General features: G+C 38.2%; 2 protein-coding genes across 3 annotated transcripts; one reads left to right on the plus strand and one right to left on the minus strand.

Annotated features, from left to right (window-relative positions):
• Positions 1-45,312: 45,312 nt before the first annotated feature.
• Positions 45,313-188,501, plus strand: Slc9a7 (solute carrier family 9 member A7). Its single transcript, XM_046420183.2, has 17 exons — positions 45,313-45,783; positions 112,127-112,326; positions 114,717-114,794; positions 121,155-121,231; positions 124,537-124,649; positions 135,326-135,431; positions 136,409-136,550; positions 138,419-138,524; positions 140,369-140,457; positions 140,549-140,662; positions 142,887-142,998; positions 146,447-146,600; positions 156,168-156,227; positions 163,537-163,600; positions 171,746-171,828; positions 176,925-177,030; positions 181,852-188,501. Exons 1-17 carry the CDS (start codon positions 45,456-45,458, stop codon positions 182,101-182,103), a joined length of 2,184 nt encoding a protein of 727 aa, XP_046276139.1. The 5' UTR covers positions 45,313-45,455; the 3' UTR covers positions 182,104-188,501.
• A 737-nt stretch (positions 188,502-189,238) lies between these two features.
• Positions 189,239-208,186, minus strand: Chst7 (carbohydrate sulfotransferase 7). Of its 2 annotated transcripts, none has more exons than XM_046420186.2 (2): positions 206,473-208,182; positions 189,239-189,861 (listed from the first exon to the last, which is right to left on the minus strand). In XM_046420186.2, the coding sequence occupies exon 1, from the start codon at positions 207,958-207,960 to the stop codon at positions 206,503-206,505; it is 1,458 nt and encodes a 485-aa protein (XP_046276142.1). In that variant the 5' UTR covers positions 207,961-208,182; the 3' UTR covers positions 189,239-189,861; positions 206,473-206,502. The 2 variants fall into 2 exon arrangements, with proteins under 2 accessions (XP_046276142.1, XP_058427444.1); XM_058571461.1 differs by lacking the exon at positions 189,239-189,861 and adding an exon at positions 205,748-205,887 and having other exon boundaries at positions 206,473-208,186.
• Positions 208,187-249,352: the final 41,166 nt, after the last annotated feature.

The raw sequence follows: 249,352 nt of genomic DNA on the forward strand, positions 1-249,352 counted from the left end.
AAAAGCTGAATGTCTTTTAATGGGCAAGTAGACAAACTGGTATATTCACACAATGGAATGCTGCCCAGGTCAAACAAAGAATGTACTATTGGCACATGTAATAAGTTTAATTGATTTTTTCCTTATAAAATAGAAAAGACAATCTAAAAACAATTCAATGTATATTACACATTTGAAATGACAAAATTTTAGTGATGAGAACAGATTAGTTGTTGCCAGGGCTTAGGGGTAGATTATGATCATAAAGGGGTGGCAACAAAGCAGTTCTGTATCTTGATTGTGATGGTGGTTACATGAATCTATACTGTATAATTGCCAAATAAACACATGTAAAAACTGGTGAAATCTGTAGTTCCATTGGGAGTATTGTACCAATGTCAATTTCCTGGTTTTGATTTGGTTACATCAGAAGTTGTCTTTTAGGGGAAAGCTGGTTGAAGGGTACACAGAACCTCTCTGTAGTGTTTTTGTGACTTCTTATGAGCCTTAAATTATTTCAAAATAAGATTTTTAAAAACTAATAAGGAATAACCAGTGAGATAAAACAATCCAGAGACAAAAGGAAGAGAGTCTTTCATGTAGACTGAAGTGATCAAAGGATTTAGTTACATTGGAGGTTGGTAGGGATTTGGAAAAGCACAATTCTGGTACAGAGGTAGGGACTAGCTTGATTGAAGTGTGTTAGAGAGAGATTAGAAGGAGAAGAAGTATTAATAATGAACATAGAGTGGAATAGTTAAGGTTATTTTTTTAAAACAAAACAAAAACAAAAAACACTCAATTTCCATCTAGGTAATTTGTAAATTACCATTAAATTATCATAAAACACCTGATGAACTTTAGAAGTTACTTCTGGTGTTATAAAATATATGATACTTCCTGGCCTTGTTTTGTAGTTCTGAATTATGTCACTCTGAGGACCTCCAGGGGATAAATTATACTACTTGTTAATAACCAGGGTATCAAGGGACTATGTTTGAAGATCAGATGGAAAAATAATGTGTCAGATTAATTAATAATGTGACACATCTGGATGTTTTCAGCTCTCAGACTGCAGTAATGATCCTATCTCCCTGACAACCAGCAATTGTTCATGCTTGTCGTCAAAAACAAAAACAATCTTGCAGAAACTTAAAGTGAAAACAGTACATAGAAAATTGCCTTTTCTCTGCAAAAACCAAAGAATAAAAATTCCATTCACAACAATATTATTTGTCATAAACAGACAAATGAAATAAGTTTAAAATGAAGCCCTTACAAAGGACAGGAGAGTTACATACCACCTTCAAAGAAGAAATTAACTGAGATCCCAAGAAAAAGTCATACCAAAAAAAAAAGGAAAAAAAAAATAGGCTCAATACTCTCTATGATCCTATCTAATCAGGACCCTGAGACTACTTAACCACATTATAATAAGTTGAGCTGGCAAATACCTAATGTTCTTAAGGAATAGGAGGTCAATACCAATCCACATATATTTTAGCAGTTTTGTTCATTTATATCACATCACTAATAAGTTTGTTTATTTACTCTCTTGCTGATTGATTGATTCATATATTCAACAATTACTTATTGAGTACACATACTATGCTAGACCCTGAGGATTCAGGAATGGGGAATGTGTGGTCTCTGCTGTCCTTGCAGAGTTTTCAGTCTACAGGGGAAAACAAATAAGCAGACAGTTGTAACACAATGCAGTACTTATTCTGTGTGTGTGTGTGTGTGTGTGTGTGTGTGTGTGTGGCTGTGGATTGAGCCCAGAAACTCGTGCATGTGCTTTTTCACTAAGCTAACCCTAGCCCTCCTATTTTTTGTGCATGTGCTAGCAATGGAACCCAGGGATGCTTTATTACTAAGCTACATCTCCAGCTTTAAAAAAGTTTTCTTTTTTCTTTTTCTTTTTTTTTTTTGAGAAAGGGTCTCACTAAATTGGTGAAGATCTTGCTAAATTGCTGAGGCTGGCCTGGAACTCACAATCCTCCTGCCTCAGCCTCCTGAGTTGCTGGAATTATAGGTGAGCACCACCATGCCAGCCTCCTTATTACTAACATTTGTTGTGTGGTGCCTATGTGCCAGGTGCTATCCTAAATATTTGTCATGCATTATCTTAGTGAATTCATACCATAGTCTTGTGAGATAAGTGCTATGATTATTCCTGTTTCAAATATGAGAAAAATAACAAGAGTTTTTTTGGTAACTTAACCCTGGACAACTCCAGGGCTGATTAACTCCGAAGACAGGAGCACATGGCAATAGCATCTGAAGCCTAGGTAAGGTAAGGTCTGCTAGACTGGGACGTTTAACAGGAGGTGAGGTTGGAGAGGTGACCAGGGGTCACATCATCAAAGGCCTTTCAAGCCCTTTGAGGATTTAGGACTGAAAGCAATGCTATAACACATATTTTAGTTATCTGTGACCTTTAACACTCCACTAAAAAATGTAGGGGCTTAAAAGAAGTATCAGTTAATTGCTCATAGTTAGGAATTTGGGGAAGGCTTAGAAGGGCCAGTTTAACTACTCTCTGAGTAGCATCAGATGGGGTGATTCCCCAAGGGTGAAGGCTCCTAGATGACCTTACACATACATCGAGGATCTTGGTGGAGGTTTTTGGCTTGGTGCCTCAGTTCTCTTCAGCCTAACTTCCAAAACAGATGCTGCCAGGCATTGAACTGGCACAGCACCATTTCCACTATATTCTATTGGTCAAAGCAAGTTACAAGACTAGACAAAATTAAAGAGGCTGCATATCTTGATTGGAGGAGCAGAAAAGTCATATTGAGAAAGGCATTCAGGATAGACAGGAGTGTTATGGCAATCTTTGGAAGCAATTTACATTGTAATGTTTTAAGAAGGGATGCAGGGACTGGGAGTGTGGCTCAGTGGTAGAGCATTTTCCTAGTATGTATGAGGCCCTGGGTTCCATCCTCAGCACTGGAAAAATGTGGGGGCATGCAAGGAGGAAGAGGGCTGCCACAGTTACCTGGGCGAGAAGTTGGATGACCTGACATAGAAAGAGCATTGTTTCAAAGCTGGCTAGTGACCAGAAATACCTATGCAGCTTATTAAAAATACAGATTCCCCAAACCTATCAGACCTGTTGAATTTGGATCCCTAGAAATGAAGCCTGAAAATATATATTTTGAATGGCCTTTCAACAGCTATTTTGTTGAATGCCTACTCTGTGCTTAGCACCATTCTATGCTCTGGAGATAAAGTGATGAATGAGACAGACAAGGTTCCTGTTCTCTCCTGGGGGCAGGGGTGAGGTGGGTAAGACAGACAATAAACAAGTGGACATCAAAATATGTGAATGAATATATTTTTGGATTTTGTATCAAAATTGTCCTTTTCACTCCAGGCGTGGTGGCACATGCCTGTAATCCCAGCCGCTTTGGGAGGCTAAGGCAGGAGGATTGTAAGTTCAAAGCCAGCCTCAACAAAAGTGTGGCAGTTAGCAACTCAGTGAGACTCTGTCTCTAAATAAAATACAAAATAGGACTGGGGATGTGGCTCAGTAGCTGAGTGCCCCTGAGTTCAATACCCAGCACCTCCTCCCCCCAAAAAAATTGTCCTTTTCAAAAAGAAACAAAATGAAATACCATGAATCATAATAAATACTTGAGAAAACAAGTGGAGATAGAATAGATACATATGTAAAGGTTATTTATTATAGCACTACTTGAAAGGCGAGTGACTCACCCCAGACCGAGATTCAGCCAAGAGATTTATTGGGGTGCTGCCCTAAGGGGAAGAAAAGAACAGGCAGAGAGCAGAGAGGAGAGGAGGAGGAGGAGGAGGAGGAGGAGGAGGGGAGAGAGAGAGAGAGAGAGAGAGAGAGAGAGAGAGAGAGAGAGAAGGAGAAAGAAGGCAAAGAGAGAGTGTGAGCTTGCAAGCTTCTGCTTAAGAAGGGTTGCCTAGGCCACGTGGCGGGTGCTGATTGGCAGGGTGACTCAGGAATGGCGAGCTGACACTGTGTTCCGCCAGGATTGGTTGAGAAAACTTTTGAATTTGGCGTCCTTCGGCTTGGCATCCTGCGGAGAGGAGGGGGAGGGGTAAAGGATTCCGTGATGTTCTTGCAAGACGGATACTTTAACTTCAACGGGGAGTCTCCCACACACCCAACACTACTTGTAATAATACTAGATTTGTTAAAAGCAACTTTATTGGGGGTGTAACATAGGCATAACAAACTGCACCCATCTCAAGTGCACAATTTAATGACTTTTTTTGTGTTGGTACTGGGGCTTGAACCCAGGAGTGTTTAAGCACTGAGCCACATCCTCAGCCCTTTTTTGTTTTGAGACAGGACCATGCTATGTTGCTTAGGGTCTCCCTAAATTACTGAGGTTCTTTTGTACCTGTGATCCTCCTGCCCCAGCCTTCTGAATTACTGGGATTATATGCTTGTGCCTCTGAGCCCGGCCATTTCAATGACTTTGGCAGGTGTCATATTCCCTTATTTCCATCTCCAATCCCCAAGAAACCACTGATCTGTTTTCTGTCATTGTAGATCAGCTTGCAAATTGAGTCATACAGTATGTACAAGCAATATATCTTTAAACAATCTAAAATGAACCCAATAATGGTACTGGGTGGGACATTTATTCAATTAAATATGCAGCTCATGCAGTAATCTGGAATGATTTCCTAAAAATATTCTTCTATGAAATAGGCATGATGCAGAACACTTTATAAAGTGTGCTTCTATTTATATAAGAAGGTAAAATAAGAAAAGATATCCCATATATTTGCCTATATATGCATAGCCTACCTCTGAAAAATGCTGTCAATTAGGATGCCTAATGGGAGGAGAAATGGGTACCAAGAGAGATGGGCAGGAAAGAGACTTCACTACAAATCTTTTTGTTTCTTTTGAATTTTGTACCATTTGAGTTTATCACTGACTTACTCCATTTGTGGTACTATAAAAATACCTGAGACTAGGTAATTTATAAAACAGATATTTATTTATTAACAGTTCTAGTGCCTGGGAAGTCCAAGATCAAGGAGCTGGCATTGGTGTCCAATGAGACTGCTTCTTGTTTCTAGATGGTGCCTTATGGCTATGTCCTCACTGGCAGAAGGTGGAGGCACAGGGCTAGAGCTCCCATTAACCTCTAGCCCTTTTATTATAGTGCTAATTTCATTCATGAGGGCAGGGTCCTCTTGACTTAATCACTTCCTAAAGGTCATGTCTCAATACTGGGGATTAAGTTTCAAAATGAATTTTGGAAGGGACTCCATCACTTAAATCATAGCGATCACCAATTCAAGGAAAAACAAAAACTTAAAATATTAAAAATCATAATACATAGAACAAGAGTTTTCCCCTAACCTTGGTAGATGAAAAATTTTATAATAACAAAGGATGACAAGCCTCAAATATATGAATTAAAACTTCATTAAAATTATAGTTGAAGCCAGAAGCCATGATTAAACAAACTGATTTCAAAATTCATATGGAAAAAAGGTAGCCAGAAAAATCTGAAAAACAGAAAAATGATGATAGGGAACCAGAACAATAAGATATTAAAATATATTATAGGACAGGTGCAGTGGCTCAGTCCTATAGTTCTAGAGACTCTGGAGGCTGAGGCAGGAGGATCACAACTTTGAGGCCAGCCTAAGCTATTTAGTGAGACCCTGTTCCAAGATAAAACATATAAAAGGATGAGGATATGGCTTGGCTCAGAGGTACAGCACTCCTGAGTTAAATCTCCAGTACCACAAAAAATATTATAAAGCCTGGAGAGTGGAACTAGCATATGAATAGAAAGATCAATGTACTTAGAAGAGAAAGTCCAGAAATGAAAATGGATACATAATAAATAAACCAATAGAAAAAAGATGGACTCAGTGGGTGCCAAGCAGAAAGGAGAGAAAATGAGAATAGAATGGCTCATCTTAAATATAGGCAATGAGGGGATTCATTGTTATAGAGAATTTAACAATAACAACAACAATAATAAAACTGACTAAGCCAGTTTGCTTTTCATCATCATCAGGCACTGCTGATACGAGCTTCTCAGTGGATTGTTCCACTTTTTTTTTTTTTTTTTTGGTTTTGGGCTGCAGGCATTGAACCCAAGGGTGCTTAAACACTGAGCCATATCCCAGCCTCCACTTTAAAAATTTTTTTTGTAGTTGTAGATGGACAGAATGCCTTTATTTTATTTGTTTATTTCTATGTGGTGCTGAGAATAGAACCCAGTGCCTCACACGTGCTAAGCAAGTGCTCTGCCACTGAGCAGCACTCCCAGCCCTCTTTGAAAACTTTTTTATAGTTGCAGATGGACAGCATGCCTTTATTTTATTTACTTATTATTTATTTATTTATTTTTGTATGTGGTGCTGAGGATCGAACCAGTGCCTCACATTGCTAGGAAAGTGTTCTGTTACTGAGCCATAGTTGCAGCCCCATCCCAACCTTTTTTATTTTTAATTTTGAGACAGAGTCTCACTAAGTTGCTTCAGGCCTCACTAAGTTGCTGAGGCTGGCCTCAAATTTGTGATCCTCCTGCCCCAGTCTCCTGAACTACTGGGATTAAAGGAGAGTTTCTTTATCTATAATTGCTGCAAAACTTGCATGGGTGGAATAGGTTTGGTCTTTCAGCTCTTTCTTTCGATAGTTTTGGGATAGTTTGTGCAGGGAGCTGCGTTTACCTGTGTGTGTGTGTGTGTGTGTGTGAGAGAGAGAGAGAGAGAGAGAGAGAGAGAGAGAGAGAGAGAGAGAGAGAGAGAGAGAGAGAGAGAAACAGAGATAGAAAGGCAAGAACTTTTGTTTTTGTTTATTCTGTTTTTATACCAGGGACTGAATCTAGGGGCACTTGACCACTGAGCCATATTCTCAGTACTTTTTTATGTTTATTTTTATTTTGAGACAAGGTCTCACTAAGTTGCTTAGGGCCTCACTAAGTTGCTGGAATTACAGATGTCTGCCATTGTGCCTGGCAGGTGAGAATTTTTAATTAAACCAAGAAATGCATGTTCTCTATTTGTCGTCGTCTTTTTGGAGAACTTGGGTAATGATCTCACCTCTGGAACAATAATAGTTTCCAGGGGAAATGCTGGATTCCTTGGCTTTTTTGGGGGGGAATTTTGAAACCTCAGTAAGTACAATAGGATTACTAAAACTGGCCTTGACTTCTCGGGACCCATTCCTCAAGCTTCCATCACTTTGATCCAAATTATAAAGGCTGAACAGAGATGCAGATGCTTAAATAAAATTGGAGAGTTCCTTGCACAAGCAAGATAAGGGATGGATGCTGGGCAGGTAACCCAGTCTCTCTCTCTCTCTCTCTCTCTCTCTCTCTCTCTCTCTCTCTCATTACAGGTGAGCGGCACCTGAAGGAGGGGGGGAGGACTTATTCCAAAGTGAGTTGTACATGTAGAAATTTCATTGTAATGAGCAGGCACAGTGGCACATGCCTGTAATCCCAGGAGCTCAGGAGGCTGAGGCAGGTGGATCACAAGTTCAAAGCCAGCCCCCGCAAAAAGGCAGGTGCTAAGCAACTTAGCAAGTCCCTCTCTCAAAATAAAAATAAAAATTAAAAAAAAAGGACTGAGGATGTGGCTCAGTAGTTAAGCACCCCTGGGTTCCATACCTGGTACCAAAAGAAAAGAAACTTCATTTTAATGAACTTTTTTTAGAGTAACTTTACAGTTTTAAATGTAAATATAGGGGGCAAAGAAGACAAAAAATAGCAGTGTTTAAGAGAATGAGCGCTAAAGTCAGACTGCTGGGGTATGAATCCCAGGAACCTTGTGGCAACAGGCAAGTTCATGTTCCTGAGCTTCACTTCCCTCCTATATAAAAAGAGGCTGCTGCTATCTGCTGAGAGTTTGGTGTGCTACCAATTTCATGGGATTGCTGTGAAAATTAAATTAAACAATGTATGCTACAGCAGAGTCCCTGCTAAGCACTCAAAATCACTACTAAGTAAATGACAGAAATTAAAATGTATTGTGATTTGGAATTTAATTAATTATTGTTAGTAACAATTATCAATGTTTTACATTGTTTCAGCCTACTGGCATCTGTTTTCTCCTAGTGGCATTGACATGTGTCAATGCAATTTAACCTTCACTAGATTCCTATGATAAGAACAACAAAGATATTTGCCTGACAGCGCAAGGATGGATCTGCCTGGACCCTGCGCCTAAAATAACCAAATCTATGTTGGCATTTTTGGGATAACATTTACTAAAGACCACCTCCTTTCCCCACCTTTCAGGGAAATATCTGTAGGTTGACTCTCCACTCACAATCTTCATGTGGTTCCAGAGTCCCAACTGAGCTCTATAGTTTCAGGCAAGAGGAGTTTATGTAATTTTCATTTATTTCTTTCATTCAAAGAGGTCTCCAGCCTTATGGATATTTCACTGACCCCTTGCCTAGAACTGAGTTTGATTTCTCATCTCTACCTTTGACCAGAACACAATGCAGCAGAATGCTGTAATCAATGGAGAAATTGAAGCTTATTTTAAAAAATTGTTTAGTTGTCAGTAGACCTTTATTTTATTTATTTACATGTGGTGCTGAGAATCGAACCCAGGGCCTCACACGTAGTAGGCAAGCGCTCTACCACTGATTCACAACTCCAGCCCATTGAAGCCTCCTTTTTAAAAAAAATTGTTCTTTTTAGTTATACACAATAGTAGAATGTATTTTGACATATCATACATACATGGAGTATAACTTCCCATTTTTGTGGTTGTACATGATATGGAATTACACAGGTTGTATTCATGTAAGAACATAGAAGAGTTATGTCTGATTAATTCTACTGTCTTTCCCATTCCTGTTCCCCCTCCCTTCCCTCCATTCTACCCTGTCCAATTGAGGACACCCCCCAAACCCTCCCCACCTATTGTGAATCATCATCTGCCAATCAGAGAGAACATTCAGCCTTTGGTTTTTGGGGATTAGCTTATTTCACTTGGCATGGTAGTCTCCAGCTCCATCCATTTACCAGCAAATGCCATAATTTCATTCTCCTTTAAAGCTGAGTGATATTCCAGTGTGTATATATACCCCGTTTTCTTTATCCATTCATATGTTTAAGGGAATCTAGGTTGATTCCATAGCTTAGCTACTGTGAATTGAGCTGCTATAAATATTGATGTGGTTGTGTCACTGGAGATGTTGATTTCAAGTCCTTTGGGTATAAACCAAGGAGTGGGATAACTGGGTCAAATGGTGGTTCCATTCCATGTTTTCTGAGGAATCTCCATAGTGCTTTTGATAGTGGTTGCACCAATTTGCAGTCCCACCAGCAATGGATGAGTGAACATTTTCCCCTTCATCCTTGCCAACATTTATAGTTGCTTGTATTCTTGGTAATTGCCATTCTGTCTGGAGTGAAATGGAATCTCAGTGTGGTTTTAATTTGCATTTATCTAATTGCTAGAGATGTTGAACATTTTTTCATGTACTTGTTGATCAATCATATTTCTTCTTCTGTGAAGTCTCTGGTTAGTTCTTTTGCCCATTTATTGATTGGGTTATTCTTTTTGTGTTAAGTTTTTTGAGTTCTTTATATATCCTGGAGATTAATGCTCTATCTGAGGTGCAGGTGGGAAAGATTTTCTTTGAATCTGTAGGTTCTCTAGTCAAGTTCTTGATGGTTTCCTTTGCTGTGAAGAAGCTTTTTAGTTTGATTGAATCCCATTTATTGGTTCTTGATTTTACTTCTTTTGCTTTAGGTATCTTGTTGAGGAACTTTGTTCCTAAGCCAACATGATGGAGATGGTCCTACCTTTTCTTCTAGTAGTTGCAGGATTTCTGGTCTAATGACTAGGTCCTTGGTCCACTTTGAGTTTTGTGCAGGGTGAGAGATTGGTGTTTAATTTCATTCTACTCCATATGGATTTCCAGTTTTCCCAGCACCATTTGTTGAAGAGGCTATTTTTTTCTCCAATGCATGTTTTTGGTGCCTTTGTCTAGTATAAGATAACTGTATTCATGTGAGTTTGTCCCTGTATCTTGTATTTTGTTCCATTCATCTTCATGTTTGTATTGGTGCAAATACCATGCCTTTTTTGTTACTACAGTTTTTGTAGTATATTTAAAATCTGGTATTGTGATGCCTCCTATTGAAGCCTCTTTGTAATCTTCATCAGCGCTTTCCTTATTTTTTAAATGGTGATCAATATTTTCTCAATTTTATATAAATTATTAGACACATGCTTCTCTAAGAAAGATCCCTAGAAGTCCTTCCTTCACCATAGATTGCTACTATAGATAAACCCTTCCTATCAAAACAAATTGTGAAGCTATCTCTTACTATAACATGGTTCCTTCCAGATTTCTTGCATCCCTTTCCCTAACCACAAGAAAGGCACTATATTCCACAGGCTGAATCCCTAGCCCATTATTTGGACTCTACTATCTACTCTATAGTCATCTCCCTTCCCAACATTTATACTACTCTTTAAAAATATTATTTCTTGTGCCACTGACCTCACCTGTCATGACAAGATACTATGATGGAGTGGATACCCATTAGGGACAGACACATGGTGGAGAAAACAGATGTAATGTTCAGTGTGAAAGCAAAGCATGAACTCAAGGGTGGGGAGTGAAAGAAATATATAATACTATATAAAGATGTAGTTGTCAATATGTGATTTTAATCCTTTACCTTCAAATGCCCAGGCTTAGGCCTTTATATATTTTCAGTTTTGACCATTCACAAAATAGTGTCACTCATTGTGTTAATCAACTTTTCATCACTGTGGCAAATACCTGAGATAAACCAACTTAAAGGGAAAAAAGATTAATATTGTCTTACAGTTTCAGAAATTTTAATTCTTGGTCATTTGGTCCTGTTGCTGTCTGGTGGCACAGTACATCATGGAAGGAGTACATGGTGGAAAAGGGTACTCACCTCATGGTGACTGGGAAGAGAAAGATAGAAAGAGGCAGGAGTCCCCATATCCTCTTCAAGGGCATACCCACATGACCTAACTTCCTCCAGCTAGTCTCCCCCTCTTGAAGGTCCCAACACTTCCCTTCAGTACCATAGGCTGGGCTCCAAGTCTTTAACACATGGGCCTTTGGGGGATATTTCAGATCCAAACCATAACAAGCATAACCTTAAATATGTTATCTACTCTTGGCTCTTCTTGTTTCAAAAGGGCCCAAGAGTTAAGGCTGAGGCAGGGGAATTGGAACTTCAAAGCATATTGGGCAACTTAGCAAGACTTTATCCCAAAAATAAATAAGTAAGGACTGGGGATATAGTGTGATGGCCAAGCACTTGCCTAGCATGTGTGAGGCTCTTGGTTTGATTCCCACACTATAAATAAATAAATGAAGAAAGGAAGGAAGGAAGGAAGGAAGGAAGAAAGAAAGAGATCAAGCTGGGAATGTAGCTCAGTGGTAGTTGCACCTGTGTTCAATCCCCAGACAAAAGGGCCTAGGATTCTTTAGAGTAATTCTTATTGTATTTCTACAACAAGTTTGTTTTGATGTCTGTGTTAAAATTAAAGTAACAACAATAAACCACCTTATTTATTGTTTTAAAAGATTTTTTAAAAAACATTTTATGAATTTCAAAAAATCTGATTATTTTATATTTTGATATCCATAATATACTTATTTTGAAAATAACATAACTGCTGTCATGGAGCTAATGAGAACCATTATACATTTAGGAATTCCATTGTTCTTTTTCAGATTACATTGCCCAAATACAGAAAGACTTTCCTCTATATTTTTGCAAGTCTGACAAGACTATCTGTGACTTGAACATAGACTTGTTAAAAGGTCTTTCTTTTAAAAACAGAACAGGGATTCCATGCAGGATATATGGGAGGGAATAAAACTGGGACAGGGCGAAAATACTGAAAGGAAAACATTTATGTACATTGTTGAAAGACGTATTCCAGGATGGATGATAGGATGCAGAGGGCTAACTCCTTTGTTCAGGTCCCTGGAATAGGAAACAAGCCCATAGAAGCATTGATGTGTACAGCCAGCAGGTGGCAGCAGGGGGCCATGCCAGGGGAATTCACTGACTTGGAAAGGTCCCAGCTAGACCACAACCTGGGTCTGTGGGCCTAGGAGCCATCATCTACAGGGAATTGGTAGAGAGTATGATATGTTCCCAACAGAAAAAGAAATGGTTACAAGGTCTTCCAGAAACCCAGTATTAGAGCCTCATGTCTCAAATGAAGGGCCCAGAGTCAGGGTTGGATGACAGAAGCAGGGATATATGGAAGACTAAGGGGAAGGGTGGCATAAGAGTGAAACCTTCCCCAAGGCAAGGAGAAAGGCATAGGTGAAAGAGTGGAGAAGAGAGTTAGCCTGTGACACATGGAGGATAGTGTTGAGTAGGAAGCAGGTCAGAAAGGGTGGGGGTGATTCTTGGTGTGTGAGCTGGTAGCAGCACTGATTTTTAAAAGCTCTGGAGATAAGTAGAAATAAGCCAAATGTCTATGAATGGATGAATGGATAAACAAAATGTGGTCTATCCATGCAGTGGAATGTTATTCAGCCTTAAAAAGGAAGGAAATTATGGCACATGCTACTACATGGATAAATCTTGAGAACATGCTAAGGGCAATAAACCAGGGACAAAAAAGACAAATAATGTATGATTCCACTTATATGAGATAACTTCGTGAAGACAGTAGAGTGGTGGTTATTGGGGACTACAAGAAGATGGGAATGAAGAATTAGTGTTTAATGATGCAGAGTTTCAGTTTTGCAAGATGAAAAAGTTCTGGAGTTCTCAAGATGGATGGCTGTGACAGTTATACAGCAATGTGAATATATGTAACATATCTGAACTGCATACTTAAAAACAGTTAGTTAACATGGTTAATTTTGTGTGAGGGGTACTTTGCTATAATTTTATGTATTTATTTATTTATTGGTACTAGGGATTGAGCCCAGGGATGCATAACCACTGAACCACATCCTCAGACCTTTTTATTTTTTATTTTGAGATAGGGTCTCACTAAGTTTCTTAGGTCTCACTAAGTTTCTGAGATTGGCCTTGGATTTGTAACCTTCCTGTCTTAGAATCCTGAGTTAGTAGGATTACAGGTATATGCCACCATGTCTGGCTTTATTATAATTTTAAAAACTCTAAGATAAAGTTCTATCTCTTCTGTTCCTTAAGGAGTTGTAGACCGTTTCAGGCAGGGTAATGGGACAGGGTATGACATCAAGTTAATACAAAAATAATATTTCCTCACATTTTAGCAATTTACACAATTCTATTTTGGAAATACTTTATCTTGCTAAGTTCTCCTAATAACTAGTCTGGAGTAGAGTCCATATCTGTGTTAAGGGGCAGGTAAGGGAAGGAAATGGGGGTGGGGGTATGATCAATGTTGTTATTTTCATGTGCAAATATGCCACAATGAAACCCCTTGTTCTGTATAATTAAAATGTACTAATAAAAAATGTAAGTGGGTGGGCTACATGAAGGCTGAGTAGAAAAGTGGGGGATGAGTGGGATAAGGAATAGAGAAACAAATGCTAGAATTGAGGGATGGATACAGAAGAAATGGAAGAGAAAGAGGCAAAGCAATCAGTTGATGATCTCCTTGATCCCTGTTTTTCTTTGGAAGTGATAGGTGGTAACCATAGTCTTGTGTATTTAAATATTTTCTACTATTTGGGGGCTCCATTTTTCACAAGCTCTGTTTTATGAAGCATTAAAGAAATAATTCTACAACAATAGAAAATTATAGTGAAGTACACTCTACATAAAATTTGCCATATATATATATATATATATATATATATATATATATATATATATTTAGTTGTGTATGGACTCAGTACCTTTATTTGTTTTTATGTCGTGCTAGGATCAAATCCAGTGCCTCACACTTGCGAGGCAAATGCTCTACCACTGAGCTACAACTCCAGCCCCAAATTTATCATCTTAACTGTTTTTTTAAAATATGTTTTTAGAAATTGATGGACCTTTATTTTATTCATTTATTTATATGCGGTGCTGAGGATCAAACCCAGTGCCTGGAACGCGCTAGGCAAGCGCTCTACCACTGTGCCACAACCCCAGCCCTGATCTTAACTATTTTTAAAAAATATTTTTAGTAAGGCTGGGGTTGAGGCTCAGTGGTAGAGCACTTGCCTAGCATGTGCACAATCTGGGTTCGATCCTCAGCACCACATAAAAATAAATAAAGGTATTGTGTCCAACTACAACTAAAAAATAAATAAATAAATATTTTTAGTTGTAGATGGACACAATACCTTTATTTTGTTTATTTTTTTTTAAATGTGGTGCTGGGGCTCAAATCCAGTGCCTCATGCATGCTAGGCAACTGCTCTCCCACTGAGCCACAACCCCAGCCCTCATCTTAACTGTTTTATGTATACAGTTCTGTTGTGTTGCATATGTTCACATTGTTGTGCAACCATCTCAACAATACATCTTCAGAACATTTTCATCTTCACAACTGAAACTCTATACTCTAATTTTAAACACATTCCCACCTCCCTGTAGCCTCTGGAAAGCACTATTCTATCTTCTGTCTTTATGAACTTGACTGCTATGCCTGTGTTCAAAATTTGGTCCTACCCCTTCCTAATTACATGATCCTGGGAAGGTTACTTATCTCTCTTGGCTTTAGTTTTCAATCTGATAATAATAGTACCTGCCACCTCTGAGCCTTCAGTTTATCTTTTCTCTTTTCATTTTCTGACCTCTATGACCTCGGCAGCATATGCTGTTAATTGACTTCAGTCAGTGGAATTCTTTCAATGTGTCTTGCCACAGCATTTCTGAGAAGACCCCCAATATCATTAACTAGGAAGATAAATTATTTGCAATATATATGCTTCATGTTTAGTAAACCTTGATGACTTCAATAGTTGTGTTAGTCAGCTTATCATCATTGTGACCAAAATGCTCCACAAGAACAACTTAGAGAAGGAAAAGTTTATTTTGGCTCATGGTTTCAGAGGTTAATCTATAGTTGGCTGAATACATTGCTCTGGGTCCAATGTGAGGCAGAACATCATGGTGGAAGGGCATGGTTGAGGGGTGCTACTGCATTCATGATAGTCAGGAAGCAGAGGTGGGAAAGAGGCCCAAAGGGGAAATGAACCCTTCCAGGGCATATCCTCTGGGACCCACCTCCTCCAGTCAGACCACACCTCCCTACAGTTACCACCCAGCCAGCCCATTCAAACTAGGATGGACTGATGAGGTTATAACTCTCAAGTCCAATCATTTTACCTCTAAATATTCCTGCATTAACAGGAGCTTTGGGGGGACACCTCATATCCAAACAAGGGTTTAGGAGAAAATACTTAAATGGGATGTGGAGTTGGCTGTTCCACAAAGCTTTTAAGAGGTTAAGTGGAAACCTAAGGGATGTTTCTGGCAAGTGATCTCCAACTATATTCCTAAAGTATCTGGTTACAAAAACTAGGGTGACATTACGGGTAATAAGATACATTTAAAAAATTCCAGTCCTCAGAATTTTAGCTATATTGAGCACTAGAAAAATTTGGCTTTGAAATTTCCAGAGGCATTGCTTGCCATAAAGGGCACATTCTGATCTGTAGAGATATTGGTTTTCCATTCCTTCTATTTGGTGATTCCTTTTAATTGAAACCTAGAATGGAATTTCTCACCACTTCTGTTTGCTAACAGTATAAAATATCTTAGCCACTAAGAAAATAAAAGGACTTCCTTCATTTTGATTTCTCAAATGCTGATATGTGCTGCTTATTTGAGGGTATGTGGAAACATTATCTAAAGAAGATTATCTTAAACACAGAGAAAATTCTTAGCTTTAAAAGCTATTTGACTAAGATGACTTGATATATTTTATGACTAACATAACTGGGTCTACTTGTATATTGTATTTGGTCAATGCAAAATAAACAAAAACCTAGTGCCAATCAGATTAAATTGTAAAACATTCACACAGCGTTTAGGATCAGAAACTAACCCCGTGTGGTTAATGACTGACTTTTCACCTTCTCTAATGTACCTTTACTCTTGGACTTCATGTGTCACATACTTGCCTCTGGAAACAAACAGACTCATTAAAATGATACTTTAAATCTGGAAATTCTTCTTTTTAAATTCTTCATAAGATAGAATTTTTGGAGTCATTTCGAGGTTCCTGCAGAGTCAAAAGATGCATAAGAGCATATTATATAAGTGTGCACAGGCGATCTTAGCATTTATCATAGTCAGCTTTGTATCATAGGCAACTAGCTGTGTGTTCTGGTTATGACTGCTCAGTAACAAATTACCCCCAAACTTAGTGGTTTACAATAACCATTTCATTGTGTCCACTAATTTTGTGGGTCAGTAATTCAGACAGGGCACAGTGGGAGTTGTCTCTGTTCCACAATGTCTGCAGCCCTGAGCTGGGAAGACTTAATGGCTGGGGTGATTCAATGGCTAGGAGCTGAAATTATGTGAAGGGGTCACCATTCACATGTCTGGTTGTTGACTGGGGTCTTAGCTGGATGTTAATCAGAACTCTTCTATGTGACCTTCTGATGCGGCCTGGACTGCCTCATAGCATGGTGGCCTCAGAACATTCAGACTTTTTACATCATAAGTCAACATTTCAAAAGTTAAAAAATCTTCTCTACTAGCTATCTTGAAATGTATGAATGTTTGAAATAACAGACATGTCAATTATCCTACGATCATTACACATTATATACATGTATTGAAATATTACACTGTACTCATAGATATGTACAATTATTGTGTGTCAATCAAAAATTTTAAGAATCTAATATCCCAGGGAACAAAGCAGAGGCTGCATCACCTTTTCTGACCGAGCTTTGGAACTCACCCAACAAAACTTCTGCCTTTTATTATTGGTTATAAGCCAATCACAATCTTGTCCCAGTCCAAAGAAAGGGCATTCTCCTCCTCCTCCTTCTCCTCCTCCTCCTCCTCCTCCTCTTCCTCCTCCTCTCCCTCCTTCTCCTCCTCCTCCTCCTCCTTCTTCTTCTTCGCTGGGGATTGACCCCAGGGCCTTATGCATGTGAAGCAAGCACTTTACCAATGAACGGAGCTTTATCCCCAGCTCATGCTATACTTCTTGATGGAAGGAGAATCAAAGAATTTGTAGATATGTTCTAAAATTGCTGCAATGTGTTAAGCTCTGTGTGTTTATCTCTGCAGGATTATGTCATGATTCTCAAGCAGTATATCAAACTGGACAAAAATGATGGGGGAAAAAAGATCCCCAATTTCAGAGATCAATGAAAGGAGCACAGTAGAATCATTGTCATAGACTGGGTTTTGGGCTTGTGTTTAAGAATGGCTTAGGTAGTTAGGCATAGTGGTAAACTGCAATTCCAGCAATTTAGGAGGCTGAGGCAGGAAGGTTGTAAGTTCAAAGCCAGCCTCAACAATTTAGCAAGGCCCTGAGTAAATTAGTGAGACCCCATTCAAAATAAAAATAAAAGGGCTAGGGATGTAGCTAAGTGGAAAAGTGCCCTGGGTTTGATACCCAGTGTCCACACACACCCCTCCAAAAACAAACAAACAAACAAACAAACAAAAAAACCAGTGAGACTCAGTTAAACCTACAGGAATAGGAACTTTAGCCACTTAAAGAAACATAGGGTATCTAAATTGCTCTCTGTGGTGGACATTTTCATGTACTTCTCAAATCTCCCACTAAAGAAGAACTTGTCCCAGTTGCTAGAAGAACTGTGGGTAGGCAGCCTTCAGCTCTGAGTCCTTTTAGAGATCGCCTCAGTTGCAGAGCTTCCTTGCCCAAGATCATACTCCTCTTGGTACCTCAAAACCAATGAATGGTGGACGCAAGGGTGTGAGGCCTGGCCATTCTGGTCCATTTCAAGACAACTCTGAGGCATCATTTTATCTTCATTATTTCCTCCCTGGACCAAGGTGAGGCTGTGGGGCTTATTTTGCAGCTTGGCTTCTTTCTCTGCCCCATTCTTCCTTCCCTTCCTATCCGAAAGATACTCTTTAATAAGCATCCTGCATGATAAACTCAGTTTCAGAGTCTACTTCTTAGGGAACTCAACATGTGACATTATCTAGACTCTTGAGTTTTACCTCCATGTTATCTCCTATCAACTTTGTCCTGACTGGGCCCAAAGTCTTAGACTCTCATACATTCCCTGCTTAATCATAGTATCTCTCTGTGTTAGACTAGGGCTTGACCAGATTTAATCTTCACTCAACTTTTATTTCATAGATTAATCATGGAATTTTATTCCACTATCTAACCCATAACTTAACTTTGGTATGTACTTTGGGTATTCAGCTTGGAACACAGTCTTTATCAACATCAATTATTTACTGAATATGGGGACAACAGTTTAGGATAAGTTGGCATGGGAGGAAAACAGTTCTAATGTTTTAGGCCACTTTAGAATAACATAGCTATATGATTGTGGAAAGTCTATAATTTGGTTAAAATGGCAAGAGAGAGCACACAGACAGTGACTGATCTAAAGAACAAAAGAAGTTAGCATACTCAGATACACAACTTGAAATCAGTAGTATTTTCTAATGACAGGGGAAGGTGTTTGATTCCATATCCCCAAAAGGACTATACCAGTGTAAAGATAGCTGGAAATGATGTCTGAGTGAAGTGAGGTCATATTCAAACTTCTGGAAGCTCAGCAATATGGAGACAGTATGATTCAGATCAGAATACTCAGGCATGAACACAGACCTTATTTCTTACCCTCATTCAATAGACTAACCTAGTATAGACCAATAGCTTGAAAATGTGAGATTGGAGTAAAAATCAGTGGGCCAGACATCTCTAGGTGGGTCTTAGACCAATTTTAGCTAATCTTGGGAGAGCAATGACAACATCAAGGTAATGTGCAATAAAAATAGGTCCCAAATGGATTGGGGGCAAAGGTGCTAAACAAATTCTCAATAAAATTCTGGCAAATTGAATATAAAAACATATCAAAAAGATAGTGCACCACAATCAAGTGGGGTTCATCCCAGGGATGCAAGGTTGCTTCAACATATGGAAATCAATAAATGTAACTCATCACATCAGTAGACTTAAAGATAAAAATCATATGATCATCTCAATAGATGCAGAAAAAGCATTCAACAAAATACAGCATCCCTTCATGTTCAAAACACTAGAAAAACTAGGGATAACAGGAATACATCTCAACATTGTAAAAGCTATCTATGCCAAGCCCCAGGCTAACATCATTCTAAATAGAGAAAAAATGAAAGCATTCCCTCTAAAAACTGGAACAAGACAGGGATGACCTCTTTTACCATTTCTATTTAACATAGTTCTTGAAACTCTACCCAGAGCAATTAGACATATTAAAGAAATTAAAGGGAGATGGATAGGAAAAGAAGAACTCAAATTAGCACTATTTGCCAATAATATGATTCTATACCTAGAAAACCCAAAAAATTCCACCAGAAAACTTCTAGAACTAATAAATGTATTCAGCAAAGTAGCAGGATATAAAATCAACTCTCATAAATCAAAGGCATTTCTGTACATCAGTGACAAATTCTCTGAAAGAGAAACTAGGGAAACTACCCCATTTACAATAGCCTAAAAATACTTGGGAATCAACTTAACAAAAGAGGTGAAAGACCTCTAGAATGAAAACTACAGAACACTAAAGAAAAAAAATTAAAGAAGACCTTAGAAAATGGAAAGATCTACCTTGTTCTTGGATAGGCAGAATTAATATTGTCAAAATGACCATACTACCAAAAACACCATACATATTTAATGCAATTCCAGTCAAAATCCCAATGACATTCCTCATGGAAATAGAAAAAGCAGTCATGGAATTCATTTGGAAAAATAAGAGACCCAGAAAGCTAAAGCAATCCTTAGCAAGAAGAGTGAAGCAGGTGGTATCATTATACCAGACCTTAAACTATACTACAGAGCAATAGTAACAAAACAGCATGATACTGGCACCAAAATAGACTTGTAGACCAATGGTACAGCATAGAAGACATAGAGACAAACCCACATAATTACAGTCATCTTATATTAGACAAAGGCACCAAAACATATATTGGAGAAAAGATAGCCTCTTCAACAAATGGTGCTGGTAAGACTGGAAATCCATATGCAACAAAGTGAAATTAAGCCTCTATCTCTCACCATGCACAAAAGTCAACTCAAAGTAGATCGAGGACCTAGGAATTAAACCAGAGATCCCATGCCTAATAGAAGAAAAATTAGGCCCAAATCTCCATGTCGGATTAGGCCTTGAATTCATTAATAAGACTTCTATAGTGCAAGAATTAAGATCAAGAATCAATAAATGAGATGGATTCAACTAAAAAGCTTCTTCTCAGCAAAAGAAACAATCAGTGAGGTGAAGAGAGCCTACAGAATGGGAGCAAATTTTTACCACACACACATCAGTTAGAGCACTAATCTCTAGGATATATAAAGCACTCAAAAATCTTAACACCAAAAAAACAAATAACCCAAACAATAAATGGGCCAAGGAATAGACACTTCTCAGAAGATGATACACAATCAATCAATGAATATATGAAAAAAATGTTCAACATCTCTAGCAATTAGAGAAATGCAAATCAAAACCACTCTAAGATTTCATCTCACTCCAGTCAGAATGGCAGCTATTAAGAATACAAACAACAATAAGTGTTGGTAAGGATGTGGAGGAAAAGGCACACTCATACATTGCTGGTGGGACTGCAAAATTGGTGCAGCCATTATGGAAAGGCAATATGGAGATTTCTTGGAAAATTTGGAATGGAACCTCCATTTTACCCAGCTATCTCATTCCTCAGTTTATATTCAAAGAACTTAAAAACAGCATACTACAGAGACACAGCCACATCAATGTTTATAGCAGCAAAATTCACAATAGCTGAATTGTGGAACCAATATAGATGCCCTTCAGTAGATGAATGGATAAAGAAAATGTGGTATACATATACAATGGAATGTTACTCAGCAATAAAAGAGAATAAAATCATGGTATTTGCAGGTAAATGGATGGAGTTGGAGAATATTATGCTAAGTAAGCCAATCCCAAAAAACCAAATGCTGAATGTTTTTTCTGATATGGGGATGCTGATCCATAATGGGGATGGTGGGACATGGGAGGAATGGACGAACTTTAGATAGGGCAAAGGGGAGGATGGGAAGAGGAGGGGGCATGGGGGTAGGAAAGATGGTGGAATGAGATGGACATCTTACCTTAAGTATATGTATGAAGACACGAATGGTGTGACTCTACTTTGTGTACAAACAGACATGAAAAATTGTGCTCTATATGTGTAATATGAATTGAAAGGCATTCTGCTATCATATATAACAAATTAGAATAAATAAATTTTCAAAATAATGCTAAAGAGTTTGACACCATGGTTCTAGTAGACTGAGTGCACTGATATTCCCAATTATTCACTTCCCCCTGTATCTGCACCCTTTGACATATAACTTTGAGGCTTCTTTCAGTAAAGAGACAGTGCACTTTGATTCAGATTTAAGTCATGTTACTTTAGATTTTAGTCATTGTTACTTTCTTTGGCCAAAAGGATGTTAACAGATGCAATCCAGGCAGAAACTTTAGAAGCATATGCAGTATCCATTTCTGCTGTTCCTCCTCTGCCATAAGAACATGCCTAGCTAGCCTGCTGAAGGATGAGATACATGTGCACAGAGTCAAGTCACCCCAGTTGTAGCTAAGGCTATTTGTGATAAGTTGAAAACTAGCCAACCCCCAGAAGGTAGAAGACCAGAAGAATCCCGCATCTGAGCTCAGTCTGATTTGTTGAGCCACACATCTGTGAGCTAAATGGATGCTTATTGCTTTAAGCCATACTGAGTTTTGGGGTAATTTGTTATGCCACAATATTGTGAAAATAGATAATTTATTAGTCAAGACTGAACACATACTGAGGATATGCATAAAAAGGAAGAATAAGTAAGTAAAAGCTGAGATAATTGTCGGAGTAATATCCATGGGGTGTGTGAGGTGGAGGGTGCTTCCTTAAAGTGGAGCAGATGGTTTGGCAGAGGCTGCCCTCTACCCACACTCCATCTCCATTGCTATTCTCTCCACTTTTGCTTTCCAATAGAGTTGTCCAGTATATACATTCTGTGTATGTTTTGTTAGATTTATATCTAAGTATTTCATTTTTGGAGCTTTTGTAAATGGTATTGTTTTTAACTTCTATTTGCAATTGTTTATTACTAGTATATTAAAAAGTAGAAATGATCTCTGTATGTTGGCCTTCAGTGACCTTGCCAAACTCACTAGTTTCAAGTTATTTTATGGATTCTTTAGGAATTTCTATGTAGATTATCATTATATTGTGTCCAAATAGGGAGAATTTTATTTCTCTCTTTCCAATCTGTTTCCTTTTTTGGTGCCTTTGTATTGGCTAAGACTTCTAATGCTGTCCCTATTTGTAGGGACATGATGAATAATGTAGATATGTAGATAACTATGATCACATGGACTCATCCTGGGAATGAAAGTTGAGTTCAATATTCAAAATCAATCAATGAATTCCACCATATTAAAAGAAGCAAAACCTCATGGTCTTATTAATTGATGCAGAAGAATCATTTAGAAAAAATTAGCATCCATCCATGAAAAACAAAACTCTCAGAAAACAAGTAATTCAAAGGAACTTCTATGATATGACAAAGGGCATGCACAAATAAAGAAACAAAATCCTATAGCTAACATAACACTTAATGGTGAATGTCTGAAGGCTTTTCCCTAAAACATGGAATAGGCAAGAATGTCCACTCTCCCTAGTCTATGTAGAATCAATTGTTTTAAAACTTCAAGTGAAATGAAAAAAAAAAAAAAAAAAACCTTACCATTGCCACCATAGGGTTGCTTGAGGACTAGAGTATATATAAGAAAACCTAGAACACAAAAGAAAAATACAACCAAGGATTTTCATTCTTTCTCTGAGTTAGAATATTCTTTGAGAATTCTCTTGGTCAGCACTAATGCCTACTTATGGATTTTGGGCTGCATTGATAATTCAGCCTACAGGATGCCAGAACTGGGAGGGGGGCAAACACAACTGCATAAGAGACCCCAAGTAAGGCCAGCAGAAGCACTGCCCATCTGAGTTCCAGATGTTTCATAGAATTGTGAGAAACAATAAGTAATAATTATTATTAAATATTTTTGACTGTAGTAAAAAGCCCACAAACATGTAATTTAACATCTTAACCATTTTTAAATGTACAGTTCAGTAGTTTTAAATGTATTCACATTGGTGTACGGAAGATCTCCAGAATTTTTTTCATGTTGCAAAAATAAAACTCTGAGGCTAGGGGTATGGCTCAGTGGTAGAGCACCTTGCTTGCCATATGTGAGGCCCAAGGTTTAATCACCAGTACTGCAAAAAAATTTAAAAATAAATAAATAATAAATAAAAACAAAGAAACTCTATATTCATTAAACAAAAACTCCCATTTCCCTTCTTTCCAGCTCTGGCAACTACTCTTCTACTTTATGTGTTTATGACTTTGACTACTTTAAATACCTCATATAAATGGAATCATAGTGTAGTTGGCTTTATTGTGACTGGCTTAGTTCACTTAGTATAATCTACTCAAGTTTTATCTATGTTGAATAAATAATTACTTTAAGCTACTAAGTTTAGGGACGGCTCATTACACAGCAACTGATAACTGATATGTGCCCTTCGGGCAAGAAGGTTTGTTCCTCAGAAGGAATTAATGTTTTCATTTATCCATCAGTGGGGTTAGACTTAGAGGAGAATTAAGAAAATCAGCTTATTTTGCTGAGTTTGGAGTATAGTTTAAGAACACTGTTTTAACTAGTTCAAAAATTTGGTTTGACAGTATAGTCAAACTCTTGCAGCTTTGGCTCCCATTACTTGGTTCAAGTAAGCTGTCCATATAAAATATAGAAATTAATATGAATATTTATTTTAGGCTTATAAAACTTTTCAGATGATCATATACTTACTAATTCATAGGGCTAAGAGGAAACTTGATAGACTATTTATTTAGATGCAGTCTCTGAGCAGAGTTACACTAGACAAATAGATAGCAGACCTTTTAAAGAAGCTAGTAAAATTGTTTTAAAGTAGCTGTGACATAATGGTTAGGAGCATATATTTTGAAGCTAGACTATTTGGGTTTATGTCTCAGTTCTATGATGAACTATCTGTATAACCCTAGACAAGTCATTTACTTTCTTTGTGACTTGCTGTTTTCATCTGCCAAATGGGGATAATAATAGCACCTTTATCAACATCTCATAAACTTGTAATGAAGACTTAAAAAGTTAATACATACAAAGGACAGAGTAAATGCTCAGTACATATTTATTATGCTAGTAAATCATTACAGCATTTAATCACACCTTGAAGATCACAATCTACCCTATATTTTTCAATATCTAGTTCTAAACTCATAGTAAACCAGATTACAATAGTGCCCAAGAAAGAGCAACATTTGTATTTTATCTCCAGGCATCTAATAGTCTAATTTCATTCAACAAAGATATATTAAGCAATTAGAATCTTCCAGACTCTGTGTGGAGTGAACAAAAGAGAGATTATTTCTGATCTCAAGGCTCAATTTTAATGTAATTGGATAAACACAAACCCACAAATAAGACAAACCAAATTTGCTGAGAAAGAATTAAAACAACTGGGACATCAGGGTGGGTGGGGTTGTGGCTCAGTGGCAGAGCGCTTGTCTAGCACATGCGAGGCCCTGGGTTTGATCCTCAGCACCACATAAAAATAAATAAATAAAATAAAGATATTATATCCAACTACAACTAAAAAATAAATATTAAAAAAGATCAGGTAATCAGAAAAGATCTCCTTGTGAAAAATCACATGTAAACTGTAACTTGGAAGATGATAAGGAGCCAGATGAGGGATGGGCAAAGAGACAGGATGGGAAGGCATTCAAGGAAAGGCAACTGCAAGTTCAAAGTCCCAGATGCAAGCCTCAAACAGGAAAAACATTGCCTGTGCTTTATTTCTTTGCTACTTAAAAACAGTGAATTTTTTTAAATTGCTAGAGCAACAAAAAACTGCTACCCAGAGGTAACCCTTCTACTTCTTATGTTATTTCATTTCATGCATGAGCAGATAACAATGTTTCATAATTATAGCATGCTATAAAGGCTTGCATGAAAGAATAAGAGCTTAGAACTGCAATAGGTTAATCTAAACCCTCTTAATGACATGACCTGGTCAGATTGACCATCAGCACTGCTTCTTTTCCTGGGTATTCTCATGACACCCAATACTCATCTTCTCTAAGTGATGCCACCAACCTCTTAATTCCCCAAATTAGAGCCAGAAGACCCAATCTAACCTAAAGTGACCACTGACTTCTCCCAAGTAAATCTCTCATCCATTCCCATTGTCATTAATTTGGTTTCATTGTTTTTTATTGATTTATTATTTCTTTTAAATACACAACTACAGTGGAATGCATTACAATCCTTATTACACATATAGAGCACAATTTTTCATATCTCTGTATAAAAAGTATGTTCACATCAATTTATGCCATTATACATGTACTTTTTTGCATTATAATTCTTAATACACATATATACCACAAATTTTCATATCTCTGTTTGTATATAAGGTATGTTGACACCCAATTCAAGTCTTCATATGGTTTCATTCTTATTACTTGTTTCCTTCTGAATTATAAAACTTTACCTACTAACATTGGATTGCAGAGATGGCCACAAGTAATTGCAACTCCTTCCATTGAAAGGTAGAAGTCCTTGAATCCAGGCTGGCTTAGAGGCTTGCTTTGCAGTGGAAGCAATACTTTTGTGAATCATAAGTTCAAGAGGACTTGCATTCTTACAGCCTTGGTCTGGGAACCTCTACCAGCACTGTCATGTGGGCAAACTTGGAGAATGAGACCATGTGGAACAGAGATGAATCATTCCATCTAGGAGCCATCCTAGACCAGCCTACTGCCAGGTGACTCAGCCACTGATAGCAAATGCATGCGCAAACCTAGCCAAGCTTGGCCCAGATCAGCAGAATTGTCCAGCTAACCAACCCAAACAGCCAAACCATACAGCTATGAGATAAATAAATGCATGTGTGTTTTGTAATCCACCAAGGTGGGTGGAGAGTAGTTCCTTCTACAGCAAAGGCTAACTGATACAACTGGTTTCCTGGCTTCTGGTTTTGGCTCTACCATAATTCATCATTTTCACCACCATAATCCATCATCCTCACAATGAACTTTCTGGAACAAGACCTAATCACAATACCCAAGGCAGCCTCACCCTTATGGATGTGCTGGTTGCAGCTCACCTGACCACTCTCTACTCTGTAGTTTGGATCCTAAATGTCCCCAAAGGTCTATGTGTTAAAAAGACTTGATCCCCAGTCCATAGTGCTGTTGGAAATTGGTGAAACCTTTAAAACGTTGGGCCTAATGGGAGAAAGTTAGTTCATTGGAAATGTGCCCTCAAAGGGGATTGTGGTACTCTGGTCTCTTCTTCTTCCTCTCATTGGCACCTCAGCCATGAGGTGAACAGCTTTGCTTTACCATGCATAACCTGTTATGGTATACTACCTTGTCACAGGCCCAAAGGCAATAGGGCCAACCAACCATGAACTGAAACCTCCAAGACTGTGACCCAAAATACATCTTTTCTATTTATAAGTTGATTATCTCAGACATTTGTTACAGTAATAGTCCAGATGCAAGAACATACCAACTCTGACACTGTTGTTGCTAAAGTTTCAACAGGACTAAGAAACACTTCCCTAATCATATCCTTAGAGTTTCTCTTAATGGAGAGAAATTAGAAATTAACATCTGAACCTCAAGGTATATTATTGTTGTTATGTTATTGACACATTTATACTTAGGTTCATTACTTGTGAATAATTTCATAGTGGAGGCTCAGACATTCTTGACTAAGTCTACTTTAATTATAAAGTCCCAAGTTGAAAGAGTCATTTCAAGGGGTTGTTCTCACGAATGCCTTCATGAGACCAGTGGGGTCTGTATACCTGTAAAATAGTATGAGAAAATAGAGTGGGAGGATCATGGGAAACTAGAGAATGCATGCTTCTAACCATATTCAAGCACCAATAATACAAAATAATGAGAATACTCTTAGTAGTAAACAAGTATGCTGGTCAAATAAAACATGCTTATGAAATGAGTTTGGCCAACCCATGACCCATGAGATATGTTGATAAAAATTTGTACTTGATACATCCATCAGACAAATCAGATAAGTAGTAGCACCTATTTTGGAATAAATGATAGCCCTGTAGATAGGCCCATTTTTACCTTGAGGTAGAATATGTTACTCATGTTTTGGGCTGCACTATTTCCAATAATTAAAAGAATAAAGAATCATCTAAGAAAGTTATGTGACTGTATTTGTTATGTAAGTTTGGCTGCAAATAATAATACCCTTCCTCCAACAAATAATGAGATAGCAATTTTCTCTCATATATCTCAAGGAAATCTGGAAGGACACACTCCATGAATGGGGTGGTATCTTCTAGTTGTCATTGTGGACCAAATCTCTTGTCTTTTTACTTTACCATCCTTAGTGCATGGCTTCCATCTTTAAGGTTTCCTCATGGTCCAAGTTGGTTGGTGGTGCTATAGTCATCAAGTTTGTACTGCAAGCTGAAAGAAAGAAAAAGGGAAGGACAAAATGTCTTGAATTGTTAAGGATCCTACCTGGAAAATCTACTCAATGCTTCCACTTGCATTTCACTTAACAGAATTTTGTGACATGGTCATACTTTGCTGAAAAGGAAGCTGGGAAATGTAATGGGTTTTTTGTTTTGTTTTGTTTTTGTTTGGTTGTTTTGCTGAGCACATGACTAGGTTTCAGATACTAAGGAAGAAAGGATAAAAGAATGGGATATTGGAGCATGACTAGTTGTCTCTGCTCCAGTTGCAGATAAGTTGGCTCTTATGGAAACTACTACTACCAAGGTGGGTTTGTAGAAGTTGAAGGATAAATGCTGTACAAAGATGATTTGCATAAAGATGTTCTTTAATTTTTTTTCATTAGAAGAGAATATTCTTATTGAGATGAAATTCACATAACATGAAATTAACCATTTTAAAGTGTACAATTTATTGACACTTAGTGCATTTACAATTTTATACAATGATCACCCTTCATGATCCCAAAAGGAAATCCCAAGCCTATTAAGCAGTCACTCTCCCTTCTCTCTTGCCCTGATAACCACCAATCTGTGTTCTGACTCTATGGATTTACTTAGTCTAGATATTTCATGTAAATACGATCATATAATATATGGCCTTTGTGTCTGGTTTCACTTAGCATAATGTTTTTGAGGTTCATCCATGTTGTAGCTTTCTTTTTTATGGATGAATATGGGAGGAGAATCCTCTCACTAACCACGTACAATTCATCCCACCCTGACCCATTCTAAACAAAGGCTTTGGCACAAATTGGATGCCTTATAATTGAGTATAATGCTCCTGAGGCAGACCACATCACTTGCCTTCTTCATAGCTAAACAGGCCCTTGATTTTTCTTTGAAACAGTAATGTTCTCTGCCTAAGCAATAGTTTCCAACTATACTGTCATTGTGACAAACCTGTTCCTTGTTTTCCTAGGTTCTATTACAACGAGAGTGGTGGCCACCAAATCACACTCTGTCAATGACACACAAGGAGAAGTCATCCTGGCTCCAGAGAAATAAGCTGGCAAATATTTTAATATTTTTAATTTTTTTTGTACCAGGAATTGAACCCAGGGGTGCTTAACCATTGAACCTCATCCCTAGCCCCCCTTTTTTGAGACAGGGTCTCCCTAAGTTGTTTAAGGTCCTCTAAATTGCTGAGGCTGGCTTTGGACTTGAGATCCTCCTACCTCAGTCTCTTGGACTGCTGAAATTACAGGCATCTGCCACTGTGCCTGGCTTATTTTCTTCTTCTTGATAAAAGGAAAGAGGCTGCAGTGGCCCTTCATGCTTCCTCCTGCTCTGAAACCTGATTGTTGGAGCTGCAGTACTTGCTTCTCAACCATAACAGCTTAGCTATGGGGAGATGTGGTTCTTAACATCCTTGAGACACTGAGCCTACACTAGTGGCTTCCTACAGACAGAATGCCTTTTAAATGAGCAAGATAAACTATTTGCTGCAGCCATGGGGAGCAGGATTCTGATACTTAGAGCTAAAGTACTTCTAGTAAACTTGCCTTTAAGTGATCAGTTTTCCCATACATGTCAGTCAGAATTTTTCAGTCACCATGGAAAAAAGGATGATGTCTGCAGAAGGAACTCTTAAGGTATATTGTAGTTTACCCCTAAATAAGGTCTGAGATAGCACCTTTCTAACATGGCTACTGAATCATAAACATACAGTCTGTATGCATTTGTACAGGCATGAAGGTAATGGTGCTTGGGTATTCCCTGTGTCTTTCTGCCCATCTTACTTTCAGAAAAGGATCATCTATTTATACCTATGGTAGTCAACACATTCAAGAAGGTTCCCCAGGGGCTGTTTGACCTTGCCTATCATCAACTCACAGAGTGGTGCACTGCAGTGGGAGCTCTGGATGGAAGCCCAAATCTGGAGGATGCTAAAAGGAGCTGAAAATGCAATACCTACATTGTACTTAATGTAGTGAGACAGAAGCAGGAAGATAGAAGAAACAAACTTGAACTGTTTGTTAAATCTTTAAGGAGTATCTTGAACTCTCAATAGGCACTTTTTGATTTTAAAACATCATGATAATAAGGACATTCTCACAAGCATTTGCTTAAATATTTTCCAATGACTTTAAGATAATTAAAAAAGAATCTGGAAGTTTCCCAAGGCTTTGCTTAAATGACTCACATTTAGAAGAATCTTGATGTGTATAATGAGAAACATAAAACAAAACTACAAGTGTCTAGAAATGACTTTGCTTTTGTTCTAGAGAATCTGAATTGAGACTGTTTTGCAGTTTAGTCAGGAAGTAGAATTTAAAATGAACAGCTCTGATTTGGGCGTGATAAGCAGCTGAAAAAAATCAAATCTTTTCTTTTGTATTTAAAAGTAGCTTTAGTTTAACTTGGAACATGTTATGTGGTATATTATAGCACTAAATATACAAAAGATATTTAAACTCTTCAAGTTTCCCAGGACTACACTGAATTTTAACAATCTGTATTTACCAACACAGATCAACTAAGCGAATGTTGACAGCTGATATTCCATAGAGACACAGCAACAAATGTAAGGAAGGAGCAGAAAAGATATTAGACAAAAGGGAATGATAACTAAGATATGAATTGTAAGTAAAGTAGATGATCAAGAATCTACAAAAATGATTCCCAATTAAATTGCATTTTATATATACATATGAATATTTTTAGATCCTGCTTTATATATTTGATATAAAATCAACATTTCTTTTTTATGTTATTTCAAAAAAAATTTTAGTTGTCAATGGACACAATACCTTCATTTTACTTATTTTATGTGGTGCTGAGGATCAAATCCAGTGCCTCACATGTGCTAGGCAAGCACTCTACTACTGAGCTACACCACCAGCCCCAAAATCTACATTTCAATAAATATCTCTTGAACATCTACTATGTACCTGGCATTGTGCTGAATGTGTTAATTTGCTAGAGCTATATAAATGAACAAAACAACAAAATACAACAACAACAACAACAAAAAACCCACAATTACTGCCTCCAAAGAGCATACTGTAAAGTGAGGATATTAACAAATAATCAGATAATATGATACAACATGGGAAGTGTCTATTAGAAGTAAACATGGGCTATTAGGGGAAAATACAGGAAGTACCCCAAACCCAGATTCAGAGGCTTCCTGGAGTAAGTAGCATCTGTACTTGACTTTGAACAACTAGCAGCAAGAGTCAGGTCAAAATGATTGATAAGGCAAAAGGGGGAGCATATGTTGTTGCTCAAAGATGTAATATATCTTGATGTACTTAGGGAACAGTGAGAGAGGAAGAACAGTGGCTTGAAATTAATCAAGAGAGGTAGGCAAGGGAGAATGACAAATATATTCATCAAGATAGCCGAGATTATGTAGTCAAGCCTCTGTATCTGTGAATTTTGCTTCCATAGCTTCAACCAACACTGGATTGAAAATATTCTGATAAAGAAATAAAATGTTACTTTGTTGATGACATGTATTTAGGCCTAAGATTGTTGGATCTGTCCTGAACATGCACAGACATTTTTCTCGTCATTATTCCCTAAACAATACAGTATAACAACTTTTTCCATAGCATTTACATTGCATCAGGAATTGAGTCATCTTGTGTCAGCTTTCTATCCCTGTGACAAAGTACTTGAGATAAAAAAAAAATCTTAAAGGAGGAAAGGTTTGTTTTGGCTCATGGTTTCAGTGGTTTCTATGCATGGTTGCTTGGCCTTGTTGTTTTGGGCTGATGGTGGCATAGTACATCATGGCAGGAGAGCATGGTTATGGAGGCTGCTTACCTCATGGTGACTGGGAAGAGAAAGAGAGATATAAACAGGAAGAGGCAAGAGTTCCAATAGTCCCTTCAATGGTATGCCCCCAATGATCTAACTTCCTCCAACCCTGGCCCTACTTCTTTTTTCTTTTTCCTTTTTTTGTGTCAGGGTTTGAACCCAGGGGCATTTTACCACTGAGCTACTTTCCCAGCCATCTTTTATATTTTATTTACATACAGGGTCTCACTGAGTTGCTAAGTGCCCCACTAAATTGCTGAGGCTGGCTTTGAACTCATGATCCTCCTGCCTCAGCCTGCTGAGTTGCTGGGATTACAGGTATGTGCCACCAGGCCTGGCCTGGCCCTACTTCTTAATTTAAAGGTTCTATCACTTCCCCACAGTGCCATGGTCTGGGGAGCAAGCTTTGAGTACTTGAATCTTTGGGGGGCATTTCAGATCCAAACCATTTTTACGTATCTAGAGATGAGTTAAAGTATACAGGTAGATGTGCATGGGTTATTAGAAAATACTCATCATTTTCTATAAGGGACTTGGGTATCTATAAATTTTGAATCCTGGGACCAGTATCCTGTAGATACTGAGGATGGCTGTATTGTAGTAACAGTTCAAAGAAGCCCTAAAATAAAATAATTGTAATAATCTCCCAGACCGCATGTTGTACACAGGTTGTCTGCCTTAGAATGATGCCACCTCAACCTGAGGCTTCAGTACTCAACACTGAAAGTAGAGAGAGCACAGAGAATCATGCATTTGCCCTTAAATACATGCACCTAAAAATGAGATTCACCACTTCTGCTCTTCCTTCATCAGCCACAGCAAGTCATAAAGTCACCAAAAACTTCAAAGAGGTGAAAATGTAATCCTCCCTGTGTTTACAAGAAGAAAATAGGAAATATTAGTAACTGCCAGCAAAATCCTCCATAAGCCTCATGTATCTTGCTTAGGAATTGTGATTCTTATACTCAAACACAGGAACAAATGCAAGTCAGAGGCAAAAGAAACATGAGGAACTCATGGTCAGTCTTACCTTTGCTTGCCTTCTTACTTTATGCTTTAAGTTTCCAGAGACTGGACTATCAGTCAGGGAACCAAAATCACTAGAGGTTTTCACAGAGGAGGGTTAATGTAGGAAATTGGTTACATAGGTATTGGAAAACTGAGAGAGTAAAAAGGCTACTCTGAGAGAACTCAGAGATAATAATTAAATGGGGCAACTACTACCTTTAAGGTTGGGAGAACAACAGGGAAGATATGGGATTACCAGAACCTGGGGATTCAGAGTAAAGTGAGGCCCTGGGGAATTAATATTAAGGCTCGTTAGGAGGTCTGGTTGCTCGGCTGAGGCTGGCTCTGAAAGTGCTGAAAGAAGCTGCAAACTAGTGCTTGTGGAGCAAGGCAGACAAGAACAGCAAGAACCAGGAAGGAAGCCCTTTCCCTGTCTGGCTGCCTGCCATCTCCCCCATGAATCCCTTCCATGGATAGCATCTACCATGACAGCCTGCTATGGTGCTAGCTTCTCTCATGTGACCTGATCCCAAGTTTGGAAGGAGAAGGGAATAAGAACTATCAAACTCCCTCCTCTTCGTCTTTCCAGCCAAGGGCCTTCTTTGTGCTAATCCCTAGTAGTATATCTTGTCCCCTAGTTGGTGTCTCAGCTCTTCTATCAACTGTAGAACCGATTACTTGCATTAAATTTTCTCCGTTGCAAATACTAAAAGTGTTCTTTTCATAATAAACCCTGAATAAATTATTAACTCTCCAACTTATTTATAAAAATCTACCACAGAGCTCTTTTTGGACACTTCTAATTCTACAAAAGTGGTCCCTAACCATGCAGCTAATGTTTATGCCTATAGAATTTATAGTATCCTGTGGGTGTGACTGACTTTAAGATTTTAGTTCTCCTGGGCTGGGGATGTGGCTCAAGTGGTAGCGTGCTCACTGGCATGCGTGCGGCCCGGGTTCGATCCTCAGCACCACATACAAAGATGTTGTTGTGTCCGCCGAAAACTAAAAATAAATATTAAAAACCTTTCTCTTTAAAAAAAAGATTTTAGTTCTCCTCACCTGCTACATCCTAAAACATCTCAGGCTAACTGAACTCAAGGCATAGCTCTTGGGATTTCTTGAGGCCTTCATTCCCTCCTTGAGCTAATATAAAATTGGAGAATGCCCTACATCCTTGCCAACATTTATTGTTGCCTGTATTCTTGGTAATTGCCATTCTGACTGGAGTGAGATAGACTCTCAGTGTGGTTTTAATTTGCATTTATCTAATTGCTAGAGATGTTGAACATTTTTTTCATGTATCTGTTGACCATTTGTATTTCTTTTTCTGTGAAGTCGTTCAGTTCCTTTGCCCATTTATTGATATTTGGCTTTTTGGTGTTAAGTTTTTGAGTTCTTTATATATCCTGGAGATTAATGCTCCATCTGAGGTGCAGGTGGCAAAGATTTTCTCTGATTCTGTAGGTTCACTATTCAAGTTCTTTTTAAATATAACTTTATTTTATTTTTATGTGGTGCTGAGGTTTGAACCCATGGCCTTGCACATGCTAGGCAAGCGCTCTACCACTGAGCCACAACCCCAGCCCTCAAGTTCTTGATGGTTTCTTTTGCTGTGAAGAAGCTTTTTAGTTTGATTCCATCCTATTTATTGATTCTTGATTTTACTTCTTGTGCTTTAGGTGTCTTGTTGAGAACTCGGTTCCTAAGCCAATATAATGAAGAGATGGGCCTATGTTTTTTTCTAATAGGCACAGGGTCTCTGGTTTAATTCCTAAGTCCTTGATCCACTTTGAGTTTTGTGCACGGTGAGAGACAAGGGTTTAATTTCATTTTGCTACATATGGATTTCCAGTTTTCCCAGGCCATTTGTTGAAGAGGCTATCTTTTCTTCAATGTATGCTTATAGCGCCTTTGTCTAGCATGAGATAACTGTATACCTGTGGGTTTGTCCCTGTATCTTGTATTCTGTTCCGTTGGTTTTCATGTCTGTTTTGGTGCTAGTACCATACCATTTTTTTTGTTACTATAGCTCTGTAGTGTAATTTAAGGTCTGGTAGTGTGATGTGTCCTGCTTCACTCTTCTCACTAAGGATTGCTTTGGCTATTCTGGCCTATTATTTTTCCAAATGATCTTTGTGACTGCTGTTTCTATTTCTATGAAGAACATCATTGGAATTTTAATAGAAGTGGCATTAAATCTGTATAGCACTTTTGGTAGGTTGGCCATTTTGACAATGTTAGTTCTTTTTTGTTTGTTTTCATAAGTTTTTTTTATTAGTTGTTCAAAACCTTACAAAGCTCTTGACATATCATATTTCAAAGATTTGATTCAAGTGGGTTATGAACTCCCATTTTTACCCGGTATACAATGTTAATTCTACCTGTCCAAGAAATATATCTTTTTATTCCCTTAAAAGTGTATTTTGTAGTGTAAAAGCTTTTATTTATTTATTTATTTATTTAGGTACCACAGATTGAACCCAGGTGCACTAAACCACTGAACTATATCCCCAGCCTTTTTTTTTTTTTTTTTTTTTTTTTTTTGGGACAGGGTCTCGCTAATTTGCTTAGGGTTTTGCTAAGTTGCTGAGGCTGGCTATGAATTTGCAATCCTCCTGCCTCAGCCTCCTGAGCCACTGGGATTACAGTCATGTGCTACTATGCCCAGCCCAAAACTTTTATCAGTCTATTGGCATTTTTTTTTTACAGAAGAGTTGTACATTTGGTGTTATGTCTAAGTACTCTTTGCTTAGCTCAGATCACAAAGATTTTCTCTGTGTTCTAAAAGTTTTACATGTTAGATTTATATCTATAATTTACTTAAACTAATTTTTGTAGAAGGCATAAAGTTCAGTTCAAGGTAGATTCTTTTTGCATATGGATGTCCATTAATTTCAATCCATTTTTTGAAAAGAATGTATTTTTTCTATTAAATTATATTTCCAATTTTGTCAAAAATAAATTTTGTTTGTAAATTTATTTCTGGATTCAATTCTGTTTCATCAATAAATCTATAATAGTCCTTACTCATATCACCCTCCTTTGATATCTTTGCTACTTTATTTATTAGCTTTATACTGAATATTAAATTAAGTATTGTGAGGCCTCCAATTTTGTTCTTTTTCAAAATTGTTTTGGCTATTGTACTTTGATTACTTTGATTTTCCTATTCATTTTAGATTTGCCTTGTCTATATTTACTAAAACTTCTGCTGGGATTTTTTTAATTGAATTGCATTAAATATAAAACATCAATTTGGAGAGAATTGATATCTTTGCTAAGTTTAGTCTTCCAATCCACGAACATGGATGTGTCTGTATTCATTTTAGGTCTTCTTTGATTTCTGTCATTAATATTTTGTAGTTTTCAGCATATATATCCTAAACATGTTTTGTTATCAACGTATTTTTTAATAAATATTTTATTTTTAGTTGTAGTTGTACACAACAGCTTTTATTTTATTTTTTTATGTGGTGCTGAGGATCAAACCCAGGGCCTCACATGTGCCAGGCAAGCGCTCTACCGCTGAGTCACAACCCCAGCCCATATATCGAAGTATTTCCCTTTCTTTTGTGTGCTATTGTGAATGATATATTTTTAAAATTTTCATCTCCGCAACAAAGAACAGAGCAGGGAGGAAGAGCAGGAGGAAAAGATTAACATTAAACAGAGACACGAGGTGGGAGGGAAAGGGAGAGAAAAGGGAAATTGCATGGAAATGGAAGGAGACCCTCATTGTTATACAAAATTACATATAAGAGGTTGTGAGGGGAATGGGAAAAAAACAAGGAGAGAAATGAATTACAGTAGATGGGGTAGAGAGAGAAGATGGGAGGGGAGGGGAGGGGGGATAGTAGAGGATAGGAAAGGTAGCAGAATACAACAGTTACTAATATGGCATTATGTAAAAATGTGGATGTGTAACTGATGTGATTCTGCAATCTGTATTTGGGGTAAAAATGGGAGTTCATAACCCACTTGAATCTAATGTATGAAATATGATATGTCAAGAGCTTTGTAATGTTTTGAACAACCAATAAAAAAAAGGAAAAAAAAAAGAAACACTAGAAAAGCAAATTAAGTGAATAGACTATTAATCCCACAGTTCATAAGAAAACTGGCACATCAGGTTAAACTGTGCAACTGTATCCCCACATGGCTCATTTCAAAGGAATGAGTGAAAAAATACTAATAAAATGAGGAAAATATTCAGAAAAAAAGAAAAAAAATAAATCACTTGAGCTCTATCAATTTCCACCACTTAGTGAATGCAAGCATTGTTGTGTTAAGTTTACATGATCTTCACAACTACTTTATGAAATAAGCAATGCTGTGCCCAGGTTATAAATAAAATACCTAAGGCTCACTGAAGTTAAATAGCAGAGACAAGATATAAACCCAGGTCTGTCTTTTCAGCTCCACAGTCTATCTGCTAGAACTTCTAAAAATCTTTAAGCAATATTTGAATGCCTTGAGATTTTTAACTAAGAATGTAATTGCATATTCTTGTAATAAATGGTTGCTTGCTATGAATAATTTTCTGTCATGAACATTTAAAAAAAGGTGAGGAGAAATAAACTGGAAATGTTGATGAAAGACAAAAATGAAGCTAATGCTACTAAAGTATGTCTCCCAATATTCCAATAATTTCAACATTGAGGAAGCATAGACATTATCAAAAATTTCTAGGTCACACAAAAAGATCTCCTATATACTAAATACTTTCAGGGGAAAAAAGCCTCTACCCTTGCATGCATAGTCAGCAACCTCTAATAATATTCTTGAAGAATATCATCTCATCTATAATAATATCAGATAAACACTTCCTTCAACATTTAAGAATTGAAATGAACCCTATTGAACTCCACTATAAAGGCCTGAAGATATGCTAAATGATTCTAAAAACATTTCCTGGAAAATGTGACATAAATATAGTCTTTTGTTCCCCTAAAAGAAGCTGACTTTTAATAAAGAAATTCTGTTTTATAAAAAATAAATAAATAAATAAAAACTAAAAAAATAAAAAAAATAAAATTTTCATCTCCAACTGCACATTGCTTGTATATAGAAATATATTTGCCCTTCGTGTGCCAACCTTGTATCCTGAGATCTTCCTAAACTTGCTTATTTGGTTCTAAGATTTTATAGTTTCCTAGGAATCTCCTCATTCTCCTTCTTTTAACAGCATAATTCTCCTAGAGATGAAGTTTTAATAATCCATATGAATTTATTATTCACAATTTTTTGAAGACTGACAGGCAAAATGGTCTTCTCTGTTGTTAAGAGTGTCAACAGAGCCCAATTATGCAGACTTTCTTATAATAATGGAGCAAAATGTGCATACTTTACAGAGGCAGGGTCAGCAGCCACTGTCACTCTTTCTAGGTAAAAGAAGAGGAAATTCACACATTCCTCCATCTGTCCATACAGTCATTCAGGGTTTACTGGACTCTTATTATATACTAGGATGGTAAAGTGCAGGATAAAAATGCTAAGATACAGAACTTTAGTCTCCCAAAGCTTACAGTTAGTTGAAATGTCAGCAGGGGATTTCCTCAGAGTGTGAGAAATTCACCTCCTGCCCATCAGGCAGAAAATTGTCTTGGTCCCCTTCTTAAGGGTTGTTCACTTCATTACTGGAACTGAGATATTATGGGATCAAGAGCCTTGTCCCTAGTGGGTGAGTGTCCCATTCCTTCTCTTTGGGGCCTGCGGAAATAATGAGAGGGGAGGGGACTCTCACTCCTTGGAATCTTCTAAGTAGACAATAACGTTATTTGAGGATAGGAGAAATATTAAAATATCCCTTGAGACCACTTCTTTTTTTTCCTTTCCTGTCTTTTTAAGAAATATATTTTAGACATTGATGGACCTTTTTTTTTTTCATTTATTTATATGCAGTGCCGAGAATCAAACCCAGTGCTTCACATATGCTAGGCAAGTGCTCTACCACTGAGCCACAACCCCAGCCCCTCCTGACTTTTGTTCTCTGTTTTTTGTTCTGTTTTGTCAGTATTACATTGAAATTTATATATCGTGATTTTTGCTCTATGTTTATACCTCGTATTTTCCTTTTTATGCCTCATACACTGATTAAAAATTCCAGTACAATTTTGAATCTGAGTGGTGATAGTGGATTTTCTTGCCTTTTTCCTGATCTTAGGGAAAGAGAAGTCAATCTTCTACCTTAAGAATAATGCTAACTTATTTTTTTGTACATGCACTTTATCTGTCCTGTTTTGCTGAAAGTTATCATGTATGGATGTTGCATTTTGTCAAATGCTTTTCTGAATCAATAAATATATTATCATGTGATGTTTCTTCTTTAGATAGTTAATATGGTGGATTGCATTGATTGGCTGATGTTGAATCACCCTTGCCATCTCAGCATAAACACCACCTGGTTAGTGGGTATATTTCTTTTTATACATTGTTTGATTTAATTTGTAAATATTTTATTGTGGACCTTTATGTCTGAGTTCATGAGAGAGAGGACTGTAACTTTCTTTTCTTCAACTGTCAATATGATTTTGGTATCAGCATAATATTTATGTCAAAAAATGGGAAGTATTTTCTTCTCTTATACTGTATAGAAGTGATTGTGTCATAATGATTAATTTCTTCACCCTTAAAGCTATTTTTACTGTATATATTATTTGGGGTTGGTAGTTCTCTGATCATGTCAAAAATGCTTTGTCTTTTTTTATGATCCACTTGGTTCCTGATGAGAAATTCATATTATTCATATTCATTCAAATAGTTACTACCCTACATATGATGTGTCATTTTTATCTTTCTGCTTTAAGGATAATTTGTTAGTTTTTCTTTTCAGCAGTTTGAATACACTATATCTGGGCATTGATTCTTTTGGACTTAACCAGTTTGTGGTTTGCCAACATTCTTGTTTCTGCAGCTTCATGTCTCTTGCTAAATTTGGAATGTTTTCAGTTATTATACATTTCAGATGTTTGTTATTATCCTACAGGTTCTTGAGGCTCTGTTGATTTATTTCTCATTTTTTCTTTCCTATTTCTCGGATTGGATAATTTCTATTGATCCATCTTCAAATTTAATGACTCATTCACTCCATTCTTCTTTTATTCCCACATTTTTTATTGGTACATTAGAGTTGTACATAATGGTGGGATTTGTTGTTACATATTCATGCATGTATACAATATAACAATATAATTTGGCTTCCCAGCACTTTCCTGTTCCCTGCCCTCCTCTCACTCCCTGGTCCCCTTTTTCTATTCTACTGATCTCCCTTTGATTTCCATGAGATCTCTCACCAGACCTTTCTTTTTCTTTTTCTCTATAGCTTTCTTTTATGTAACAGAAGGACCTATGGCCTTCTGAGTTTGGCTTATTCCACTTAACATAATGGTCTCTAGTTTCATGCATTTTCCTGCAAACAGCACAATCTCATTCTTCTTTATAGCTGAATAAGACTCTATTTTGTATATACACCACATTTTCTGTTTCCATTCATCCATTTATGGACACCTAGGCTGGTCCCATAGTTTGGCTATTGTGCTGCTATAAACGTTGAGTATGAATATATCGTTATAGTATGATGATTAATAATATAATAGTATAGTATGATTAATTCTTTAGGATAAATACCAAGGAGTGGTTCATTTCCATTCTTATATTGCAATCATGTAAAAATTTTAGTTTGAATTGAATTTCAGTTTGAATTTTGTTGAAAATCTAAAAATTCAGTTATAATAGTTTTCTGTTTTTAAAATTTAAATTTGTTCCTTCTTTATTCTTTTCTTCTTTGCTGAGACTTTTAATCTTCACATTCATTTGAAGATTCTTTGTATTTACTTGTTGAGGAATTTTGTTTTGTTTTGTTTTTTGGTACTGGGGATTTAACTCAGGGGTGCTTAACCACTGAGCCATGTCCCCAGCCCATTTCTAATCTGTTTATTTTGAGACAGGGTCTTGCTAAGCTGCTTAAGGCCTTACTAAATTGTTGGGGGCTGGCTCTAAACTTGTGATTCTTCTGCCTCAGCCTCCCAAGCCACGGGGATTACAGGTTGTTGGACCATTTTTATAATAGTAGCTTCAATATTTTTTTCAGGTAATTCCAATATCCAGGTTGTCTCAGCATCAGTGTCCATGAATTGCCTTTTTCCACTCAAGTTTGGATTTTTGAGTTCTTCAGGTGCTGAATAATTTGGAGTTTTATCCTGGATATTTCGAATATTACTTCATGAGAACTTGTAGCCAATAGAGGAATGTTTGTATTTTTGTTATAGTTTATCAACATGATTGGGTTTAGATCACAAGTTCTGATCACCCTTTTGTGGATCATTGCTTCAAAGTCAAATCAGTTTTCAAAACTTTTGCAGTGCTCTTCAGATCTATTCTACCTGTGTTTTATCTAGTACCTAGCCTAGGACTTGGGTGGAGATATGTTTCTTAGTTATCACAATCTTTGGCATGATTTTTAGTATCAGATCCATGGAGAAGGTCAAGTGAACCTAGAAATTTGTAAACACCTTTATGGAATTTTTTAAAAATTTTCTAATTTTATTTGGACACAATACCTTTATTTTATTTATTTATTTATACATGGTGTTGAGGATCAAACCCAGGGCCTCTCACATGCTAGGCGAGTGCTCTACCGTTGAGCCCCAGCCCCAGCCCTGGGCTTGTTTTTTAATATAAACTAAATTGTTCTTTTTATAGCTTTATTTTATTCATTTATTTTTATGTGGTGCTAAGGATTGAACCCAGAGCCTCACAAATGCTAGGCAAGTGCTCTGCCACTGAGCCACAAACCCAGCCCAATGGGCTTGTTTTTTTGACCTTCTCCCTCTCCACAATTTCTCTGGTACTTTTTGATTTCTTGTAGTTCTCCTCTTGATCTACTAGCAAGAATCCTGGGTCTTTATTTACTCTTCTTTGTCATGTACATAATGCAACTTTGCCCATATTTTCTGCCAGGTAACAGTAGAGAGAGAGAAAAAATATATCATTGAGGGTTTGCCCCCAATGTCTTGATGATATGGGATCCTGGGATCTTTTGACTTGATGATGATGAAAATGACTTCAAGTCAGGTGAGTGAGTAGGCAGGCAAGGCTTTTTAATTGGCTTCCATTTAGGAAGGGAGACACAGTTCTGACAAGATGTCTAGCTGGCTCTGAACAAAAGAAGGCAGCTTGTTTTATTGATTATTTGCAGGTGTGCAAATGCTAATTGTCTTTAGGTGTACTCAACTCAATCATTTTACCCTGGGCTAGGGATAAGTTCCTGCAGCTGTTCAAGAGAACACATACAGGGCACCCTGATCTCATGAATGCACAGTTGACAGTGGTTGAGGGTAGTGAACACCAAGCCTTCTGGGGTCTGCTGTCAGGCCATGAAGCAAGGCCAAGAAGTGCATCTGCCCTTGGTCCCTATGGCAGTCCCTGTTGTTAGGACCACAACCACTCCAACCAGGGGGAAGAATTTTCCCTCTCTTGGCATTTTGAATGCTTGTGGGTTCTGCGTCCTCCATTATCACTGACTCAGCTGCCACAGTAGCATTGTTTATTGGTTAAGGCTTAAGAGAATTAATAGTAAAAAAGGGAAAATGGTATTTATCAGAGTTTTCCTGAACATTAGGTGACTTATTTTCTGCTCTTCCTGAAGCTCTCTGTCCATGTCAATCCCCCTTCTGGGATTTTGGATTGCCTTGGGTCCAGTCCAGTGTAGACTGGAAGAAAAAATGGTAAACTCAACACCAGTTTTTACTTCAAATTCTGGTTTTCTTCATAAACTTACCTAACAAAAATACTTTTCAGAACCTGTAAAGAGCTCCTCTGTGCATTCTGTTAAGGATTTTCTCTCTCTTTTTGAGATGGGGGTCTCACTCTGTTGCCCAGGCTGGTCTTGAACACCTGGGCTCAAGCAACCCTCTTGCCTCAGCCTCCCAAGTAGCTGGGACTACTGGCACATGTCCAGATCTGTTTAGGTTTTATAGCTGCATTCATTGGGAGAGAATGGGTTGATTAAGATTATTCTGTGTTAACTGGAATCAGAAACCTCTGTATTACATAAGTTAGTTTGCATATATATATATAGATAGATAGATAGATAGATAGATAGATAGATAGATAGATAATGGAGTGTTTGGCATATATTTATGAAAAGTCAGGTGGAGATTTTCATGTTTTAATTGACTTGACTACTTTATACAATAATTACTCTTCTGATTATCTATTACTGTGGAAGAAGTCACCTTCAAACTCAGTACCCTAACTTAAACCAACATCAATCATTTTTATTATCTCACAGGTTCAGTTGTTTAGGCTCAGCTAGATGATTCTTTGGTTCATCCTTTTTTTTTTGGTCCAGGGGATTGAACCAGAGGCTCTTTACCAATTTATACCTGAAGCCCCCCCTTTAAAATTTTTTTTGTAGTTGTATATGGACAGGATGCCTTTATTTTGTTTATTTTAATGTGGTGTTGAGGATTGAACCCAGTGCCTCACGCATGCTAGGCAAGCGCTCTGCTGCTGAGCTACAGCCCCAGCCCACCCTGCAGCCCTTTTTTAAAATTTTTTATTTTGAGACAGGGCCTCACTAAGTTGCTAAGGCTGGCCTCAAACTTGTAATCCTCCTGTCTCAGTCTCCTGAGTCACTGGGATTATAGGTGTGTACCACCATGCCCAGCAGCTAGATTGTTCTTGCTTGTGGCCTCTCATAGATTTATAGTAAGATTGTGACCAGAAACAAAATAATTTGAATGCTCAGTAATTCACATATATGACATTTGGGCTAGGAATACTAAAAAAGTTGGGGCTCCTGTGACATCTGCTTCTATTGATGGATGGGCTTTCTATATGGTTTCTCTTGCATGGCAGCTTCAAGGTAGGTAGATTTCTTACTTAGAAGCCCAAAGTTTCAGAGTGAGTGGAGAGTGTATGAGAAGGAAATCGAGACTGAGAGCAACACACAAATAGGAGCTAGACCACCTTTTCTGACCTAGCCTCACAAATCACATCAATTGCTACTTTCTGTTCTTTGAGATAGTACCAAAGGTTCATGTAAGTTCAAGGGGAGGGAACATAGATGTCATCTCTTGATGAAGTGTGCTAAGGTTCTAGGATTGAAAATACAGTTGGAGTCCATTTTTGGAAAATACAATCTGTTTCAAATACTAAGAAATCTGTACTATTTTTGTACCAGGGATTGAAGCCAGGGGTGATTAACCAGTGAGCCACATCCCCAGCCTTTTTTGTATTTTAGTTAGAAACAAGGTCTCACTGAGTTTTTTAGGGCATCACTAGGTTGCTGAGGCTGGCTTTGAACTCAGGATCCTCCTGCCTCAGCCTCCTGAGCTGCTGGGATTACAGGCATGTGCCACCATGCCTGGCTCAAAATCTGTACTTTTAAGGTAACTTCAGCTACAGGGAAAAATCCTGTCCTGGATTTCTGGGAGTTCAAGAGGGCATAAGATTATGATTGATTTGACCAGTTTTTAGTAAAGACAGCCTTTCCGTAAGTTTCCTGAAATTAGATCAAAATTCCCCATTGTTGTCTAACCATCTGGGTTTTTAGTATTGGCAGTTTCACTGGAACCTGCATAGGACTTCTAATTGCATATGGATTTTTTTTTTTTTGGCAGGGGCTGGGTGACAGTTTGGAGGAGTAGGGAAAGGCACTGACCAAAATATAGATGAAGATATTTCCCTGTCATAAAGAGGGCACTCACTGGACACTCTTGGCACAATGTTCACCTAGAAGGGAACAGGGAAGGCAGCAGTGATCTGAATAGCTTTCCTAACTTCTTCAATGGATTTTCTTAAAAATGCAAAATCCTCTGGGAGAGAAAACAAGGAGTGTTGATGGGAATTATTTCATAATGATTCAATAAACATTTTTGAGCATAGTACTAAGCATCAGGACTTCAATAATTAAGTTGACTTCTCTTTTTTTTCTTTGACCAGAGGGACAAGATGGATTGGAAAATTCTAGTTTCTAAGGATTTGTTTCAAGAGGCTTGTTGTGAGGCCAATTCATAAATCTTTTCAGAGTTGAGCTTTGTTCTAAGATTCAAAGACTCCCTGAGATACCAGGAAGTCAAAATAAAAGGGTCATCAGTGTAAACCCCTTCCCATTGGTCCACCGATCCTGCCTTAGGGCCACCTGCTACTCATCTATCCGGTGTGGTGTGTTCACTTCTTTCTGGTTCAAACTTCTTCCCCAAGGGACTTAGCTGCAGTCTTTTTCCAATAATGTCAGTCTATTTTTTTTTTCCAAATAATGAAGGAGGTATTTCAACGCCCTCTCCCGATTCTGACCTTTATCAATCCTCACATTGAGCCAGACTGGAGCAGAGGTTTGAATGAAGCCTAGCAGATTTTGGGGAGTCCTAAGAGATGGAAAGCGATATGAAAGGAGAGAAAAGAGGTGTAGGGGGTTATGTGGCTTCGTGGGTCCTCAGTTCCTACAGGGTTCCCACTTTACTGGGCCCAAAGCGACTACATACTGGCGTGAGATCAAACTCTTTGCAGTGGCACCAAAGACAGGACTAGAGACCGCACCGCGAGGGAATCCAAGCTGACGCTCCTGGCTCGTGCCAGGAGCAGGCGACCTCTGTCGTCCCGTTTAGGCAGCGCGGTGGAGACCCCAGAAGGTCTGGCCAGGTACGCCAAGAACTGGTCAAGAGCAAAGACAGGCAAAGGGCCAGCGACCCGCCGGTGGATAGGAAGGCGACAGCTGGCCACGCCTCGGCTGCCGGGTCGGCGCGGGGCGCGGCTCCGCTCAGCAGGGGGATGAACAGGTGCGCGGGCGGGGGGCGGTGCTTGGGGATCCTGCGCACTGTGCGCGCCCCTCCCCCGCGCAGCTCCAGGCGCAGTCCCAGCCCCGGCGCGAGCAGGAGGAGGAGCTGTGGCGGCCACGGCTACTCCAGCAAGTCCGCGGCGCCACGGTAACCCGCCGACGGCGCGGGCTGCTGGTACCCGCGTGGAGGAGGCGCAGGCGGCCCTGGGGCAATGGAGCCTGGTGACACGGCGCGCCCGGGCCCTGGGCGGGCTGTCCGTGCGCTGCGGCCACGGCTACTGCTGCTACCACTGTTGCCGCTGCTACTGGGTCGGGGGCTGCGTGCTGGGGCCGCGGCCTCCTCTTCTGGGGCGGCGGCTGAGGACAGCAGCGCCATGGAGGAGCTAGCCACTGAGAAGGAGGCAGAGGAGAGCCACCGGCAAGACAGCGTGAGCCTGCTCACCTTCATCCTGCTGCTCACCCTCACCATCCTCACCATCTGGCTGTTCAAGCACCGCCGGGTGCGCTTCCTGCACGAGACCGGACTGGCCATGATTTATGGTGAGCACCCCTGTCGCACCCCCCACCCCCACATCCCTCCAGCAGCGGGGCCGCTGCGCTCCTCCCAGCGCTGCGCGGTGCTCCCCCTTCACTTGCCAACGTGTTTGGTTTCTTTTGCGTTTCCCGCTGCCCCAAGGTCAACTGTCTGCCTTTTCTGGCTTTCTACTACCGTTAAAAAGAATTCCACCCCGTTTCGACGTTTCTTCACCAGGGACCAAGGAAAATGAAAGGCATAGAGATGGCCCAGTTCCTTCCGCTCGGTTCTGTCTCTGTTGCGCCCCTCTCCATCACCCACCTCCCCACCCCAGTTCAGATCTACATAGTGTGTGTGTTTGGGCCAAAGGTGGTTGACTTTCTGGGAGGCCACACCACGTAGGGGTGGGGATGAGGGCTGAAGGTGTCTCTGCTTGGATATGGGCTGGCCCGGCCTCTTATTTGCCACATCCGCAGTCAACCTAGGTAGGCGCCCACTTATGAGGTCCGTGTTCCCAGGTCTCTTGTTAATAATAAAGCCAGAACATTAAGTTCTGTGAAAGATGAGTTTGGTCCATAACCCAGAGTGGTGGCACCACCGTGTCAAGCTTCTAGACTGGAGACAAGTTCACGTCCTTCTCTTAGATCCCAGTGGGAAGTTATACCTAGTTACTTGCTTTTACTTAAGCAGAGAGGAGCTTTTGTATTCCTAAAATGGTAACATGGAGCAACTTTGAATATACATTTCTGAGTCTGTGAAGAGGAAAAGTAGTGGTTTTAATTTGGGAGTCAACCTTATTTTGTCGTTAAGGATGGGCTGCTGCCACCATCCTTTTCTGGATTTAACAGGACACTGTGTTATATGTGTGGTGGTCAGTATAAATCTCCTGTTATTATGTGGATAACAACACAGCAATAATCTGAGTCATCCCTCTCCTCTATACCCCCTCTTATTCCCCCATGATTCCAAACTAGAGCCACATACATGTTCTTTTGAATTTAATTCAGTGACATTAAAGCCCATGTTGGCATCCTCCAGTGAAATAGATGAACCACTTCATGACTGTTCCCAAGTAGGAACGTTTGTTTTACTTCATCACTTATACTGAAAGGATTTCTTCACTCAGTTTCTATCCAGGGTTTCCTGATAGAGTGGAAAGCAGACACCTTAATATATATATATATATATATATATATATATATATATATATATATATATATTTATATATATATATATATATATATATATTTAAATTTGTAGTTGTAGATGGACAGAATGTCTTTATTTTATTTGTTTATTTTTATGTGGTGCTGAGGATTGAACCAAGTGCCTCTTGCAAGCTAGGCAAGCACTCTACCACTGAGCTAAAGCCCCATCCCTGACACCTTAATCTTTAATGTGCAAATTACCCTTAGCCCTGGGCATTGCTTCTCCTGGTTCTTGGTTAGTTGCTGACAGCCAGGGCTCATGACCTTTTCAGACAAATTTTGTTAAGAGGCAAATGCTTTCAGGAGCCCTCCAGCCTTGAAGAAGTAATGGCTTAAGCGGTCTTGAATCAAAACAACCACATCTAAAATGAAGTTAGTTATTGTACATCATAGGTTTCAGGAGAGACTTTGGCCTCCATACCTGGCTGTTCTTGAGCCCTGTGCTTTGGGACACAAATGACTGATGTGAGGGTGGTGGGTAAGTCCAAAGAATTCCTGAGTAGGGAATTAAAGCATGTTGTCATTTCAGGTGATTGACTGAGAGCCATGTTGCAAAGGAAGACTACCTTTATATGTATGTAGATAGCCATGAAAATATTTTTTTTTATAGGTCCCAGATCCATCTCCTTAAAGGACAATGTGCAATAGAAGTAGATTTGACAGGCTCATAAATGCATGTGCTCAAGTGAGGATTTAAAAATATATTTTCTGAGGAGTACTCCATGTTTTTAGGGATTCAGTCACTTATGTTAAGGCTTAAAAACAACAGTGGAATTTTCCTTTGCTGATATATACTGGTTTGTGGTGTGGAGACTGAGCCCAGGGCCTCATGTATGCAAGGCAAGAGATCTACCATTGAGCTATACCCCCAGCCCTGCTCATACGTACTTTAAAAACTCACCCTAACCTTTTAGTCATTGGGGATGTGCGCCTGTGTGTGTGTGTGTGTGTGTGTATGTATACATGTTATGGACAAACATGTTACTAACCTGGCTTAATTGATGATTATTCAGAAAAGGCAGCATCATCTTATAGCATTCCTATGTAATTTTGTTCTATATCTTCAGTTCTTGGTGTTACTTTTAAATGTATCAAGAAATTTATTTTGTCAATGTGTAACATCTGCGAATATCCCAAATATTGATATTTTGATTTGCATCACTTGTAATCATGAGAAAACATTTTTCTTTTTCTCTCAGGGATATTTGGTCTTCTGTTTCAGTCGCCCCCATCTGAATTCTAATGTCATCTGATTAGCTAATTATTCATTATATACTGCAGATTATTGGCATGGGGATTCTGTTAAAATTCATTTTGATGATCTTTTAAAAATTGTTTGTTTAAAAAGGTGTGCAACATGATGTTTTGATATACAGAGTGAAATGATTACTACAGTTAAGCCAGTCTTTGAACGTTTAAGTGAATGCAATACAGATTTTTCAGGACTTCCCTTTTTAAATAGTAAGAAATCAGATTTTCATTTCTTGATATCAGTAGAGGAAGTGAGTAATTTTTCTCTCAGCTCTGAGTAATAAAGGACAGAAAGACCTAAGTAAACATTTGTTAAGTATCAACTGTACGCTTGGTACTTGTTTTAATTTCTGGAGGCAAACAATTAGACTTTTAAATGTTGGTAAATTGTTTTAAGTCAAAGAGTTCAACTGTGAATTTTAAAACGCTTTATGTTGAAAAAAATTTAAAGTCTAATTTCTATTTATATTGAAGTGATGCTTCAATTTGAGAGGTGTTGTTAAATATTTTAAAAAAATTCATAAGCTGGTATAATCATAAACTATTTCTGGAAGAGCATGCAATAGACTAGTAATATTAGTTTCCTTGGTAGGGAGGAACTAGCTGGACATGAGATAGGAGTGGGAGGGTGATGTCACTGTATACCCTTTTATGCTTTTTGATTTTTGAACGATGGAAGTGGAATCACCTGATAGTGTGTCCATGTCTCCATTCTGTGTCACTTGTGATGGTATTTTAAGGTGTTCCTCAAATCACTCAATTTCACACCCACTTCCCCCTGTTTAAATCACATGTTATCATTTTTCTGTGCCCTTTAGGTTCCTGAGATGGAGACAAAATGGGGCAAGAGTTTCCTTCCTCTCCTCTTTATTATTCCCATTGTCCCCAGGGAAGAGCTGATGTTTACATCAGGAGAAGTGTGCCCAAATAGACCCTGTTGTAAATGCTTGCTGGGATGCAAAGGAGGTGAGAACAATAGGAGACATGTTGTGCAAGCTTAGCATTTAAACAGAAAGGAACTCCCCTAATCAGCAAGGTACTGTTCTAAGCTCTTCTGCCTGACCATAGGTGGAGGCAGCTATAAGAAAAGAGTCCCTCCAGTGAGGTTGAAAGCAGCCCCCAGACCCTACCATGCCAACTGCAGGCATGGGGCAAGGCACCAGTCTGGCACCAGTCTAACCTGTTTTGTCAGGCCAGGGAGCTCTGAGCTGGCCTTGTATGTGATTGAAGTGGCATCCTATAGTTACTGGGCCCCGCATATCTGCACAGCAGAAACAGTAAGCGGTTGAGGTGTGGAAGGGTGGCATAAACAGGCTTTGTCAGTCAACTGTGATTCTCTCTTAAGTGTATGATAGTTCTACTTCCCCCACGATATATATTTTTTTTTTTGGTGACAACTGATATGGGTTCAAAATATCCACAAGAGCCCACCACCTGCTTCTCACTTCCCCTTCCTCCACTCCTATCAGTTTTCTGAGGACTTGTTGATTTGCCTCTCTGGGTTCTGTGGATCCTGGGCTCATTGCTGCTCTGTTGCTGGGTTGGAGCTGGATTGCTAAGCACAGCCTGAGAGTGGGCTCCTAGGGTAAGTCTCAGAGGGGAAAATATGATTCTTTGAAATAACAAGAAATTAACATTTGAGCCTGTGAATAAACATTTTGGAACCACCGTCTTCCTGGTTAATCAGAATTCCTCCCCGTCCTTTTTAAGGAGCCCCTCACTTTGGCCCCCATTTGGGGCAGCTATGTATGGTCTTGCTTTGGTATCTTTTACCTCTGAATTCAAATGGTAGTCTTATTCCTTATAAAGCTTGAGCCTTAGTTTCCTCTTTGGGAAAATGGAGGTAATGTTACTCAACTCAAAGGATTGCTAAAGTATTGTTGAGATATTTTAAAGGGTCAAGGGTAGTGTCTGGTACTTAAGCACTTGGTAAATATTAGTTCCCATTCTCACTTTTGACTTTGTTCTTTTTTTTCTGGTGTGGGGATTGAACCCAGGGCCCTGTGCATGCAAGGCAAGCACTCTACCAACTGAGCTATGTCCCCAGCCCTCACTTTTGACTTTGTGATTCTTTGGCAAGCTATGCTACTTGAGGTTTGTTCAGCAGAGGCCAACTGTGATTTTAAAATGCATTAGGACACAGTGGGAGTGAGAATTGTGTGTTTTTTTGTGGCCTATTTATTAATACCTAGAAAAAGATCTACAATGCACCTACCCCCCCCCCATCCAACAGTTTCAAGACTTGCACTTTATCCTTCAGAAATACTTGCATTAGTATATTGTATTATATAGACAGCTGTTTTAGTCAGCTTTTTCACTGGTGTGACCGAAAGAGCTGACAAGAACAATTTTAATGGAGAAAAGTTTATCTATTGCTCAGGGGTTCAGAGATCTCAGTTCATAGATGGCCGGCTCCATTGCTCTGTGCCTAAGGTGAGTCAGAATGTTAGGGCAGAAGGTCATGATGGAAGAAATTATCTCAGGACATGACAGTCAGGAAGCAGAGAGTGAGTTTTCCCTCACCATGGACAAATATCCCAAAGGCATAGCCCCCAGTCCTCCAGCCACACACTGCCTGCCTATAGGTACCACCCAGTTAATCCATACAAGTGAATTATTGTGTTAATCAGTTTAGGCTCTCATAACCCAATCATTTCACCTGTAAACTTTCTGACATTGTCTCACACATGAGCTTTTGAGGGATACCTCATACCCAAACCATGATAACAGCAATATTAGTTTTAGCAGTAAAAATTTGGACTACTTGTCAGGAAAGGACTGGTTAAATTGCAGCACATTCACATTAAGGAATACTATGCAACTGATAAAAAGAAGTGTTTTGAGATGTTCTTTTAAGGCAGCTGTTCATATAATAGTGGTATGGGGAAAATAAGGGATAGAACATTATATATAATATCATCTTCTTTGTTTTTCCAATAATTATATGCTATATGAACATAAACAAGGATGGTTATCCTTTGGGAGTAGGGCCAAATGTTGGGAGAGAGAGTGGGAAGATGTTACTTTTTCTTTTACATTCTTCTGAATGATCTGAAATTTAACATTGACACATTACTTTTGCAATTTTTATTAAAAAACTGTGGTGCTGGGGATTGAACACAGGGTTTGCAAATGCTAAACAAGGATTTACCATTGAGCTACATCCTCAACCCATTAATTTTGCAATTATAGGTTGTTTTAAAATAAATAACATGCAGCAAAAATGCATTAGAACTATGAGTTATATGTTTGGGCAGCATCCTCTTGAATAGTATAATGTTCTTTCTAAAAAGTCTCTGGGCATAAAGAATATTTTTACTTATTTAAAAGTTATAAATGGAAGTGAGATGTTTCTGTCTTAAAATTAGAAAAATGGTATTTCCTGAAAGCATTTGTTAGAACTTCTAATCAATGGGGGGTTTGGTATTGGGGATTGAACTCAGGGGCACTTTACAAATGTGCTACATCTCTGGTCATTTTTATTTTTATTTTTTTAAATTTTGAGACAAGTTCTTGCCAAGTTGCTTAGGGCTTTGCTAAATTGCTGAGGCTGGCCTTGAACTTGGGATGCTCCTGTATCAGCCTCCTGAGTCACTGGGATTAGAGGCATGTGCTACCATGCCTAGCTAGAACTTGTAAAAGTTAACCTTTTTGGAATTTTTTAATTAGAAAATCACCATTTGTACCCCCCACCCCCGTGATAACTGATTTAGGCAGGGGTTTTCAATGAATTCTAGAGTTAGAGGTGAAAGTTTGTTAGGGAACAAAGTACTTGTATGGAGTTGAGTATTACCCCACAGATCACTTGTCTATTGCAAAGGAAAGAAGGTATCTTTACAACGGAGAGGTTTGGTATTACCATCTTATAACCAAGTTTTCAAATTTATCCTGACTCATTATGGGACTATCTGGTATTATGTGCCCCATGATGCGATGTAATAGGAAGCATACAACTTCACCTGTGTAGTGTTATTTCTCTGAATGTTTACTCTGAATCTCATCAAGGATTTAGACACATTTTTCAGTTTACAGGAAATACAGGGGATAAACAAGTTATAGAACAATGAGAAAACAAGCATACAAATCCAGAATATGGGACAAATTTTCGAATCCTGCTCTTTTAAAAAAGTCAGTGTCAAGGGAAATAGAGTGCGTGTTCTAGATAAAAGAGACTAAAGAGACATAACTAAATGTAGCACAGGAACCCTGATTGGCTCCTGGTCCATGAAAATGAACTATAAAAGATGTTTTGGGGACAGGGCTATTTGAATGTGGACTGGGTATTAGATGATACGATATTAGGGAATTATTATTATTTTTCTAAGGATAATTCAGGTAATGGAGGAGAATGTACTCTCTCTTTGGAGATGTAGGTTAAACTATTTAGTGGTAAACTATATGAGTCCTTATGCATGCAATTTTCAGAAAATTTAGTCAGAAAATATACCACATTTATGAGGAAAACAAATATGACCACATACTAGGAATTATTAAATCTATGTGGTGGGTGAAAGGGTATGCATTACCTTCTTGTTTCAACTATCCTGCACGTTTTGAACTTTCTTAGTAAAATAGGTTGGGAAAGAAGTTAGCCCCCCCTCCCCCCGTTAGCCTTCAGGTGAGGCTGTATACTTCCTGTTACTTTCCTTATCTTTTTGACACTTATTAACACTGTTTGACTAGATGGGCACTCTGGCGCACACCTGTATTCCCAGCAACACAGGAGGCTGAGGCAGGAGGATATCAAGTTCAAAGCCAGCCTCAGTAACTTAGTGAAGTCCTAACCAATTTAGTGAGACTCTGTCTCAAAATAAAAATAGAAAGGATTGGGGATGTGGCTCAGTGGTAAAGCACCCCTGGGTTAAATCTTTAGTACCAAACTAACATTGTTTGACATTAGTTTACATGAGATAATACTATTATTAACCGACCTGATAATAAGTGACTTCTTTTTAATTTCATTTTTTGTATTGTTTTCAAGTCCATTTGCTTTACTGACAAGAGAATATATGTTTGGAGACTTCTGGATTTTAGTTAAAGCATTATACTTGGCTTTTAATCAATGCAGATGGTTATATTCGGGTAATGCTAGTTGTTAAAACAAACTAACCCCATTTCAGTGACCTAACGTAATAGAAATTCATTTTTTACTCATATCATGGGCCATTGCAAGGGACTGGTAAGTGGTTCTTCCTATTGTGGTTCAGAGACCTGGTACCTTCTATCTTGTGGTTTCCTCAGCCCTCAGGGCATTGGAATCCTCCCCTTCCAGATGATGAATGAGGAAAGGAAAAGAGGACCAAGTGGGAAAGACATATGTGCTAAGCGTGGAAATGTTGCATGTTACTTTGTCCACTTGGACAGAATTTAGCACAAGGCCACATCTAACTGGAAGGGAGCCAGGGAAATGTAGTCTACTTGGAGGAAAAGGAACAGGTTTGGAAAGCAGCCAGCCACTCTCTTGCAGTATTTGATGAGTACTTTGTCATACCTAATCCAGAAAAGAGAAATAGGTAGCAGCATTTGTATGTAGTTTCTTTTTTTTTTTAATGTGTTGGTTGCTGATAAACTAAATTCTGTATTTTAAATAATCCAGTTGGAAGAGAGTATTGTCTTTGAGTTTATGAAATTGTTTTCATGGTTCCACTTAGTGATGCTCTTCGAAGTGATCCCCAAACCAGCAGCATCAATGTCATTTGGGAGATTGTTGATAGTGACAAATCTTGCCTCCAACTTACCCAGACATTTTGGGTAGGGCCCAGAAATTTGTGTGTTAGCACATTGCCAGGGCTTTTGCTTGTTTTCATTCTGAAGTCACAGACTTACTGGTATAGAATAATTTAAAAAAAGACTTTAGTTTCTAGGGCAGTTATTAAGTGCACAATAAAATTGAGCAGACAGTACAGAGATTACCCTTATATTCCTTGCTGCCAAATGTGCATGACCTCCCCCATCATTGGTATCCCCACCATTCTGGTGGGGATAGATGAACATATATCAACATTATTACCCAAACCTGTAGTTTACATAAGGGTTCATTCTTAGTGTTATACATTCTATAAGTTTGGATAAAAATATTATAACATATCCACAATTAATACATCATATAGAGTAGTTTTACTGCCTATAAATCCTCTGTGCTCTGCCTGTAAATTTATATTTCCCTCCCTCATCCCTCTACCTCCTGGCCACCACTGATCTTTTTTGACTGTCTTCATAGTTTTGCCTTTTCCAGAATGTTATATACTGAGAATCATACAAAATGTAGCTTTTCTATATTGGATTCTTTTATTCAGCAATGTGAATTTAAGCTTCCTCCATGTCTTCTCATGGCTTGATTCAGAGCTCATTTCTTTTTTAGCACTGAATAATATTCCATTATCTGGATGTACCAGTTTATATTCACCTACTTCCTGAAGGACATCTTGGTTGCTTCCAACTTTTGGCAAATCTGAATAAGAATATGTAAACTTTTACTGTTCAAATACATTCACTATGTTTTTCTTTTGTAATAAAATGATAGTAGAAAATAGCAGCTGTTTATTGAGCACCTGCTATTATATCCAGTCACTCTTTTAAGTATTTTGCCTACATAGAGTTACTAAATCTTCACATCAAATGTGTTGAGATTGTATTATTGGTCGCATTTTGACAGAAGAAGAAATTGAAACTTAGGTCAAGTATCTCCTGTGGTCACTGTCACAAGCTTGAAACTTGGAAGTGGGGGTTTATTAAGGCATGGGATCAATATGGCTTAAGAGGCATTTGACCAGGATAGTTAGTGTAGAGCCTGAATCCTGCTCCATTACCTGTTTCTACGAGGTCTCAGGGAAATCTATGCCCAGAGTATAAAACAAAGCAAGGTGACTTTTATGGTAGCTGAGGCTTTAGCCCCAAACTCCAGTGCAGAACTGCACAGTGAGGTTGACTGATGTTGAAGACTCAGTTTTCCTATGCTAGATCGGCCTGAGGGCTCTAAATCCACGTGGGAGCACAAAGCCTGCTCCTTTTCAGCCCAAAGATCATTACTCCAGGTGTTACTCCATTGATGACAGAAGGCTACTAGTATTTTATGGGAATAGAACAGATGTTAAGAGAAGTGTTCAGAGTGGCTGCCCCAGGCCTTCTCAGGTAGAAGGAGTTGCTTAAAAGCTTTCTCATTTCAACCACAAAAATGGGATCCTAATTAGAATAAATTATACTCCATGGATATACAATATGTCAAAATACACTCTACTTTCAAGTATATTAAAAAGAACAAATAAAAAAAATTTTGGTACTGGGGGTTGAACCCAGAGGCACTCAACTACTGAGCAACACCCCTAGCCCTTTTTATATTTTATTTTGAGACAGAGTCTCACTGAGTTGCTTAGGGCCTCACTAAGTTGCTGAGGCTGGCTTTGAACTCATGATCCTCCTGCCTCCGCCTCCCAAGCTGCTGGGATTACAGGTGTGTGTCACTGTGCCTGGCTAAAAAAATTTTAAAAAGCTTTCTGAGCTCTATAACTTGCTTTTATGGAGGTGGATAGAGTGGGGCCTGTGGCGTTCTCTTGGCTCTCTTCTCTGGCTGTGATATTTGTGACTAGTGTATGAGAATCTCCTCATGAGCTTTACAGAATACATTAAAATGTAAGCCCTGGGCAGACATGGCATATCTTTTTTGTTTGTTACTGTCTCTCCAGCCTCTAGAACTCTGCTTGTCTTATTATGCATGCTCTGGAAATATTGTTCAATGCATTATTTTCTACAAAAAAAAATAAGGTGCTCTAATGCCATTTAGCATTCCTTCAGGTTCTTGTGCCTTAGATTCACAGTGATGGTGAAGCTTCTGAAAAGGAAACCTTTGTGTATGAAAACATCTCCCTGAATTGAAGTGGACTGTTTAAGGAAGGAAAATGAAAGGATATGTAAGTATATGAATATCCATGTTTGCAGAAAACTGTGTATTTGGCTGATGAACCACATGGCGTTTTCTTGTCTTTTTTTTTTTCCTTTTGGTAATGCATAAAACTTCAACTTAACCTTAACCATTTTAACAACAATTTAGTAGGGCTTGTAACAATTTAGTAGGGTTTCTAACATTCATACAGTTGACCCTCACCACTATTTCCAAAATTGTTTCATCTTCCCAAATAGAAACTCTGTATCCTTTAAGCAACAACTCTCCATTCCTCTCTCCTAGTCACTAATAGCCTGTAATCTACTTTTTGCCTCAAGGAATTTGCCTGTTTTGGATATTTATGTAAGTGGATTCCTCTAATATTTGTCCTTTTTTATCTGGCCTATTTCACTTAGCATAATATTCTCAGAGGCCATCTCTGTTATATAGCATATGTATTTACTTCACTCTTTTCTATGGCTGAATAATATTCCATTGCTTATATACATACCACATTCTGTTTATTCGTCAGTTGATGTATGTACACTTGGGATATTATAAATTATGCAGCTATGGGCATTTACACACAAGTATCTGTTCTCCCTGTTTTTCAGTCCTTCTGAGTATCTACTTAGGAGTGGAGTTGCTATGTTATATGGTAGTTCTGTTTGAATTTTTTTGCAGTACTGAAGATTGAACCCAGTATCACTCTCCCACTGAACTACATCCCCAGCCCTTTTTACTTTTTGTTTTGAGACATGGTCTCCAGAAATTTCTGAGGGTCTTGTTAAGTTGCTGAGACTGGCCTAGAACTTGCGATCCTCTTGCTTCAGCCTCCTGAGTCATTAGGATTACAGGTGTGCTCCACCATACCTGGCTGTGTTTGATTTTCTGAGGAACTGACAAACTGTTTTTCATAGCAGCTGCATAATTTTGTATTCCCACTGCAATGTACAAGGATTCCAGTTTTTCTCCATTCTGTCTAAAACTTGTTATTTTCCATTTTTAAAAAACAGTTATAGCTGGACACAGTGGCACATTCCTGTAATCCCAGTGGGTTGGCAGGCTGAGGCAAGAGGATCACAAGTTCAAAGCCAGCCTCATCAGCTCAGCAAGGCCCTCAGCAATTTAGCAATAAAATATTTTGTTTCCAAAATAAAAAAAGCAAAAAGAGGCCTGGGGTTGTGGCTCAGTGGTAGAGCTCTTGCCAAGCATGTGTGAGGCACTGGGTTTGATCATCAGCACCACATAAAAATAAATAAATAAATAAATAAAGTAAAGGTATTGTGTCCATCTACAACTAAAAAATCCCCCCAAACTAAAAAGGGCAGAGGATGTGGCTCAGTGGTTAAGTAACCCTGGGTCAATTCCCAGTACCAAAGTGAACAAACAAAAACCAATTATAGCTACCCTAGTAGATGTAAAGTAGTATCTCATTGGCTGATGATGTTGAGTATCCTTTCATATGCATATCTTATTTGGAGAGATTTCTATTAAAGTTCTTTGTTCATTTTTAAATTGGTTTAGTTTCTTTGCTGTTGTCCTTTTTATTGAGCTGTAGGAGTTCTAGACATTAATCCCTCAACAAATATGCAATTTTCAAGTATTTCCTCCCATTCTGTGTATTGCCTTTTCATTCTGTCCTTTAATGCATAATCTTATCTGCAGGGAAAAGCCTATCCTAAAACTCAATAGTATACTAACATTCTGCTCTTACAGTTTGCCCCTGTCCCTTTATATTATTATTGTTAAATTTTATATCTTTATACGGCATGTGCCCAGTAACATAGATTTACAATTATTGTTTTGCATTGGCTTTTTTAATCATATAAGAAAAAAACTTACAAACCAAAAGTGTAAAATTTACCTGTTTTTTAATGTGGTACATATATACACAATGGAATATTACTCAGACATAAAAAAGAGTGAAATTATGGCAGTTGCCAGTAAATGGTTGGGACTGGAGACTTATCATGCCAAGTGAAATAAGCCAGTCCCAAAAAACCAAAGGCCAAATGTTTTCTCTGATATGTGGATGCTAACTCACAATAAGGGTTGGGGGGAATAGAAGTTCATTGGATTAGACAAAGGGTAATGAAGGGAAGGGAGGGGGATGGAAACAGGAAAGACAGTAGAATAAAATGGACATAAATCATCTCTGTTCATATATGAATACATGACTGGTGGAAATCCACATCATGTACAACCACAAGAATGGGAAGTGATACTCCATGTATGTTTGTTATATCAAAGTACATGACATTCTACTGTCATGAATAACTAAAAAGAACAAATAAAAAAAGGTGGATTGAAAAAATTACCTGTTTTTGGAAAACCAGTGTTTTTTTTTTCTTCATATGACTTTGAGTTACTTTCTAGAGTTCTTTCATTTATTCCGTTGAGAAATCCTTCAATATATCTTATAGGGCAGGTCTAATAATAATTGACTCCCTTACCTTTTGTTTATATGGGAATTTCTTCTTTATTTTTAAAAATTTTTGTAGTTATACATTGACACAATGCCTTTATTTTATTAATTTATATGTGCTGCCAGTGCCTCACATGTACTAGGCAAGTGCTCTACCACTGAGCTACATCCCCAATCCCTCTTCTTTATTCTTGAGGGATAGTTTTGCCAGATACAGAATTCCTGGTTGACAGAGGGTTTTCTCTATTTGATTTTTTTTTAACTTTTGGCATATTAAATATTTAGTCATCCCACTTTTCTTCTTTCTTCCAAGGCTTCTACTGAGAAATCAATTTTATCATATTGAGGATCCTTTGAATGTAGCAAGTCACTTCTCATTGCTCCTTTTTATTTTTAAAGTATTTCATGGACTTTTATGTATTTATTTATATGCAGTGCTGAGAATTGAACCCAGGGTCTTACACATGCTAAGCAAGTGCTCTACCACTGAGCCACAACCCCAGCCCCTCATTGCTACTTTTAACATTCTTTCTTTGTTTTCCATCAGTTTGATTATAGTGTTTTCCAGTGTGTATCCCTTTGAGTTAACCCTGCTTGGAGATATTTTTGAGTTTCTTGTATGTATAGATTCATGTATTTCATTAAATTTGGCAACTTTTCCAGCCAGTAGGTCTTTACATATCCTTTGTAACCCTTTTTCTTTCTGTTCTGGAATTTTCATGATGTGGATGTTGGTTTGCTTGATGTTGTCCCACAGGTCCCTTAGGCTCTTTCATTTTTCTACATTCTTTTTTCTTTCTGCTTCTTAGACTTGATAATTTCAATTGTCCTATCTTCTAGTTTGCTAGTTCTTTCTGCTGCCTGCTCACATATGCTGGTGAGCCACTCTAGTCAATTTTTCATTTAAGTTACTTTACTTTTCAATTCCAGAATTCTAATACTTGGTTTTTATAATTTCTATCTCTATCATTATTTCCATTTTGTTCAGACATTGTTTTCCTGGTTTCCTTTATGTCTTTGTTCATGATTTTCTTTAGTCCTATAAGCAAATCTATCTATCTATCTATCTATCTTATAGTCATATATATTAGTGGGGCTCATTTTGACATTCATAAGTGTATTTAACATAATTTGCTCCCATTTGAATCCCCAATCCCCACTACTTCCTCTTTCTCTTCTCTCCTCCCTCTCCCTAGACCCCTTCTCTACTCTACTGGTTTCTAATAGTTTTCCTTCTATTTTATTTTACTTTATTTTCTTAATTAACTAATTTATTTTATTTATTTTGGTACTGGGAATTGAACCCAGGGGCACTTAAACACTGAGCCATATACCCAGCCATTTTTAAAATGTTTTATTTGAAGACAGAGTCTTGCTAAGTTGCTGAGGGCCTCATTGAGTTACTGAGGCTAGCTTTGAACTTGTAATTTTTTTGCCTCAGCCTCCCAAACCACAGGGAATACAGGTGTATGCCACCATGCCTGGAATGTATTGTTTTTAAATTTGTACATTATAGTTATCTTTAATCATATTTAGATTTAAGGTTTTGCCTAATAAGTCCAGTGTCTTAACCTCCTCAGAGATGCCTCCTGTTATTTTTTTTTCTCTGAGTGAGCCATACTTTCCAGTTAGCTGCCGGTTTTTCATCTTCCTTATAATGATTTAGAACAAAGCCTACTGCTTCTCTGCCATGAGTGACAGAGTTGGGCACCTTGAGTCATTTGTTTGTGTAATTCCCAAATAGGTTAGAAAAAACAAATGCAAAAAAATTTCAAATAAGTCTACTTTGCTCTCTCTGGAACCAGACACCAGGGCCCTACACAGGGAATGTGGGCTGCTGTCTTTTGGTTCTGCTACTGAGCTAGGGACAGGGTGAAGAAAGGAGCAAGTAAAATGACACAAAGCTTTTCTACCATTTTAGAATTGGCTTGTTCTTGAGTCAGCTGTAAACTTTTTACCGTTTCCCAGGATCCTGGCAAAATTAGTTCTGACAGTTTCTGCTTGTTTTTTAATGCTTCTGTGAAAGGATGGGAGTTTGGAGCTGACTATTCTGCCATTTTGCTGTCACTCCTTACCACATGGTATTTTTAAAAATTAAGATTCTGTATATTTTCAGAAGCGCTACCATCTCTGGGGAAGAATAGTGTTTAGCCTGGTGTTTTGTTAAACTTGTTTAACATGTTACTAAGATAGTAAGTGTCATGGGGTATTCTATTGAATTTTGCTGTAGTCTCCTATCACATTTTTGCTAAGAAGCTGCAAAGTGAGAAACTTCTAATTAGGGTGTCAGTTTAGATTTATACCCAACAAATTTTCACTTCTTATCCCCTTAATACTTGCTTTACATAAAGATACATACTGAGTTATTAATGAATTGTTTCTCAGATTACTTTGTGTTAAGAGAACTAACTGGGTATAGCAGAGCCTGCAGTTAGTTCGTAGTATACATTCTCCCTTTCCTTGTTCTATCAGAATCCTGAGTTTTGCTCAACATATTGCTGTGCAATGAAAGCACAATATTTCCTGGATTCTCTTCCAACTAGGTGTAGTCATATAACTAAGTTCTAGGCAGGCATAGAAGGAGAAGTGTTGAGTGAGGTTTGTATAGAATATCCTTAAAGGGAGGAGCATGCTCTTCTTCAGTGTCTTCTGTCTTCTTGGAGTATGGGTATAATGGCTAAAGCCCAGCAGCAGTATTGGATCAAGAGATAGCCTTGGGAATGGAAAACACTTCTGGCAATGCAATAAAATAGCACTAGAGCCTCCGGCAGCATAGAGCTGCCATGCCGGGCTTGGATTGCATACTTATGTACTTCTTGAAAGTGAGAGAGAAATGAGTCTGTTATTTTCTTCTGAACTTAATTGTAACTTGGACACCAGGCCCTGAGTTCCACTTGGAACTTAAATGTGACACACAGGGATGTTTGTTTTTCCCCATAGTTTTTATTGTTGCTTTATAGTTGTACATAATGATGTGATTTGTTGTTATATATTCATACATGTATAATTTGGCTGACATCATTTCCCCTTTCCCCATTCCCCCTGGTCTTTTTCTTCTACTGGTCTCACACAGGGCTGTTTTGAGGACCCAATATAGATGTTCATACATACTATGGATATGACACTACTTGGGATTCTCTGGAATGCCAAAAAGTAGGCAGTATAGGTTCAGAGAAAGGCTTTAAGGGAAGGGTTCAGATTTAAAATGCTACTTTAAATTTATTTGTTGACAGTTTTGGGCACCTGACAACCACCTACACATTAAGTGAAAAGAATCACAGAATGCAGAGGCATTTGTACTCATGGCTATGACTTATTACAGTGAAAGGAGACACAGCAGAATCAGCAGGGGGAAAAGACATAATGAGTGGAATCTGGAAGAATCTAGGAGTGGGCTTCCAAAGTTCTTTCTTAGGGGATTGAGAGTGAGATTGAACAGAGCAAACTTCTTCCAGCAATTAATTACAACAACATCCCCAGTGTTTCTCCTTAGGGAAGCTTGCTTAGGACTCAGGCTTTCTTATTGGGAGCTTCACAAGCACTCTTACTGAAATTTCTGATATCTAGAAAGAAAGCAGATGTTCATGCTGGTGCAGTGTGATACATACTTGTAATCCCAGCAAATTGGGAAGCTGAGGCAGGAGGATTCAAGGTTCAAGGCCAGCCTCAACAACTTAGTGAGACCCTGCCTCAGAAAAGGGCTGTGGTATAGTTTGTGGCAAAGCCCTGGATTCAATCCCCACTGTCCTCCCCTAAAAGAGAAAGCAGGTGTTCACTATAAGTCAAATGTATATGAACAGTCTAGTCAGGCCATTATAGCAAAATTAACAGTGTTCTAGGTACACAAACCAACCTTATCAACTGTGAGCATAGGATATATCTCACAGGCCAGGTATCCAGGAGCTGTTGCAAGGATCAGTCATATAAGCAGGCCTCCCTAGAGTTAGTAACACATGGCCTGTTATACTAACTTTTTCCTTTAGAGTAACATGTGCTATCAACTGCTTATTAGCTTTTTGTGTTCTTGAGGCTTCCTTAGGTTTATATCCACACCTAATTTATTGTATTTATTTTATTTATTGTTTTGGTATTGGGGATTGAACCCAGGGTCTCTAAATTGCTGAGGCTGACATTGAATTTGTGATCTTCCTGCCTCGGCCTCCCAAGTTGCTGAATTAATTACAGGCATTTGCCACCGTGCCCAGCACACTCCTATATTTTTTTAATCATTACCTTCTTAGATTTATTAATTTTAGTTTTGCAGTAATCACAATTAAAATGGACTTTCTACTTATGACATACAGTTTTATGAATTTTAACATATGTTTAGATAGGTAACTACTACCGCATCCAAGATGAAGGCTACTTTCATGCTATCAATTCACTCAAGCAATTGCTGTAGTTTTTTTTCTTTTCAAGTATGTTATATAAATGGAATCATACGGTATAGCATAAGGCTTTTGAGACTCACCTTGTTACATCCATCTATCAATAGGTCATTTTTATTGTAGTGTGAGATTGCACCTTATGGATATAGCATTGTTTATTTATCCATTTGCCAGTTGAAAAATATTAGAGTTGTTTACGGTTTTTGGTGATCATGAATTGGGCTGCTATAAACACTATTGTATAAGTTTTTTTGTGTGAATGTAAGTTTTAATTTTTCTGTGGTGAATTATGAGGAATTGGGTTGCTGGATTATAGAGTAAATGTGCTTAATTTTATAAGAAAACAGTCGAACTTTTCTAGAACAGTTGTACATTTCATCAAGCACATGTGAGAGTTCCTGTTGCTCCACATTTTTTTCCCAGCACATGGTATTGTCAAGGTTTTTCATTCATTCATTATTCCTGTATTGGATCTTCTGACTCATGAATCTATCTTTTCATTTACTTAGGACTTCTTTAATTCATTTCAGCAGTGTTTTCTAGTTTTAAACACACAGGTCTTGCACACATTTGATGGTATGTGTTTAACATTTGTGATGGTGGTGTTATAATTGGTATTATTTTTATAATTTCAATTTGCAGTGGTTCATTGCTATTATATAGAAATACAATCAATATTTTTTTTTTTTGCATAAGGATCTTGTATCCTGTAACTTGGCAAAGTCAGTTTTTAGTTTTAGTAGGTTTTGCTTATTCTATCAGATTTATACATAGTTACATCATCTGTGAATAAAGACAGTTTTACTTTTTTCTTTCTAATCTGAATGTCTTTTTTTTTCCTTGCCTAATTGCACTGGCTGCAACCTTAGTACAGTGTTGTCTTAGAACTGGTTTGGGAAGTCTGTCTTGTTTCTGATTTTAGAGGAAAGCCCTCAGTGTGTGTTTCACCATTAATGTTATACATGCCCATCATCAAGTTGAGGAAGTCCCCTTCTCCTTCTATTCTGCTGAGTGTCTTTCAGGAATGGATATTGCAATTTCTCAAGCATATCTCCTTCTATTGTTTTTGTTTCGCAGGGTAGAGATTAACCGTGTTATGCAGGTGCTCTACCACTGAGTTACGCCTCCATATCCTTCTGCTTCTGTTGAGATAATTATGCAATTTTTCTTTTTTAGTTTGTTAACATAGTATATTATACTAATTTTTGGAATAACACACCAACCCTGGATTCCTGGGATTAAATCCCACTTGATTTTAATATATTGTTAGAATGATTTGCTCAAGTTTTATTTGGATTTTTGCATTTATGTTTATGCATGACATTGGTCTGTAGTTTTCCTGTCATGTCTTTGTCTGCTTTAGTGTCAGGGTAACACTAGCTTTTTTTTGGATCAGTTTCATTTGATTGATTATTCTCCTTACTATAGGTTATAGTTCCTTTTTGCATACCTTCTAATCTTTAATTGGATTCCAGATGCTCCAAGTTTTACTTTGTTAGGTACTAGACATTTTTGTATACCATAAATTGTCTTGAATTTTGTTCCTAGCTGTAGTTAATTTCCTTTGAAATAGTTTGATCCTTTGGGGTCTTGCTTTTATGTTGGGTTAAGCAGGTCTAGAACAGTCCTCAGTCTAGGGTCAATTATTCCCACTGCTGAGGCAAGACCATCTTGACTATTCTACCCAATATCCTATGTGTTGTGAGTTTTTCCATTTTGATTGGTAAGCACAGGCAGTCTTCTGAGACCTTCGTGATTGTCATGAAGTATTCTCTCCAATCCTTTCAGTTAGAATGTTTTTTCCCCTTATCTGCATATGATAATCTCTCCTGAATACCTGAGGGAGAGATTCTCTATGTATCTCCAGGATATTCTCTCTGTGCAGGTCTATTTTCTGGTACTCTCACCTTTGAATTTTAACTGCCTTTGTATCTAGAGTCTCAACTTTCTCAATTAGAGAGGTCTGCCAGAATTTGCCTCTGTCCCCCCTCTTTGTTCTTTGGACTGAAAAGTCTCTCAAGGCAGTAAGATGGGCAACCAGGGCTCAACTCATATTTTCCCATCCCTCAGGGACCACTGTCCTTTATTTCCTAATTACCACAATCTTGCAAACCATTATTTATGTATTTTTTGTTGTTGCTGCTTATTTTTATTTATCCTAGGCATGAGGATAAATCCAGTCCCTATTTCTGTCTTGTCTGAAAATAGAAACTTTAATTCTATAAAAGAGTTTTGATCTCTCTTCTTTTTCATACACATACACATTGTCCTTTGATATTTATCTTTTTTGTGCTGTGGCCCTGTGTGTGTATATATGTGTCTTTATGTAGAATGTGTATTTAAGCATGTTTCTGTACACACTGCCACATGCCTAAAACATGCCTGCCATGGATTTTCTTTTTCTAGTCTAGGACTCTGTTGGCTGCTGTACATTTTTGCTGCTGAGAGAGCTGGGAAAAGAAAAGATTGCATTGATTCATTAATAGAGTAGGCTATGAATGTGCCAGAGTGATTCTCAGTAGTGTGAATAAGAGAATTGTCTATTTTCAGTGACATGTTGTGCAGATTCTTTATGATAGCACTGAAGAGAGACACAGACAAGATGGTAAAACTGCAGTGATTTTTATCCATTGCAGGGAAATCTGGTAAAGAATAGAGTTCTGATGTGGCAGATGAAGTCCTCCTAGTCCAGTCAGGAAAAAAGAAGTAGGCAATTCAGTGGGAGGCAACTGTTAACTAAGGCGTCAGAAGAGCTGAGAAGTCACATAGAGTGTTGAAGCAACCTAGAGAGGAACAACAACAGAAAGCCACTTTCACCCTCCCAGCTAACACAAGGAGAAGGTAGTAGTATTTATTATCAGAGCCCAGGAATGAGGTCACCTGGCAGGGACTGGAACCATGATGAAGGTTGTATGGTGAGATATGGGATTTACAGAAAGGGCTCTGTGGTGGGAGCTTCAGCCATGGAGAATGAGAGAGAGGGAAAGAGAAGAGGAAGAAGGAGGAGAGGGAAAGGGAAAGATCTAACAGCCTTGGTTTCTTCCTTCCTCCCACTCTCTAGTCTCTCACCTGTGCCTCTCATGGGATGAATCTAATCTGAAGCTACTTGGAAGGGCATGTGGAAATGTAGTTTGCAGGAATTTCCCTATCCCTTCATCCCTTCTCCTCTGCAACATGTAGCAGAGCAAGACAGGGCACAAAGTACATCTGAGTGCACTTAGGCCCAAGACTGGCATGAAGGTCTGTCCTCAAATTGAGTGCCTATTATAGGGTGCAGTATATCCAATATTGGGGCACAGCCCAGAATGGAGGGGAAATGTTGTATGATCAGGGTCAAGAATAATCCATATCCCTATCAGCAAATTCTTCTAGAAAGGAAATCAGGTACTGAGGCACAAGCTGAAGATGCTATGGGAATATATGCTAAAGGGTAAGATGAGGTAATTATAATATATATTCGTCCATGTTTAAAAGATTTAGCATATGCTTTCGAAACTTCACATAGACTATTTTGTAAGCTTACCCATCAATGCTATTTTATTGAGTTCATATGTATTTGGGGAGAGGGGAGTGGTTGTATATAGGAGGACAGAAGGAAGGACCCTTTTTATAGTATAGCAAACATTTTAATTTAATGCTTACCATTAATCTTTGTAAGTAAATTGGTATTTCTGTAACAATGTCTTTTTTCACAGTGATCTCACCAGTGATACCCTGGCAGTCTCAGGCCCCTTATGGATGAGTTCAGCCAGGGAAACTATGCCTGGGGAAGGTACTAATCTCTTTGAATCAGTGTTGTTTGTCTTTATAGTGATGTTTCTTCAATTCCTTACAATCTAAGCAGTGCTTGAAAAATTCCTTATTAGAGTTGGGTTTCTGTAAGAGACATTTCCGTGGGAGTAGGGCAACCAAACTGCTGCTGGGTTCTCATTCCCTCCTATTGGTATGAAAGGCCTGGCTGAGCCAGAGATGCAAGGTCAAGGTGGGGTTGGAGCATTTTTTTCCACCTCAAAAGGGCAAATGGATAGCAAGTATTGATGTATTACAAGACCATACAAGTTAGTGAGAACAAGTGCTGTCTTTAATGGGAATTACGACTCTAGTGAGAATTACGTGTTTCAAACTGATCAGAATCCTGAACTGGCTATTAATACTATAGGAATTTCTAAACTTTCTATGTATGTCTGATAAACAAAGTGTTTAGTGAATTACTACTTACTATATTATAATTTGCTTGTTATAGTTTTTCAGTATTTCAAATATCCAGTCCTTGTGGGAAAAGATTATATATGATATATAAGTACACTTGAAAAACTAGTAAATAGACATCTGGTTTTAGCTCTGAGATGTCATGCATACAGCTTTCATTCTTCAAACAAGAAAAGGCTGGACAAATGGCAAATTAATGACTTTTCTTGAACCCAAAAGAAAACGAGTTTTCAGGCAAACAACTGACCCCAAATCATAGGAGAGATAGGGGAAATCTTAAGGAGAATCAAGACCTGAGCATTTGCTTACCTGGGACAAACACTGCTGAATGGCACATACTCCAGTAAGAAGATTAAGCTAGAAAATTTTAACAACTTGTCAAAAATTGGGCAGTCATAGGTATAAGGGGTTCTCACCCTGTTGCAGTCTTTTCTTCTAGGATTTCTACCACGAAGAATCCTGACAAAGTTTACTCCATGTGGTGACTGGGATAGGAGAAAAATAGCCACTGCTAAATCTGCCCAGAAATCACTCCCAGTCCCCCTAAGGAACAAAAGTTTTAATCTGTAGGAAGAAGGATAACCAAAACCAAGGGCGCTGGGGGACATTGTATGTGGGATGGGACAATAGGAAAAACAAAGAAGCTCTACTCTTACAGAGGAAAAGGAATTACCTGCTGGGCCTAGGATTGCTCATGCAGGAGGAACAAGACCCAGGTTCACAGTGTTTGCCTGATATTGAGGATCAATTGGAACATCAGGGAATGTGCCTACCTTCTACTTCTCCACTGCTGAGCTAATAGGCATCAAGCAAAAACAATAATGGAATATAGCTTGGAGAGCTACAGGAGAGAGATGGGCAACAGTGAAAAAATTCAGAGCCATTGGAGAGACCCAGAGCCAAGTGAGGAGAAAACATTGAGAAAAACCTTGCAGCAAATTACTGTACTTCATAACAAGAAGGTACCACTAGAGGAATTTGAAGGCTTTTGTGACCTGAATGTAACCATAGAAACAAAAACCTTCAAACCCAGCCTACCTCCTAATTATATTGTCACAAACTTCAACAACAAAAAAGAAATTTTGAACAAAAAAAGAAATGTTGAAATAGTCTTTAAGGGTTTATGACGTGTGTGTAGAACTTAATAATGTATTGTTTAGTCTTGCCTATTTTTGCCCTTCCTGAAGTCTTTTTTGCAATATTTTGAGCCAGGCTCTTGCTATGTTGCCCAGGCTGTCCCTGAACTCCTGGGCCCAGAACATCTTCCTGCCTCAGCCTCCTCTGTAGCTGGGAATACAGGCATATACTACCATGCCTGTCTTTTTATATGTATTTATAATTTTTTTTAATAGGTAATACATTTACATTGTCCACATATAAAAGGAAATTTAAAAGGAATGTAGTGAAAATGGATACTCCTTTCCATTTCTCCTTGACATTATATTTAATGTTTGTTGTTCTGTTGTTTGTTTATATAAATATAAGCAAATATAAATACATGTGCTAATGCCCATCTTTTCTCTCACAAAAGATAGTATGCCATGGGTTCTGTACTGTACCGTGTGTGTGTGTGATTTAAGTTGTCCAGTTAGTGCAAGTAGTTGTTTCTCATTCTTTTCTTTTATAGCTGCACAATGTTCTGTTGTGTGGACATGCCATACTTTTAGTCCGTTGTTGCTAGGTGGAAGGGTTTCCAGTCTTATGGTAATCAAATAGTTCTGCAGCAGATAACCTTGAACATCTACATATACTATTGTATCTGTGGGATAGATTCTTAGACGTGGGATTGCTGGATTAAACGGCAAATACATTTGTAATTTTGGATGGTATGGCTTGATTCTTCTCACTAGAGATTATATAATTTTTCACTTTCACCTGCAGTGAATAAAGGTGCCTGTTTTCCCATGGTCTTGCCAGTGGGTATGTTGACAAACTTGGATTTTTGTCAGTGTGAGAGAATGGTATTTCAGAGTTGTTTGAATTTGCTTCTCTTACCAATAATGAGTATCTTTTAAAAAGTTTAAGTCTCCTTCACATTTTTCAGTGAATTGCCTACTTAGTTTCTTTGTTTATTTTTTCCTATGATCTTGACTCTTTCTTGAATCTAAAACTTTTTGTACATTAGGGAGGTTAGCCTTTTATCTATGATAAGTTGCAAATTTTTTTTTTAGTTTGTCATTTGTTTTTGCTTTGTTTATATATTTTCCCTCTTTGTTGCTATCCAGTAGTTGAAATGTTCCATTTTTTTAAAAGAGATGTTTGGACTTCATGACTAGAAAGGTGTTCCCCAAATGACTACGACATGCCCCAACACCATATAGATCCCACTGATTTGGTATAATTTCTCTTTCATATAAGAAATACTTGCATGTATCTATAGACTTTCCATTCTGCTCCTTGTTATGTCTCTGTGAATTAATACCACAATACCAATCACTGAGGCTCTTAGAATATATTTTCAAATCTGGTAGGGTAGTGTCCCCTCATTACTCTTTTGTTCTTGATTTTCCTGGTGGTCTTGTTGGTTTGAATTGGCATGTGACTCTAAAATCTCCTTGTCTAGTTGCTGCCAAATGTGTAGTGGTGCTTTTATTAGGATAGTATATAATTTATGGGTGAACATGGAAAAAATCATTTTTATGGTCTTGATTTTTCCTGATTCAAGGACCTCCTATGCTACCTTTCCATTGGTTCAAACCTTTTGTGTTCTTCTGGAGGGTTCTTGAGTTTTCCTCAAGTTTGGCACATTCTTTAATTTTATCCTTACATATTTTGTATTTTTGTTACATATACATAAATATTTTCTTTACTTTGGTTTATTTAAATTTTATTAGTATTATAAATGAGATCTTTGCATCCATGATCTTTCTTTTTTTTTTCAGTTGTAGGTGGACACAATGCCTTAGTTTATTTGTTTGTTTGCTTGCTTATTTATTTATTTATTTTTATGTGGTGCTGAGGATCAAACCCAGTGCCTCACATGTGCTAGGCAAATGCTTCACCACTAAGCCAAAACCCCAGCCTCATTATATATTTTTTTAAAGTTTAATTTTTTTTAGTTGTCGATGAACCTTTATTTTATTCATTTATATGTGGTGCTGAGAATCAAACCAAGTGCTTCACACATGTTAGGCAACTGCTCTACCACTGAGCCACAACCCAAGCCCGCCCCCCATTCTATCTTTAAACTATAGTTGTTCTGGATTTTTTTTCTTTTAAAAAAATTTGGGCTGGGCATGTAGCTCATGGGTAAAATGCTTGCCTAGCATGTACGAGGTCCATCCTGGGTTCTAATCCCCAGCACTGCAGTCAATCAATTACTAAACAAGCAAGCAAGAAATCAAAGTACTTCAAGTGAATTTGGATTTCTAGCATAAATGTTGGTAATGCTGTGTTGATCGTAAGTCCTTGAAAGGAGGGAAGTGTTTTTTGACATTGGTTCTGTGGAGGCTGGACCAAAACTTAAAACCTAAGAGTTAGCAGCTTGGTCACTGAATAACTATGTTGGTTAAATATTGAATGGCAAATGTTAGTATTTGGGTAAGGCCAAACCAAAATATTACCAACTTTGAATGAAACTCTGAATTAAATAAATCTGAAATTTTATTCAGCGATATATGATTATTAATAATACTATAATTTTCATTAAAAGTGTCAATAGTCATTTTAAAAGTTTCATGTTTACAGAGCAAGACAATTTCTCAGTACCTTCAGCCACTAGAGATTGCATGTGAATTTGTTAGATTGCCTGCATTTAAGAAATCAGATGCAATTCTAAAAGTTGATTTTGTAATAAATGCTAATGCACCAAACAATTCTACAAAGATTAGAATTTTGGTATAATATGATATGCATTATTTTATCTTATAGTTACTTAAATTTTTAGGTATTTGTTGTCCTAACTGGATATATTATTTCTCTTTATATTCTTTAACTATTAACTTATTTTTTATATTGTTGTAAGAAGCCATATTTATTGAGGCATAATTTACATATAATAAAATTTAATCCTTTAAAATATATAGTTCAGTAAGTTTTCACACCGTGTACACTTATCTAACTACCACCACGATGTGAAGATACAGAATATTTCTATCCCTTCCCATGAAAAATCCTCATGCACTTTTGCAGAAGATGCCTCTGCTACTCATAAGCTCGTGGCAGTTCAAGTACTGATCTATTTAACATTTTTATAGTTTTGTCTTTTTTTTAGAAATTCAAGTAAACTAGGTAGGTATCCTTGTGTTTCTGACTTCTTTTCACTTTGCATAATGCTTTTGAGATTCATTCATCCATGTTGTCTATACAAGTAGTGTGTTCCTTTTTTGTTGCTGAGTCGTATTCCACTACATGAATGTTTCACAGTTTACGTACACATTCACCATTTGTTGAACATTTTGGTTGTTTTTACATTTGTGGTATTATAAATAAAGCTGCGATGAACATTTGCCTACGCATCTTTGTGTGGGCATGTGTTTTCATTTCTGTTGGATAAATATCCAAGAGTGAGATTTCTGGGTTGCATGGTAAATGTATGTTTAACTTTATAAAAACCTGGCAACCTTTTTCAAAGGGTCTAAACACTTTTTTTAAATTCCCAGTAACAGTGTATAAGATTTTCAATTGCTCCACATCCTTAACCAATGTTCATTACTTTCAGCCATTCTAGTGTGAAGTAATATCTTATTGTTTTAATTTTGTATTTCCTTTTTAGCTATTTTTATTGGACCTTTTCATGCTTATTTGTCATTGGATATATTCTTTGATGAGGTCTGTTTATATTTTTGCACATTTTTATTCTTTTGTCTTCTTTTCTGTGTGTGCTTGGGGATTTGAACCCAGGCCCTCATGTGTGCCAGGCAAGCACCTTTCCACCGAGCCGCATACCCAACCCTTGTTTTGTCTTTTTTTTAATATTTAATTTTTAGTTGTAGTTTGACACAATATTTTATTTATTTATTTTTATGTGGGGCTGAGGATCGAACTCAGCGCCTTGCACATGCTAGACAAGTGCTCTTCCGCTGAACCCTAACTGCAGCTTCCCTTGTTTTGTCTTATTGTGTCTTTTATATTTTCTGGGTTCTTATCCTTTATCAGATAAGTGGTTTGTAATATTCTCTCCCTCTCTGTGGCTTGTCTTTTCATTTCCTTAGCAGTTTCTTTTGAAAAGTAGAAGTTTTAAGTTTTGATAAAATCTGTTTTTTTCCTATATGGTTCATGCTCTTTGTGTCCACATTAATGCATTCTTAATGAGTTACTATTTTGTATGTAAACTGAACAGCTCTCATTCATTAATCATCATTCTATTCTTACAATAATAAAAATGAATATATCCCTCAAGAGATGGATATAATTTATGCATGAAAATCACAAGGCAATTTTCACTTCAAATTGGAAATAGACTTAATAAATACAAATGACACATCTAATTTATATTACTTAGGTTGCTATGCTGTTCACATGTGATGATAACCTTTGCTTATCACATGGTCATTTGTCACTAATGGATTAATGGATACCAAAAATGATATTCTGGGAGACATTCAGTTACTTTTGAATCCTGGAAATGATTTTTGCCTAAGTCAAACTTTGAGACGTTCCTATTTCATATTGTTCAGTTTCTTGTGTGTTTATGTTGGTACTGTCTATTAAGTACAGATTTCAATCTGTGAAGAGACTTTGCTAAGCTCAATCATGATTTTCACAAGATTAAGTCATAGGTGGAATATCTGAATGTTTATTGACTATTTTTTTGTACAGGGGTATAGACCACAATCACAAGGATTGGTATGGGAGTGCTGTATACAAGGGGTTATTAAGAAATTAGGTTTATGAGGCCAGGAATCTAGCTTAGTGGTAGAGCATGTGCCTAGCATGTGCCAGGTCCTGGGTTTAATCCCCATCACTGCACAACCAAACAAAAGACTACAAAACCAAAACAACAACAGTAAGAGAAAGAAATATAAATTAGTTTTATGATCCCTTTGGGGCTACTTCTTCCTCCTAGGAATTTGAGAATGGTTTGGATGAGACTTGTAGCCTTTAACATACCTGTGTCTAAGGATCACTATCATCCAGACATTGGGACTTAAAACAATTCTGTAACTTTCCTTCATTCTAGCAGAATATTTGTGACACAGCTTTGTTGGTTGTTTAAATACAATTTCTGTTTTTCTCAGTTTTAATATTTGAGAGATTGTACTATAGTGCTTGGTGCTAGGAATAGGAAATAAAGAAAAGGTTTCTGGGGCCCTGGGTTCGATCCTCAGTACCACATAAAAATAGGTGAATGAAATGAAGGTATTGTGTCCAACTACAACTAAAAGATAAATATGAAAAAAAAGAAATGGTTTCTTCCCCCAACAAGTGACAATCTGAGTAGGGCACAGCTGAGTGTGGCTGAGTTAAGAATCAATCATGGAGATGAAATAGGAAACATTCAGTGAACAGACTGTGAGTGGGGCCCTCAATTGCCCTTTTAGGGCCTGATCCTCCTCCATTAATTAAAAAAACAAATAAGTGTTGGCATTCATGATGAGCAAAGGCTTGGGGTGATTTAGGCTTGCCTGCAAATGACCTTGGTCTCCCATATTTTGTGTCTTTGAAAACAATAAAGATAATTGGGGGATGTTATAATCTGCTATGGTGGTTGTATGGAGTTGCCCCTGGATATGCCTAAGGTATCAAAGATTGGCAAAAAAGGGGTCTGTGGTTTCTTTTCATCAAGAAGTCCCCCAAATACATTGCTTGTCATCTGTGCCAGCATAGGTGACCCTTGTGGGTGAGGAGGTGGAAGAAGCTGTGTATCTGAGCCTCCCAATGAGATGCAGCTGGTTTTCCTGAATCCTTTCAGAAAGCTAAGTAAATGTTGTCTTAAATGGAAACCTGTTTGTGTCTTCAGGAGTCTGGTTGCCAGCTTGACCCCATCACCATATCTGTTCTGCTGCCCTGATGCCTTGAACTGAAAGGTTAGCTTAACAAACTAGGATTCTGTCAGGGATGAATGGGGGTCTGATCCAGGGTCAGGGCAACAATAAAGTGAGAAGAGTGAGGAATATCTGCCCTTGTGACAGTTGCCAAGAGTCCTGTCAGCAATTCTGGAGGTGATTTGGAGCAGAAGGGAGAACAGAAACATCTAAACCTTGGCAAGAGGTCTGAATGGAGCCAGAGGTTCTTTCTACTTGTATCAATATTTTTAAAGTTTTATTTTGATTAAAAAGTTTAACAGTACTTAATGTAGATATTTCTCAACTTGTAATAGGGTTACAACCTGATAAACCCATAAAGTTGAAAATATCTTAAGTGGAAAATATGTTGAATTCACCTAACTTACTGCACCAGCTTAGCTACACAGCTAAGCTGTTTCCCCTTGTGATGTGAGGGCTGATTGGGAGCTGGGGCCCACTGCTCCTGCCCAGCATGGGAGACACAATTGTATTGCTAGCCTGGAAAAAGATCAAAATAGAAAATTCAAAGTACAGTTTCTATTGTATGTGTGTCACTTTCACACCACTATAAAGTCAAAAAAACTTAAGTCAAACCATAGTTTATTTGTTTGTGCCAAACAGTATTCCAAGCATTTTATAAATATCAACTCATTAATTCCTTATAACAACTCAATACCATTTTCACTTTTTGATGAGAAAATTGAGGTACAGAGAAATCAAATGACTTTCCATTTGATTTTTTTTTTCATCTGACTTACTAAATGGTGAAGCTTAGCAATGCGGCAATGCGGCTTCAGATTCCCTGCTAGGAACCCTTTCAATTCTAGTAGTTTCTTTTCCCCATTCTTCCTCATAGGAAATGAGTGGAATTAAGAGTTTTTAAAGTCATTATTGATGACTAAGTCAGAACACTCACGCAGGTTACAGCTGCACAGGGTTACATTATTGTGCAGTTCTACAGGGAGCGTGAATCCCTTCTGCCTTGCTTAGGTGAGGGTAGTATCTACCATTTGGCTTGTTTCTCCATCCTACTGCCAGATAAGGCTGGTGTTATGGTTGTAGGACCTTTAATCATTTCTGTTTACTCTCTTGCCTACTGAAACAGCCCCCCTCCCAAATTATTGGGCACAAAAGGTGTATTTTCCCTTCCTCTTGACATCCTTTGCAGAAGTCTCTTTTGCCTCTTCCTAGGGATGTGAGTCTGCTTTAGGATGAAACCATACAAGGTTTGCACTTGTGGCTTTCTCATGGGTTCAGAAATTGCCTTATGACAGTGTTTCTGGAAGAAATCTCATTGTTAGTACATAGGCTGCCCCACCCAGTCATTTTAGTACATAGCAAAGGAGGCAGATTGTTTTCTAAAAGAAAGCTCTTAATGCATTATTACTCCTTATATAAAGTCCTCCCCTTTTGTGTGGTGCTGATGGTATTTTATCCATCTTTCCTTTGTTAGGTGAGTAGATTAACTGTAGCTTTTTCATCATGATTTTCATTCCTTGCTATGAAGCAGTGATTGGTTTCTGGGTCGGCATGGCAAAGCAGCCTAATGTTTTATCACAGCTGTCCAGCTCCTCATACTGCTAGCTGAGCAGAGGCTGCGGAAATTGATTGAACAAGTTTTTTTTTTTTTACTCATATTTTGCACCGAATGAAGCATGACATATCCCACTCTGTGACAGAAGCTGTGAGTGACAATTGGTTTCATGTGGTGGCCTAAGATGACAGAATGTTACCTGCTGACTAAGAATGTTTTGGAGGTTGTTCCTGTGCCTCTGCTTTCAGCCCACCACGGAACTTGCATAAGGCCTATAGTAAATTTCAGATCTAGTGTTACAATGACTTGCAAGCACAGAGGAGGAGTCATTTTGTCATATAAAGCTTTGCAGTTCTCAGATCACTTACTTAATGTTATTTTAAAGCACCCATCTCTCCTTTGATGACTTTCTTTATTATTCCAGTTCCTTATGTGTAACACTCAAGTGAGACATCATAAACAGGGTTGATGAAAGTCTTTCTTTGCTTCATGGAATAACCTTAGAATGATTAGGGTAACTGAGGTTTCAGAGGGAAACAGTACTTATTACTCTCTACTTTCTATTTTTCTGCAAATAACTTTATTAGCTAGATTAATAAGTATTGTCATAGAAACAGTGCTTTTAAAAAAAACTGATTACTACACTTACATTTATCAAAAATCCATAAACAGACAGGCATTCTTCCTTATCAGGCAAGGAAGATAAATAACCTTAGTGGTTATTTAAATATTAAGCTAGTGACTATTCTAAAACATAATGAAACTCTAAGGCTTTGTGTTTGTTTTGAAATCCATATTCATAGGCTACTTTTATGTAAAACATCTTTGCATTTTGGAGCAAAGTGCTAGTAAGGCTATTGTTGACCCTACTACCCAGTACCCCCCCTACCCTTCCACAAAAAAGCAGAGGCAGATTTTTCTTAGAGCCCAAGATCATCAAAATAGTCTTTAAATTTATCAATCCTTGGACTACAATAGGAAACCCATCTTCCTTCTGGTCTCTGTACATTTAACAGTTCAAACCATGAAGTTTTATGTTGATTGAGGATGTGGGAAGCAAAATGAAAAAAGTTGCATCTTGCCAACAATGCCAACTGCCTTCACTAACTGCATTTACCACAATGCATCATCATGTTTTTTTTTTTTTTCTGTTTACTTATTTATTGGCTGCTCCTCCCTTCACACACTAGACTGTAAGGTTGCTAAAGGCAAGGCCCTTGATTGACTAGTTCATGATTGCGCAAATGTTGGATACACGAGTCTTCATAGTCTTTGGTGGATTGGTGGTAAAGCATGGCAGGGAGTGTCTTTTCTTAACTCTGGGGCTTCACTTTATTTTTTTTTAATTTTAAAAAATATTTATTCTTAAGTTATAGGTGAACACAATATCTTCATTTTACATTTATGTGGTGCTGAGGATCGAACCTGGGTCTTGCCCATGCTAGGCGAGCGCTCTACTGCTAAGCCACAATCCCAACCCCTGTTTTTTTTTTTTTTTTTTTAGTGTTGTGGATGGAACCCAGGGCCTCCCATACTCTAGGCAGATGGTTTATCACTGAGCTATACCCCATCTTTGGGCCTTCACTTTGGAAGCTGTGCTATGTTTTGATAATTATAACTTAAAACCCACAGCATCTGAAGATGACTCCACAGGAAATCAAATTTTCAGGCAAACTTACTTATTTCTTGGAAGCTTAATGGATAGTTGTTTTTTTAAAGACTCATTTACTTCTAGCTTTGGAAACCAGAGAAACCAGAGTCTGAGGGGTGTGCCAGGTGTTTTTTCCCCTCACTCTCCTATTCTCTTGAAGCTCTAATTTCTATCCAGGGTAATATGACCAAGGGGAACTGTTTGCATCTTTGAAAATTCCACTCTTCTGCTTGGTGATTGGAGTAGAACAGTGGACATTACCAAAGTCTCTTTCTCTCAATTTTCATTAATTGATTTAATTCTAGAAGTAGAAAGAACTTTATGTATTGGAGCATATAAATCTAAACAGAGTATTCTCTTGAATTCTTTTAAGAATTATTTCTTGGGGCTGGGGTTGTGGCTCAGTGGCAGAGCGCTTGCCTAGCATCTTTGAGGCACTAGGTTCAATTCTCAGCACTGCATATAAAATAAAAGGTCCATCAACAACGAAAAAATATTTTTAAAGAATTATGATTTCTTGGAATTTTATAAGTTCAACTCCAAGATAAACTTGACTACGTCTCTACATAGGACCACAAAGATAATTTTCTTCAGAAGAAGAAGTATTTTTAAATCATTATTATTGTCACTGTATATGTTTGGACCAGAGGTGATCATTTTGTGAGAATGCTGATTTGAAGTCCTTTGTTCAGTCCATTTATTCCAGGAAATGTCACCTTCAACATCCACTCAAGTGATGATGTATCACTCTTTGGAGAAGTTTTGTTCTGGGAATCAAGATAAAATCTTGGCAGTATAAATAGGTGGATGGTGTATCAGAGCACTGATACATCATCTCTGAGATCCTCATGGTTTATTTGGAGGATAGGCTCCATCAGCTGAGAGCTCCATTTCTGCCTTTTCTCTGCCAGTGCTGGGAGGGAGGTTGTGGAGGTCAGTATTGCCAGGTAGAGGAGGACAGCAAGGTGTGTGTGTGAGATTCTGAGGAGTGAATAAGACAACTGTTTATGTGTGGGGGACAGATGGTGGTAGAAGGTGAAATTGGAGAGTTTGAAGATGCGGCATCTATATGGGCCTTGAATGCCATGGTAAGGAACTTAGATTTTGTTTTCCATGGATGATGAAGTCACTCAAGAATTTTAAGCATGGCTGTGGCATGGTTAGCTTCATTTGTGATTCAGAGAAATTCTTTTGGTGGCTGTTGGAGAATGGATGGTTAAGTTAAGAAGCAAGGGAAGATGGTTAAGAAATTATGTGGAAGTCCAGGCAGGAAACTTGAACCACTGTAATGATAGTGAAGAGAAGAGGGAATAACCTAGAAAAATGCATGAGAAGTAGAGTTGCCAGGACTGGAAAAGAACAGGATGTAGGGCTGATGATGTGCTGCTCAGTGGTACCAAGTTTCTGTGCTTGAATCAAATAATTGTTTAAGTCCTTTAACCAGAGTTGCTTTCTGAGGAAAATCTTGTATGTGATTTTAGAATCTCTTTTCAGCAGGCAATAATATGAAAATCAATTTTTTAGTACAATAAAAATTTTTATTAGAGCATTATAATTATACATAGTGTTTTGGTTCACTTTAACAAAACAATACATGCAGGGAATTTGATTTCAATCCGCATTAGGTTCACACATACTAGGCAAGCACTCTACCACTGAGCCCCAGCCCCAGTCACCCTTTATTTTATTTTTATTTTTTTTTGAGAGAGAGAGAGAGAGAGATTTTTTTAATATTTATTTTTTTAGTTTTCGGTGGACACAACATTTTTATTTTTATGTGGTGCTGAGGATCGAACCCAGAACCCTGCGCATGCCAGGTGACTGTGTTACCGCTTGAGCCACATCCCCAGCCCCCCCCCCCTCCTTTATTTTTATTGGTATTCTCTACATATACATACAGGTAAAATTCTTTTGGTACATTTATATATGTATACAACATGCAGTTGTTAAATTCATTCTGTATTTTTACTCCTTTCCCTTCTTTACTCCCTCCCTCTCATTCTTCTTCTACTCTATTGATCTTCCCTTTATCTTTATGATATCCTATCTCCTCCTCTGCCACTGTCTTTCCCTTATTTTGTTCTAGCTTCTACATATGAGATAAAACGTTTGCTCTTGATTTTCTGAGTCTGGCTTATTTCACTTAGCATGATTTTCTTCCTTTCTATCCATTCACCAGCAAATGCCATTATATCATTTTTCTTTATGGCTATATAAAACTCCATTGTGTATATATGACACAGTTTCTTGATCCATTCATCTATTGACAGGCCTCTGGGCTGGTTCCATAGTTTGGCTATTGTGAATTGTGCTGCTGTAAACATTGAAGTGGTTCTATCACTATAGTATGCTCATTTTAGTTCTTTTGGATAAATCCTGAGGAGTGTATTTTTTTTTTTTCACAACTGACATACCTGGAAGCTGTAGTTCATAGATCTTTTAAATTATCAGCCATTGATGACCTTAGTAATAACCTTATTATTTTTGTCATCCATTCTGCTCTTTTTAGAAGCCTGCTTGAAAAGCTTGGTGTTTGAGAGAGGAATGTTCTTAATATTACTTGATAGTTCTTAAAAAATAGGTTTAAGCCAAAGTATCAGGAAATTGGACCATGTTATTTTGCCCTCCAATCTTTCATCCCTAGAATTGCCCTTAAAAAACTAAGCTAATATTATGTCTCTCATTTTCTGTTATGGATTCTTAGACATGGAAGGCCCTCTCATTTTAGAGAAAAATACTATTAAGGCCATTGGTGATCTTAGTGGCCCCTTTCCCCCAGTTCCCACAAAAACCCTGAGATAGCTTCTTCTTAGACCTTAGGACCAACAAAATAAATTTTTTGATTTATTAAAACTTAAACTAGAACAGGAGATCCATTCCAGTTCTAGTGTTTTCCATTTTGTTCTTGTCTACAAGAAACACAAAGTTTTAAGCTTATTTTCTTTGGTTTCCCTGAGGCAACTTTTTTTTTTATTATCTTGGCTTTTCTTCTGTTCTTTTATTTATTGGACTCATTGATGTTTTAATTGGATTTGTGTTTTTAATGTCTCTTGATAAGTTTGGTAAATATTTAAAGAACTTTATAAGTGAATGAAGACTTTAAATGACCCTACATCAGTATTTTTTGGGTTATTTAAGAAAAGGCCTACTCAAACATCCTTGCCCAGTCATTTTTTCCCAATAACTTCAAAACAGTTTACTGCACAAACATAAGGGAAATTAACAAAAGCAATGTTAGGGTAATTTTGTGGTATGACATGGATTTTTGATCATTTAACCCCCTTGTGCAATTAATGTGATAATGTTTCTATTTTATGAGGCTTTGAGCAACTCTTGCTATTCTCCAGGAATATATAATGTAATTGCAACTTTGCTTTGTATGACATAGTTCCCATCTGCAATGCTGATTATTTGCTCAAGAATGGAACACTCTTTTCCCAATTGTTGCATTATTTCTTTGGGAAAATGAAATTTGATTATTCTGGTGAATGCATCTTGGTGTAACTCATATGATCAAATGTTCAGGATGGAGAATCAGGGTATGTTTTTATGTTCTGTTTTTGTCCTGGGCAGAACCTTATCCATTTGGTGATAGTTTGGGTATTATTCAGAAGAATAAAAACAATTAAGAAAAACTAAGTTATGATCAGAGTAGCTTCAAATAGGGTTTTTAAAGCCACTTGAGCAGTATTCAACTGTTTATATGAATCCAGGGATGCTTAACCAGAGAGCCACATCCCCAGCCCTCTTTTTTATTAGGTATTTATTATTTTTCTTTTGAGATAGGGTCTCACTAAGTTGCTTAGGGTCTTGCATAGGTTGGCCTGGAACTTGCCATCCTCATACCTTAGGCTCCCAAGTTGGCTAGGATCATAGGTGTGCACCATGGCGCCCAGCTAGAGTCTTCCCTTTTTGTATGAGTAAGAATTCATTAGATCTCTGATTTGCCAATTGTTATGGTGCGTATTTTGAATCAGAAGACTCCATGCCTTTGCGATAGGCTTGGAGTCTGCACAGTTCTATAGTGTTTAGGGGGTGGTGTGAGTCAGTGGGGAGTTCTGGAACACATCTGACCAAGGGAATCCCCCTCCCCTGCCATGCTTTGGTAGCACCTGTGTCTGTCATAGCACCTTGTGCCATATGCTAGAGCTTCTGGTCTTGATGAGGAGGATATTGCCTGAGTCATCTCAGGGCTTGCAGCATCTACTGGCAAAGAAAAATTCAGTGAAGCTTAATCAAAATAAAGCAGGCATCAGGGATACCTTTCTTGGTTCATCAGTGTTTCTGTCTTAAATAAACTGTGTGATTTTTATTTGTATGCAAAAAATAAGCATAATTTTCCCAAGTATTACTAGAAATCAGAGCTCTTTAATGTTTTACAGATGTTCACTTTACCAGTTAAACCCCTTGGCAGTGCATAAGTTCATCTAGGTCTGTGCATCTGGGTTCTAGCTTAGGACCCAGAAGTCTTGGGTCTGAATCACTGCTTCTATCCTCAGTATTCATCTGTACTTCAGCAAACCTCTTAATATCTCTAGATTTCAGCATCTTGATTTGCAAAACAGGATCAATATGTATACTGCCTACCTTAGAAGGTTTTTGCTAAGGATACAATTAGTAATGTGTGTGTAAAGACTTCTCAAGATTGAAAAATCCAATTAATTATTTTGAGCTAAATAAGAAGAGAGGCACATTCATAAAAATTTCATTAGATGAAGAACTTAACCTTATACCAGTGGACTCATAATTTAATTTTGAGACCAATCACTCAAAGAGTGATATTACAATACTGTGACTATATCCAGAAGCTTAACTGTATTTGGGCTGTTGTAGGAAAAGCTGTTTGGTTATAGTGACCTATAAATATACCAAATCAGTCAAATGGTTATTGAATGCCTACTATACACCTGGTACTTACGCTATTTGATGTGGGAAATATAAAAAAAATCTTATTGCTAAGTCTGATCCTCAAGGAATTTATACTCTAGTTAGGGAGATGGAATAATTTAAGAACTGAATTAATGTGTGATACAAATACTTATTCTTTTAAAATTATATGCAGGGTACTTGTTGAGATAAATGATATATCCACATGAATAAGGGTAGACATTAGAGAGTTGAAGGTAATCCTTGGAATGTAATGCAAGTAAAAAGGAATTTTGTGATGATCCAAGGTGGAATAATTGTATTTAGCACAATGTCAGGTACATAGTATATGCTCAGAAATATTAATTTGCTAGGTGAATGAATCTCTTTCAATAAGTTTATCTTCTAATTTGCCAATTTTCTCTTCCACTGCGTCTAGTCTGCTACTGAACTTGAATATGAAGTAAAAATCCTAAAGACATGTTTTTTTCTTTTTTGCATTTTTCTATTGGTTCTTTCTAAAATCACAACCCTCCTTGCCACACTATTCTCCTTAATCCCCCACTCTGCTTTATTTTCTGTCATAGCACTTACTGTATACTAACATACCATGTAATCTATTTATTTTGTTTTTGTATTTCTACCCTCTCTTTATTCCTCTCTCCCATCTCTATATACATAAACACACCACACATACCTATACATACATACATACATACATACATACATACATACATACAAGAAGAGCAGGAAATTTGTTTTGTTTACTGTTATATATATATCTATACACTAGAACCTGCCTGGGACATAGTAGGAGCTCAATAAATATTTGTTGAATGGATACTCAACAAATAAATGTGTAGATAATGATGAAACCCACCAGATTAGATTAGAGTAGAAATGGGATCCTTGTAGAGTCCAGTAGGAAATAAGATTTTTAGAGGGGGTTTCATTATGACCAGATTATACCAAGTAGCCTTAGTGTTGAGGGGAGGTTTGGGATTTCATCATAGTAGGCACATAAATTATTTAAAAAGCTGAGTGAAAATATACCCCAACTTTACTTGTCATCTGGAATACATCAGGAATTAGCAAAAAGAACAAGTTGGAAGTATGTGAGTTTGAATCATAGTTCTACAGTTTATCAGCTATGTGATCTTAGGCAAGTCATTTACTCTTGAAGATCCTGTTTTCTTGACTGTAAAGTGGTATTACTAATCCCTACCTCATAAAGTTGTGGTGAAAATTAAGAGATAATATAGTAAGTAAAATCCTTAGTACAAAGTGGGTGTTCAGTGTTTCTTAGACTACCATGGTTGATTTGAAACTCTTGTTTCTTGACATACTAAAATGTAGTTTTTCTGTTTAGGGCAAAAACAAAACCAAAACCAAATGATATCAAGGGTAGGATATTGATGTAGATTCACATAACTATGGTTTAAAAAAAGAAATTTTTTTTTGGTACTGGGGATTGAACTCGGGGGCACTCAACCACTGAGCCAAATCCGCAGTCCTATTTTATATTTTTATTTAGAGACAGGGTCTCACTGAGTTGCTTAGCGTCTCACTGTTGCTGAAGCTGGCTTTGAATTCATGATCCTCCTGCCGCAGCCTCCCGAGCTGCTGAGATTACAGGAGTTAACCAAAAAATTTTTAAAAATGTTTAAGGAGATAGAAATGTTTAACTACCCTGACTTGATCATTACACAGTGTAAACATGTATCAAGTTATCACATGGCACCCTATACATTTTTACAATTGAGATAGTAATTAAAATATATAGTGAAAGAAAAATTACCATATCCAAGTAAAAATGAAAAGAAATATACTATATTTGTGTATTTCATAGTCATGGAAAACAAAAAACACAGAAATAACCAGTGTCTTTTCACTTCTCTAAAATGGATTGAAACCTTGAGTTAATTACAAAAGAAAGGAAAAATCCCCTAATATTCAGTTACTAATTGTATGGTCTCTGAAAGTACCAAACCACAGGGAAGCTACTAGGCCCCTGGGGAGACTCAGTCTTTCTGAGTGTTCAGGTGTTCTTAGATGTCCCCTTCTGGGCAGCATTCCCATATTGACATTTACCTGAGGCACTAACCTGACCCTGTGGAGGGAAAAGAACCTTTCAACTCTTCCTCCTGTAAGGGTCAACCAAGAATCATTCTCCTAGAGAAGCCTTATGCCTTTTTTATATAATTGGTTGGAAAAGACGTTACCCTTTCTTGCTAGCTGAGCCTTGGGTAAGGGCTAATGCAAAAGTTTCGTTTTAGTATTTAGGACTAAACAAACATTTATTTCTCTTAACTGGTTTATTTCCTTTTATCAGATGATGAGAATTAAATGGCACACAATATTTCCTTTTTGTTCAGTTGTCAAGAAACTCAGAACACTATGCAGTGCTTGATTACAATAACAGAACGTCTGGGGGGACCAGAAATTTATTTCCTCCTTCTATATCCTTCAGTATTGTCAGTTTCTGTTTTAATTGGCCTGCTGTAGAGCACTTTAAAAGGTTTACAAAACAGCCAGAGTGTACCTGAGACTGATCCATATAATTTAGCTTTTAACTAATTTTACATTTCTCCTGATGTGATTCAAACGTTTTGTAAATATATTGTGTCTAACAGTAGGGGAATGGTTGACTAAATTGTGGGGTATTTATATACTGTATTTACAGTTTAAATCCTAGTTTCCAAAGCAAATCTGTTACCTGAGCCCTTATATAAGATTTAGTACACAATATGCAACTGAACAGCATGTGAATTTTTACCTTTATTGAAGTGATTGGATTAAGAGAAAATAGGGATATTGTAGGTTCAGCCTTAAAACAAACATGGAGGATAGCACCATAGTTGTCATTACAGGAGCGAACTGTGTAACTGAACTGCAAAAATAGATGCTGTTGCAGTTGGATATTAAGGCCTGGGGCACAGGTGTTGCTGGCAGGCTGCAAGAAGCATGGCCCAGACTCTAGACCTTGACATTGCTGGGTTAAAAGCTGTAATTGTCAGCAGTGTGGTGACTGACCATCTCTCAGTGCTGGCTCATGTTTACCAGGTTCAGAGAGCCTGAACCTAAACTGAGTGCCAATTGATTCATTTATGATAAGAAATTTGATGGTTAAGCAGAGCAGGAAATAGGGTCAGGCTGAGCAGAGCATTTTCTTTTGTGTAGGTTAGCAGCTGGAGACTTAGCAGAAGGTTGCTTAAAGAGGAACACAGGCATTTGGTTATGTCTGCTCATACATAGATTGGGAAAGGCTGATGAGTCCATCTCCTTGCTGGGATGGTCTTATTCCCTCACCCCTATTTGGCCCAGGTGAGGTCCTATATCCTTAGATGGATGGTCTCACCCTCTGACTTTTTGAGGTTTTCTTTCCTTCCTCTTTTTATTTTCCCAAACTGGATACCACACAGTGGACTGGGTTTCCCTACATGAAACTCAGGTACATTCCAGGTGAGTCACTTTGTGGTTTGGGGATTCTTAGACTCTTAAAAGCACATGAACTGCTGAGCACTGGGTTTACTCCCACAATTTGCCAGTCGAATCTAATGTCTGCCAATTTGGCTGGCTAGCACTAAGGAAAACCTTCATTTTCTTCCCTGTGAATCTGTGGGGCCCTTTCACTCTTCACTCCCCAATTTCAGGTACAGTCCTCAGTGCATTTACTCATCCTGTTTTTGAATGAGGTTCTTCCTGTCACATAGTCCTTCTTTCTGCCCAGTCATCTGTGCTTTCAATCTGTTTATCTAAATGTAGAGGTTCCCAAGGGGCAGACCTTGCCCTGATATCTTTTCCTCTCTGATTTGTGGCTTTATATATCATTTTTGCATGGCTGGCTTCAAGGTTTTATGTTGAGTCCAGAATGTATTCCTATAATACAATCCTGAAAGTCAGTAATTTTTTTTTTAGTTTTTTTTTATTCTTTTTTTAAATTAATTAATTTATTTTTTATTGGTTGTTCAAAACATTACAAAGCTCATGACATATCATCTTTCATACATTTGATTCAAGTGAGTTATGAACTCCCATTTTTACCCCAAATACAAATTGCAGAATCACATCAGTTACACATTCACAATTTTTACATAATGCTATATTAGTGACTGCTGTATTCTGCTGCCTTTCCTATCCCCTACTATCCCCCCTCCCCTCCCCTCTCATCTTCCCTCTCTACCTCATCTGCTGTTGTTTAATTCTCTCCCTTGTTTCACGCCCCCCCTTTCCCCTCACAACCTCTTATATGTAATTTTGTGTAACATTGAGGGTCTCCTACCATTTCCATATGCTTCCCCTTCTCTCTCCCTTTCTCTCCCCCCACTCGTCTCTGTTTAATGTTAATCTTTTCCTCATGCTCTTCCTCCCTGTTATGTGCTTAGTTGCTCTGAAAGTCAGTAATTTTAAAAGTTATTTTCATTTTTAAAAGAGATGGAGTCTCACTATGTTGCCCAGGCTGGCCTTATACTCTTCAGGGCTCAAGCAATTCTCCAGTCTTAGCCTTCTGAGTAGCTGGGACTACAGGTGCAGGCCACCATGCATGGCTTTAAAATTAATTTTGACAAGACAATATATATCATAGTATAGAAAAGTTAAGAGAGAAGACAAACTGAAAAATCAGCTCCCCCCTTTCTCCCTAGAATGAAATTTATCACCTTCTCTTCCTTGGAGGCGAATATTCTCATCAGTTGGGCCATTTCCCCTTGAGCATGCCATTCTCTGAAATCAATATATGCAATAACATAGTTATAACCTTGCATTTTATTTACTTATTTATATACCCAAGCATTTAAAAAAATTATTGGTTCTTGTTAGTTATATATGACAGTAGAATTTATATTTATATATTTGCACAAACATGGAATATATCTTATTCTAATTAGGATCCCAGTCTTCTCAACACTGTGTACATTCACCTTGCACTTTTAAAACCAGCTGTCTCACTGGACCTTTTTACTTTTGAAAGTGATATCCACATCTTACCAGTGCACGTGAGCTCAAAGCCTTGAGCTTTGACTTTTTCCTTGTACCTCTCTATGCCTGTTTGCCTCATTCATATTTTCTTTTTTTAAAATATTTTTTAGTTGTCAATGGACCATTAATTAATTAATTAATTAATATGTGGCGTAATCACCACATTCCATTGCTTCACTCCTGATTGTGTATTTTGCAAGAGATCTGTCCTTCTGTTGCACTAGACTGCTGTCAGCACCCAGCCATATCTTTGGGTGTCCTCCATTCCCTCACAGTGTTTGACTGCCTGATGGTTCCCCTGAGAACCTTGAGCATCCCACTGCCGTAATATAAAGTAGAAGGATAGTTGATGGAAGTTCTGTCTAGTCTTTATTTCTTTGCACTATTGGCCTTCCATGGGTCATGGACTCTCGGTGGACGGAACCATGGTGTAGTATTTCTGGCTTACTCCCTTTCATGCCTTAAGACAGCTTTTAAAAGAGTAGTGGGTTCTCTGTATACATGTTTGCCAAATGATGAGATGAATGCTGTTTTGTTGTTGTTGTTGTTGAAGTAATAGATGTGGGCATCTTATTTTTTAAGAACTTGGAAAAAATAACTGTGGGCAGATGATCAAATGGCAAGAAGATAAGCAGATAATCTGTTACATCATGAAAATTTATCACCTTTTCTTTCCCACAAAACCTCATTTCTGGCTCACTGATATTGCACCACTATCCTATGCTGGCACCACCCATGACACTCCCTAGGTTCCTTCCTCCTTTATTTTCCTTCTTCCTACTCATAACATACCATTTTACTCAACCTTATTTTAAAATTCTTCCCCTTACTAGAATGTGAGGCATATGAAGAGGGGCAGGATTCTTGTTCCTCTCGTTGACTGCTGTATTCCCAGAACCTAGCATGTGGTAAGTTGCTTAATAAATATTTGTTGCATATATCACTTGGGGAGATACCAATTGCTGTGTTGTCACTGAATTAATTGCTATCACCAATCCTAGATTTCTCTTTATTCTGTTCAGCATTACTGGATACCAGTACTTTGAGGCCAGGGAGAAATTTTGTATCTGTCTGCAAGCACAATCTTTAGTTTGGGACTGAGTGACTGAGAGTTACTTGGAAGGAAGAAATAAACAACATAATTGATGGAGCTGGAAAAAACATCTTGAGCTCTGCTCTCAGTGACTGACATTCTCCAAACATCTCCACTTGTACTTTGATAACCTAGTTTGAGTACCTTTAATAAAAGTGACTCATGTCTCTAATTCTGATCCCAGAGTATGTCCTTTTCCATGGCTTGATTTCTTCACTTTTTTTTTTTTTTGGCTAATAACTGTTGATCCTTTGGCTAGGGTGCTGTCACTCTGATATTGAGGAAGAGGCCAGTTAGTTGGGTTTGAGTTTGAGCCATTACTAGATCATTTAGTCTCACAGAGAAAAATACTGTTTTGTGGTGAGATTTTGTCTAGGTGGCCAGGCAGCTGCATGAATGTGTGGGCCTTGATCTCTGGCTCCTGAGGGGCAGTCGGGTAGGTAGGCCTTGGCATGGGTACAACACTGAGAAGGATGCTGTCTGGTGATGGTGGCTTTCCACTAAGAGCTGCCTGGCCACCTTGCCTTAGGAAATCCCCTACTATGACTGTGAACATCACACGCCTGCTGACTGTGTCACTCACTAATCAAATCTTTCATTAGCTCTAAAATGGCTTTCACGTCCTTTGTGAGGACTGAATTCACTAAGATGGTGTCAGGAAGACCTTAGCCCCTTATGAACATGAAGAGATCCACAGATTTTGCTTTGCTGAGGAGTCAGGCTTTTGTCCTCTTGATGGCAAGGAGCCACTGTGTACCTTTAAGCTAGGCAGAGAGATTCCTTTTAGAATTACTATCATTGCAGCAGTTTTGAGGTAGACTGCTGAGGAGTGTGATATGGATGTAGGGAGGTGAAGAGGCTGTGAAAAAAAAGTTGATGTGAGAATAATGGCTGCCACTGTGCAGAACCTAAGTGACTCCTGTGGGTGTAAATGAGTTAAGGATGACTCATGGGTAGCTGGCTTTTGCAGGGACAGGGAATGGGGAAGAGAAATAATGCTTACAGGGAGGAGTGAGAGTTACCTCTTAGACTTGTTGAGTTCAGGGAGACAGTGAGCAGATGTTTGGATGAAGGTTCTGGAGCTCTGGGGAATAAATCTGTGCTTGACCTACCATTGCTAAGCCACTCTATAAAGTGTTATGCTAGCTGGGTGAGTTTTTAAGCTTAATTTTTTATTATGCGAAAGTTTTAAACACATAGAAACAATAAGATAATAAACCAAATCCACGTGCCCACTATCCTACTTCATTAATTACCATCTCATGGTCCTCTTGTTTTATTGGTACTCTCCAGCTACCTTTCCTTATGTCAAAATGATTTTGATAAAAATTCCAGATATTGAGTCATTGTATTTATAAATATTTCAGCATCTCCAAAACATAAGGGATCTTTAAAGGTATATAGCCATAATACATCATCATCCATTAAAAATCACAGTAATTTTACAATACTTGTCAAATATTCAGTGAATTCACATATTTCCAGTTGACTTTTTTGTAATTTGATTTAAGATCCAAATAAGGTCCTTCTAACAGCATTCGGTTGCTATGTCTCTGTCTTATAAGATTGGAATGGTAGCATTTCAGAACATTCAGACCCCTGTTTGTGTGATCCTGAACCATAACCAGCACTTGAATAAAAGAAAGAGGTGGAAGAATATGGGGTTATATAGAGATCTTCTGCATTGGGAGGAAGGATGCTTTTAGGAAAGTCCCTAAACTTGTAGCCTCTCTTTCCTTCAGTTAATTCTCCATTCTGCTGCTATAAATAGTATCTTCTAGAGTCAGGCCTGATAGTGTGCCTTTCTTTGCCCAGGAGTCTGTGGTCTCTGTTTCCTATGGGGTGAAGTCTGATCTCATGAACTTGGCTCAAAGGGATGATTGTCTTCCTTGTGCCAACCTCACTTCTTGACACTTGGTCTCCAGCCTTTTTCTGTCTCCCTGGCATCAGCCAGCTCCAGACATGCTGCTGTAACTACTGTTTACTTCCTGCCACACCATCACATGCTAAAGACTTTCTCTGAAATCTAATTTATGGCCCCCTTCCTCTTTCTTCCAAACAGTCTGACTCATCTTGAAAGGCCCAATCGAGAAGTCACCATTTCTGTGAAGTTTTCTTCCACTACTTTTTTCACATGAGAAAATTACTTATTCTGTGCCTCACTATCTCAACTTTTTATGCCTCTCTTTTTGTAGTACCCATCACAGCTTGACTGTCTTCATTTTTTGTTATATGTGTATAGAAGGGACAGATGTGTGTGTCTATGGTAGGGCTCAGGAAACCAGGCCCTGAGTCTTGGCCAGCTCTGTGTTGCGGACATCCAGCCTAGACTCTCCCCTCTCAGAATGCAAGGTCCCCTGTTGATACAACCTTTAGGAGGGTGAACAACAGATTTTCTCTTATAGTTACTCCACTCTGTGTTTTGTTTAACATAATTTTATTGGGTAATCTGTTCAATATAACATAGTCTCGGCTGAATTAAAGCCACTATGCAATTATATTTTATTCTGCCCTTGTAAACACATAAAGGACTTTGCTGGGTATATGATATGAAACATTGTTTTTTGTGTCATTAATATTATTCTGGTTGCTGACTTTGGCTGCTTCCCAGATACCAATTTTGTGACTTAGGAAATTGCAACAAAGTTAGAAAACTCTAATCTTTCTAGATACTGTTTGGTTGCCTGCCAAAACCTGGACATAAATTGCAGGGAAAAAAAGCATTATGTTCATAATTTAGGGAACTGACGCTTCCATTTGTGTATAACCTGATAATGTTATTTGTAGTCAAATCACAGCTTTGAATTTTTATGATTTCATTCTTTCAGCAAAAATTTATCAAGTGGTGACCACGTTCCAGGCATTGTGCTGGGTCCAGTGGAGCTTTTGGTCTTGTGGGCCAGACACACAGTAACAGCTGTGTGGACAACAGCAACACAGAGGGAGGAATGGTTGATTTTGCGATAAAGATGGTGCTGTTTCAGCCAGTCTTGCAGGGTGAACAGGAACTAATGAGGTAGATAGGAGAAGAAGTTTGAGGAGTAGGAGACATACCTGAAAGAGGACAGTGTGTGCTAAGTGTGGACAGATAGCAAGTGGCCTGCTTCACTTTAGTATGTAGCTATCATTTTTATTTTTATTTTTTTTAAATTTAAAATTGTAGATGGACACAATACTTTTATTCTATTTATTTATTCTTATGTGGTGCAGAGGATCACATACAGTGCCTCACATGTGCTAGGAAAATGCTCCACTACTGAGCTACAACTGCAGCTCCACATTTTTATTTTAAATAGGAAATATACATATACATTGTACATGATTAAAACTTCAAATGGCTTAACAGTGAAATCAAATCCTATCTTTTCTCTGACTCCCAGCTACACAAGTCTGCTCTATAGAGGCAACAATTGTTACCCTTTTGTGACTACTGTTTTAGAGATTTTTGATGCATTTATACATTGGAAGTAGATTTTCTTTCTTATCTCCTATGCTGATGGTAGCATGCTATCTAATCTGTGTTTTGCTTTTTTCTGCTTAATGCTTAGGACCCTGAGTTTCCGCATTCTTTTTAATTATTCTATTTATTTATTCTTATAATTCTTTTTATTTATTCTTTTTAATATATTGGCTATAGACTCCATTCTATGAGTGGACCATGGTTTATTTAGTTGGTACTCTTTAAAGGAGACATTGAGTCCTTTTACCTGTCCTGTGAAGTACATTGGAATAAATGAGCAAAAGCCACACAGTTCAGAGCTGAGGATTATAAATATTTCCAACTCTGAGTTCAGATTCTGTTAAAAATTAGGCATTTTGGAGAAAGAACCAAATAGAATTTGAAGAAGCAAAAAAAATAGTCTTTAAAATTGCAAACTGAGTAGATAGGATAACAAACTGAAGAGAAAATTGTTGAACCAGATGATAGATGTGAAAAAATTATCCAGAAGGTGTCACAGACATGCTGGAATACTACACAGCAATAAGACTTCATGAGCCAGAGCCACATATCCATATGGATAACTCCCACAAAAATATCGTGGGGTGAAAAAAAAAGTTACAGAGTAATCCTTGCCATACGTAATTCAGTGATATGCAAAGTTATATGACATATATCTTTAGTAATACTCTAAGAGCATAATAAATACCAAATTCAGACTAGTGTGTCCAGGGAATTGAGGAGGGAAAATGATGGACTTCATTGGGAAAGGACACAAAGTGTGCTTAACCTTCTTGGTACTGTGCTGTTGATTAAGCTGAGTGGTAGACACAAACATGCCTGGTGGACCATTCTTATCCTGATAAATTCTTGCAAAACGTATTAAATATGCAAAATAGTCTATGTAATGTGCAGGTAAGAGAATAAAATAACTAGGTCTATATTCTGTCCAGCTAAAGAAACAAAAATGACCAGTACCTTCGAATACCTCCCCTGTGTATTTCTTCTCAATTATAGTTCGTCTGTTATAGTTTGTCCCTTCTGTGCTATATCTAGTCTTTTGTATATCAGATACATTTCATAATTTTTTTTAAAAAAAGGATGTTCTATAGTCTTCTTTTAGTTATCTTACCAGTACAGGTTGAGCATCCCTAATCCAAAAAAATCTGAAATCCCAAATGCTTCAAAATCCAAAACTTTTTGAGCACCAACATGGTGCCACAAATGGGATATTTCACACCAACTTCACATGACAGTTTGCAGTGAAAATGAAATCACACCAAAAATAGTGTGTAAAATTAACTTCAGGCTATGTGTATAAGGTGAATATGAAACATAAACAAATTTCCTATTTAGACTTGGGTCCCATCCCTTAGATATCTCAATGGGTATATGCAAATATTCCCAAATCCACAGTATCCAAACCACAAAACACTTCTGGTACCAAGCATTTCAAATAAGGATATTCAACCCATATATGTAACAGTCAACTTGAATTTAAATATTTGTCTCCCCTTTTTAAAATTGTTACATTGGCCATCTAAGTAAAAGATCATATGTTATGTTCCTATGATTAAATTTTTTTTTAAAAAAATATATAGTGTTTTAGTTGTAGGTTGACATAGTACCTTTATTTTATTTATTTATGTGGCACTGAGGAACCCTGTGCCTCACAAATGCTAGGCAAATGCTTTACCACTGAGCCACAGCCTCAGTCCCCCTGTGATTAAATTTTAAACACGTATTTTTCAGCATCTCCCAAAATATGTGATATCTTAAAAGCATTTATGAAAATTAATCCTTCCTCTGGCCCCATCAGTTTTGAACAGGGAGAACAGAGGCATGGTAGTTTATTGGTTAGTGCCTTAGGATAATACTTCCTGTGAAAATGGAGTTTATGCCAGGAAGTCATATGGTGAAAGTTTTCTTTGGAAGATCAGCAGATCACATTGTAATGGTAGAATAAGGAAAGGAAAAAAAAGTCTCTAGAATAGGGCTTAGGGACCCTGTGTTGGAGTGGTGGAAATTTAACTTACCTGTAAAAGAAACGTTTCCTCCTTGGGGGATGGAGTCTGAATTAGCTATAGGCATATTGTTGATGGTCTACAGAAGTTGCCTTCAGTCTCCCCAAAAGATAATGTATTAGCTTGGACTGACATGACAAAATGTAGGTGAATATCCCTTATGCAAAAGGCTTGGGACCAGAAGTGCTTCCGAGTTTGGAATTTTTTTGAATTTTAGAATATTTGAATAGACTTTATTGATTGAGCATCCCTAATCTGAAAATCCAAAACACAAAACTTTTTTTTTTTTTGTACCAGGGATTGAAATCAGGGGTGCTTAACCACAGAACCACATCCCCAGTCCTTTTCATAATTATTTTGATACACACTAAGTTGCATAGAACCTTGCTACTGGCCTCAAACTTATGATCCTCCTGCCTCAGCTTTCAGTTGCTGGGATCACAGGAGTGCAACACCATGCCCAGCTAAAATCCCAAACTTTAGAGCATCATGTCAGTGACCAGAGAGTTTTGGATTTCAGAACATTTTGGATTTGAGATTTTTTTAAGTTTAAAAATGCTCAATGTATAACACAGATTGGGTGGTTTAAACAAGAGAAACTTTTATTTTCACAGTTCTGGAGACTGGAAGTCCAAGATTAGGGTTGCTTGCATGAACAGATTCCAGTGAGGGCTCTCTTCCGAGTGATGTCTACATTGTGGCTTGAAGGATGTTTAAGAGTTAGTCTGGTCAAGGTGTTTAGGAAGGTGAGTGGGAAGAAAGTTACAGGCACAGGCTCACAGGAAAGACTGATGGATTTGTTTTGAAGCATTGCTGGTGTTTGGTGAAAAATCTTGGTTAGGACTTCCAAAGAGTAATAAGTAAGAATCTCCTGTAGTGACCTGTGTAGTCTTTGGGTAACTGAATGGAATTTGATTAATCTGTTTGATTAAAGTAGAAATACACAAAACAGTGATAAAAATGAGTGGAATGAGAACTCAGCTACAGGCACACGGTCCTTAATTTAGGAAAATGTCAACTATGAGGCAGAAACAAGTGAATATTCATATATCTGATCTAAAACTGAAAACTGATCCTATCATTCAAAGGTCCTCAAACCTAATCTAGGATTCTGCTAAACTCCCATTATCAGCTATATCTGTGAGTTATTTAAAAAAATAAATAAAATGTGTTTAAGAAGGTCTTAGGTGTGTCGCTGAGTGGTAGTGCTTGCCTATCATACACAAGGCCTTGGATTGGAATCCCCAGCACTGAAGGAAAGAAAGAGATTATTGACAAAGTCAAGGCAAGAGACAAGGGTAGGATGTGGATTGGCACATTGCCTATGAACAGTTCTGGGACTCTGGAGCTAGACTTACCTTCATTTAAATCTTAGATCTTCCATTTGCATGTGACCTATGTGCGAATGGAAGCAAAATACTTGGTTTCTCTTTCTCAGTTTTATTTATTTATTTTTAGCTATACAATGGGGGTAATAATTGTAATAATAGATAAATTTTAATTCTGAAAGAATTGTATTATGTCAGTTAACATGCACAAGTGCTTAGAATAATTCTGGCACATGGGTGTTAACAGTATTGTTTTATTTTATTGGGATTTAACCAATAAAATAAAATATCTAATTTTGAGACAGGGTCTCATTGAGTTGCTTAGGACCTCACTAAGTTGCTGAGGCTGGCCTTGAACTTGCAATCCTCCTGTCTCAGCCTTCCAAGCTGCTAGGATTCAGGTGTGTTCTACTGTGCCGAACAGTATTGTTGTTTTTTAATCTGCTCTTTCAGACTGTAAACTCCCTGAGAGTAGAATACATGTTTTACTACCATATGTCTAAATTCTGCCATAGGGCCTTATGCCCAAATATTTTTGAATGCATGAATGAATGAATAATTATTAATAAGTACATTAGTATATAAGTAAATAGAGGAGGTATGGAAGGAAAGAAAGAAGAAAACAGTGAATATGAACTATGTTAATAGGCAAAATTTGGGCTATGATATTGGATAGTTTTCACAGAATAGAATTAGGAATTTATTTTCTGGTAGCTCCCAAGTGCTTGGCTGGTAGAATTTTTCTTGTATTGTAATGCTAAAGCTCTGTTTCGGGAGCAGGGGTGTAGGGGATGGGATTTTCATTTAGGAACAACCGTGATTCAGGAATATTAGATTTGTTGATTTTTTTTTTTTTGTCCAGGTGGCATTTCCTTTATTTTAAAGTTGGAGAAATAAGATCAAAAGAATTTTTTGTTGTTGTTCTGGAGATCAAACTTAGGGCTTTATATGTAGTAGACAAATACTCTACCACCAGTCACATCTCAGCCCTTTTTATTTTATTTTGAGACAGGGTCTTGTTGAGTTGCTAAGGGCCTTGCTAAGTTGCTGAGGCTGGCTTTGAACTCATGATCATCCTGCCTCAGCCTCCCAAGCTACAGGTATTACAGGTGTATGTCACTGTGCCTGGATCAGCAGATACTTTTTGAACACCAAATATGCCAGGTACTTCTAAGCACTAAATAAGAGAATTCCAATAGATACCTTCCTCTTCCCTCCATGGGGCTGATAGTGGGGCCAACTAGTCAGACATACTACTTAAATGCCTTTAACAATGCACAGTGTGATGGGAATACAAAGCCTTGGGATCTAACCTAGCCTAGGGAGTCGGGAAGGGCTTCTTGGAGAAAGTAGCATTTTAGACTGTTATTCATTGGGAAGATAAGCATTAAGCATGAAGTTACATTTAAATATACTATCTGTATAGTTAACCTGCTATTACTTTCTGAGTCATGTATACATTCCTTTGTGTTTCTTCCAATCTTAAAGAATGTGGTTTGTGTATTTGACCTGCTCACAGATATTCATCATGAAGCCCTTGAAGTACAAAATATACACTATGCTGGGCTTACATTAGTTTGGTTCTCCCTTTGAGAGACCTTAATGGAAAAGCATGGAGTGATAGACCTGGAAGGAATTACAAATGTGTTCTCTAGGTTCATTCTCTCAGCCCTTCTTTGTAAAACTACTTTCTTGGCATATAATTGACATATCATAAATTCATTAATTGTATATATATATATATATATATATACACACACACACACACACACACACACACACATATATATATACATATAATTCATTGATTTCTAGTCAAATTACTAAGTTGTGCAACCATGACCGTCATCCAGTTTTAGATTTTGGGTTTTCTTTTGTTTTTTGGTAACGGGGATTGAACTCAGGGGCACTCAGCCACTGAATCACATCTCCAGCCCTATTCTGTATTTTATTTAGAGACAGGTCTCACTGACTTGCTTAGAGCCTCACTCTTGCTGAGGCTGGCTGAGAACTCATGATCCTCCTGCCTCAGCTTCCCAAGCCACTGGGTTTACAGGTGTGCGCCACCATTCCTGGCCCAGTTTTAGACTATTATTTTTTACCATTCCACTAGGATCCTTCCTGTACTAGCCTCCGGCCACCACTAATCTACTTTCCATCTCTATAGATATGTTTGTCCTAGACACGTCATAGAAAGGTAATTATACTATGTATGGTACTTTGTGACTAGCTTCTTTCACTGAACATGTGCACTCAGCATAATATCTTTGTTTCATCCATGTTGTGGCATATATCTGGAATCCATTTCTTTTTCCACTATATGGATATGCCACATTTTACTTATCTATTCATCATGGACATTTGACTTGTTTCCATTTTGGGGCTACCATTTTACATAAGGGACTTGAATACCCATAGATTTTGGTATGGTGGTATGATTGTCCTAAAACCAGTCCCCCACAGATTTAAGGGATGACTGCAATCTCATGCTATAAAACTTGAAGATCAGTAATTCTCATTTCTGAGTGTGTTGGAACCAGATGTGGAATTTCTTTCAATGTAGGTGCCTCATCTACTCTTCAAGATCAGAAATTACATGGGAGACCCTGGGCACCTGTATTTCAGCAAGTTCCCAGGTGTCTGACTCTGAACACCACAGTGTAAGATACTGTTGGACAGAGTGTTTTATAAATGTGATGGTTATACCACATAGCTGTACCTTCCAACTGTGACATTTTACAGTGGCTTGAAGTTTGGATAAAATGAATATGGGGCCACTGCAGCCATTCTGTATATGTTTAGGAAACACAGGGGGAGGGCTTATCCTTTGAAAAACAGATAGGACCTGTGGCTCTTTTTGTGATGGGCCTCAGATCTCAATCTCTGGTGGTTTAGTGTCAGTGTTGACTCTCAAGCAATACTGAAAAATTATTGTTAATAATACAGTACAGATCACCTGAATTTAAGTGACCCAAATGCACTAAAGACATTTAGCAATAAAAATCAGTGACTTGTGTTTTTCTTGTTGAGTTAAGCTTATTACATGGCAGATAACTTCTCATTCTTCTGGTTGTATGTGATGTGGAATTACACCAGTCGTGTAGTCATATATGCACACAGGGTAATAATGTCCGTTTCATTCTAGTGTCCTTCCTATCCCCTTACCTCCTCCCCTCCTTTCACTCCCCTCTGCCTAATCCAAAGTACCTCTATTCTTCCCTAACCTCCCTCTTATTGTGAATTAGCATCTGCATATCACAGAGAATATTCAGCCCTTGTTTTTTGGGGATTGGCTTGATTTGCTTAGCATGATATTCTCCAGCTCCATCCATTTATCTGTAAATGCCATAATTTCATTCTTCTTTAAGGCTGAGTAATATTCCATTGTATATATATACCAAATTTTCTTTCTCCATTAATTTATTGAAGGGCATCTGGGTTGGTTCCATAGTTTGGCTGTTGTGAATTGAGCTTCTGTAAATTTTGATGTGGCTGCATCACTGTAGTATGCTGATTTTAAGTCCTTTGGGTATAAACTGAGGAGTGTGATAACTGGGTCAAATGGTGGTTCTATTCCAAGTTTTCTGAGGAATCTCCATACTGCTTTCTAGAATGGTTGAACCTATTTGCAGTGCCACAAGCAATGTAAGAGTGTATCTTTCTCCCCACATCCTCACCAACACTTATCGTTGCTTGTATTCTTGATAATTGCCATTCTGACTGTAGTGAGATGAAATCCTAGAATAGTTTTGATTTGCATTTCTCTCATTGTTAGAGATGTTGAACATTTTTTTCCATATATTTGATTGATTGTATTTCTTCTGTGAAGTGTCTGTTCATCTGTTCAGTTTCTTAGCCCACTTATTGATTGGGTTATTTGTTTTCTTGGTGTTTAGTTTTTTGTGTTCTTTATATATCCTGGAGATTAATACTCTGAGGTACATGTGGTAAAGATTTTCTTCTATTGGGTTGGGGATGTGGCTCAAGTGGTAGCGCGCTCGCCTGGCATGCGTGCCGCCCAGGTTCGATCCTCAGCACCACATACAAACAAAGATGTTGTGTCCGCCGAAAAACTGAAAAAAAAAAAAAAGATTTTCTTCTATTCTGTAGGCTCTCTTTTCACATTATTGATTGTTTCCTTTCCTCATAAGAAGCTTTTTAGTTTGAATCCATTCCATTTATTCATTGTTTTAAAAAAATGTTTATATGAATATATATATATATATATATATGAATATATGAAATAAATGAATACCCTTATTCATTTATTTTTATGTGGTGCTGAGGCTCAAACCCAGGGCCTTGCACGTGCTAGGTGAGCACTGTTCTGCTGAGCCACAACCCCAGCCTTATTCATTCATTTTTTTTAAGTTGTAGATGGATACAATGCCTTTATTTATTTATTTTATATGGTGCTGAGGATTGAACTCAGTGCCTCACATATGCCAGGTGAGCACTCTACCACTGAGCCCCATCCATAGCCCCCGCCCAGACTGTATTGTTTTATTACTTGCTGTTATGTACTGTAGTAAATCCTTCGAAGAATCTTCTAAAATAGAATCAGCATTTATAGATAGAGAATGATGCCTACCTTGAAATTTCCCTCTAGTCAAAACCCTTTTTAGCTGTAAATTGTCACACAAATGCTCATTTTATTGGCACCCAGAAGCTAGATGGGCAAATAAGGAAGTTATGACATCTTGTCCCTCTACTGGACAGGATAAGTTCAACAAGAGAGGGAGTCTGTAGTGACTTTTCTAAAGGGGTATTTTTCCTACTGCTCCCCCCATATATCACTTCTCTTTCTAATTCCTGATTCCCCAGTAGGCAAATTTTTTATAGCAATAGAGGTAATGCAAGGAAAAATAACTCTTCTTTAGGGCTTATAAAAAGCAGCATTTGTGCAGCCTTTGATAATTTATAAAGGGTTTTGGTATAATGTGTTCCCCCTGCATTTTTACAACAGCCCAATTTTAGAAATGAGTAGCAAAGAGATACCATGCACTGGATGGCAGCTAAGTAAAAAGTGAATTTACAAACCCAGATTTTCTGTCACTAAATCTACCAGATTCTTCTCCTTTTTATTACTTTATTTTCCATTTACTACCAGAAAAAGTAAATATATCAGGAAAATTGTTATAAAGTGACAAAATGCATTAGAATTAATTTGCTATAACATACACAACCAGCGTTTTCTGTAAAATAGTGGTATAAAATAGCAAAATAACAAGCATGGAGAAATTCTCTTGTTTGTGCTCATACAGATAGTGAGGGTACTTGATTTATAGTAGGACTTTGGAATGGCCATATGAGTTCAACAAATCATCTCCTCACAACATGGCAATAAAACTGGAAAACATGTCAAAAATAACAATTTAAAGTCTATGAAAATTGACCAGTGGTTGAGTAACAAACCGGGGGGTATTTATTCAAGAAAATTGACTGCATCTTGGTAAAGCAATGGGTGTATGTGGCATTTAGACTTGGGACTGCTCCCATCCTCTCTAGTTCCATGGTTCAGGCAGATGGAGTGAACTATGATGACCACCAAATCTTGTTTCTCTCATCAGCTCCAGAAATAAACTATTATATTCAGTTGATTTTTTTAAAAAGGTACTCTTATGTTTTAGCTATGAGGTGTTCCCCCAAAGCTCATATGGGAGACAATGCAAGAATGCTCAGAGGTGAAATGATTAGATTATGAGAGTCATAAACTGATTAGTGAATTAATCCACTAATATGGATTAATTGGGCAGTAACTGTAGGCAGGTAGAGTGTGGCTGGAGGAGATAGGCCATGGGGAGGTGTGACTTTGGGGTTACTTTTTTGTCCTTGGTAAGCAGAATGCACACTCTTTCTCACTTTCGTGTGCTCTCTCCCTCTCCTCCCTCCTCCCTCTCCTCCCTCCTCCCTCTCCCCCTTCTCCTTCCTGGTTGTCATGTCCTGAGGTGTTTTCCTATACCATATCCTTCTGTCATGATGTTCTATTTCACCTTGGGCCCAGAGCTGTGGAGTCAGTGGATCAGGGATTAAACCTTTGAAACTGTGAGCCAAAACAAACTTTTCCTCCTCTATGTTGTACTTAACCACTTAGTCACATCCCCAGGTCTTTTTTTATATTTTATTTAGAGACAGGATCTCACTAAGTTGCTGAGTACCTCACGAAGTTGCTGAGGCTGGCTTTATCACCTCATTTTGTTCAAACTGTGGTGTATGATTTTTTCATTTTCATTTTCCTGTTCTGTTTTCCTTTTGTTTGTTTTTAAGATATTCTTTAGGGAGTGCCTGATATATGTTAAAAGTAGAAGTAGTAAAATACAACACATTTTATAAAGATCTTTTCGTTAAAAATCTTATGAGATGTTTTAAGGAGGGGGCAATAGCCAGACACCCTGTTGAGTAGTGCATGTTGTGTGCTGGTTCTCCACAGCACCATACCAGTGTACTTGTAATGAGGCAAGAGTAAACAAATTAGTCTGTGTGTTTCATTTTATTGTGCTGTGTGCATAGTGTATATAAAGGAAAATGAGTCTTAATGTCCATTTACTCTTTCTAGATGCTAAAGAGGTTGGCAGTGTATGACAAAAGTAGAATTGGTGTTTTAGTCTTTTTTTTTTTTTTTGAAATGTGTTAGCTTTTTATTGTTGTAACCAAAATATACAACATGACCAACTCAGAGGAGGACAAGTTTATTTGTTCCAGAGGTTTCAGAGGTTCAGCCCATTGTCAGCTAACTCCATTGTTCTGGGCTCAAGTGAGGCTGGACACCATGGCAGATGGATGGCAGCAAAGCAAAGCTGCTCACCTCAGGGTGGCCAGGAAGCAGAGGGGCAGGGAGGGGCAGCAGGGCAGATGAACCTTTCCAGGGCACAAGCCCAGTGACACACCTCCTCCAGCCACATTCCACCTGCCTCCAGTCACCACCCAGTTAGTCCATTCAAACCAGGACAGACTGACTAAGATACAGCTCTCATGAGCCAATCATTTTACCTCTGAATTTTGGAGGGTCGCCTCATATCCAAAGCATAACATGAAAATAAAATACATCAGAACGGCCCGAGCTGGAAAGAAAATGAGCTGCAGCATTAGTCTGGACAGAAATGAGAAGGAATAGAACCAACTTGTGGTGGGAATGAATAGAATGTGATGTACCTGATTCTTCTTCTTAGTCTGTTTTTTGTTGCTGTTGACTAAAAGAACTGACAAGAACAATTTTAAAGGAGGAAAAATTTATTTGGGGACTGAGTTTCAAAAGTCTTAGTCCATAGACAGCTCCATTCCTCATGGCTTGAGGTGAGGCAGAAGGTCATGGCGGAAGAGTGTGAAAGAGGGAAGCAGTTCACATGATGATTAGAAAGCAGAGAGAGACTCCACTCACCAGATACAAAATATATACCACAAAGACATGCCACCAGGGACCCACCTCCTCCACCCATACCCTACTTGCCTTCAGTTACCACTCAGTTAATTGTGTCATGGGATACATTCACTGATTGGGTTAAGGCTTTTCTAACTCAATCATTCTCCTCTAAACCTTCTTGCATTGTCTCACACATGAGCTTTTGGGGGACACCTCACATCTAATTTATAACAGTTAGTAAATAGATTTTGTGAATTTTGTATTAAAATTCCCAGGAAGGATTGTCTTCTGAAAATTTAAGCACTATAGCCCACTAAGTCTGTGAAGGGCCAGAATGCTCATATTTTGAAGACTTCATTTTCAAATTAGAACTATTGTTACATGTGTGCAGTTTATTCAAGACTATCCATGGACATAGTGGACAAATTGAGTCCTTACTTGAAACATCTACTCTGTCAAAATGTTTAGAAGTGCCTGATGTATGTTAAATGTAGAGGTAGTAAAAAAGCTAAAATCATATGAAATATCATCATAAATCATATGTAAATATCTAAAATCATATGTAAATATCTCTTTGCTAAAATTCATATGAAATACTATCTTTGAGGAATGGAACTGTTAAACCACCTCTGTGAGAAGTACAGTACCATCTGTACTTGTTCAGTGATATGGAGGTGGTTGGAGGGAATTGCAAAAGGAAATATGTTAGTGCAGCCATACTTGGATATTCTCAGACATCAGTTTTATGAATGTTTTGTGCATTTTGTTTTGCTCTGTATATAGTGTATATAATGGACAAATGAGTCCTGATTTTGTAACATCTAGTCTCTAAATGTTAGAGAGGTTGCCAATGTATGACTAAGTAGTTAGTAAGATTAGCACATTTTGTACATTTGTGTTGAAATTCATAGGAAAGCTTGTCCTCTGTAAATGACTTCTGGATATGAATTTTTCAACCATCTCTAAGCATAACATATGCCTATACTTGTCCACTGGATTGAAGTTAGAGAGAAGGAAGTGAAAAGGGGAAGGTTCAAAGACAAAATGGTCATATTAGAAGATACCTCAGATTATAACCATTGCTACATGTGTACAGTGCTGTGCGCATAGTGAACAAGCTCTTATGTGGAATATCTAGTCCTTCTAGATGTTTAGAAGTGCTTGATATATTTAAAAGCAGAAGAATTAGAGTAAAACTTGTACATAACTTTTAAAAATGGATGGGAAATACTGAGTTTGGAATTGTTAAACCACCTCTGAACAGTGTACTCTCTGTACTTGTTCGTTAGGTTGAAGGAGGTGAGAGGGAAGAAGTTGCAAAGATGTTTTGTTAGAGTGTACTAGAAAACTTAAGCTTGTCCATTGCCCTGTAATGTACATTTCATTTAATTTTGCTGTACTGTGCATATTATATAACATGGACAAACTAGCCCTGGTTTTATAATATCAAGTCTCTAGATATTAAAGAGGTTGCCAATGTAAAAAAGTTAAAATAGATATAATCATAAGACAATGATAACTGTTATTGAGCCTGTAAACAAACTATAACTCCCATTGCTAGTGGGAATATATAATGGTACAGTTTCCCAAATGGAAAACAGTTTGGCAGTTTCTTAAAGTATTAAACAGATTTACCATATGACATAGCAGTTCTACTCTTAGTTAATACCCTAGAGAAATGAAAACATATGTCCACAGATTTGTATGCAAATGTTCATAGCAGCATTATTCACAATAACAAAAAGGGGAAACAATGTAAATGTTCATCAACTGTTGAAAGGATAAGCAAATATGGTATAGCCATACAATGAAATACTACTCAGCAATAAAAGTAGCGAAGTACTGATCTATGCCACAGCATGGATGAACTTTGAAAACACCATGCTTAGTGAAAGAAATGAGACACAAAAAGACCACATATCATATGATATCATTTATATGAAATGTTCAGAGAAGGTAAATCTTTAGAGACAGAAACTAGATCAGTAATTACCTGGGGATGGGGGTAGGAAACAGGGAGTGACTATGAATGGAAATATTCCAAAATCAGATTGGGGTGATGGTCGTACACCTCTGTGAATATACTAAAAATCACTGAATTGTACATTTGAAATGGATGAATTTTGTGACATATAAATTGTACTTCAATAAAATTGTTTTTAAGTGAGTGTTTCAGCCAGGCACAGTGGTATAGGCCTGTAATCCAGTAACTTTAGAGGCTGAAGCATGAGGCTTGCAAGTTTGAGGCAGCCTCAACAATTTATACCTCAAAAAGTAAATAAATAAATAAATAAGGCCTGGGGGTATAGCTCCGTGGTAAAGCACCTCTGGGTTTAATCCCCAGTACCAATAAACAAAATGAATATTTCACTGCATTTTTCAAAACAAGCAACAAAATATTTTGAATTAATTCTCCTTGAAAGAGTTTTAATAAATCAATGAATAGCACAGCTGCATAACAAACAGAACAAGTAGACAAAAGCATTGAAAAGATCTGTAGCACTCATTCTTAAAACCAGTCATGTAAATGACCCCCAAATGTGAAAACTAATTATCAATTCTGGAATCTGTTGGATTCTTTATTCATTGGATTGGAAATACAGATTGAAATAATCGTATAAATCATTAAGTTTAACTCTTCTGTGCATACACACCAATATAAATATAGTTGACATCCAGATAATGAGATAAAATATTTTGTGGTATGTGTTTAGACAGGTTAAGGCAATAACTTTGTCATGAATAAATAATGTCATTAGATTTCCTTTATACAGGGTTTAAGTAATCTGTCCAGTTTTACCATAATAATTTGGCAAAGATTATGTCAATTTATATTTCTGCCAACACTTTTAAGTAGGTTCATTTCTCTATGTCTTACATAACATTGGATATTATCAAACTACCTAAATCTTTGCCAATCTAGTAAGTGCCTCTTTCTTTTTGATTTATATTTCTTTGTCAGTGGTGTGTATCTTTTTACATAATTATTGGAGATTTGTATTTATTTTTCTAATAACTATTTGTTCCTTTGTTTCTTTTATTTCTATTGAAATATTTCAATACAATTAATAAATTAACAACAACAACAACAAAAGAAATACAGTGGAAGGGGAAGGAAAGGGGGATGGGGTTAGCAATGATGGTGGAATGTGATGGTCATCATTATCCAAAGTACATATATGAAGACACAAATTGGTGTGAACATACTTTGTATACAACCAGAGATATGAAAAATTGTGCTGTATACATGTAATAAGAATTGTAATGCATTCCACTGTCATATAAATTTTTTTAAAAATAATAAAAAATAACTAAATAAAAAAAGAAATACAGTTTGATCATCTTGTTATGGTTTGGCTATGAGGTATCCCCCCAAAACCTTATGTTTGAGGTAATGAAGGAATATTCAGAGGTAAAATGATTAGATAATGAAAGCATACTCTACTCATTGGAATGGATTGCTGGATAGTAACTATAGATTGGGGCATGGCTGGAGGAAGTAGGTCACTGGGGTGACCACTGGGGGTGTGCCCTTAGGAATTACATGTCTTGTCCAGGACTCCTCATCTCAGTCTCTCTGCTTCCTGGATGCCCTGACCTGAGCAGTTTTCCTCTGCTATTCCCTTCCACCATGATGTTCTGCTTCACTTTGTGCCCAGAGCAATGACGTCAGCTGATCTTGGATGGGACCTCTGAAGCTGTGAGCCCATATAAACTTTTCCTCTTCTAAATTGTTCTTGTCAGGTATTTGATCACAGCAATGCAAAACTAACACAATCTCTAATCTCAAAATCTGAAGTGTTCCAAAAATCTGAGACTTTTTGCATGCCAGTATAACGTTCAAAAGGTTTTGGATTTTGGAGCATTTCAGATTTTGGATTTCCAGATTAGGGATGCTCAACTCTTAAAGGCCATGCAAATATTCCAAATCCGCCCCCCCCCCAAAAAAAAAAAAAAAACCAACCCCATACTCTCAAAAACAACTCTGAAATTTGAAACACTACTGGCCCCAAGCATTTTGGATAAAGGGTACTCAATCTGTAATTATCACTGTCTTCAAACACTTTGTAACTGGATGCAAAATGGGATGCTTTCTTTTCTCATTTCAAATGAAACTTTGGAACTCAGAACAATCTGTATTATATTCTAAACAACCCTAAAGTGGTGACCAAAGTGATCTAGTGATAATCTATCCTTAGTAGCTTATATAAGAGAAGGTGAGGTCTCCCTAGAAGAGAACAGTACATCCGTGCACCTGTTCCCCTTCTTCTTAACAAAGGCTTATTAATAGAGATATGCACATATTGCAGCTGGTGGATGACTGTCTAGAATTACACCTTACTCCATGTCCACTTGTTCAGTTGCACTCCTAACAATCTTAGTCACAAAAGGAAAACTGGCACCAGACTAACCAGGCCTAGTTTCTCTAATCACCCTCTGAGATTTTTTTGAGCCATACTTGGCTTATGATTATATTCCTTCCTAGTACTACTCATTTTTGTATAGGCACATATATAAAGTATATATAGTTTTTTCTGTTTGGTTATGTCTTTAAAAATTAAAAAACTTAGAAATTATACACCATCAGTGGAATGTGATAATACAGTTGTGAAATGCATTTTTCATACCCATACATTGAAATAGTCCTCACCTTCTGCATCTTTGAGTTCATTATTTTATTTTTTAGCCACATAAAATATCAAAGCAATTTCATTCATATTTGTTTTCTGTAAAAAAAAGTCCCAAACTGGATTATTTTCTGATATTAGTCATTTACCTTTAAAAATAGTGATTCTGTCTTTATCAGGTGACATCTTCTGTGCTATTTTTCTCTGGCCCACATACACCATAAGTTATTTCTCTTTGTAATCTGGGACTCTGCTGTAGGATGCAGTTAAATCAGTATTTCCTTCTAAATATTCTTATAGTTGTCGATGAACCTTTTTAAAAAATTTATTTACATGTGGTGCTGAGAATCGAACCTAGTGCCTCACACATGCTAAGCAAGTGCTCTACCACTGAGCTACAACCCAAGCCCCTAAATCAGTACTTATGTGGTTCATTTTGTGTGTGTGTGTGTGTGTGTGTATGTATGTATGTATGAATATGGAGCTAAAAAAACTCATGCATGATTTAAGTCCTTGTAGTTATGATCTATTTACAGTTCCTGTCAGGGATGTCTTCAGATCCAGCAGATGAAATATGCTATTCACTTACTCCTAGTCTTTATCATTTTCTCACCAAAATACCCCTCTACAGTATTCTTTAAGTGGAAAACACTAAATGTGAATTCAGTATCATGCCATGGAATATAGTGATAACAAGTATTAATCTAAAATGTTTGGGGAGTTATTAAAACTGTACCTTGAGTTAGTGGTGTGCCCTGTGGCTTGGTATATTTTTGATCAAAACTGTCCAAATGGTGTTAACCTTGAATTTTTGCTGTGATGTTTTGTGTTGCTATGTTTTAACTACAAAGGGGCAGCATCATTACTTTCAGTGTCTTCCATCTTTAATATGGGTGCATTAGGTAGAGAGGGAAAGGTTTTATAACTTTGAAGAATAATATTCATCATCTGATAATGATTCTAGATATGATAGTGATGATTACTAGGAGAGGTTTTAAGAGCATTTCCTATAATGGATGAACCTGTCTGCAAGCATAAACCTCCTCATTTGTTAGAGTAGTATTTATTGTAAGGACCATATGGTTTAGTCTTTCCATTAACTCTGCTAATAAATCAAGTTAGTAAAGTCAAGTAACAGTAGGTTCCATGAAGCAGGTTTTGACTTGGGAGAAAGATACATTTTAAATGACTTATTTCTGATGAAGACATTTAAGTTAAATCATGTTACAGGTAGCCTTCTCCAAGCTTTACAAATCATCCTATATTATGATGAGAGTTGAAGGGCCATGGAATTGCTTTTTTCATGTAAAACTTCATCAGAAAATAACTGCCTAACCAGGGAATTAAATAAAAATAAAAGGCACCTCGGAGTTTCATCTGGATTGGAGAGGGAAGCCCAGAGAACTCTGACCATCACCAGTGCCACCAGTAGCTTCAGGAGGAGGCACCATTGTCACAGCTGGCCTCAGTCATCATCAAGTCCTAAATCATGAGCATCAAGGCTGAGATACTCAGTGTGGCACCATGCGCAGAGGGAATGGCAGCCCATAGGAGACAGGAAGGTCATTGCAGTGGAAGTTTAGGAACAGTAAAATACTTCAATATAAGAAACAGGTATGGTTCCACACACAGGAATGGCAACAAACTTGATGTATTTCTACAATAGATTGCCACAAAGAAGAATAACCCCCAAGTAGCACCTCCATAGTATAGAGGATAGAGAATCTGTGGAGTTTGATGTTGTAGAAGGAGAAAAGGGAGCATAGGCAGCAAAGATTGCAGGCCCTGGTGGAGTTCCAGTGCTAGGCAGTAAATATGCAGCACACTGTAATCACTGCAGATGTTATCTGCATCATAATGGCTTTCTGCACTGTTACCAGCAGAATGACCAGAATAATGAGAGTGGGGGAAAAAGGCGGCATTATAGAGTGCCACTGGACATCAAGGCACAAGCAATGTGCCACCTCTCTTGCTTTGTAAAGAGACCCCAATGGATGTTGGCAGAGTGTTCCCATCCTCCTGTGCAGGGAGAAGTGATAGAGAACAGGTGAATGCATGAAATATTGGCAATATGTTGGACCAATCAATATAATTATGGCCCACAATCTACAGGGGCCCTCCTTGTCTAGGGCAACAATTAAAAGGAGCAGGAATATCAAGGAAAGGAGACTTGAGGCCAGCAGCCACCTCAGTGTAGGCACCCACAACTTCTGTTACCAGCACAGAAACCCAAAATGTCCTCAACCACAAGATGGCGAGGAGAGTGCCAGCTGGGAAGTGCACTTCTGAGACTCAGCAGAGCAAGCTGAGTAAATCCTGGCTGACCATCCTGCCCTCATCTTGTCTGTCATCCACCAGTAAGAAATGAATGTACATTCTAGCAACACCATCTGAGCAGAAGATTGGCATTGAAGACCTTAAGAGCTTGTCCTTTGCCCAGTTATCAGATAACTACAACAGTCTATATTGTGGGATTTTTATTATTTTTCCCCTAGAGAAATGTCTTTTTCGTAATGTCAAACATGTTTTCTTCAAGTCTATTTTTTAATTTTTCCCCTTATATACCTTTAAATATTTTAAATAAAAGAGAATAAAGTCTTGGCATTTGCAGGTAAATGGATGCAGTTGGAGAAGATAATGCAAAGTGAAGTTAGCCAATCCCATAAAAACAAATGGCAAATGTTTTCTCTAATATAAGGTGACTGACTCATAGTGGGGTAGGGAGGGGGAACATGGGAGGAATTGATGAACTGTAGATAGCACAAAGGGGTGGGAGAGGAAGGGAGGGGGCAGGAGGTTAGCAATGATGGAGTAATGTAATGGATATCATTATCCTAAGTACATGTATGAAGACATGAATTGGTGTGAACATACTTTATATAAAGAGACATGAAAAATTGTTCTATATGTGTAAAAAGAATTGTGATGCATTCCGCTGTCATGTATTTAAAAAATAAAACCAATAAAAAATAAATTGTTTATCTGCTCAGGTTGAGATTATTAAGGACCTCATTTTAAGTCTGGAATAAAACCTTCAAGACTGATTTTTTTTTTCACAAAAAGCAACAAATTACAAGCATCTGTTAATAAAGGTCTTTAATAATAATAGTGCAATACAGAAACATTTTGGTTTAAAGGACTGCTGTATTTCTCTAGATTTTATTTATGATTTGCTATTCAACAATGTCTCATAAGTTTATATTTGTCTTGATGATAATAGATATGATATAACATTATACATAGTGTGTTTGCTTTCAGTTTCTGTAACAAAGTTCCTGTAATAATTAAGAAAAGGAAAGGTTTATTTTATCTCAGTTTTGGAAGTTACAGTCCATGACCTGCCCTGTTGCTTGGGTCTGTGGCAGCATCTCTTGGTGGGAATGTGTGGTGGAGCAACCCATTCACCTTGTGACTGGGAATGAAAAAAGGAAGATGAAAGTTTTGAGGTCTCATTATTTGCCTCAAGGACACACCTTCAGTGGTGTAAGACCTCCCATCATGCCTCACCTCTTGAAGGTTTCCACCAAGCTGAGGACTAATCCTTTAACAAATAGGCCTTTGGGAGACGTTCAAGATCGAAACTATTACCCATAGAACATAGTAAAAAGTTCTTTCTTTATCTGATATAACTTTCTCCATTAATGGCAAATGATATAAGAGATCATTTTTACCATTATGTATTTTAATATTGTTAGCCAAAGAACTGAATTTAGAAGTCTAAAATTTCCCTCCTAAGAGAAATTACAGCAAAGTGTCTAAGAGTCATTTATGGTTTTTTAGGTCCCCCTCCCCCGACATTTTAATCATTTTTGCTTGGGTCTGTTTGACTCATGTGTAGGACCAGGGGAGCAGCACTCCTCCCTTATTCATAGAATTGAATCCTTATACATGATTTTGCTGTTTTTATTTTTCCTAGTGAGAAAGCCCTTAAGGGAATGAAGCTTAAAGACTTGCAGCTGATTATCTTAGCTGTGTCATAGCCACAGCCCCAATAAGCCAGCTCTCCAGCCCCTGAATCATGACTGCTCAAATTTATACTGCAGCATTTAGCTTCCCAAGGGGTGTAATTACTTTCTCCATGATTTCTAGTATTTGAAATGAAGCTAGCCAATCCCTAAAAAGCAAATGCCAAATGTCTCCTTTGATATAAGGAGAGTAACTAAGAACAGAGTAGGGACGAAGAGCATGAGAAGAAGATTAACATTAAACAGAGATGAGAGGTGGGAGGGAAAGGGAGAGAAAAGGGAAATTGCATGGAAATGGAAGGAGACCCTCAGGGTTATACAAAAGAACATACAAGAGGGAATGAGGGGAAAGGGAAAAATAATACAAGGGGGAGAAATGAAGGTCAATAGGGGGGGTAGAGAGAGAAGAAGGGTGGGGAGGGGAGGGGAGGGAGGAGGGGGGATAGTAGAGGATAGGAAAGGCAGCAGAACACAACGGACACTAGTATGGCAATATGTAAATCAATGGATGTGTAATTGATGTGATTCTGCAATCTGTATATGGGCTAAAAATGGGAGTTCATAACTCACTTGAAGCAAAGTGTGAAAGATGATATATCAAGAACTATGTAATGTTTTGAACAACCAACAATAAAAAAAAAAAAAAAAAAAAAAAAAAAAAAAAAGAAATGACCTAATCAAAAGCCTTCACCCCTGCTTTCCTCTGGTGTGTGGCAAAGCAAGCTGCATTTATAGCAACTGGAAATTCCAGCAGCCTGGTTCTTGCTGGCAGATGGCAAGGACTGGCTTGAGGGATGCTTCTGGGAAAAATCAAGGGCTCAGCAGTTCTGTCTTGTGCTGTCCTGGGCAGAAAAAAACTTGACTACTTATCATCCCATCCTCCTCCACCATAAGCCTTAGAAATGAGACATGGCCCAGTATGCACACTGCTCAGCGTGCCATAATAACCACCAAAAGGTACCATTCTACCTTGTCCTTCTGGTGGCTGAGGGACTTGAATTAGACTAGAACAGATGATGCTTAACCACTTCTGAAGGACCATGCATTTAGTTACTCCTAAAATTCACACCTTAGACCTGGTTTGTAAGATTTCCTTTGTGTTTTTTACTTGTTGAAAATCCGTGGTAGCATTATGGCCATGCTCTTCATATGCTTCCTCAGGCCTGATGGTTTTTTTTTCTTACTCTATTTCAGGACTCATCGTTGGGGTGATCCTGAGATATGGCACCCCTGCCACCAGTGGCCGTGACAAGTCACTCAGCTGTACTCAGGAAGACAGGGCCTTCAGCACCTTATTAGTGAATGTCAGTGGGAAGTTCTTTGAATACACTCTGAAAGGAGAAATCAGCCCTGGCAAGATCAACAGTGTAGAACAGAATGACATGCTGCGGAAGGTGAGCTGGCATATGGTTATCTACAACATGGTTGTTGATTCCTTGGCTCCATCTTGACCTTGTGGAAATCCTTCCAAACTCCTGGAATATCAACATTCCTGGTTCTCAGTTTTGCCAGGAGGCTTTTGGGCCATTACGAGAAGATAAGAACCTTATTTTATTCATACCTTTCAGATTTATGTATGACCTCCTGGGCTTGTTAGGATCTGTTGTAGATGTGGGCCCCTGATTATGCAGTGAGTTTGTATATTCACATTTATTTTCTCCAACTGCCATTTCTTCCTTACTATTTTTTCTTATCCTTGTGGTTTAGAGATGAGATTCTTTCTTTCTTAAAATAACATTGATTTCACTTTAAACTTATTTATTCAGAATTCAGAAATGTGATTCTTAGTTTTTTGTGGTTCTTTTCCCATAGTCTACAAATATTTGAGGGCTTACTCTCATTGATGACTGATGCCAAAGGCCCAAAGAATCCTTAAGGAAAGAAGAAGAGCTTGTTGTCTTAGAATTTGAGTCCAAGCATTTTTTCCTTTGATATCAGAGTAATAAAAATATTTCACAGGAAAATATATTGTGTCTTTTCATGCAAGTGATTTCAAAGATAAATGTGATCTATACTTATTGACACATATTCCATTACCTTAGAGACCAGGGCTTATCATTAGGTGGACTTCTGTATAGCAGGTCAGGGGAATCCAGGTTGTGGAAAGCCCCTTTTAATGTAGAAAAAGCTAATGTGTATAATGACCTGCATTATACACAGGTGTGCTCCAAAAATTAAATTACTGTTCTTCAAATATACTGTTCCTTAGAGCAAATTATTCTCTATCTGGAATATTAATTATGACCATCTTCTTTCTGTCCCTAATGGCAGTACTGTTGTGCTCTTTGCTCTCATTTCATAATAAAGCATGGAATTTCCATTAACATTGTGAAACTAGATGCAACTGAATGGCATTCCAGTGTATATACCATGCTAATCACTGTTTTGAAATGACAGCATGAATCCTTCATATTGGATTGCATAGAATAGGGGAAAACAGGGAAATGATACCCACTTATTTTCACCTTTTAGGTTGTGATAGAAGATGAAGCTGACTTCTGCTCTTTTTATCTTAAAAACATTTATTCAAATCTCTTCTTTTTGAAATTCTGCTACCAGAGCAAAGGTGGGAAAACAAACAAGGTAGAGATGATCATTGCTAGTTGAGGGGAGAACAGGCATATTAAGGCAATGAGGTTGGTGTGAAGAACATTGAACTGGGATAAGAAAACCCTTGTGCTTGTGGGTACATTATTTGGTTTTTTGATATCCATCAAGTCTGACTATTTATGGGCCCAGGTTCCTCATTGGGTAGGTACTGCCCAAGATTCACCCTCACTCTGACATTCCCTCTTTTGTAAATTATTCTTATCTTTAGCAAGAAGATAGAATAAAATATAACTTGCAAGAATCACTCTTGTTTTAATTAGGCTGATTAACATCTCCAGTTTCTAAAGAGAAAAGCTAATTTTTAATAATTAGAATGAAGATTTAAAATAATTAATTATAATAAAAGCTGATTAATCCACCCACATGAACAAATTCTTTAAAAAGGTTAGTGTGTTTATAGGATATTTAATTCTTTTTGGTATGTGGTTAAGACATTGCTGTCTAGAAGTTTCAGAGTGATTTCCTTAAATAAGCCTTACAGGTAGTTTCATCCCATTGGAGTTACTGAATTTATGTTGATGTTCAGGAAGCTACTAAACTCACTAATGACTTTGATCTAGGCCACACCAAGTATTACAGAAGGCTGGTCACTCAAAAGAGACTTAAATTCAGTAGAATTATATCTACAAAGTATTACATGAGAGGATCCAGAGAGTTAATAATCATGACAATATTTTTAATGCAGTTAAGACCTAATAAAGATGATAAAAATCAAGAAGTTTTCATTTATTGTGGAAAAACATTGGCCCACAGCTCTCTGTGAGTTCTCAACATTGAATTGAACCGTTATGTCTTAACGTGTTAAAACAACACATGGAGAGGGGCTGGGGATGTGGCTCAAGCGGTAGCGCGCTCACCTGGCATGCGTGCGGCCCGGGTTCGAGCCTCAGCACCACATACAAACAAAGATGTTGTGTCTGCCGAAAACTAAAAAATAAAAAAAAATATTTAAAAAAAACACACGAAGATCATATGTCAGAAGTGCTGTGGGGAGAATATGCCAGTCCACAAGGGAGACATGATTTTTCTTCTGGGATTAGTCCAAGATTTGTCACACTGATGTTATTTACACCAAATGTTCAAATTCAGTCGTGACTTCAATATTGAGCAAATAATATAGCACTAGTTGGCATTAAACTAAAGATTGACTTTTTTTTTCTTTTTAAATTTTCAGGTAACATTTGATCCAGAGGTATTTTTCAACATTCTGCTGCCTCCAATTATTTTTCATGCTGGGTACAGTTTAAAGAAGGTAAGAAGGTTTGCTACTAATGTTTTAAGGCATATGAATCTCTTTGTTAATTTACCTGCATAGTTTTCTAGTTTTTCCCTTCTCTCAGGTTCCTTATTATTGTCTTCTGCACCCACTCAGAGACTATAGGTGACTCATGATCAGTGATTCATTTCTGTTTCAAAATCTAGAACTTTTCTATACTTCCGGTATGAAAGTAACTTGGTGCAGCTATTCTGGAAAACAAAGTAGGAGTTACCTATAAAACTAAAGTTGAATTTGCCATAAGACCCAGCAATTCCATTGCTTAGGGTTTATCTCAGAGAAAGGAAAACTTATATTTACACAAAACCTGTACCTGACTGTTCATACTACCTTACTTATAATAGACAAAAAACTGGAAATAACCAAAATGTTCTAAGTAGGGGAATAGCTGAACAAACTGTGGTGCATCTATACAATGGAACAGTACTCAGCAATAAGATCAAACAAACAATTAATACTGATACCCAGTGTATCAGTATCAGTATCACTGGGTATCAGTATTGATACTGTGATATTGGTATTGTGTATCAGTATCAATAGTTTTTTGGATCATTTTGGGTGGACCAAGAAATCATTATTAAGATCAGCCTGGAAAGATTACATGCTCTTGATTTTATTTATATAGCATTCTAGAAATGACAAAATTATAGGATTGGAGAGCAAATTAGTGGTTGCCACATATTAGGGATGGTGGGAGGGTCAGGGTTGGGTGAGTATAAAAGGATACCATAAGGGACAGCTTTGTGATGATGGAATAATTCTGTATCGTTTAAAAAATATTTTAGATGTTGATGGACCTTTATTTTATTCATATATGGTTCTGAGAATCGAACCCAGTGCCTCATTCATGCTAGGCAAGCTCTCTACCATTGAGCCACAACTCCAATCCCATAATTCTGTATCTTAAACAATGTCTTTTTTTTTTTTGTGGTGCCAGGGATCAATCCCAGGACCTCATGCATACTAGGGAATCACTCTACCACTGAGCTACGTCTTCAGTCAAGTATTGTATCTTGATTGTGCTAGTAGTTGTGCAGATCTGCACATGTGATAAAATGACATTGAACTATGCACACGCACTGTACCCATGTCGTTTTCTGTGTTTTCACATTTGCCTGTAATTATATAAGATATAACCGGTGGAGGAAACTGGGTGAAGAGTACAGGGGACATATCTGTACTGTCTTTGCAACTTCAGTGAATCTGTAATTTTTCTAATTTTTTTCTGCACTAGGGATGGAACCCAGAGGTTCTGTACCACTGACATACATCCTCAGCCCTGTTTATTTTTTACTTTGATATGGGGTCTCACCAAGTTGCAGGCTGGTTTCAAACTTGAGATCCTTCTGCCTCAGCCACCTACTTCAGAGTTGTTGGGATTACAGGCATACACCACCACACTGGCTACCAAAATAAAAAATTTTAAAGAACATAGAATCATTATTATTGAGGGTTATTGTGTTCGATATCAATATTAGACCTAAGCCTCAAGTTATTTAAGATACTAAAAGTGTGGGTGGCTCTTTCCCTCTTCCTTTGATGGAATATTGTGTGGAAAATGAACCCCCAAAAGGCCTCCCTGAGATAACTTAAGCCATGGTAGTTATTTCAGCTCTTGTTTCAGTGAGTCTAGAAAAGGGAGATATTGACTGACAATAAAACTGAACGACATCTTTAGGAGCTAGACAACGCTAGGATCTATTGGGGGGAAAAAGAGGAAAGAAACAAATTACCTATATTAGCAATGAAAGAGAAGATGTTACTAGAAACTCTTCAGAAATTGAAAAGGATAAAGAGGAAGTACTAAAAACAATTTTGTGCAAGTAAATTTGACAAGCCAGGTGAAATAGACAAATTCCTTGAAAGACAAATTATGAAAACTGACCCAAGAAGAGATAGAAAACTTGAACAACCCTATGCTAATTAAAAAATAAGTTTATAATTGAAAACCATAAGCCAAGATGGCTTCATTAGCAAACTATAGCAAACATTTAAGGACAAAATAATGCCAATTCTACATAAACTCTGAAAATAGAGGAGGGACCACTTCCCAAACCATTTTATGAGAGGATGCCTGCCTATCAGTCTGGTTTTTCTGGCAAAGCCATTTTGCAGTTTTTAAACTATTTCCAATTGATACAAATATAATTATAGTTCATGGAGTGTCTGCTATGGACAGGAACTTTGCACATATTTATTTGTGTTTTTCATACGTTTTGTGTAATCCTTACAGAAACTGGAAGAAAATGATGGTGGTTATATGCTAGCTCACATTGCTTTCTCCCCAGGCTTCTAATGGATTGAAAACAGATACAAAGGCCAGGCACGGTGGTATATGCCTGAAATCCCAAGTACTCAGGAGGCTGAGAGAGGAGGATCAAAAGTTCAAGGGCCAGCCTGGGCAATTTAGTGAGACCTTGTCTGAAAATTTTAAAAGAGGCTGGGTTGTAGCTCAGTGGTAAAGTGCCCCTGTGTTCATGCGGGGAAAAAAAGGAAGGAAGGAAGAAAGAGGATGTGAGGGAAAGAAAAGAGACACAAGGAATTAACTCATGATTAAAAATCAATTTATTATCTAAAGTCTCTGATTAACCTGTGTTGTACGTAGCTTAGTCGTTAATAACAGATCTTACAGCCATTTCAAGAATTGAAAACAGATGCCATTTAGCCATGGGCTTGGTCATAGCCACAGGTAGAGAGGCTAAAATGCAGAGATTATAGAATTGCTGAGACTTCCAGAGGCTGCCTCTTTTGCTCACAGCCTGGAGGCTTGAGGAGCAGGAATGATTCCCCACCTTGTACAACAAGGTTAAGTCATTTTCTCCTTTCATAGGTCAATTGACTCTGCCTTACTACATCACCTTCAGGGTGGAAAAAGGAGTCGGGAGAGGAATGGAACAGAAGTCCTCTTTCTACTATGGGTACTTGAGGAGCAAGAGACTGTGGGTTTCTGCACATCAGTCCAAAACACATTTGTGCACTCACATGTAGCGTCCATCATTTCACTGATGATGAAACTGAACTCAGAATGATTAATGGTGCAGATGAGGTTACTTAGATGGTATGGGACTGAGTCAAGGTTATGTCCTCTCTGTCTGACTCCAGGGCCCAAGGTCATTCTTTTGTGCTGCACTGCCTCAGGATTTAAATTTTCTAATAAAACAAACCGTATCATTTTTCTGACTTCATCTACGGGGTTGCCAAAATCATCTGAAACTGCATGTCACTTGTTGACACCTAATGAATAGGAGATGGTTATTATGAGTATAAATAATGTTATTCTTCACCTAAATGGAAATTCTTCTTCAGATCAAATGGGTGATGAATAATTTGGTATTTTAAATAACTAATCTTAATGTATAATCAAAATAATAGTCACTTTAAAATGATACCAAATCATGGGTTGTGAAAGCCACTCAGATGGTTGAAAAACACTTTATTTTTGCAGAACCTTCTCTTCATCAGCCCTATTTTCTCAAAAGGAAAACAAATAACAGGCTGTGCCAGTTCCCAGTCGAAGTTGTTTTTGACATGCTAGTTTTTTGGATTATCAAATATTAGTCACTTTCCTTTTTAAATAGTCCTTATAAAGGTACTTAAATAGTTGATTTTTGCTATGGTTGCCACCTCTGATTAAGCCTATTATCAATTAAATGTGTAGTAAATATTTTACCATTTAATTGATGCTTTATAAAAGGATACATGGAGACCATTTAACCTATGCACATATAGTCCTCAGGCAGACAAGTCTTTTTTCTGACTTGAAAAAGGTTACCATTTCAATTAGCTTTGATTTTTGTGCCACCCCTCACAGTTTGCTTATACGGCATTGGATGGTAAAGAATACATTTATGAAAGCCTTCATTTTCTGTGAACTGCCCCCACCAAACACTGCACACACATGCGCGCGCGCGCGCGCACGCACACACACACACACACACACACACACACACCGTCCCCCACTTCCTTTCTCCATCCCTCTCATGGGTGCAGGTACAAGTTGTGTAAAACATATCAGTGGGAAATGGGAGAAGGTAGGGTTTCCGAAGGAGTATAAATATAAGGCTTAATGGGAATCAGGTGGATTTTTACCAACAAAAACCTTCTTGAAGGCTTTACCAATGCATGCCACCATCTCCTTTGTCACTTTTGGCCATTTGATATATAGTAGGGGAGAATCTGTACCATCTTATCTGTATTATAGCCCAATAGAAATAGGATGAAAGATGTAGCATTTCACTCCACACCCCCTGTACTTTCTCCCCCAGAGGGAAGTGGTCAGAATTGAGGAGTTTGGTAGCAGAGCAGCTTATGCAGTGAGAACACAACGAACTGGGGTCTGAGAACTGGCTCTCCAATTTGGAGCTGTGATTTGGTGGATATATGACTTTAGGAAACTCATGTCATGCCTTTGAGCCTTATGTTTCTTTCATATAAGATGGTTCAAATAATAATTTCATACTGGGGCATTATGAGAATTGAATGTACTAATGTATGTGAAAGTACTTCGAGAACTGTGAAGTACACATTTAAATACTAGATCTATTACAGAAATAAGTGGCATATCTCTTCAAGGCACAGTAAAATTTTAGTTCATGTCAGCAGATATGAATGGGAGATGGCTAATTTGTGTGTGTGTGTGTGTTTCTAGAATATATTATGAATGTATTTTTGGTGGTAGATTTGCATTTCTAATTTTGTGCTCATATCATGAATATGAATTTGTCTAATGCATATTCATACTAATCCTGGAGATGATTACCCAAAAGAAAGCTGAGTTGCAAAGGAAAGCACATCTGGGATTGAAATTTGTTCCTGGATACTTCTCATGGTCTCATGTCTTGTCCTTGATGTACTCCTAGCACTTCCTCATTTAAGCCCTTAATGGAGTTTTTAAATGGAAGCAGGCTCATAGTTGTTGTTGTTTTAAAATCTGTTTTTAAAATGCTGGTGTATGAATGCATTAGCATAAAAACCATTAGGGACAATGATTTAAGAGGCAAACATAATGTGTTCATAATATGTCCAGGCAGCACCCTCATTTGGCAAGGCAAGTCGTTGAATAATTCTCTTCTGAGCAGATGGCTTAGGGGCATTAGATGTTCCTTGACATCTTCTTTGCAGCCCCAGATAGGGCCAAGTATTGGGGAAGGCCAAAGCCTAAGTCTTGGACTCTATCTGTGACACTGGCCAGAGGACACTGACAGCTCTTTGGTCCTATTTCATGGTGGCTGAATGAAATGTTGGGGATATGATGCCTTTAAAAAAAATTAAAGTGTTCCTGACCTTTGTTTGATTAAGGTATATGGAGGATTTAGTTCTGATTGTCAAATGAGAATAGCTTTTGCCTTGAGAAGTAAGAAACAGGGCTGACAGTCTCAAGAACAGGCATAACTTTTCCCATTATTAGAATTTTCCATGGGCCTAATGACATAAATGTGTGTGTGTGTGTGTATATGTGTGTATTTTAAGGTAAGTATTATGGTAAGTAGTGAATGTGCAGAAGCATTAAAGATTGCAGTTTCACCACTTCTTTCTGAATAATTGTTAGATCTTATATTGTTATGGTTTTCTTCCTATATAAATTTACCCTTCATAAATGCAGCTGTCTGTTCTCATTTCTCTACTTATGTCTCTATTGTCCCTCTTTCCAAAACCCCCCAAATCAATCCAATGTATATAAGGATATGCTTCAGGTCCCATGATAGATATTTAGGACTGTGTTTTCTGATCCTAAATTAAATAGAAAACTCCTTAGATGGTACTTTCCTACTTACTGGTTTCATACATATATCTGTGATGATCTAAGGTACCACTAGAACTGGAAGTAACTAGCTGCATCATGAAGCAGAATGATTTAGGTTAAAACTATAAAAATTATTGGTCTATTTATGCACACACATGCATAAATACATGCATATACTCTTAGCTAAATATAATAAGCTAGAATAGTTTTGTCTGAAACTTTACTAAGTCTTCGCTTGCTTGCTCAGCAATTAGCAATGCAGATGATATTTTAAAACTATGATGTTTAAGGCGAAATAGCATTATTCAGGAGTGAATTTAGTTGTTGTTTGTAATAATGGAAGGAGTAAGTAGAGTTTCACTTTTTTAAATATGTTTTTAGTTGTTGATGGACTTTATTTTATTCATTTATTTATATGCAGTACTGAGAATTGAACCCAGTGCCTCATACCTAGGAGGCAAGCACTCTACCACTGAGCCACAACCCCAGCCCTGGAGTTTCATTTTTAAAGACTTTTAAATGTATTTCTTATGCTTGCTGTCAAACATCAAAATGTAATTCTTTTTTTTTTTTTTTTTTTTTTTTCGATTTAGAGACACTTTTTCAGAAATCTTGGCTCTATTTTGGCCTATGCCTTCTTGGGGACTGCTGTTTCTTGCTTCATTATTGGGTAAGTGAATCTCTGTCATATAACCAAAGTGATATGCCTCCTAAAGAGATGAGATCCATATGGGTACACAGAGCCCAATAATTTAAAATAGATTTTATTTTTTTATGAACTTGTAAACAAAAAAAATCCCTCCCATTCCAAAGTAAAAACAAAATTCCAGGTCACATGTAAGTTTACAATGATTACATTTATTTAGACAATGTACATACATGTTTGGTTGTAAGATGTTAACTATATTTCTGTAACAAATATGTTTTTAATACCAAAAACATTATAGACTTAATGAAGAATCCTAAGGATAATCTAATAGTCACTAAGTTTTTCTTAAGACTTTACTTTAGATGCTGTTCTAGCACAGGTAACCAGGCAGTCTTTCATATGCTCAAACACTGGAATCTGGCTGGCACCAGATCAGCTGAACTTGCAAATGAGAAGCCAACCATTTAAAGAAGGTTTTAAGTTAACAACTTACAAACCCCATGAATGGAAAAGCCCTAATTGAAAATTTATAGCTATCACAACTATGACTGATGATAGAGTCTAGTATTTTGATGTTTGTGACTGATGACAGGATTGAGAGCTACACTATCAAGTATGGTAGTTGTTAGCCAGGTGTGACTATTTAAATTAAAACTAATTAAAATGAAATAAAATTGTGCCCAGTTCCCAGATCTTGGTTTCTAATATCATTCTCTGATAAAAACAAAAAAAGGCTTAGTCTAGGGCTAGTTTTTACAGGAGACATACATGAAAATGGAGCATCTTTTAATGTCTGAAAATAAAGAAGTACTCAAAAGTCAAACAGATAAACACAAGGATGTAGGGCATCTCAAAGGGATACAAGGGCCAACTTGAAAGCTCCTATAATGGATAATCCCCTCTATGGGTGAAGAATAACAAAATCAATGATATTGTATTAGATTATCACCAAAATATGAAATATCCCTGAGTCCACGCTGATATAAATAAATGATTGGATGAATAAATAAATGGTTGAGAAGAGGAAAATCTATGATGAATTCCAAATAATTTGTGTAGATACATCCCCTTCAAGCTACATTCCTAAACCTAACTTCACTTTAAGTGTGGGTGAGGAAAAAAGGGTAACTTTAAAAGTGAATAAAATGTGGAAGATAATATTTGAGTCAGAAGATCAAGGTCAATATCAATGATGATAAGTGATATTAATGTATGTACACTTGATGCTTGTGATAAAGGCACTTTTTTACCCTGCTCTTCTACCCTAGAATGCATCACCTTAGTCTAACCATGAAAAAAATCAGGTAAATCCCAATTAAAATACACTCCACAAAATATCTGCCTAGTACTCCTCAGAACTGCCAAGGTCATCAGAAAACAAGCAATGCCTGAAAAACTGTGTAATATCCGAGAAGACAAGAAAAAGAATCTGATGATTAAATATCAAGTGGCAGCCTGGGTAGGGTCCTAGAGCAGAAAAGGGACATTCGGTAAAAACTAAGAAAATCTGAATATAGCAAGGACTTTGATTTTTTAAAATTAGCTGGACAACCAACAATAAAAATTAAAAAATAAAATAAAATTAGCTGGAAACCTGGAGATAAAGGCAGGGATCTTTTATTCTATCAAAAAAGGAGGGGCTTGGGGTTTGTTCTTTAAGAGATAACAAATTACTGAAGAGCCAACAGGTTACCTAATTGGCATTAATGGCAGTGAGAGGCAAGATGGGGAAAAGGTATCTGAGAGAATTCTGCTGCCCAGGTCTAAGATTGTGGTGGGAAGAAATGCAGAGGAAGGTCTAGTTTAAGGAAATGTTTCAAAGGTACGTGAAAGAAGCCTTCGATGAAAAACAAAGGGAAAATCAAATCTGCATCGTAGAGTTGCTATGACCTGAAATTGAAGTGGGTAAGTATCTGGAACTATGCCTGGCACACCCTAGGAAGCATTAAGTTATGGCTGTTTCTTCTCATAAGGATCATATTCTGCAAATAGTTATTATGCTCTTTTCTTAGCCAATCACTTTTCTAGGCATCCAGGACACAAAGATAGGCAATGGCATGGTCCTTATTTTCATAGATCTCGTTATTAGAAAGTTGGCTGTAGCATACAATGAGTTAATTAAATGGTTATTTTTACTCCTAATCCCTGCAGCTACTGTTGTCACTGCTACTACCCCTCAGAACACACATGTAACACATACTAGGCCTTTTAAGTACTCCTCACTGTTTCCAATTTGTAAGCTGTCATATAGGAAATATGCTTTAGCCAAGCTGAAAAATTGAACTTGGTGATCCCTGCTGGACCACATCACATTCTGAACAACATAAGGAGGGCTGCTGCTGGCCTGCTTAATCCAAGCAGAGCAAGAAGCCATACATGTTGATGGGAACACTGATGTAGTCTACTAGGATATTTGGGGAATTTGCCCCTTTGACACAGAAGGCTGCGATAGTGATAGGCTGACCATTTGGATCTTTATGACCAATCCATTTTTTTTCTCTCCAACTATATCCAACCCATTCTTTTTTTTTTTTTTTTTTTTTTTTTTTTTTGATTCTGGGGAGTGAACCCAGGGATGCTTTACTACTGAGCCACACCCACAGTCTTATTTATATTTTTATTTTGAGACAAGGTCTTGCTAAGTTGCTCAGAGCCTTGCTAAGTTGCTGAGACTGCCATCGACCTTGCTCCCTTCCTGCCTTAACCTCCCACGTTGTTGGTATTACAGGCATGCACCACTGCGTCCAGCTCGACCCATTGATTTTCTATGACTTTAAATGCACTATGTTAGAATTTTGTGAGTTTTGTAGCAATTTATTTCACATTATGCCAGGTCCTATCTTTATCTTTCCCCTCTTATTACCTAGTTGCTTAATATGCCTTAACTTTGTTGCTAATTTTCGACCATGCTTCATAGTTGCTACAGTTGTTGTTAATCACAGCTTTAAAAATGAAATAGTCAGATGTTTCAGCAAGATGACATTAGCTGCAATCCATTACTGCCATAATTCTATTTGCCCATGTTACTGGTAAATGTCCACCCATTAAAGGTACCTAATGCTTTTCTAAATCTCCCTTAAAATATTGTATTCTTGCGGGGCTGGGGTTGTGGCTCAGTGGTACAGTGCTCGCCTAGCATGCGTGAGGTGCTGGGTTCAATCCTCAGCACCACATAAAAATAAAATAAAGCTATTGTGTCCCCCCTGTACAACTAAAAAATATATATTAAAATTTTTTTTAAAAAAATATTGTATTCTTAGTACCAATCCATTTACATTTTGTAAGTTTTTTTTTTTCCTGACATGGTTTACCTTGCCTTCTTACAGAAATCTCATGTATGGTGTGGTGAAGCTCATGAAGATTGTGGGACAGCTCTCTGATAAGTTTTACTACACCGATTGTTTGTTTTTTGGAGCAATTATCTCTGCCACTGACCCAGGTATGTGTATATTTGGATTTATCATTATGAAACTCCACTATTTAACCTTAATTTTGGAACAGTCATTAACTTTTGTTGCAGTAGAGAGACTGTAGTATTAACAGAATGGTGGAGGAAGGGAACAGTAGGTAGGCCTAATAGACTGAGACTTTCTAGGAAGAGTATGCATTTACCTTTTTATCATTATTTTTGTAGTGATGAAATATATACATCATAACATTTACCACCACATTTATTTCTTCTTTTTCTCTGTGGTGCTGAGGATAGAACCCAGGGCCTCATACATGCTAAGCAGAGCACTCTACCACTGAGCTACATTCCCAACCCCATCTTAATCATTTCCAAGTGTATATTTCAGTAGTATTAAGTATATTCACATATTTGGGTAACCAGTCTTTAGAACTTTTTCATCATGTACAGTTGAAACTTTATATCCATTAAGCAACAAATCCCCTTGTCTCCTTGCCTTGAGCCCTTGTCAATCATCATTCTACTTCCTGTCCCTATGAACTTCACTATTCTAGATCTCTCATGTAAGTAGAATCATACAGTATTTGTCTTTTTGTGACTTTCTTGTTTCATTTAGCATAATGTCCTCAAGGTTTATCCATATGGTAAGATATAACAGATTTCCTTCCTTTTTAAGGCTGAAAATTTTTCTGTTGTATGGACAGACCATATTTTGCTTATCCATTCATCCTTCAGTGTACACTTGGATTGTTTCCACCTGTTTTGAGAATGACAAATTTGGACATAGTTTTTATACTTAACTGTCTTCTACCTTCTTTTAGGTAGAAGGTTTAAGCAATACCTTTTCTTAGTGGAAACATACATTGGTATCTGTAGTGAATGTGATTTTTAAAATTTTTTAAATTCGTTCTTTTTAGTTTTACATGACAGTAGGATGTATTTTGACAGACATACGTGGAGTGTAACTTCCCATTTTTTTTGTGGTTGTACATGATGTGGTATTACACTGGTGGTGTATTCATATATGAAAATAGGAAAGTTATATCCATTTCACTCTTCTGTTTTTCCTATTCCCCTAGCCTCAATCTTTTTTTAAAATATAAAACAAATCCTTTAATTTTTCAAGTGTTTAAAAAAAATTACACTTAAGCCAGACTTGAAGATAAGCACAAATGTACCAGCTTACAATTAAAAAATAAATAAATAAAACCATAACGACTTGAGCACCTGCTCTGTGCATAGCACTATTCTAGGTGCAATAAAAGGAAATCTTTTTTTTTTTTTTTTTTTTTTTTGAGAGAGAGAGAGAGAGAGAGAGAGAGAGAGAGAGAATTTTAATATTTATTTTTTAGTTTTCGGTGGACACAACATCTTTGTTTGTATGTGGTGCTGAGGATCGAACCCGGGCCGCACTCACGCCAGGCAAGCGCGCTACCGCTTGAGCCACATCCCCAGCCCTTAAAAGGAAATCTTAACCTTCGAAACATGATTCACTTTCTGGAACTGCATTATCTTCTTTCCCAGAGAGTAAAAATAAATAAAAATTGCCATTGCTTCCTACTAATCTGCCCCAAACCCATTGTGAACCTCCACTCCTCCCCACTGCCCCGTTATTGTGATTTAAATTATCAACTCCTTTTGTGCAATGCTCCTGCATGGCCCCACACTGTGATGTGATTTCCTATTCATAAATTTCTTATCTTGTATTTTTTAGTTGAACCAGTTCTTAAAACAGGAATTATTATATATCCCTCCTCCCCTGCAGCCCAAAAACAATTTTTAAAAAATCTCTCTTCCAAATTGGAACCTATAATTAAAATTATTTGCATCAAGTAATTAAAGCTATTCCTTTCTCTAAAGTCAACTATTGAGAGAATAGTCTGCCCTCCATATCTCTGTGTCCGGCATCTGTGGAGTCAGCCAACTGCAGATCAAAAATACTTTTTTGAAATTGCATTTGTACTGAACATGTAGACTTCTGTTTCTTGTCATTATTTTCTAAATAATATAGTATAACAACTATTTTCATAGCATTTACACTGTATTAGGATTAGAAATCTAGAGACGATTTGAGGTATATAATCGAATGCATATTTTCAGTGCAAATACCACCCCATTTTATATAAGGAACTTGAGTATTCTCAGATTTTGGTATGCATGTAGAGGTCCTAGAACTAATTTCTCTCAGATATTGAGGGCCAACTGTACATCTTCAGGAGAGAATTTATGGAGAAAAAGCTGGTCCTGTCCAAATAGTGGAGATGGAAAGGTCTTCTCAAAGTATATGATGATTTCTAACATTCTGGACATTAATAACCTTAAAGATACTAAGATTTCCCATTCAACCAGGTCTCTTGAGGGTCCTCTAGATCAGTGTTATCCAATAGGTCTTTCCGCAAAGATAGAAATGTTCTAAAATCTGCCCAGTCCATTATGGTAGCATTTGCCACATACTGCTATGGGGTACTTGAAATATAGTGTAGTACAACTGAAGAACTGATTAAATATCATTTAATGTTAAATTAAGCACATGTGGCTAGTGACAACCACATTGGACAACACAGCTCTAGACAATTGTGTGGTTCTGAAGAATTTCAATGTTCTAAAAAAGAAGGTGGGCTATTGAGTCACACGTATTGATGGGGTTGCATTCTAGCCATGCCAGTCATGACCAGGTAGCTGGGGTCCACTTTTTCCTTTCCTATCAGACTCCTCATCTATAAAATAGAAATATTATGTTCTGTTTCCTGGGGCTGTTTTGATGATTAAGTGAAACAACACATGTAAAACACTTGGCATAGCCTTCACTAATTATGTTGGCTACTAAACTGTACATCTGATTCATACAGAGGTTTCTGTTTCTCTTAACCCAAGCATGTTTCCAGAGCACTCCAAAAGGCAGCTTTGTTATTTTAATATTAGACTGTGTGACTATCTCCAAGTGTGTTTCTATTGAGAAATACGTTCTTCTGAGAAGAGTTTAATCTGTCTGAAAATGTATTACTAATCATGTTTGTCTATAACTTTACTACTCACTTCTTACCAGTACTACCAACAAGTAAGGGGAGGTTAGTGTGACAAAGATTACTGATATCATTTTTCTGAGCTATTAGTGTTGCTTCATTTAATTGGATATTAAGGTTTATTTTTCCAGATTATCTTCATAATTATTTACTTTCCCTTAATGTGTCTGTACTATGGTACAAAATAATGGAAGGCATTACCATGCTACATCATTTTTATTTTGCCTGTGAAGATTGGCACAGTAAGGGTTTTGTATAAATGAATGAAAGCTCTAGAAAATTGAAAGTTTAAACTTATTAGACATCAGCACATTAACTTTAAGTGCTTTTTAAATGGAAATCTTTCTGAAACGTAGAATGTTTTGTAAATGAAAAGTGTTTTACAACCCTTCTAAAAAGCTGTTGTTTGAAAACTTAGGCCATTAAGGAGATTAAAACTTCATTGCAGAGTTAGAGGGTGATACTGAAACCAGGCCTGTTTTGCCAATCATACAGTATACCAATCACTGAGACAACAGGTTCTGAAAAAGAGAGTTTATTTTTCAGGCAGCCAAGCATGGAGATGAGAGCCCCAAGTCTCAAATCCACCTCTGTGCAGATAGGGTTTGGGGCTATTTATGGGATAAAGAATCAGGGTGATTTAAGGTGCAGGGAAAGGTGACTGGTGGTAAAGTCATAAGTTGTCTGTGTATGCTTAATCCAGCTTCATGGTCACCCATCAGAAACCTGCACAATCCCAAGTGAAGAGTTGGTAGTTTCAACCAAAATAGCCTTCAAGTCCCTGAAAAGTAACCAGGGCATCTGTTGTCACTGTAACCCATACATCTGAGGTGTTATAGGTAGCAAAGCTAGGGGGAGGCTAATAATATAAAGTTTAGTTGGTGACCTCTAAAATTAGTGGCTCTTAAAGTCAACTAAAGCAAGTAACCAAAGGATTGCACAGAAGCTCAGAGTCAGAGAAACAAAAAGTACAAAGAGTTGGTTAAAATATATGAAAAGAGACCAGCTGTTTGTTGGCTGGTAATTTTCAAAGTTAGGATTCTGTCCTCAGACTTGGAGACTGAGGTCTTATTCTTCTATTCATTCATAATGGCTCTCAGGTCCTTGAGAGATGCTTCTGAGCTATAAAAGACATATATTTATAATAGCCCCAATTTTGGTAATGCCTAGAAGATTATAGCTCATCAAGCAAGAGCTTGGTTTAAAGGGGAACACAAAACTAGATTACCTTCTGGTGATGGGATATGGAGTGATAGTAACTGATATGAAAAGCACAATTTTCCCCAATTATACCTACTTGCCTCAAATCACCAGTCTTTGGTTTTCCCATTGAAGGTGACACTGTGTATATGGGGTGGTACAGGCTGCTTTGTGACCTAAAGCCCCCTCTGTTCTGTGGTCATGTGTCATGGGGACCATGCACCATCTTTGTGGATGGCTGCTCTATATGGATCCACAGCTAAGGAAAGAAAATGCGAGATTCTACCCCATAGTGCATCCATAGGCAGCTTCTCGAGAAAAATGAGTGCTATTCCTTTCTGTGAAACATTATCAAATGATTCCCCTGATTTTATTCCTTTCACTCTTGTAACCTTGGAGTTAATCAGCCTTGCAGTTTTCAAAATCTACAATCTGTATTGTCCAAGACTCTTTGGTTGCATCACCTTGGGTGGTGTCTTTTGCTCATCCTTTGACATTTGATTCCAATAAGCCACCTGCCTGCTCATTCTTCCCAGACTCCTTCAGTGATCTGCTCCCATAGCTCTTCAAGTTAAATCTATTTTGTACATAATGATACTTGCTGATCTACATTGAGTGTTCACAAATGCTACATGCTCTTTTATGAATAGATAAGGTAATCAAGAAAAGTTGGTTAAATAAACAAATTCAGTACGTAGTGGTTTTCTTTTTAATTTATTTGCTATTCTGTCATTTTTCCTACTACTTTTAAAATGCATGCACCAATGGTTTTCAGACCACTAATTGTGATTTCTCAGTTCATTACCAGTTAGACATTGACCCTGCTATTTCTGATTTCAAGGGTCCTGCTTGGAGGACAGTCTATTGAATGCTGTATTAGTCAACTTTGCATTGCTACATTGAAATACCTGAGGACATTAGTGTAATAAACAGAAATGGTGTATTTAGCTCAGGTTTTGGAAGTTCAAGTCCAGGATCAATGATCCCATTGGGTTGGGTCTCTGGTGAGGGTGCCAGATGGCAATGGTGAGAGTACATGTCCAAGGGAGCAATCATCTCTCAAGCCAGAGACACTGAGAGACCAGGGTCCCACAATCTCCTGAGGAGCATGTCCCCAATGACTCCCACTAGGTCCCACCACTTAAAGTTCCACAGCACTCCCTAATACTACCATCCTGGGAACCAAGCCTTTATATGTGGCACTTTGAGAGACACTGAAATTATACCCTAAATCATAGCAAATCCCTTCATTTAGAAGATACATATCCAGTCAGTCATCCCTATTCCATCCTCTTTTGGTTGTCATCACCCACATTTTGCATTGTGGTCAGGTGCAGACTTGTTCAGGAGGGGCACTGCAGAGTTCCTGACCTGTTTTACAAGGTGATGGGAGAATGAGGAGTTAAAGTTCAGACCATTTCTATATAAATATCCACATTATTATTATGCATGCTATCCTTTATTGTCAAGGATCAATGAGTGAACGATACATTATTTATACTACTAGTAACTGTAGTATTTCAGGCAACCCACGTTTAAAAGTTGGAAGGGCTTTGGGAATTATGTAGCCCAGTCCTTTATCAAATCTTTTGACTTTGCTATGCGCTGAATTTTTCTAGCTAGTTGGTGGTTATGTTGGATGTTTTCTTTTTGCCCCTGTAGATTTATGCTCCCCCCCCCCCCATTCTCCTTCACCTCCCTCTTGGCCCTAGGAAGTTGATGACTTGTATGGAATATATCAAAGGTTCCTTTGCCTTCTGGTTTCCCATTGAATTTGTCCACAAAGGAGTGCCACTGGGAGGAAGATGGAGATACAGTAACCCACTAAGCTAGCTGTGTCACTTGATTAGAGATCATAGCTTCTGTCAGATGATCATCTCCCTACAATTCCAGGTTCTAGTAATAGTCCTTTTCCTGGAGCCTTCAGACCTAGGACTGGTACAAAAACTTCCTGTTTCTAGTCTCAAGTACTGTTTTCTCCCTTGTGGTTTTCCTGTACTCTGCCCAGGCTTTTTATAAATAACCTCTTTTAAAAACTCTTCTCAAATTGCTCTCTTTGAGGGCTGCCATCTATTTTCTGCCAGGAGCCACCCTGCACAGTAGAGTCCTAGGAGCCAGGTCTCCTGGACTGCCAAGCCTAGGCTCTTTTCATTGAGACTAGTCCCCTTCAGTCTTGAGTCCCCAAGTGACTGATAGAGATAGAAGCCTCCTGTGCTAGTAGTCCACAGTGGACATGTGATATAAATGCAGAACAAAACATCTTTTTATGTTTAACCACTGAGACTTGAGGAATTTTGATATTAGATCTTAGAGCAGCCCATCATTCAGGGCCTGTTTTTTTTTTTTTTTTTCATCTTTAAATCAGGGGAAATTGTAATACTATCCTACTTATAGGGTTTTATAGACTAAATGAGATTATAAAATGGTTAGCATGGTGGCTGCTTCATGGTAAATTCTCAATAGTAGTTGTTATTATCATTGTTAATGTTTCTTCAACAATTGGGTTATAAACAATTATTGTGTCATATAATGGTAAACTACTAGAGTAAAGGTTCCATATCAGGAGCCACAAATATTGTTCTTGCAGTAAATAATTCAGAAAACAACTTTTAAAAAGGACTCATCTCTATAGATTTTTTTTCCTGTTGTATAGTCTGCTAAATTGCATTTCAGGGTAAAGTAAAAAGGTTGACTTTGTGTCTTGTGTTAACACTTATGTTATGAAAGTGATGTGACATTTAATTAAGAACTATAGTTGGGCTGGGAATGTGGCTCAAGCAGTAGCGCGCTCGCCTGGCATGCGCGGGGTACTGGGTTGGATCCTCAGCACCACATACAAATAAAATAAAGATGTTGTGTCCACCAAAAACTAAAAAATAAATATTAAAAAAATTCTCTCTCTCTCTTTAAAAAAAAAGAACTATAGTTGTTGGGTAGATGCTTTATTGATGTCTAGTTATGTCATGATATAGGACATTTTTAAAATCTAAATTATTTTTATGCTTATAAATGAATTAAACTTTTTGAAAATGAAGGCATATTGGGGATAGTGTGATTTTGAAATTTCCCTTAATTCCTAACAAAAATACAGAAAGTAGAACAGTAAAACAAAGACAGAGATGAAACTAGCTGCCAGAGTATCCCACCAGGAACAGCAAGACTTGGGCACAGGAATAGCAGCTGCGCAGCGGGGAAAGGAGTTGTTGATCCTTTTGAATGTCAGGGAATACAGAAATTTACCACCAATATTTACATTATAAATGAGAAATCCCCACTGGGATTAAAGAACTATGTGGGCTGAATGAAATCAGTTAAAACTTGGAGGGGCTTTACAGACTCAAATTTATGGAAGAGTGCAGGGAGACTGGAGGAGGTTAGAGGCCATGTGAGTGATCTTGGGTTCTCAGAAATACCAAGCAAAGATCTCTCTGGAAGTAGAGTCACCTCCTAAACAGGAACTGCTAGGACTATGAACCCTGATTGACAGGGTGTTAAAGGAGAAAGGCAGCATAGATACTAATGGAGGAGGGGACCAGAAGCAGTGGATTTCAGAAAGTATTGGGGAAGTGGCCATATTTTTAATAGTTCCATGTAAAACCGGAAGAGGGAGTCCTAGAGCCATGATACTAGGAAAGTCCTATGGGCCTACTTTCTGTTCTTTATCCACTTCACTTAAATATGAACAATAGAAATGGATTGAGGTTGGACTTCATGCAAACATTGTATGAAGAAAAACAAGGATAGCCCCCATGAATAAGAAAGCAACAGATAAGGAAGTCATGGCAGAAAAATTGGACCCCTTCAAAGGATGAAACTTGATTCATATTCCTAAAGAAGCTAATGCAAATTGAGAAAATGAAGTTATTAAAGATCTGCATGCATCAGGATTGGAAAATTTGGAAACTAGAGAACTAAATAATATGCCTTTATGAGAAGACAGTTGACAGAAGGGAATGCAGGGGGAAAATAGCAGAATGAATGAGACCCAGGGGGAAAAAGTCCATTTTCTTTAAAATTGGCAAAAGTAAATGATAGTGTCAGGAAATGTGCCTTTGGGTGATTAAACTATAAGGAAAGGCATGCAGATGGCTACTATAAAATTCAGATATCGGTTCCTTTTATGTGAAAGAAAGGGTTTGATATTGGAATGGGACACATGGGGAATATGCAAATTTCATTTCTTGAACTGATGGTGGGAATAAGACTAACAGGCTTATAGTAACTCACTAAGCATCTGGTTTGGTTTTCTAATTGTATCAGTTACTAATGCTTTTTACTAAAATTATAACAGAAAAATCTGGCTAATACCAGTTTTAAAAATAGACATTCATCTTAGGTACTGGTCACAGGTTAGTGTCATGTCTCCTGTTACAATAAGGCATCTGGGTACTCAGTTTGCTGCACTGCCTCTGGGTTTCACTCACATCAGTTGCTCCATGGAGGTAAACTGGGTGCATGCATCTGGCTTTATTCCATATAGGAAGAAGTGAGACTCTCTTCAAGGAGAGCTGGGAATGTGAGTTCTGAGCTTCTACAGACTTTAAGGTAGATTCCAATGAAGAAGCAGGTGGTCAGGTATGAGTGTTGAGAGAACACTGCTGCATGTATACATTAGAGCCCTGATTCTTACCCATCAATCATATTGCCCCCAGGGGAATATTTGGCAAGAGCTAGAAACATTTTGGATGTTATAATTGAGAAGAGCTGGGACTAGGGTTGTGGCTCAGAGGAAGAGTGCTCGCCTAGCCTGCATGAGGCCCTGGGTTTGATCCTCAGCACCACATAAAAATAAAATAAAGGTATTGTGTCCACCTACAACTAAAAATTAAATAAATAACAATTGAGAAGAGCAGTGCTGCTTACTGGCATCTGGTAAGTAGGGGCCAAGGATGCTGCTAAACATTCTGTGATGTACAAGCCAACCTCCCACAACAAAGAAATTATGTTTCTTTGTCAATAGAGCTGAGGTTAAAGAACCCTGTTCTGGAGCTGTGATTATCAAAGTATAGTCTGGGAGCCCTTGGGAATTCCTCAAAACCTTTTCAGTGGTCCATCAGATCAAAATTGATTTAATAACATAAATATATTATTTTTATTTTTTACGCTCCTCTCTCACAAGTGTACAGTGGAATTTTCAAGAGGTTGCATAACATGATATTGACTGTCTGTTGCTTAGGTACAGAAACAGGTGTGATCCACTAATCCACAAGAGGTTTGCAAGAATGTGAAAGCATGGCTCCCTTTTCACTTTTTTGATTTATAAAATGTAATTATTTTTAATAAAACATGTCATGTGGGGCTGGGGTTATGGCTCAGAGGTAGAGTGCTTGCCTAGCATGCCCAAGACCCTGGGTTCAATCCTCAGCACCACATAAAAATAAATAAAATAAAGGTATTGTGTCCATCTACAACTAAAAAATAAATATTTTTTAAAATGTCATGTTAACACAATAGATTATTATTATTAACATCAAATGAATAAATGTTCAGTTTTTCATGTTTATTCAATATAATAAATATTGGTAGCTATAGCCCATAAAACTAAGGCTTTTTGTGGGCCACACAAATTTTAAGGTTGTAAAGGAATTCTGAGGTCAGAAGTTTGAGAACCACTGATCTAGAGACCAGCTGAGTTTTAAATGACTAAAAAATGTGAAAACTGTAAGAAGCATAATAATGGCTGGTCACGGTAGCACAAGCCTTTAATCCAACCTAAACGTGTGGCTGAGGCAAGAGGATCACAAGTTCAAGACCAGCCTCAGCAAGTTAGTGAGACACTGTCTCAAAAAATAAGAAGGGCTGAGAATGTAGGTCAGTGGTAGAGCATCCCTGGGTTCAATCTCTAGTACCACATAAAAGTAAAATTTAATTTAAAAATAAAAAGAAGTTGGGCCGGGGCTGTAGCTCTGTAGTAAAGCACTTGCCTTGCATGTGTGAGACACTTGGTTTGATCCTCATGCACCACATAAAAATAAATATACTGTGTGTTCAAAAAATAATAATAAAAAATAAAAGAAGTGTAATTATGTATAGTGAAGACTCATTAATAATGAAGACTTTCATTATTTCACAAACATTTATTATAGTCTTCTGTGTACCCTGACATTATCTGGGTTCTGGGAGCACAGTGCTCAGCCAAACAGGGTTTCTGCCTTCAGGAAGATTCTGACTCACCAGAAAAGCCAAAGTATATTAGGGGTGATCATAATTTTTTTTAAAGTTCTACACCAGGCAATTTCAGAGTGTGATGGAATTACAGTGGAAAGCATGCTGTTCTGGGACACAGTCCTTAGACACAAAGATCACATCAAACTTCATTTAGATTAGGAAGATCACCAGTTTCCTTTCTGCTATAGACCAACACTCCATCTTTGACTCCCTTGCTGGTTCCGCCTACGATAGGAATTGCCTGTATAAAACTCTAATCAGTGCTGTAAGGGCAGAAACCAAAACTAATTTCTGTGCTTTGGGCCCACTTTTCAGTGACTGTGCTGGCGATATTTAATGAACTGCATGCAGATGTGGATCTTTATGCACTTCTGTTTGGAGAGAGCGTCCTAAATGATGCTGTTGCCATTGTACTGTCCTCGTAAGTAACAATGTTTCTACTAGGAAAAGGAGACTTTCCTGCATGTTTTGGGGGCAAATTCAGAAGACTATATCAAAAGTGTTAAATATTGAACTGGGTGTTTTTCTAAATGAGATTTACCAGCTTTGTTTTTAAAGTTTTATTGTTTTGTCCATTCAGCAGCAATCAGAATTCTGACGTGAGCTTAACATGGTGGCTGCAGATTAAATTAAATGAATTTGCCCTGGGCAGTGCTTGGTAGAATGTGGTATTTGTTGGTACTTTCAGTTACAATAGTCCCCTCTTATTCTTGGGGGATGTATTCCAAGATCCCCAATCGATGCCTGAAGCCACAGATACTACTTAACCCTAAGTATACTTTGTTTATACTCTGTCTCTATGATACTTGTACATACATATCTATGATACAGTTTAATTTGTAAATTAAAGTAAGAGATTAGCAATAATAGCTAATAAAATAGAATAATTATAACAATATGGTATAATAAAAGTTATGCAAATGTGAGCATATGTATACATGCTCACTTGTCTTGCTCTCTGAGACAAAATATCTTATTGTACTTTTGCCTTTTCACTTATGGGAAGCACTTTGTGACTTCTCTTTGGCATAGTTGAGGTCCCAGCATCCCTGCTCTTGGGTTGCTTGAACATAAGCAGTATGATCTGATAATCTTGAATGGCTGCTTAGTGACTAATGGGTGAATAACATACAACATGGATACATTGGACAGAGGAATTATTTATGTCCTGGGTAGGATAAAGTTGGACAGTGTGAGATTTCATGTTACTCAGAGCAGCACATAATTTAAAACTTATGAATTGTCTATTTCTAGAATTTTCCATTTGTATTTTCAGACTGTGGTTGACCTCAGGTTAACTGAAACTACAGGAGTGAAATAGTGAATGAGGTGTGACTGTTGTATCATCATGTAAAACCAGTACAATCTTTTTAAACTTTCTTTTTTTTTAAAACCCAGGTCTATTGTTGCCTACCAGCCAGCAGGGCTGAACACTCATGCCTTTGATGCTGCTGCCTTTTTTAAGTCAGTTGGCATTTTTCTAGGTATATTTAGTGGCTCTTTTACCATGGGAGCTGTGACTGGTGTTGTGACTGCTTTAATATCCTTTTTATAGTTTGTACCCCTGCCTGGGTATGCGTATATGACATTACACTTTCAGAGTTCTCAGATCTTCCTTTCAGATCAGATTTTTAAATTGATTGTTCCAATGGGGTATAGTGATTCCTGAAATGTGTCCCTCAGGTGAGGTACCATGGTTGGGCCCCTAGCTAAGAGTCTAAGAAAAATATTGGGAGGGAGGCTCTAATACTCTGCTTTGTCCTCACTTTTGCTTACCCCTCTTTGCTTGTGAACCAATTTGAGTGTCAATTGTAGGGGGGTGAAAAAAAGCTGAGAAGTATGTAGGAGACTAGGGATCAGGGACCACCAGCTTGGAAGGACTTTAGCCCCAGGTTGCTGCTACTGTCTGCTGATCAAGGCCATGTGGGTGTTAACATGACCAAAACTAACTGGGGGCCATCCGTGGGAATTACTCTACAGTGGTCTTCCATGAGCAAATGATGGCACAATCTTTAATTTAAAATAAACAAGCAAATAAAAAAACACAAACAACCAAAAATGCAAAATGTAGAAAGAGCTCCACAAATGTGTTCTTTCCTCATATCCTCTTTGATGAGCATTATAAATGTAGTGTGAACCACATCAATTCAATATGCAATCAGTGTAGATAATACAAGAATTATGATAAAATTATTAATGAGATTTTGTGCATTTGTTTTCTACATCTTTGAAATATGATGAGTATTTTGCTCTTTGCACATCTCAGTTCTGACTAGCTGCATTTTAAGTGTTTAGTAGCCACATGTGGGTAATGGATATTGTGTTCAATAGTGCAGGTTTAGGTGGCTTTGTTCACTGAGGCCTTTTTGGTACCCTGGAACTTATTGCTCAGTGAACTCATTCATGAGATGGTTATATGACAGCCCCATGTTAAATGGTAGTGTCAGAAGATGAATCTGTGCTGTTGCCAAAATGAGACACCAGCACCTGGTAGCTGATTTTGAGACTTGCACATTTCTTTCTTACTGTCCCATGTCTTCATTAGGCATAATCTGTGTACTCAGACTATAATGACCCACAGGGTTTGTGTTCTTAGGCCTGCCTGCCTGAGGCCCTCCCAACTCTGCCAGAACTAACCTACTAGGCAAGTCTGAGGCCAGAAATATATTCATATTAATTACAATAAGTAATTTACATATTGTACAAGTCACCCACTTCAATAGCTTTTCTAACCATAAAGTAGATGTTCAACTGTAGTTATTAATTAAAAAAAAAATCCTAGCCAGGCACCATGATGCATGAGTGTAATCCCAGCAGCTCAGGATGCTGAGGCAGGAGGATTGTTAGTTCAAGGTCAGCCTCAGCAACTTAGTGAGGCACTAAGTAACTCAGTAACACCCTGTCTCTAAATAAAATATTTTTTTAAAAGGGCTGAAGATGTGGCTCAGTGGTTAAGTGCCCCTGGGTTCAATCCCTGGTTTAAAAAAAATCATGGTAAAATATATAACAAAATTTGCCATTTAACGTTTTAAGCACACAATTCAGAGGCATTAAGTATATTTGCAATTTCATGTAACCATCCCCACTATCTAGTCCTAGATCTTTTTCCTCATCTCAAACAGAAACTCTGCCCATTCAGTGTTAACTCCCCATTTCCCATTGCCCTAGCCACTGGCAACCTCTTTTCTGTGGGAAAGCATAATTTTATTACCTAAAAAATATGCCTGGGCTAGGGGTGTAGTTCAGTGTTAGAGCACTTGCCTAGCTTCAGCAGCAGCAGCAGCAGCAGCAGCTGCTGGACCCCAAAAGAGGAGAGGAAGGGAATGGCTAGACCTTAGGGAGGAGTCCTGGGCTGATCAGAGGGTGGATCTTGGTGCCTGGAGCTGCAGTCCTTGACGGGGTGCTGACGTGACCAAGTTTACCAAGCTGCACTGCTTCCCCCTGCTGGAGACGGCGCTCTTTTTCCTGATGTCTTGGAGTACATTTCTCTTGGCAGAAGCCTGCGGATTTACAGGTAGGTTCTCTCTTCCCTCAAGCCACCCACCCTTCCCCTAACTGTAGTGAAGGCTGTGGGACTTTGAGTGGCCAGAAGAATTCTTAGCAGCTAGATTTTGTTGATTAACTGCTCGATGAGTATCCATATGGAGGATTGCTGACCAAGGCTAGGGTTTGGTCTTAAACATCAAGTTTCTAAAAACTACATATTTTTAAGGGTAAAGTTTATTATTCCAAACTCAGCTAAGTTTTTTTTACACATTCTAACCATAAAGTAGGTGTTCAGCTGCAATGGCTACTGAATATATTCAAATCTTATTTATATCATTCCTCAGATTACTATATCATTTTATAAACAGCAATAATCAGCAAATATGTATCCCTTTAAAGGTAATTTTGCATCTACTCAGATGAGGATGAACACATGTTTTCACTGTTTTGTCTCTGAGCTATTTAATCATTGTTTTTTCAGTACTAGGTATTTATGGTGTCAGTGAAATATACAGGTTGAGTATCTCATTATTTGGATTCTTTTAAAATTTCAGAATATTTCTATACACATAATGAGTTAGCTTGAGGAAGAGACCCAAGCATAAATTCAGAATTCATTTATGTTTTATATATACCTTATACACAGAGCCAGAACATAATATTTTATAATATTTTTAATAATTTTGGACATAACACAAAGGTTGTATAAGTCACCCACTTTATAGCTAAAAGAGCTAGGAGGCTCTTTTTTTCTTGGAGGTGCTGAATGAACTGTGATATGCACTTGTTTTTTTTTTTTTTTACCGGGGATTGAACCCAGGGGCACTGGACCACTGAGCCACATCCCCAGCCCTATTTTATATTTTATTTAGAGGCAGGGTCTCATGACTTTGAACTGACTTTGAACTCACGATCCTCCTGCCTCAGCTTCCTGAGCCACTGGGATTACAGGTGTGAGCCACCACACGTGGCTGCACTTGTGTTTTGACTACATCCCATCAAATGAGATCAGGTGTGGAATTTCCCACTTGTGGCATCATGTCAGTGCTCAAAAATTTTTGGATTGTAGAGCAGTTTAGATTTTAGAATAGGAATAGGGTTATTCAACATATGTAATATTAGTGTGGTTGATAATGTGAGTTTTTTGTCATATTCTCTCATTTTAAAGAAATCACTGAATTTTTCCGCTAGGAAACTCAAGTATAGTTACTCTATATGATCCAGATAGTTACAGAGAACTTTCATCATCTTTTCAAAATACTACAATGTCTTTATATGCATCATTACTAAATGGCTTACTTCCTTAAAACTTGACTGTTCTCTGGGAAGTATAGTCCCATGTATGTCAGTTGTGTTGCATGACAAAATGGTTACCATTAACTGGAAATCTAGATCATCAAGCCTTGGACAAATGGAATAGTATTCTCAGTCTATTTTGACTGAGGCCCCAGACTATTAAAAAACATGAAGCATTGGTTTGAAATGAAATACACTCATTCTAAAAACAGACATGAATATGACAAAAGTGTATGAATGGCCCTCGCAGTCTCTTTGGGGAAATGAATGCTATGGTATATGCCAACTACAGATGGCAAATTTAGAGAGAGAAAATGTGCATAACACTGGAGAAATGGAGTGAGTCTGGGGACCTGGCCTTGAAGGAAGAGAGGGCAGGGTTCGGAGAAGGAAAGTTTGGTATTACTGGTGAGGAGCAAAGGGAGCTTTCAATAATAGGAAATCTCAAAAATATTTTTGGAAGTTGAAATATGCTAGGTTTGCCTATTACCTTCACTTTTTATTTCAGCCGGGGCTTTTTCCTGCCTCTTTTTTCTCCATTGACTAAAAAAAAAAAACCCAAATCTCTCCTTACAGGTGTTGTAGCTGTTCTTTTCTGTGGGATCACACAAGCTCATTATACCTACAACAATCTCTCAGTGGAATCAAGAAGTCGAACCAAGCAGGTAAGACAGGGCCTTGGTACTGAGAATTGCCTGGTAATACAAGGAAGGGGGAGCGCAGGGTTTACAATCTCCTTTTCCCTTCTCTATGCAGCTGTTTGAGGTGTTACACTTCCTGGCAGAGAACTTCATCTTCTCCTACATGGGCCTGGCGCTGTTTACCTTCCAGAAGCACGTTTTCAGCCCCATTTTCATCATTGGCGCTTTTGTATCCTTTTCTCATTCTACCATTTTCTACATGGAGAGGTGACCACAGCTGGGGAAGCTCTACTAGTACTCTTAATTGTTATTGTTGTTATTTTATCTGTTTCAGATGCAGGAATAGGCCAGTTCCACTGATACTTTTTACTGTGAGAAAAAGAAGGCCTAAGTGGTGCTTCATAAAGCTAAATGTCTTTTATTTTAAATACTAGCATTTATGTTCAGGTCATCCTTCCTGCATTTTCTGTAAAAAGGATGGCCTCACTGTTAAGCTGGGGCTTGAGAGGTGATTTTTGTTTTGAGTTCCCTTTTGGGTAAGTCTAAAAGTCAGCAGCCATATCAGTCTCCACAATTATTTTTGATATTCATTGTCATGTGAATTCTAAAACAGGGCCTTCTCTGATTTGGGTGACTGGAAAGGTGCAATCTTCTTGCTCTCAACTACCCACCTATTGTGGGCAGCCTTTCTTCACACTGCCCTGGGGTGTTTACAGGCAGACTACACTCTCACCCCAGCTACCCTGCTGCTATGGATCACAATGTGAAAGTCTCCTTTGCTTTTCCCAAAAAAGAAAGGAAGGAAGGAAGTGATGGAAGGAAGAGAAGATACTTGATTCCTTGACTTGGCCCCATTGTGAATATAGTTTTGGAAAGGGAGACATGGTTTTTGGAAAGGAAACACAGGTTTGGGGATGGCTTTTCTTGAGCAAGGAGGAATTCCAGCGCCTAGCAATTAATATAGTAGCTGAAGGTTTCACTCACTAGGTTTCAAATACTATTGTTTTCATTGGGGTGAACTTTTCTGGGGCTTGATTTTAAGATCCTGAGCAGAAGTCTCCTGTTGTTGGACATTTACTTTCACCTTTTTTGAGGCCTCAGAGTAATCTTTAGCTCTTGGAATTTTGGCAGCAAGGAATAATTTTCTCTTCTGGGCTTTTCATTTCTTGCAAAGGAATGATTGACACTCCCCAAGCTGCTAGATAGCAGTAATGTTGAAATCCTTCTAGTTACAGTGTCCTATGCTCATACTGGTGTCTCATTTCTTAGATTTACACATTCACCAGACAAATAGCTCAAAATCTGAATGATCAGTGTTTTTCTTTTTCATTAAGAAGGAGAGGACATGTTGTTTTGATTTGTATTCCTTGCATGCTATCCTGTGAGAGCACAGCCCATGTTTACAGATCAGGGCCTGTGGCAGGGTGAGCAGAGTCCTCTGGAAATCCTAAAGGCTGCTGACCACTTAAGATCTTCTGCTTCATCTCTGGGGTAGAATGTCTTTTATGAACACTACCTGTTTCCTTTTGTTTAAAAAAAGGAAAGAAAGAAAGGAAAAGAAAAAAGAAAAACAGTGCCTTACCCTGGAGGAAACAGAAGATAGTTCCGCCCTGGCTTCTGTCTGAAACAGCTGCAGCTCCTGCAGCTGGCGCTTTGCCTAAACGGAAGCTCCCCATTCCTCTGGCTCCCACAGGGGGTTTCCTTCTCTGACCAGGGGAGTGAGAAGCTCTCTCTGTTGAGTGCTGTCTAAACTTGGCAAGTGACAGATGACTGGTTTCCCTGAATTCTTTGCTTTGCACAGTAGACTTCCTTTTCCACACTCTTCCTTTTCTGTGTTTTATATCTCAAAAAGACATTTCAGCCATTTAGGTAAAGGAATCTCCCTGGGTTGATTCTTATGAGTTATCTGATCATTCTTTGTTGTATAAATACTTTTAATGTTCCACATCTCTTATTTATAGGTTCTTCCTGGGCATTGAAGTCCCTGGTGTTTACTTGCAAGTGAAGTTTGCAAGCTCTTACCCAGAAAACTTCCTCTTTATAGTTGTTCCAGGATTAGTAATCTTTCTTTCTTGTGATTTTTCTTGCAGTAGAGCCCAATGCACAATTTGCTTTTATTAACTCCTCATTTCTGCCATGGTACTTGAACTTATTTTAGACTCATGTTTAGACAGATTGAAGAATTAATCAATACCATTTGAATTAAGTCAGAAAGTTATAACAATGTGTTTAACAAACTAGAAATTATCTCTATGAATGGGAACCTGGGGAACATTGGCCAAATGATACCCATTGTATTGATGAGTGATTTTTCTAGGGGGGAACTACACAGCCTGGCTTCTTTGGGTAGTTTCCTGGATCATAACATTCCTAAAATTCTCTGATCAACCAATTTGTGTGAAAGTGTCTTTCTGGAAACCTGTTGGTCCCTTAACCTTCATCCTGTTGGTCAGGTTGCTATCTTCCTGGGCAGAGCTGCACATATCTACCCACTCTCCTTCTTCCTGAACTTGGGCAGAAGGCATAAGATTGGCTGGAATTTTCAACACATGATGATGTTTGCAGGTAAAAAAAAACAAAAAAAAACAAGTATATATGTAATGAAAATTAGTTTTATTTAGCAAGCAATGATAGTATGATTAAAATATAATCAGTGAGGTTCATAAAAAGACATTCAAATTTCTGGTTCTTTTGTATTACCTATAATGCAGAGCAGGACAGATATATATGTTCAACTGAGTTAATAATGATTTGAAAACCATACTACCAAATGTGAACATTCTCCCTATCGGTATTTGCATATTTACCACCCAAGGGACCTAGAAATATATAAGTATTCAAAGTGCTCGATTGTTTTCTAGCAGTTGTTTATAACACACAAGCTTCTTAGAAGGACTCCAGACCTAAAATTAGAAGGAAAATAACTAGTGATGAAACAAAGCATGGGTCATATCACTCAGCAGCTCTCAGCTATAGTATCCTTTCTTGTAAAGTAAAGTAATTGAATCAAGTAGCAGAAGTCCCTCTTTGTTCCGACTTTCTGTGGAGCAAGAGGAATAAAATACACTCAAAAAGCAAGATAAATCCAAAGCTGGATTTAACAGCTATGACAGTTCTGTTTGATTTACACTGTTGTAACCCTTTTCACTATGAAGCTGAGAGATTCAGAAAAGCCACTGAGGGGACAAAGGGCAATAACGAAAGATGTAGAGGTAAAGAAGGTAGAAAGCAATTTCCATGAATAGATGATAAAGTGAGGGTGGTATTAACTTTTTAATATGAGACACAGGTTAGAGCAAGCATCTCATCACACCAAAGAGAGAAGATATTGGGGGCAAAAGACCATTGGGACCCTTAAAGGTACCTCTGACTTGTGGGGTATGGAGGGAGGGGCAGTACCAGAGGACAGAGCGAGTAGTAGCCACTTTACTGGGATGTAGTGGTTTTAGGGGGGCTCACAGAGATGCCTGGAGCCTAATAAAATCATACTGAAATGACACCAACAGGCAGTGCTCCATACATCTCTCCTTCTGTCCCAAGTAAGCTTGCCATGAGCATGAATCTATTCCCTGCCATGTTGATTGCCTTTCACTCTGACAAACGTTTTTAGATGTCCTCTTTTTATAAGCCAGAGTTCTAGTTTATGAAAGATACAAAGACCAGCCTCCTTCAAGGAGAGGTCACAGTCCTCTGGGGGTGGGGGGAGACAGATGCACAAAGAGCTAATTTCCTCTCAAGAAAGGATGACAGCTTGTGCAAAGATGTGTGAAAGACAGGACAAGAAGAGGAGTATTCAAGGCCATTTTCACAAAAGGGGTGGCCTTCAAACTGGCCTTGGAAGAAATGAAATTTCAGGAGGCAGCAGGTGGAAAGGCAGATAAGCATTGCTCTATGTGCTTTTTTTTCAAGGAAGGACAGCAGTTGTGTTGAAATGTCAGACACATGGAGCAATGCAGAAAGAGAGTGAGGTTCCAAAGGAAAAATGCATCTAGTGATCCGCAGCCTTTTGTTTTTATCAGAATTGCCTGTTGGGCTTGTTAAAGCAGATTGTAGGTTCTACTACCAAGGGTGTCTGATTCTGGAGATGAACCCCAAGAATTTCCATTTCTAGCACATTCTCAGCTGCTCCTGCTGGGTAAAGGTCAATACTTCAAGAACCTCTTTTGTTCAGAGGAGACCACAGAAGCTCCGGAGTTGTCCTAAAGAGCTTGGGTTTTACTCAAGGGCAACAGGAAAACATTGAGAGCTTGATGAAGAAGGGCAGTGACAAGCTTCTGCTTACATATTAGGAAGATGCCAGTGGACAAAAAGAAGATGAATTGGAGATAACTGTCATCTAGGCAAACTTCAAATATATGAACATTATCTTCTTTACCAAAAGATTGAGATATACACAGTACTATTTAAAGATGCCACCCAAAATATTTACGCTGGGAGAAATTTGGCTATCCAAAGGAACTTATTCTTCAAGGCTTTGAAATGCCTGAGGTTCCCCTTTTATATTGCTTATAGTTTACCTACTAAATTAAAGAAAGATGTCATACATTATCTTTCCCTAGCCCCCCAAATTCTCTTCTTGGTGGCAACATTCCTGTAGAGGCTTAAATATTGACTGATGACCTTGTTGGCTAATGAGTGATCTAGCTGTATCTAAATAATTCACTAGGACAGAATAATAGAAAACATCAACTTTTTAAAAAATTTTTTTTAGTTGTTGATAAACATGAAGTATCTTTATTTATTTTTATGTGGTGCTGAGGATTGAACCCAGTGCCTCACATAAGCGAGGCAGGTGCTCTACCACTGAGCTACAGCCCCAGCCCCAACTTTTCTATTTTTTAATGTAACTTTTATTGAGTCACTCCTTTGTGAATTGTAGTGAAGGTCTCATATTAATTGTGAAATTATTGGGAAAGGGGAAATTTATAAACAGATACGATATGTCTAACTTTTCCTTCTCTTGTATAATGTACACATTGTCTTGTACTTGGTAAGTAAGAATTATACTAGATAGGTACTAAAGACTGTGAATTTTGTCTTTACCATAAAACAAATTATGAGCATGGTATGGGAACAGAACAGAGGAGCTTGGAAAGTAAACTCTAAAACATGAAAATGTTGGTTAATCTTAATGTACCTCAAGGATCAACAAAGTACAGCTCCAGGGCTAAATCTGGCTGTTGATAATTATATAAACCTGTTTTTATATACCCCACCAGTTCAGAATCCCTTTTATAGATGAATATTTACAATCTATTTGAGGACAGGGAACAGTAACTTTGAAACCCAATTAATCAAAATATCCCTCTGCAAAGAATTCTATTCTTTTCATTAGTAGACCTGCATTACAACAAAGTGTACTCAATTGTTCTTATCATATTGTTAATTTTAATCAATAATAATTTGTGGCAACCTGTTTTCTATCTTTTATATAAATACCTATATAACATCCTTGATTTGGGCTCTTGGTCCACCAAACCTGAAGTATTTAATGTCTGGCCCTTTAAAGAAAGAGTTGGCAACCCCTGATATAAGTCAGGCTATATTTTCACTTCTCTGCATGGCTTCCCCCTTTGCTAAGGAAATGCTGCACTATTTTCCACTAATGTACATTTGACATATTCAGAGCTAGCATGTGTTTTAAGTTTATGTTGACTGGGTAGTGTTATGATCACAGACTAAGAGAATGTGTGTTATTAACATTTATTTATACTTCTTTTTACTTTTGGTTACTAGCAGGAAAATTATTTAGACAATAAGTGTGTCAGTATCCTAAAATGTGCTGTACAAATTGGTGTAGTATTTTTCTCATTGTATTTGGCAATTTTGCAAAAGATAACTTCAAAGAGGAGACAGCCATATACATTTCAGGTTTTTCTTTCTAAGTAAAACAACTTGGCCCCCAAAGCACAAATGGCTGGAGTTTATTACCCACAAGTGGCAGTACTGGATTTTGAGGAGACATTGCCAGTTGTCTTTATCACTAAGAGATCTTCCTCTTTGGTCCCTTCAGGCCTCAGGGGAGCCATGGCCTTTGCATTGGCCATCCGCGACACAGCATCCTATGCTCGCCAGATGATGTTCACAACCACCCTCCTTATTGTCTTCTTCACCGTCTGGATCATTGGCGGAGGCACAACCCCCATGTTGTCATGGCTTAATATAAGGTCAGTTTGGAACCAAGGCCAGTTTTATATCTAAATATGTCAGTTTCCACTGTTCTTGAGAATGTTCAGTGTGCCTTGCAGGTTGTATGCCACAGCTTAGTTCATGAAGGTTTTTAGTCTTTTGTTTTGGAGGGGGATTAAATTAAGTTTGGAGTAATGGGGATTTCCAACAGAAACAAAAAATGTTGTCATTAAAACTTTTGTCAGTACAAACACAGAGAATTAGAATCACCCAGATTCTGCTAGAGCAGTGATATCAGGGCACAAATTTAGAGTGTTAAAACTGCAGGAAAGAGAATAGACCTGTAGCCTCTGACAGTCTTCAGTATTTCATGTCCCTTTGCAATGAAATCTGAAGGATAAGCTCATCAGCCAGAAATAGAATTAGAGTTTTGTTTTAGCATGAGATTGTATGCTGTGTCTCTTCTTGCTTGAGTGCACAAAAGGTTGACATTTCCTGTGTAACTCTCATTTGTTGCAGCTGTTTGTCAGTAAAGAGGAACACTGACCTGAGTTTGGTTTTCTAATAGCATTTGAACTCCAAACTGTGTTTGCAAGCTCCAACACCAGCATTGGAACATTTCCAGAGACCCACAGCTTAACTTGGACTCTGGTTTAAGACAAGCCCCTCTTGCCTTTGAAACTCAGTTTTTCTCAATGTTAAATGAAGGCACTCTGCCACATTACCTCTAGGGCCCTTCTGCTCCAAGTGTTGCAGTTTCAGATCTGCAGGGAATGCCATGATGGTGATGGGAACCAAGAGATAATTGTGTACTAAGATGTGAGGAATCATTCTGTGAAAAGCCACCAGGTGGCAATGTTTTTCCTTTCTCTGCTGGCTTTTAATTTGCATTACCTTCTCCAGATGTAAAATGTGCAGGATCTGCAGTGCATACATAGCTTGGAGGAGAAAAAATGAACAAAGATCTTCCAGCCATCCTTAGAGTGAGGGGAAAAAAGTAGAACTTGAAAGAATAGCCTCTTCTACCTGAGGCTTTTGTATTGATGGCAGGTAGGGATTCCTGGGCTTGAGCACTGCCAGCTACCATTTCTGGGTTAGGGTGTCTCCACTTGCAGATAAAGGTGGGAGCTTATCATTGATAGTTATAATCATCATTAACATTTGTGTTGCAGGTATTGTTTTAGATATCATGCATGTACTAAGATAATTCTCATAACATTCCTGTAAGGGAGATATACTATTATTTCTATATTATTGGGGAAACTGAGATGCAGAGCAACAACTTGCCCAAGGTCACAGAGCTTTAAGTGGATGAAATAGGATTTGAACTCAGGCAGTCTTACCAGAGTCCACACGCTTAAACACTGTGTTGTACGTCCTGTTAAAAGGGTTGCTGTGCTAACGACTACTTTGATGTCATGAAATTTGGAATGGTTAGAATTTCAACTTCCTGACATGAATCTCAAGGGTTGGATGAAGTAAAATAATCCATTCTGGGGAACATAAACCTGAGGAAGAAAATTTACAGTCTTGTGGTTTTAAACTTGAGACATAAGATAGTACCATCTTTGGGTTGGGGCTGTGGCTCAGAGGTAGAGCGCTCACCTACCATGCATGAGGCACTGGGTTTGATCCTCAGCACCACATAAAAATAAAATAAAGATATTGTGTCTACCTATAACTAAAAAATAAATATTATAAAAAAGATAGTACCATCTTTGTTTTGTGTAGCAGGATGAGGGTAAGAAAGGGGGATTGGTTCTGCACACAGTTTAGAACCTTTACCTTAGGTCATCTCTGAGATTATTTCTTGTTCCTGTTTGTCTGATCACCCAGTAAGTGCCCTGGATGCTCAGAGCCTGATTAAATCATATTTGATTTTCTAAGTCTTTTTCTATTTCCACCCCCATCCAAACATATGCAGGACCAAATAATTTTCTACAGAGTAGAGAGTTGATTTGTTTGTATTTTTCATGACCCTTTTCAAAAAGTGGGCCATTAAAATAATCCTAGCCAGAGCTGAGAACATGAGCAGCTTTCCCTCAGCTACACAAACTGTAGGGAAGGGAAGGATGTTGAACTAGGCTAGAAATGGGTAGGAAGGAGGTAGCAAGAATTGCTACTGAGCGAGCAACAAACAGTATTTGCTCTAGGAGTCATTTTCTGACATCTTACTGTGTACTAGGTGCTATTTTCTAAATGCTTTCTGTATATAGTTGGCCCTCATTTTTGTAGGTTTCAATGAACTATGGATTGAGAAATTTTGGGAAATATTGTTTCTGTACTGAACAGGTGCAGACTCTTTTCTTGTCATTATTTCCTAAATATATAGTATGACAACAATTTACATAGCATTTGAATTATATTTGGTATCATAAATAATCTAGAGATAATTTAACCTATCTGGAAAGGTGTGCATAGGTTTTATGCAAATAAGGTGTTCTTTCCTGTGAGGGACTTAAGCATCTGAAGATTTTGTTATCCAAGAGTGTCCAGGAACCAATCCCCTGTGGATACTGAGGAATGACTGTATTATGTTAACGTCTTTAATAATGCAATTATGTATTTATAAATATACACTTTTATTCTGGTGTTGTGTATATTCTTTGAATGAGGAAACCAATACATAAAGAGGTTAGGTAGCCTGGCTTTGGTCTCATAGTTACGTGATGACAGGTCAAGGTCTTATGCAACTCTGAAGCCTGTGCTCTTATTTAGTCTTCTAGAATACCTGGGTAAAGCAACAGATTCCGATTTTGTGGGGCCTAGAGCTTTTATACAATTTAGGGAGCTCCTTTACATTGCTCATACAAAATCAGGTATAAGGTGAATATTTGCTGAAAATATATAAAGGTGAATTTTGCTGAATAGAATGAGAAATAACTTATAGTATGTTTCAAAGTTTTCAAAAGTTAATAATAAATATAAATATCAGAGTCCAGAAAAATAATAGAACGTTTTATTTATTAGCTGCCTGACAGCTGTACAAGTTGAGCATCCCTAATCTGAAAATCCAAAATCATAAATACTCCAAAATCCAAAACATTTTGAGCACTGTGACTCTCAAAAACATTCAGATTTTAGAGCATTTTACATTTCATAATTTGAGGTTAAGGATACTCAACTAGTAAAGTCTATGCAAAATTTGAAAATCCAAAAACTCTAAACACTTCTGGTCCTAAGCATTTCAGATAATACTAATACAGATAACGTGTAATACTTTTTTCCTACTTTTTAAAATCTGCCTACTTTTTGATCCCCTCTTCATATAATAATTTTATAATATATACAGAGAGAATAGAAATATAAATCAGTCTTTTCTCTCAAGCATAGGTGGTCAAAATTTGCTATTATTTGTAATTTGTATTTTAGAAAGCATTCTTTAAGCTTTATTACTTTTTATTGGTAATGTCACGTAAAATTTTGAAATTGTCAAATTCAGGAAAACCTCAATCAAAATTTTCTCATATGTGAGCCAGAAGATTTGAGGGCATAAAATTTTTATGCAGCATCATTTTTAAAAACCGTATTATATTTTGAAATATTTACAGATTCACAGGACATTGCAAAAATAGAGCCAAGAGATGCCATGTGTGTTTCACCCATTATTTTTCTGTTCATTACATCTTGTATACCTATGGTACAATATCTCAGTAGGAGCTGGCATGGGTTCAATGTGTGTGTGGTTGTATGCCTACTTTTTAAAATTCATATTTGATTTTCTAAAGACTATCTTTACATACCTTCTTTGGTAAAATATCTGTTCAATGTTTATCACATCTAGGCTCACATAAGCATCATCTGCACTCAAGATACAGAACTTTTCCATCAGCATGAAGATGTCCCTAGTTTCACCCTGTATTTCATATCCACCACCATCCATAACACCTGGCAACCTCTAATTTGTTCTTCATCTTCAACCTCTAATTTGTTCTTTTGTCATTTGAGAACATTATATAAATGGAAACATACAGTATATAATCTTTTGAGATTGACTTTTTTTTCCTACTCAGCCTAATGCCCTGCAGAGGTTGTCTCATGTATGAATGGTTTATTCCTTTTTATTGCTGAAGTCCATGGTATGGATATACCATACTTTGTTTAACCATTCACCCCTTAAAGGAAATTTGTGTACTTTCTGATTTTATGGCTATCATAAATAAAACTACTGTGAATATTTGTGTATAGGTTTTTGCATTGGCATGGTTTTCCTATCTCCGAGATACATGTACAGGAGTATGACTGCTAGGTCAGACAGTAAATGTGTGTTTAAATTTCTAAGAGCCAGGCGTGGTGGTGCACACCTATAACCCAGCAGCTTGGGAGGCTGAGACAGGAGGATTGCAAGTTCAAAGCCAGCCTCAGCAATGGCAAGGTGCTAAGCAACTCAGTGAGACCCTGTCTCTAAATAAAATACAAATGGGGCTGGGGATGTGGCTCGGTGGTTCAGTGCCCCTAAGTTCAATCCCTAGTACCAACAACAACAACAAAAAATTTCTAAGAAATTGCCAAACAATTTTCCAGTGTGGCTGTACCATTTTATATCCCCACCAGCAGTATACAAGAGATCCAGTTTCTTAGCATCCTTGCCAACACTTGGTATTGCCACTATTTTTCATTACATCTATTCTAATAAGTTTGTGGGGATAGGTCATTGTGATCTTAATTTGCATTTCTCTTCTCATGGCTAGTGATGTTGAACATCTCTTCATGTGTTTATTTTCCATAAACATACCTTCTTTGGTAAAATATCTGTTCAATATTCAAGTTTTTTGTCCATTTTTAATTGGATTATTTATTTTTTATTGATTTTTGATAATTCTTCATTCTAGATGCTAGACTTTTGTCAGGTATATGGTTTCTAAATATTTTCTCCCAGACTGTAGTTTGTCTTGTTGTCCCTTTAATAGAGTTTTAGAGCAGAAGTTTTAATTTTGATGATGTATAATCTTTTTTTTTCTTTTACAAATCATGCATTTCGTGTCATATCTGAGGACTCTTGACCAAACCCTAAGTCCTGAAGGTTTTCTTCTGTGTTATTTCCTTAAAGTTTTTTTTAGTTGTGTGGTTTAATAAAATGACTCAAAGTTACTTTTTTGTAAAAGAAGTGAGGTTAGGTTGAAATATTATTTTCTTTACCCATGACTACCCAGTTGTTCCAGTATGATTTATTAGAAAGACTATCTTTACTCTTTTATTTTACTTCTTTGTCAGAAATCAATTGTCTATGTGCATTGGTGCCATTTATGTTCTGCTCCATTGATTTCTGGGTCTGTTCTTCCTATAATACCTTGCTGTTTTGAGAACTATAGTTAATACAGTAAGCCTTGACATTAGGTAGAGAAATTCTGCCCACTTTCTTATTATTCTTTTTTTAGAATTGTTATAGTTATTCTAGTTCTTTTGCACATGAATTTTAGAATGAGCTTGTCTGTATCAAAAAATCTTTCTGGGACTTTTCTTAGGAATTACATTAAACCTATATATGCCAATTTGGGGAGATTGATATCTTCATTACGTTGTGTCTTTCAATCCATGAACATAGTACGTTTCTAAATTTACTTTGACCTTCTTGGATTTCTGTCATTAGTATTTTGTATTTTCCACTGTACAAGGCCTTTACATGTTTTGTTAGGTTTTTGTATCCTTGATGAATTTACTTATCAGTTCTAGGAATACTTTTCTTTTTTTTTTTTTTTTCATAGAGTCTTTGAGATATTCTACGTAGACCATCTTGTCACTTGCAAGTAAAGACACTTTATTTCATCTTTTCCAACCAGTGTGTCTTTTCTTTTCTTGCCTTATTGCTCTAGTTGACTTTCTATACCATATTTATTAACTATATTTATTATCTTGTTCCTGATCTTAAGAGGGAACATTCAGTCTTTCCCCACTAAGTGTATTGCATTAATTATAAGATTTTTTTTTTTTGTAGATTTTCATGAGGAAATTCCTATCTCCTTTTTGGTTTCTGAGAGTCTTTGCAATTAATAGGTGTTGAATTTTGTTACTTTTCCTGAATCAGTTGAGATGATTTTTCTTATTTAATCTATTACTATGGTGAATTACATTGATAATTCTCAAATATTGAACCAGTATTGCTTCTCTGAAATAAATCTCACTTGTTTGTGGTACATTGCTTTACATTGTACTACATTCTGTAAGCAAATATTTTGTTAAGAATTTTTATTTCTATATTCATGAGGGACATTGATCTGTAGTTCCCTTTTTTATACTTCCTTTATCTGGTTTTGGTGTTAGGGTAATATGATTTCACAAAGTAAGTTGGGGCATGTTCCATACTCTTATAGAATTGGTATTATTATTATTTTTTTGAATGTTGGGTAGAAATCAAATCTCTAGTGAAATCATTTAGACATGGAGGCTTCTTTTCCAGGAATTTTTAGATTGTGTAGTTATAGGGCTATTCAGATTATATATTTCAAACTGCATTTTGGTGGATTGTGAAATTAGTCCATTTTTTTCTGATTTGTCATGTTTGTCTTATTCATAATATCATTCCCTTATTATCCTTTTGATCTCTTTGGGGTTTACACTGATATCCTCTGATTTATTCCTGATACTTTATGATATTTCATTCCTTTAATGTATACTTTCTCTCTTTTTTGTCAGTCTTGCTAGAGGTTTATTGATTTATTGATCTTTTCAAAGAACCAACTATTTATTTCATTGATTTTTCTGTATTCTTTTTCTAATTTCCATTTAATTGATATTTGTTCCTGTCTTTATTATTTCCTTCCTTTTGTCCAACTCTACCCGTATAGCATAATGAAGCAAAGTGTGCCACCGTTGAAAAATACAGTATCGATTGGTTAATTGCATTTTCTAGATGTGTATAAATAGTGTTTGTGTAAATGTAGAAACTGGCATTTACAGAGATTACATCAAAAGAAATTCCCTTCAAAATAGGGTAATGAGACTCATTGGTTTCTTTGGCTTCTGATGTTACTTGATGGCCATGAATCATTTTTGTAACCCAGGTTCTTATTTTAAATTGATTCAGAAACCCCCTAATGTTCAGTGTGGTGTTTTGACCCCTGTGAACTCAGTAGGATTAGTACCCACTTGTTCCTTATTTCTCCAGCCTGCTGAAAGAGGCCCTGATTAACTGTTAAGTAACTGTTCAGAAGTTGGAAGCTCAGAGTAGGTCTTGGAATTCCATCAGAAATAATTAGGATATGGCCTTGATTCTTACCTATGGCTAAATTCAAGTCTCTGTATAAATGAATACAACTACAAATCCAAAGCCAGGTCACTGCTTTCTATAAGTCCAACTTATATGTTTTAAAAACTGATGTTTTACGATTAATATTTTAAAACATAATGGCAGAATGCTCCAATTTTTTTCTGGTAATCCATAAACTACATAATATTTTTCTTAGTCTCTTGAGTAGGTGTTGTTATTCACAATTTTGGCAATTTAGACAAATAATTGATGAGCCTTATTACATTGTGATGGCATAGTGGCTATCCTCTTAGATTTCCTAGCCTCAAGTGACACAAGTGAAGTGATAGAGATGTTGGGGTGGGATGGGGTGATAGAGTTGATGGGGTGGGGAGGTGATAGAGAGATGATGGGTTAAAGTGGACCTTTGTATCCTAAGGGCAATAATGTAATCATCCAAGAACAAGTAAGAACACTGGCATAATCCTGTTAGACTAAGAACTTTTGGTAAAGAACTTTGCAAGATAATGTGAGGAATAAAGGTAGGAAGGAGCTCTGAGCTTTTTATGTATAGCATTTGTTAATGGATATTTTTAGAATTTACAGATGCAACCTTGTACTCAAAGACAGTGTCCTATAAGGGGAAGAGCTGAGGTTCTGGGGTCCAACTACCTGTGTTGGAGTCTTGCCTCCACCATTTTTATCTTTGTGACCTTGGGCAATTTATTTCATCTCTAACCCTTGTTTCCTCAACAAATTTTAAATAGGGACAATCATAGCATGATGATAAAAGTAATTATGTAGATGTGATGAAGAATTCTTTCATTAGGGGATGGGGATATGACAGTGGTAGAATGCTTGCCTAATGTGTGCAGGGCCCTGGGTTCAATCCCAGAACTTAAAAAAAAAAGACAAAAATTATCTCATTAAATGTGCCATTTGACACATGGTAAGTACTTAGCATATTTTAGCTGTTATGTTTTCCGATGTTACTGTTATTACAATTACTCACATAGCAATGAATCTTACATTAAATAAATCCTGGCTTGTTTTTCTGGTATTTGTTATATTTCTTAATGCTATAGTAATATAGAGTGGTTCAAGTCACATTTTGAACATGTAATAATAGAAAGATATACCTTAAGAAGTATCATGTTGTTACTTGCATATTTCAGGAAACGTAAGTAGCATGAGTATGTGGGCATTGCTGGGCACAGTGTTTCTCAACCATTTTTTCATTGTTTCTCTCCCTAAAGAGCCTTAAAATTTTTTCTTCCCGATTATTTCCTCCAATAAAATGTTAATGCCACAGATCTGCTGTATATCTGTTTCTGTACTATAGCCCTTGGATGGCCACAAACCATTATACTATCTAAGATTTTTTTGTTCCACAAGAACCAATTTTCATATCCACAGGAACAACATCACCCCCATTGAGAATACATGATTTAGTGCAGTGGTTTTTAACTCAGGGCAATTTTGCCACCCAGGAGACATTTGTGAACATCTGGAGACATTTATGGCTGCCACAATGTGGAGTGGGTTGTAGGGTCTGCTATTGTGGGTAGAAGCTAAGGATACTCCAGTGTACAGGAGGATGGTTCCCCACAACAGAGAATTATCTAGTCCCAAATGTCAATAGTGTTGAGTTTGACAAACCCTCTCTAATTTATATGATAGTCAAATTTAATGCACTCTGAATATCCCAGAAATCAATAAGGAAGTCACTGTGAAAGTGGACCATGTCAAGTCAAAGGCCACAAGGAAAAGGGAATTGCAGAAGTGGGGTTTCTGACCTTCAGGTTGAAACTGTGGGCATTGTGGTTTGCTTATCTAGAATAAAGGGTCATCTGTATCTTTTTAAGTATTGTTATTCTTATCCAATAATAAAATGGTTTTTGTTCTGTCAAATATGTGTAAAAATATGTTTAAATGCTTTCAAATATGTGTTTAGTAATGATTAACTGTTTTCTATTTTTGGTATGGGCATATCTTTCTTTATGAAATAGATGAATGCCTGGAAAACTGTATAAATTCATTTTGTATAAGATATATTTAATTCCTCTGGCATTATTACATTATATTTCAAGAGACTTAACTTCATTCTTAGTTGGTTCTTATTTGACCTGGCTTCTAACATTGTTGATTTAAATTTAAATTTAGCAGCTCCTCTGCCTCTCTCTGGGTTTTAGAGAATGGGGACAATTTAAGAGGGATATGTAGCTTAGTAGTAGAGTGCATGCTTAGCATGTAAGAAGCCCTGAGTTCAATCCCTAGCAATAAAAACAAGAAGGGTATGGATTTATATAGAAAGTGAGATGGCCTATTCTTTCATGCACATGGTCCAGGTCATATGTCCAGAACTCATGGCACCCCTGTTATCCCTATCACACTCACATTCCCTTCTTCTGCTGCCCAGAGTTGGTGTGGAGGAGCCCTCCGAAGAGGACCAGAACGAACACCGCTGGCAATACTTCAGGTGATACAAGGGCATCCTCAGAAAACAATTAACTGGGCCTGGCTTTTTTCCTTTCTAACCTCAAATATTTCTCTTTATGCTGATCGTTTCTTTTAGCCAAGGGGCTGGAAGTTAAGTTAATTCTAATCATTCTTTCCACCCTTTCTCTGGATTGATTGATTGTGTCTCAGTATTGCTGGGATTCTTTCCCCTTTCCCCACATTTTGGACAGTGTATTGTCGACATGAAAGCCTGAGTTGGCAGGTGTCTCCTTTTGGTACATCTGAATTTAGTGTTAAGAACAGCTCATTTTCAGTGACACAGATACTTTTTCTGTAACATCCTGCTTATGATCTACTAAATAAGGTTTGTGACTCATATAGGGTACTAGAATTTCCTATTTCAATCGTGAGTGAAGCGTGACTTCTTTCATCCTAACTAAATACACACGTTCTTGTGTTTTTTAGAGTATGTATTTGTGTGCTTATACCTTCTCATGGTGATTCAGAAGGTATGAAGAATATTTTTTAAACAAAATGATAAATATCCCTCTAAATGCAATTTGTTTCTCAGTATCCATTCAAGTTTATGATATAATTATGCTTAAGGGTGGTGATGTAGGAACAAACAGAATACAAACTTTAATGTTTCTTCTTTCCTTTCTTTAGCTCTAACTGGTATGTTTTCTTCCTGATCTGATTCTCAGTGCTGGTAGATAGATAAAATGCAAAATATGCTTGAACTCTGTTCTTGGCATTGTAAAAATATTTTACTTCCTGGAGGCAGTGGTAAAAGCAGCAGTACCATGATTCTTGGGATATCATGTCTGAGATATACACTGTAATGACATGCATGAAGTTAACTGTAATCGTTAAGCTCACTGGGTTCTACTATTAAAGACACACACACACACACACACACACACACACAAGTTCATTTTTGGATACCTCACTTTAGGTACCATATAAGTTACAGATGAAACTCTTTCCTTTGGCACATCCTACATTTCTTTTGAGACACGGTCTCACTACATTGCTGAATCTGGTATTGAACTTGGGATCCTCCTGCCTCAGCCTCCTGAGTCACTGGGATTACTGGTGTGCACAACCACACCTGGCTGAAACATACCATCTTTAAGAAGGAAGTATAAGTTATTACACCTGGGACACGAGGGAATCCAGATTATGACCTGATGTTCAAGGTTTTATATGAAGGTGTGTCTGATCTTCAAATTGTGGTACAACTCAGTGGGGGAGCACATGCATAGGGTACTGGCACCACCTCCAAAATTTAAATTAAAAAAATTAAAGTAGAATACTTCTAAAGCTTCTGAGATTTCAAGACATTTTGTCTGTTAACCAGAATGAACAAATTATTATACCAGAAGGAAGTTATTAATTTTTGGTATTTATTCATTCCAGAATGAGCACATCAGTTTGATTGCTTTATTTTCTCTTTGGTGTAGGATTTCCACATTTGTCTAATTCTTAATGCAAGTAAGTATAATTCAGTTTATTCTGGAAGAAAAGACTGTTATGTGTGCTCCAGTGAGCTCAGCCTACATGTATCAGGGGAATGCTACAATATTATATAATAAAGCAGAACAAAAAGTTCCATGTTTATATAATGTCCTAGGTCAAAAAAGCCTTGCATCAGGTCAGGAGAGAAAATATATATTATGAAGTCACCTGAAACTAGGAATTTCAGAAAGTTAGGGGACCCTGACAAGTCTTCTGAGGCTTTAAAACTGAGATTAAAATCATCTATCTGGTCTTTCTTGCTGCCTAGCACCACACCAAACACCCTGGCCCATTGCTTTACCTCCTGTTCCCAGAGGCCAGTTTGGTTCTGGGCTTTGCCCCAAGGGTGGGGCCTTATGTAGGGAGTCTCAGGGTCCTGTGTCATCCTTGGGGATTGGTCCAAAGGGCCCTCAAGCCTGCCAGAAGAGTAATTATGAAATCACCCTAAAGTAAACAGCATTGAATGGAGAAAGAAATTGTAGAAGGATGATATTTGTGTCTCATAGCCCATGTTCTATTTTCTTTGGGACATTTAAAAGCAGTAGCAATCTGGGAAGCAGGTCTTTGTTTTCTTTCTTAGAATTTTCATATTAAGCACTTATACCAGAAGTAGGGACCTCCAGGAGACCCCAAGTACCTTCCCTGGTTACTCTGTCTGTGGGAGGGCCCAGGAGATCGATCCTTTCAGGTTCTATGCTGTCAAGAGTTTTAGGCTGTAATTCAGGTTATATGTGGTTGATAGCAAGTGGCTGCAGTGAAGGTTGGAACTTCCATGGCAGAAAAATGATAAAAATAAGGAAAAAGCACATTGGGTAAGACAGTCCTTGGAACTACAGTTTTCCAGGGGGTATATACAACCAGAGCTGAAGATGGCTATATTGGTTGGAGTTTAATTAACTATCTCAGTTAACTAGCATTTTTTTCCCTTTTCCTTCACATTTAAGAGAAAAGGAATCTCAACAAAACATTCCAGAATTTACTGGAAAACGTTTAAATTACATAATTACTGGAATCTCTATTTGTCTGTTTACTATATTTACCTATTATTTAGCACCCTGTGCTCATGAATCCTTATAATTTGTGGTTTTTAGATCCTGAAATAATATGAGCTCATGAATCATATTAGTAGATTGAATTAGAAAGGAAAATAGACTGATGTGTTTTTGAAACATTTTCACCAAGGATAATTAAGTATTCTTTTTTTTAATTGTGAAAAAAATTTAAATCTAAAAAAAAGAAAAGAATAAAACAACGAATACCTACATACTAACCTGAATTTACCACTTAAGATTTTTATCATTTCAAAAGGTCATTTGTGTGTCCCCCCTTACTCTCACCTGTTCCAAAATACCTCAAAATACATTGCAGACATCATGACTTTCCATCCCTAAATACTTTAAAGTGTATCTCCTAGAAATCCAGTCTACTATATGACCATAATAGTTCTTTTACACCTAAGAAAAGTAACTTGAATTTTACACACACAGAGACACACACATCCAGGATCCAATTACAGCTTACTTTGTCATGTCTGTTTAGTTTATTTTAATCTAGAACAAACCCCCCGATTTTTGGTCTCTTATGATATTGATTTTTTTAAACCATTCATGGTAATAATCCCACAATCTGGATTTTTCTGATGTTTTCACATGACTAGAGATGAATAATCATTCTTGTTAAAAGACTGTAAAGGTTATACTATACATTTCTTGTTGCATCCTATCAAGTGGCACATGTTGTCAGGCTTCCTCTTAAGTGATGTCACAGTTGATCACTTGGTTAAGGTAGTGACCCCAGTCTCTCTACTATCAAGGTACCATTTTTTTTCTTGTTAATGAAAAAGTAATTTGTAGAATGATCTTTTAACATCATATAAAAGGCCAGACTCCCTACAACATTTACTCAGTGGTAAAATCATTCACTAATGATCCTTGATTAAAAGAGTGATTATACTGTGGGTGGAAAAATGGAGATTTTCTAATTCTGTCATTCCTTTCACTTTGCTGCTGCTGCTACTACTACTACTACTACTACTGATACTGGGGATTGAACTTAGGAGTGCTGGGTTCAGTCGGGGCATACCACTGAGCTACATCCCCAGCCCATATTTTTTTTTTTATTTTGAGACATGGCCTTGCAAAGATTTTGAGGCTGGTCTTGAACTTGTGATCCTCCTGCCTCAGCCTCCTGAGTCACTGGGATTATGGGCATGCACCACTACATCTGGCTATTATCCTTTCACTTTGTAAGATGATGATCCCAATAAAGAAGAATATTATAGTATTTTAAATTTTATATACTGACAAAGTAAGGAATCTCTCCAATAAGTAGTCAGTTCAAGAAAAATTTTACTTAATATTTATACTACTTGGGGTTGTGTCATCACAGGAGCCTGGTATTATCCTTGATAATAGGAATTTGGGTGTTAGTGAGCAAGCAAAAAGTTAGCAGACAGTTGTTGCTTTTTTAGTTAAAAAATGTGATAGTGGAGAGACATGGCTAGAATTAGTTCATTCTGGAATCTGCACAAGTCCAACTTAGTAGCCACTAGTTACAGATGACTATTTAAATTTTAATTAATTGAACTAACATGTAAAATGCAGTTCCTCAGTTATACTAGTTCTATTCCAAGTGCTCAATGGTCACACACATGTGGCTGGTGGTTACCATATTAGCATAGGGATAGGACACTTCCATCACTGCTGAAAGTTCTGTTGGGCAGTGTAGATCTAGAACAATTCTTAGGTTTCCCCAGAACATAATGGTGAAGTTCACAGGTTTTGAATGAGATCAAGGAGACCTTAACTTCATGAATTCATCAAGTTTTGCAGTGTTTTGTGCTTTGATTTAGAATTCTGTCCTGACTAAATGGGCCCAGGATAAATGGATGCTTCTAGGACTTGAATGAAAATGGTCCAAGCCTAAACTTTATATAAGCAATTCTTGTTAAACAGATTTATTTTAGTTCTGGTTAAACAGATTTTATTTTAGAAGAGATGAGCTGAAAGAATTGAGAAGGCTAAATTTCACTTGGTAGCTTTTTCTGTATTTGACTTTATTTTCTTTGTTATAATACAAGACACACTGACGTCTTTTTGCCCTGTCCATAGGCCTCCTATTTCATCTGTATTGATAAAGTCAATTTTGTAACTGGTAGTGACATGGAAGACACATAAAAAGCTAATATACCACTTTCAAAATTCACAGCGCAAAAGGTAGAGATTGGTAGTAACGCATCCGAACTACTATATTCTTGGTCACACTGCCCTTCACACCCTTCAGCAGCTTATCTGTGGTTAGGCTAAGGGCAGATGTGTCACCTGGAATTCTGGTAGGCTGACTGAGAGATGCTTGGCAAGTGCTTGGCCCTTCTGAGTATGCACCTGGGAGCTCATCTTAAGTAAATTAGTCTGGCATTAAATGGCTTTGCACTGCTATAGAATCTACAAAATGAAGGCTAATATTGGATTCCTAGCTGTTGACCTTGTACATTGCTAACAAAACCATTATATAGAGGATTTTTATTTCTGAAATATACATCAAGAGACTAAAAACTGATGAGGATTAAAGATCACAGTTAGGAATTCAATGTGTGACCTCTCTTTTGGTCACTTTTATACATTGGACACTTGGTGTGCACTAGAACTCTGGTGTGTTACTTTCATGGGCAGCCCTTGGCCTCCTGGATTGCATGGCTTTCAGGTCAAAAGATCTCCATGAGATTTATTGTTCATACATTCCCCAGACAATGTCCAGTGGCAAGGACCACTGCCTGGAAGTAGCCTCTATCATGTAGCAAAGTCCATCTAATTCAATACAAAGATCTCATCAAACCCCAGGCCATGGCAAAGAAATCTAGTGTGAAGCCCACTATAGGCTTTTAACTAATTGCTTAGAACATTACCTGGCAGAGTACGATTTTTGTAAATACTGAATGTATGAATGCACCTTATGGTTTTAAACATTGCCTTCAGCACAAGATGAGGTAACTGTTCCCTTTTCTTTTCTAACACCCTTCCCAGGGGTATGCACCTCAGGTGAGTGCTACACAAGCCCAGAATAAGACAGACTAGAGATTGGCTTTGAGAGGCAAGGCACTTTTGTGTTGACTTCTTACATACACTCCCATTTCTATATAGTCTCCTATCTTAGAAAAGATCCTGGGTGCCATGGGAGTGAGGGAGAAGAGAAAGAGGAAGAAAAGTAAATGCTTGCACATGGGGCTTTGTGCATCCCCTGCCTGCTCATTAGAGTCAATGCCCTGGTAGCAGACAGCAGAGACAATCCTGCCAAACCCACTCACACCTCCCTTCTAGCACAAAGCTGACCTAATCTACTAAAAACTTCACCTTTGGTTTACCTTTTATACACAGTCCATTCTTTGTGACACTGGAAGGAGTGAAGGGAGATAGAGAATTTTCTTGTTATCTCTGTTTTCTCTTCCTTGTTCCATATTATCTATGTCATCAGTATCACAGTTCTGTGCCTCAGAATGAGGAAGGTGCGTACAGCAATAGTTGGTATGTGACTTAAGCCAAGACAACAGTTCCTCCATGCTTTTCTGGAATTTGTTCTAAGTGGATTTTGTCACTATGCCTTTTCTTTCTATCTTCAGTTGTTGCTTTTAGTTGTGTGAGTTCTAAAGATCATCTTTGGTGCAGGAGAGTTTGGGATCACTGGGAAAGCAAATCGAGATTCTAGGTAATAATACTGTTAAAGAAAGCATTATTCTGATACTTGTTAAAAGGGTAAGCAGACTTTATTCAGGACCATCACAGTTGGTGTAGGAACCATGATGGGGTTTGACAGTAGAAGGAAAAAGCTAGGGCTCAAAAGATAGACCATTACAAAGAGGAAACATCAAGGTAAGAGGGATTCTGGCTAAACTGACCTGATAGGATTCTTGCTGAAGTCGGGCCAAGATGATCAGTCATCAGCCAGGGTTTGGTAGAGGATGGAGAACCCCATCAGATATTTCAGGGGATCAAATATCAAGGATGGGGATTCTGGCTAAACCAACTCAGGAAAACTCTTGCTAAAATTAGGTGATGCAAAGACAGACACAAAAGCTCAAAAGTCAGGGAGAATTCGGGAAAAGGATTCAGAAGAGCCTGACTCAAATTTGGTCAAGGAAAGACTCCGTCAGTATGCATGCTGATGTAGTTGGGGGAAGTGTACTGATTGCTACTTAATTTGAACACATCCAAAAATAGTAAAGAAACTGTAGGGGGCTAGGGATATAGCTCAGAGAGAGTGCTTGCCTCGCATGCACAAAGCCCTGGGTTCAATCCTCAACACCACAACGACGACAAAAAAAAAAAAAAAAAAAAAGAAACGAAACTGTAGTAAAATGTTACTGGGAGAATCTCATGATGGTGGCTGTATAGATACTCTAAGTTCCTTTAACACTTCCAAGTGTATCTGAAAAAAATTTGTAACAGAATGTTAAGGACATCAAAGCTGGTCAGAGCGGAAGTGTGGAGGCAGTCAAGAGGAAGGGACCCACATTTAGGTAATGGGGACTGCCTGTTGCAGGAAGGCAGATGGATAGTTAGCAGCATGTGCCATTTTCCAGGGGGCTTGCTAATGCCATATAAGCACAGAGGATTGATTGTCCTCCAACCCTCTAGGACATGATGTGGTCTGTGGCTTGACTTCTGCATGACAGCCTTCCTCTCCTTGTAGCTAACAACTCCTTCTGTTTTGGGAAGATGGTCAACCTTGTGGCTACTTTTCAGCCAACATAACTGCCATGGGCCAAGCTAATGTTTTCTGTTTTTGTCCTTGTCTTCCTCCCTGGTGACTTTTAGAGTTGGTGTTGACCCAGATCAAGACCCACCACCCAACAATGACAGCTTTCAAGTCTTACAAGGGGTAAGTAACATGAAATGCTTCTTTACAGGGAAGACATAATTTAAAGTAGCTAAAATTCAGTGAGTATTTGCTACATACTAGACATTGTACCTGGACTCCCTCATTGTCATCTTGACATTGACCTTTTGACATAGTTCCCCCATTGGAGGCTGAAGGGTGAGCACTTAAAAAGTGGTTTTAAGTTAGAATTAAAAAGTGGTTTGTTTTGTATGTGAAACAGGCCAGGAGTTAGCTAGATAATGAAGATTTTCAGAGATTTCATCTTGACAGTTGCAGACCAGTCAAAACATCCTCAGCTGTTCTACTGTTTCCTGTTGTTCCTATCTTTGTACTGAAGCACCTGTAAAAGGAAATTAATGAAATGATTTGGTTGGTTTTATGTAGCAGAACTTGCTGTACATCTCTCATAAGACCTCCATGCTAGAAACACTGGGCTTGAAATGAGACTTAGTAAAAAATTTACTGTTGCTTTTCCATGGAAATATTTGAGAAACAGCAGGTCCTAAGTGCTAAGGGTTCTGGCATTTGGTCCATGCACTAACAGCTAAAATAGCTACCCTCACAGGCAGGGTGAGCCTGAACAGGTTAACTCAGTGTTCCTCTCAACTCCTAGAAGACCCTTTGGCTGTGAGCACTGCACATTTGGCCCTGTGAATGGACTGGCAGTGACTTCTGCTACACTTCTGATGGCACCCCATTTGTCACACTGGAGCTATGTCACAGCTTCCCCCAACCTCCTTCTTCCAAATATCACACACAGTCAGGAAGAAGGGCCTACAAAGTCAGTCCTGCTGACCTTTTGAAAACTGTCAAGATTGCTGTCAGACTGGGAAAAACAGGCGAACTTTAGGCTTGGTTCCCCAGGAAACCCTCTGCTAAATGACTCATGCCCTTGTGCAGAAAGGGCCTTATTTCTTCAAATCCTTTTGGCCTGACCCTCTCTTTCCAGTGAGGCACTAACAGGACTGGGAGTGCTCAGTGATCATGAGAAACAGGGAAACAGAAATAAATGGGCTTGTCATGTTTGGGTGAAACCCTGGGTGCTTGCAGTTTCCCCTGAAATAGATCCAGGTCCTGTGCTCAGTGTTGTCATGAAACTGAGATCAGAGGTAGGGAAAGTCCAGATGTTTGTCCCTCACTAGAAAAGAAAAGGCAGTTTTCTCTAAAGGAGCATCCTAAAAACAACAAAGAAATGGAGAGTGATATTTGATAGGAAAGCATTTCTTAGAATAAGGACAATTTTCCTCACTGGTTCTAGAAGCTCAAGGTTATAAACAGAGTCATGGCTACAGAGCTACAGACCATTAGTTCATGTGGGAGAAGGAAAGGAGCCATTGGCTGGAACTTCTGGCTCTATGTGAGGGAAGCATAAGAATATTGTAGGCAGACTTCAGCATTGTGTCCCTGGCAAGTTTGACTCATTAGAACAAAACAAGACCAAAACGTAGTTGCTTTGTTTGTCCAGAGGTCTTGGTGACTTTGCAACCAAAACAAAAACAAGCCCAGCTGGAAGCAAGCTGCCTGGGCCAGGATGGCCTCTCACCCCATTAAAAGGGGGGACTTTTCATGCCAGATCAGACACAGCTGAGATTTCTGTTGGCCGGACATACAAACACATCATTCACTTCCTTCCCTGTGTTTCCAGAAGAGCACTCATTGATGGAGCGGCAAAGGGAATGGGTTTATTATGTCAGCAGGACCAGCACACAAGCTGGATATTATGGAATGTGGAGGAAAGGAAACCCGAGTTTCTGAGTGTGTGTGCATGTGTGTGTGAGTATGTTGTGAGAACTATAGAACTTAGATGTTTATATTTGCATCGACATAGGACTTGGTAATCAAGTTTGTTTCTGGCTCCTCCTCCTAGTTTTCCTACAGGCTGAAATCTGATACCCAGTCACCTAAATCTTTAACTTCAAACAGTTGCTGAAGTGACTTTCCTCAAATTACTGCTCTCTGACTACTCCCCTAGTTTTTTTTTTTTTTTTAATTTTTAGCTGTAGATGGACACAATATCTTTATTTCATTTTTTTATGTGGTGCTAGGAATCGAACCCAGTGCTACACACATGCTAGGCAAGCGCTCTACCACTGAGCCACAACTCCAGCCACTAGTTTTTTTTTCTATTTGTCTAACAATTGCTTCCTTTGGCCCCTCTATTTTCCTTTCTGCTATTTTTTGTTGTTGTTCTCTAGAAACTCAGAATTAATACTAATTTATTCATTAACTTGACAAATATTTATTGAGCACTTATTATATATCAGACCTTCTTTCAGACTCTGGCAATACATCTGCAAAAAGACAAATGAATCTCTGTCCTGAAGGGTTTGGTGACAATGTTATGGAAGAGGAAGATGAAGAGAGGCAGAAGGTGGAAAGCCTTATCTGCTTTTCCCTCCAGGGAGCACGGACCTGTCATTACTACTTCTAATGTCCCTGTGGCCTAGTGGCATGGTCCAACAACTTAGAAGTTAGGGAGAGAATTTGTTAGAAATGTTGTTTCTCAGGCCTCATCTAGCCCTACTGAAGCAGCATCTGTGCTTTCACAGTATCCCCAGGGGATTTGTGTATAATTTGCAATTTCAGAAACCTGGTGCGACTCTGGGAATAGTTTTAAGTAGGGCTGAGATATTTTGGTTCATTGGTCTCATAAAAAAAAAAAAAAGCCCAAATCAAGTTGCATCGTTTATTTGCTTTTCTGCTCTCTGTTAGTTTGTGGGACTACTGTAACAAGTCACCACAGAGTTTGTAGCTTAAAGCAACACAATTGTATTGTTTAATAGTTCAGTAGATCAGAAGTCTGTTGGGCTCAGATGGTTTCTCTCCTTCAAAGCTAAAAATCAAAGCTTGGGCAGATGTGGGCACTAGAGGAGAAGCCACTTGCAGACTCATTCAGATTGTTGATAGAAGTCAGTTCCCTGGAGTTGTAGCACTAAGATTCAGTATCCTTTCTCTCAGTTTCCTGGGGACCATGCTTAGCTCCTGGAAGTTACTAGCATTTCTTGGGGCATGGCCCCTTCTATCTTAAAATCCAGAAACAGTGCTTTTTTTTAAGGGCCTATGATATTGTACTGAGTCTACCTGAATAACCCTATATCCATATACAAAGCCCCTTTTGCCATGTATGTAACATTACAGGCTCCAGAAATTAGGATATAGAATTTGTTGGGTGGCCATTGTTCTTGCCTACCACATACTCCATTCCTGGAAAAGTAAACTATTATTGTTATTGTAACTTTAAAAATTTTAACATATAAGAATTGAATAAAATATGACTCTATGAAGACATCGGTATTCACTAGTTCTAGAGAAATTATTTTAAAAATAATACTCTTTGCCATTCCTCAGTTTTTTTGGTTCTTTTAATCAGCTTTCTTTTTCTTCACGACGTTTGTTACTCTGTGTGTGTGTGTGTGTGTGTGTGTAAGAGAGGAGAAAAAGAGAGTATATATGTATTTGTTCCATCTCTCTCTGGAAAGGAGCAAGTGCTGAGTCTTTTTTCTTTTTCTGTTTCCAGCACTCAGCATGATGTCTGGCATATAGTCGGCACTTAATGAATGAATAAAAATATACCCTCAGTGTTATATACTCATGCTGATAAGCAGGGTCGGCATTATTTTTGAAGAGGATTAATAATATCAGTAAAAATATTAAGAGTCCCTTGTGTAAAAAGCCACACAAGGTAGCCTAATGACATTATGAGTAGGGTTTTCCCCCCAACAAATGTATGTTGGAAATGACATATACAGTCTTTAGAAATGAACTAAATTAATAATATAAACTCTAATTGTGCTAAATAGTTTACAAATATTTAACCAGCATTGAAAAAGTCACATGACTAATAATGAGTTAATATTTGTTGAGTACATACCACATGTCAGACACTGTCCTAAGTTCTTTAAATGTAAAAATAATTTGGACCTCTAAAAGAAAAAAATTGTTTCTTCTCTGTACTCACAGCACTTCTAACACCAGTATGTGCAGTTTTTCCCTCACAAAAACCAATTCTTCAGTTCTCAGTGGACAACAAGTTGGGGTCCTCTAGTTTAACTTGATCCTTACCACTAATGGCTTGAAGGTAGGATCAGATCCCATAGGTCAAGGGCTCAGTCCTACAAGATTGCCTCCACTTCAGATATCAATCATAAATTCCAGGTTTTAACCTGAATTTCTTTCTGGCAATAAATCAGGAGTTCCTGTGACCTCTTCCTCAGTTTCAGTAATTTGCTGGAATGACTCATGGAACTCAGAAAAGCACTTTATTTGCCATTACTGTTTATTATGGATGATACAGCTCAGGAATGATCAAATGGAAGAGATGCATAAGGCATCTCTGGGGATGGGGGTACATGGAGAGTCCATGCTCTTTTCTGGCATCCCATCCTCTTAGCACCTCCATGTGTTCACCAACTCAGAACATCTCCAGATCTTTTCATTGAGGGGTTTTATGGAGGTTCCATTACACAGGTGTGGTTAGTTAAATCATGAACTATTCATGAATGACTAAATCTTCAGTCCCTCTTTCCTCCTTGGAGGTGGGAGTGGAGCTGAAAGTTCCAGCTCTCTTAGCACAAGGTTGGTTCCTCTGGCAACCAGCCCTGAGCTGCCAAGAGTCATCTCATTAGCATAAACCTGGGTGTGGTTGAAAGGGAGAATTAAAAAGGATGCTCTTCTCACCCTAGTAATTCAGGAAATTCCAAGGGTTTAGAAATTTTGTACCAGGGGCTGAAATGAAGACCTAATGCATATTTCTTGTTATATCACAATATCACATTCCCATAATGACCCTGCAAGGTAGACAATTTTTATTGTGAGTGTGTGCATGTGTGTGCTTCTGAGAATCAAACCTAAGCCCTTACACATGCTAGGTAAGTGCTGTACCGCTGAGCTACACCTACACCCCCCCATCGTGGTAGGTAATTATTAAGATCTTCATTTTACAAACGAGGCCACCGAATGTTAGGTAACTTGCTTAGAGTTATGTAGCAAGGCAAAAGGCACAATCAGGACATAGTCTGTTGAGAGGGCCTGTGATATTCACTCCAGTGTCTCTTAGAACAGTTTGTTGCTTTGGAAACATTTTCTAGAGAAGCCAAGCTTCTGTGGTCAGTCTTGAAGGATGAATAAGGGATTGGCCAGCAAGTCAGTATGGGTGTGAGAAAGTGAGAGGAAGAAAGGCCCTAGAAGTGGCTAGAGCCAAAGACATGGGGCGTGAACAGTTCTGGTGGGAAAGCAGGTTGTGAGGAGGGGCCTGTGAAAGAACAAATCCCTGCTTTTGCTGTGGGCAGCACAAGAATGGAAATCCCAGGCTCCAAGTGCAGGCGGGAAGGAAGCCCTGCCTTCTCCCCCAGTGACCCGTGCTCAGCCCAGTGCTAATGGGAGCCCACAGGAAAAGCTCTCGTGATTTCTGTGTGATAAAGCAGTTGTGGGTCATCTTACAGATCAGCTTAAGAAATTAGTTCTGTTTCACAGAACTGCCGGATTTCCTCAAAGCCACCGTATGTGGATTTATCTAAGTTCTTCCTGTACCTAATCATATTTCTGGCAGCATCACTTGGAATTAGAAGCTGTTTAACATCCTCTTTACAAAGTAACACTTTTAGGTTTGTCCTGAATTTACCCTTCTCAGAGTCATCTCTTTTTTTTTTTTTTTTAATTCAGGTTTTGCTGCAGAATCTGAGGTCACTTTCTCTTATTTGTAGATTGTAAGGATATATATCTCTTTGTGACCTGAGAAGATCTTTTGTAAGTTTGTTCTCAAATAGAAGCCTTTGTCTGGCTTTATTAGTTTTAATTGTCCCTTTTGGGGGCTTACAGAAATCTCTGTAGCTTCCTTGAGGTGAGAGGGCAAGAGCTTAAGTGTTCCAGGGGTTAATAACTTCATTGTGATTTTGCAGAGGCTAAAATGATAGAGTAGGAGTGATAGTTTTTATTGTTGATTTAAGAGGAGTTGAAGAAACCAGCCTCAGGGGATCTGTTTTGTGCCTAATGCTTTATAGTGTCCTTCCTGATCATGTTTATCATTTTGCTAGGTTTTTATTTCTTTTATAAAATTCTAGAGTCTGTCACTTTATAAAGAACCATTTAATTTTTCCATAAAGATATATATATGCCCTACAGAAAGGTTATCTATCACTTTTCTACTGACTCATGTGGCATTTTGAAATCTTCCTAGAGTTGTCATTAGTTAGCAATCAGTTACCTAAAGGAAGGATTGTTGTCAGCAAATGGAAACATTTCTGTGCCCTTTTTCTTCCACATGATTTTAAAACTGTAAAATAATTGGTCTCTGTGATCTCTCCTTATTTATGTTTCCTCATGCATAGAAGGGCACATTTAATGAAGCCATTTCCCTATCCATCGCTAAACATTCCTCAATTATCATGGGGACTCTATTTTTAAAAATAATCTTGTTGGAACTTTTGGAATTTAAATAGTGCTTGCTAATTTCTCTCCTCCTACTCACCTATATGCTTATCTTTTGAATGATCTCCAGTTAATATTTGGTGTCCCTGTTGCAGGTAAAATTTACACTCACTGTGACTTGGGATTACTTGTGATTTTTAGTTCAAATTTTCTTTGGTTATTGTTAATTGCCCTTCACTTGCAGAGTTTCCTCTCACAATAATATTAAAGAGGGTTATGATTAAAATGCCTGTGCTTCACCAGCACTGTGTATTTTCAGAGCTTGTCATCCAGCAGCATACAATCGCATTAGTACCCTGAAACTACTGAAGGCAACCCAATTTGTTCCCACAGAAAAGCCCATTTTAATGCCCTAAATTCGGGTTATTATTTAAAATACAAAGATGAGGACTCTTTTGTTTTCCATTCTATTATAAAACAATAACAGTGACCAAATGGCACTTTTGGGGTCTTAGTGCCATGCATCACTTCTGTTTCTATCCCTATTTTTACTTTGAATCTGTATTGGTACATTATAATTACACATAATATTGGGATGCATTATGCCATACTCACATGTACACATGATATAATTTTATCAGTCTCATCCCCCAGTACCTTCCCTTGCTGTCCCTTTCTCCTTTCTGCTGATCCGCTTGCTGTACTGTACTATCAACCTGATTTTTTTTTTTTTTTTTTTTTGCAGGGGCAGGGAGAATTAGGGATTGAACTCAGGGGCACTCAACCACTGAGCCATATCCCCAGCACTATTTTGTATTTTATTTAGAGACAGGGTCTCACTCAGTTGCTTAGGGCCTTGCCATTGCTAAGGCTGGCTTTGAACTCATAATCCTCCTGCCTCAGTCTCCGAAGCTGCTGGGATTACAGGCATGTGTCACCACGCCCATCTCAACCTGATTTTTATATTATCTGTGCTGCTTATAATACTTGCACAGAACAGACTTTCCAAACCTCAAATTAATGTCTGATTTTTCAGGTTACTTTCAAAGTTAAATGATGAGGATGGTTGAGTTGGAATAACAAGAAATTTGCTACTTCAGGGTAAATAAAGTATCAGATTTTCTAGTTCTGGCGCTTTTCCCCTGCCTGCTAGCCCCATTTCCCTAAAGCTGGAAGGGAAACAAGTTACCAGATAACCTGAAGTACCTGGGAGGGACCTTCAGAGAACCCTTTGATTAGCTGGTCAGGAAACTCAACAAAAAGTGTGGCATTTCTAGGTCAACCTTGAAGGAGCCTGGAAAGTTGTTTTTATAGAAGCTTTCTTTAATATTTGCTGTATATTGATTTTTGACTTGCAAATATCTAGACTATTTTAGAACTGTGTAATTATTTAATATTTAATTATTAATTAAAAGGCACTTTGAGGAGAAAAGTACAATAGAAATACCAGAAGAATTTTTTTTACTAATATTCAGTTGATCTACCCACAGAACTAACCAAACCTTTCTGTCTTTGGGTTTACTCAGTTTCTGCTAAAGTATTACCTTTCAATATATTTGAAGCTTTGGTAGCATGAATATTTGATAATGTGTTCTAGATTTATAAACTTATAGTTCATAGGCTGGGGGTATATAGCTTGGTGGTAGAGTCTAGCATGCACCAAGCCCTGGTTCCTTCTCAGCACTGCAAAAAAAATGTTACAGTTTAAAAAGAAGTTCCCCCACTATCTTACAGATCCTTTTTCTGCAACTAAATATGTGTCCTCTTGTTTGTTCCTAGGATGGTCCAGATTCTGCTGGAGGAAACCGTACAAAGCAGGAGAGTGCATGGATATTCAGGCTGTGGTACAGCTTTGACCACAAGTATCCTTTTAAGTGGCATCCCATGTTCATAATACATTGACAGTGAAATTCACTTGTTGACTTGTCAGTGAATGAGTTCTGATGAGTAAAGAAAGATGAATGCTTGGAAGAGGTATACTCAATCCTGTCTTGGGACACATACATTGATCATTCAACTGTAGGTAGTCCTGGCAAGCATCCTCTGGCCAAGAGGTGTGGTTGCTTATTGTTAGAGTAGCCACCCCGCAGCCTGGTTGACTTGTAGCTTTTGAGAGCTTTGTGCCCAGGGGAATTTCACCTTTGTAAGTTAATTGGTTAAAATTACACAGTGAGCCATGCTTTAGTCAGAAAGGAAAATGGAGCTTTAGCAATTAATCCATGGGGGTGGGGGTAATTGCTGTTGATTGAACTTGGCCAACTCTGATCTCAGTGGTATAACTGGGCCACATGCATGGCAGACCCTATCCTTGGTCCCAGGTGAAGATTAAAAACCAAAATGTTAAACTTACATGATTTTTTTTTTTACATTCACATAGTGATCAAATGGGCAGATGGCTTTTTATAGTTTTGGGAGACATTGAAAATGCTCAAAAAATTTTTGTTGAAGTATAACAGATGCACAAGTATTTAAGTCATAAGTGCTTTGCAAATTATCATTTTAATTTGATACCAAACCAGTTAAGAAACAAAATTACCAGCCTCTCTCATGCCATAACTCCATTACTCCCTTTCTTCCACCCCATACATAGCCACTCTTCTTACTTCTAGCAACACTTAACAGTTTTACCTGTTTTTCAACATAATGTAAATGAGAAAATTTTGTATGTGTGTGTGTATTGTCTGACTTGTTTGTACGATTCATCTATGTGATGTTTATAGCCCTAGTTCATTTGCTCTCATTGCTACATAGTATTTCATTGTGTGCCTATGTCACAATTGTATTGTTGATGAACACTCAAGATTCCCCCTTTAGAACTGCTGTGAAAATACTGCTATGAACATTCTTATATACATCTTTGATGTATTATGCAAATGTTTTGTTGGGAATATACACAGGAGTAAAATTGTTGGGGCATAGGATGTGTGTAGGTTTAATTTCAAAAGCTAGTACCAAAGTTTTCCAAAATGGTGATACTACCTTACACATTCAATCACTAGTCTATGAGAGCTCTAGTTACTCCATATTTTCATCAACAATTGATATCATCAGTCTTTTTAATTTTTGATGTTCTAGTGGTTTTGTAATGATATCTTATTGTGGCTTTAATTTACATTTCTCTGATAACTAATAGCACTTTTTCATACATTTACTAGCTATTCAATATATTCCTTTATGAAGTACCCATTCAAGCATCTTGCCCTGTTTTATCGTGGGTTGTCTGCTTTTTTCTTAATGATGTGTAAGAGTTCTTTATGTTCTGGATATGAGTCTTTTGCTAATTATGTATGATAAAAATACCTTCACCCACTTTGTTTTTTTACTATTATGTATAATTATGCATAATAGTGGGATTGGGCTAGGGATGTGGCTCAAGCGGTAGCCCGCTCGCCTGGCATGCGTGCGGCCCAGGTTCGATCCTCAGTACCACATACAAACAAAGGTGTTGTGTCCGCCAAATACTAAAAAATAAATATTAAAATTCTCAAAAAAAAAAGAAACATAATAGTGGGATTAATTGTGACATATTCACATAGCATATTTGCTTCAATTCATTCTCCAGTACTTCCCCTTTTCCTCTCCTCCTTCTCCACTCTGTAACTTGCCTGTTCCCCTTAAAAACTATCTTTTGATGAACAAAAGGCCTTAATCCAATTGATTGATCTTTTCTGTTCTGATTAGTATCTTTGAAGCCAGTTTCCTGTGTTATCTTCTAGAAGCTTTATTCTTTATCTTCTGTGCATCTGGGTTTTTTTTCTGAGTGATAGACATGGACAATGAAAAACTCTAGATAATCTGAGATGCTCTGGATGAGGTCATCATCCTTCAGAGATGATTTAAGCTTATGTCTGCCGAGTGATCAGGTTATGGGCAGGCAATTTCAGATCATCTTAATGAATTTAGGAAAAAAGGTGATTTGAAGCTGGGCTTGAGTTCTCTGAGGGTTAGATATTTTCTCTTTGCCTTTTGTGTAGGGTCCCAACCTAAAGCCTTGGGTCTTCACATTTTCTTCTTTGGTGGCCTTAGGCTCATTATTGTAAGAGTAGATTATTAAAAAATTGAGTAAATCAAATAAGAAGTTCTTGGAAATTAAAATTTCTGAAATTAACAATAGAAATTTAATCATTACAACTTGAGTGTGGTGAAGACTGAATTGTTGATTTGGACGATAAAGTTGAGGGGAAAAAAACGTGAAGAATTAGAACAGAAAGTCAGAAATATGTTAAGAGAAGAGTGTCAGGATGTGAAGTTTAGACACAGATGGTCCAGATCACTTAGGATCTGAAAGGGAAAGATGGTGACAATGGAGGAAAAGATATACCAAAGGAATAATAGAAGAAAAATTCCCATTACTAAGGAATATACTTGTCTCTAAGTATAAGAGCTCACCAAGAGTGTGAGTAGGATGGACATATTCTGGGGGGATTTCATAACAACAAAAGGAAAAGATAGAACTTTTAAGGCTTTCAAAGAGAAAAGATAGGCAAACTCCAAAGGGCAAGAACCAGAGACTTCTCATTGAATATTAGAAGACCGTTGAACGATGTCTTCAAAGTTCTATGATGAAAAGTCTAAACCTACAATTGTACTCCTAAACTCTCAATCACAACTGAGAGAATAAGGAGTGTAGTTTCCAGATGTGCAAGAATTCAGAAAGTTTATTACCATCTAGACCCTATAACATATAAGAAAAATAACTTATGGATCAGACAAAAAATAGCCCCCAAAATGGGACAATGTTGGAGAAAAATTCTTTATTTAGCAACACACTCTAGAGTTCTCTTTTGACAAAGTTTAGATGACAAATTATTATTTTTCACTTTATGTTACTATAACCACTCTGCTTGGTTATACAGTGAATAATATTCATACAGTGACATTATTGCATTTTTTGTATGTGCCAGAGATGGAACCCAGCATCTTATGCATGTTAGATAAGTGCTCTACAACTGAGCTACATCCCTGGCCCTGTAATATTATTACAAATGTTGCTTTATTGGTTTCTAACACTTACATTTATTCTATAGAAAAAAATAGAGAATTTATGTATTAGTTATAAAAGAGAAAGCATATCTTCAGTGTAAAATTAATTATAATAGAAATTGGAAAGAAGAGACAAGGAGTATTAATGACTTAAATTTATCATTCTTCATAGGAAGGACTTAAAGCTTCAGACTATAGCTTATAAATCAAGAAATAGGAAAAATGTATTATTTATAAAGATTTAATGACAGTTACCAGATCAACTAGTGCAGGAAAGAGAAGTTTAATGTTATTTTTTTCCCCTTCCAACAGTTGAGTATTTTAAAGTATGTATATTTATATACTAATCTTTTTAAGGAAGTTGTTTTAGGCCTTCTGGATTGGGGAAGTGGGGCTTACTGGCTGCCCCTTGACTCTTTTTTAAAAATTATTTTATACATACTTTTAGTTATTAATGGACCTTTATTTTATTCATTCATTTATATGCAGTGCTGAGAATCAAACTCAGTGCCTCACACATGCTAGGCAAGCACTCTACTACTGAGCCAGAACCCCAGCCCCCCCACCTTGACTCTTGACTTTTCATCATTGTACAGATCAGAGCCCCTGTCATCTTCTGAGTCATACAGGAGAAAACTGATAGACCTGTAGGGGCTATTCCCAAACTGAGTGAGCTCCTCCTATCCTGCACTTGTCCCCAGGACTGGGATTAAAGGACAGCAGCCAAAAGACAGCTCGTTTTGTCTGTAAAGAGCTCCAGCAGAGCCCTCATGTCCATCCTTCTTCATTAAGTAATTCCCAACTAGAAGCATACCTCTGTGTTCCTCTTCCATTTCCTCCTTGGAGAAAGCTTCTTCCATGTGTGCTGCTCTAAATGAAGGCAAGAATTGGGGGTGCACTGAACAGCCTGTTCTCTTAGGCACAGACCACTGGGACATCTTCTTGTCTTCCATTAAAGTCTCTTGTCCATCCCTGTGGTGGCCATATGAGAGTCCAACTTTTCCACATTGCTTAGGATACAGATCTTATAATGGGCCTCTTTCATAATGGGGCAAGTGTTTCTTGGTGCTTCCAATATAGGGCTATGTATTTGGCCTCACAGATAGTCATTAACTGATGACCCCTGAGCTCTCTGCACATCAATTGACCTTTATGTTACAGCAGTGGTCTTGACAGAGCCTGTATTTGCCTCCTGTGGGACATTTGGCAATTTTTGGAAACAAAGTTATTGTCATAACTTGGGGAGGGGAATAAAGATGCTGCTGGCATCTAGTGGGTAACAGAGAAGCTGCTCAACTTCCTGCCACAACAAAGAATGACCTAGTCCCAAATATCAATAGTGTCAAGGTAAAGAAGCCCTGTGTTAAGAGTCTGGGAGAAAAGTGGCTGGTTCCCTATAATGGGAAGTTGGAAGATTTATCGTCTAAATAACCTTACTGAAATAATTTCACCGTGCCAAGTCCCAGTTTTCTCTTTTATAGTACCTCCAGGTTGCCTTTGAGGTCCTGCCCAACTCAAACATCTCCACTGTATGCCCTGTAGTTAGAGTGGATACTTACAGAGAACAAGGGCAGAGGAGACTGTGCAGTACCTGCTCCCCAGGGACACTATCTCCTTTTTCCAAGATTTGAGTGGGTTGTGTGTCAAAATCTGAAATGCTAATTCGAACTAAAATAAAGTCAGAAGTGTGTTCTAATCAATCAAATATTCTTTTTAATTGACAATTGAAAATCACCAACCTGTGAGTTACTAGTTACCATTTAAGTTACTAGTTACCATTTAAGCCTGATGAAGTATAGCTCATTTCATACTGTTGCAGGTACAAGTATTTCCTGTGTTGTACTGATAAAAAGGAGAGAAAGAAAACTTTTTGTGGGTAGAATGTAGGACAGTTTACTTTTGGGGATTTTTAAACAAATTTTGTTGTGCATTGTGTTTCCTTTGCAGCCATTTATCCTTAATTCTCTTCTTAAAGTTACTTGAAGCCCATCCTCACACACAGCGGTCCCCCTCTAACCACCACTCTTCCCGCCTGGTGTGGTTTGCTGGCCCGATGTCTGACTAGTCCCCAGGTGTATGATGTAAGTACAGCATGTCAGTATGGTGTTCCTGCTCACTCTGCCAGGGAAGCCTCTTACCTAGGAAGAAGAAACCAATCACACTCGTACCTCTATAGCCTCACATTTTCCTTGTATAATAAGATGATTAGAAATGGCAAATTTGCATATGGTTATATTCTTTGCACAGTAATAAGAGAAATCTTTTACCAGGATTACAACTGCCAAGTTACCAAGTATTGTAACCCACTGCTACTGTGCAGTCAGTGAGCACAGTAGTTCTGTGTAGCTGTCATCCCAAAGCCTCCAGGGCCTCTGCTTACCCCCTTCAGAGGAAAGCAACTGTTGAAAAGGCCAAATGACAGAACTCTACACCTTCAAAGCCAGCTGAGCTGCCTCCTTGGGGAAGCAGGTTCTGCCTGGTGAGAATGCAGTTCTACCCTGACCTTTTCTTTGAATTTTCACCAAATGTGGGAACAGCATTCATGAATGTCTCCTTCTCTTAAAGACAGTTGAGCCCTCCAGCATCCTCAGGACCTCCCCATATAAAAATGAAAATCCGCCAGGCACAATGGCACATGCCTGTAATCCCAGCAGCTTGGGAAGCTGAGGTGGGGGTATCATAAATCCAAGACCAGCCTCAGCAACTTGGTGAGGCCCTAAGCAACTTAGTGAGACCCTGTCTCAAAATTTTTAAAAAGGCTGGGGATGTAATCAGTGGTAAAATACCCCTGGGTTAAATTTCCAATACTAAAATAAAATTAATGATAATAATAATAATAATAATAAATCATGTGCCACATGTGATAAACTGTTTTCAGATTAGAAAATAATGGATAGTGAGGCTAGGGATACTGTAGCTCAGTGGTAGAGCATGTGCCTAGCATGTATGAGGCCCTGAATTTGTTCCCAGTACTGACAAACAAGCACAAAAAAACACCTTCAGTAAAATGGTGAGATTATCATTTTCCCAGAATTGTTCTTGCTTTGTAAAGTGGTTTTTAACAATAATGGTAACTTTTTAATATAATATCTATCAGCCTAAACAATAGTGCTAGTGTTATTTTGTATCAGAAGGACTCAAACCAACAGATTAAAAAGTTAGTTTTTAAATTTCTTATCCAGCACTACTGTGTATAAGAAAGGTCATGTTAATTCTGAAGGCTAAATGGTTTGCTTATTTTGGACCTCTGTTTAAAGTGGAATTGTGGCTACTTGAAGGCATGTCATCACTGAGACAAAGTGTGCTGACGTGCCACCATTGCATCTTCCACTAATGAAGCTCCAACTAATTATACCTTAAAAATATTTTCTAATCAAAAGTTTACTAACTATTCCCTTGTTCATAGATAAGGGATATCAGTACTAGTTTGGACTCAGCATAAACTCAGCCAAATGGGGCACATGATGTCATTTACAGTTATGTACCTTTAAAGTGCTTCTCTCACCAGTTCAAGAGACTACTCAAGGTTTGCTTCCCGGAGTAATGTTTGGGCTCTGGACTTGTCACAGCCAACTTAAGATGGGTTGACTTGGGCTACCAGGAACAATGCTGCTGGCCTTTTGTGCTGGGGTCCTGCCTAGGGTCTCAGCCAGCTCCAGATACAATGAGGACTGCTGCTGAGTGAATGGGAGAAAAGGATCTTTTCACAGTTAGCAGTTGAGGAAACCAAAGTTGAGAGAGGCAGAGGGGCTCCCTGTGGAGTGGAGTGCTGGGTGAGAGTCTCCCACTCAGAGTTCTTGTGGCTGTTTTGATACTTGTTATGTGGTTCTCACCAATCACCTAGGGTGTTTTATACTTGGTCAAGTTTATTTGGAGGTATGTAGGATGTTCATTATTTCTACAAACTCCAGACTACTTAGGTTTGTTATCCACCAAGAAAACAGTGTTCTTCCACTTTTGAAGAGACCTATGGTTGGGGCTCGGTGGTAGGGGCTCGGTGGTAGGTGCTCGCCTAGCATGCTTGAGGCACTGAGTTTGATCCTCAGCACCACATAAATGTAAAATAAAGATGTTGTGTCCACTTAAAACTAAAAAATAAATATTTACAAAAGAGACCTATTGTTATTTTCAGTGTACAAATTCCTACAACACACTCGTTTTTAGGGTTATTTCACTGCATTTTTATAGCAGCCTTTACTAGACAACTAGTTATATAATGATATACACCTTCAGCTTCCTAAAATTCCACCGATCCTATCACCTAGAATTCCAGGGAGTGGGTTGGTTTCATCAGCTTTATGTGACACTCGTTAAGCTTTTTTTTTTTTTTTAATGTTTTTAGTTGTAGATGCACACAATACTTTTATTTTATTTATTTAATTTTATGTGATGCTGAGGATTGAACCCAGTGCCTCACAGGTGCTAGGCAAGTGCTCTACCACTGAGCCACATCCCCAGCCCTCCTTCAGCTTTGATATAGGAGTCACTCTCCATCTGGGTCTCAAGATGTCTTTGTTTCTGAATGACTTTTCCTTTGGTACTATCTGGGCTGGTGGGTGTCATAATGGAATGGGTCAGTATCTGGTCTTATTTTCTCCCACCAGTGAATTTTGTCCCTGTGTTCCTCTATAAGAATAATCAGGCCACACTGAAGTTCATGTCCAGGGTGCTATGTGGGCTTTCCTTCATTTGTAGAATTACCCTCACATGTAGTTGATCTGTATTCCTCTCTATCCCTTTTTGGCTTTAAACCTTGAAACAGTAAAGTATGTATCAGAACTGTCTCCCTGAAAACTGGTAGTAAAGAGCATTGACAGACATATGTTGAAGAGATGGACAAAACCATTACTTAGCACATGTCTGAACAGTAGAACTGGGATGTGCTAAGACAAGGAAAGAGGACTCCCTGGGAGCTGGAAACCCAAATGGGGCACATGATGTCATTTGTTGTTAAAACTATTGGAGGATAGATTGAACTTCAGGGCTTTCTAAACACTAAGGCAGAGGAAGAAATTTGGGAGTTTGGAGCAAGTTTTAGAACTGTGCTCTAAATATCAGCCTGAGTACAGAATTTGTTTTTTGTCATGCATCTCTATCCTGCCTCCTTCCAGTGGGTATTTGAGGCAGCAAGTGAAGTGGAATTGTGTGTTTGCCTGTTAAAAATGCTAGAGCACTCCCAGGGTTATGTGGAGTCACATTGTGCACTGTGTATGGAGAAGTAAGTTGACATCACTGACAAACAATGCAGAAAACAAGCATGTGCTTGTCACCAGTAAATACACAGGAGATGCACTGGGAGAGATGTGAGAAAGACTCAACCCAGGAATCCTCTTAGCTCAATGTGTTTACCAAGCATTCATGTAGCACCTACTACAGGATGAGTGTCCCTTGACCAAAAGACTTAGGACCAAAAGTGTTTTAGATCTCAGAACTTAGATTTTTTAATATTTGCATATATGTAATGAAATATCTTGGGTATGAGACCAAGTCTAAACACAAAATTCATTTATGTTTCATATATACCTTGTATGTATGGCCTGAAAGTAATTTTAGATAATATGTATAATAATTTTGTGATGAAACAAAATTTGAGAACTATCAGACTTCTATGACGTCAACACTCCAAAAAGTTTCTGAGTTCAGAACATTTCAGATACACAGATACTTAACTCGTATGAGATAAGTTCCATTAAGGAAGGGCACCAAGAAGAGGGAAAGAGGTCAATGCCCTTTGGTAGTTTATCATCTAGATGGGAGTATGTCCAGGTTGCACTTGGGGCAGGCAATGGACCAGGGTGGTATCCCAGACAGAGGAGAGATACATGGGACTTCAGGTGTGTTTGCCATCCAAGTTGCATTCTTTGACAACCCTCAATACAGCAGAGCCATGACCCTCCCTTTGTTTTGCTGGTGTAACCCATTGGAGGGAGAAAGGTTTTATCTGACATTACTCTGTCTCCTGACACTTTCCCTACCATTTGTTACTTTCAAGAGGCTATGACTTTGTTAACGCCTGCCTTGTTTAGCCTTGTTTGTTTTGCTACAACTATTGCTTAGCATGAGATACTATTCTAGTCCTTTTCCTGAATAGCTGATTTTTTTCACATCCTTTATGTGGAAAAAATGAATCTAGAGGCAGTATCAATTCTAACTCTGCTTCCTGTCAGCTGGACAACCTCAGGCAGATTTTACTGATTCACTAGTTCAGGTTTTCTACTCTGATCAGGGTGTTTACACCCTTCACAGAGGAGGGGTAAGGATCAAACGAGGGCTTATGTGAAGTTCCTGGCAAGTGTGTTATAGAAGCTCAATAAAATGTACTCTTCCTCTTTATCATTTGCTTCATGCTCCTGAGGACAGGCTTTCCATCAGGGTTTTTTTGTGGAAATACCAGAGGGAAAATGGAGGAAATGCTAATCATGGTTTGTCCTCTCTACTCAATTGCTAACTAGGGCAAAGACTAGTTCAAATGTAAACAAAGTGGGTTTAGGATGCTTTGTGTAGGGCTGTAGGCCCACCTGAAAGACCTACCCAGAGAACGAGTCCCAGGAACCTATTTCCAGTGATTGCCCAGTTATCTTACCCATAACTTCCTGTCTTTGTGGGCTGAAAAGCTGAAATTGAGCTGGTCTCCCTTCTTTCTTTTGCCACTAATCCTGACTACCAGGCATTTGAAATGAAAACTGCTTGCTGGTGCTCAAAGTCTTGGTTCAAAGTCCAACATCAGTGCTTTGCATTGAATAATACTACATAATTTCCATCCCATGACTGCACTAGAGGCACAAGCAGGCAATTTTCATAACCCCTAAGTTGCTGATGAGGACTTGGGATTGGAGGGCTCCTGCCCAGGAAGATATAAGTGTCCCACTTTTATTGTTATTGTTGTTATTTATGCCTTTCAGAACCAAGAGCCACTGAGAGAAGAAGACTCTGATTTCATCCTGACCGAGGGTGATCTCACCTTGACCTATGGAGACAGCACAGTGACTGCCAATGGCTCCTCAGGCTCCCACACAGCCTCCACGAGTCTTGAGGGTGGTCGGAGAACAAAGAGCAGCTCTGAGGAAGTGCTGGAGCGAGACCTGGGAATGGGAGACCAGAAGGTTTCAAGCCGGGGTACCCCTCTTGTGTTTCCTCTGCAGGAAAATGCGTGACTGTCCCCCCCAAATCCTGATATGCTGGGGTAGGCCCCTGGAGTTGAGGATGGCCACATGCCCCAGTGTTGTTTGAGGTGGGGCATTGACTGGATTGAACCAATGCTTCTATTTTGTTGGGGTTTGAAGCTATCTTAACACTTAAAATTTAACCCGAGACTCAGATGGTGAAGCTAGAGTGTCTCTAAATCAAGACGATAGCAGACCTATTCCCACTTTTTCACATAGTAGTGCGCTGTTTCAGAGTTAAGCAAACACAAAAATAGCATGCTTTCATGGTCTCTTAATTCATCCACCTGTGCTCTTTGAATAAGGCAGGGCAAGTATTGGAGATTCTACCCATGAGAAGCTTCATCTCAGCACATAGCAGTGCCAGTCTATCTGGCTTGAGGAACATCAAGTCAGGGGAGAACAGGCTAGAAGAAAGACCATGAAGGAAGGCAGTTGAGATTGGCCCGCCAAGAATTCTGGGATGCTGGTGTTAAACGGGACAGAAAAAGCTATTTGAGTGGAGGCCCTGGCACTGAAGGCTACAGGACTGCATTCTCCTATCAGGATCCCTGACTTTATGCAACCTGTGTTTTCTTCTAGACTGAAGATTAGAAATGATATCCATGAACATTTCAGTGTGGGGAAAAGAATTCTAGTTTCTTCTCTGAAAATCTTCATAAAGAAGTTACTGGGATGTTTAAAACCAAAGGCAAATTGTGTTATTCTATTGTTTTTAAATTAATCTGAGGACAGAAGGGGTTTAGAAAACGATGGTATCACTGCAAGAATCATTTAACTTTTGAGGGCTACCAGATAGCCCACTATCTGGAAAATGATCAGTAAGACTGAGGTATATACCATAGAGTTAGAGATAACACCAAAATTTGTAGGATGCTTTTATCAGGGAAAGAAAAAGCAGCAAGAGCCCAAACAGGCAATAGGCTAGTATTCAGAGGGAAAGGGATCTCAATGTGAAAATAAAACCTGCAAAGAAAATACAAGATAGACATCTTAAGACTCAGTAAAATTCCAAACTTTGAGCTGATGTATGCATGCTATTCAGTGGCCACATGAGAAATCGGAGTAAACATTATTCAACCCAATAGAAAGTTTCATCTTAGATAGGATTAGGAATCAGGTGTCTTTACAGCAAGTATCATTTTCTGGATATCTGGAGAGAGTATTGCACCAGCTTAATTTGTGGATGTGGTTTGAAACTTGGGTTTTCAATTTGTGTTCTTTCTGGGTGAAATATTCTGCCTGCCCACACCTGTGGTAGGTGAAATACTGAGAGAACTCTTGGGACAGTTTTTTTCTCCACTCATCTCTGTGCTTTAGTGCTAGCATTGTTGGCAAATCAATTTCTAAAACAAATGTCTTCAAAATGTGAGTGTTTTTCTTCCTATGGTAGACAAATTAGTGTCTTAGTACCATACATCCATAATGAGTCAGCCATTTAACCTTCTTAACTCACATCTTTTTTGTTGTTGTTTATTTTTTTATTTATTTATTTTATGTGGTGTCAGGGATTGAACCCAGTGCCTCATGCATGCTAGGCAAGCTCTACCACTGAGCCACAACCCCAGCCCCTTAACTCACACTTTTCATGGTTAATTTCTCTCTTGCCCAGGCTGGCCTTGAACTCCTGGGCCCAAGTGATTCTCCTCTCCCTACCTCCCAGTAGTTAGGACTATAGGTACGGGCCACCATGGTAATTGTTATTTTTAAAATAGGTCATAGCTTCACAACTTTCAGAGTTTGAATTGGTAATTTGTTTAAGTAAGGAAAAATTTATTTGATGAGGTTGAGCCACATGAGATTGATGATTTTCAACTATTTTTCAAAATTCAAAATAGCAGTTTCATATAGATTAATATAAGATAATTGAATGCATTTTATTCATCTCTCTCCTTTCCATAGTAAAGTACATTATGATTTTATGGTCATCTGTGGATTTTGTAAGTTTGCTAAAAGCTAAATAATGTACCTAACCCCCTGAGACCTCAGGGTCACTAGGCCAGCAAAGGACTTCAGAAGACCTGCACCCCACAGCCATAGAATAAGCTTTTTTATGTTTCAGCCCCTAGAAGGTTGTGGGTTCAAGTTGTAGACAACAGCTGCCACACTTAGCAGAAGGTTGGAATTTTGTCCATGTGATTGGACCCAGAACCATCAAGCAGTGTTTGTTTTATAGTTATCTCAGTAATGACCAGTACACCATATAAACTTAGAAGATGAGACTGGGGGGGGGGGGTTGGCTTTTTTTTTTTTGAGATGGGGTTTCGCTAAATTTCCCAGGCCAGACCTCAGCTTGTCATCCGCCTGCTTCAGCCTCTAAGTAGCTGGGATTACAGGTGTGCACCTTCCCCTCCCTCTCTCTCTCTCTCTCTCTCTCTCTCTCTCTCTCTCTCTGTGTGTGTGTGTGTGTGTGTGTGTGTGTGTGTGTGTAGGTTAGGTTGGTTTACTCTTTGGTTGGGTCTGTATAAAGCCTTTGCTCATCCTTTATGCTGGAGGGGAAAAGCTTAGAGAAAAGTCCTAGTGATTATTCTTGAAAAAAACCCAACCATTCACTGCAAAGCTTTGTTATTCTTTTGGATTTCTAGGAAGTGTTCAGAAGATTGTAAGAAATTACCTTCTTAGGGAAGAAAAATAACCATTTTGCTTCCCAGCCTAGTCTTAGGTCAATCAATACATTGTTGTGTTTTCCCCCAAAAGGCCATCCTTTAGTCTTCATTGAAAACATTTTGTTCCAACCTTATTACATATAAGTAAATACAGATTTTACGAGACCAAAACTAGAGTTATAATTATTTGATTGAGTCTTTTATTCAGCAGATTGAAGTAAGTCACTTTGACCTATGGTCCTAAGTTTTGTGTGCAAAGTGTGGAGAGTTTTGACCTTACCAAGGGTTTGGGAAGGGAAATCCATTTATTGAAATGGTTCCATATCAAAAAGCATTATGACTAGGCTGCATGGAGAAAAGTAAGAATGCCACAAAGCCCAGAAATCATCTAGCTCAAGGCCAACCAGCTACTGTTGGTCTGGCATAAAAAACAGACTGATATTGCTGAATAATGGTGTATCCAATTAAACAAAAATCTTCTGAGAAAGTAATCCCAACTCATCCTTCACACATATTTGTTCAAGTTAAGGGGGGGTGATGTTTCAGCCAAATCAGAGGGTCTAAAGCAGAGGTTCTGCACCCTGCCTGTATATTAGGATCACATGGCTGTTTTTTTTTTTTTTTTTTGACATAATGACATTACTTTCCAAGATTTGGATTCACTAGCTTTGGGGTAGGACCTGGCATCCACACTTTGTTTTGAAACTCCAGGAGTTCCTAATGTGCAGCCAGGGTTGAGAGCCTGTTGGCTAGAGCTTTCTTTGGACCCTGTTTGGTACTTTAGTTAAAATAATGGCCTAGCAAGTTAAGGGTTTATTTTTTTAAATTTATTGGTGCATTATAATTATACATCATAGTAATATTATGATACAGTCATTTATGCACATAGCATAAATTATTATTTTATTCCCCCTATACCTCCCCTTTCCCTCTCCTGATCCCTTCTCTACTGATTTCACAAAGTCCCTTTTCTCTCTAGCTTCTGAGTATGAGAAAACATATAGGACCCTTGACTGTTAGTCATGAGGAACAAACCAAGTCAATAATACAGCCAAGGCAGCTATGAGAAAGTTTTGAGTTAATCTTTGCAGAACTCAAGGACATACTCCATAAAATTCAACTGCAAAGATTACATTTGACAGCCTTAGAGCCTCCAAGGAGATAAGGATAACAAGTGTGTGGGGGGGGAGAATTTAAAACTTGTCATCTTCCTTCCCATTTGTGAGGAGAGGGGGAGGAGGATTTTTGTCTTAACTGAGCTTCTGATTAGTCAACATGAAGGTTTCTGGGAATCTGGCTTTTAAATTTCATATGGAATTAAGTTAATAGCCTCTTTTGTGGTCAAGCTTTCCTTGTCTTTCTCTTGTTCCCCTGCCTGAATTTGTGTTGGATTCCTGAGAATAAGGGTGGGCCTGTTGAGTGCCAGAACACAGGGGAAAGTTGTGGTCACTTTGCTGTCACATGATGGACAGCAGATAAAAATTCCTGCCATTCTTTTTGATAAGAATGGTAGTTCCCATTCTTTGTGGGAACTACCAGCAAACCCAACCTTTGCTAGAGAAGGAATTTTGGAATTCAAGTAAGACTGCAATTCTTCTTAGGAAACAAGCACAGGAAGGGCATATGGATTCTGAGCCTCCAAGGTACTCACTGGGGTGATGAGACAAATGAGTGTTGATGCCTCGAAGTCAAAAGTCACACTGAAACATCAAATATCTCATCAAGCAAACAGCACGGGGCTCTTCAGGCTATTTTCTAGACCCAAAAATATCCTCTGTGGTTTGGCTGACAAATGAAGTCCCTTTAGAATAAATGCAAAATGATATCTCCGCTATCCATGAACATTTCAATCTGGGACAAAGAATGAATAGTTCCTTCTAAAATAGAGGCCTGTTTCACATTGTCCCACCCCCAACATTTCACTCCCTCTCTTTGTCTTCAGTGGAAGTTAATGTAATCATACCAGATATTTCATGTGAACCAGTGATTTCTGAATATAGAAACACCACCAATGTATTTATTGAAGATCAGCAGCAGGGCCATTGAGCGACTCATCAGAGATGAAAATACCCACTTTGAAACCTGCCTTATACCCACTGTAAGTTCTAAGAGTTGTATCAGAAGCTGACAGTAGCATCCATTGTAAAATTCAGCCTGGAATGAGGGCTACTGGTAAGTCAGCTTCCCAACAAGATAAGTATGTGACTTCTTTTTCCACCCTAGAAGTAGAGAACTTGACGATGTCTTTGATGCCTGCCTTTTGACATTGATTCTGTAGATTAGTTATCCAGAGTCAGATAAATTACCCTGGTATCATTGAGTTCTTATCACTTCTGTTGGTTTCTAAGTGAGAATCTGGCTTTCTAGTGTCATCTGCTGCATGCTGGTAACAGTAAGTTGAAGGAATTTAGTAGCCAAGAGTCATAGTTTAGAAACAACACATCTGAATGCTGCTTCCACCACTTTGATATCTGAAAAGATCTTCCCCCACTTTAAAGCCTAGTGAAACAGTATGGAGAGAAATACTGCAGAAACCGATGCTACCATCTAACTAGGAAAGGCAAGTAGATTCTTTTGACAATCTTTTAAAACAAGACCTAGACACAAACCATTTTTTTTGCAAACATGTCTTGTCACCCAGGGGTAGCAAAAATTGAAGAGAAAAACCAAAGTTGTTGATCTTAGTTTTATTTTCCTAAGCAGGGTATACTATAACTGGCCCAAATAGAATGCACAGGCTTTCAGATTTCAGCCACCTGAGCCTTGGGGAAGATGAGAAAGAAAGTCTGTCTGCTGTGCTACCTTCTGAAAAGGTCTGAAGCAGACCTGAGTGCATGCAGCAAAGGTCACCTTCTCATTCTGATGGCCATCCTTTAAAAAAAGGCTTAATGGAATTGCCAAATGTCACCATAATCTCTCAACTCTTGGCCAGTGGAAAAATTGTCTAAGCCTCTATATGTTGGAGGAACTCAGAAAAGAACTTGTAAACAGCACAAAGCGTCATCTGCTGTCTAAAGCACTTTTAAGAAGTTACCATCCAGGTGTTACTGGGTGATTAACTGCATGTACATTCGGGGACTAACTTTTGTTATGATTATTTCATTGTGGGCTTTGGAGAAGTAGAGGAATGATTTTCAGTTGTATAGGTGTTAAGTCTATGGTTTTGTAATTTTATTACTGAAATTGCTCCTTCAAAGTGTGATTTCAGCTCCTTCTAGATTATCTCTTTATGTTTTCATAAAATGCATCTGATACTACTTACTTGGGAAGTTTTATTGTGTCCATTAAAATGATTAAATGGGAAGGCCACCAAGATCCATTTAATAACTGAACAGCAACTTTTTGAAGTAGAATAGGGTGAATTTAACATGGAATGATGTGACCTTCTGGGGAACTTTTTATAGAGGGCTTACTTATTGTATTGGGGGAGATTTTTTTTCTTCTATTTCCATTCAATAGTAGCAAACTGGTGGTTTTATAATATTAAAATTATACTATGTTATATAAATACACATTATATAAATGACATTGAAGTATGTTATAACTGTGAAAAATTAAAGACCTGAAGTTATCTACCTTTATGTGCAATAAGGAAAACTGCCGTAGGCCCCCCAAAGTGGTATCTTTTCCCTAGCATTTTACTTAATGTTTGCCTTTGTGTAGATGTGTAGATTGCTGTTGTAAAGCTAGCCATGTGTTTTCCTGCCCTTTACTGATATTTAACACATTTTCTCAAAGCTTTTTTTTTTTTATACGAAACTCAAAATAAAAAGATTAACTGGCTGAGCTGTTCTTATTTTGTATTTTTAAAGTGTCATCCACTAGTAGAAGAATTTAGTATGACCCTATTTCTAGTCTGTTTCTTTCCCTCATAGAAAAGTTCTTTTCTGGGTGGAAGCTATTCCTCTCCAAGGGAATTCATTTAGACTAGGGTTGGCAAACTAAAGTCAGCTTCTGAACCAAATCCAGCCCACTGCCTGTTTTTGTAAATAAAGTTTTATTGGCATCCACTACACTCATTCATTTGCATACCGTTTGTGACAGTTTTCATGCTGCTGAGGCAGAGCTGAGGAGTTGTGACAGAGTTTGTACAGCCCATAATGCCTAAGCTAATTACTATGTGGCCCTTTCCCAAGAAAGTTCTTGCCCAGCCCCTGATTTAGATGCTTGAAGAAATTCAGTTTTAAAAGAGTATAAAAATCGTGGCAACAGATTTTTAAGATTTTTTAAATGTGCCTTAGAGTTAAAAGAATTACTTCAAAAGCCTGTGACTTTTCTGTAAGAGGAGGGCCTGCCAAGAGTCTGACGGGCTTTGAGTACAGAACCCGAAGAAGGCATGACCAGGTACGGGCAACATCACGTTGTAAGACTAAGAGGAATAATTGCTCTAATTCTTGAACCCAATATAGGTTTTCCTTCATAGTCTTCGTATTCCTTTGCATGTAGACTACCTTTACATGAACCATGTACTTTAACTATATCCTAAAATATGCTTGTAACAAAACACAATAAATCCTGTCTTTAGCATGACTCTAAAGTCATTTAATTGCATAAAAAAATCACAATAACATCAGCTAGAACAATTTAAAAGCAAAACTTAGGTTTAAATTCATTAGAGATCTCCCACCCCAGGGAGCAAAATTACTTTTTAATAATTGGTCCCAGGGGAGGGGGCTATTTTAAGGAGAGCTGGATGAGTCAGGTTTAAAACAATACCACCCAGACATTTTATTTAATATCAAGTAATTTAATCAAGACAGGACTGCACTTGGCCCTTATTCACATTGATGTTTTTGTCCAGACATCTGCTGATGTGCAATGTAACTAAATCACAGCTCTTCTTTGTTGTGATGTTTTGTTGAAATGGCTCCAGCAAAAGCAGGTTCAGCCTGGGAACTAAAGCTCTTCTTATTTTATGGCCATAAATATCCACATTGCACTGTCACTTCCTCCCTGGAAACTTCATCTCAACCAGTGTGTCCATCGATATTTAACAGCTTGTGATATTCCTGCCCAGCAGAATTGCACAGCAGTTGGTACCAAGCAAAGTCCCAGTCTCTGACAGTGTGATAGAGTGCCTTCACAGTGCTGCTACTCCTGTGCTGGGACAGCATGCTGAGTGGCCCGGTTCATGGTGACTGACCTGGAAGAGAAGGAACAAAGGACGTTTGAACTTCAGAACCCAGAAATCCACAGACAGAAAGTCTTTTAAACGCTGATGATGTGAACTTTGATTTTCCTTATCTAAGCTAGATTTTCCAGTACTGGAAAACCATACCAAATCAGTATCTTTTCTGGTTTGTGAAGACAGGCCAGGAGAAAATGTGACCTAAAAGGTGTTCGGTGAGGGTGAAGACAAAGATGATAGAGCTCCTCTGTCAGTTTGGCTGTGCTTTATGCAGCTTCTGTTGTAGGCTGCCTATTGAGAAGAATAGAACTTTCCAGGACCTGTTAGGTAGAAGAGGGGGAGAAGCTGGGATTGAAGATTTATGCTTAGGTATCAAACATGTATCCAACCACTCTTCACTTGTGTACCAGTTCATATGTACAAAATATACCTTTATTTTGCTTATTTAGTTTATTTTATGTGGTGCTGCAGCTCAAACCCAGGGCCTCACACATGCTAGGCAAGCACTCTACCACTGAGCCATAGCCCCAGCCTGAGCATAATTAAAAAAAAAAAAAAAAAACTAGGGCTGGGGTTGTAGTTCAGCGGTAAAGTGCTTGCCTAGCATGTGCGAGGCCCTGGGTTCGATCCTTAGCACCACATAAAATAAATAAATAAAGAGATTGTGTTCAACTACAACTAAAAAATAAATATTAAAAAAAAAACTAGGTTCTGAACCCAGGGCCTTGAGTATGTGTGCTTTACTACTAAGCCACAACCCCAGCACTATGTGTGCAAAATAAATCACACCAACAACAGTCAGCTGTTCTGTAAAACTGAAGCTGCATTTGGCAACATTCCCAAACTTCAACCTTCATGGCACCTGGACTTTATTTCATTTAAACATACTGCTCGTGTCACTGTATGTGAGCAGTGGAGTGTGGGCTAACTCTGGATATGTTTGTGCTACTTCTGCCACCAGATTCCTGATATTTTTAGATCCTTTGATCCTGGATGTGTATCCAATTTGACATTTTCTAATATGGTTAAACTGCTCATCAGCTTCTAATGATGCAAAGTTTGGAAAATAAATACTTTCAAGATTATTCAAAGCATGCAATAAAGACAGCCTTAAGGAAAAACTAATTCTATAAACACCATGAGGCCTTTCTATGGATTTTGAATATTCTCGTAGTACAGATAACTTACATAAAGAGCCATCATGTCAAGTTTATTTGGTATAAATTAGTTTAATAAAAACCCATGTTCAGGTGGGCTGCTTTCTGGTTCCAGACAAGGTGGGGCAGAGCACTTTTCCTTATTCCTCCCACAAAGTGCAACTAAAAACTCAAAATATGGGCTGGGGTTGTGGCTCAGCAGTGGAGCGCTCGCCTAGCACATGAGAGGCCCAGGGTTTGATTGTCAGCATCAAATAAAAATAAATAAATAAATAAATAAAGGTATTGTGTCCAACTACTTCTAAAAAATATTTTTAAAAAACTCAAAATATGACATATAAGACAAAGAAGACTAGAGGGTTGAGAGATAAATGCAGACTGATTTGGAACCTTGGGAATTGAGGAACAACTTAATATGAGTTCCCTGGATTTTCTTTTTGCCTCCTTTATATCCTGGAGTGGGTGCTAACAAAGCCGGCAAGCCAGAAATGGACAAGTTTTTTCCAGTTCAGACAAGAAAGAAGCTACTAAATGTCAGGTACCATGGTGCATACCCAGCAACTCAGGAAGTTAAGGCAAGAGAATCACAAGTTCAAGACCAACTTTAGCAAGAATTAAAATTTTAAAAAAGGACTGGGGATATAGCTCAGTGGTAAAGTGCCCCTGGAATCAATGCCCAACACACACACACACAAAGCAGAAGCCCCTAGAAAAGCTTGTTATCTGTAGCCAAAGGACAGGAAAAGGTTAGCTTACAAAGACAAAAACCAAGCACCACAGGAAAAAACACTACCTCCTGTTAGCAGAGGCCTGCTGGGCCTAATGGAAAGCCACAACTTTTGGACTGCTGCCCTGACCTGGCAGTAACTAGGTGGTACATCCCTTCCTCCACAAGTGTGCCGTCTGTGGAATCTTGCTAAAGTAGAAAATTTAAATAAGATTCAGAGATGCATAAGGTAATATCCCAATGTCCAAGATACAATGAAAAGAGTACTTGTCAAACTAAGAACCAGGAAAATTTCAACTTGAATAAGAAAAGAAAATGTGACTGGTAGATACCAACACTGAGATGACACTGGTATTGAAATGATCCAAAAAAGTTTTAAACAAATATCATTAAAATGCTTAAACTAGCAATTACAAACAACTTGAAACAAAAGAAAATTATATTTTCACCAAATAGATATGTTTTTGAAAGAACCAAATAGAAATTTTAGAATTATAAATTACAATAACCAAAATTTGAAAGCCTTACTAAATGGGCTCAATAGCAAAACAGATGGCAGAGTAAGGAAGTATTGAATCTGAAAACAGAACAACAGAAATTACCCAATCTGAACATCAGAAGATAGAATGAAAAAAGATAAGCAGAGTTCCAAGGGCTGATGGTATCACAGTAACGGAACTACTATTCATGTTAAAGTTCTAGAAAGAGATTGGAGTTGAAAAATACTTAAAGAAATATGGTTGAAAATTTCCCAAAGATGATAAAAGACATAAACTTCCAGATTCAATAAGCTATGAGAACCCCAAACAGGAAAAACCCAAAGCAATCTACTCCAAGGCAACATAAACAAACATCAGAAAAACAGTCCAAGAAAAAAATCTCAACCACAACTAGAGAGAAATGACACATTATTTATAGCAACAATTTGAATGCCAGTGGATTTCATATCCAAAAACCTGGCAGTTCAGAGGGAGTGGCACAGTTTTTAAACAGTGAAAGAAAATAACCATCAAACCAGATTTCTATATCCCATAAAAATATCCTTCAGGAATTAAGATGAAATAAAGACATTCACAAATGAAGGAAAACTAAGAGAATTTGTTGCAAATACAAGTGCTACATAAGAACTGTTAAAGGGCTGGGTGCCATGGCACACACCTATAATCCCAGCAGCTTGAGAGGCTGAGACAGGAGGATCACAAGTTCAAAGCCAGCCTCAGCAACTGCAAGGCACTAAGCAACTGAGTGAGACCCTGTAATTAAATAAAATACAAAATAGGGCTGGAGATGTGGCCCAGTGGTCAAGTGCCCCTGAGTTCAATCCGGTTTAAAAAAAAAAAAAAGAACTACTAAAGGAAGTTCTTCTAACAGAAAAGAAATGATAAAGGAGGTAGATTGAATCATCATATATGAACAACAACAGAAAGAGTGAATAAACTTAATAGACTATTCTCTTGAAATTTTAAAACTATGTTTGATAGTTAAGGCAAAAATTCAACATTGTATTTAGGCTCTCAATATGTGTAGGAAAAATATTTTTAAAATTATAGGAGGGGAAAGATAAAGGAACTTCAGTGGAGATTGGTTTTTTATACTTTACTGAAGGCAGTAAAAAGTTGACATAAGTAGACTGTGATACATATGTATAATCCAAAGGAACCACTAAAATAACATACAAAGAGATACACTAAAAAACACTACAGATAGATCAAAATGAAATTATAAAAAATGTTTATGTAACACAGGAAGGCAGGAAAAGGGAAACAGGAACAAAAATGGGGAACAAAACATTTTTAAATGGCAGAATTTTTAAGCTCTACAATATCAATAATCATAAATAGTTTAAAACAGATTGTCAGTTTGGATATTTTTTTCTGCAGTGCTGGGAATCAAACCCCAAGCCTACCAAGTGCTAGCAAGCTTTCTACTACTGAACTACACCCTCAACCCCAGAATGTATTTAAAAACATGACTTAATCATATGCTGTCAATAAGAAATTCATTTTAAATATAATAGTATAGGTAGGTTGAAAGTAAAAGGATATAGCAAACAAACATTAATCAAAAGAAAGGAAGAGTAGTTATATTAATATCAGATAAAATCGACTTCAGGACAAAGAAAATTACCAGGGACAAAGGACATTACATAATGGTAAAGGGGTTAATCCACCAACACTACATAGCAATCCTAAATGTGTATGCACCAAACAACAGAGTTTCAAATTTCCCAGAGCAAAAACTTAAAGAACTGAAAAGAGAAATACACAAGTCCACATTTGTAGTTGAAAAATTTAATACCCCATCTCAATAATTGATAGAATCACTAGACAGAAAATCAACAAGGATATGAAAGTACTGAAAATGCCATCAATCAACAGGATTCATGTGACATTTATTAAACATTTCCTCTATTAACAGTAGAATGTATCTTCTTTTTCTGTGTATATGGGGCATTCATAACATAGACCATATCCTGTTTCAAAAATCAAACCTGAACAACTTTAAAAGAGCTGAAATAATAATAGAATGTATTCTCTAACTACAATGAGATGAAACTAGAATAGCAGAAAGATAGCAAGAAATTCTTCAGACATTTGGAAATTAAAGAACACACTTATAAGTAATTCAAGGGAAGTTAATATACTGAATGAAAATGAAAATGCAATGTATAAAGTTAGTGAAGCTGATAGGGAAAATTATAACACTAAATGCTTTCATTAGAAAAAGTATCAAATCAACTATCTCAGCAACTACCTCAAACTAGAAGTAGATTTTAAAAAACAAATTGGAAGTGAGATCATAATTAGGAGAAGAAATTGAAAACAGAAAATAAAAAACAAAATTCTGGTACTTTGAACAGATTAAAAAATTGATAAACTTATATCAAGCCTGACCAAATAAAGAAAGAAGACACACATTACCAATATTAGCAATGAAATAGGGAAAATATCACTACAGACCTCAAAGACATTAAAAGGATTTAGAAAAAGACTAAACTAAGAACAACTCTGCACCCAAAATTTGACAACTTAGATGAAATTGACTAATTCCTCAAAAACAAACTACTATAAGTCACCCAATAAGAAATAGATGATTTTAAAAATCCTATAGCTACTAAAACATGGAATAAGTAATTAAATGACTCCCCCAAAAGAAATCTCTGGGCCTAGATAATTTTGATGGAAAAGTCTACCAAATGTTTAAAACAGAATTAATATTGATTTTGCACAATCTGTTCCATAAAATTATGAGGCCAGTATTATCCTGATACCAAAACAAGACAAAATACAAAAAAAAAAAAAGAAAACGTCTGACCAACAACTCTTATGAAAGTAGATGCAAAAAATCTTTAACAAAATATAAGCAAATCAAATTCAACAAGATATAAGAAGATTTAGATATCATGAGCAAATAGTTTATTTCAGGATACAAGGCTGGTTCAATGTTCAATAATTAATCCATGTAATCCACCGCATTAACAGGCTAATAAAATTGCATGGTCACATGAGTTGATGCAGATAAAGCATTTGACAAAATTTAACATCTTTTCAAGATCAAAAAATTCAAAGCAAATAGGAATAAAAGGGAAATTCCTCAACTTGATAAAGGACATTTACATAAACCTACATCTGGCCTCATCCTTTATGGTGAGAGACTGAATGCTTTCCCCCTAAGATCAGGAACAAGGAAAAGATGTTTAAACTCTCCAATTTTACTTCACATAGTATTGAAAGTTCTAGCCCATGCAATAAGACAAGGAATTAGAAAGGAAGAAGTAAAATTTTCCCTGTTTAGCAGATGATATGATTGTTATGTATAGAAAATTTAAGGAATGTAACAAAACTCTCCTACAACTAACAAGTGAGCTCAGCAAATTTTCAGGATATAAGATCAATATTTTAAAATCAATTTTATTTATACATACTACAAGTGAACACATTGAAACCCAAATTTTAAAATTCATACAATTTACAATAACTGAAAAAAAGTGAAATTCCTAGGTATAAATCTAATGGAACAGGTAAAGGACTAATATGCTGAAAACTGTAAAATACCAGTGAAAAAAGTCAAACAAAATCTTAATCAATAGTCATTTCATTCATGGATTGGAAAACAGCATAATAACAATTTCAATTCCTACATGGATCTATAGGTTTAACAAAATTCCTATCAGTGCTTATTATAGATTCAGAGAAGCTAATTCTAAAATTTATATGGAAAGGGAAAGAAACTAGATGGTTAAAACCTTTTTGAAAGAGAATAAAATAGAAAATTCACTCTACCCAAAGTTAATCCACTAAATGTGCTATTGGTGGAGGGAGCTGCTTAAGAGTAATGGTAAAATAATCCTTGAAATACCAGCAATGTTGAAGTGCAAACATTCCTTCAATGTGACTTTGAAACAAAATGCAAGAGGAAACAGTTTGCTAATGAAGAACTTTGTCCCCAAACAGCCAGGAAATCTACTTTAAATGGCAGAAATGTTATAATTTCCAGATTTTCAGCCTGAAAAAAAAAATAAGTGGCAGTGGGAGGGATGCCAGTTATATTTGCATTTGTCAATAATAGCTTCAGTCCTATTGAATTTGAAACAACTCTCAGGTCAAAATAAAGCAAGACAAAAAAAAACAGACAAAATACATACCTGGGAAATATGGGATGAAACTAACAGAGAAGCCACTGTGGAGACCTGGGCAGCTTCAGAGGATGGCTAAGGAGATTTAATGCTCCAGTCATCCCCACCCATCGTGGGAAAAATTCAGAGTAAAGCCTCAATCCACATGAGTCATTCAAACTCCACAGTCTACCAATGCCAAAAATTAAATGACCATTATACTTCCCCAATAGGTTAAAATGCTAACATGCATCTTATTTTATGATACCCACCAAACAAAATTTTCCCAAAGTTTTGCACTCACTTGATAACAGATGAATGCATACCACACCAGTATTAATAAAACTGGGCATTAATTATGTATAATTTTATGTTTTTATATATCAGTTGAAAAAAATAAAAATAAAACTGGGAAAGAGCTGAGCTTGCCTAGTTGACTTTTGTTTTTTCCTTTCATTGAACTGCTCTGAGATATAGTTTGAGTTGGCATATGTGATCGCTTTTATGAGTAAACGCCAATAAAGGAACTGAGTCAGTATTTTATAATGTATATTCAGATGGGCCACCTGCAGATGTTCACCATCCACCATGTGGGGGTGGGAGGATTTGAGAGGACATGGGACTGGAAGTGACTGGAATTTAGACCTGTAATTCAGGCAGCAATTTGGTCCCCACAGGGCCTGGAGATCAAATGAGTGCTGGAAGGTAGTCACTGGGGCTGCCCATGAGGACTTCCCCTCTGTCCACCAGCTTTAGCATTCCCAGATTAGAATGGCTAGTCAGAGAAGAGAGTCTGTGGTTTAGCCAAAGTGTAGCCATCACTTCCAGTATCTTTCTGCAAAGGAAGGCATTCTGGTTATTCAACCCTTTCTATCCTTTCCTGCCCAGGGTCTAATGTAGCAAATGGCCTCATGGCCAAGAGCAGATTTGTGAGGGAGCAAGATACTGGATCCTGTAAATGGGTCGTCTCCCTAGCTTGTAGGATTGCTAGAGATTGCTACACTTAGTATAAAGACACAGATTAGAACTTAAAACAATTTTTCTTCCTTTTCGACTATTGAAAAATAAGACTATTTAAAAGGCATTTTTTTAGTGCTATATATTTTGTTATTCTTTGGGGTGGTGTTTATATTCTATCAACCATCGCCTTTTTGTAAAATTATCTATTATTAACTACTGTTTTACATGTACATATTTTTGGGGTATTCTGTGATAATTTGACGCAAGTATACAGTATGTACTGGTCAAATCAGGGGAGCTAACATTTCTATCTCCTCCTTTTAAAAATTCTTGCTCAGGGCTGGGGATGTGGCTCAGTGGTAGAGCACTTGCCTAGCATGTATGAGGCACTGGATTCAATCCTCAGCCCCACATAAAAATAAATTTAAAGAAAGGTATTGTGTTCATCTACAACTTAAAAAAAAGTCTTGCTCAACATGTAATACTTGTATATCCTTATGGAGTATGGTGTGATATTTCAATACATGTACATATAAGGCACTAATCATTTGAGGGTAATTAATATTTCTATCTCATTGTAATTCCTAGCAGTAGTTGGGGGAAGGGTACAAACAGACAATAAAGTCTAATTTTTTATCATTTGCAGAACCTGAAAAATGTTTTCATTTTTACATCCATGTCAGTGATATTCTTTATTACAACAAGAGACAGTGTCTACCTTTATTGCTTCTAATATGTGTATATTTAATATACACCAGCCCTGGGCTAGTCTTAAGTCCTATTTTTAAAATATGTTTATTTTAGTATTTTTGGCTTACTGCAATCTCTCTGAGGCAGTAAAGAGCCCTTTTTGATGCAGTCTGCTCTCAGTCATGGGAAAAGTGACCTCAAAGCTCTGGGACATGCTTTCCTAATGTTCACCTTATCTGTCTGTTTGGAATGACATCTTCAATTAGGCTCTCAGTTCCCTCCTGGGGCTTCTCAGAACTTTCCTCACTTTATTATCTTTACTAAAGTATCTATGGTCCCCACCCCAGATGTTCTCCCCAAGCCTTACAAATGTTCTGTGATGTTCTATGTCTGGGCAGAACATGATTCAGACCTTCACTGAGACTACTTTCTCTGCTTCCAGCCTGTGGGATACCATGACTGAAGGGTATTGATCTAACAACAGCACTCTCTGGAAGTATTCCCTCCACAGGTTTTTATTTCAGGTCAGACAGGAGTTTTCTTTCTTTTCTTCTTCTTTTTTCCTTTTGTGGTGCTGGGGCTCAAACCCAGGACCTTGCACATGTTTATGTGAGCACTTTACCACTGAGCTACACTTGCAGATCCAGACTTGAGGCTTCTTACTTATAGGAGCCAGAGACTACCCTGCCTCTCCCAGGACCTTTAAACACTCCCTCCTTATGGCAATGCTTCACAAAAAGGGCTTCCATTCCATAAGCAAAAACTGGTTAGTTTTGGAAAGTGGCTCTACAGGAAAGTCCTTGTTGCCTGTGTCCATTTTAAGGAAGGGGGTTCTGCTGGCTTGGAACACAGTCATCGTTGAAGTTGAATGTGGTGGTCCTTTTTCATAGCCTTTTAACCTCTGGATTTAAAAATATTCACCATCCACTGAAGCTCCAATTTATTCTGAACCCTCAGCAGGATGGTCTTTAATATGAACAAGGCCAGCTGCAGAAAATGTCAGGGCCTGTTGCTGGCTTGGTGCCTGGGGACAAAGGTGGGGGGGTGGCAAGCAAAGCTCAAGGATTCCAATTCTCATGAAGACATCACTGAGCTCTGCAACTTTTCTCCAATTGAAATAGCTTCCTGTTCAGCTCCCAAACAGTTCTTTACTTCCCAGTGTTCTTGAACTTGGGCCAAGGCTGTTTCTTAGTCTCTACTGTTCATATTCTATACCCCACTTGAGTAGAAATGTTTCTTTCAGCAGAGCAAGTTTCTTCAGTTCCACTATGAAGCAAGAGGATGGCAAGCCAGGAGACCTCACAGAGGGAGAGAGAGGCGGGGGTGGGATTGAGAGAGCGAGTGAGCACTTCATTCATTTATTAGTCACCTTGTTGGGCTAGAATGTCAGATGCAAATGTTTAGATTCTTTTATTTCATTCTTTTCTGGGCTGTTCATGCTGAGAGCAGGCTGAGATAGAGGCATACTGGAGAATTTAAAACCAGCTGTTGTAAATGTTTTTTTAAAAAACATCATTCCCAACTATTTATATATATTTCTTTTCATGGGAAAAATATCTGCTCAGACTAAGAAGAACCTCTTAGAAAACCCTCTAAAACTGAAAGGGACGAGGGATGTAGCTCAGTGGTACAGCCCTTGCCTAGCAACATGTGATGCCCTCAGTTCACTCCCCAGTGACTCAGACAAACCCTGCAAATGGGCACTTCTGCTTCCTTCTGTCCCTGCCTCTGTGAGACCACAAAAAGGGCTTTCCAGAATACAGAGAAAATGTATGAAGGGTTAGAACTAATTTTAAACATTCACATTTCCCCAATGATAGTGTCCCCAAATGGTTGATGTGCGAGTCAATTGTCACAAGTCAATTGTAGATGTCCAATAATCCACACCAACAGTACCAGAACAAGGCCATCTGAACAAGAACCTGGCTGAAATCTGATGCTGTGTGCAAGTGTGGTTTTATAAGGGAATGATAAAATTGTTGTGTCAAAATGTATCAGCCATTCAAAATATCATAAAAAATGACACTCCCTAAATACATGTGAACTGCGGAAGGGCTAAGAAATTGATTTCATCTTGGAATCCTAGTTACCACAACCTAAGGTACAAGGCAATCATTCAACATCTGAGGTGAACTGTGGGGGTCAGTGAAAACCAGGGTGCAAGCAGAAAGGATTTCCCACCCATCAGACTAGCCAAAGTGAAAAAAAAATCCAGCTTGTTGGAAGTCCAGGAAACAGGCACTCCAAGAAACCACTGATGTGAATGAAATTTGGTGCAACTTGAAGAACTTTACCCCTCAAGTTGTAGAAAGTGTATACCTTTTGCTACACTTCTATTATAGAAGTTTTTCTGACTGGTATTCTTACATGTATGCAAAGATAATATAAGGATTTTACTAAAAATGCAATGAAATATAGCAAAACACAGGAACAACCTAAATGTCCTACAGTATGGACTTAGGAACTAGGTAAATATGTTACAGTACATTCCTACAATGAAATATAATATGGTCACTAAAAAGGATATGACATGGGAAGATTTCTAAAGTATTAAGTGATAAAAAGTACAGGACAATAAATACAGTTCAATTCCACTTATATATTAAAAGGTAATATATTCTGCTTGAATTTGCATAAAACATTTTTAGACATATACCACAAGAAATGTAGTGATTTCTTCTAGGAAATGAGACTGGCAGGTATTTTGTACCCTTTGACACTGTTGAACTTTCTTTTCACTTCCTGTTTACTTGGTTTCTACAAATTTTAAAGATAATGATTTAAAAACAAAGAACACCCAATTTTAATCTTCTGGCTGTGTTATTTTTGACAATTTACCTAATCTCTCTGAGCTTGCTTCACTATCATAAAAGGGGTTACTACATACTTCATAGAGCTGAGATGAGGATTGAGATCATATGTATTAAGCATGTAACACAATGCACAAAATAGGCACTCAATAAAATGTCATCTCCCCTTAGCACCAAAAAGCCTTGGAAATGTCTTTCAATCTCTTTTTTTCCTGTTCTGGGGATGGAGCTCAGGGTCTTGAGCATGCTAGGCAAGCACTCCACCACTGAGCCACAACGTCAGCCTCCAACCTCTTCTTATACTTAATCAAGTATTAACTAGGAGATCCTGGCCCTATAGCCTGGCTTCCTGCATTCTAATATAAAAACTGATATTGTAGCTGGGGGAGGTGGCCCATGCCTGTAATCCCAGTGGCTCAGGAGGCTGAGGCAGGAGGATCATGAGTTCAAAGCCAGCCTCAGCAACAGCAAGGCGCTAAGCAACTCAGTGAGACCCTGTCTCTCAATAAAATACAAAATAGGGCTGGAAATATCGCTCAGTGGCTGAGTGACCCTGAGTTCAATCCCCAGTACCCCCCCCCAAAAAAACTGATATCATATGAACCAAGAAATGACTTTGCACACACATCTCATTTTGCAGGATCAGCCTCCTCCCCTGCCTCACTCACCAGACTTGAATCTTCAACTTTTCCTAAGCACCAAATCCACCATCAACTGAGGGATCCTGCCAGGGAAGGTGGGCCCTGCAGGAACTCTAAGAAGGTCTGGATCAGTGGAGCTCCCAGGGGGCAAAAATGACTTGGACTTGGATGTGCTTTACTTGGACTTGGATGTGCTTTAGAAAACTAGTCTCACCCTAGTGCAGCAGTGCCACTCAGATACCTATCAATGTACACACACCCCCATCACCATCACCACCATCATCATCCTTTCAGCCCTCTGACTTGAGCACAGCACCCAGGTTGATTTGCCACTGAGAGTCTCAGTAAATTTTGTTGAATGAAAATTTATATATATATTATATATTTTTAAATATATATTATATATTTTTCTATATAGGAAAATGTTTTTCTAATTTTTTAGTAGTTAATAGACCTCTATTTTATTCATTTATATGTGGTGCTGAGAATTAAACCCAGTGCCTCACACATGCCAGGCAAGTGCACTATCACTGAGCCCCAGCCCCAGCTGAGGAAAAATGTTTTTAAAATGCCTATTCTTTAACAGAGTTTAAGCCATGGGTTGTCTTTTTAGTGATATTTATGCATATGCTTACATAGGATGTTTGTGGCTTGGTCCCCTGATTAAAATGCAATAACTTTCAGATGGATTGTTAGGGATTTGGTGGTGGCTGGTCATTTCTTTTTCTGTTTGAATAATTGCCTTAGAAATAAAGCTTCCCAGCCAGGTGCAGTTGTGCATGCTTGTAATCCCAGCAGCTTGGGAGGTTGAAGCAGGAGGATCTCAAGTTCCAAGCCAGCCTCAGCAAAAGCTAGGCCCTAAGCAATACACACACACACACACACACACACACATTGTCAAGAACAAAGAGCAAGGTGTTCTAAATGCCTGTAGGGTGTTGTGGCTGGAGCTCAGTGGTATAGCATGTACTTAACGTAGCAAAGTTCCAACTAGAGAACCAACAAAATAAAATGTTTATAGGAATGAAATCTTGGGTCCCACCAAGGATAGAGGTCAAAGGCAGACATGCCGAAAAGGACAGGATAAAAGATCAGTCTGTTCACAACAGTAGTGCCCAATGTATGTAAAATTATGGACTCTTAGATGAGAAACTACAAACAACTACGTATTTGAAAGCATATGAAAGGGTGATAAACAGACCCATGTGTAATTTACCTTTTCAAAATAATACCCCACATTTCTGGGGCACTTCACAGCTTCAAGATCTTTTATATAAATCACCATGGCAGACAGTTTGCTGCTCAGCAACATTCTGATTCCCCATTCTGATTTTGCTCTAGTGCAAGCAGCTGGGCCCAGGGGGATGAATCATTGAACGATCAAGCCAGTGGTTTTCAGATTTGGCTGTACAATAGAATCACCTGGGGAACTTTGACAACATCCCAATGTCTCAGTCTGGGGAACTCACAGAAAAACAATTAAATCAGAATCTCCTGGACTGGGAATGTAGCTAAGTGGAAGAGACCTGCTTAGCATGTGTGAGGCCCTGGGTTCCACTCCCAGCACAAAACATAAAGGAGAACAAAAAATTTCCTGGGGTGGAGCTCAGGTGGTGGAATTTTTAAAACAAGTCCGTTGGGCTGCGGTTGTGGTTCAGCGGTAGTGCACCTGTTTGGCATGTGTGAAGCACTGGGTTTGATTCTCAGCATCGCATATAAATAAATAAAATAAAGGTCTATCAACAACTAAAAAAAAATTAAAAAGAAGTCCCTTAACCATGGCTTTATTTTCTGAGGTTTGTTGCCCACAGTCCCAAGATATTATAGAAAATCCTGGAAATAATTAGTAAGTTTGCTGTTTTGATAATGAAGTATCACACAGTCCTGTTCAATCCTGTCCAAGACATAAATCATCGCTTCATCCAGCATACACACACTGTATATACTACCTGCCCGATGACAGCTGAGAAAGACTATATTCATAGAACTTATGATCTATTGTTGTAATTGCTCTATTTTATTAATACTATTGTTGTTTGTCTCTTATTGTGCCTAATTTAGAAATTAAACTTTATCATAGGTATGTGTAGAGAAAAACTATAGAATATTATAGGGTTTGGCACTATGGGAGGTTTCAAACATCCTTTGAGGGGTGGCTTACAACATATCTCCCAAGGATAAGGAGAGGGGGCTACTGTAATTTCAGCCAGGGCTGAGGACTAATCTAAGTCAGCCAAAATGCTCTCATTCCCTTTTGCCAATTATTGGTCTGGGGCAGACTATGTGATCCAATTCTGGCCAAGAGGGAAGCTGGTGAGGGTAAGAGGTTCTGCGAAAGGTTTTTATAACCAGATTAAATGAATGAGCATTGCATGAAGGAATACCTCTCCACCTGATAACCAGCTTTTTTCCTTTCTGCACTTTACAAACCTTGGGTTAGTTGGGTGAGAATGTGATACTTGGCACTGTGGCTACTATTTTGTTACAATGAGAACATAAGCTAAGAAAATGTACAATATGGGAAGAGCTTGGGTTCTTGGTGACTTGGTTCTGGATGCTTCAGTCCTCACTTAGCTATGAGAAAATTTAATCTACTCCCTCCCTACTAAATTTTGGTTATTAGGTCTGGACCATTCAGCAGATCCTTGGGTTAATTCACATGCAGCCTCTCTTCACTGCTGAGCCAAGTGCCTGATGGAGAGGATAGTTATAGAGCCATCAGCTTTTCTGTGGAGGTGCTGTTGGCAGCTCAGGGATATTTTATTTGCTCACGGTTGTGACATATTAGTAATAAAGTCAAGTGTATTTAGCACCCCAAACTAGCCTATAAGCCCAGATGGGGTGCCAGGTTTGTTGCCAGGGGTAAGTTCCACCCTGGGGTAAGTCACACATTACCCCAGTGTGACTTCTCGGAAATTACTTCTCTGAGTCCTCATCTGTGAAACTGTTATAAATAACCATATATGTACAGTGTGTAACACAATGAATGGCACACAGCCCTTTTTATAAAAATTCATTCCCTTCTTTTTCCTTCCCTTCCCTAGAGTATGAAAAACTTTTTAAAACTCCATTAATGGATCTGTAACACTTTTCCTAGGAAGGAATACAACCTTTTTAACACATCCCCTGGTTGGTAGTAAGTGCCCAATGCTGGAGGAAGGGTTCAGTCACCAACACCTGGAAGAGCCTAAAGCTCCCACCCATATGTTCCTGCAGCCCCATAAAAAGGAAGCCTCACTGGCCTTCTAAATAGCAGCATGGACACCTTATCTCATAATTAGTGTCACCTGCACAGACTTGCACTTCCTTAGAGGGGAAAATCTATGTTCTCTACCCTGCTCTCCATTTTCTTCATTTCCTCACCCCAGCTGGCATTCAATAAATGTTAGTAAAAATGTTGGTGGGGGAGCAAAAGTTTCTGAGAGATTGTCATGTCTTAAAACCATAAAATGCCACAGCATTAGCCTGGGGGAGGAGTTCCCTGAGGCCTGTGAAGGATGATTAGGGACCATTTTGTTCCAAGTGTAAATACAGACCTAGCAGATGAAAGGATGTTTTTGTTAAGATGTGACAAGTCACCCTATGCCTTACCTTCCTTGGCTCTGGAAATCAGGAAAGAACACAGACTTCCTAGCAATTACAAAAACTCACCAGCAAAACCTCTTGATTAGCCAGTTTCCAAAATCACTCTATAACCTTAGCTCTATTAACAACAGCAAACTCCCATCTTCATTAACATCTTCAACCTTTGCCCCTGCTCCAGCATCATCCCAGGGGAATACTGAATTACACTATAAAATAATGAATGGAAACTTTAGTCACTTCCGTCCACCCAGCATTGCTTTTCCTCCTCTAGTCTGCACAGTGCACAAGGTGGCACTCTTCCAATTCACACAAAGTTTGGGAAAATACATTCCCATGCCACTAACTTGACTCCCATCATCAATATCGTGCAGAATAAACTCTTCCCTCGGCCCAGTGTTACACACCATATGTTGATCCCAACACTGAACACATTTGGAGATCATTCAGGGCCCATTTTAGCATCTTCAGACATATACTTTTACAGAGAAAGAACAAAAAAAAAAAAAGAGGGGATGACTTTTCACAAGCTGCTACTGCCGATCTAAGGTCCCATCTCTCAAACGGATGGGGTGGAGTGGGGGAAACACAGTCCTGAGGTCTTGTCGGTACTAGAGGAAGCTGACCAGGCATTCTTTGTGACCTGATACAAACGGGATATGGCCAAATATCCTGCAAACACTAGCGACTGGGAAGGGGGTGGGGGAGGGGGAGGGGGAGGGGCACACATGAGCCAAGAGAAAGCAGTTTATTCTATTCCATTATACCAAGGCCTGAGACACACAAATGTGCAAAAACTGTTGCAAGACCGCCGGACTGTGCTTTGCATGCTTGGTACTCAGGAGGAAAGCCCTGGGACCTGAGCATAAGAGAGAAAGAGAAGAAATATTAAACAGAATGATTTGGGTTAGGTAGGGTTATGAAGTCAATACCGGTCCACCAAAACTTGCTTTTGGTTTTCTTTATGCCAACAAACACTTCAAGGCAAAAAGTTGCCCCACAGGACAAGTTGGCATTGAGATAACTTCAAAACCATCCACCTCAAAGCATTCCCTTAATCCTAATAGTCTAGGTATTAATTCCCGACCTCATGTTCCATTACACTACTTCAGACATTCTCTACTGTCCTCAGACCTCAGATACCTCCTACTTCATAAAGTGGACTGGGAATGCAGAAAACTGGGTTCTGCCTCAGCAACACTGAAACATTCTCTTAACTCAGGGTCCTACTCTGTGAAGGTGGGTGGCTCATAAGCTGGAGAACCGATACAATCTCCTAAATGCTACAAGCAGAAATTTCCTATCCCTTTGGCCCTGATCTGATAGCATGGTATTCAGGATAGCACCATCTCCTAGTGCCCTCTTCCCTCTCCTCTCCAGCAGGCCTGATGCAGGCTCTCCGAAGACCCTTTCTAGAACTCTACCCTGCCCAGAGCCACCTTACCCGGATCCGCTCCGGGGGCGAGGGTGGGGGCTACGTAGCTCCGACGGCCTCAGTCTCCAGCGGGGTTTCCTCTTCCCCGGGTGGCTCCGCGTCACCCTCCTCTCCGCTGCTAGGGTAGGCCAGCAGACGCATGGCTGGAGCACAGGCGGCCTCCACTTGGCGCACCTGTTCTCGGCTCAGGCGCTCGCGCCAGGCGTGCACTGCCTCACGAGCATCGCGTGCCGACAGGTGGAAGGGCCGATCGGTGCCATAAGCCGCTCCGCGAGTCATGTTGAGAGCAAAAGCCTCAAGCGCGGCTATTGCGCGCAGCCCGGCAAAGCGCAACAGGCGGCGTAACTGGGTGCGAGGCTGCCTAACCAGGTCCTCATAGCGCAGCCTCAGGTAGCGCCGCCTTAGCCAGGATGGAGCACCGCGTGCAAAAAGCAGGTCGCGCAGCCAGGCCTCACAGATCACCTCAAGAGCACCAGTCAGGAAGAAATCTGCACGCGGCGCGGCAGGCAGCGCTCGGGACTGACCCCCCGGACGAGCGCCCACACCGTGCGCTAGCAGCACGCGGTGAAAATGGTCGCCTTTCTGGCGGGTGCGCAACACCTGGATGCTCTCGCGCAGCAGTCCCTGCCTGGACTTGAGACGTGAGTTGTGCACAGCCCGAGGGTCGCGGAAAAGTTGCACCACTTTCAAGTTGAGACCTGGGTCACGCAACAGGGGCACCAGCACACCCAGGTCCAGCAGACGCACGTCCTTGATGACCACCACTGGATATTTGCGGCACTCGGCCTCCAGGGCGCGTAGCGCCACGGGTGGGCAGCTGCGTTCACAGGCGGAGTCCTCCACGAGGCCGACCTCGGCTCGGGTACGGGTCGCTCGGGGGCACAGCGGAGGCGAGCAAATGACCTTGTTGGTCCGCCAGCGGAAGAGGGCGGCTGTAGTGAGATTGGCTGTATCCGTGGCTCTTGCGGCGGGGTCCCCAGGAGGTGCATACAGCTGCAGCACTGAGAAGTCACAACGGAAGAGCGAGCGCAGCATGTCTCGAAGAGCACCCTGCAGGCTTTCAGCGTCGCCCGGATAGAGCGCCTGCCACAAATGCCACATGGGCTCGTACAAGTAGAAAACGTCCGGGTGTTGGTTAAAGAGCTCTCCCAGGAAGGACGAGCCTGTTCGCCAGGTGGCGTGCACGTAGATGTGTTGTTTCTCATGGGCCACTGTCTCCCCGACGGAGCTGAGGTTGCCTGGGGTCTTGGGGAACTGGTCTGCGCCCCCTTCTGCGGCAGATTGCGCCTCAGCGCCTTGCTCCCGTTCGCCAGCCGCCGCCGCCTCCAGACTCCATACTCCCAGGCTGCGCTGCAGGCCGGGGCAGTGCCCGACGCCCTTATCCTGGTCGCGACCGCCGTCCAGTACCGAGGGGATGAGCAGCAGCACCAGCGTGTACAGCACCAACAGCAGCGCGAACTTGCAGTGTTCTCGGCGTCGCCGCCGGCGGCTTTTCATCTTTTACCGACACCCAACCCCACCTCCAGAGCGGGTCAGAAGCAGGTTCTCGCACCTTCTTTGAAATCCCGTCCGGAGTCCGCTCCTCTAGTCTCTCCCGGTCTCTGTGCACCGGGAGGAGCAGAGCAGCCAGGCGGGCATCCACAAGGGGAAACTTGGAAGGCGGTGGTGCTAGTGACGGCGCCCCTGTCCTCTCAGCACAGCCTCTGGAGAGCCGCCTATTGGCCGGCTTGGCAACCGCCCGCCCCGCCTTTAACCTCCACAGCTTCTCCCCGCCTTTCTACCCTACAGTTTGCCCATTGCTCTGCCAGATCTGGGCGGGGCTGCAGCCGGGTGGGGACGCCAGCTGGGACGCACCGAGCCAAGCCCGACCTTTCCCTAAACCTTCTGTAATGAGGTCAAGTCTTAAGGAATTGACTGCAGTCAAGGGAGGGGCTTGTGTGTACAGAAAGTGCCAAGTGACGGGACATGGATCCCACCCGGAGAACTCCTCTCCCCTTCAGTTTTATATCCCCATCCTGGCCCTCTGTGTCCTAGGCCACTCGACACGATAAAATAAAAGATAGGTGGCTGCACATTGCATGGTGGTCCAAGGGATTTGGAGGCACTACTGCACTCATACAGCACATTTAATGATTAAGATCTAGGCTTCTTGAAATTCTAAATGTTGTGTTCCTTAAGATTTTGCCAGTCGAGGTCCCTGCATATTTAACAGACACTCCAAGGCTCAGTTTACTCAATTGTAAAATGTTATTAATTTTTAGTGCCCACACAGTTCCTGGGGTTGTGAGATGTAGGGTTGTTGCCACATTATATCCCAAATATAAGCAAGGGACATTTAAAGAATGAGAGTGTTAGGATGGTGATTTTTCCCAAGAGACGGTGTTTAAAAGAACACATAAGGAGTGAAACATACCAAAGGATACATGAAAAAAAAAATGACAGGAAATCCAAAAGCAAGATTAAACTTAGAGTTACTAAAATCAAAAGAGAATCAAAAAGGCTAAATTTTGCTCTTTTGCAGTGGGATAATCAACAAGGAAAGGAGAGCTTTCTCCCACCTCCTTGGGTGGTGTTGAAAGGTTAGGAGAAAAGAGAAATCAAATCTATTCATCTCCACCAGGGGAAGTAGTTCAAATTGGAAAAGTAACATCTCCAAAGATCTGTTTTTCTCTTTTCTTTTCTTTTTATATGGTGGAAGTCACTCCACCTCTAAAACAACTGGCTCAATTGGGAATATAGCTCAGTCGTAGAACACTTGTCTAGCATGCACAAAGGCCCTGGGTTCCACAAAACATACACACACACACACACACAGAGAGAGAGAGAGAGAGAGAGAGAGAGAAAACTGGCTCAAGCACTTTGATTTCTGTCCACAGTTCTCTCCTCTTTCCAGCCACTTGTTCAGAATGCTATCCACCAATCTCACAGAGTACTACTCCCCACACTTTCTTTTCTGCATACTCACCTAAGAGGGGACAGATTTATGTGAGATGTATAGCTTTTAGAAGAAAATCTTTCTGCCCTGAGGTTAGGCAAATCACTCTTAGATATGACATCAAAGGTGCTATCCATAAAAGTAAAAATGATAAATTGGACTTCATGAAAATTAAAAGCCTTTGCTCTGTAAAAGATGCTTTTAAGAGGATGAACATGCAAGATATATGCTAGTAGAAAACTACTTACAAATAACAAATATGATCTTATAGTCAGCTATTTTTGTAGCTGTAACCAAAAGACCTGACAAGAACAATCTTAGGGAGAAAAAGTTTATTTGGGAGCTCATGGTTTCAGAGGTCTCAAGGCCAACTCCAATACTCTGGGCCTGAGGTAAGGCAGAGCATCATAGCAGAAGGGCATGAAGAGGAAAGCAACTTGGACATGGCAATCAGGAAACAGAACACCACTCACTAGATACAAAATATAATCTCCAAAGGCATACCTCCAGTGACCCACCTCCTCCAGCCACATTCTACCTGCCTACAGTTACAACCCAGCTAGCGCAGCAGTCAATCAATCCACTGATTAGGTTATAACTCTCATACTCTATCCATTTTGCTTCTGAAAATCCTTCATTGTCTCACACATGAGCTTTTGGGAGACACCTCACATCTAAACCATAACATCTGACAAAAGACTTGTGCCTAGAACAAAGAATTCTTGAAACAATGAGGAAATGGACAACTAAGTATAAAAACGGGTAAGCAATTTGAACAATTCTGCACCAAACATAGGCTGATGCCTATAAAGACATGAACAAGATGCTCAATACCAACAGTTAAATGCAAACTGAAGCCACGATAAAATACCACTAACAGACCTTTTACAATAGCTGACAGAAACTGACAATACCAGCTGCTGACAAGGTGGTTGAACAACTGGAACACTCATACATTGCTGGTTCAGCTACTTTGGAAAACAGTTTGGCAGTTTCTTGTAAAATTAAAAATACACTTACAGAATGACCCATCAATTCCATGCCTACACTTTTACCCCAAAGAAACAAAACTCGTGTTCACATATAATCCAATATGCAAATGTTCATAGACGTGTCAGTCATGATTGCTATAAAGTGGGAGCAACTTGAATGGGATTCCACTGGTGAATGAAAAAAACAAACAAACTGTATTGATCAGTACAATGAAATACTATCCAGTAATAAACAGAAATTCACTATTCATATACACAGCCACATAAATGAATCGCAAATGCATTACTCTGTGTGAAAGAAGCCAGGTTCAAAGTCTGTAAGATTCCATTTATATATGGAGTATTTATATAAATGGGATAGGGAGGAAGAGCAGGAGAAGATTACCTCTAGATAGGGAAGAGAGGTGGGAGGGAAAGGGAGAGAGAAGGAGAATTGCACGGAAGATGGAAGGAGACCCTCATCATTATACAGAATGCATGTATGATGATGTTAGGAAAAGAAAAAAAAAGTGTGTCATATTAGTTTGGGTAGAGAGAAATGATGGGAGGGGAGGGGAGGGGAAGGGGGGAAAGGAAGGACAGCAGAATAAAATAGACTTTATTATTGCTGTGTGTATATACGTGACTGCATGACCAATGTGATTCTGCAACCTGTATACTCAGAAAAATGAGAAATTATACCCCATCTGATTCAAATGTATGATATGTCAAGATCATTATACTGTCATGTGTAACTAAGTAAAACAAAAAATAAAATAAAAATGTAAATTTTATTGTAGGTAAATTTAAAAACCAAATTTTAACAACTCAGGTGGTCTGGTCTCTGTTTTAATCCAATCACCAAATTGTCCTGAGTTTCTGAGATCAAGTGGATGAAAATGGGCATAGGGTGTGCCTGAATCCCATGTTCAAGCTCTGTGAGTTCAGCCTTGGTATAGATTGAGATCTCTGGAAAGCAGGCTCTGAGAAGGAGATTAGCACACAGATTTATTGGGGTGAGCCCTTGAAATCATCCCTTTGAAGGGAAAGGATGAGAAGGATGCAGAATTGGGCACAGAGAAAAATTGGGTAGCAACTCAAGTTCAACATCTCGCTTAGTCTACCACATGGTAATCATTGAAGATGAGGTGACTATTTGGAGGTGTCCCCAAGTCAAGGGGAGAGGGCCAGGCTCAATGTCATTTAGTTATGAAATGCAGGCTGACTCCTAGAAGGATGTGACTTTGGGTGAGGCAGCTCTTTTCAGCCAAGGCAATCCCTAAAAGAGCTGACAGCTGGCAGTACCACTCCCAGCACCTGGGGAACATTTCCTTTATTCCTGAAGGAAAATTTGGACAGCATCCACCATACTCCCTAACCTCTTCAAAAGAGGAAATATTCTGGGCTGGAATTGTGGCTCAGTGGTAGAGCACTTGACTAGCATGTGTGAGGCACTGGGTTCAATCCTCAGCACCACATATAAATAAATAAAAGGTCCATTGACAGCTAAAAAATATTTTTAAAAAAGAGGAAGGGGCTGGGATTGTGGCTCTGCGGTAGAGCGCTCGTCTAGCACAGGCGGGACCCGGGTTCAATCCTCAGCACCACATAAAAATAAAGGCATTGTGTTGTGTCCATCTACACCTAAAAAATAAATATAAAAAAATGGTGATTCTTTTGGTTGAAATCCAATGACAGCACACTTATCAAGTCCCTTTGGCTTTTCTAATAGAAACCTAAAATAATAAATATTTTCTGGGCAAAAAGTGAATTCTCACAGGGATTTTTCCAACTTTTCATATTATTTCCCCCTTTTTGTAATATGTATAATTTATCCTGTGGAAAGGAAACCATAAGTTGTGATGGAATTTACTTTGTTAAGCATGTTCATTTCAACCTTTTTCTTAACAAAAAAAATAGTTAAGGACACAGTGTAGGTCAGAGCATCTTTCATAATATTTTCACTTCTACACATTTATAATGTATTGGATTTCTCATAGTTTAAGGACTGGACAGGCTTCCAAGCTCTGGCCACAGTGGGCCAAGGATTATTCTAGAAAGATTGTTAGGATATCATTGAATACTATGAAGACAGAGGTGGCACAATGAAAGGAGGAGTAACTCACCATCTTTCCTCCTTAAACATGACTCCATTCCCTCCCTTCTCACCTCTTAAGCTTCTCCTTCTTAATCTCCTTTATAGATGTCATCTCATCCCAAATACTGGGAACCCTAAGGCTCTATCCCTGGATTTCTCTTCTTATTGTACTAAACCACCTGAAATTTTCAATTCCTACGGCCTCTCCCAATAAGTTTACATTGCTGACTCTTAAATATCATTTCCAGATTTCTCTTCCCATTAGTCTCATATTCCCAATTATGTCTCAGTATCTTCACCTGGATGCTCTCCAGGAGCCTCAAATTCATATTTTCCCAAGCCAAATCCTCTATAATACTCTAAAAATCTACTATTTTTCATAGATTTTCTGGGTTTTTTAAACTTTAAAAAAATTTAGTTGTTGATGGACACAATACCATTATTTTATTTATTCCTTTTTTTAATGTGCTGAAAATCAAACCCAGTGCCTCACTCATGCTGTTGGCAAGCACTCTACCACTGAGCCACAACTCCAGCCCAGATTTTCTGTTTTGAATAATGCCCTGGTAAGATAATTAAAAACCAAGATGCCAGAATTATGAAACCTCATTGTCATTTTTTAGTATTCCTCCCTTTTTCTCAGATATCACATTCAGTCACCCTAGTCCATACAGTTTACCATGTGAGACTTCCTCTCTCTGTCTCTCTGTCTCTCTCTCTCTGTACTGGGGATTGAACCAAAAATGCTCTACCAGTGAGCTACATTCCCAGTTCTTTTTATTTTTATTCTTTATTTTAAGACAGGGTCTCACTAAATTGTTGAGGCTAGCCTCAATCTTAGAATCCTCCTGCCTCAGCCTCCCAAGTTGCTGGAATTACAGGCATGTGCCACCATACCCATCTTGAATGTTTTCTATATATGCCTCCATCAGTATTTCTTTCCCTCCTAAAACAGAACCATTCAATAATCCACACCTGCTTTTCCTTTTTTTCTTCCATATTTTTATTGGTACATAATAATTTTACATAATGATGGGGTTGTTACTTATTTGAACATATGCTTGGTTTTCCTTTTTAGCTGTGTGTGACCCATTATCTCTTAATTGGTCTCTCTACTCCCATCCTCTATTGCCTACACACTGTTATAAGATGGCTCCTAGACCAAGAGGATGAAGCCTACACTCTTTAGAATATCTCATAAGTGTTTTTACAATGCCGTTCTCACTCCTTAGAATGCCTTGTAAGAATTTTCACATTCTGGCTCTAATGTACCTCTATAGACTCACTTCCCATCATTTCCTTCCTATTCCTCCTCCATCTTCCATTTTGATTCTGTTGAAACACAGTACGCTTAATATTGTGTATTCTAATCAGACTTCTGGGTTTTAGAAAAATGCTGCATTGTTTGATGCTTCTAAAATTGAACTTCAGTTCTTCATTCTGCCTGAAAAGCTTTTTGCTCACATTTCAGTCTATTATATCCCACTCAGATTTCATGTTCATATATAAAGTTCTTTTGATAGAATTAATGATTCATTTTTCTGAGTTCCCATGAAAGCTTATGCATTAAACCTTGTGCATGAAAACACCTCCTTACTGTTATGAGGTTGTGTCCCCTGCTGGAAGGACTGTGAGCTTCACAAAAAACCTGAAATATAATAGCTGTTAAGTTTGAACTAGTGAATTAAATACCCCCCATATAGTTGACATATTAAGCTGTGATTATGAATTGCATGAATCTAAAAATGAATTTTAATTATACACTGCACTCTAGGATATAAGATAGAAAATATTAATGTATTGAACTTAAGGGAAAGGGGAAGTACAGTGGTCTTCCTTAACTATAGGAAATATGTTCCAGAACCCCAGAGGATGCCTGAAACTGTGGATAGTACCAAAACCAATATAAACTATGGTTTTTCCTATACATATATACTTATGATAAAGTTTAAGTAATAAATTAGGTACAGTAAGTGATTAACAACATATTGATAAAACAGAAAATTACAACAAAATATTATAATAAAAGCTATGTATAATTTCTCTCAAAATATCTCACTGTACTGTAGATCTCAGCAACCTCAGGATACAATGTTTTTATTTCCATAAGTCAAAGATTTTTTTTCCTTTTTAATTAAAGGAAGCACTTTACAGCTTCTTTTTGGCATATCCAAATTGCCATCATCACTACTCTTGCCCTTTGAGGCCATTATTAAGTAATATAAGGGTTACTTGAACACAAGCACTGTCATATCATGACCATTGATCTGATAAATGAGATGGCTAATAAACGACAAATGGGTAGGTACAGTGTGAATACACTGGGAAGTGAAATGATTCACACTCAGGGAGTGATAGAGCATGAAGACACAAGACTTAATCACATTACTCAGAATAGCATGCAATGTTTAGAACGCAGGAATTGTTTATTTCTGGAATTTTCCATTTAATATTTTTAAACCAAAGTTGGCTATATGTAGCTAAAACCATAGGAAGTGAAACTTCAGATAGCGGGGACTACTAGAATTCAGAACTAATTTGGGAAACAAAGAAGAATGAGGGGCCTTTGTGGAAGAAATGAATGAAGAGAAACCAGAGGTGGACATTATTTAAAGACACATTTGTCAATTTTAACATTCTATTATTGCTGTTCTATTTTTGTAAATAGGTAAGTTGATGTGACCTAATGGCAAATAAGAAAATACCTGGTGAAAATATATTATGCAAACTAGGTATTGAAGAAGTTGAAACTTTTTAGTTTTTATTATTTATGGTTTTTGTATTTGTTCTTTTTAAAAATGATTATTTTTTAGTTGTAGTTGGACACACCTTTATTTCACTTATTTATTTTTAAGTGGTGCTGAGGATAGAACCCAGGGTCTCGAACATGTGAGGAGAGCACTCTATTGCTGAGCCACAACCCCACCCCTGTAATTGCTCTTGATGAATGTCTTTTGTAAAAGAATTCAAGATGTAGATAAAGGAGAAATGAAATAAGAGACAATTCTATTTTAGTTAGTTAGATCACTGGTTCATTGAGACAATTTATCCATATTCTATAAAATGTCACCATCTGCTGGGGAAAGAAAAAAATGTGCAATTCAACTTTATTGTGTGAGTGCTAATTCAAGTCAACATGATTACATAGAACTATAAAACTTCCTTTTAGCAAGATGATTACAATAACACAGCTTGTGAAAAATTACCAGATCACAAAGGCAAATATTACTCACCACACTGCTTTGTTTGAGGATATGCTTCTTCTGGTGAGCAGTTCAGATCAAATAGCCTTTAAAATGTTTTTAACAATCAGCTATTTCTCAGGACTGCTCATTCTTCGTTTTTTGCTCTTTTTGGTTACCACTTGATATGGATGTATTAGTTATTAAAACCACCTACTATATAGGTGGGACTTCTTGAATGCCTTAGTGACCAGCTGAACAAATCCCCTCTTCTAAAAGCAATGATAGCTTCACATGGTGGTGCACACTGATAATCCCAGTGACTTGGGATGCAGAGGCCGAAGGGTGGTAACTTCAAGGCCAGCCTCTGAAACTAAGCGAGACTTTGTCTCAGAATAAATTTTTTTTAAAAAGGACTGGGGATGTAGTTCAGTGGTAGAGCACCCCTTGGTTCAATCCCCAATACCTGAAAAAGGAAAAAAATGTTAAAAACCAATAAGACTGAAAAAAAGAACCATTTTAGGACTCTGGAAATTGACCAGGAAACAAAGAAAGTGGAAGAAAAATTATTATTATTCAGAAATAATGACTGGAAACATCTCAAACTTTATAAAAATCATTGATTTATATAAGCAATAAGTTCAGTGAATATACCATGTAGGATAAACACAGAGATCTATACCTAAATGCATCCTAGTGAAACCATTAAAATCCAATGAGAAAATTGTGAAAGACACAAACCAAAACAACTCATCAGGTACAAAAGAACCACATTCCACACAAGGAAATCACAATGACTTCTCAGCAACAAAAATGGAAGTGAGAAGGCAGTGAGATGACATGTTCAAAGTGCTAGAAGAAAAAAAAGTCAACCTAAAATTCTATATATATAGTAAAATTATCTTTTAAAAATGAAGGCAATGACTATTGTCATATATATCAAATTTTTAAAAAGAACATGAATTTATGACATTTGCCAGTAAAAATAAAAATAAAGGCAATGAGCAAAAGATCTGAATAGACATTGCTCCAAAGAAGATATAGAAATGTTCAAGAAGCACACGAAAAGATGCCCAACATTATTATTCTTCAAGAAAACCAGTATCAAATTACAAAAAGATATCCAATCATACCCACTAACATGGCTATAATCAAAGTCAGACAGACAAACTGGAAGCTACATATATTGCTAGTGGGAATATAAAGTAGTATGGTCACTTTAGATAATGTTCTAGCAGTCCCTCAGAAATTTGAAAATTGAGTTGACATATGGCTCAGCAATTTCTCCCAATAGAAATGGAAACATGTCTATATAAAAGCTTGTTTGTGAATATTCATAGCAGTATTATTCATAATATCCTAATCCTGCTGTCCATCAACTGATGAACGGACAAGCAAATATAGTATATTCATATAATGAAATACAATGTGGATGAACCTTGAAAACATGTTAAGTGAAAGAAACCAGTTAAAAAAGACCATAGATGATGATTTAATTTTTAAATATTTTTTTTAGTTGTAGATGGACACAATCTTTATTTTGTTTACTTATTTTTTAAAATATTTATTTTTTAGTTATAGGTGGACACAATATCTTTTTTTTTATTTTTATGCTGAGCATTGAACCCAGTGTCTCACGCATGCAAGGCAAGCACTCCACCACTGAGCCACAATCCCAGCTCCTGTTTATTTATTTTTATGTGGTGCTAAGCATCGAAACCAGTGCCTCACACATGCGAGGCAATTGCTCTACCACTAAGCCACAAACCCAGGCCCTGATTTAATTTTTATTAAATGTCCAGATGATGGGTGACTACCATTCTGGGGAATGGGAGATGGCAGATGAGTAAAACAAATTCTACAGTGATCTCTTACTGAACATAGTAGTCTCTTTTTTCATTAATAATTCACTTGGTTGTGTTTTGTTGCTGTTGTTGTTCTGGTACTGTGGATAGAACCCTGGGCCTTGGCATGCTAGGCAACTTCTCTAATACTCTACATGATCATTATAATAGATAAAAGAATTACTGGACAAAAATCTAACACCCATTTATAAATAAAAAACTCTCAGTAATTTAAAATGATATAAATTTTTTTAATCTGATAGAGGGCATCTGTGCAAAACCTATAGTTAGCATAGTACTTAGTGAATGAGTAAATGTCTCTGCCTTAGATCAGGAACAAGGCCAAAATGTCTTCTTTAGCCACTTTTATTCACCTTTATGCTGGACATTCTAGCTGGTACAATTAGGTAAGAAAAAAATAAAATTCTTGGATCTGACACCAAAAATATGTACTGTAGAAAACATTGGTAAATTAGACTTCATCAAAATTTAAAACGTTTGCACTCAAAAGATAATGTTGAGGGGTTGGGGTTGTGGCTTGGCGGCAGAGCGCTCGCCTCACACGTGAGACCCTGGGTTCGGTCTTCAGCACCACATAAAAATAAATAAATAAATAAAATAAAGGTATTGTGTCCAACTACAACTAAAAAATAAATATTTTTTTTTAAAAAAAGATAATGTTGAGTTAGGCACAGTGGCATATGCCTGTAATCCCAGCAACTCAGGAGGCTAAGGCAGAGGGATCACAAGTTCAAAGCCAGCCTCAGCAACATACTGAGATCCCATCTCAAAATAAAATATGGAAATGGCTGTGAATGTAGCACTTTTGGGTTCAATCTCCAGAACTAAAAAGAAAAAGAAAGATACTGTCGAGAAAACAAAAAGCAAAAAGAAAGGAAGTAAAACTATTTGAAGACAACATGATATTGTACATGGTAAAACCTAAGGAACCCACAAGAAAAACCTATTAGAACTAATAAATGAGTTCAGCAAGTTCACAGTATACAGGGTCATAGCAATGAACAATTAAAAAATACTAAGAAAAGATTTCCATTCACAATATAATAAAAAAGATTAAATAGGAATAGGTTTTTTAAAAGAAATGCAAGAATTGTACACTTAAAGCTACAACATATTGCTGGGCATGGTAACGCACACCTGTAATCCTAGTGGCTTGGGAAGATGAGGCAGGATGATTGTGAGTTCAAAACCAGCCTCAGCAACTTAGCAAGGCCCTAAGCAACTCAGTGAGACCCTGTCTCTAGATAAAATACAAAATAGGGCTGGGGATGTGGCTCAGTGGTCAAGTGCCCCTGTGTTCAATCCCTAGTATCAAAACAAACAAACAAACTCCCCCCCCAAATAAAACTCTACAACATATTGAGACAAATGAAAGCAGATTTAAGTAATTTAAGAAGCATTCCCATGCTTAATATTATTAAAGTAGGAGTTCTCCCCAAGTGATATAGATTCATCATAATCTCAGTCAAAACACCAGCAGAATTTTTTGTAGATACTGACTTGCTGATCCTCAAATTCACTTGGAAATGCAAAAGACCCAGAGGACCAGTATGTCACTGATATAGTATAGTCATATATATTACTAGAACAGAATTGAGAGTCCCAAAATAAACCCTTTTGTTTATGGTCAATTGAGCTATATACCCCCACCCCTGTCCTTTTTATTTTTATTTTTTTTTATTTCGAGACAGGGTCTCACTAAGCTGCCTTGTGATGGACATTTCGCTTAGCATAGTGTCCTCAAAGCTTATCCATATTGTGACATGCATTGGAATTTCATTCCTTGCCGGATGTGGTGGCACATGCCTGTAATTCCAGTGGCTTGGGAAGCTGAGACAGGAGGATTGTGAGTTCAAAGCCAGCCTTGGCAACTTAGTGAGGCCCTAAGCAACTCAGTGAAACCCTGTCTCTAAATAAATTTTTTTTAAAAAAGGGCTGGGGAGTGGCTCAGTAATGAAGTGTCCCTGGGCTCAATCCCTGCTACCAAAAACAAATAAATAAAAGAAAAGAATCTCATTCCTTTTATAGGCTAAATGACATTCCACTAGATGTATATACCACATCCTCTGTCAGTGGACATTTGGTTGATTTTACATTTTGGCTATTGCAAATAATGTTGCCATGAAAAATGGTGTATCTGCTCAAGTTCCTGCTTTTAATTCTTTTGTGTTTATCTCCAGAAGTGAAATAGCTGGATCATATGGTAATTCTATGCTGGACTTACGTGGAGAAAGTAGGTCAATGGGGGCATGCCCTTAAAGGATGTATTAGGATGCTGGCTCATTTCTGCTTCTCAGCTGCCATGAGGTGAGAAGCTTTCCTCTGCTACACACTCCTTACCATGATGTTCTGCCTCATCACAGGCCCAAAGTGATGTGGCCAAGCAACCACAAACTGAAATCTCTGAAACTTTGAGCTAAAGTAAATCACTTCTTCTTATGAGTTGATTATCTCAGATACTTTACCAAAACAACAGAGAGCTAACACAAGGCTGTGTGATAGGCGAGAGAGCAGTTGAGAAATTGAGAAGCTAAAAGAAAGGATTAACAGATAAAGAATATGTCAAATGGTCAATGAGTCATTCTGAGAGACAGTTTTTTAGGGGTGAAGAGTTATGCTATTTTCATTTTTAAGACTCTGAGCAGTAATGATCCTGAATTGTATCTAGAATCATCCCCTATCTACTGGGGTTCCAATGAGAATACTTCTGCAATAAGAAGTCCGTTGAGCCACTGGTTTGACCCAAAGATTTTCAAGGGCTTGGATTGTGGAGGGGGCACTGAATTGCTTCTGACCAAAACTAGCTCCAAGCCCACCCTGGCCATGTTTGCTTGTGGAATAAAAGACTAAGGATTCCTAAATCAGAGAGAAGGTGGTTAAGTTCATCAAATGTTTGTAGTAAGAGTAGTTTCTAGTTAGCCAAACATAATTCCTATCCGTACTTCTGTCTCCATGTATACATTATGTAAGCATGGAGTAGTGCTTATAAAAAATTGAGGCATAGATCAGTTGTCCCTGAATCTTTAAAAACTGACCCTGTTTGTAAAACACCAAATGCAAAATAAATTAGTAAATAATGCTAATTGTTATGAAAACAGAGGAATCTGTTTTGTGAGACTAAGTCCTAACTATAGCATATAAAATCAGATTAGTTTCAAGAAATACATTTTAAGATAATTTACCTCTGAAATAGAAAAATTTAAGAAAAGTTATAAAAACCTTCCATGAATCTATAGGGGAGAAAGAGCTCTTCTCTATTTATTTTATTTATTTTACAAATACACAAGGATCTTCCCAAGAGTGAAGTCTGCAGAAATAACCAAGGCCTGCTGTTCTTTGTTTTTTCAGACAAAGAACAATAAATGTGTGAAGGAATGACAGGACAAATGGATATCTGGAATAGGGTTGTAAATTCTAGGGATGTAAATTGCCAAGAGATATCTGGGGAGGGGATGTGGAAGCTAGTAGAAGATAAGGGTTATTTCTGAGTTTGTTTTTTCAGGTTCACTGCATCCTCAATTAGCAGTCTCTGCTAATCAAGGCTGTTTTCCAGCCTTGGTATGTGAAGGACATCCCTCCCCCAAAGAATCTTTGTGCTCTGCTGCTTGTAGGGAGAGTCAAGCCAAATGGTCCTTTCTAAAATTACAGTCCCTCAAGTGATTTCAGCTTCAAAACACCAATTTGGTGTATTTTGCCTTAACCCTTTCATATTCATTCAACAAATATGTATTGAGCATTTTCTATATTCCTAACAGTATTGTAGGCAATGGAATACAAAATATACAACAATCCCTGTTCTTATGGGAGATTATATTCTACAGATGTGGTGAGGGGTGGCACTGTACCCCAGCTTGAAACAGTTGACCTTGTGAAAGGATTTGAGGTAACTTCTTAAAATCTTTTTGAAATAATTCATATAGCAAAACATTTAACATTACAAAGGGCTCAATTCAGAGGCTTTTAGTATATTCACAATTTTGATTGACCATCCCCCCTATCCAATTCCTGAAATATTTTTATCACTCCCAAAAGAAACTCCATACCCACTTGTATCTTTACTCAATCCATATGTTCAAGTCCTAACCCCCAGTACTTCAAAATATGACCTTATTTGGAAATGGTGTCTTAGTAACTATAATTTTTTATTTGTTCTTTTTAGGTATACATAACAGTTGAGTGTATTTTGACAAACTAGATGCAATTATTGAAGGTGAGGGCATTTAGAAGTAGGGTGGGTTCTTAATATGGCTAGTATCCTTATAAAATGGGAAAATTTGGACACAGACATACACACACACACACACACACACACACACACACACAGGAAGAACACTGTGTGAAAATTAATGCTGTTTTGCCACAAGCCAAGGACCTTCCAGAAACCAGGAGAGAAGCCTGGAGTAGAAGGCCTGCCACACTCCAATTTCTAGTCTTCAGAATGGCCTTCTGTTGAATAAGGCCATCAGGTTGTGGTACTGTCTTTTGGCAGCCCTAGAAAACTAATATTTCATTACCAGTTATTCTCCATTCTTCCTTCCCCTCAGTCCCAGGCAAACAGTAATCTAATTTATATCTCTATAGATTTGCCCATAATGGATATTTCACATAAATTGAATCATACAATATGTGTCTTTTGTGTCTGGCTTCTTTCACTTCTCATGTTGTAGTGTTTATCTATTTATTCTTTTATGTGGTTGAGTAATATTCTATTGCATGACTATACCACAATTTGTTTATGTATTCATTCATTGATGCTCATTTAGGTTGTTTCTACTTTCAGCTATTAGGAATAATGCTACTATGAACATTCAAGTACAAGTTTTGGGTGAACATGTTTTTAATTATCTTGATTATTCTGAGAAAGAAAAAAAATATTCTGAGAAAAATTAAGATGTTTGCCTTTCTTACATAGTCAGTTGATACATTACTTCTGACGTTGGATATGTGGGAGTTTCTCCCCACACACAAAACAGTCACTTTTCCAGCAGATCCTTCAGTGTATACTACCTAGATGTCTTATAATTCAATTTATTTCTGATGATATCTACCTGGAGATACAGAGTCAGACCCCACAATTGAAGGCTCAGTACCATAAGACTGTTCCCCCACTTCAGATGCCAGTTATAAGCACAGGTTTTGACTGGCTAAGTTGAGGTTCTCATGACACTCTCCTTGGGTTCCATTAGTTTTCTATAGCAGCTCACAAACTCAGGGAAACAAAGTCTATTCTTTTATTATAAATGATGCAGGTGAACATCCAGATGGAAGAGAGTCATAGGGCAAGGGTTGGGAGAAGGATCATTGGGCTGGAAGCAGTGGTGCATACCTGCAATCCCAGAGACTTGGGAGGTTGAGGCAGGAGACTTACAAGTTCAAGGCCAACTGGAACAAATTAGTGAGGCCCTAAGCAACTTGTTGAGACCCTATTTCAAAATAAAAAATAAAAAGGTCTAGGGATATAGCTCAGTGGTAAAGCGCCCCCAGGTAAAATCCCCAGTATTAAAAAAAGAACATAGGACTGGGGATGTGGCTCAAGCAGTAACACGCTCGCCTGGCATGTGCGGGGCGCTGGGTTCGATCCTCAGCACCACATAAAAATAAAATAAAGATGTTGTGTCCACTGAAAACTGAAAAATAAATATTAAAAAATTCTCTCTCTCTCTCTCTCTCTCTCTCTCTCTCTCTCTCTCCTCTCTCTCTCTCTCTCTCTCTCTCAAAAAAGAACATATACTTTAAAATATGTATCATGGGGCTGTGGTTGCAGGTCAGTGGTAGAGTACTTGACTAGCATGCACAAGGCCCTGGGTTCCATTCCTAGAACTCAAAAAAAAAAAAAAAGATGAATTTGTTTGGATTTGGATGTGTGTGTGTGTGTGTGTGTGTGTGTGTGTGTGTGGTGCTGGGTATGGAATCCATGGCCTCACACATGCTGGTCAGGCACTCTACCATTGAGATAGCATCCACAGTACTGGATCTTAAAAAAAAAAGATTAGAGGTATGAATTAGATTTCCAAGATTAAAAGTGCAGTAAACAATTAGAAATGTGGAATTAGAGTTTGATAAGAAAAGATAAAAAATAGAAGCTACTCTAATAACTGGATACTAAATAATATATTACTGAATGATGAATGGATAGCACAAGAAATCAGGGGTAAAATAAAAAAAATGCTTAGAGATAAATAAGAATAGTGATATAAAACCTCAAAATTTCTGGAACATTATAAAGGTGGTTCTAAGAGGAAAGTTCATAGCATTGAACTCATTCATTAAAAGAATAGAAAGACATGAAATAAATAATCTAACATTACATCTCAAAGCCCTAGAAAAAGAAGAAGAAATCAACACCCAAATCAGTAGAAGACAGGACACAATAAGAGGTCCAGAATAGCCAAAGCAATCCTTATTGAGGAAAGTGATGCAGGAAGCATCACAATACCAGACCTTAAATTATACTACAGACGTATACTAACAAAAATGGCATGATATTGGCACAAAAAAATAGAATTGAAGACCAATGGAACAGAATAGAAGACACAGAGACACACCCACATACATACAGTCATCTCATACTAGACAAAGACACCATAAATATACACTGGAGAAGAGACAGTCTCTTCAACAAGTGGTGCTGGGAAAACTGGAAATCCATACATAGTAGAATGAAATTAAATCCCTATCTTGGGCTGGGTTTGTGGCTCAGTGGTAGAGTACTTGCCTAGCATATGTGAAGCACTAGACTTGATTCTCAGCACTACATAAAAATAAATAAAATAAAGGTCCATCAACAATTTTAAAAATATATTTTAAAAAAATCTACCTCTCACCCTGCACAAAACTCAACTCAAAGTGGATCAAGGACCTAGGCATTAGACCAGAGACCTTGCAACTACTAGAAGAAAATATAGGCCCAAATCTCCATCGTATCTGCTTAGGAACAAAATTCCTCAACAAGACTTCTAAAGCACAAGTAAAATCAAGAATCAACAAGTGGGCTGATATCAAACTAAAAAGCTTCTTCACAGCAAAGAAAACAATCAAGAATGTGAACACAGGGGCTAGGATTGTGGCTCAGTGGTACAGCATTTGCCTAGCATGCATGAGGCACTGGGTTCGATCCCCAGCACCACATAAAAATAAATAAATAAATAAAATAAAGGTATTGTGTTCATTTACAACTTAAAAAAACATAAAAATAATGTGAACACAGATCATATAGAATGGGAGAAAATCTTTACCAGCTGCACCCCAGAAACAGCAATAATCTCCAGTTTATACAAAGAACTCAAAAAACTTAACACCAGAAAAACAAATAACCCAATCAATAAATGGACAAAGAAACTGAACAAACACTTCACAGAAGTCATACAAATGGTCAAAAAATATATGCAAAAATGTTCAACATCTCTAGCAATTTTAGAGAAATGCAAATTAAAACTGCACTAAGATTCCATCTTACTCTAGTCAGAATGGCAATTATAAAGAATACAAGCAATAATAAATGTTGGCGAGGATGTGCGGAGAAAGTATTTTCATACATTATTGGTAGGACTGCAAATTGGTTCAACCACTCTGGAAAGCAATATAGAGATTTCTCAGAAAACTTGGAATGAAAGCACCATTTGACCCAGTTATCCCACTCCTTGGTCTATAACCAAAGGATTTAAAATTAACGTACTACAGTGATGCAGCCATATCAATGTTTACAGCTCAACTCACGAAGCCAAGGTATGGAAACAACCTAGGTGTCCTTCAACAGATGAATAGGTAAAGAAAATGTGGTATATATACACAATGGAATATTGCCCAGCCATGAAGAAGAATGAAATTATGGTTATTTTGCTGGTAAATGGATGGAACTGGAGACTACCATGTTAAGTGAAATACATCAATCCCTAAAAAAAACCAAAGGCCAAATGTTCTTTCTGATATGTGGAAGCTAACCCATAATAAAGGGGGAAGGAAAGAGTAGAAGTTCATCAGATTAGACAAAGGGGAATGAAGGAAAAGGAGGAAGATAGGCATAGGAAAGGCAGTGGAATGAATCCTTCATAACTTTCCTGTGTACATATGTGAATACACCACAGTGAATCTCAATATCATGTACATCCACAAGACTGGGATTCTAATTAGAATAAGATATGCTCCATGTTTGAGTAAATATATCAAAATAGATTCTACTGTCATGTAAAACTAAAAAGAACAACTAAAAAAGCTATAATTGGAATGTTTTTTTAAAAATATTTTTTTTAATTTATTTTTTAGTTTTAGGTGGACACAATATCTTTATTTTATTTATATGTGGTACTGAGAATCGAACCCAGTGCCTCACACATGCTAGGTGAGAACTCTACCACTGGGCCACAACCCCAGGCCCATGGAATGGTTTTTCTTTAAAAAAAATCTAGGTTGAAGATATGAATATGGAATTAATCACACTCCCCCCTCATAAACATGGACTTTCTATCCCTTTGAAATTATATCTTTGTGGCATTTCATTCCAAAGAAAAACAAAACTAATTGTAAAATAGCTACACCGTTTTTCTTGTTTTGTCACTTACCTCTTCACCTCCTGTCCCTTTTTGTATGGATGGATATTGTTTATTAGAGATATCAAATCCCTACCAAAATTTTTGCAAAATTTTTCCCAGTCTATAGTTTGTCTTTGATATTTTAAGGTGTATATTATGTTGTTGGTTAAAATGTAATTTTTTTTTATTTGTAGATGGACACAATATCTGTATTTCATTTATTTATTTTTATGTGGTGCTGAGGATGGAACCCAGGGCTTCACACATGCTAAGCGAGCGCTCTGCCACCGAGCTACAGCCCAGCTCCTTAAAATATCTTTGATGAGGTCTAGGACTTACTTTATGTACCTTCTTGTTTATCCACCACCACAAGGTTATATAATATTCTCCTGTGTATTATTATGATATTTTATTGTTTCCCATATTCAATTTAATCCTTCTGGAGTTTGTCATTGTATATGATATTGTGGAGAGCAGATGAACTCCGGTTATTGGTTGATCCTGCACTGTAGGCAAAAGCCAAGTTTGGGAAACATTCTTTGCCAAAAGGCAAGGATGTGAACAGCCTTGATACTTGGCTGTGACACTAATATTTATCAGATGTTCCAGTTCAATGGGTTTTCTGGGTACTGCAAGATAGTCACAGGAAATTCTTAACACTGTTAACAGCAGGATAGTTATAAAAATGTTTCTAGATCTGTAACTTTTAGTGCACAAAGAAGCCTCTTAATAACTTGCAAGCCTAAACAATTTATAATGCCCCTATAGTTTAACTTCCTGATTATGAGACCTTATATAATAAACTTGCACAGCTATTTCTGGGCCACTGTTCCTCCATCAGAGGGCCCAGCTCTGCTTAAAAATGAATCTGTGCTTTCTTTGTCTCTGTATTTTACTCCATCTCCAGTTGCCCCTACTCAAGATCTTTTGTTGATACTGTACTGGTGGAGACATGGTTTGATATAGGTATTCAGATTTTTTTCCCCTTATAAATAGGTTTACATCATAGTATCCTTGTTGATTTCTACAAACTGGAAACATCTTTGTTACAGAATATTTTCCACATATATGAAGATACACATGTAATTCTGCCTTCTACTGTCTTTCTTTTGTTAATCACCATAACCTAGTATTAAGTAGATATATTTTTTTAAAAAAAACTTTGCATAATAAGGCAAGTTCCCCTCTCAAATTCTTATGTTTTCATATTTTCCTTAGCTAAATTACAGACATGTAATCTTCTATATGCTTGATGCTGATTCAGCATTTTAAAGTCTTTCTTTTAATATTTTAAACATTTTTTTGGTTGTCAATGTATCTTTATTTTTTAAATTTATTTATTTGTATGAGATGCTGAGAATCAAACCCAGTGCCTCACACATGCTAGGCAAGCACTCTACCACTGAGCCCCAGCCCCAGAACAGCATTTAAAAATCTTTATCAGTCATCTCTTTAAATCTGCTCCATGTCACATTATTTCACATACAATAGCTTATAAAGTAGTCCCTATCTTGTAGGATGAATTATCCCTTGTTACTTTATCCTCAAAATATTCTTGGCTGCTCTTATTTTACTTCTGCCAATTGAAATGTAAAATTTTACTAAAGGTTCTGATCCCATTTTGGATATCCATTTAAATTGCCTTAACTTCATGGATTAGGTTTAGGGATAGTTTGGTTTTTACAGTATCAACTATACATTCAGGGCTATCATATATTTATTTTTTATTATATATATGATGAACAACCTTCCTAGTTTTATTTATAGTTGTATTCTTACTTTTTATGGTGCATTATTTTTCCTACTATATATATTTTACTAGTATTATTACCTGTACATCACAGTGAATCTAGATTCTATACAGTCCCTAGTTGATATCTAGATAGTTTATCTATGTACACAAGCCATGATTCCATTTTATTTCAGAAACAAAATGTGACAATGCAGAGGTTGATTTATGGTGTCTAAGGGAAAAGGAATCTGGAAGATTTATGCTACATGAAATAAGCTATACATAGAAAGTTAAATACTGTATGATCTCTCTTATATGTGAAATCCAAAGAAGTGGAACCCCTAGAAGTAAAGAGTACAAATGGGTTTGATCCTCAGCACCACATAAAAATAAATAAATAAAATAAAGGTATTATGTCCATCTACAAGTTAAAAAAATATTTAAAAATAATGTTGTTTTGTGGTTCACACCTTATTAACCAACAGGAAATTCATGCAGTTAATTAAAACAGGAAGAAGTGCAAAAATATATTTGTGTGTAAGGAACACTTTCATTGCATTAATCAGTATCATCGCAAAAGTTGCCTTTTGAAAAGACATCTGGACAAACAATTGTTAAAATCCTATGAGACAGTGACTTTCACATAAGGCTTTACTACTAGAACAAAAAGGACTGAAGAGAAGCCAGGCACAGAGGCTCATGCCTGTAATCAGCAACTTAGGAGGATGAGGCAAGATTACAAGTTCGAAGTCAGCCTTGGCAATTTAGCAAGACCCTGCCTCAAAATAAAAAAAAAAGGGCTGGGGGTGTAACTCGGTGGTAGAGCGCCCCTAGCTTCAATTCCCAGTCCTACAAAAATAAAAATAAAAATAGAAAAGAGACTAGCACAAAATGAGGAAAGGGCCTTCATTTGTGATTATACCAGCTCTATTCAATTTAGATACTCTCCTGCCTATGAAAATTCACAGGGGCAGCCACAGAGGGAGAAATGCTGTCCAACCAGGAGATGAGCACTGGCAGCAGGCCTTCCCTTCTCTACTGGAATCACACAGTTCAAAAAGTGGGACATCATCAGAGCATTACCTGATGGACCTGTCATCACACTCATAACAGGAAAATCTCCAGGAAGAGGCAGGTACTGGGAACCCTCAGGAGAACACCATGCTGCTGCTGTAGTAGGTATGACCCAATTCACACCCACAGCAATTATTCAGGACCCCTGTTCCTGTGGGAAAAAACCAATTGTGCTCTCTGTTGCCACTGCTTAGGTCTGAAACTTTCTGACAAATGTCATAAAAGTGCACTGCTGAGGACAGAGTCCAACAGGTTTTTAAAAGATCCACCTCACTGAGATGGTTGAAAGAAACTGCAGACTGTGTGCCAACCTAACTAACATAGGGTGTTAGGGGTCCCCAAGACCACTCTCAGGCTTGATGATTCCCAGAAAGATTTGGAGAATTATATTCTTTAAATTTTTTGAGTATAACAGTTTTTTGAGCCCTTCTGAGGCATTATATGCACATTTATGATTATTAAAATTAAGGTATGAAAATTTAAATTGGCAAAGGAAAAAGGTGCATGGGCCAAGTCCAGGCGAAACTAGGCACAAAATACCAATTGTTTTTTCCCAGTGGAGTCATATGGACAGTGCTGAATTGTTCCAGAAACAATGTATAACAATACATGCAAAATATTGTCAGCTAGCAATCCTCGGCATCAGGGGTTTTATTTTTTTAAAATTGTTTTTATTTTTTGGTACCAGGGATTGAACCCAGGAGCATGTGACTACTGAACCACATTCTCATCACTTTTTATATTTTCTTTAGAGACAGGGTCTTGCTAAATTGCTCAGAGCCTCGCTAAATTGCTGGGGCTGGCTTTGAATCAGGGTTTTTATTGAAGGTCAGTCACAGAGGCATGCAGTGCCCATATGACCAGCTTTAGCTACTCAGTCTGCAGCCACTAGAGTCAAACTACATAGTATGGCCCAGGATCTCAAGCATAGAAAAGCAGATGTTCATTGCAAGTCACACTATTAGCAAAAACTATCTGATCCATGCTGGGTGCAGTGGCATACACCTGTAATCCCAGCAGCTCTGGAGGTTGAGGCAGGAGGATTGTGAGTTCAAAGCCAGCCTCAGCAATTTAGCAGAGCCCCAAGCAATTCAGCAAGACCCGGTCTCTAAAGAAAATATAAAATGGGCTGGGGATGTGGCTCAGTGGTTGAGTGCTCCTGGGTTCAATCCCCGGTACCACCACCACCACCACCACCAACAACAACAACAAAAACTATGGGATCAAAGTAAAGTAGTGATACCCAAAATACAAATCACTCTTATTTTACAATAAAAAATTAAGGTTTTAAATTAACTTCATTGTATATATTTGAGGTTTACCACATGATGTTTTGGAATATAGATAGTAAAATTACTACTATAGTAAAGCAAATAAATATATCTATCATCCACATAGTTGCATAGTTACTTTTGTGACAAGTGCAGCTAAAATCTTATTTAACAAAAATCCTTACTACAATGTGGTTGGATTAATGGTAGTCCCCATGTTGCACCTTAGATCTCCAGACTTGTTCATCCTATATATCTGCTACTTTGTATCCTTTGATCTACCTTTCTCCATTTCCTGTTCCCACCAAGCTATAAAGTGTTTTGTTCTTTATCTCTGTATATTTGACTTTTTCTCTTTCTAATATTCTCCATATAAGTGAGATCATGTGATATTTGTCTTTCTGTGTCTGGCTTATATCACTTAACATAATATCCTCCACCTCCATCAGTGTTGTGGCAAAAAGTAGGATTTTCTTTCTTTTTTTTTTTTTTTTTGTAGTTGTAGATGGACAGAATGCCTTTATTTTATTTGTTTATTTTTATGTGGTGCTGAGGATCAAACCTAGTGCTTCACGCATGCTAGGCAAGCACTCTGCCACTGAGCTACATCCCCAGCCTTGATTTTCTTCTTTCTTAAGGCTGAATAACATTCCACTGTGTGCATGCATATGTATGTAGTTTGGGCATGTATACCACATTTTTTTTATTCATTCATCTGTGGATGGACCCTTATTTTCAAAAACACTTTCTTATCATAGTTTGATTCCATTTTATTTTTATTATTGACATATTAATTACATAAATTAATGGGATTCGTAGTGATATTTCCATACATGCATGTATTGATCATACCCAACCACCCTTCTATCCCTGCCCTGTCCCTGTGTTAACATTGTTACTAGGGTTCCTGGTCAGAGGCTTGGCTCTGGTGGTCCAAATGGGTTGGATTCAATCACCCACTGATATCAAGAGTAAGAGAAAAAGAATAAAAAAAGAAAAATGAGCCAGCTGACTCATGCTTACAATCTCAGCTGCTCAGGAGGCTGAAAGAAGAGAATTGAAAGTTCAAGGTCAGCCTCAGCAATTTAGCAATGCCCCATCCCAAAATAAAATAGAAAGGGCTGGGGATGTAGCTCAGTAGTAGAGTGCTTGCCTGGCACACAAGAGGCCCTGGATTCAATCTCTAGTACAGAAAATAATTAAAAGAAAAAAATGATAGAAATAAAATGAATTTGTTTATTCTGTGTTACCAAACTGCAAGGACAGCTAATCTGCCTTCCCTTAAGCTCACAAAAGAATCAGTATTAAATAGAGGAAGAACAAATGGGACTGGGGTGGGACAGGGTGAGGCTGAGATATATGTATGCTTAAGTACCTGGTTGTGTGAGGTTACATATCTGGATTTTCAGGTCCTGATGGTATCCTCTTGGGACAAGAGGCCAGGGGTAGGGGGCCAATTTCCATTCAGCTTCCATTCTCAGCATGAGTTGATTGCCTATGGGAAGCTAAGGTGGAGAAACACTTAAAACATGGGTTAACAAGACTGGGTCTTTAAATTTTTCAATTATAAAGGAGAAGTTGTTACATTGGGAAGACAACTATTACACTAGCACCCTTTCCCCTCAGTCCTTAATCAGTTAATTACTCTTCTACTTCCAGGTTGAGCCTTTTTTCCTTCCTTTTAGGTGTTCACATATGAGAAAGAATATGCCATCCTTGTCTTTCTGTCTTTAGCTTATTTCATGTAACAATATATCCTCCAGTTCCATCCATTTTGCTGAAAATAGCAGCATTTTATTCTTTTTATGGCTGAATAATACTCCTTGTGTATACAGACCATATTTTCTTTATCTATTCATTCATTGATGGGCACCTACACTATTTAAATATTTTGGTTAATATAAATAGTGCTGCAATTAACATGAATATGTAGGTATCTGTTTTGCATGCTAACTTTGTTCCCTTTGGGTATATACCCAGCAGTGGAATAGCCGGATCCTATAGTAGTTCTATTTTAGTTTTTGAGAAACCGCTGTACTGTTTTCGATAGTGGCTCTACTAATACTGCTTCTGGGGTACATGCTGAATCTCCCTCCATCCTGACCAGAGTGCAGAAGTATATTTTTAGAGTTTGGAATTTCAGAGCAGTCTCCAGGCATGCTGTCATCCAGTTCTGTTGCTCTTTCTGATGTTTTCGAAATGGCCTGAGAAGGTGCCTTGTTAAGCTCCCCAGGGCTGACCCTGTTGTCCTGATGCTGCCATAGTGACTGTTGCAGTGTAGGATGGTTACTCTGCACTGGAGCTCCTTGCTGGAACTTTCTTTGGAAAACTGCGCAACAAGGAAGAGCATGGCAATCCAAATGCCAGTGGTGTGAAAGGAGAAAGTGACAGGGTAGGGATAGATGGTGACAGACCAGTGAAGAGTGGAGGGCCAGGAAGGCTTTCAGCTCCCCATGGAATGGACAGTTCTGGACTGTGACCCACCCACCCGCTGCAGCCACCCTCCTGGCTCCCTGTTTAGTCTCCTTCTGCTGAAACACATCAAGGGATCCTTCTCATTCACACTTTGCTGAGGGCATTTTCACCTCTAGGGTTGGTGTGATAATAACTAATGTTAAGTGTTTTAAAACTTTTATTTGGCTAGTAATTAGTTTCCATTGTCAAAAATGAGAGAATACAAGTAGAGAAAAGACGAAAATTGAAACAAACACTGAAAGCTAACCATTGCTAATATTTCAATAATGTGTTTGGGATCTTGTACATGCACATATTGCTTAACACAAATGGGATCACACTGTGCTGTTTCTTCTTGTAATTTGCCTTTAAACATATTAAGCACTAAAATCAAAGTTCCCTAGAATTCTTCAAACCTGTGCAGCATACTTGTTTTGGTATCTGTCATAATTTTAACAGTATCCTTTGCTGAACATTCAGTTGCTTCCAAATTTTTGAATGGTGGAAATGACTACAGTAACATTCTTCACCTTTTTATGCATTTATGATTGTTTTATTAGGATAAATTTCTTAGAATAAAATTGTGGAGATAGAGGAGGTATCTTTAAATAGAAGACATACATCCGTCTCATAAAGTAAACAAAATTTCATGCACAAAACCTGCATCTTCACAGAGTCCCAAGGAATAGGCTAGAACTACCAGATCATGTTTCCAGATCATTCATTCCAGGTGCAAGGCTGATTGTTATTACTCTAGCTGGTCTCATGGCTGTACCTACTGATCTTGAATCCCCTGATTCTGTCTTTGTGCACCTCTATCCTTTGTCCAGAGCAGAACAGGATGACTTTGTTCTGGGTGAATCCCCAAGTTAACCATGCTTTGTCTTCTCATGAACTTGAGCAACTTTGCAGACTCTCTATAGTAAACTCGAACAAATCAGTTATCCCCTCTTTTCTGGCTGTTTTCTACCCAACCTATTATCTACCTCAGATTTCTCTAGTCTTTACTGTCACCAGGAGAAAGGCAGGAAACTAAACCACATTCTACTTGTTTCTCTGAGAACTGTGCATCAATTTTCCCTTCTCAGAGAAAGTTGTTTAAATACATAGATTTGTCTGAAGATGTCACTCAGTAGTACGATACATGGGCATGCATGGGGTCATGGGTCCCATCCCAGCACAGAAGAAGAATAAGAAAGAGGAGGAAGAGGAGGAGATAAATAATAGAATCATTTTACTTTTCCCCCTCTTTTTACTTCTAGATCATTTTAATTAACTTTTAAGATAATAAATGTAGCTAGGTGTGATGGCACAGCCTGTAATCCCAGCAGCTTGGGAGGCTGAGACAGGAGGATTGCAAGTTCAAAGTCAGCGTCGGCAAAAGCGAGATGCTAAGCAACTCAGTGAGACCTGTCTCTAAATAAAATACAAAATACAAAATAGGGCTGGGGATGTGTCTCAGTGGTCAAGTGCCTCTGAGTTCAATCCATGGTATCCCCTAAAAAAAGATAATAAATGTAAATGCATGTGAAAGCTTTTAATGTGTATGTAAAAAAATCCCAAAAAACTAATAGCCAAAATGTTTGTGTCTTCTCCCACTAGTACCACATTCTTCCTCAGAGATGTTCACTGTTAACAATATGGTGATACTGTGGCATAGATGCATTTATATCAAGTTGATTAATATATAAATTAATAATATATTTAATAATAATAATTAATAATTAATAATATAATTAATATATTATATATAATTTTGTATCTTTTTACAAAAAATGACATCACACGCCTAAACCCATCTTTCTTTTTCCTCCTAATTATATTCATTGTGGTGTTCCTTGTCAATATTCATAAATAAGCATATTTCAATTCCTGTTTCATAGTATAGATGTATCATTTCATTATTTCTCTATTCATAGATATTTAGGTTTAAAATTTTCTTTTAGTGTCATAAACAGTGCCTCATGAACAACTTCCTATTAATCTATTTGCTAAGCAATCCAAGTATTTATGGAGGTTGAACCTAGAAATCAGATTTTTGACTAAAAGGGACTCAAATTTTAAACTTGTTCTCCCAAATCTTTCATAATTACTCCTTTCACTAAATTTAAAGACCAGATAATTTTAGTGTTCTGATTTTCCAGGCTATTAACCATGAAAAGGCATCCAATTCATTTTATGAAACCACTTAACCTTACATTTGATGAAGACAGTATAAAAAGAAAATTATAGACCAGTTTCAATTAAGAATATGGGTGCTGGAGTTCTAAAAATATTCTGAATAGAACTTTAATAAAATGAATTGAACATTTTTAAAGCAACACATACACAAGGCAAAACTTTAAACCAAAAGATTTATTCAACAAAAGAAGAAAAATAATTCTCCTTCTTAACCCCTTCTCTACGACTCTTTCATTTTTCATACATTCTTCTAGAGATCACATTATGCATATTTATCTCAGTATATGGATCTTTTATAGTTCCTTCTCTTTCTTTACAAATTCAAGAATATTCTTATCCTAGATATCCTTTCTTTTTTTTAGAGGTAATAAATTTGTGATGGGTTTCTTTTTCTATAAGGACTTTTAAATTTTTTTAATATTTATTTTTTAGTTGTTGGTGGACCCAATGCCTTTATTTTATTTATTTTTATGCGGTGCTGAAGATCGAACCCAGGGACCTCACACTTGCTAGGCGAGCGCTCTACCACTGAGCTACACTCTCAGCCCCCTAGGTATCCTTTCTTAATGATCATTTCTTTTCACTTGCCTATAGTCTGTCCCAGGGATTCTCAACTGCAGCACTATTGGCATTTTTTTTTCTTTTGAGAGAGAGAGAGAGAGAGAGAGAATTTTAATATTTATTTATTTTTCAGTTTTGGGTGGACACAACATCTTTGTTTGTATGTGGTGCTGAGGATCGAACCCGGGCCGCACACATGCCGGGCGAGTGCTCTACCACTTGAGCCACATCCCCAGCCCGCACTATTGGCATTTTGGTTCAGATTATTCTTTGTTGTGTGGGCTGTCCCATATACTACAGCATGTGTAGTAGCATTCCATACCTGTATCTGATACATGCCAGTAGAACCCCCTTCTCAGGTTCTTTATTTTTCTCATTTTTTAGGTACTGGTGATTGAACCCAGGGGTGCTTAACCACAAAGCCACATCCCCAGTCCTTTTTATTTTTTATTTTGAGACAGGATCTTGCAAAGTTGCTTAGGACCTTGCTAAATTGCTGAGACTTGCCTAGAACTTGCAATCCTCCTTCCACAGCCTTCTAAGCTGCTGGGATTACAAGCATGTGCCACTGTGCCCAGACTTCCTAGGGTTTTCTTTCTTTCTTTTTTTTTTTGTATCAGGGATTGAACGCTTAACTACTGAGCCACATCCCCAGCCAGTTTTTTTTATGTTTTATTTAGAGACAGGGTCTCACTGAGTTGCTCAGGGCCTCACTAAGTTGCCTCAGCTGGCTGTGAACTTGAAATCCTCCTGCCTCAGCCTCCTGAGCTGCCAGGATTACAGGCGTGAGCCACAGCACCTGGCCCTCCTAGTTTTTTGAGAACCAAAATGTCTCTAATCATTGCCAAATATCCTGTGGGAGTTAAAGTCACCCAAAAAAATTGTACACCATGATCAAGTAGGATTCATCCCTGGGATGCAAGGCTGGTTCAATATACGGAAATCAATAAATGTTATTCACCACATCAATAGACTTAAAAATAAGAACCATATGATCATCTCGATAGATGCGGAAAAAGCATTCGACAAAGTACAGCATCCCTTTATGTTCAAAACTCTAGAAAAACTAGGGATAACAGGAACATACCTCAATATTGTAAAAGCAATCTATGCTAAGCCTCAGGCTAGCATCATTCTGAATGGAGAAAAACTGAAGGCATTCCCTCTAAAATCTGGAACAAGACAGGGATGCCCTCTCTCTCCACTTCTCTTCAACATAGTTCTCGAAACACTGGCCAGAGCAATTAGACAGACGAAAGAAATTAAAGGCATCAAAATAGGAAAAGAAGAACTTAAATTATCACTATTTGCAGATGATATGATTCTATACCTAGCAGACCCAAAAGGCTCTACAAAGAAACTATTAGAGCTAATAAATGAATTCAGCAAAGTGGCAGGATTTAAAATCAACATGCATAAATCAAAGGCATTCCTGTATATCAGCGACAAATCCTCTGAAATGGAAATGAGGACAACCACTCCATTCACAATATCTTCAAAAAAAATAAAATACTTGGGAATCAACCTAACAAAAGAGGTGAAAGACTTATACAATGAAAACTACAGAACCCTAAAGAGAGAAATAGAAGAAGATCTTAGAAGATGGAAAAATATACCCTGTTCATGGATAGGCAGAACTAACATCATCAAAATGGCGATATTACCAAAAGTTCTCTATAGGTTTAATGCAATGCCAATCAAAATCCCAATGGCATTTCTTGTAGAAATAGAGAAAGCAATCATGAAATTCATATGGAAAAATAAAAGACCCAGAATAGCAAAAACAATGCTAAGCAAGAAGTGTGAATCAGGCGGTATAGCGATACCAGACTTCAAACTATACTACAGAGCAATAGTAACAAAAACAGCATGGTACTGGAACCAAAACAGGCGGGTGGACCAATGGTACAGAATAGAGGACACAGAGACCAATCCACAAAACTACAACTATCTTATATTTGATAAAGGGGCTAAAAGCATGCAATGGAGGAAGGATAGCATCTTCAACAAATGGTGCTGGGAAAACTGGAAATCCATATGCAACAAAATGAAACTGAATCCCTTTCTCTCGCCATGCACAAAAGTGAATTCAAAATGGATCAAGGAGCTTGATATCAAATCAGAGACGTGCCGTCTGATAGAAGAAAAAGTTGGCTACGATCTACAGTCGGTGGGGTCGGGCTCCAAATTCCTCAATAGGACACCCATAGCACAAAAGTTAATAACTAGAATCAACAAATGGGACTTACTCAAACTAAAAAGTTTTTTCTCAGCAAAAGAAACAATAAGAGAGGTAAATAGGGAGCCTACACCCTGGGAACAAATCTTTACTCCTCACACTTCAGATAGAGCCCTAATATCCAGAGTATACAAAGAACTCAAAAAATTAGACAATAAGAGAACAAACAACCCAATCAACAAATGGGCCAAGGACCTGAACAGACACTTCTCAGAGGAGGACATACAGTCAATCAACAAGTACATGAAAAAATGCTCAACATCTCTAGCTGTCAGGGAAATGCAAATCAAAACCACCCTAAGATACCATCTCACTCCAGTAAGATTGGCAGCCATTAGGAAGTCAAACAACAACAAGTGCTGGCGAGGATGTGGGGAAAAGGGTACACTTGTACATTGCTGGTGGGACTGCAGATGGGTGCAGCCAATTTGGAAAGCAGTATGGAGATTTCTTGGAAAGCTGGGAATGGAGCCACCATTTGACCCAGCTATTCCCCTTCTTGGTCTATTCCCTAAAGACCTAAAAAGAGCATGCTACAGGGACACTGCTACATCGATGTTCATAGCAGCACAGTTCACAATAGCAAGACTGTGGAACCAACCTAGATGCCCTTCAATAGATGAATGGATAAAAAAAATGTGGCATTTATACACAATGGAGTATTACTCTGCATTAAAAAATGACAAAATCATAGAATTTACAGGGAAATGGATGGCATTAGAGCAGATTATGCTAAGTGAAGCTAGCCAATCCCTAAAAAACAAATGCCAAATGTCTTCTTTGATATAAGGAGAGTAAGATCAGAGTAGGGACGAAGAGCAGGAGAAGAAGATTAACATTTAACAGGGATGAGAGGTGGGAGGGAAAGGGAGAGAGAAGGGAAATTGCACGGTAATGGAAGGAGACCCTCAGGGTTATACAGTGGAGGGGGTAGAGAGAGAGGAGAGGAGGGGAGGGGAGAGGTGGGGAGGGGGGAGGGGGGAGGATGGGAAAGGCAGCGGAGCACAACAGACACTAGTATGGCAATATGTAAATCAATGGATGTGTAACTGATGTGATTCTGCAATCTGTGTATGGGGTGAAGGTGGGAGTTCATAACCCACTTGAATCAAAGTGTGGAATATGATATGTCAAGAAATTTGTAATGTTTTGAACAACCCACAATAAAAAAAATAAATAAAATAAAAAATAAAAAAGGTTAAATCTGGGCTGGGATTGTGGCTTAGTGGTAGAGTGATTGCCTAGCATGCATGAGGCGCTGTGTTCAATGCCCAGTACCACATTAAAAACTAAATTAAAAAAAAATAAAGGTATTGTGTCCATCTACAACTAAAAATATTTTTTTTAAATTTTAAATCTTATGTAGTCAAAAGACATATTTGAAGCTGATAGAAGCCTCATCCCCAGTCCTTTTTATTTTGAGGCAGGCTCTTGCAAAGTTGCTTAGGATTTAGTGCATATTATATACAGAGGATTAATATACAGAAAATGTAAAATGATGATAAGGGGAGAAAAGGCAAAAATGTGGTAGAAAAGATAGGACAGGTGCTTTATAAGGAAAAATTGAAATGCCAACTGGTTGTGATGGCACATGCCTGTAATTCCAGCAATTTTGGAGGTTGAGGCAGAAGGATTGCCAGTTGGAGGCCAGCCTCAGCAACATAGTGAGGCCCTAAGCAACTCAGGGAGACCCTGTCTCAAAATAAAATATAAAAAAGGACTGGGAATGTGGCTCAGTGATTAAATGCCCCTGGGTTCAGTCCTCAGTGCCAAAAAAAAAGGAGTGCTACATGAAAAGATGTTTATCATCCCTAGTGTCAGGTAAGGGACAAATCCCTAGGAAAACAGGGCTTATGTTCATCCCAACTTTACTGTTGCTTTCTAACAAATGAAACAACTGCCAGCCCTTCTGATAATTCTTTGCCTTCTAGGTATTTTTTGGTCTTTGTTTTTTTAAATATTCAATATGAAAAACACAAAATTATGCATAGATTATTATTAATTAAGATATGCTCCAAATCCATCTTCTGCAATTTGCTTTTTGCATTTTGACAAAAAAATATTCCAGATATCCTTATATGTCTCTAAAATCTTTTCATGGCAGTTCCAGAGAATACATGTAGCAATTTATTTACCTCTCTGTAGCCCTCCCAATCCAGATGCAGTTTGTTTACCCATTGGAGTAATTTTTATGATAAGCAACATCACCTGGTAGTACATCTGTCATTCTACCATTATTATGTTCCAGGAATACGGGCCATTTAGGGCTGTCTCCCCTATTTTTTGCTAATATTAATCTTGGACATCTTTGTTTGCATATAAATATTTTGAGGCTGAGGATGTAACTTAGAGGTAGAATCCCCAGTACTGCAAAAATAAAACAAACATATGTGATATATATATATATATATATATATATATATATATATATATAGTGTGTGTATTTCAGTAGAACAGAGTCCTGTAAATGCAACTTCTGCTTGTAATAAAAGAAAAACTTATATTGGCACCTTCAAATTGCCTGTCAAGCACCCTTATTTGCGAGTACTCATATTCTAATAGTCTCATCAACAATGGCTCCTATCTATCTTTTGTATCTTTACTAATTTTACATATTAAAGGCAATATCCTTGTTTAATTAGCATGCATTTGAATTTTTGAGATGTAATAATCTTTTTATATGTTTATAGGACACTCATTTCTGTTACTATGAATCTTTTGTATATTCTTTTGGGTTTTCTTTGAACCCAGGGCACTTTACCACTGTTCTATGTCCTTAGCCTTTTTATTTTTTATTTTGAGATAAAATCTCACTTAATTGTTGATAGCATTTGTGTGTTGCTGAGTCTGGCCTTGAAGATCCTGTTGCCTTGTCTCCAGAGTTGCTGGGGTTATAAGGTTGCCACCATGCCTGGCTTATTAACAACCTTTTTAAGTTTTAAGAAACTGAAGGGTGATGCATGGTATACTAGTTTACATTTATTAACAAATTATTTAAGTTACATATTAGGTTGTAGTCTTTTTTCTTTTTTGGTACTGGGGATTGAACCCAGTGATGCTTAACCACTGAGCCCCATCCCCAGCCCTATTTTGTGTTTTATTTAGAGACAGGGTCTCACTGAGTTGCTTAGAACCTGCTTTTACTGAAGCTGGCTTTGAACTCCCCATCTTCCTGCCTCAGCTTCTTGAGTTGCTGGGAATTCATGTGTGTGCCACCATGCCCAGCCCCAGTACTTTTTTTAAAATATTTTATTTGAGACAAAGCTTTGCTAAGTTGCTGAGGCTGTCTTTGAACTTGACAATCCTCCTGCCTCAGCCTCCCAAGTTGCTGGGATTATAGGAGTGCACAGCTGCACCTGGCAATTTGAATTCTTTGTGTTAAAGATACATTGAATCAATCCTGTATAAAGGAAATTAGCCCATTGTTATTATATTATAAATACTTTTCTCACTTTAATATTGTCATTTGATCATCTTTTACATTTCTTTTATATTTGCTGTTTAGAAATTTCTAACATCTAGATAGGGTCAAATTCATCAGTCTTTAGCTGTGTGTCTCATGAATTGGGGGATGACTTTGAAGGGATTTTATCACTCCAAAATCATAAAAACTTTTAACTTATCTATTAATTTTATGGTTATCCTATACACACGTTTCTAATCCATCTGTAGTTTACTTTGGAGTTCAGAGATAGGTAATCCAGTACTTTGAGTTTTTCTCCCCCTTCACAAATTCCTACCCACCCACTTTCCTAAGAACATATTGGATGCAAAGATATAAGATACAGATAGTCCCTGACTTATGATGTTTCAAATTTTTATGGTATCAAATCCATATGCATCAGTAGAAAGCATGCTTTGAATTTTAAATTTGGATTTTCTCCCCAGCTAGTCATATATAGTGTGATCCTCAAGATGCTGAACAGTGGCAATGATAGCAAACAAGCAATACTCTACAATGTGCTGTATTGTTAACTGTGATGTTCAGTAGGTTAGGCATATTAAAATAATTTTATTTATATTTTAAGCTTTTATATATTTATTGGGACTTCACTCCATCATAAGTTGAAGAGCATCTGAACATTGTTTTTTTTAAAATTTTTGGTGCTGGGAATGGATCCCAGGGCCTGGTGTATGCTAAACACTTGCTTTACCACTGAGCTACCCTGGCCCCCTGGGCCCCATGAACTTTTTAAAAAAAGAATATTGTTTTTTTCAGTTGTAGTTGGACACAATACCTTTATTTAATTTAATTTTTATATGGTGCTGAGAATCAAACCCAGTGTCCCATATGCACTAGACAAGTGCTCTACTGCTGAGCCACAACCCCAGGCCAGGCCCCATGAACTTTTAGTTATGAACTAAATTCTGACATTTTATGTGTAGGATACATTAGTGGTTTTTAACTTTCATCATAAACATCATTTTTAGTTTTATGTTGTTGTAGGGATAAACAAGGCAAGGCACCAAAGATAGCAGGAAACAGTTTTATTTGGCTGCAGCCAGGTTCAGAGGGTACAGCTTTTGCTGTAATCAATCAATCCCCTGAACCCCGAGTTCAGGGAGTTTCAGAGTTTTATACCAGCATGTAAGGGGAGGGGCTCAGAAGTTTACAGTCTGCAGAAGTTCACATAAAGGCAGCTTTTTCTTTCACTGTTCTGGGCAAGTTAACCCTTCAAGGACAACACCTGAGAAGGGGAGAGCTTCTTCTCCCCTTTCTTTCCTCCCCCTGCCAGCTGTTACCATGGAGCCCATTTGTAACTTATCTTAGAAATGTAGACATCTCTGTGAAGCCCAGCTCAAGGCCAGAGGCCTTGTTTGCACATTTCTTCAAAGTACTATACTGGATATATTTGTGAAAAACTAGTAAGGGGGTGGTCCAGCACCTGGAGTGCTGGTATCTTCTCGGCCAGTGGCCAAGTAAACAGGGCAACATGGAAATAGGAAGTTTATCTACAATGGACTCTTCTGCTGACAGTCCCAAAATCAGCCATGGTGAAGAGGGTTTTTCTGTGGAGAAAGGAGGTGCCACTTCAATGTTACTGGAAACCTGATAATGGTAGGATGATAGCTACATTACCAGGCATGAGAGATAAGGAGAAAAGGTGTTTTTCCTACTTTCTACTCTTATTCAACACAACACTTCTGCATTAAATGTTTGGAGGTTGTTCCTCCACACAAGCAATTTCTTGAATTCAATTCTGACACTATCTATCTGGAGATAGCATAAGATCCCACAGGTTGAGGATTCAGATCCATAAGACTGCCGCTTACTTCAGATATCAGTTGCCCATAGTAAAGGGTCAGATATATTTGTGACTAACCAGCTATAAATTGGGGTTCCTAAAATTCTTTCCTCAGGCTTGATAAATTTGTTAGAGTCACTCACAGGACTCAGGGAAACACTTACATACATTTACCCATTAATTATGATGAGTAGTACAAAGGATATAGATGAACCCAGATGGAAGGGATGCATAGGACAAAGTACAGGGGAAAATGCCTGGAACTTCTATGCCCTTTTGGGTGCACCACCCTCCATGGACCTCCATGTGTTCAGCTATCCAGAAGCTCTCTGAACCCTACCCTTCAGATCTTTATGGAAGCTTTATTATGTAGGCATGATTGATTACATTCTTGGCCATTGGTGATAACATAACTTCCAATTCCTCTCTTTCCCCAGTGGTTGAGGGATGAGATTGAAAGTTCTAACCCTCCACTTCTGTGTCAGTCTCTCCCACAACCAGGCTCTATCCTGGAGGTACCTAAGGGCTGCCAGCCAGCAGTCATCTCATTAGCATATGAAGTAACCACTGCTACCACTCCCCAGAAGACTCCAAAGATTTTAGGATCTTTTTGCCAAGAAGCAGGGACAAAGATCAAATTTATATTTTACAATATCACACCAGGCAACAATACTTATGATGAAAAATGACTCCTGATTGGTGAACAAATTGCATCCAGATTGGGAGTTCTGTGAAGCCATAGATTTGGGTTTTCCTGAATGTTGTCACTCTTGTAAATGGGCTGAGTGACAATGGATTTATGGGACCCTGGAAGCCATGCCAATGGTACTATTAAATGAGATATTGGTATATGGAGTAGCTTATGAGTTTTTAGCCTGAAAGCCCCTTATGCTCTTCAGTGTGGTTTTGTTCCCAGGGCACCCAAGCTATCATATGGGAGGGGTAGTTTGAACTCAGCTGCTCTGAGAAGCCCTTCTGCTGGGAAGACCTGCCTATCAACCACCACTCTGACATTTAGCTTTCCACTGAGCCATATCCTCAGTCCTTTTTACTTTGAGAGAGGGTATCCATAAGTTGCTTAGGCCTCCTTAGGTTGCTGAAGTTAGCCTTGATTTTGTACTCTTCTGCATCAGCCTCCAGAGTTACTGGGATTACAGGTGTGAGCCACCATGCTCAGCCAGCTTTCCTGTCCTCTGTCATTCTGCACATCATAGTTAACTGGTTCCAGCTGGGACCAACTGGGACCTTTTGGATGCAAAATGTCTCATTGAATTGAAGGCAGGATGGAATCCAGAGCAAAATCAGATGGGTTTTTGATCTTTAATAGGAATTAGGGCACTTCTAGATGTGAGTACCCTTTTTGCTTGAGTCAGTCACCCAGGCCACAGATCTTCTAGCTTCCTGTTCTTTGTTTTATGATTGATGAGCTCAGGTTAGAATAGTTGGTCATGATTGATTAGCTAGATTAAGAACTATTTGTTCTAGCTCAGTATCCCCTGCAAATTGTTCATTGTCATACTCAAACAAAATCAACTTCCTCCTTTCTGGGTCACCTGGACCCAGTCCCATATCTCTCGTTGCCCAGGTAAGGCAGGCCCCTTCCCACCCTCTCCTACATGAACCTGTACATATTGTTTTACTTTCTCTACAATAGCAAAACTCCTTGAGTTCAGGAGTTGTTTCGTTTTTATAGTAATCTTTACATCTACATGACTTACCAGTTTGGTCTATATTCAATAAATAAGTATTAAATTCATGCATTGCCATGGGAAGCTATGTCTATCTCCTTATTTCCCCTATAAAGTTTAAAATGACTTTAGTTACATAAATATATAGTCTATTAGGTTTTTAAAGGGGGGGGGGATGCTGAAGCTAAACCATGTGGATTTAATCTCTAGTTCCCAGCTGTGACCTGGGATAGTTACTTTATGTTCTGTGCACTGCACATTCCACATCTGTCAAGTTTCTCCCAGGATGATCATTAGGATCAAAATCTTTAGTACAGCTAAAGTCTCAGACTGGGCACAGAGTATGCCCTCAGTGTGCATGAGGTGTCCTGTCCCAGTCCTCCCCCCTCCCCAACACTGATCCCTTTATGCTAAAGAGGAATGTGCTATTAAAGGAATCCCTGATATTCAGGGGCATGTTGGTGGACTTCATCCTGGAGAAGTGGCAGCAACTGGACCCTGCTCAAAATGATAGGGGGAAGACAGATCTGAATGGTGGGAACAGAAGAATGTGAGGTTAAGGGAATAAAATGGGCCCACTGTACTTACCCACACATGGTTTCTTTTAACTCTATTTTTCCAGTTGCTGACTCTGTGATATTTACCCTCCACAAAACTTGTGCAACTTACTGATGCACACTCCTGTAATCCCAGCAACTTGGGAGGCTGAGGCAGGAGGATTGAGAGTTCAAAGACAACCTCCAGCAGATTTGTGAGGCACTTATCAACTCAGTGAGACCCTGTCTCTAAATAAAATACAAAAAAGGGCTGGAGACATGACTCAGTAGTTAATCACCCCTGGGTTAAATCCCTGGTACCAAAAGCAAAAAACAAAAAACAAACATACAAAAACCTTGTGCAACTAACTGAGATACACTACAACTTATTTACTTTATTATACAAAATACTTTCTTATCTAGAAATATTTTCCATACTGAAGTATATTTCCACAACAATAACTTTCGTATACCTCTTTTTTTCCAGTTTCTTAAGTTTACATTCTGAAACAATTCTTATGAAATTTCTGAATATTTTTGTCAATTACTCCTTTTAATAACCACTTTATGGTTTTTACAGTACTTTGACACACAGCTGAAACTTTTTGTACTCTTTGCATACAGAATTATACCTGTTAGAATTTTAACTCTTACTAATCTTACTTTTAGTGGAGACCCAGAAACAAAGGCATCTTAAACTGTTTTTCTACTTATCAATTTATAAAAACACATTTAATAGAACCAAATGTATATTGCTTTATGGAATTCAAGAAGCCAAGAGTACTTGAATTTTTATTTAGTAGTTGATGTTTTAGTATTTTAACTTTGCAAATTAGTCAGACATCTCTTTTAACAAATACATTTATGAAGATTAATCCATTCATATTAAATCTAATTTACACATTTTTAACTGTTAACTGTAGGTTACCCATGGAAACCAAGGTATCAGACAAGTGTAGTTACCAGTATAAACCATTTTTTCCCTGCTGAAGAAAACTCCTAGAAGCAATTGTTTTAGTCAGCTTTTTCGCTGCTGTAACTAAAGGATCTGACCAGAATAACTGTAAAAGAGGAATAGTTTATTTGAGGGCTCACAGTTTCAGAGGTCTTAGTCCATAGAAGGCTGGCTCCATTCCTCAGGGCTCAAGGTGAGGCAGAACATCATGGTGAGAGAGTGTGGCAGAGGGAAGCAGCTCACACTGGGAAGCAAAGAGAGAGACTCCATTCTCCAGATACAAATATATATCAAAGCCACACTCCAATTCCCACCTCCTCCAGGCACACCCTACCACTTCAGTTAATCCCATTAGGGATTAACTCACTGACTAGTTAAGGCTATAACTCAATCATTTCTCCTCCAAACTTTCTTGCATTGTCGCACATGTGAGCTATTGGGGGACACCTCACATCCAAACCATAACAGCAATGAACATTACACTTCAAACATTTTGTAGAAAACAATGCTCTTGATTGACTACCCAGAAATCATGTGGGTTAATGCTCTTTAAGACATCTTACTCTTATCTCACTGAAATTGAACTTTTTCTCAGAGGTTTAAGTCATGTGACATAAAAGGCATTTGGATACATTCTTTTTTAAAAAAATTTGAGTGTTCATTTATTTACATGCCAATATTGGTACCATGTAAGCAATATATAGACAAAAACACACATATAGATACAACCTGAAATTCACAGGTGTGCACAAATTTACATAAAAACCAACAGGAAACAAAAGATTTTAGATCTTCTCCTTGAATAATTGACTTGTGAATAAAGACAGCAGGAAAAAACAGAGGCTAGTAAAAAAACTCCAGTTAGACAAAACAAGACTAATCAGAACAAAAGATATTAATTAAGGTGCACAGGACCAAATGTGAATTCTCCACAAAAACCATGAGCTCAAAAAAGACAGAAATTCTGGGGGGAAAATGGATAGCCATAATTACTCTAGTAAAGGAGAACATGGAATATCTATATTAGGCCAGAATGCATTTTTGGATCCTATTAGAGTCAGTCCAGATATTTAAAGATCTTGGGAGTCCATGAGGTCCTCAGGAACAAGTTCTCAAGGTAAAAAAGACTTGTACATATGGGATCTTTCCATTTTCCTTCTCTGTGCCCAACTGGAGAGAAGAGGAAACCCTGCAAGAAGTAGGGCATCCCCTGACCTTCCCAGGCCTATCCAATCAGCTCCCTGAATCTGAGTCTCTGTGATTTGAGGTAACACCTGCTGCATTATTCCCAAAACAAAATGTAGACCTCTTAAAGAGTCCTCAAAATTCCAGGATATGGCATAGCCAGCCTTTCCAGATCTCCTCCATTTATCTCTCCTGTTCTCTAACATTTAGGGAGGAACTTACTGTGACAGCAGAATCCCAGAGTACAAGAACAGATAGAGCAGTCATTTATGTCCCACAACAGCTTGGATTTAAAAGTGACATTTTTCTTCTGATCTTGAACTGGTTTTAGTATAATTGCTCATGCAGCTTACATTCCAGATGCAAGCCTCGGAGACATAGAGATCTGACAGAAAGCTAAGGAGCAAGGAAAACTGTCATTTTGAGCATGGGAAGCAAAGAGCATTAAATAGGGCACCCAGACCCAGAAATGAAGGTCACCCCTTTACCTTAGGTAATTAGAAGCTTTGAGTGAGGTCCCATGATTTTGTTGCTTCCTAGGGACTGTGAAATCCAAATGCCAACCAAGAAAACTTGGTCTTTCACCAGAGTGTGCTTTGGACAAAAACCCATCAATTTTCTCAAGAGTTTGGAGAAGAGAGTTTCAGAAAAGGCTGAACAAAGAAAGCAACCACAGAAGAATTGGGGTAACTGAGGATAACCAATAACTAATGATAGCCGATGATAACCAAGTGATGGCATCAAATGTTACAGGGTTGAGGCCTTCTGGGAAACTGAGGCAGTGTGAAAACCCCCCTTCAACTCTCAATTCCTGTGATCAAGTCAGATCCTATTAGAGTCAGTCCAGGGGCCCAGTTCTTACACACCACTGGGTTCCTTATCCTGGCCTGATCCACCTGAATTCTGCTCACCTGGACAGCTCTGTATCGGAGTCCTTCCATCTGCCCTCCAGGCCTCTTCTCCTTGTCCCAACCTGAAGAGCACATCTGGTTGGGCAAGTAGATACCCTGTTCAGGGGAAATGACATAAGACTGTGGCATTAATGCTGTGGGCATTCCAGCCCAAGGTCCATCCCTTCAGGCTGAAGATGGTGCAGCCCCAGTGACTACCCCATGCACGCAGCAACTTGCCCCTGTACAGAACAGTCACCTAGAAGGCGAGAGCACAAATGTCCTATCCAGTGACCTAATGGAACTATGAATTGTTGACACTGAGCCTCCTGCCCAAACTCACTGAGGGTTTCAATGCCACTGAGCTTGCAGCAGCTTGGAGAGGGAGATACTCCTGGGGGCATTCCATGTCACCCTGTGCAGCAGTCCCTCACCCAGAGACACCAGGTGGCTGTAGTTCTCAAGCATGACATCCCTGTAGAGGTTCTTTTTGATAGGGGGCAGACAGATGCAAATGGTAGGAACAGAACACGAGGTTAAGAGAATGGTCCAGTGTACTGACCCTCACATGCTTTCTTTTCAAAGAAGCAATTTAGCTATAGTCCTGCCTGGCTTAAGTAAGATATGTCACATTCCTCAACAAACTACCTGTTAGTCTGTAGGAGAAATGCAGGCCTGAGATAAAGTTGATAAGAGGAATCCAAGTTACCCTGAAGGGGGACTTTTGTGACCTTTTTCACAGACCAGATTTCAAAACTCAGAGAGATAAGGAAAATTCCTATTACAATAAAATCTGTAAAATAAAATAAAATCTGGGCTGCACTTAGGAGCTCTTCTCAGCCCCCAGACTTGTGACGTGACTCTGGTCTGAAGAATGAGCTATGGTGATATCCAAACGAGGCCCCTACCTTGTTGGCGTTTTGTGGTCTCTTGTGTTCTTCACCTGGCATTCACACAGAGGGTGGTCTTTCTGGTTCTGAGATCCCACCTCTCTTCCAGCCTCCTGCTTGCTAGGGAGAAGTGCAAAGCCCATTCTCATCCCTTTCCCCCTCCTTTCTGGAAGTTTTTAAGACTTTGTTTTCCCTCCATGGGCTTTTGTGTTTTTACTGGAATGGATGTACGTGAAACACCAATTTCCTGTCTATTGGGCATGCTGTAGGCCCTTTCAGTCTGAAATCTGGAATTTTTTTTCGCTATAGAGAAATTATGCTGCCTTTCTTATTGGACTCAGTATGGACAAAAGGTGTTGCTAGTGGCCTTTAACTCTACCAGGCCAGATACCCACACTTTGAGGCCAA

Source organism: Marmota monax, unplaced genomic scaffold (genome assembly GCF_021218885.2).
Source record: "Marmota monax isolate L192 unplaced genomic scaffold, Marmota_monax_Labrador192_F-V1.1 WCK01_AAM20220418_F8-fsc00225, whole genome shotgun sequence".
Classification (NCBI taxonomy): domain Eukaryota; kingdom Metazoa; phylum Chordata; class Mammalia; order Rodentia; family Sciuridae; genus Marmota; species Marmota monax.

What these genes read in the sequence shown, in the direction of transcription:
- Slc9a7 (XM_046420183.2), top strand. Translation starts at nt 45,456, where the DNA reads ATGGAGCCTGGTGACACGGCGCGCCCGGGCCCTGGGCGGGCTGTCCGT. An exon ending in GTTGCCATTGTACTGTCCTC is followed by an intron (nt 135,432 to 136,408) that starts GTAAGTAACAAT and finishes TTTAAAACCCAG; the next exon opens with GTCTATTGTTGCCTACCAGC. An exon ending in TTTTCATCATTGGCGCTTTT is followed by an intron (nt 140,663 to 142,886) that starts GTATCCTTTTCT and finishes CCTGTTGGTCAG; the next exon opens with GTTGCTATCTTCCTGGGCAG.
- Chst7 (XM_046420186.2), bottom strand. Translation starts at nt 207,960, where the DNA reads ATGAAAAGCCGCCGGCGGCGACGCCGAGAACACTGCAAGTTCGCGCTG.